This window comes from Gobius niger (assembly GCF_951799975.1).
Source record: "Gobius niger genome assembly, chromosome: 9".
NCBI lineage: Eukaryota > Metazoa > Chordata > Actinopteri > Gobiiformes > Gobiidae > Gobius > Gobius niger.
In genome coordinates, this window is record NC_136860.1 from 21823365 (window position 1) to 22111722 (window position 288358).

Below are 288358 nucleotides of genomic sequence, written 5' to 3' on the forward strand. Positions count from 1 at the left end.
GTAGCCTATTTTTCACAGTGCAGGACTGTACAAGGGACATGATTCCATGTCACTTGTGTTCAGATTATCAGCGTGTTAATAGTTTTGAAATCGTTCAGATGTGTTTTTTGTACAGTAACTATTCCCTAAATATCCATATAATGGAAGAATGTTGAATCAGCTGAACAGTCATCTTTTATTCCTGTCATCTTAAATGAGCCCATATGTACTACAGAAAAACACAGCTTCAGTCTGATTGCAGGAGTAATATTTAAGCAAATATGGAAAGTAAAGCAACTAAATTGGATTTGTTACTGTTGGATCAGCTGGTGACTCTATAATAATTTAATATATTGAGTCTTGTAAGAGACTGGTGTACACAAACTAAAGTCACCAGTCAGAGCCTTGCTGTGTGAAATAATGACAACACTACAGAGTCTTGAGATATAAAAACATACTTTCTTAATTAGGTGTGAAAAGTGACCATAATTTTATCCTTGTCTCTGTTGTGTGGCCCACAAAAAGAAGTACCTTCAGAGGACGGTGATGGAAAGTAGCGTGCATTAATGAGGCCAAACTCAGCAGGCAGGAGCAAAGAAAATATCATTTAAAGAGGTAAGAAGGCTGTTAATATCCTCCTCAACAGAAACGCAAGAGGTGACACATTATAATAATGATGCATGAGTGCCAAGTAAGCAACTTTCAGTAAAAAGTCCATTTGTTTTGAGAAAATCTGTGCGACTACGCTAGACGTATATTATTTACTGCTGGAAGGTTTTCCACTTCATTAGGCTGCTGTTGTGTCAGATGTTGACTTTTTTTTCCTAAAGGATGGGATGAGATATTGTTTGGTTTAATGTTATTGTCCTTGCTTCCAAGAAAGTGCCAAATAAACAAAACAAAGACACATCGTTTCAAAAAAGTTGTGCTGTGGATTTTTGTTTGAGAAAACCTCTTGCTCGTCCAACTTTGCTCATATGCTATCCCAGCAACAATGCAGACACTTTCTAATTTAGTTATATATTAATCTATCTCTGCCTTAGCCACATTATTAGGAGTTTACCGTTATTTTATAAGGTATATCTTTACTCTTTGCTTATACTGCAAGTTAATTTGATAAGGTGCCCCTTTGAGCTGTGGTGAAAGATTCACTGCACTCTGTGTGTGACCAAAGGACATCCAGGTGTGAATGATGATCCTCTGTGATAAAGACCTACACATCAAGTAAAACCACCAGGAGATCAGGGTCTGCCATGCACACCTATCATATACGTATACTGTATCTCTGCATCCGTTGTGCTGGAGTCCAAAGTCAGTGCATTGTGCTGACTCCATAAAGATTTTTCTTCACTCAGTGCATTTCTTATTTGCGTCCTGCGTTTGAACAGAACAAAAAGCAGGAGTGGATGACTGGCCAGGCAAACTGTATATATAAAAATAATCTTTCAAAATGACATCCATAACAGGAAAAAGGCACAGCACAGTGGAAATGGACTTTGGGTATCTGAGAAACGTCCTATTCACAGACACAAATATGACTCCCTCTCCTTCCCTACTTTCTACAGTAAGGGGTATAACAGGTATAAAAGCATTAATAGTTGTGGCAGTAGTGGCAGTATTATCTCACAAAGCTACCAGCTCTTGATATGGCAGTTCAGTATGCTATGCTTTACGTCCTGCGTCACTTGTGTCTCACCATTTGTCATTATCTGCCTTGAGTTGTTGAGGTCTGCAAATAAGCTAGAAGACCTATGGACATGGCGTCTGCAGCATAACACTGAAAAACAATCAGAGAAGAAGTCCAATAATCGGATTGAAACTTGATCTGTCTTTTCCTATACACAATAGTCTCCTTAGCAAGTTTAATAAGACTGGGCCAATATACAGTGACATAAAAATCTGAGATGCAAGAGGCCTTTTTGCCCAAGCTCAGGACAATGGTTGTGTTAGGCAATTATGCTGTGTAAGTGAAACTGGCTTGGGATGAACAGATCCAAAATGGGGTTATTGCAGATCTAACTCCTCCCCTCAGGAGAAGATATGAAATCGGCTTAATGATGAGAGACTGATCAAACAACAAAAGGGCTAGTTGTTCAAAGACCCCTTTTACTGACCGCTCCATATCCGCCTCAAACTTTACCCCATGTGTTACTTCTAAAGCCTGTCTGATTGCATCAACTCTGCCCTGTACCTTCCACAGGTGTCTTGGCCTCAGCTCCCAGAGTGACAGTGCCTGACCATCACATCATATCAGGCTTCAGACTGGACAACTGGCAGCACCCCGCGAGCCCCCGGCAAGAATGGACCAGGCGAAAACTTCGGACCAGCCGCCCCCGGGACACCGCATGTGTGTGACCCCTGCCTGAGGTCACCATCCACATCAGGGGAACGGGTAGATAAACGGAGTAGCCAGAGGGGTGGTGTTTGGAAAAGAAGACAGGATTGGCAGTGGTCAGGACATTTTGTTTTCTGTTCCCCAGACTTCCCCGCTGCTGCCGGTCCTCCCTGGTGCTCCTTACAAAATCCCAAAAAGCATTATGTCGCCATGGAACCCCAGGCCGCAAGTTGATTGGCAGCTTGTCACATTATGGTTTGACAGCACTGGCATAGGAGCGGAGATACCGGAAAGTGGCTGGGGACTTAACTTCACAAACACACACACACACACACACACACACACACACACACACACACACACACAGACACGCACACACACACACACACACACACACACACACACGCACACACCTACACACATACACACACACACACTATATACAGTGTAACAGAAACAAATGGACCCCGAGGAGATGTAGCACACACCAGCTGCGTAATGGAGGAGCATCTCAGCCTGTAATGTGTGTATTGACTCCAGGCTGTACAGGCACAATACACTGGGGGCAGGTTCATAGAGGGACGCAGATGTTTCGCACATTGCGCACATTGTACTTGAGAGACCAAATGATTTTTTAAGACAGCGGGGTGTAAGGTACAGTCGATTGGTCCCTCCATGAGATTAATATTGTATTTTTTCATTATTGACCTCATGTAAATTTAAAGTTTACTTTACGTACATTTTTAGGAAATATTGAAGTTCCTATAGCTGATTATAAACAATGACAGAGGGAGCGAGTACATTTCGAAGCATAACTTTCTTAACTTTCCGAATGCATTTCCAACATCCAAAAGTTTCACATGGGATGAGTTCATATAAGCACATTTCAAAACTTCCAGGGAGTCATACTGCCACAGCAATACGAACAACAATTAGCTGCAATTTCATTAATAAAAATACTATAGGTCTTTAGTCACAAATGTCCGCTTTTACAATATACTGATGGACAAAACATTTTTTTTCCCATTATTCGAGGAAAAGAAAGGGCGTTAAATAACAGCTCATTGGTTGGATTCTGTGGTATAAAAAAAAAACATACCCCATTGATTGCCTGATTGCCGATGCAGGACAAAGGACCTTTGTGTTGGCAGACATTGTTGTTGCATTGCCATCTGAGTGCAACATTACTCCTCAGGTTTGGTCCAACTGGGTATTAAGAAAAGAATACACCAATATTTTACAAGCCTACTGTTTGCACGGAAACCACTGTATATGAAAATAAATATGAGAGGTTTTGACACTTGCGTTTTTAGATACTGATGCAACACGAGTCCTCACAGTATGACATTTACTATATTGATATGTCTTGGTTTAAGTTAAATCTATCATCACTCAGTGTGTCTCTAAGCAGAGCAGACATTGGCCTCACCCTGACATGAACCCTTTGTGTGACCAGCCTTGCAGACAGCAGTGAGCCACCAGTGTTTGTCCACATGGGTCTGACCCTTTTGGAGGCCAGTGTCGGGTCCTCATCCCTGTAGCAGCTGAGACAGGGCAATGGTGTCACAAAGCAGCACTTGTCAAAATTCATACTTCAAATTGGACATTTTTCCAAGACTTTAAGAATGCATATATCGGCATATCTTTATTTTCTCTATTGAAGCGGGGATAATCATTTCTAACCCTTTATTACAGTGCAGGTGTATGGGGCTGTCCCCGGCCTAATATGAACCCGCCTATTAACATTTGAGGCCCACATTGAGGGCTGATTTTCACATGCGTGCGTCTCTCACACTGAGCGGCAGTGGCTAATCTCTCTGGGCACCATCAAACCCCCTATTGCCTGTCTTTCTATTGGCGCCCCCTCCGTTTCCCTCTGGAGGCCTGCATTAAACATAAAGACCCTGCATGGATGAGTGAGTCAACAAATTACCACAGCCAATAAATGGAAGAAAAAAAAACTCTCTATACGCCACCAGTCTCTAGTGTCCTCTCCTCCCCCCTTTACCTTACTGTTTGCTATTAGGTTATTGTTCTGGTCATTTAAATAAACATGATTTCTTCTATCTTATTGCATTTCGTTAGAGATTTCCTTTCCCTCACGCTTGACTGGTTCATGTCCATCAACTCAGGGCAGCTTGACTCATTCCAAAATCCCAGCTAATACACAGGAAACCGCTACAGCTGTTGATCTAACCTTTGAGTGTCTCCTAAGGAGCACAGTGATATTTGCACTTAATAAAATTATGCCTACCAGGAGAATATGCCGCTGACATTTGCCATTTGTCAAGTTGAGGTGGCAGCGAGCGCTTTATGAGTCATTACTGTTTAGGGTACAGTGGCGAGAGCCCCTTGTGTCCCACTTGTCTCATGTCACTTAGGATCAGATATAGTGTTGCATTATGAAGAAGAAGAAATAAAAAGATAAAAAGATCTACAATGCGGCTGCATTTAAACTAAGCTGCGTTTCTACCCATCATGCACACAGCTTGAATGAAATCAATCACTCTTTTCAAATGTGATGTTCCCAAATTCATACAAGATCCTTTGCTGCTTTGATACTTGGATGGCACTATATTCCAAGGTCTTTTTTTTTAAGGCCTATATAGCGAATCATGTTCTTCCAAGAGCGCTGCGATGTGCGTGCTAAATTGGCATTGGCTTTACGCTGGATGCCATCCCTGACATAACACTTTTTATCCACTCTCAGCTCGTGACTTCTGGTTATTCTCCAGCGTCTGCAGGATGAAATGCAGACTTGTAATATAAAAACGAATAGGCTTTTCTGCACCCGCTTTAAGCTAAGCCATGTTCTTTCCTATCTTGCACACAGCTTGAAGGAAATCAATCCTCCTCTTCAAATGCACTGTCCCATTTAAAAGTATGCCATGTAAATCCTACGCAAGAATCCGCCTTTGCTGGTACAAGTGGGTCTGGGAGCGCGCGAGGACTTTGAGGTCACACATAAAGAGGACAAAAATGAATGAAGAGAAGAATCCGGGAGCTGAAAATTAAAGGCACACAGTTAGCGACGTTAGCTCACGCAGAGTGATAGATGTCACAGATGTCAAGCTTCTCGGGCTAAAGTCAAAAAGAGGTCACGCTGCACTAATAGCTTCTGCATCTATAGCATAAGGGGTAGAGTCACCAAGTCAGAGCAATTAACCGGGGTCATGAGGATATCAGCTATTGAACATCATGCTTTTTCTATTGTATATTGTGCAGTATATTGGAAAGTTTAATCAGGTTTAGGGCTATAGCACAAAGTTAATACACTGACACATTATACCAAATTATGAAAACATCTATTCTCAAAATTATTCTTGAAACAGTTGTCATCCTAAAGACACACACACAAAAATAGCGTTGCTGTTTTTAAGGTTACTAAACTTTGTACCCTTTTACTACGCAGGGATACCATGATATCAAACCTTGGCTCCAGTCAGATTTGAGTTGTATTTTCAAACGATCCAAGTCATGAGGTTCAAAGGTCCATCAAATAAAAGTGGTGGATAAGTCCAACTGTGCACACCTCCACCTTTGCACCTTCTTCTGTGTCACAGGCTCATTAGGATCACACTCATTATGTGATCAGCATGCGTTTGATATGACAGGAAATGACCAGCTGTTCCCGTGTCCAGATCCCAACCGAACTCACCCCTTCAATCAATAATTCACATACATAGACTATAAATGTGGCGCAATAAATTATTGTACAGTAATTTAAGAGATGTAACTTTCTCAATGAAGCCTCTGCAATCAAATCTCCCTCCGAAAAATACCAAAAAATAATTTCAAAGATAATAAAAAATAAAAATAATTATTACAACCATGTATCTTTTTAGTGCACTTTCAGGTACCACCAAGTATTGAAACTTATCTAAAGATCTGTTCAAATTTTAATTTCATTTTTGTTCACATTCTTGGTACAAAAGCTTTTCAGTAGCACATTTACACGTTGTTGATTGATTATAATAAGATGATGAAGTAACATTGTCATTATTATTTTGTATTGTATTTTATTATTATACTTTTTATGTTTTGTGATTGAAATCCTTAAAAACGGCGTTTTTAGATTAGTAAACATTATTGTCTGAATGTATCCTCATGGGTAGGCATAAAAACTAAAAACCCAACCTTTGGATAGTCTTGGTTGATAATAATAATTAACAGATTTGAGGAGTAATGAGCTACCAGGTGTTCCCACTTTGTTTTGAGGCCCCATGGAATTAATTGCTGTGGAGCAAAAGATTTTATTTTTAGATGAGCTAAACATGTATTAAAAATCATAGCTGTGCCAAATCAGGCAGATAATAGTGTGCTGCAATAGCCAATATTAATCCGACTTTGATATCGTTTGAAATTACAACAATTTCTTATTTGGAATATGCTCCAAATGGAAAGAAACAAAGAGAGAGAAAATAAATAAATAAATAATAACAATTACCCAATAGCATTTAGGGGAGTTTGGCGCACAGCTTTGTCTCCATAAGTCACTTTACAGTATGTTCAAAATGTAGAACGTTGTCAATAAACTTTAAAATTGAATTCAGTTTAGGGACACAAATATTTCAACCTGATTTGTATACGAGTATATAGTATAGTGTATTATCATCATCATCACATTTTAAGCTTTTTTGTCCATGTGGTAGCGTTCACAGCTTTTGCATCATAAAAAAAGAAAAAGTACGTAGAAAATAATGTCCTTAAAGAACATATTGTAACACACTATAATTTTGCCCTTTCTTGCTCACTGTTGCAAACTCAAAGCCACATCATAGCAGGTATGATGAATGCTCCGCCACTTTATAATGTCACATCCATTTCTGCTCGCCCGCTCAAAACACCATATTCATGCACAATTTGACATAATAGCAGAGTTAAAAACAGGGAATTAGAAGGTAATGTCTCACCGAGGGCTATAGTCACATTAAAAACGCTCTCCTAGTGATCAGTCAAATTGCCCCTGCGCTGCGGCGAGGTTTAATAGTTAGAGCATAGCACCCCCTGCAGGCGGACGTTATTAGTCATGGGCCCCAGCGCTCGGGACGGACGCAGAGCCATTCTCAGTGTTTCCTTTCAGGGCAATTAAAGGCCTTTCTCTTTGATTGGTGGGTAATTCAATTGGTTTCAGCCCGTATGATTTCTGTCCATTTTTTAGCCCCCCCCCCTTCCCTAAACATATTTCAATCTTGGCTCGTGATCAGACAAAACCAATGCAGTAATTAGTTACTAAAGCCAGGTGAAGTACAGGAGAGCTAAGGGAGCATAGGCACTTGAATGGGACTGATTAGGTGTTTAGTGAAAGGGAGATTTTTCTGGCTAAAAGACAAAGTGCAGGCGCTCACCGGTGTTTCTGTGTGCAGTGGGGTGGCAGCGATTGACTGCTGCTGATGAGGTGCATTAGAGAGAAGGCCTTCAAATGCCCATTCATCTGTACAACAAAAGAACTGTGATATCATACTCAGAATGAAAGCCATGAAACGGGTTTTAGATCAAAATGCTTTCTTAAATAGTCTTTTTTGTGTGTGTGTGTGTGTGTGTGTGTGTGTGTGTGTGCGTGTGTGTGCGTGCGTGCGTGCGTGCGTGCGTGTGTGTGTGTGCATTTGATCGCCTATCAAGAGGGAATAATAAATACACAATAATAAGATGAATCAATTAATAATAGATTTTGTCACAATTTGCATAACTGTCAAATTTGAATTGTTTGTTCACCTGGTAGACAGCACTCCAGGATTCAGCTCTTTGACTTGTTTTCCTCATGCAATTCTTATGTCTTTCCTCCATCCATGTGTGTACTGCTGCTCCTATCAAGCAATGAGAGAAAAAAAAACAGCACAATTATTCTTCCAAAAATCTTAAATCAGACTGTCAATGCTCCCGTGGTACATCTAGTTCTCAGCACTTACCTACAGTATGTGCCATTGTACATCCCGATCCCTAATTTTGCATGTCAAGCACTCCGAAAAAACAAAACAACTTAATAAACAAAACAATTACGCTAATGGCAAATTTGTAAAAACAATTTGTGCCTAAATGAATCCCAGCAGCGGTCAGACGCGGGTCAGAGTGCTGTAAGAGGCGGATGCGTGAGTGGGAAATGACTTGTTTCTCTTTTATTGAGAGCGGAATGGATGTTAATCAACACATTATGCCAGTTGTTAATTGCTTTTACCTCCCGCTGCTAAAATAATTTGCTACTTTTTATTATAGTAGTAGCCATCTGTTACAAAACACAGCGACAGGATCAGGGCCGAACCTGTGGCGAACTATTGAAAGTGCATTTCCAAAAGCAGATTTAGAGCAGAGGTGAGCCAACCAGGAATGGTTATTTTAAATTAAAAGTACAGAATTTAAAGTAAAAAAAAACAAACAAACAAACAAAAAAACGGTCACCTAATGCAATATTTTGGCCAGGCTTATTAACTTGAGTGATCAGACAGTGTGCCAGACTCGCCCTTTGACATATGCTATTTAAAAAAAATCAATGTATCAGTTAGTGGAGTAGATTTCAGTGTAAGAAAGTTCTTATGTATTATGCGTATTTATAATTTTCAACCGATTGAGACAAATAAAATTAAGAAAATCTTAATCTATTGGTATGCCACTACCTCATACCTCCGTAGCACTGTATGACAAAAAAAAAAAAAAAAACTACAATAGACCTGCACTGCATGTCAAGTTACTTTTTAACGGCACTCTCCCACATACATTCATTATCTGAGTCTATGTACGTCTTGAACCTCCGAGTGGCACCAGGAGAGCCTATTTTCTATCTACGTGACGCCACTGTCGCCGTCAGGGTTTGGAGGCGAGATCTCGACGGGAGAGGACCGCAGTCATCAAAGCCATCATGTACTTTAATTACAGGTAATCTCAACTCAACAGACACTCTTCCCCACTCCCTCTGCTCTTTAGAACTTCCTCCTCAATTACCAAAGTGCTTCAATTAGGCCCCTAAATAAGCACTGGACATCCGCAAGGGAGCGATGGGCAAATTACAATAGTGCCAGGGTTAGAAAAAAAACAACAGGGCCCGTAAGAGCAAGGAGAGATGTGATGCAGAGGCAATTAAAAGACAAAAAGTGTTCTACCATGCAGGGAGAAAATGATGAAAAAAAGGAAAAAAAAGGTCCTTTGATGAGCTAAGTGGAGCTTTAAGAGGCACTGGTTGAGAGAAAAAAAGAGAAATTAAAGACAGTTGATTGGCAAGAAAGCTGATGTCACACTGTTTCCCTACATGAACATATGTCGAGGGGGGTACTCAGTCATCTAGAAGCTGGAATGTGAGTAAGTCATGATTTCTATAGAGCAAGTGGACGTCCCACCAGCAGCCGATTCTCTACAGCCTCTCTGCTATCCCCACTCACATTCATTATTCAAGGCCCAAAAAAACTCCACATACACACTCTATCAAGCATGGAGCTTTTGAATGGACAAACGAAGACCCTGTCTCCTCTAATGGGCTAATTCTGTCACTAACAAGGGCCCTTGTTAACGGCACAGTAGTCCAGGCTGAAGCAGGGCTTGTGTACACGCAGGGAGCAATAGTCAATTAGCTCAAATTTAAGCTCCGTAAAATTGTCTGGCAAATTAATGGTAAAGAAATACACCAGCAAGGAGAATATAAGGTGGAAGGGTAATGCAGACATGTAGATTTCACTCACATGGTGACGGTCGGTGGTTGGAAACTCAGAGCATCTAATGTGACAGATGACCTGGACTTCATCACTGGTTAATAGAGTTGACAAAGTTAACAGACATTTGATGAGAAGAACAGTGGAAGGTTGCCTGGACATTTGAGTGAAAGAGTTTATGAATCCATTCAGCTGCTCTGCTTTCAATAGTGGAGAAGCTTTAGCTGTTTTGTCTGATGAACACCATTGCGACGCAAACCAATCAATTTACTTAAATAAAAAACACAATCTTCAACTGTGGAAAGCAATTTGAAAGAAATATGGACAAAACTATATTTATAAATCCCTTTTGTCTTTATTATAATAATTTAATTGATAATAAATATCAGTTTTTATAATAATTTACAAAATATCTTTTCCATATCTCTACATTAAATTCTAAGATAGATTTGGCTTACATTCACAGTCATAAATGTAAACGGTGCTCTACTATAATGAAAGTATAAAGTGTCTTAAGGATTGTAAATTCTGGCATTGGAACAAACATGGAATAAGACTGACCACAAGAAAGAGAGAGGACAAACAGTAGACCTCGAGACGACATAAAAGACAAAGTTTAAGAAAGACTCCAGAAACAGCACAAAAAAGACCAAAACACAGCAGCATTGGAATTTGTACATTGTCCTTTTCATGTGTCAAGACCCTGCATAGAATAAATAAATACTGTAATGCTAAATGTCCCAGTTGGCCACACAGAAAGTCTAAATGTCAATGAGGTCGTCCCCACTCTCGTCGCTCTCCACAGTCAGTTGCCGGGTCCACCACTTCTTTACCTCTGACCCCGAAGACGCCTCGTCCTTCACTGGGTTCATCTTACACACAATAGACTTGACACTGGTGCGGCCTGCAAACGAAATACACAATCAGCACAAAGCAAATAATAACATGAATGTTTCACAAAAGTATTATAAGGTGCATTATAGAACTTTTTATGCAAAAAAACAATCGATATTAGTGCATATGTGGTTAGCATGACGCCTTTACTTTTCATCACAGTGGCTTCGATGACACACCAGGATCAATTGTTTTTAGGGTTTCTGGTACGTTTCTGGATAGAACATATACATTACAATGGAGATGCTTCCATCAGCAGTGAAAACCTACCAGAAACCTAAAAACAATTGACCTGGAGTGCCACTGCGATTGAAAATAAAGTTTCATAATGCACCTTTAACTTGTTTATTCTTACTAGTTGGAATAAAGTTTGAATCTCTACATCTCTAAACCACACCTATATAAATAATTCATCTGTAGATTTTTATATATAAATGAAAAATAGAAGGAAATAAACAAGCAACTTTGGCAGAACCCTGTTGAGTGTTTAAAAGAATACCTTTCCTTTTCATATGCATTTTCTTTTAGGAAGCCAGTTTATGAATAGATCTTTGTCACAAGAAAGTGTTTGCTGGGGCATAAAGAGGCAGACAGACCTGCGGGTAGACGCCACTGTCCCAGCTTCCTCTGAGGCTTCCCTAGGTCAGAGGAGTCCTGCCTGTAGCCTCCTCTATCTGACAGTGTGGGGCTCAGGAGCTGCTGGTGGCCACTCATCTACACAAAGACAAGACCTCCTTTGTTATGGCAGAGCAAGTGCACACCTGGAGCTTATATGTTGCTGAAACCGTGGATCAAGCTGAGACTATGTACTGGTGTGTATGCAGTGTGTATGAGCCTCACCTCAGGCTGTGAGGGGTTGTCTGTATTGTTAGCATTGTGGTCTTCGCTTGGCACGGTGGTCTCGATGCTGGGTGGGTTGAGGAAGCGGCTGAGCTCCTGCTGCTGACTCTCTCGCAGGCTGTGTATGATGCTGCAGGACTGCTGCTGCTTCTGTAATGTACACACATACAATACATGGTCACTTTGTGGTCATTTCATTCATACATGTTTGTATCTCTGCAGAGAGGCTCACCGCACGGATGCGTTTAAGGCATTTCTTGAGCCACATGCGAATCGTCTGCTTGGCAACCTCTTCTTCAATGGTGTACTCCAGCTGTTCCCTGGCCAACAGCTCCTCCAGCTGGAGAGACTTTCTAATGTCCACTGAGCGGTAGGACAGCATGCTGAATAGAGGGAAAATGTGGTTGGTGAGCGCAATTTGACGTTAGTTATTGATAAAAAGCTCTAATACATCCTTGATGAGCTTATAAATGGAATCTAGAGTAATGGGGAAGTCCAGTTTGACAGTTTTCCTGGTTCACCTGAGCACATCGTGAAAGGTCACATCTCCTCCATTGTGCAGCCGTTCCATCTCATAGCACATGTGTTTGAACAGCAGCTTGTCTTTGTCCAGGTCCACCTCCAGCCGGCCTCGGAGCAACCGCAGCAGAAACTTCACCCTGGATGTCGGGATCACGCCCTGGGCCAGTCAGCACAACCATATGGTCAGGGGAATGTAACTTCAATGCAAAACCAAAAACACGGTAGACTAAAACTTCCAGCTGAATATTTGTGACCAAGATCCTGGCACAAGATATGGAGATGGATCCATCGACACTGCATTGGGGTCACCCCCCGCTGCTGACAGGTTGCCCTGGGATATTGGTTGAAGGATGGGACAAATGGAGAGGACACATTTTCCAACAGGACAATAAAGTCTACAAATACAAATGCAACACAAGTTATTATTTAAGGCTGGGAGACACAATATGGCAGGGTTGGGCAAGATTTTTATGCATACTGCAGTTCAATGTGAATTCGAGTTCTGTGCATATGAACTCAAATTCACATTGAACTGGTACTAAATTGAACTAGTTGAACTAGTACATAATCAATGAGAAACATAGATTGCTGGGTGAAAAACACAACAGAAAGACCCAAAAATGTAGGTGTTAACAATTTTTTCCCATCAATTCTGCAATGCTGTAACCACACGTCAAATGATATGAAAAACTGCAATGCTATTTGAAGATTATTTTTTCAGAGTGTTGGATGGAGACGGCATACTGGGTGTATATTGGCTCCTGTTGAAGAAGTTGTTCTGTTACATTATAATTAGAGAGAGGGCCAGACGTAAAAGTAAAAGGAAACTAACTTTGAGACGACATCATTAATAAATAAGAGGGGGGTCTACTTTTTAATTTCGTCTCCCACTGTTGTAATTACTTTTACTCCTATTGTTCATTGCCGTTGTTTCATTTCATTCAGCTCTTCTCATTATCCCATCCTGCATTTCTATATTATGCTGTGCCTCATAGCTATAAGGCGACTGTCAACCTCTCACTGCTGCGCCCTCATCTTTTTCTGTTGCTAATTTCTCACCTCCCGTTTGTCATCCACCATGTTCCAGATGATCTGGAAGTGCCTCAGGTCATTATAGCTCAGCAGCTGGTCTTCCTCCGTGGAGTAGAACAAGGAAAAGTTCTCCACGATGATAGCTGCAGGAAATGAAATTCACAATATAACTGGAAAGGGAGATTGATATAAGATATAAAGTTAACAAGCTTTTGCAAGCAAAAACCTTTGATAACAAATATGATTGTGTGGCAATAAATAGTAATAATGTATTTTTTAGTTATTTTTAGTGTGTCAGGTACAGTACAGTAAGAAAATAGAAATTCTTTATCAAGGACAACTGATGCAGTTTCTTTACTGAATTCTATTTATTTTGTGTGCATGCAAAGGTATAATCATCACAATCTCTTAAGACTTAAAACAAGTCAAAGTCAAAAACAACTAATAAGCACAGAACCAAAGAAGGAAGCATTTATCTAAATGTTGGTTGTGTGGTTTAGTGAAATACAGTAAATATAAATAGTGTGCTGACAGCGACTTACCCACGAGCAGATTGAGCATGATGTAGGCTATAATGACATAGAAGGAGCAGAAGTAAATGAGAGCTCCAGCATAGTTCCCACAGTCAGTCTCCCAATACCGGTGTTTGTCAGGTGTGCAAAATGGGGCCTGCACCTATAGAAAGAAATACCGGCATTTTTTAATAGTGTGTGACATGCAGCAATATGCTGTATAAAGAAATGGTCTACTAAGTGCATTTATTCGTGAGGAATTTTAAAGCATCGGTATCTGGATATGTGGTCTATATGTGTATTTCTTTATCCGTTACAGCGAGTCTCACCATGCAGTCATGCATGATTTTATTCCAGTCTTCCCCAGTCACAATACGAAACAGAACAGTGATTGCCTTGCCCGCAGTGGAGAAGTTGGCATGCCTGGAAATTGGGAAAAGTAAAAATTGCATCTTCTGCTGTTCGAATAAGGCAGTTATGGATAAACTGAACATATTTTTTTACCGGTTGATGTTTTCACCATATTTGACTGTGCCAAACAGGACAACTCCAGCAAATGCATAGCAAAGGAGCAGCAGGAACATTCCCACAATGATGAAGAAGCTTTTGTACATGCTGACCACTACAGTCAACAGCAGCATCTTTAGTGTAACCTATTGCACAAGAAAACCTCATACATTAGTGTATATATTCCATGGTTCATCGAAAATACAGAATTTAAATAACTTACATGCTTTCCACATATGGTAAAAAATCTAAAGACGATAACACAAGTTCCCATCATGTAGGTGTATGCATTCTGTACAGAAAATAGAATTTTTAAGTTACACGCTCTGCAAATGATCTTACTTGTTTTTATATATCTAACCAGTAATGCAAAGTGTAGGACGATCCATATAACTCCGAGTGATGTGACCAGCAGATCATAGCGGTTCCTCCTGCTCTGCCAGTATCCCGCTGGAGACATGGCTATTAGCTTCATGGTCACCTTGGTAACGCCACAAGACAGACGTTTGTAAAAGAAGCTATCATTCAAAGTCAAACACTGCAGTGTGTGGGTCAACAGCGTAGTCTTACCTCCAGGACGAAAATGAAGGTGAACACCACAGACATGGTGGCCAGAGGAAATGTCACTTTATCATCGCCCACATCCCACTGGAAAAGAATACACATGATCAAAAGGCTTTCAGCGCACACATTTCAGTCATAAAGTAATAAATAAATAAAAAAACAAATTTGTCACATGATATATTAAATTCCCCAATGTCAATGAAATGAAAATTTGTCCACAACATTACCATATTATTCTTGTAACAGAGTGACTACAATATGCCACTGCGTTTTTAAATTGTAGTGACCTCATGTCTTTTTTTGCTAACAAAAAAATGGATTTTTATGCCAGTTTTTGTATCATGTGGATAGGCCCAGCAATAATAGCCATACAACTGGGCATAGAATTCTTATCCGTCTTCCATCTCCATATTAAACAGGCTCTAAACTTTAAAGAGTTTTCTGATGTCTGTAAATGCAACCTTTGGTATGATAAAAAAAAAGAATAAAGAAATGATGATATGCACCTTGACGGAGAGCAATACTGACTGTGCCAGCACGAGAACAGCAATGCCCCGTTTAAAGAAGGGGTGTTGAGTAATGTCATACATTTTGGCACGAAAACCACCATTTTCTGCAAAGAAGGAGGGCGGGAAATAAGTCAAACATTTAATGATGTTTAAATTGAATGCCGCTGTAAGGAGTAGTATCTTATACAGTCCAGCAGGGGGCATTCATGGACCACATGGAATAACCACTACTCCACTGAGTCACTGAATGGCTGAATTGCTTTCATCTGTTAATAATTCTTTGGAGAGTGTACTGTCATATTCCTCATAACAATGACACTTGAATGTTGAAATAATGTGTTTTCACATAATAAAAAGATGTGGTGTGCTAAGACTGTTGTAATGGCCTCACTGTATTGAATGAGCAGTGCCAGAGGCTTTTGGATGTGGATCAAAGTCAGGTTGAAGCTGCTTTTGTCAGCGCCACTGCTCACTATAACTGATACATCGATTTCCTGTTAGTTCTCACCCTAGATTGTTCATTCTAGCAACCAACAATTTCCCACACTGCCTCTGAGGAGACTACACAGTATACATGACCCTGCTGTGAGCTAACAGGATTCAACAGCTCAAGTCCATGCAAACAGTCCATGTTTTAAAGGAATATTCTTTTTTTTTTAACTGATAATTCAGAGCTTGCCATCTTGAATTAAGATTATTGTTTTTCCTGACAGAAATACATTTTTAATGAAATACGGAAATTTTCATATCTTTACCTGGACGTGGAGGCAAGTGAAGAGGCTGGGCAATTTTCAATCGACTTTTTAGATCCTCCCATCTCCTCTGGTCCACAGTCAGCAGAGCAGTCCCCTGTGAAATGTACAAAGCCAAAGAATATCAATGTCACAACAATAGCAGGTCCTTTTTGTTAAACAATGTGTTGGAGCTGTACCTTATTTTCATTAAAATTAGCAATGACAACACCGACAAACAGAGTGAGTCCAATCATACAGCCCAGAAACACAAAGACATGGATGTAAATGCCATGGATCTGCCGAGAGAGAGAGGTTCAGACTCAGGTTCAGTTCAACAGAGCTCAGACCGGATATAGACAGACAATAAAGACGTACCGGTCCAACGCGGTGAATGATGACATCCCGCACTTCTACCCAGCCTTTCAGTGAGAGCACCTCGAACAGGGCCAGCATGGCATTTCCAACATTGTCAAAGTTAAAGTTACGAGGATTGGCCCTGTTGAGACACAGTAGGAATAACAAATTGTTTGGGAATAAACAGAGCTGTATAAGATATTGTCCTACCAGACTCTTGGTACCCAGAACCCGGGTTTCTTCTCTCCAGGCTTTAGTTTTAAGTTGAGGTTTCTCGACACACTGACATTGATTCGAAAGATGCCATGGCAGTCATCCTGTTTCCAAACATAATGTAGAGGTGAGAAAACCATGTTCTGTCTAGACCAGTGGTTTTGGTACAGTGTTTATATTCGTTTGGGTCTGGCACACTTCTGTTACAGGTGTAGGGCTGCACAAACTGTGATCTTCACCAACTATTATTATATTGTGGCATTTTATTAAACTCAGTACTTTCCATTGAATGTAAATATCGGATTGTGTCACCAATACAAGGCTAAAATTGATTAAAACTAAGCTTCTGCAAAATGTTAAGTTACCATGTGTTTTATTTTCAGCTGTGTTTGCAAAAAGGACCTCAGTGATATCTAGTATTAGGAATAGATCGTGCAGCCCTCATGTATAAGTCATACACTAAGTTAAAAGTTTGAAAACCACTGGTGTGGCCTATTGTGTACAGAAAAATCCATCTATTCAGTTTACACTTCACAGCATGAAGGGGAGAGACTGGACTGTTTAGTGAGAGAGAAGATTATATATCCTGTCATACCCTGTTGAGAACAGTCGGATCGTTACACTTGGCAAGCTTTCCGGCAAACAGCTGAACTCCGAAGCTCGCAAACACCAGCATTAGTGTGAGCAGCAGAATAGAAACCTGTGGGAAGAATTTATCATGACTTAATGATGCCAACAGTTCAGCATAATCCATGTCAGAGAGATTAGAGGAACAGGCTTAAGATGTCACACAGGTGAAAATATAGAGGCAAGAGTCACTTTCTCAAAATTATGTAACTACCCATGTTTCATGCGAGAGTTGCATTTATACGACTATGAAAAGGTCCTTTTTTTTTGTAAATGCGTCGTATGGGATAAAACAAACTAAAGTAGAAAGAAAATCAGTATATTGTATATAATTTTCTGTCTATCTGCTGTGCATCATGTTCCTCAACCTGAAAAGCAGATTTGTTCTGATGTAACAAAAAGGCCCAAAATAGGCTTGGCTACGATAACCGACCAAAGAAACATGATAATACAGTATATCACAAACTAATGTTACTAGGATGTAATGGTAATGCTGCACTAACCAGGAAAATCTCCTTGAACCCTTTGAGGACCTCCCGCACCACCTTCCTCATCTGCGGCACCAGCTTAAAGATCCGGAGCGGACGTAGACAGCGCAGCATCATTAGCAGCTGAGCTCCTGACTCGGGGGGGACGTTCATGGGCATCCAGCATAAAAAGATCAAGCTCACCTTCACACGGGCAGAGAGGAGATTTCAAGGAGAGCATGTACAGCATAATTGTGTGTTTATGTTATACCATCTGAAAAAATAAACACAGTTATTCTCTTTTATTTTAGATTTTTTGCCTCGAGAGGAACCTTGGTCTGACCCTATTCATTTTCAATTGTAAGAATGCAAAAAACAACCCATGGAGAATTTTGCTAAAGAAAAAAGATAATTAGGACTCTGAATAATCACCAGTACAATTTCAATAAAAGCACATTTGTATCACTGAAACGTTGATACTTCTACCAGCAGCCACAAGGGGTCAGTAAGATAATAATGGTTTATGGTGAGGATAATAGCTCGGAAGATACTGCTGATTTGTCAAAGTCTGAGCATTACACCTTTATCATATTGACGCATATTCGAGTGACTCACAAGGTATATAAAGATGTCCATGACCCCTCCGAAATCTCGTATGACCGCAGTTGGGGTGAAGAACAATCCGTCAGCCATGATTTTGAGGTTCAGTTCGATGCTCATGAAGATGACGAACACATACTCTGCGATCTAAAATGAGAACAACCCCCCCCATTAGCACATCTGTTCATTTGTGCAGGGGCTCATTTGATTCCTCAATGGCATCAATCGTTCAGTTCTAACCTGCAGAGTGGGGACTTGCATGACCCGTGTGAAAGGCGATTCAAACATCATAGAGATGCACGAACAGATGGTAACCACAATCATTACCCAATCCAGATAGGTAACCAAACCCAGGAGATCACTGCACGAAGACGCAAACAGAGGCAAATCATAAATATTATAATCCATTATGAAAGCTTGAAAAAAAAACAAAAAACACTTTGAACAGTACAGAATTGCATAAATTGGCAATCTGTAGCATTTTTTTCCAGAGCTATTCGTTTCACATTTCTTTTCAAACTACACTTGATTAAGTATGAAGATGAAAACCACCAAAATGATATTGTTAAAAGTCATATAAGAGAATAACAGACTTACTAGAGCTGGTGGTATTTAGTGTTCTTCACAGCTCCAGTTATTGGGTCAGTTTTGGATCTGTTCAGAGACAAACACATATTATTTCATACCCAATCCATACACACATTGTACATCTTCTAACGTTCCTTCAACAGCCACTACATGTTTTCTAACCTGACTTATTCATGCAAAGAGTCTGGGAGCCTGTCTATCTCCACAAGTGTTAATGCACATTATTGACAGGCAGATGAATCAATGAATCATAGTGCACACACATGTATAAAAGAAGTTTTAGAAGAGAAAATAGGAGTTGTTGGTTTGCCTGGTTCTTTTTTTTTGTACCATAGATCTGAATTCATTTGCACAAAAAAATACCAAACAGGGGAAAGACTTACGCATTAAAACGTGCTCGAACAATCACCCTGCAGAAGTTTCTAAAGCGGTGTTCCCGGCCAACAATAAACAAGGGCTTGTCAAAGTAAGGATGGTTTTCCCTCAGCTCCTCCTCCTGCACTTTTCTGTTCAGACACACACAAAAATACACAACGTTTTAGTCAAAAGTCACAATATGTGCAACCGATACATTAGCGCAGTGGTTCTCAAAGAGCCCCAGAAAGCAAGCAGACCTTTTCATCTCGGCTTGTTCTTTCTTTTCTTGGATCATCTTGATCTCGCTGTCCTCTCTTTGAGCGTTACGGTAGCGAACAGTGCTAGAATGCTGAAAAACAATAGCCATATGTTTCATAAAAAAACTAGATCTGAATAAAAATTAACTATTTCGGCGGCCTCACATCTTGGGTAAGTGTCTCCAATGACTTTCCTCGGCTGATCCTCTGACTGGTAGAGCCATGTCGGAGGGATCTGCAAACATATGTTCAACATTGTTACACATTAAGTTTTAAATGTCTTAAGTAAATAAATAATCCACAAATTTGTAAAAACAGAACATCAAAACTGCTATTACTACAACATAGCTATGATAGCATTAAGGTATTTTACTACTTCACACAACTACTGCTATGACTCAAATGTCTATTGACAGTCTACCTCCGCTCTTGGCGAATATGATGTTGGACGCTGAGTATAGAGCGTTCTTTGGTTGGCTGGCCTTCAAAAGATCCACTTAGCATCCGCTGTCTAGTGCACGCTCTGGAAAACAATAACAACACTTTTGTTTCACTCATGATCAACCATTGGATTCTGTCCAACTGTCTGTTTAGCAGTCAGGCATGAGTCTGGAGCAATAAAAGGAATAATCAACGGTGTAATTTTAATTCAGCCTTCAATCAATCCATTAGGCAAAGTGCATATGAGTGCAGCCGACCCGTTTGGATAAATGCAGTGCCATCCACAGCTAATAACCCCACAGGCCCCGGCTTTTACTGATGATAATAATAAACAGCTAATCTCAAGGCGATGTATGCATGAGTGTGTTTGCTCATGCCAGCGTGAGCATAAGATTCATTGTGAGTGAGTAGAAGATACTGGGCGTCCAGACGGAACGTGCCCCGACTACTGATAGGTCATCTACACTGACAGACAGAGGGGCACATGGGAGGGGGGCATGGTTCAGCCAGATTGGACACGGTGCCGGTAAGCTAATCTACACGAAGAGCCAGCTCTGCAATACTGAACAGCAAATTATCCATTTACATCATTTTCACGGTGAATGAGTCTGAAGTGGCTTTGAGTGTGCCTCTGAAAATAGGAAAAAGGGGTTCAGAGCACACAGCCGACATGAGTTTATATAAAAACTTTCATATAAAACGATTTAAAAGATTTATTTGTTTGGAAAAAATAAGTTAAAAAAATGGTTCAAAGCTGATTCAATTCCTTGCCTGGGCCTTAAATCTTTGACCATTGTGAAATTGCCACGGCTGACTTTGTGCCCCCAAGTGCGTCAATGATAAATTAAGTTCTAGGTCACAGGTGTGTAGTGAAACCTTACCGTAAAATTTTATTGATAGTAGTTTCTTTTTCCAGGAGGTTCCGTGCCCTGATACTAAATATAGACCTGCGAAGCTGACGGACACAAGTGTAGTAAACAGCATTAATCAATTAATCAATAAATCACCATCTCATTGCTACTGTTTTTTTTTTTATCTCAATGCCAAGTAACCCTAACCCTGCAATGCACCTGTGTGAACCATATGATTACCTTCTGGTCGATATACTTGTTGTCCTCAATGGCAGAGCGTTTGGAGTGGTCACAGGAGGAGGACGAAGCCGACGGGAGACGCCGGAACAAACAGCTGGGGTCCTGCTGCTGCCGATCAATGAACTGCTTCATAAAACTCTCCCTGGAGTTGGCACACAAATGTAATGATATTTAATGTGTGCTGTAAACAGTGCATTTAGCAATTATGGAGGTCATTTACAAAGTTCAGTTAGTTAGTTAAAAACAACCATTGCAAGATATTATAGGGTGCACAACTCAACATTTTAGTAGAATTTCTATTATCTTTGTGTTTAGAGTGCACTCACATGTTCCCTATTAATTGAATGTAACACACAAAAGCGCAATTAGGGGAGGACAGGCCATAATTCTATGGTAACATTTGCCAACATGCAGATATTTTAACCTGGTTTATAGCTATTACCTCTGGATAACTGGCATAACATGTTAGCAGAAATCAATTAGAGTTAAATCATGATGTAATAAGTCCAATTTGGTAAATTTGTGAACCCAATTCCTATAAGGGTCTTAAGGTTCCACCCATATGATAAGGTTTTACCCATACACCCATAGTTAATGTAGATCCCGCCCTCTGTCTAAAATTACATTTATTTCAAGAGCGTGGTGAACACAACGTAATAATTGCAACTCATCTCTTTATCAATCATATATTCATTTGTAATCATCTAATTGGTTGATGTCAGTAGCTGCTTAAAACAATAACAGAGCCAGACAACAAAAGGGAAAAAAAAAACACTTGAACTACTTCTACAAATTCTTTCAGTATAGAAGTAGAAGTTTTGCTGTAAAGGTAATCCTGTATTTTAAAAAGTTAAAGATTAACACCTATATGGCCCCACACCTTCGTAATTCTGCTGTAACTTTTGAAATTTAATTTAAACTGTGTCAGCACTTTTTAGATTGGGTTTCCATATCATTCCAAAAAGTTTACAGAATTACATCAGGAAACTAGTTAAAGCATCAAAGTGTGTGTGCGCTGTCTGCACCTGATCCTGGGCACTGTGAAATCCGAAGGCAGCTTGGAGATTTTCACCATCTGGGGCCTGTTAGGGAACTTCTCAAAGATTCTCAGTCGAAGAGGCAGCTTTTCCTTGGTGTCAGCGTTGGCTTCGCTTTGCTTGAGCTGGAAAATAGGTCCACAGATTAGAAGCGCATACCAAAGTGAGACAAATGGGCTTCTTAGGAAAGCAGGGAAACCAATCACATGTTGAAGAAGAGAGAGGGAAAATGAGGATTTATTAAAGGCAGTTAAATTGCAGTTTCATGGTTATGCCTGGTGATGGCACCAACACACCTACCTACTAATACACATGTACAACCACAATGAGGATGAGTCCCACTTACTTTTGGTAAAGAATGGAGAATGCAACAAAAGAAAAAAGCAAACAAACAGACATATTATTCTGGAGAAAGAAATGGAGAAATAAAAAGACAGATACAGTATAATAAGGAGGTATGTGCATGGCCATATCAGAGTGGAAGATGAAACCAATTATATCTTTTTAATTACATATGGGGGTGGCTGATTGAAATTCCGGTGGAGGTATGCTCGTCTGTCTGGGTGCCTGGAGATAACCCCCGATGCATCGCAGATTAGGCACAGGGAAGTGGAGTGCATTTTGAAGCAACTGTGAGTGGCAGCTTATCATTCAGAGCAGGCAACCGCCACAAAACACATTGACTGGGCCTCGGTGAATGTTTCCATGTCAGTCACAGTGCCTGTCTGTCTGTCTGTCTGTCTGTCTGTCTGTCTGTCTGTCTGTCTGTCTGTCTGTCTGTCTGTCTGTCTGTCTGTCTGTCTGTCTGTCTCTCTGTCTGCCTGCCTGCCTGCCTGCCTGTCTGTCTCCGTGCCGCCCGGGTATTGGTATTTCACTATGACAGAGGAACCTGGAGCGGGCCGGCGTTTCCAAAGGATAACAGAACCGGGAGAGGCAGCTGACAAAGAGTGCCATAGAAATTTGGTCTTGACAATTTCTGTTCCTAGCAGACAAAAATATGTGAATGTCTATTTTACCCTTTGCGGGAGAGTGAGTGGTGGAGAGTGTAATGTGTAAGGAGAGAATAAAATAATAAATCCATTCACGCTGTTCTAATTGTTCTTATCTATTTTTTTGCATGTCCACAAGCTTTACGTTCTATGTTTCATGCTGCATGTTTGCACCAAAGAAAATTCCGAGTTTGTAAACCTGTTCACTGAGTTGTTGGTGTTTTTGTGAATGTGAGTTAAAGTGGAAAGGAGGAAAACAAATGCATACAAAAACAACATGAAATGAAAACAATGAAGTTAGAAAGTGGGCTCGCCTTTCCTCAGAACTGACTAGCCATATTACTAGAAGACAGACATTGCTAGCACCACGAGGATGTTGCTGCTTTAATTTGACTCCAGTTAGTCAAACACCAGGTTTAAATATATATCAGAATAAGTAAAATAAAGCGTGAGAATCTGAAGCATTTTGACTTGCACATGAAAAAAAAAAAATGTTTTGCTAACGGGGTCATGCCAACATGTTTTGAACACAAAAAAAGCGAGAGAGAGGTAAACAATCAAATTCCTCCCCTCTTTAACCAGAAAGCCCTTCTTAGTTTGCAATATGAGGAGAGCAGGAACAGAATTTTGAAAAGTAATCGATCAAGCTCCCTCCCCCTCCTGATTGGACCTGACATGCCGGTTCGCAGGAAGAGCTCGTCTCATTGGTCAACGTGGGAGGATACTAGACTCTGATTACCTGATCAGTTGCTGAGATTTGAAAAGGGGGGACATAACCAAAAAATTCCAAATATGCTGGTACATTGTGTAAAATACAGTAGTACCAAGTAAGCGTTCTGTGTACTAAGCATTTTTTGCAGTTCCTTCAGTCAAACCTTTAAAAAAATGCTGGTGTAAACAGTATCTACTGATCGGGACATTCAATTCAGTGAGCATTGCAAAGTTCACAAACATACTTACAATTGCACTAGATAGCACGCACACAGCACAGTCGCACATTCTCACAGTCTGCAGAATTAATATGGACCCGGCCATTCCCAAAGGCTCCAATCAATTTGAGTCAACTCAGCAAAATCTTCACTTTAGCCAAGGCTCGACAACCTTACACAGTATCTGCTGTAGTTTCACATTACACCATTTCTCTCTGTCAGCTTCTGCACTTCTCTCCTTGTCCAACCAAGTTTTGTATCAAACCATCTTGTTCATCTGATGATACTTTAATAGACAGAACAACAACTGCTGTTTTCTTAACAATACACTAAGTCATTTACTATTTGTATGGCATTACTTGAAATGCAGACTACTACAGGCAGACTCACAGATCCCATAGGTTACTATTAGATGTATGTGAAAGCCATTGGACCTTCAGCCCGGTCAGTACATTGAGTCAATACACACACACATGAGCAAGAAGAAAACAGGGGCAGGACACTTACAACACAATCTATTTTAAACTGCATAATGCAACCATAAGGGCTATTGTAGAAAGAAGAAGCTTTTTTTGTTTGTGGAGACTGGCTGCCTTTGTGACAGTAAATGGCTGATAAATCAGAGTTTCTGCCTGGTCTGACCCAGTTGAGATTCCGTTTATGTAGGTGTACCAATGCAGCCGAGACTAATGTGTTTTGACTTGAGACCTATTCAGGTGACCTGCCGCTGCTTCCTCTCCATTCAGGCCAATTTCAGGCTCGACTGAGCTAGAAAGCTCTATGCCCTGGATTTTCATGGCCTACACCTGACAAAAAGAAAACAAATGATACCTGTAGGTGTCGCAGGGAAGACGCTTATTGACAGATGTCAGACAAAGAGAAAGACACTCAAATAACTAAAGATTGATTATTTGAAGGGTCATGAGTCAATAACCGTGCATTGATGATGACTTGAGTGAGGCAGTAAACATGTATACCACTGAGCATATTATTGCAAAGACATTAATCACTAACTCAGAGCATGATGGGGGCTCAGCAGCAGGATATGGGTGAAGAAAAGCAATTGCCTGCATTTGAGCTTACAGCCACAATGGACGAAAAAGCACCAAATCACAATGTAAGAAACTCAACAAATTGAGACATTGTTTAACTTGATTCGGCTTTATATTGCCATATCGCCTATGCCTTTTTGAAAAGCATGGGAAGGCACTTCTATCACACTCCTCAATCTGTTGCTCCCACCCTTTCTGAAGATTCTAATGAAATGCCTCTGAGGCACATAAACATTCAATGTATGAGTAACTGTGAGAAGCGCTAATGGTACAATGGGAAGTGATGAACAGCTGCCTTCAAACCACTGCCCACACGCAGTCGTCGAGAGCCTGTGGGAGGATATGTACCGCCAGTTACTTCAATTGTGCCATTTAGGAGTCACCACAGCAGACAACTGTGCTCAGACAAAACAGTCAGAAGGAAACAGGTGATGGCCACAGCAAACTATTGGTGTGGTAACCAATAACAGAACTGACAATGCTACTACTGATATGTAAACCCTAAAATATACAATGATACACAGACACAGATAATATGATTATGGATGGAGTGTCTACTATACAACTTATATTGGAAGAATAGATAGAGCTAAGGACAAATGGCCCATAACGGCTTTATTAGGCTGTACAGTTCAGTGTAAAAAAGGGGTGAAAAGCTACGAGAGACATTTAGCAAATTGTCCGAGCCAGGACTCAAACACACCGTGTTGAAATTGGAAAAATGCTTCCACCTGACTGACGGCTGTGCCAAGCTATGAGGGTTTTAAGATAGAGAAGAGACAGTTGAAATAATATGACTTGACCTCATTAGAAATACTTGACAAATACAAATGATGAAACTAATACATCATTTATCATCATTTGTCATTCGATATTTTTGACTTCTTTTGTTGTCTATATAGATGTTATATGTGTGACATCATTGCATGGCAACAGAAAATTGAGAGGCTATGGCTGCAATGTTGTTCTTATTCTTTGATTTCTCACTCAATTTGAAGTTCCATTTCTATTTAGATTTAAACAGAATGTGCATGTCTTCTATTTGCTTGAGTCCCAGTGTGATTACATACAGTGTGGGCCGAAGGGCAGCTGTATTGAAACACTAAGAGAAGGAAGGTCTGAGAGTGTTCAGGGTCACCCTCTCTTCTCATTAGCTGAGTAATGAGCCGTGAATGCTTCAGAGCTGCTGTAAAGCCTCAAAGGCCATAATCCATTAATAGCTACCACCAACAAGCAACACAACTACAAAATTGTACTGAAGCCAGAAATTCTGATCTTTATGATTAATCATTTTACATTCGTTCATCATAACACCTGGTAAGAAATCAAAGAGGGCATAGTTTATGTTCAATTGTTATGCCTTTTTGATGACTGTTCAGTTAAGCAAACCTCTATTAACATCTGTATGTATTAGTGGGACTACAGTTCCACAGTTAAAAAAAAAAAAAGTTTGCGATGTTCAATGCATATACAGTTTGTGAGCACGCACAGGTCCTGTGTGTCTTCAAAGGGACATTGAAGGTGACATTCAAAAGATAAGGGTGCATTGTATTTGGAGTCTCCAAGGAATATGCTCTCTCTTCTTGCTCTTTGTGTCTCCTGTTCCTTTCTTCTCCACCACTAAATCCCCAAATAAGTCTCCGGTCCATTAAATCACATAAATGGGTGAAAGGCTTTTACTTTAATTCATAAATAATGAAATCCTGGGTGGAGAGAGGCCTTAATATAATCACCTTCAATTGCTCAAACCGGAGTCTCCTTGAAAAAAATGCGATGAGTGCAGCATGGAATCAGATGAAATAAATTGCACACATGCCTATTAACACCAAAGCAAGTCAATATTGCCCCGTCACAGTTACCAAAGAAACCAGAGGTGTTTCGTGAAAAAAAGAAAATAACAACAACAGTGAAATCTCCACTCTTCCCTTCACTCCAGCGTGTCCTCCATGCACACGCCTTCCCCCGTGTCACCGCTCGCCTTAGAAAACAACTCGCGGCGTTGGGAGCTGACAGTTTGACAGACGGATCTCTACTGACGACTGAGGATTGTCACCGCCACGCTTCACTGTGTGTGCCAGCAAAGACGCGCATGTCACAGAGGGGGCAGCGATCTCCTTACCAGTGGCACTTCACTCCCAGATTCATATGCAAGCTGTTCCACATGGGTTGCAGTGCTAGGGTTTGGAATATGTCAGAGTGAACTGCTCTTTGGACAATCCGGTCTTTCGTAGCTCTATTCTAAGCAAAAGCCTTTTATCAATATAATAATTATTTGCATGCATCTTCCTACATCCATCTGAATCCACAGGTGGTGCAGGATATAGTGTGTACCAGGCGCTATTATCCCTGGTATAAAATGAATATGAAATCATCTGCACAATCATTTCCACTCTGACTGGAAACATCTTTCATCCATTTCTTTGCACTGCCACTGCCTCCTATTTTAAAAGTTTAGTATTCACTGTGCTCTATTATTATTATTATTATCAGCACATTTACCTTGTTCTTCTTTAAATGTACTTTTTCTTCCTATCTGCACCCCCTGCAACAAGTCAATTTCTCTATTGCGACGTCAATAAAGTCATCTTATCTTATTCGTAGCATCTGCGCAAGGACAAAGGCAAGTGAAAAGACAAATAAAAGACAGGACACTACTAAGTCAAAGTCTTAAAGGCTCAAAAGCATAATAAAATGTCCATACACAGACGTCTACCATAATAGTAAAAAGCAGACACAGAGCAACTGAACAACAAAACAATAATTTCTTCTCCTTGCTCTGTCTTTAATGATATGCACAAAGAAAATGTCAAAATTAATAAGTCTCTCTGTAATGAAGGGCAACAGATGTGCTTGTGCTTGCAATTCTTATCTTCTACAAAAAAAATGATGCCTGGATCTGAATTAAAATTAAACCTTGCCAGGGAAAGAGTACAAGAAGTAGACAAAGATAAACTGTTGGGTCTGATTATTGACATTCTTTCTTTGACAGAACACTCTATTGTTATGTGAAATGCAACACTTAGAAAAAATGACTATGTCTTCAACTGTATGCCACTTGTCATATTGTTCTGAAGTGTGGCCTTATGCCTCTCAGAAAGATCCAGCTAAATTACAAGCTGTTCAAAACAAAGCAGCAAGACTTGTTCTTAAGGTTAAGGTCAAGATATACTTTATTGATCCCCATAGGGAAATTCGTTCTCTGCATTTAACAATTAATGGTCAGAAACACCTGGCTGGAGCATGAATCTATTGTACATGTTTTTACTGGTAGGGGAAACTGGAGTACCCGGAGGAAACCTACGCAGACATGAGGAGAAGATGCAAACTCCACACAGGAGGTGGGGGTCAGACCCGGGACCTTCAGGCTGTAAAGCACGAGCGCTAACCACTGCGCCACCGTGCCCTTGGTTTCTCATATCATATAACACCCAATCACTTAAAATGCCTGTTTTCATATATCAAATCAAATTGTTAATTCAAATTCTGGAACACTGGAATTACATCTAATGGTCATAAAACTAATTTCATGAAGAAAACGGTTCTTTTTAGAGCTATATGCATCTGAAACAATGGAAAACTAAATATATATATATACGACTGCATACTACTGTCAGCTAATGGCATCCATATAAATACACAAATAAACATAACATCTTCACCATGAAAAAACGGCGCTATCATCAATGAAAAATGATGTGCAAGAGCTGGGTTTAAATGTATGGTGACGTCCTCATCCTCAGTGAGATAGAAAAGCACACACAAACACATCAGCGTCATCAACACATTATCACTGGCCTGAGGGGTAAACACCTTTTTCTATTTGGCTGATATCTAGAGGCACAAGATAAACATTTCCCTCCTCTCTGGCCCCTTTTCTGGTCCTGCAGACATGCTTACGTGTGGATGTGCACTGTAATGTGTGTGTGAGGATGGGGAAGGCACATGATTCATAGATGGGCCATCAATCTTCCCCATCACAAAGCCCTCCGATCTGTGACATAAATGAAGCTGAAGCAATAACAAGGGCAATACTATCCAATAGACTAGACCCCTTTCTCATCACAAGAAGCTTTGGTGGAAACATGTGGGATTCTCTGCAGAATAAAATGTGTCGAGTGACAAAATGCACTCTGTAGGGATGCACCGATACCGATACCAGTATCGGGTATCGGGCCGATACCACATGCTTGTACTCATACTCGTACTCATTCATGAGGTCCCGATACCAGGAACCGATACCATTTGACGTGCGGCCAGCGCACCTACGAGGCGCACCTCTCAGCTGAGGAGAGAAAATAGCAACAAACTGGAGAATTCTTTAGTGGAAATACTATAATCCACATAGAGCTGACTTTATTACAGACTGCGCTCTCTAAACCAGAGTCTGAGCTGGATTTAGCCAGAGCTTAATGTTGTTAGTGCTGCACTGCAGCGTCTGCAGTGTTTACAACATACAGGCTAACGTTGCTAACTCGCGGCTAGCGCAGTTTTGGCCATTCTGACGCCGTTTTATGACCAGGGGTTTATTCATCTGAAAAACTAACCCAGCGACTAAAAAGTCCTCAGAAAATCCAACGTAAAGACATCCAGCATGTCCATATAGAGCGAAAATGAGCTGCAGCAGAACAATGAAAACGCTGTAGCTTCTCGCTAAGTTGCTACAAAACACACGAGAAAATCCACACGGACGAAAAGAGACCATTTAAAATACTATTGTTACATAAAAACACATAAATGAATAAAGCACAGGCATTGGGAGCTTTTGGACATGGGCTTTTCTGTCTATGATGGACAGTGCAATAAAAATTAAAAATTTTATTGAATGAAAATAAAAATAAATGGCATCAGCACAATTCTAATATAACAGCTCTTAAATGTGTAGCCTACTTGTAATGTAAATGAGTAAATTTACTAATTACAAACCAATCTGCTGTGAAAAAAGTAAGAATGTTGAAGAAAATGCCTTGTACTCGTATCGGTATTCGGTATCGGCGAGTACTTAAATCCAAGTACTCGTACTCGTATCGGTTTTAGAAAAAGTGGTATCGGTGCATCCCTAGCACTCTGTATATTGACTTATCTATATATTTTGGGGAAATATGCTCTTAGGATGGGTCTAATGATATTAAGCGAGTGGCTCCCAACCTTTTTTTCTTAACGGTAGTTATTTTATCTCGACAACCCCAACACCCTCATCCAGCTTGACAAACTACTGTATATAAAAAAAAAGTTATCTGTGGATTTCAATGGCAAATAAAAGTTTTCTAGAAAAGTGATTACACTAAAAGTAAACTAAACATATTAACACCTTTGGAAAATTACTTTGGGTTGCCTTAATTGGTGACCTATAAATAAACTTACTTTGCCTAAAAAAAAGCTTAATGAATATTCACACTCGAGACAATCAATGTATTGGTGTATACTGGAGCATGGTTTGACTTTTATTCTAATCCATTCAGTGTGGATAAATGATGGAAAACACAACAAAATGCAACAAAGTGATAATGGTTTCAGTCTTCAACATACTAACAGACACGACACGCAGACAACATTAAGCAGTACTCTGTAATGTCTTGTCATCATATAGTGACAGAGTGATCTCAGCACAAAGCCAAAGAGTACAGCACAAGCGGGCAGCAATCATTCTGCCTCAAAGATGTGCACTTGTTTATTGATGTATGAGTCATGCAGGTAGTTCTTCTTACACATTCACCCACTGACACTGTTGTAAACAGGATCCACCTGACCTATTATATTTTACAGCAAAACTAATTCCCACAGTGCATCATCAAGTTGTTTGTTTGCAGCAGGAGCATCATGGAGCAATATAATTCGGGAAAAGTCAAACTCATTAGAAAAAAAGAATATATATATATATGGTTAAATACATTTTATTTTAGTCGTTAATATTGCTATTAAATTAAATTTCAAAATGCACTCAATTATTTTTGAAAATTATATCTTGAGATAATTGTACTGTGTATTGTGTCAGTGCCGCCTGACCCCACTAGGGCCCCAACATTCTTGTTCTAAGAAATATACGTTAATTTGTGTAATTTAATAACTAAACTAAATACAATAATAACATTGATATATATCATGACGTAGAGTTTAAACTTGACAAATAGCAAGTAAAATACTGTAATTGCAGTCTTTGAATAAATATAAATAATATGCAACATCCTTGAGGTAGGGAGTACCTCTGAAAAGTTCAAGGGGTCCGCAAGGCAAAAAGGCTGGGAACCACTGATATACACTACATGCTAAATGGCTTCTCATCTCTCAGGCCACATGTATCTCTTATGACCACATAATTGGAGTTTTGCCAAATGTCTGTGGAGCAGAGGCCTTGTTTTCTGAGAGGGTGATCACCGTCTACGACTCTACGCTCTATTTCTAGTCTGCCTCTGTATTTGTGATTGAAGCACCTGTAAAACAGGCAATTTTACAGTCACTGCATCTAATCTCAGCTGTGGGTGGGAAATAACCATTTCAAGCAAGCGACAAGAGACTGGGCCAGCAGACAACTACTGCCATTCATAGTGTTAAGTGTGTCCATACCAACATGTATGAGAAAATTCACATCTGTCATTTTAGACATTCAATGCACAATATGTGCACAAGTGACGCACAAACATAAGCACAATAGGTCTGTTCACATCATTCACCGCTATAAAGGTTCACACACTGAAATGAACTCATAAATCAAAGCAAATATTATGTGCTAAGTAACTATAATCGGTGCACAAGCATTATCCTGGAAATGCACCAATCAAGTTAAGCACTGAAATTACTCTGCTTCAGGCAATTTTATCAATGAAAATAACGTCTTGTTTATAATTGTAAATATGATTAAAATGAAACATAAATTAACACACAGATAAAGAAATTGTTAATATTAAACGCTAGATTATAAAAGTTACTATACCTGTTTTAGCTTTTTCAGGTCTTCGTCCAACTCAAGATTGTCCAAGATAACAGCCACAAACAAGCTCAGCAGAATCTAAAACATAAAGTAAAAATGGACATAATTATGTCTTATATCATTATTGTTTTATAACAGGACATGTTTATGTATTTTGCATATATTTACAAGTACAGAGGCTGCTTGGGCAGTGTATTTGAGACTTGTCTGAAGTGAGGTGTGAGTCATACTGACGGTATGCGGATGGATTCTCAGATCAGAAAACCAAACACTCAAATGTCAGCACTTGTTTGTCTGATTAACTGTGATTAGAAGTACTGCAAAAAGGCAGTAGCCATGGCACTGTTTGTGGGAAAAGATTTCATAGCGCTAGTCATTTTCCTGAAAGTTGGGTTTCTTGTCAAAGTAAGACCAGATACAGTAAGTGAAAATGAAGTGGCTGGAATTTTTGGCCAGTGGTCATTACTCAAAATGAAAGCACAGAGTGAAAAGGGATGAAGAGAAGGGAAAGACAATCAGCAAAGTGTCGGAGGTGGGACTTGAATCCTTGACTTGAACGCTCGGCACAAAATACCAATGGCAGTATTCCATCAAATTAAGTAATAACTGAAAAATGTTTAACCCTGTCATATGCACTTTAACGTATGAAACAATTCCAATGCAAAATAGGATTCACATTTCAAGTACAAGTTCACAGAATTGCTGTATACAGTGGGAGGAAAAAGTAAGTGCACCATTTGGAATTTCTTACATTTCTGCCTAAATTGGTCATAAAATGTGGTCTGATCCTATAATCTGATAATCAGTGTCTGCAGAAAAATCATGGTGTGGGGCTGTTTTGCTGCCTCAGGGCCTGGACAACGTACTATCATTGATGGAAAAATTAATTCACAAGCTTATCACGATATTTTGCAGACCAACCTGAGACATTCACAACAGCGTGGAATAAGTGAGTGATCCCATGTATTAAATAGCTGGCTGACCCTTCTTTTGCTGCAATAAATGCTTTTCTGTAGTTGCAGATTAGATGATCACAATGATCAGGATGAATCTTGGACCATTCCTCTTTACAAAACTGCTGCAGTTCAGTTAGATTCATGGGTGTACTTACTTATTCCACGCTCACCTGTGAATGTTTACATGTTATGGCCAATGAAAATAAGATAACAATGTAATTGCTTGGGTCTTATTAGTTTAAGCAGACACTGTTTTCTCATTCTTGTGATTTAAAAAAAGATCAGTCACATTTTATCATAAATTTAGGCAGAAAAGTAAGAAATTCCGAACAGTGTACTCACTTTTTCCTCCCACTGTATTTACCATTGTGAGATTTCACCAAGGCTCATGTAAGATCTATCATCTACAATGATTCTTAAACATGTTTTAATAGCAACAATTCTTAAATGTAAGTACTACACATTCTTAATCATAATGAATACAAGTCCCAGAGCAAAACCACACAAGGAGACTTAAAGAATGGTTTGATATTGATGCATGAAGGCGCTTCTCACCAGAGTGGCAAACAGATGGTAGAGGATGAAGTAAATGGCCACGACTGGAGCCCACATGTGACCAACAGCCACAAGAGTCTGGTCCATGACATCGATCCAGCCCTCCTGGGTAAGGATCTGGAACATGGACATGAACGCCTGCAAACAGGACAAAGTGGACAGTAGCAAGGAAACTCTGGAGTTGAGGCTAGATACAACGTAATAAATAAGACAGCACACAGGTATGGAAGATATTTTGTATTTAAAACATCTGGGAATATGACAATGAATATTCTAGACGAAAGAGAGCTTTCACAAACTTTTAGCAAAGTTACAAACATAATGTGAATAACACCCAAAGATAAATGTCAATGCTTGTTTTTAAAGCAGTTTCTTTGTGGTGATTGACAGAATTAGTCTAAAATAAATAAGCAGACAGATACTTTGATAGTTCAGACATAAAATCTCTTGTAAAGTCCCAAGCATGTTTATTTCTGTGAAGAATTGGAGGGCTGCTGAAGGTGCAGCAGCTGTGACACTGTGGACCCTTAAGTCAAATGGCACACTTATGTTCACACAGAGCATGTCTTCTGCAGACTGCCTCCAACCACACTCCATTTTTATTCCTCTGTCTTAATCATTGAGGGAGAAATTCAAACCCATACTCAGGTCAGTCCATAGGTGAGGGATCCAAACATCAATAACTATCTCTACCTGTGTGCATTAGCTGTAATTGTATGTGAGATGAAAATAAGTGGTGTTCTGTTTACAAGGAACCTGTCATATCTCGATGAGCCTGGGATTAGTGCAATATCAGTGCTAGTGTGAAAAAAAAAGAATATAAAATTACAAGGGTAAGATTTGGCTAATGAGTGAGGCACAGGCTCACTAGCACTTAGAAATCAAAGGAAGCTCCCCATCTGTCGATGCATCGAGCAAACCATCGACGGCATCTGCATTTTCAAATAACTCTCATTGAAATTCGTCTGCTATCTTTTTATTTGACAAGATTTGGCATTTTCAGTTTTGGTAGTTTAGTGGTTTATTTCATATTTTGGATTGTATTTTGGTGTTGTATGTGTTGTTATTGCATTTGCCAAAACAAGAGAAAACAATATGGATTTCAAATAACGTAACAGCTGAGGGAATCTTAAGAGCTTTAGACATTGGAGGCAACACCGTGTTAGTAAAAGTCAGTTGACGATTTGTTTATATTGATTTTGCAAAGTAATAATCTATAAATCTATAAATCAACTAACTCAAGAATAAAGAAAAAATAAGTACATGACCAACTTGCTGAGCCTTAAATATTATACATGACCATCACATGACTTACCCTGGGAAAAGTGGTGAAGCGGTCCAGGTCTTCCACAAAGCAGAACATTTGCAAACTGATGGCTGACATAACAATGAGGAGACTGGCTGTGAACACCACCAGACTGCCTAGTTTTTTACCAGGCCCAAAAATCTTGTAAACAAAGTCTTCTAAAGCTGGGGAGATCTTTATTAAACGGACCACCCGGAGCACCTTGGGATTCAGAAAGACATGCATAGATTACTGTTAATAGATTTCAGCACCGTTATTATTAGTCTTGGTCTCTATAGCCTTCCGTAACTGTTCTAGTGGATATTGATCTGCTAATGATTCAAAATGAAACTGGATTGATCCTGGCTCACTAGAGATACAGTGATGCAGTGTGTTCTCAACGGGTTAAATGCTTGGAATCGTTACACCCACACATCTTGGTCAGTGTGTATGGTAGACCTTTGTACGCCCGTGGCTATTGATCTGCCGAAAAGCAATGATACGCAAGACCTACATTATTTCTACAAACAACTCAGCCGTTAGAATAATAATAACGTAGTCTTTTCCTTAGAATAACAATAAAGTCGTCTGTTCCTGCATTTTTTGGCTTAAAAATATTAGGAACTGGAGGTAGTGTTGCCAAACTTAATATTTGATTATATTTCACTTAATATTGAATTAAATATTATAAATATATAAAACGTATGTCATACCTGGAAGTATGTGAACTGAGAATGGTAGAGGTCTGGGTAGATATGCAGTGTGGTGCCCACCACCAGCAGTGACTCAAACTTGTGCAAAGAGGAGCTGATGTAGCCAGTGAATCCCAGGCACCAGATTTTCAAAAGAGCTTCCAGGTCAAATAGCACAGTGAAGGCAACCTGGCGGAGGCAATATGAAAGATTATTGCACCCGATGGTTCAAAATAATCATTACACAAGCTACAATAATAAGTAGCAGTATAAGCAGAGGTGGCACAGTGGCGCAGTGGTTAATGCTTGCGCTTCACAGCAAGCCTTTTCTTTTTGGAGTGTGCATGTTCTCCCCGTGCCTGTGTAGGATTCCCTTACACAGCACGGGGTTATTGCACATGTTACTGTAAATTAGCAAATGCAATAACCCCTTTGCAGAATACATGCAATAATCCCTGTATTTAAATCACTTACCTTCGTCACTTTATCAACCACTTGCACTGCTAATACTGACTTTAACACTTTTTGTTACAGTCTGTTTACTTCATTATTTACTGAGGACTCTTTTGTCCCCACAAAGTCCTTGGTAGTCATTGTACACAAGATACCACTATTTTACTACTTAATTGTTTTTTGTTTATTTTTCTTACATTTTCTGCCTATTTGCACACCCTGAGTGTTTCTAAGAGCTGAATGTAACAAGTAAACTCCATTGTGAGATCAATAAAGGCTAATCTTGTCATATCTTATCTTACCACTAAAACGTCAACAACAGACCTGGATGAATGATGCCTGTGAGTGCGTAGATGAATGGTGCTGGTCGGAGGGCTGTGTGCAGCCACGCTTCTGTTGTCCTACCCCAAAGGGAAGCCGTGGTTACATACGTAACTTACCACTGTGCGTGGAGTAAATGTATATAGTCCCCTCCTCTGTGTAAAGCGCTTTGCATGACTTGTGTCTGAAATATGCTACTATATGCTTCTGTCACAAGTGTTCTTGTCTCTACTTATGTGGACAAGCAGATACAACAAAGGATGGCTCAGAAGCGTAAATTTACACAGCTGCTCATGTACAGTGTTTGACCAGTGCTTGTATTTACTGTTTTTCTCTCAGCCTTCCCCCAGATTGGAACAAATCAGCCAATCGATGGCTGCATGATACGGCGGCGGAGTGTGGAAAGAGAACAGTGAGTGTGACTCTTATCTCCAACATCCAGCACCACAAGACATAGAGAGAAAGAAAATAGAGAGAAAGAGAGATAGAAGAGAGAGAAATCAAGGGAAGAGAGAGAGTGGAAGGGGAAAGAGGAAGCCGACAAACGCGCTTTGATCGGGCTATACCAGCTGCATACAGATGCCACCACCTTGATGCACATACGGATTAAGTTAATGCATGATGCTAAATGTCTTTGTAAGTAACCAAAGCATAGATTTGCATTGCATGGCACAAAATTGCTTCTTATTCATTTTAATATAGATTTGGCAAGTACAGTAAATTCTGGACTATAAAACGCACCTGAATATAAGCCACACCTACTAAATTCAAAAAGAAAAAAGAAAGTGTATAAGGCTGCACTTGTCTAGAAGCCGCAGGTGTCTGTCCATGTTGTAACAATTACAATAGTTTGACACAAAAAACACATGGTCAAGTAGCTAGCAACATGATGCTAACTTCCTAAGGTAACAACTGTTTCCTGTCCTTGTTTTTCCTCTGAGAGATAAAAAAAATAAAAAAATAACATACAATAAAATACATAGCAGAAAACTTTGCAGATGGTAATATTCTCTGTAATATGTAAATATTTAACTCAGATTCCTGAACGGAGGTATTGGCTTGACTTTTATTTCATTTTTAATTCATGTGAAAACAGGACTAGGAAACAGTTGCTACCCTATAGGAAGCTTAGCACAACATTCCATGCACAGAGCATATTACATTGGTTGTGAAACAAAATACAATGCTAAATTTTACCTCTGCAAGGTAAAATTCATCGTAGTGTCTGCGGTAGTTCTCGCCTTTATAATAGTTGCTAGCGGCAACAATGACGTCCACAGCCACCATACTCAAGATGAACATGTGAAACACAGACGACCGCATCAGTTGCTGTAGAAACAAGAGTTCAGTAAAAACAATCTTAATGTCTGAGCAAAGAAACAGAAAGGACATCAAACTACTTTACATAAAATAAGCTGTGTCTGTCACAACCAACGATTTTAACATAACTTAAACTGAGATTGACGGGCCGTGGTTTGTTTTTTGTATGTTGCCAATGTTTGGATTTGTCTGCTGTGGTCAATGTTGTATTTGTGTATTTCCACTCACTGCAAATGAATTTCCCCACGGGGACAATACATTTCCTACTACTACTACAAAGGGACTGTTGGGCAGCATTATACTACGTATTTGTGAGAAAAACAACAACAGAAATTGAACCTATGCCAAGTGCAGTTCTAAAGCGATTTAGATGCCAATTATTTGCTGTGGGGATTCCTTACAGAAAGAGCTTATTCATTAAATCAAACATGGCAAAATGATAGAAACCAGTAATAAAGTTCTCTGTAAAATAGTGACAACAATACTCTGTTAAAGGAAATATTGAAATTCAGTGCAATCTTATCCTTTGATTGGGTTAAGAAGCAACCACTCAGACAAAGAATCAGTATGTAATCAGAGAGAGAAAACACAATGCGGTTCAAAATCTAAAGGTCGGCTTTAAAACACTTGATTCGACGAGCCCTCAACTGTGTTGAGTTTTTGGTGATTATATGACAGGTGTGATAATAGCCCTGAACTGCATGTATGTGGCAGGATGAACAGCTTGTGAGTGGGTAGAAACGTTCATCCTAAAAAAAAAATCCTCAGGCATGCGAGATTGGCATGAGGAAAGAGTTGCAACAAGTGAAAAAGAGGAGACTTAAGACTTGAGAATAGAAAGATCAAATTCACACCAGGAAAATGGGCCTGCTGCCATTCATTCGCCTACACGCCAATAAACCCTGCAGAATATTTCAACAGAAAAATCCACTAATGATCCTGTCTGAGCAGTCTTCTGTAAAACGTACAATCCAAATCATTTGTTATAAAAGCTTTAATTACACTTGTGTCTCTGAAACAACAAAGAAGTGTGTTGTATCACATATGTGAAATTCTGTCACTTAACTAACTTAAACTAAATAATACAAAAAACAAAGAAAAAGAATTCCAGTAGAGCAGATAGCCTTGGGCCTGCGCGTATACCACACACACAGTTCTAGGCTCCCTGACCGAGATTGTACGTGACAAAGCAGTTTGACATTTCCAGCAACCAGACGCTCTCCCTCATGGGTGTTTGTCTGTTCTGAGTGGTGAGCCTGTGCGGTTCAGTGTGAGAGAAAGGGTGCAAGGGAGCAAGGGAGATAGAGGCGGACTGACAGAGAACAGAGAGTACACGCTGGCTCATATGAAACACTTGATTTTCATAAGGTCTTGACTCGAGCCATAGTGGCTGACAGCTTTCGGGAATCCTTCTACAAAGAAAATCACCAGACAAAGTCCTGTGGATGTGTGACCTCTCGTGTAAACAAAGCCTGTACATCTAGTTCTGTGACATACTAACCTTTCCATCCTCTATGAGGTGAGTCCTGCTGTGATATTGGGATTTGAATTTTAACTAGTTTCAAGTCCTTTAACAAAAATATGTATTTGCATAGATAGGAGTTAAGATTTGATTGACTAGGTTCAGGAGCAGGTCCACCATCAACCAATCCATTTTACTCGCAGCCAACCACTCTTGCCTTCCCTAACCACACCTCTAATTACTTGGATGCCCATGCCCATCCAACAAGTTTGTCTGAAACTGTCAACCCCAGCCTCCTACCCTATATATCTGTTTTGCGACATCTTTAAGCGCTGATTCTTCTACTCCAAGGGGGTCCTGTAGAGCTGGGTAAACGCTTGAGATGGAGCCCCCACCCATAGTCTCACCCAGCGTTCATCACCATCATCATAATCTCACCTTTAATAAATTCTTGATCACACCTTCTGATCACCCTCTGTGGCGTGAACCTTGCTCGTGACCTATCCCTGTTGAAGACAGGGATATGTCATCCCTATAACATCTCTTACTGCACTACTATAGTACCGAGACAAGAGGATGAAGAGTGACAGACCGATGAGTAGTGCTTCCTGTTGCTCCGTCTGTTCACAGAGTCCGCCAAACAGTACAAATGCTCTTTCCACTGGTACATGAGAAGAGTGGAGTACATGTGCACATTTTTGGCACCATGATGCACAATTCACACAGGAATTGTCACCAACAGGCAGCGCTTATCACTTTAGTCATTTGGCATTTGCAGCAGCAACAAAAAAAAAAACAATAACTGTGGTCGCAGCATGAACTTCTTTAGCTTTGCCTATGATCATGTTGTTTAGCTCATGGTTTAGCATTTGCAGAATGGTTGCTTTAAGCTTTGGCTTACTATTACGGTAAACATTAGTACACACAAGACTTCAGATGGATGACAATCTAATTCTCGTAGATAGTTGAATTAAGGCTATTTTGGCTTGCATGCTCACTGCATGAATGTTCCATGTTTGAATACCAGACCCACATACACAGTTCTCTAAAATTTCCAGCAAGGTAATTCTGACCAAGACCCTGGCTCAAGATCTGGAGATGCATAGGTTGCCTGAAGCACTGATTAAAGGATGGGTCAAATGCAAAGAATACGTTTCGCTACAGGTACAGTATTTATTAAAATAAATTCAATACATATTTTCAATATTCTGCAGAAGAGAGCTGGATTGGAGATCCACAATCATAAACCATAATATGTTTTTCAATCAAAAGTTATTGACTGAAGTGGTGGGTGTATAAACTCTTGCTGCACAGTAACAAAGTAGACGCCTCTTGCTTAATATTGTCCAGATGCGGGATGACTCATGTCTTCGGGTGGACACCATGGTCTTAATAATACATGCCTGACCCTCCTACTCTTAATATCTGACTTTCACATGGGGACGTATGCCTCTTTCATTTATTTCTGCATATTGAATTTCTATATAAAGTATGGTATGGAGGTATATGTGGCCATCCACTCCAAATCTCACTGGAGTGCTCACATCTTTGATTTTATCCAGCAAGTGATTGTCTATTTCCCTCTGTCCACATGCAATATAAGCTCATCCTTTCTGTAATCACTTCTTGCAACAACGTCCTCCTCAAAGTAATTCCTTCTCTCCCCAGATACGTTCTCTTTTCCAGACAATTTCCTCATTCGTACAGCCAAGTGTGTCGCCCTTCGTCTCCCACACACAAGTATGACCTTAACCTTGACATGATTGTGTAAGTTCCACATGATTAAAAGAGGGTGTCACGAGGAATTTCCGGTGAGCAGGATCATTGAGATGGGAAGAGGGAGGTTTGGGGGAATCGATAACCTCTGGCTTAGAAAGGAGAGGTCAAAAAGGTGCTCCTGTATTGGACTTTAACACCCCCCAGCGAGCCAAAGAGCAATCTATCACTCCACATTTAGCAGTGACAGTGGGACAGCACCAGAGTCCATGCTAAATTACATATGAACAGCAACATTAAACATAGGTGAAATATTTTGTATTAAATGCATATATCTAATTTCTCCATGTCATCCAATAAAGAAGTGTAGTGTAGGACTATGTGCTGGATAAACACTACACTTGTTTGTCTGCCAACCCCTAACTTAGCATTTTAGTAACTGTTTTCTTTGTTTTCAAGAAAACAAAAAATGTTGAAAAGAAAAAATGCCTAAACAAGTTGTTTGCTGGGAAATGTGAAAATGCCTATTTTCTAGACCTGAATCTTCAGCTGTTAACCATCACATGCTGTATCCCATGGAACCTGCCTCACTACAGAGCAACAATATGTGAGTGAAGAGTCAGAATAGAAAGTCTTAAGCTAATTTTAACCAGAGAAAATGTGCCCGATGCCGCTGTTATGATGTGTAGCAACGCTTGGTGTGTTGTGTTCACCTCCTGGTTATCCCTCTATCTCAATCCTTCTTCCTTCTTATAAAGACACTCTTTGGCAAACATACTACGTCTTTAACTTGAATTTGCTTTAGCTCTTTCAGACTAAAGCCTTAACAAAGTTTTTGGTTTTTTTTTGCCAGTATGTAATGTATCAGCACTAGGTTTTTGTGACTTTGTCGACAGCCATCCTCCTCCAGGGTAAAAACTCTATTCAGTCTCTCAGCGAGAGCCAAGCCTTTTCACTACACTGCTATTAAGAGTGGGCCAGTTGTATATGGTGCCTGCTGATTCCAGCTTATCTTTAAAGCCCAACCAGTCGGATCACAGTGACTACAAGACAGCAGTAGCAGTGGTGTCCATCATGCAGTCATCATTAAAAGTACATCCATAACTGGAGCAGCTTCATTAGTGCTGCAGCAAACATCACACATGAGCCCATCCTCATTTTAAATAGCATCGTCAAGTTATTTTATGCAGGAATTTAAAAATAGACAAATGTGAAAACAATGAGGTGGTACCGTGTGCATCCAAAGCTCATGTTGAATAGTTAGTGCCCATTGACATGGAATATTACAACATCAGAAGCAGTAAAAGCACAGATTATTCATATCATTAGAATAATAGATGAATATAGACCATGGTAACTAATTGTAGAGCAGCGTTACCTGGAGGCATGCAGGCGCCCGACCATGTGGCTTGTTGACGTCCACAGCTACAAGCTGCCACCCCCCAGCAGCATCCTCATGAAACATCTGTGGCACAGTACAAAGATACATGCTGTAAAAAAAACTGGACAAAATTAAACATCATATTTGCCTTTTGGCTGTGATTTTAATCTGTCGCCATAACCAGGGCTAAAAGCATCTCCAGAACTTAATTGTGATGGTTATTCAACAACATTCAACAATGTTGATTTGTTGTTTTTTGTTGTCATAAATAGCAAAAAACTCACTGGGGATTAATTATCATTAAACATACATTACTTTAGCAAAATATAAAACAATCAAAAACAATTGTGAATCTATGTGTCAAAAAATATTATAACTTCACATTCTTGGAATACTTATATTGAAGCAAGGAGCTGTCTACATGCAGCACAGATACAATATAAACTCACTGTGTCGAGATTGTTTGTGCTCAGCATACCTGTGTGGTGGCAGTGGAGGTTGTGCTACTTCTTGAGCCCCACATCTGCTGAAACTGCACTCTGATCTCAGCAAATGTCTCAATGATAACTGCAATGAAGACATTCTGTAGACAAGAAGGACATCTGTTACTCTAGAGCAGTGGTTCCCAAAGTTTTGAAAGGAAATGACATTTTGGCCCACAACCCAACAAGAGCTTGACACTCCGTGTACGTGTACGAGTGCAATGCATAACGAAATATATAATCTCTCAGAAGCAAAAGACCTAGCCATCGCTAAGGAATTCACAAAATGTTTACTTTTGAAATATATTTCAATATCAGCTGTCCAAGAGCTAAATTAATAAATGCCATAGAAATAGTGTCCAACCTTGACAAGCCATGCCAAGAAGAAAATGAGGGTTATAAAGTAGAAGTAGGAGCGCCAACGAGGGAAACTGTCAATGGCTCTGTACATAAGGAAGACCCATCCTTCTTGTGAGGCTGCCTCATATACGGTGAAGATACTTGTGCCTATAGCCAAGACACAAAGACAAAGAGGTCTCAAACATTGTGTGAAATAGCAGTTTTTACTAGAGCTGGGCCCATACACTTTTGTCGAATACGCATCACGATACTCGGGGCCAATCCGATATTTATTGTGATATACAGTATGACATAATTATGATAAGTAATGCCCAAAAACTGAAGATGCATTGTAAATGAATAACAGTGCGGTGCACTCGGCTGATAGTTGAAATACTTGCCGAGCTCATTGAAGCCACTATAACCTAACTCTTGTCGGCTGAGGCCATAGTCTTCAAGGTTGGCACATTTAAAACCATAGGGACACTGGTAGCCCTCCCCATCAGGAGAACAGTGAGTGTCTGGGATAGCCAGGCTGTTCCACGTCACATTACTGAAAAGAAAAAAAAAAAGAAAGATAGACCGCTCAATCCATAGTACTGTATATTGTGAATATGTCCTTTATTTCTTTGGTCTCCTTGTGTCTTTCAGCCAATGGTGATTTTCACACTGAATCAATTCTCGGTGAATGCTTTGCATTTAGTTGACCAGAGCCCATAGATCCATCCACATACATAGTTTATTAAAGTGTACTGGAATAGAAGAGATAATTAATGCTACTGTTACATATAAGATGAATAGTCAGAGGTCAATCTCTACAAAGCTAAGCAGACCATTCTGGCCTTTTTCTATCTTAATATCAAAGGAGGCCTGTCAAATGGCACAGTCATGCAAGAGTATTTACTTTTGGCGCAGAAAGACAAATTACTTAATTATATGTAATAACTTTTTGGATGTGCTAAATTCGACTAAATTACACCAATAAACCTCCTATCAGACAATCTGTTCATCACTTGAAAATGTTAACACAAATAATAACATTTCATGTTCTCTTTCCAAGTCACAAGGTAGACTGCCAAAATAAACTGATGGCTACAATCAGACCAATCGGAGGGAAAAAAGCTTCAGAAAAAGATGCTCATCATGGCACAAAATAACATTTCAATGAAAAACATGCTGTCAAAGTTATCTTCATTTTTTAACTTGTCAGATCAAGGTCTTTGACATTAACCCAGTTTTGTGCATTCTTTTATTTTAATTCCTTTATCTTTCTTGAATGTTTATCATTACTATTATAATGTCTAAAATAATTCTTCATCACCTATTGCTAATTTACACTTTACAGACCAAATTCATCAGTCTCCTACGTGAATTATAAGGCTATGAATCGATATTGTAAGAATGAGACTAATGCCAGGCCTGGACAATGTGGGGCGTGTTAATCATTATAATTAGTGTCAGCCCTTGCAGCAGATCATGGCACAGAGCATCATGATCACTCCTCACATCCTCTTACTTTTATCTGCTGTGATTCAGCTCTCATCATATCCTCTTTCTCCTCCTAATAATTATTCTCAAAAACATTCATTACAGTGCCCAAATGGCAGTTGCTTCCCTAAATGCACCTCCCATGTCTCTAGCTTCCAAAAGCTCTGAATTTAGTGCGGGTTAATGAGATACTTTTGAAGGCTTTTTATTTTCTTACTGAAACAAATGGCAAGACAAAAATGTGCTTACTGTGGCTCTGTGTCATTGGTCACACAATGGTGGTTGAAGGTCCCAAACATCTGAACACCCAAGATTCCATAAAGTAAGAGAAAAAACAGCAAAAAAATGGATACACTCCAGATTTGTTCACCAGATCGCCTGTAAGCATGAGAGGAGAAATGTCAAGGACAACCCTGGACTGGGCCTTTTAGAGACTATTTACATATTTGTAGGATAAATTCTTGCAAAAGATGTACTTGAGAATGTTGGTGATGCGGGAGCGAGGAAGCTCAAAGCGAAAGTAGATTCTGAAAGCCCTGATCATTATAAGAGCACGAGGTATTCTCAACATGCCCCATGGAGACATCTGATCTACAAGCTTGGCTATTTCAAACACCTTACACCAACACAAAGGAGACACTGATGGTTAATAAATTAATATGTTCTGTATCAGGGAAACAAACTGTTAAAGCACTTGTACCTGAAGCACTAGTGAAACCCAGATGAAAAATACCATGAAGCCATCAAACATGCACCAGCGATCCTTCACATATGAGTTATCCCCCTGTGGAAAAACACATACAGTTGTCAGGCTTACCAGCATTGACAGCCATGTTTACTACACTCCACTCTTTGCCGCAAAATTTGATGCAAGAAAACAGAAATCACAGATTCAGATGTTGTAATATACTATATATATATATTTTACACCTTCTAATTCAAATGTAAAATTGTTAATATGCTGCAATATATGCTGTCTTCTAATGTAGAACTGAAATTTTATGGATGCAACGAATCAATACTGGAATAGTATATATCGGAGCCAGTCCAGGAATAAAATTAAGATTTATGGATATTCTCAGTTTTTTGACGACTCTTTGCAAAGGGACTAAAACTGGTGATACAAGATGAAGTGGGGAAAATGCGCTAACCACTGCGCTACTGTGCCGCCCATGGGCTCATTAATATGAATGGCGCTGAATGGCTGACCGGTTATGTCTTGTTCGCCCAAATCCAGATTGCTGAAACAAGCAGTGATTTCACTATACGCCACTTTGATATGAGGGCCAATATTACCTCTGAATCAGTCAAATAAAAGCAACAAAAAACAGAAAGTCATGAGTCCTGATAAAGGTTTTAGTCTGCTGTCTGGAGCCTGTGTCCTGAGGAGCAGCTCACAGCCAGAGCAGGAGAGGAGCTGACAGAGGCAGCAGAGGGACTGGAGCCCCACTGCAGAGCGACTGAGGAGGTCCCACGGCAGAGGGACGGATGGGGCCCCACTGGGAAACACCAAAAACTGGTATTTTTATTTTTATGGACCTCACTATTTATAAAAGCTGTTCTGGGAATGAGAGTTGTAATGTTGGTTCTATGTGTATCTGCTGTAATGTGGCAAAATGTTTCTTTTTAGTATAACAAGCAGCAGTAAAAGCATTTAAGCAGACCTGATAGTAAAAATGCACACCCAACAACATATCTGCAACAGCCCACTTAGAGTTTACATCACAAGCCACCAGCTCAGAGCACAAAATCAAGTACCAAGGATTTAAGACTTTGTGGAAACCCTTTTTATTGAAAATGTGTGTACCTTTATGATTCCTCTGATATGCATCTTGGCGATCATCTCAGCCGTGTACAGGAACATGAGCAGGGTGTCGAGGGTGAATGTGACATACTGCAGAGGAGGGTAGTGCTCAAAGGTCTTGGGGGTGTTCATACACACTGAAATGACGCTTATAATGGCGCAGGCTCGCAAAAGGGAGTGCACCCACTAAAATACAAAATAAATACAGGCACAACATCAATTACTGCCAAGATGTGGAGAAAACGTGAGCAGCAATAATGCATGCACTTTAGCGAAAAATGTGCATAGTATTCATTTTATCTCGGTCAAGTCTTTTTAAGCATTGTTACAAGTTGCTACAACCCAGTAGAAGAGCGCTCTCACTGGTTTGTTGATCCAGAAGATGTCAGCGCTGTCTGCCAGTGTCTCGTCGGGCCCGAAGTCGGTCATGGGCTGGGCCTCGACCCGTGAGCTCTGTTTCCTCTTCAGCATGCTCGGGCTTGCTGTGCTATACAGAGAGTGGATCTGACAGACACAGGGAGGAAGACCATGCAGTGACTAAAGCTAGATGAAAAACAGGTAAATTCTGGAGTTATCCAAGTCTGGGCAGTGACGTTCATTTATTACAATACATATTCTACTTGTCTAATGTAAAGTGTTGAAAGCATTTATGTTTCAACTGAGGTGTTTTAATTATTTACAGCCCGGACTTAAATAGACAGAATATAGTTCTGTACACAGAAAGTAAAGTGTTGCACTGTTGAGTGGTCACTGTGGTACATGACATAGCACACATGAGACACAGAACAGGTGTGTTCACACTGCATAGACTTACCATCTTACATCTAACTAATACACCCATTTGAACACCAAGGCACAAGAAGTGCACACTGCCTCATTGTACAGTGTGACAAACTGTGAATTGGTGTCACCTATGGATATCCTAGCATTAGTGTTTGAGAGTGTTTGTATGCAGAAAAAGAAAGATGTGAAGGCTGTTTGAACATAGAAACAGAAGTGAATGACAGTCTGAATGGAGACAAAGCGCACATACCAAAGGGAAAAGTAAAGCTGAAATTGCTCCAGCACTGCACATAACATGCGATCAGGCATACCCTGTAAATAACACACAACAGTTAGTCAACATTATGGCATCATGGTGTACAGTAACACTATCCACATCTACAGTACGCTCATAGAGACAGGAATGCCCACCACGTCTGACATCAAGGCATATATGAACACACTCTATGAGTGAGTAAGTGACTGGGGCATGGTGGAAGAAGATGAGGTGGAGGAGAGCAAGGACACTCACTGTGAGGCTCCTCATTGGTGCATTCATTCCCAGGTCACAGAGGGGTGGAGAGACCAGCCAAGGAGAGACAACAGATGCAAAAGGGAAGTATCCTTGATGCCTGGAGCTCCTGCAGCAGCCAGCATTGAACATGAAAGTAGTTATACAGGACATATATTGGTCTAGGTAGGACAATTCCAAACATATTTGGCTTTACAATTACAATCAGTGTCTTGCTCAATGGGTTTTGTTTTGGCAGGACTTTCGTTGGTCTTTATCTATCTTTGGGGACTAAACATGGCCAACATTGGGAGTGGACAAACGGCATGATACAAGAAGGCGGGAAGGAACAAATATTGAACAAACAAATACAATTTAAAAAAAATAGCTTACATAACTCTGGTTGTAAGTACACCACACAGCCAGACAAAACATGTCAGTATAACGCACCGTGTTATTACCAAAAGACAAAAACAACGTTTTATCTCCTTTCTTAGATTCAGCTTTTAGCAGCAGAAAAAATAACAAACTATTAAAGAACTAATATTGCTTGAAAACAAGTAACTTTTCATAACAATGCAACTGGATTCAGTGTTGCTTTTAATACCACCACCAAAAACTAAACTGTCCATCCAATAAAACCTCCTTGTAGTTAGAAGCAGTTTCCCGGTGTAATAGCTACACTTAACATATGCAGATGGAGACTTGAAGAAGAGTGAAAACTAAATTATAGGCTCTAAGTGCAATTATGTGGGAGTATAGGTGGCATAGACTGCAATTACTTTCCCATTTGAAAAAGGACACGTTCTTCGCAGGCAGGATGCTATCTCTGGGCAGATTCATTTTAAAGTCTGCATAGTGCTGAAAAACAAGCTCCCTTAACATAGAGTTTAGTGCAAGGAGTGAGTAGAAAGTAGAAAATGCAACGAATTTGAGTGTTTGATAGATTAAAAAACTGCGCACAGATGGTGAGGACATAAATGCTTTTCTGTGAGCTAGAACTCCAGAATTTAACATTTTTAGATTCTATTGAATTGTATTATCGTGGAATGTGCCACTAATCACAGACAAGCTCATGTGTTTGACGACACAATCTCTAATGATTCAAAATAGTACGAGTAGCATTGTTAGAAACACACACATATCTGTACTAATGTTTTTATCATCCTCATGATTCATACCATTGTGTACAGTTTAATGCGTAGTTTATCAAGGTGTGGTTTTAATATTGCATCTTTAGAATCTTATTAGATTTAGAGCAGTGAGTAGTGCGATTCCTGAATCTCTGGGTGGAACACTAATGGCCACTATCAGCAAAGGGTTCTTCAATAATTTACAGGGACTAAAAAAAAGTATTGTTTTGCTGTGTTTTGGGAATTTGATCTTGTAACTATCTAAACTGTTGCAAATACAATGTGATAAAATACTACCCCCACAATAAAGTGCTGTCCATAACCTATAATGTAACTTAACTCAGAAACGATAGTCCTAAATATTCGTTTGTTGTTACAGGCTAGTTGCATTCAATGTACAAAAACATGTAGGCCTGCATCCATCCAAAGATCAACGCAAGGTGCCAAGGTTACTATGGAAACGGCTAAGAGCTAGGATGCTACAATGGCTCAAACAGGCAAAAGACAAAAGGCATGGTATAAATAAGGAGCACCATGGAGCTCATCTTTAACTAACGTTAATACAACATTTGATATTCGAGTCGTAGAGGGGCTAGTGGCTACAGCATCACGAATTGTTATCAAGGCCTGCTCCAAAGGACAGTAGCTAATGCCTCCACTTCCTGGACAACATCGAATGCAGCAGCTTCAAGCGTCACCTGCTCCGCATTTCGCACGACATGTCGTGTCCACTTCGACCCAAATGTAGAAACACAAGCGCGTCACTTACGATAGTCGGTTGATCTTTACCAAGCGTGTTTTCCCTTGCCCATAACATCAGCTGTTTTCCGGTGTCGGGATTGCATCCACGAAGATGCAGGAGAGAGAGAGGGTGAGCGAGAGAGAGAGAGAGAGAGAGAGAGAGAGAGAGAGAGAGAGAGAGAGAGAGAGAGAGAGAGGGAGGGAGGGAGGGAGGGAGAGAGGGAGAGAGGGAGAGAGAGAGGGAGGGAGAGAGAGAGAGGGAGGGAGAGAGAGAGAGAGGGCGAGCGAGAGAGAGAGAGAGAGGGAGAGAGGGAGGGAGAGCGAGAGAGAGAGAGAGAGAGGGAGGGAGAGAGAGAGAGAGAGAGGGCGAGCGAGGGAGAGCGAGAGAGAGAGGGAGGGAACGCTCCGCGTGCAGGGGAGCGCGCCTGTGGGACTCTGTGCGCCCGCAGTAAAGAGGTAATTTAGTTATTATCAGAATCTTCATCATCACTGTTTATTATATTGGCCAACGCAGTGAAAGTAACCTAACATCAAATGGAACTAAACATAAACGGTTTGCCGATACAGCAGAATGGGAGGAAACCACATTAAAAAGCAACCTGAAAGCCATCATAACCTACATAGATAGTGGGTTTTGATGGCTTGTGTCCATTTCAGTTTGCTCTGTAGCCTGCTGTCTTTTGAAGACATGTGCCATAAAGAGGACAAAACATGATGTGACATCTATCAATCGCACTACAATGATTGGTGATTATAGTGACCACATTGTGACCCCAGGTATGGCGTGGCTAGCTGGCCCGGAGTAAAAAAAATATTCTGTTGTTTGGAAGGATTCTATAAATGTCTTGGTTACATAAGCTACTGCAAATTCATCACTAAACCAACACATAAAAGATTAAACTTTTTCCAAACAGGCACACACACAAAACACAGTGGAAAAAGTGGAAATGGGTGTGAAATATAGCCTGCTTCTAATAACATATAAAAATACATGCTATCCTTTCTTTCGGGCAGCTTTACCAACACCAGCTCTTGCTCCGGACGGCGCCTGTGACTGTAGTATTCAAAGGAGAGGGTCGCTGGCCTCTGAAGACTGGGCCAGCTCAGGCCAGCCTGCTGCTTTTCTTCTCCTTTTCTCTTCTCACTCTCTTCCTGCCTGCCTGCCTGCTGTCTGTTCAAGGAGAGGGAAATTCCTTCAAGCTACTTTGCCGGAGTTACTGGTGGGATTTAAAAATGCACACAGAGGCTTTGGTGCAGTCCATGCTAGTGTCATTACTTGTGATCCTGCTCTGTACTGTGGAGGTCACAGTGTTACAATCGGTGAGGTGAGTCTCCATTTAGACTTAGATTTTTTCTTGATTGTTGCATGGAGTAAGAAAGGGAATAGGAATTAAGGGAGAGGCACAGAGGTTTTACTGACAAAGACAACATTCAGAGAGTTCAGTGTGAGAAAGTGTTTTGCATGGAGTATGTGCATGTGGTGAGGCAGTTTTTTCCAGTGTGCTTTCCATGCACTAAGAACATTAAATAGATAATAGAATATTCGTGAACAAACCTTTTAAGTTGACTTTCTTCTACTCTCAGATTTTATTAATTTCACTAAGTGTTACATCTTTTGCTGCTGTTCTTAACAAAAACGGAAAAAATATAGTCTTGCTTGAAGAGCCTTTGGCACAAAATCAATCACTATTCATTATGAGGGAGACAATTTACAGTGATTCACAAGTGCAATGACTATGTCACAACTATCCTTGCGAACATACACGTTACATAAAGACACTTTTTGGACCAAGAAAAGGAAAAAGAAGTTAGTACTTCTGCCTCAAGATTCTCTATTGACATTGTGTTAACAGCCTCTATTTTAAGGGCTGACAACAAAACAACTTTTATCAAGGAGTGAGTTCAAGCTAATGCTTTCCCCTTTTATAGGTCATTAGGGAATGCACAATACTCAGTAGAAAGACATCACACGTGAAACAGTAAACAGCTGTTTACTCTGGATAAAACCATTATATTTATTTTGAAGGCTAGTACATTTACAGCCTTCTAATAGTAAACATATATAGTTTCCTTCTGTAACAGTCATTTACAGGTGCAGTTGCACCTGTTGTTTGCCATATATAATATACACTGTCAAGCCAACACAACTGTGACTGAAATAACAGAGTAGAGTGTTCAACATAAAATTGTACAATTTGTCCTTGTTTACTGGGGCCATTGGGTGTAAACATTAAAGATGTAAAGATGTGCTTTCACTGTATATATACAACAGAAACAATACACTGATTATTGTGTTTTGGTGGAACTGAAGAAGAAATAATCATTTCATTGGTTAAGTATGTTCTCTGCTTAAAAGCACAGCTGGTCTGAATTCAAAAAGGTTGGAACAGTTAAAGAATGTCAGAAAGAATCCAAATAAAACAAAGCTGTGTGAGAGAGCACTAGTAAAACTAAAGGTTTGAGCAGGTCTATTTAATGCTTTTTGATTTTTTAGCCTATTCTTCCGTGCTATATATTTCCATAGCTTTTCCTTGGTGTGTGCGTGTGCGTGCATATGCATGCGTGTGTCTGCATACTCCCCAGACACATTTAAAACTTGAAATGTCTCCATCACCCATGATAGATTGTTTTTAGAAGTGTTTTTTCCCAATTTCATCATCTATGCATGTTGTGTCACAAATCCACACACATGCGATTGATATTTTGGGAACTTTTGAGAAAAATCCCTCACACAGATGTGACAAACTCACAGTTGACCCTTGAACTGAGTAGTTGTAAACGGCTGACCCTTCTGTGTGTTTTCCAGCCAGGTGGGAGGAGGGGTGTGTAGGCTATCATCAGAAGCATCCAACCGCCGTTGCCGCACGCCTGATGGTAAAGTGTGCAGCGGAAGGGGCACATGTGACTGTGGCATCTGCATCTGCCAAGCCACAGATCCAGGAAAGTTTTATGGGCCTCGCTGCGGATGCCACGACTGGGTCTGTGCCATCCATAATGGGAAAACCTGCAATGGTGAGTGAGGATATGGAACATGTTCAAAATGTTGTGTGACAGCCAAATAAACACATAAACTCCTACAGACTTTCGCCTCCAGTGCAACAGTAGCTAACAGGGCTCCAACATGGATGTTGTCTACATTTTGAATCAAATAAATTCAAAGTGTGAGTTTTATGTTTTGGGATTTAGAGTTAGATGGCGTGAAAATAATATTTCATCTCGATATTAAAGCCATGTGTTCCATTCCACCATCCATCCATGAATCACATATTCTTTATATTCTTTATTTTTTTACATTACTGATACTACTACTGCTGTGCACTGATGTGTATAATAGTGTACAAACAAACATGGGCATTTCTTGTCTCATTGCTGCTTTTATGTATATTAAAATGTTGCTTAAAAAGGAGTACATGCACAGCCGAGTCAGGCATATTGGGTACATTCTGTTATCTAAAATAGTCTTGCTCCCTATTATGATCAGGCTTGTGAGCAGACCATATCAGACATTCATAATCAGAAATGTATTCCCATCATCTTTTGTGCCGTGTCCTCTATAGTCACTGGGCTATGAGCTTTCAGGTTGTAATGGAGACAGGTGTGCCCTGCGAACAGGTCTAATACAGATATGTGTGTACGTGTGCGTGTGCGCGTGTGTGTGTTGGGGTGCATGCACGTGAGTCTGAGTGATTTATTTGGGAAGACAAGTTGGCTGCTGTGAGGTGCTCATTATGGTTGAGCAGTCTGGAGAAAGACGGCCCTGCTCCTCTCTGATAATGGGGTTTCACTCACGGCTACACCGGCTGCAAATGGAAGCTCGGTGCATCCACAGAGGCAAGAGTTTTCACACCAGGCATGCACACACTGAACACACATATTGATCTGTATCCATTTCAAACCGCCATACACATGCCCAAGTAAGCAATCACAAGCACACACTATTGGAGTTTTTAAGGCATATAGAGAAGAATACCCTCCTCTGGTGATATCCAATGGCCCATGCAGGATGCCCGGTCAGCTGTCTGACATCTGCAGCCAATTTCTCTTCCCGAGGCTCTCTTATCACTGCCTCTCTCAACTACCCGCAGATAACATCGAATCATTTTTTTTCTTCTTCTCCGGGATAAACTATGTGATTCCCACATTGAAATGTTCTTTTCCCCTTTTACCATGTGTTCTCAATAATACAATCAAACCTGAGAAGAAGTGCAAGAGCTTTTGATATATTCCTGTTCAATCACTCAACCTCTCTCAACCTGGCTCTTCATCTTGAAGTATGGTTGTGACATTGGACCTGACCGGCTCTACTGGTTTGGTATTGCTGGATCAAAGAGGGATTTGTTGTTAGGTACATTCATGGATTAGTTCTATATTGAACTGTAGCTCGTGTTTTTTTGTTTTTTTCCTTCGGGTTGTCCTCCATATAATTCTGATATTAAGGGCCCTACAACTGATTTGGGTGGCATGGTGGTGTAGCAGTTAGCGCTACAGCAAGAAGGTCCTGGGTTTGATTCTCACCTGGATTTGAGACCTTTCTGTGTGGAGCTTGCATGTTCTCCCTGTGTCTTTGTAGGTTTCCTCTGGGTACTCTGGTTTCCCCTATCACGAAAAAAACATACAATAGGTTCCCTTCTGAGGCCAGGACTCCCCTGGAAATTGGATTCCTGATCTCAGTGCAACCTTCCTGGTTGAATCAAGGTCAAATAAAACATAGAATATAATTTGTTTTTCTCGAAGGGTGCTTCTGTATATTGTAAAGGCGGTCATTAGAAAAGTTTGTACACCGTGCATCTAATTATAAAGCTTTTTTTAATAGGCTGGTGACAGCATTCCTCCCTGAAACTTGAAAGCTGAGTGAAACGTGCTTATCCCTGCAATAATTGGGATGTTAGAAATGTGTTTGGACCACATCAAACCTTCTTTCTTTTTTTCTTAAGGTTGTTAAAAAAGGTTTTGTTTTAGTTTTTATATTAGGGCTACAGGCATTTTGGTTTACACACATACATTTGTATACAGTTGTGTGACACATTCTTTTTTCTGTTTTCAATACGGTCCACACATGGCTCTTTTTCTATTCTCCATCTGTATTTTCTCTCTCTTGATGAGCCACGTGAAAAGTCATCCCCCCGTTCCTCCGTCCCTCCTCCGTCATAGTTGAGTTTTTTTTGTTCCCTTTTTCTTGCATGACTGCTGTGATGTGAACTTTTCTTCCTGCAATTGTTGTTCTTCTTCTTCCAGAGCCTGGATATCGTCAGACAAAAAGAGTTTGAAATGATTCGAGGACACACAGCAGCATGTCCTCGAATGGGTGTTCCCAGTTCTTCCACTCATTATCACAGACATGGAGGTTAGCAGGGTGCAGATCAATCGCAATAGAAAATCTTTGTCATCATTCTGTTATTACAGCAATTTGCGTGGAAATTTCGTTGAGAGTGAATCAGTGTTTTGTATATTTTATTCACTTTTTTCATCATTTTGATTTAGAAATATCTATTGAGAAATATATTCAAGAATAATTGTATAAAGGAATTTACACAATTATGGCCAAAGTCACAAAAATTAAACATCCTCCAGCTTTAAAGAATCTGCACTATCATCAGTTTTAGAAAAAAATAAAGCCATAAAGCCAATAAAGTTTATTTGTCCGACAAAGGATCAGCCTTTGAGTAAGATGACGAGTGGTGTAAATACTTATGTATGGAACAAAAAAATTCTATATCAAAGTATGTTAAATTAAATGCACTTCAATATACAGACATTTGTAAAATGAGTAGCAACATTACTTCTAAGACACCACACAGATCACACTGATTCTGTTGGTTCAGAGCATATTGCAGCTGAATGAGCATTACCCCTGTCCACTTTGCACCTTCCAGCTACAACTTTTCTCAGCATCTGTTATTTGGCTTAGCCAAGAGCATGTGCACCGTCTGCCAGAACCACCAACATCCACCACAGTGTGTTTTATGTTGGCCCAGCCTGTTTCTGATCAAAGACCCACAAAGATGGTTGAGAGCATTACATAATGGGATATTGCGGAATATGTTTTTTACTTAAGTACCTGTGATATGTACATGATGGTACATTATGGACAATTATTTATTATTACATTTAGTACCAACTTTAGGTACAAACATCAGTGCAAGTGCAGTTCAGTGATGTGTGATCACAGTAATTGCATTGTTCACATTTGTTTTTATTGTTTTACAAAGTACGATGCGCCCTCACCACAATATTCAAAGAGTGTGCCTTTGGTGAGTCACCTAATGATTCCAGTGTGGGCTGCAAGGAGAAAAAGCCACTTAAGACCGTCCATCTCTACTACTCAAAAGCTGATTGGCCAATTATAGCTTCCAAAGACTTCTTGCACAAAAAGTACATTGTTGTGATCAGCGCTGGAGTGGCTGAAACCTCCCTCTGAGATATAAGCAGGATATGAGACACTCGCTAAAGTAGACAAGCTACAGATAAGGAAATGTAACAGCCAGAGGATGAAAACAGCGGTCCCCATTCAGGGGCCGCACAAACAGCGATTACTTTATTACCTGAGACAGGTGTCTCCTTCATATTTCCCACTGAACACAGTCTGACGCATTGTTGTTTCACGCACCACAGCCCACAGGGAGAGGAGACACAGCCAAATAATTACCTGCTGAAATGAGCAATTGTGTTGTGGAGAACATGATCCACACTGAGAAAGTACAGATCCACAGAGGTAAATGTCTTGGATCAATGTGTTTAATAACTGAAATAAATACAATTAAAAATATTGATGTACCTTAACATTAACATTAGATTAGACAGATCTCATAGAGAGTGTGTATATTTACAGGTTTGGCTTAAATCCCGCCTATGTAACAGTTAAGCTTTTCTCAATTACATTACTGAAATTGCAACAAAAAAACAATCCATTTCCGTGTTTATCTCCTTTTCAATATCACACGTTGTTTTTCATTTAGAAAGTGCTAAATTTAAAAGCTGATACCAGCCTCGCTGTATGAGTCACCATCGTCACCTCATCCCCACTAATCACTGTAAATTCACATCACTGGTTATTACTGTCACTGATGTCAACAGAGACGCAGCCCCAGCTCAGTCCTATGCACTGCTGTGAGCTGCATTCTTATGTCTTCCAATGAGCGTGGGCTGGACCCTGACACCCCCAAGCCGCTGAGAATTACTGCTCCGGAAGTAGTGAAAGAGATAAATGTTATGCCGACAGTTTGCGTCCCACACATGTAAACATAGTCGGAAATGTTCTGTCAGGGACTGTCAAGGCGAGATTAGTGTGGGCCTAGTGTGATGAAAGTTTTCAGACCCGTTTTAATCATTTATTTTTTGTTATAGAAATCTGATAATAAAATAATGTGTATTTTTCTATCGGTAAAATGTCTGTACTGAGAAGAATACATAATAAATGTATATAGCTCCCTCCTAAAGCCACTCTAGTGCTGGGTACCATGATAATGAGAAGGGATAGGTAAGCTGTCTACTGTTAATGACTGATGACCAGCCCTTGGAAAGGACGCCGTATTTACATGACAGGTGCGTCTAAAGATGAGTGAGTGTCGCTCACGTGGCCCTCGCTATTAAACTCTCTTGGAGCAACATTTATTATTACTTGTCAACTGCCTTGATTTGAATGGCATGAGTCCTCCTGATTTTCATATTGCTCAGCACCAAAAGGATAAGAACCAGTCTGTGGTGTGCCCAATCCTGTTAACAAGAAGTCGTCAGTGTGAGTCACCAATTTGCGCATGTAAAATTTGAATTTCAAAATGCCCCAAATCACGAATTAATTAGAAATACATTGGCTTATGCAATATTAAAGACATGTTAACTAATTTTACACGTTGCATTACAAGGCCAGGAAATCCCGTTAACCCGTAACTCTTGAATATCCGTGTGTGTTCATCCATAGAATGTATGATTTGATGTGGTGTGCGTAAACAGCATGTGGTGTATTGCTTTCCCCTTCAGACCGAGGCTACTGCGACTGTGGGACATGTGAGTGTGACGAAGGCTGGTTTGGTGAGGCCTGCCAATTCCAGGAAGACTGCAACCTCTCGGGCAAGAAAAGCAAGGAGCTCTGCAAAAACCCCCAAGGAGTTGTCTGCTCCAACAGAGGTATACAAAATGTTGTATTTTAAGTGACGCTGCATAAAACTTCCTGGACCTTTTTTTTTTTTTCTAGAAGTGTAATAAAATGAGTTTTGTCCTTCAGTAAATTGTAAAAGCCGACATTTGTGAAAAAAGACCTTAATTGGGGACTAAAAGACTACTGAATTTCGACCAACGGATTTGCTTTAGTGATTTATTATTTTGAGACTTGGTTGTGATTGGCTGAAATGAGGTGCACTTTAACCAATCAGGGGCATGTGTGCCTCATGTTGAATGAGCACTCAATCACAGGTTGATATCAGTGCTAATGTTTTTAGCGGCACAGTGGTATAGCGGTGAGCACTTGCGCTTCACAGCTAGAAGGTCCTGGATTCGATTCACATTTTGTGTGGAGTTTGCATGTTCTCCTCGTGTCTGTGTAGGTTTTCTCCGAGTACCCCGGTTTCTCCTACCACTGGAAACATGTACAATAGGTTCCCCTCTGGGGCCAGGACTCCCCTGAAAAAGAGATTCTCAATGTCAGTGGGACTTTCCTGGTGAAATAAAAATAAAATCTGCACTATCAATCTGGTTTTGCAAGGTTATTGAAACTCATCCCTGTGAGAAATTCTGATGCAAGAAAGTTAGAGTGGCTTTATTTGGACCACAACTAACAAAAGTTTGTTTAAAGTTTGCACGCTCAGTGTTCATACTGTATATGCACACATACTGATCTATCTGATAATGCAAGAATGTGTTTTGTTTTTATCAGAAGATATGCCTACAAATATTATGATTCATGAAGGTATACACTGTTTCATTTATTTGTCCATGGTGGAAGGGCTACATACGTTTGCTTGCATTTGGAAAGGCCAGACCATGGTATTGACCTCGCAGTATCAAGGGGGAGCCAACGGGATATTTTAGTTCAGGAATAAATTCTCTAAAGTAATTATACACAATTCTTTGAAACTTCTTTATTCTCACAATATGCCACATTTTGGGCACAAATCTAGTGTAATATTAACTCTAGTCTGACAATCTGGCATGGAAGGTTTTTTAATTATTTCCCTCAGACAGCTGCAGCTCAACTGTGTGAGCAGCAGCATTGTGCTGTATTAGGTAACTGTGATTTATTTTACAGGCACTTGTAACTGTGGCAGCTGTTTGTGTCACAATGAGGACAACAGGGGCCTGATAACAGGACAGTTCTGTGAGTGTGATGACAGCGAGTGTTGGGACGAGGACAGCGGAGAGGTGTGTGGAGGTATGACCCAGCACTATTCAAACTTTTGTTTCCAAAACAACAACAATGACCAACAGGTTTGCTTATTTGAGGGAAGTTGGGAAGTTATAACAAGGAAGTAAATGCATATTTTCTTACTGGGACCACAAAATGCAACGGTCTTGACTACATATTAAAAGCTGCTCGACTTTTCTTACTTCATACTTTTCAAAGCTATGCTCAGTTGCCCACATATGGCAAATGGAAACACCCTAAAAAAGCATAAAATAGGGGATGTGATTTCTATTTTATTTCACTTTTTGTATATTATATGTTATTGTAATGAAGTACATCACGTTTCACATTTTGTAAAGTCAGTGGTAAATTTGTTGACAAATTTTGATTGCTCCTTTGGAAATTGAGTAATCCTGATGTTTTGTAATGTGCTTCCAGGCCATGGCCAGTGTTACTGTGGAAACTGCTACTGTGCTGCTGGTTGGCATGGAGACAAATGTGAATTCCAGTGCGACATGAGCCCATGGGAAAGCAAACGCAGATGTACATCTCCAGACGGCAAAATCTGCAGCAACAGAGGTCTGTTTGACTCCTTAAGGTCCAGCACACAGTGTCCAGCCATCACATGCTATTTGTCATTCTCATGTTATTGCACTCATGTTTGGTCTGTCAGAATTTAGGGTCACACTTATTTTGCACACATCTTTAGAATAGGTTTTTTTTGTCAATCACTTGACAAATACTCAACCTGCCGCTATACTATCAAAATTAAGTTAAGTCTCAAGTCACAAAAGGTAAGTCTTCTTGGAGCGTTAGTAAAGTAATCTCAAGCTCTGAAAATCTGAGTCATGTGACCTGAGTCTCCCAAATCTGCTCATTGGGCCTTCCATGTATAAATAAAGATAAAATACAATGAATTAATTAAATTAATTAAACCAGAAGCAATACATATTCAAAAACAATAAAACATTGAAAGCCAAAAGACCCAGCAAAAAAAAAGGTGTGCATTTGGATGAGGTCCGTTATGTACTGAAGGGCCTGTTCATTCAAAGATTTAAAAACAAACCTAAAATCTTAAAATAAATCTTGAAATTAACAGGAACCAGTGCAAAGAAGCAGGAATGGAAGAACTATGCTCATACTGTTTGGTTCTGTTATGAGCCATGATGCAGAGTTCTGGACTAACTGCAGGCGATAAAGTGCATTTTGATTTGTGCCTGTATAAAGTGCATTGCACAAGTCCAGGCTGGTGGCTGAAAGAGGAACATAGTCTTTAAGATAGCCCTGGTCATTCAGAGTGTCCATGCGGCCAAACACCACAATTTCAGTTGATGCGTACCTGTCTGGTCTTTGTGCTTGCCCTCAGTCTCGCAAAACGACCAAAGATGTTGTTAGCATGTGGTCTGTCCCAATGTATTCCTATAGCTCCAAACGGGAGTGAAATTGGAAGCTACCACGCTCTTCCACGGCCACACACAAAGACCAGACAGGTGCGTATAAACTCGTCTAAGCTCAGGTAAGAACATATCTCAGTATGTAAAAACGGTGGCCTATACTGAGATATGTTCTTACCTTAGCTTTGATGAGTTCTTTAGGACCTGTCTGGTCTTCCCCCGTGCCTTCAATCACGTAAACACAGCGCAGATGGCATTAGCATTTAGCCTCTCCCTCTCTCCACTATAGCTCCAAAACAGGTCAAGATAGAAGCTACCAAGCTCTTCCACATTTTCCCTATTTGAATATGGTTACGTGAAGTGTTACACTACAAAGTATAATTACACAAAATTAAACAATGTGGATTTTCTAAGCGGATAAAAGGGGGAACTATATTGTAAGGCATAATAATACCAGGAGTAGTTTGAAATCCGCGCAGTAATCTTTACTTTACTTTACTACTCCTGGTATTATTACGCCTTCAATATAGTCCCTCCTTTTATCCGCTTAGAAAATCCACATTGTTTAATTTTGTGTAATTATACAGCTTCTATCTTGACCTGTTTTGGAGCTATAGAGGAGAGGGGGAGAGGCTAAATGTTAACGCCGTCTGCACTGTGTTTACGTGATAGAAGGCACGGGGGAAGACCAGACAGGTCCTATAGAACTCGTCAAAGCTAAGGTAAGAACATATCTCAGTATGTAAAAACGGTGGCCTATTCCTTTAAGACTGAAAAGGTTTTAACCAACAGGCCATGGTTGCCTGTCACTCAAACACTGAAGAGGGGGTGTCAGGAGAAACCTACCATTTTTGGTTACAGGCATATAGATTTGGTAGTCATCTGTGTAGAAGTGGTATGAGACGGCATGAAAAAAAACCTATAGAAGTAGTATATAAATTGCAAAGAGTACAGGTGCAAGTATAAAACCCTGAGGGATAGGGAAGGTGGCAGAGGAGGCGGAATCCTCCAGCATGACTGAGAAAGACCTCCCTAACAGGTAGGACTTGAATCATTCTAAAGCGCCACTGAGAGCGATGAACGGCATGAGACATCGTACGGTGAGGTGAAAGATATACCGCTGTATATTACGACATGTGAACATTTTTTTATAGATATTAGTTTTGGGAAAAATAATACATTCAATAATTGCATTAATTATAGAAAGAAAGAGCCAAAATAAAGATACTAAAATTAAATACATCAACTAATTAAAACAACTTGAGGATAAAAATGTAGCTCCATATCACAAACATTAAAGTTTAAAATGGAGTGAAATACAATTTACTGCTTCATCCTTGCATCCTTTAAAAAGAAGCCACATTTGAACAGCTCTTATAACAGTCTGCACTCCTTTAGAGCTGAGTGATGCTAAAACAAAAATGTCACTGTTTATTATCTGTTTGGTCAGACATATGAGACTCGTGCATTTAAATAAAATATTATGTAACATGTATGAATAAGGAAGATGAATTGAGCTAACAAAATATATGAAATAATAAATACTTGCAGTGAATCCTGTTTGCAGGAACATTTTAAACATTTTTAAAGTGGTGCGCTTAAGTTATGTCCTGGTGCGCCTACGCAACCAACATAAAATGTTAGTCTGGAGCCCTGATTTGCATCCTTTTGAAACACCAATGCACCCTCAGTCCGTTTGTTCCGGAGCCGGCACTGTGCCCAGTGTAAGTCCTTTTATCACATACAGTGTCAGTATGTATGACACTCTATGCCATGTGCTACGCGTATAACAGTGTGTGTTATGCTTTGGCTCTTCTAACCCATGGTGAACTTTTCCAAGTCTCAAGTGTTGGCTAACAAATTATCAAAAGGTAAGATGCGAAATTAAAAAAAGAACAAGCTTTGCTAACCCTTCTTAATTCATTCTCGCGACTGAATGGCCCCAGGGGAGTGGGACTTGAGGTCCTAGATACTGAACAATAGCAGAATGAAAAAGACACCAAAACTAAGCACTGATAAAATTATGACTGCATGTTGAATTAGTTTCGGAAATAGTTTAAGTACTTTTGAAGCTCCAACGCTCAAAGAGATTCCTGTTCTTTCATTATGACAATCAACCAACCATTTCTCACAGCACGACTTCAGAAAAGTGATTGTCGGTATGTCACAGGAGTTAATTTAGTGATTGTTGAGTAATTCCCATTCCCCATTAATATTAAAGCAGTGCTCCTTTGAAGCATAGCAAAGATAATTCTAGGTGATTAGACGAGATCACACAAGTCGATTACGCAGTCATGTTGATGTTAATTAATCCTTTCAAAGTGATTTCTGTAATGCACCCGTCTCTGAATAGTAAAGAGACCTTTTACACACCTAACTGTAACCTCTATATTTTTTCTGATTTCAATTGACGATAAATAACAAAGAACATTTAATAAGGAAAACAACCATCATGCATCAGCCGCCCGGTGTTTACATTCAGCAGTCGTGTGTGTGGTAAACCTGTTACAGCTAATCTTCATAGCAGACATCAACGTGAATGACTGTGTAAATCCACTGTTTCAGAGACAGGCAGGGCAGAGAAACCTCAGCCAGGGGCCAGACATGTGCCATGATCCTCCCTGAGTCCTGCCAGCTGGATGGGCTCCCCTGGGCTTCCCTGAGCTCTGTCGGGCCTGATAAGAGAAAATGGGATTTCCACTGGCTGCTGCTGCTCAGCTGATGGCCTGTCTTTAACCAAGACCCGACACATAAAATATCATTTGGGGGGATCTGCCTGGCAGTTCAGCCACTGTATAACACTGACATAGGACTGCAAGTTTTTTTTTGCAAGGCATTATATTTATATGCAAGTCATAGTACGTAAAATGTAATTGCGTCATAAATATTATCATCTGCTGCAGGCACGTGTGTCTGTGGGGAGTGTAACTGTTATGACGTCGACCCGTCTGGAGACTGGGGCGACATTCATGGAGACACCTGTGAGTGTGATGAGAGAAACTGCATCCCCACATACGACAGGTATACGGACGACTTCTGCTCAGGTCAGTACACACCTCAGCTCACCTCAGTTTAACACTCTGTTCATTCATGACAGAATAAAGGAAAATTGCCCTTTCAGCAGTGCTTGATTAGTTACATTTGATTACGATCTTGGTGAAACAACTCATGCATAGACTCAAATCCATGTCTTGGGTTGTATCTCTGCATAAAATGATTATGTTTTGAAGACAATATGTACACGTTTGATGCCATGGTGAGGCCTCCCAGTATATTGCTGATTGTTTTGCCCCTATTCCTCCCTCAGTCTTCAGGCCAATGTTTCCTTTAAAAAAAACAACCTTCTTTTAGTCTCACACTTTCTAAACACTTAACCTGAGTTCCCTCTCTCTGTCTTCGTCTTCCTGCTCCTCACCTCAGGTCACGGACAGTGTAACTGTGGCAGATGTGACTGTAAAGAGGGATGGGCAGGCCAGAAGTGTGAGCACCCTCTCTCCTGCTCCCTTTCCGTGGAGAGCAGCCTCAGGAAGTGTCGAGGAACTTCCAATCTGCCCTGCTTCGGCCGAGGTATTACACCTGTCCCCCGTAACTTCTCAGTTACCATGGTTACAGTGCCTAATACTGTCCTGCTGTAATGGGTGCAGTGTCTGAAAGAACATTCCCCCCTGTAGGGCTGCACAATATAAGATAAATAGCAATGATATAATATTAAATATTAATAAATAATAATCATTTCGATACAGCACATTCTTCAAACAAAAATATTTTGTTTGTGCATTCAATTGTGTCAAAACATGACTTAAAACATGGACCAAAACAAGGCTAAAATTACAGATAGTACATCTGCTGCAATATTTCCTGTATATTTTAATACATTTGTATAAGAAAGGCAAGTAAGTTGAGCAACAGTGGAAGCTATGACTGGAGTTCTCTCAATAAAACTGTGGTTCAGTAGTCCAGATTGATTACAGTCTGCTGAGAGCTTCATTTGTGCTTTTTCTGGACAAAACTAGATTTTTATTTTCTTTTTTTCTTGTGGGCTCCAAATGTTAGGCCTATAGTTAATCAGATTCTGGCTGAAGCAACACTGGAAAGCCATTGTAACTAAACAAAGGTTGTGCCTGAGTTGCTGTCCCAGTCATGCACCCTTGAGCCTGAAGATTAATGGCACTATGATAAAAGAGCAGTTGGTTCTCAGCACAAGGAAGAGACTGAAAACATATAGTTATTATAATTTCCGTTCAATATAAGCTTATGGTATTATGTTGTTATTAAAATCATAGTAAAAAAAAAAAAAAAACAAGAAAATATAATTTCCCATTGTGTTGACCTGACACTAGCACACATTACAAGCAACCCACGCTCTCATCTCGGCTTCTACAAGACAGGTTTAGTTGGATTTTTTATTTTTTATTTTTTGCTTCTGTGTTCAGTCACTGCCTACAACTTGGTTTACATTTCTTTTTTATGTAATACTCGTAATGAAATATGTCTTTAAGCATATTTCCAGACATTGAAAGTCACCTTACAATATATTGCATCAGAAAAATCCCTCCTCAGTCATAGTAGTTTTGAAGACACAGCTTTCTTTTGACAAACCTATACCACCACAAACACATAACTGTGAATGTGTACAGAATTTGGCATAGTGACATTATGCTTAGCTACATCCAGCTAAATTCCTGTGCTTGTAATGATTTCCTGCCGAAATAAATATACATCTGAATTCTACTGCGATAGAGCTTTGATTGCAAATATTGCAGCAAAAACAAAACTCAATGGTCACTCTACCTGTGTCTTTGAAGATAAATCATGTAGCCTCGTTGAGATATCCCTTGGACCTGAACTTTGCTCTGATGCAGCAGCTTTAATCAATCAGCTTTGCAGCACGGCACAGGACCTGTCCGGGTTTCTGCGCTTAAGAGCAAAATCTAGGACTTAGCTTTGGCTTTGGGGATAAGATAGGGATACACATACTTTAAAGTGTGACTGTGAGATTGCTGGCGAGGCTGCAAGCTGTATTGTCTGAACACTGGCGGATTTATCAGGGTTAATGTTTAGCATTGATTTCCTGTTTCGTTTAACTGTGGGTGGAGGAAGTCACAGGAGATTCTTAGCCTTTTAAACATGACTATGGTAAAGGAATGAGAAGAGTAGAGTGGGTGTTATTCTGACATAAAGGAGGAGACGTTCACATTGTGCAAAATCAACTATTTTCAGCTCCGAATCATTGACAACTTTTCTTGGTCAAAACCCGAGTAGCGTCATTCATGCAGTTTTGATTCATTCTGTTCTTTTGGTTGTTTCCTTTACTGCTCCAATTTAAATTTCCTTGATTTGTCGAATCATAGATGGAACCCAAAACTGCCCTCCGCTGCTTTTTAAAGCCCATAATCCATCAGCAGACCAGCTCTTTTAAAAATATATATATGTATGGACGGGGCCATCGATTTGTAGGCATGCAGTTAGGTGAAAGTAAAAGCTTTTTTCCACTGTTTTATAATGTCCTTCCTATTCTGCCTCCAGACGGCGCTTCAGGCAAATTTGACATCCTGACCAGCCCAGTCTTTTCTTTGCATAGACATTATTTAAAATAAAAATAAAAATATATATATGTATATCAAAGGTGCCTGGCCTTTGATATGAATATTTTATAAATGAATATTTTGGAGCCTCAATTTTGCAAGATATTTCACTTTAACACCAACATATGTTGATCTGTGAAAATCTCAATTGGTTCTATAAATTGTTAAAATGGCAAATTAAACTACATTGCCCACAACACAGTGCATCGTGCATGCATAATGAAACAGCAGAGATTAACTCGAGATTGTGTATAGTCAATTATCTTTAATTCCTGTGGCAGTTAACTCTAAATTATCTCCAATTGTTGGCACAAAATGAAACTCTAAATTACCCAGCATGCACGTCAAGTGATTAATAGAATCCATAAATTCACTCAGTTTGAGAACTACATTGGCTTTTCTGAAATCCCAGGAGTCCATTTGGTGACGTCTATATGGACTTCAAATCAATATATATGTGTTTGTTTGCTTGTTGGAAATTGGCTTTTGCAAATTAAAATGTATGTAATAAGTACACAAATCTGAAAACTGTGGGGAAAATTCTTGCATCGTCCAGTGAAGAGCAGATTCAAGGTGTGTGAGAAGATAATTGATAGCTTAGGTTGTAAACATGTGATCTGAAAGTGTGTTCGTCCTCACATTAAATGGTAAATGAAAAAGGACCAGAGGAGGTTGTGTGTGGCTAACCCAGTGAAGGGGGACGGGAGGCAGGGTGGGAGCTGAGAAGGGGAGAGGCAGAAGTGAAGGAGACAGACGTAGAAAATCACTTAGGCATGGATGAATGTGCCGCTACAGATGGCAGCCTGAGCGGAAAGCCTTGAAATTTGAAACAGCAGCTCCAGAGTTTTTCTTCCTGGGAGGCAGCAGCGAAGAGCACATTCTTTTACACCCAGGTATTTCCTCAAGGAAACACCTGCTTTCAACATCTACAGTATGTGCTGATCCTGTGGATTTCTCTCTCTATCCCGTAAATGTGGGCTGCTTACAGTTAGTATTACAAGATTTCAGCTTTTGGCTGTATACATTTTATATGTGCGTACCTTTCAAGGTCACCTTACAGAAGAAAACAATTGTAAAAACACAGTAAAACTATGTTTAATACTAAATAACATACCAGAATTTCTAAAAAACAATCAGTCATAGAGGCCACCCCAGACACCCGCTGGGTCACTAAAGGTTAAAGTGAGCACCAATATTAAGTACAGTTCCACAAAAAGTACCACAATGCCCCTTTAAGAAAAACACTTGCAATTTCTTATGAAAAAAAGCAAATCATTTGAGATAGACACAATGATCCATCACTGTGAACCAAATCAATATCCCATAACCTGCCGATAGACGTCCATACGCAAACCAGCGCTGATGTGTGACGTCCTCACTTGGTTACCATGGTAACCACACTCCAGAGTGGATGTGTTTCTTATACAGTGAAAGCCTGTGAATTTATGAGAAATCTGCCAACATCGTCAAGCTTTTTCTGCAAAGCTGTTGATCGCAAATCAAATTTTGCATTTACCACACTTTAATTCAACGCAAGGAGGGCTAAAATAAGCCAAACTAAAATGTAGCTGTGCATTTATCTGCTATACAACTCCAGCCCTGCAGGGCCACAAACACAGAACTGGAAGTGAATAATGACTGTACAAAAGGATATAGCCAACTCAATAAAAAGTGGGTGCAGCCTCCAGTGGACTGAAGAATTCACTGTGTGCAATTATTTTTCATGTCGGTCACTTATACCTGTGTGTTCTGGAGCTTTATAGCACTGAGATAAAACAACTTTACAGTTGCAACTTTTACACACATCGCTCACAAATTTTGTTCAGCCTGTTTTTTCCAGTCATAAAATAAAAGAGTAAATTATAATCAGATCATACAGTAATAGTTGTAATCAGAAACCCTATATCAAAGCATTAGCAATACAATCGCACTGATACTGAAAATAATAAGCCTACATACTTGAAATGCCTAGTAGCTCCAAAGCATTGTGTCCTTGGCAGCTGTTCTATGTGGGCTTCGGGTCACAATAAGCTCTGAACTCAGATGACCTTTCATTTGACAGCGTTGTTGAAAGTGTATTCCTTCATATTACTACAGCTCCTGTGGCCTGGCCACAAAAGGCTAAGGATGTTTACTTGAGCAGGGTATTTCAGAAAAGCATCAGCAAAGAGTTTGGACCTCTAGCTTTGCCTTTGGCTTTTTTTTTTTTTTGCGTTTTGTTCTAATGCAAAACATTTCCAAAACTCTTTATAGATAATCTTGATCTCAAATACTGTATAGTTAATCCACACAGGCTGGGGATTGAATCTGAGACCTTCTTGCTGTGAGGCAGGAGTGCAAACACCATTAGCTCGAATGTGGAGCATTTTCTAAACCTGTAGTTTAAACCAAACATCTTCTTAAATGCATGTGACTTTTGATTAAGTGTGTTTATACTACTGGGCGGGTTTAAAATGTCCAATATGAAGTGAGTCTTGATTTCAAAATAAATATTCATAATCGCAAAATTGGTCAGAAAAAGAAATCATGCAACCCCAGTCAAACTGAATTAAGAAAGTATTTTGACTAATTAAGTATACTATTCTGAATGAAATTATTGGCACTTCTCTTTGGCCTTCAAGGCAGGGTGCTGACATTGCTGCGATATCACCCTCTAGAGGCGACTCCAAAAGGTTCACTGTAACATGGAGGCCAATGGGGACTTAATATGTGTTAAAAACAACTAAAAAGTCTGGCTCTAAACATTTTTGTTTCTTCCTCTCTCTTGCGCAAGTATCATATTTTTAACCAGGCTGGTTTTTGTTACATGGCATTTAAAAACATACTAGCTTCCTGCCTTTTTGCCCTTTTTGGGTCCGCCATGTTAACGTCACACACCACATGATCCCCATTACCATGAATGGGGTGAATTGTATGTCTAATTATTACTGCATCTATGATGAACTCCCACAACTTTTATTGAGAACCTTGTATGACGTTTGCAGAGATTCTGGGGCCGATATTCCGCCTGGTGCAACAGCAGCATTTGCGCAGACGGGTGTGACATCTTGTGTGCAAACAAACGTTGCAGCAGTGCAGCGTGGCCAGGGTGCAGGGGCGTGGCTTAGAAAGAAGGGGTCGACTGATGCATGGTGTGCTGCTAGCAGCTGACTGCAACATGTGCTTGTTGCTTCTTCCCCCTCTCTCTCTTCATCTTCACATCGCACTCGGTCTCATTTACTTCATTCAGCATTATGAATCTCTCACAGGTCATACTACAAATGTATTCCACTGTGAGTTAAACATTGTCCGTGTCCCGAGAGAAAGAGAGCATACCTCTGGCTCTGGTATTGAAGAGCGCTGCGTGATCAAAACACCAGAATGTCTGTGTGCCCCACACAGCTCCATACCCACCGATGCCCTTGTTCCGTGGAAAATATTGGTCTGTAGGAAGAAAAAGCTCAGGGAGGGATCACTGCTGTACATAACATCACCATTCACCATGGGTGTCTGTCCAGGCCATGTGCAGCCCCTGGTCAACCCACTTACTGTGTTTAGTGTGTTTCACAGTGTGCCACCTGTCCTGAAGGGCAGAACACTTTCTCCTTAACCTGGACAACACTGAAGTTTTAGTCCTGAGGCCCAGAAAGAGAAACTTTTACCCAAACTACAGTCACTATATTTTAATTCTTCCTCACAACCGAAAAACTAACTCGGAGATGCTGATGTATCTCAGGTTTACAACTTTTACAAAGTTCTGCAGCTCGTGTCCTGAAGAAGACCGGGAGGCGGGGCCAAGTTACACCGTTTTTTAAATCACTGCATTTTAATGTTTTTTAAATGTCTTCATGGTCTTGTCCTTCTTATTTTTCAGAACTGCTTTAAGTCAGGACACACACTCACGTCGAGACATCCTTCCAGTATTACATTCATTGTTATTCACTGCATATATTTGCAGGTTGGGGTGATTTTAATCTGTATAGCAATGTAGAGCCCTTGTATGAAAAGCGCTTTATAAATAAAGTTTGGTTTGATACAATTTAAAAACACAAGAGTGGGACCTCTATGTTACAGGATTGGCAAGTTCTATACACGACAAATCCCAATTTTGTTTCTGGGCATATTATGTTACCTACATTTTTGCAGCCATTGCAATTTGCTAATATCAACAATTATTGCAATAAATTGTGCAGCTCTTTTATCAACATTCTTTGTAAAGTAAAGAAAACATAAAACCCATGTTGCTTATCATGTAGTTACCAATGTATTTCATTATAATGAGGGGAACTAGCTGTGTGCACGCTCACTCAGCATTCTCCCTGTGGGCTTTCTCAGTGGCACTGCTCTGATTGAAGTGGGATTTTCGACATGTTGAGGAGTGTGTGTGTGGGTACGTGATTGATTTAAAAAATACTACTGCGTGTCTCCATCAGTCAGACATGGACTATTTTTAAAGCTGAAATATTGTGGTAGCTAAGCACCTCTTTGTGTGTTTTCAGGTCAATGCCTGTGTGGTCAGTGTACGTGCCACCCTCCAGGGGACAGTCGAGTTCATGGTAAAAACTGCGAGTGCGACGACCGGCAGTGTGAGGACCTGAGCGGAGAGGTCTGTGGAGGTGGGCTCATAAGATTTCTGTAGCCTATATTAGCCTAAGCAAAAGAAACTTCTCAGAGCTTATTTACGCACACACACACACACACACACACACACACACACACGCACACACACACACACACACACACACACACACACACACACACACACACACACACACACACACACACACACACACACACAAAGACACACACACACACAATTGCACCTCATGGTATTTTAATAATGCTCAAAGATGGGCCGAAATCGTGGGGATGAACAGCAGATGCGTCTATGAAAGGAGTTATAATTATTGCATCTATAATAAAAAAGAAAATATTATGTAAGTGCATACACATTTCTGTAACATGTGTTAAATATATATAAGCAACATTTTTATTTATTTGTAAAAATGTGAAAGGTTTGGTTCCGGTGTCAATAAATGCCCTTGAAATCTCACTAAACTAAACCACAGCCATCACCAGTGCATCCTTTCACACTCCATCAGTGAAGATGTCATGAGGGGCTCGGTGAAAGCCAAGAGGAAGCTAATTCAATGAGGACAAGTTAGGACATTACAAATAAACAGTTTTAATCTGTTATAGCAGAAAGAGTCGGATATAGCTGGTTTCAGCTGGCGCAAATTGGAGCAACTTTATTTTGAGAAGCTGCCATACTACTGGAGGTGATCCTGGACTGCAGTGGTCAGTATCTATCGGTGTCTTGACACTTGCTCAATGGTCGAGCAGCTCTGACCTGTGCATACTGCCATGTCCTTGGTCAAGACTCTTCACCCACCTTGCCTCCTGTGAACTGGTGTCAGGTGAGATAAAAAGAGGGAAAGAGTGTGTTACTTTACAACTGTCCAAATACACGGCGCATAACAATTTGTACATTAGGCTTTATGAATGCATTAGACATATTTTCATGATGGGAAATCCAACATACTATGAGCTAGCAGTGGTGCAAATGTAATGCAGTGTGTGGGAAGCCTTCATTTAGACCACGCACACGTGCAAATCAGAATAGTGTAATCAGGCCCTAACACCAATCTAGAAATGGAAGTAATCATTATGCATGTATTGGGTTGGGACTGTACAAGATTGCAGCTTAATTAAAGCTATACATTACCTAATAAAGGTCTCTCCAGCGGCACAGTACTGTATAGATTTATAGGTGTAGAAATAATAGGAAGTTGATCTTCTCATCATCAGCTCTTCAACCTGGTGTCTGCGGCCAGATGTGAACATAATAGAATGAATCGATGAGGCTGCAGTCTCTGTCAGATAATTCAAACCCTGTCTGTGAGCTTTGAGTGATATCCCAGGGGACGTAAGTGATGCATGTGTGTACATAGCGCTTGTTAAAATACCAGTCTCCCGCCTATTAAGCTGCCGTGGCACCGGGTCCCCTCTCAAGCCAATTAAAAAAAGCCTTTGCGTATACATGGATCTGCCCATGAGTGTGTGTTTTCCTATGTGTGCCACTGCTTGTCATTGTTTTTCATCTCGCCTCTGAAGGGCTGGAGATTTATTAAGCGCTGGACAAGACCAATGATGACAGTTCCTTTCATGTCCCCAAGAGAAATACAATAAGCCTGCTGCGTCTCTCTCATCTTCCCGCGGCTCTGTCTCCTTGTGCTGCCTATTAGTGTCAAGGTTCGCTGTCTTCACTGTCACCGCTTATGTGGCTTCTTGTTATCTTTTTACTCTTTGGCGGCATCCATCTTGACTTTCCGCCATGAATAGATTAGTTGGATTTCCTACTTGTGCTTGTGTGTGTGTGCTGTTGTTTTTATTTGGGTTGTTTATGTGTTGTGTCAGTAAAAAGCTAAGACAGGCTCTCTTTCTAAAGTTAATGCTCAGTGTATTTGTTCATTTTATTTTTGTTTTTTTCTTAAACATCTGCATTCAGGCTCATACGGGCTTATACATGGTTTGGATCAAGTGAATTCAGCTGTTTTTGCCTGATTGAATGAAAAAAAAAGATGAATTAAATGTGTTTCCTAGGTCACGGTTACTGTTCGTGCGGCCGCTGCATCTGTGAGGACGGCTGGTTTGGGAAGCAGTGTCAGTTCGCAAGGTCATGTGACCTGAGCGACGCCCAGAGCAAAGAGCTGTGTGAGACCTCAGATGGAGTCATGTGTAACGGGAAAGGTGATGCTTTGCTACATACTATTTCTATTTTATATGATTTGGGTTATTTTGCAGCAACTGCGTGTGTGCCTCGGGCTACTCCATGCCCTGGTCAGACAGACTATTAATAACAACCAGTTCCTCTCAAATCCCATCAGCTCACATTATGCATGCCTTGGGATGAGTAGATTGGAGAAAGAAAGGAAGATCCTTTTGGAAATAAAACTATTGTTTAGGGGCATTTGACTGGTGAAGGATCACAAAGTTAACTATCAAATCAAGTAAAAATACTGAAATGTCCATATTTATACTGTAGTGAATTTGACAAGTGACTGAGAGTTCACAGGAGTGTATGTAAGGAATTGTTCAAACATCAGATAAACAAGCTCAAATCAAAATGTAATTTCAATTCATTCAGTTACAAAAACCTTTTACATGATGTAAAAGTTGCAAGTTTGCAAGCCCTTAACTCAATCAGATAGCATAATGAGCCTCGTGCTTTGGGTTGATCCTCTAAACAAAATACTTCCAAACTCTCAGCACCGGCCTACAATCAAACTCTAGATAGAGCCAGACTCCATTAAGTTCTGAGTTTTGAAATGAGGTATCGCTTACTGAAATGTTGTAGTTAAAGGCAAGATTGACTTGTGATTGTAAGAGCACGTACACACCCTATGTTTAAAATGTATTACCAAGTGTGCAATTGCACTAAGATAGAAAAAAAAAAAGCATCTCCTTTCAATCCTCCTCCTTCAACAATCTTCTGCGTTTCTTCCCTCTGTCTCACCTCTGTATCACTAACTGTCCACCTCTAATAACAGGATCTCGGTTGATAAAATTAGGGGAAGATTGAAGAGGTTCTTGCAGGGACACTGGGTCTGAGCTGTGGCTAAAGAAAAAGCATCCGACAGGAGTAGATTTGTTTCCCTGTTAGCAGCCTGCCTTTCCACTAATCCTTAGCACCTTGTTATCCTGCAGCTGGCCCGTCACAGAGAAAAATAGGCTCTGATTGCGGGGACAGGAAGTTTAAAGTGTGGGCGGCTTGTATCCTGGTGACACAAGTGAATTAGAGGTTGCTCCCTACAGGATGGCTCTAATACTAATCTTGGAGACATTCTAGCAGTATAGATTAGAAACAAACGATCTTTCCTCCTTTTGATGACTTTCTTTTCCAGTAAATCGATGCAAAAGCAGTGTCAATTAAGCAGTTGTATTCATTCATTAATCATCTTTTTGTTGCAATGGACCACGCCTGGACAACAGAGAGTTTACTCACAAATATTTACCTCTAAGAATACTCCACAAAAGCTGCAGTATTTTAGATGCTTTGACCGAGTTTCCTGCCATCAAATCCTGCCTGGCCATGACATTGGATTCTTTTCTTTTTTTCTGCACAGTTTTCTGCTGAAAATAAAAATGAATTGAACGGTGATTAAATCAATTATCTGCGTGGTGCTTTTTAATCGACAGGTCTGCAGCCAATTCTGTGGCTCATTGTTGGACTTGTAGCGATAAAAATAGAAAGCTATTTTACATCATATGGTAGAGTAATGGAAAGCATTCATAAGCTTCAGCCAATACATTACAAAACTGTAAAGCCTGTTTTCTCAAAATGAGTTTTTGATTACAATCTTACAAACTTGAGTAACACCTACAGACACTAACTTTTCTAGTCTCCGCTGTAGATTTATTGAGTTTTGAACAGCAAAATTTTGATTATTTCAGATTTTTTAAAGGGGGGGTATTATGCAAAATCGACTTTTTCAAGCTTTACATCATGTTATTATGTCATTCCCTCATTAAAAACATGCCTGAAGTTTTGCCTTGGCACATTCACGTATTTTTGAGTAATCTGTAAAAACTCTGATGGCAGCCATTTTAGGGATAGGTTTGCCTGAGTCCTCCTAGGAACGCCCCCACCTCCTGGAGACGCCTCCGAGCTTTCGTCACCAGCCGAGTAACCAACCACTGCTCCTCAGCAGAACCCCCTCCCCACTGATGCCACAGACAGCGTGTGGAGGGGGCGTGTCTGAAAGGGTCAGCGGTTCTTGAAGAGACAGAGGCCTATTTCAAGACATTTGCTACAGCCATTTTAAGAGAGCAATTTTATACAAGGCAGTTATTCTAATTTACTGCAGTTACAGACCAACAGAAGGTTTCGTCATCATTGTAGTGTGCTATAGACTGGTGCTATGTGATTGAAAAAAGCATAATACCCCCTCTTTAACTAACAACTAAACAAAATATCCAGAATCCAAATAAACCTATGCATTATTTATTAAAAAGTTAACCTGTCAGTGGTCATAATGTTGTTGTTGTGTTGGTGTTGCAAGGCTGGATGAAATTGTAAATGTAAACAGTTGTGTGCTGCGGCGCTGTCTGCTTTGTCCTGCAGGCTCCTGTCACTGTGGCCAATGCATTTGTTCCCCTCAAGAGTGGTGGGTGTCGGGCGAGTACTGCGAGTGCGACGACAGGGATTGTGACAAACATGACGACCTTATCTGCACAGGTACGGCCGCACAACCGTGTAACAAAAACACACCCAGTGGACAGTCGCTGAGTGAGCCATCATCTCGCCATAAATATCTTCAGCTGTTTGCGTCATGATTCTGGCCCTGGGCCTGTCAAAACAGCTGTTCATAGGTGTCTGTCATGATTTTGCAAAGAGCTAATATCAGCCTTAATGTCATTATGTCTCGGGTGGTTTCACATGGTAACGCTGCTCATGAAACAAATTCTCAAAAGGCATGCTGTATATTTGCAATTACAAAATGTGTGATGGATATCCAGGATATCAAGGTTGATGTGATCAGCTGTCAGTCATCCATCTTCACTGCTTCGTATGAAAGAAAAATATTTGCATGTAAATTGCTAATATGTGAGTTACTGCGTTTGGCTACTAAAGTAGAGAAGTATATTACTAACATAGGCCATCCCTTTTTCAGTAACATGATGAGACTGTACATCTTTATGTTGTTGGACAGAGAGATGAATAGCCAGCTATTTCGTAAACCGGTCTGTGAATTGCACCCACTGCTTGCTAAACACTCTGGCAGGGCAAGTTTATTTGTAGGGCACAATTGGCACACATGGCAAATCAAAGTGCTTCACAACCTTTTCTCTGACTTTTTCCTCATCTCTCGTGTGTGAATAATGTTTTAATCACTTCGTAGTTTAAAGAAACATAAGGGTGGGATGGTAAGCTTGTGGGCATGCATTACCAACATTACATGTGGAGGCCTTTTCCTTAGTTCTGTGTTGGACCAAACTGTGGCTCAGGTTTCTCCCGCTGCCTTACGCTCAGAGCTGCGCCAGGGGACAAGTAGTGTGAAGAGACAAACCCTGTTACAGGTTGGCCATGATGGTGCACCTCGTTTAATTCACAGCTTTTCCTCTCACCTCTCTAACAGGGAACGGACAGTGCAATTGTGGCAGCTGTGAGTGCTGGGACGGCTGGACTGGAAACGCCTGTGAGATCTGGGTGGGAGCAGAGTACTGAGCAGTCCGGAGTGACCAAGAGCAATGCCTGTGGAGAAAAGACTGTAGACCAAAGATGGATAGATAAAATGTGAGGGACTTGATCAAGGGCCGGTACAAATTCACACTAATATACTGTTCTGGTTACAGACTAGGGAAAGCACACATTATATTTTGTTGATGAACACAATACAAAAAATGGACCATGGAGCATGTTGTCGCTTAAATGGTCCCCATTAACAGTTTTGTGGCACCCCACATCCATGCTTTACTAGATATTAGGAATACGACTATGGACCTGTCCCATATTGAAAGAAGCAGTTGTCTGTGCAATACCAATTCTGTGTTTAAACGTGCATCAGGCCATGCATCATTAAACAGCTTTATGTATGACATTTGCTGTAATATAGATCACTGCGAGAGCTCCACATTCTGAGCTGAGGATGTGCATGTTTTATCAAGGAGACATTCCTGAACGTTGTGAGCATGTCTGTGTTTGAACAATGCTGTTCCCAGTTAGCAGTCAAGTTCAGACAAAGGTAAGGTTTGATGTTTTTATTTCTTTTTCATAATAAAACATTAAATGTGCCGCATGACACAAACATTTTGCATGAAAAAGAATGCGAAGACCTTAATCATACATGGTTACAAAGTTGTTATAACATGACATAACTTCAATGGGCATACTTGCAATGGTATATATCATATATAGATATTTCTTTTGAAAATAAATCATTTTTAATAGTGCGTTATTTTTCACCAAAGCAATCATTTACAATCTGCCTTCGAACCTATACCTACCATACTCCACTCAGAGGTACAAGCTCGTCATTCTACTCATCCTAGTGACAGACTCGTAAGTGGCGGAACTGAAAGAGGGCATTCGTTTTTCAACCGGGTCATGCTGGATGTCCATGTCACTCCGAAAATGTGGCATCAGATAAAAGGGCTGGGAGCCGCATCGACACAAGAGCTCACTCACCGTTGAAAAGAGCAGATAAAGTCACAAAGAAAATTTAATGTAAATTCTACTTTGGCCTTTTTCATGCTTAAACTAGCCAACCACCCTGGTTTGCTCTGTCCCCATCGAATCGACAGGTGCAATAATATACTGCACTCTATATTGCATGTTTAAGTATGTTACTGACATTACAGTACACCTTTATATAAATATTTTATTCAACATGTTGTATATACGTATACAACCAAACACAACTGTATAGTGTAGACAAACGTGTTGCATATATGTAAGTAAAATTAGCGATACCAACAGTTCTTGATAGACATAGCCTACTAACATGCAGTTCTTCAATGCCATCCTCTCCCCATGCAACAGATGGGACAAATTATCAAAAACAGCACAAAGGAACTACCAGGAAAAAACTAAGATGTTTTTCTGAGTCTGAAGACCATATCACACACAACCCATAGTATACGAGAGAAATGATCCAAACAGACGAAGAAACCAAAGGAACAAGTGGTTACAGAGATCTGAACACTTACACAACTTTCATTTACAAAAATAAAGTCAGCCAGTTTTATTTCGGTCTGCAGGGCTTGAACGACCAGCCCAGCATGTAGAGTTAGCAGGATAGGAAGATGCCATAAAAAGGATCAAAAAATCAGCCCCCTTAAGATCTATAGCGGTCGCCAGCGCTTTTTGCTGTGAACTGGCAAATCCATGTCATGTGCTTCAATGTGCTGTAATAAAAATGGTTATGTGGAAATAATATCAAAATAATTTTATCTAAAATTGCAGTTTTAGCAGCATACAGCGGCAACATTCTAGTCGTTCTCATAGAAGAGTCTGGTATCAATATAAATTTTAAAGCAAGACAAATAGAAATTGATTGATCATACTTTCGACACTGCTAACAGTCTTCAAATGCAAAAACAGAGAATGAGAATGCAAACGGAAAGTGCAGTGGGTTTAAGATTGGCCGTGAGTGTGCCATAGCCTACAACATGCCCATTCATCTCCCGCACTACTAAAACCCTATATCCACACGTTGTTCCTTATAGAAAAGACATGCAGATGAATAATTTAAGATATACATACTTCTCAAAAATGACATCAGTCCAGACCTTTGCTTCTGAACCAAAGGTCTGAGGAGGAGATTCTTTCAAAAACTGAACAAATGCTATCACAGTGAGAGCTCCAGTGACGTGAATCAGAACGTGAGTCAGATTTGTTGTCTTTGTTAAAGAATCAGTTCTGGGATGGAAAGGCTTTGGTCATTTCTGAGTGGTGCAGAATGCTACGAGTCCTCTACAGGGGAGTTTGGGTGAGGCACCTTTGGCCCAGTGGGGACTGGGAACCTGTTTTTGCATGCCGGGAGTCAAGGTCCAACAGGCACAGGATAGGCCAAGATGATCTCTATGGACTCTGCATGCTGAGCTAGGAGACATATCCTCTATTAATAATATTGTTTAGTTATTTAGAAAGTTATGGTTTACATTTGTCGTCGTCCCTAAGATTTATAGAATGAAACGTTATACTGTAATAGAAGCCATCTCGTGTGTAACAGCTGCAAGAAGAGAACACAATGTTATTCTGTCCATGCTTTATTTGCTGAACCAAATAGGGATGCAGCGAGTATAATTATCACCAGTAGTTTCAGCCATGTTGTTTTCTGGCTATGTGCTGCCATGAGATGGCTGCCAGTGCTGCAGACCTGTGGGTCAAAGCCATAAGCCTTGTCAGTAGTTCAAAGACTGGAGAGGGACAGAGGCCTACAAGGCCTAAAGATATTCCTCGAGCCCATGCTCAGAAATCAGGCTAAAGAAAAATATAAATTCAGGTTGTCTTTACCAGAGAGGCGGACAGAGCCGCTGGTGGGACTTTACTGATATGTATACACCATTTCTCTAGCACTCTCCCACCCACACGCACATCTGTTAGACTGTGTGTATGTGTGAAGGGAGCTCCTTGCATTGATTGCAGTGTCGGTAATTTGCACTTCATCAACTATGATTGCAGGAGCTATCTCCCAACCTCCAGTGTGTTTTTATGGGCTGTAAAAAAGCTACTTCTTTGATTCCCCTACAAACTTTCTGTGTCAGTATGTGTGCATGTTGTAGGCAACAAGACTTACTGTCTGCGTGTGTGTTTTACGCCTGTGTGTCTGTTTCAATGTGTTTCTTAGAAAATCACACAACTCCTCTGCAAAAAAGCATTTTTTAGATAATTTGACAAAGAGCAAAATGTGTGATTATAAAGACAGGAAGAAGGGGGACGTACTTGTAAAAAATAGAGGACTACCGTCCAAATATTTTTTTCTACTATACAGTCTCTATCCCAGAACGTAGCTGGTGACAGTGGTATAGAAAATAGATTTGAACCTTTAGTACTTTTAGAGACAGAGCGGGAGGACCATCACCAAGCAAAGTGCCACCAGTGTGTGGCTGTAAAACATGTATTCAAATGAATTGTCACAGTTTCTGAGGAATCGAAAGGCATTCTATGATCAGAGTCCTCTTCCCTCTATCCCGGAGGAATCTGCCATCAAGTCTGAGAGTGTCTGGAGGAAGAGGAGAGGGACAAGGAGCAAGACAGGAGTGGAGTCCACTGGGATCAGTCCACAGAACTGAGAGCATCCGTTTAGGGAAGCCCTGCCTCTGAGTGGTTCCTCCTCCCTACAGACACACACGGCTGCTGAGGTGTGGTTATGTCGCAGGCTTGTCAGGCTTACTGACTGGTTTACCTCCGTTCATCACTGCAGGCTCACTTGTGCTTTTACTGGCAGGTGCCGCCACCTTGGGCACTGTCTCACCAACATCATGCAACGATGGCTCTCTGTACATGGCAACTGTGGACAGAAGGACAGAGACAGGTTAGCTCTAGCACCTACAGCTGTGACTTACAAATGACAGAAACCATTCTCTTTCCATTTCCTCAGCCACAAGCATCCACATCATCTCACCACTGTCCTTTTTGCAACCAACATCATTCCCTTCAAATGTCTGATGAGGTTGTACTATTTTCTCAAAAGTGTCATGATTTTGAGCATAAAAATGAAAACCATTCAACCATCCATAGAGAGGAGCCTCACAATCCCCCCACTTCACTGCTACTACCACTGGATAGCTACTACGACGTGTACTTCATCTTGATTTCACGCTGAAATGATGGGATGAAATCAGTGTGGCCTGACGGTAGACACTCAACATTTCACTCTGCACATGACCTGTGTGCTGTCTGCTTGCTTAGCACAGCAAAACGCTGGCACATAAATCCACAAACTGGGGTGAGCGGAGGACATACCTTCTAATGGCTTGGGCAGGAAGTGAGCAGCTGGTTTGGTTTTCTTCACCCGGTTCCCCTTCATGGTTTGCCCGTCTTTGTTAAGCCCAAGAAACCACGCTCGCCCCGACTCCTGCTGTCTGTACAACATGGATGAGTAGATCACATAGTAGTTCTCAAAGACCGACTCTTTGAACTTGCACTCTGCTGTGAAGAGTTCCTGCAACAACACAAAGAGGGAGGATTATTTAGAAAAAGGCTACATACGACATGAGCATGTAGCTAACCGGATACTTCATACATTATGAAAGAGAAATTCCACTTGCTGCTTGAAGTGATTACAAGAGGCATTCCCTTTTTGCAACGCTGACATGTTTGGTTCCTTTCTCTCCGAACTCTTCCTCTCATCTTGAGGTACCACTGGCTTTTCCATTTTGTCAAAAAACAATCAAATTTCACTTATTTGTTTTTCCAGAAGACTTTTAAATTAAAAAGAACAAATGAAGCACATTAAAAAGCTCAAAAAATGACTTTATCCAGTCTCTAAGCTGGTGGGAAGTAAAGTGTAACAAATAATAATCATAAGCAATTACTGCAATGTTTATCTGTTGCCCTTTGAAACTCTATTGGAAGGATGTCACTCTGGCTTCAGAGCTTCTTGGAAAAACTTAACAATTACTTTTGTGCATGTTTTGTAAATGTATTTCAAGCACTATTTCCTTTGCAGTACAAGCTTATACAGTGTATCAGTGGAAATATGATCAAATCCTTTTGAGGTCAGCTCAACCTTATAGCTTTTAGCTTTGCAATGACAATATGATAGTTTGAAACTAACTAACCGACTACACTTTCATCTATTTTCTTTATACGTATAAAGTTATGAAAAAACAGAATGGGAATAAGATAAGCCTGTTAAATCCGTGTACCTTTCGATCATTAGTTATTCCGTTTCAAAATAAAATCAGAAAAACTAATTATGTGGTTGTTTTATTGTATTTCCATTTTCTAAATTAAATTGGAAAGGCAAAAAATTCTTGATAAAATATTGACCCATTTCTTTGCAATGCAGTGGAAACAAACACTGCTAAAACAACCTCCGTTATTTTGTTCACTACTGCTTCGGTTTGATTTGCTACTGGAAATGATGAGTAACTTTTTCTCTGCCTCTCTCTCCCTCGCGCAAGAGGGAAACAAAAACAAACTTAAGCAAAAGAGGTCGAGCTTCAACGCGATCTCCGCTGTAACCGTTGTTTATTATGTCATTAGGACTTTTATTTCTCAAACTCGTTGCTGCTCACTTTGAGCTCCTCGTGGAGCTGCAGCAGCTGAGGTGACCGGGGCGGAGGAGGAGGCAGTGCGCGGTGATGTCGCTTCGGAGGCGGCCAAGAGCGGAGCTGAGCGAACAGGTGCAGATGTGAGTGTCGGGGCTCCTGCACCCGCCTCACTCACGGACTCCACGCGCCTTTTTCTCTCCCATGGCCCGGGAGAGCTGGTGCCGGGAGCGTTCGGGAGCTCTCTCTCTGTTTCCCCAGAGCTGCGCTCTAAAACCCTTTCCCGTCGTGCATTCACAAACTGTCCCTCTGCCACTCCTCTCTCCGTCCCCCACTTCAGCAGTGACTTTTGTTTTGCAAAGTAATCATGCACAACTAAAGTGACGAAGAGGAATAAAAAAATATATATAATAACGCGCACACCCGTCGCTATGGGCGGGCCATAGGAGGCCGTGCCCGTCCCCCAAGATGCTTGTGCCCCCCAGACACAGATGTGTTGTAGTCTACGTGATACGCAGGTATACGCCGTATAACCACGAGAAGCCACTACAAATTGGGCAAAGATAGGCTACGTATCAATGTTACTTTTGCGCTTTCTGCCTGATTAGAGACCAGCCCAAACTCCACAACAAGTAACTATTTCCTCTCCTGACACCGAGGCATTTCACCCCTCTCTCTCTTTCTCTGGCACGGTTCCCTCTAAGCTGCGCTCGTGCGCAATTGCGCACGGCTCCCGTATTGTCTGGGCACAAAATAAAATATAGCTGATATGATAGAGGAGTATTAACGATCATCCTCCGCTCTGAGAGTCCACGATGTCGGCCTCTTTATGCTCATTTCCCGTCCCGGCTCGTGAGAGGCACAGGCAGTGACAGGTGCTCGTGTGTGTTTTTCTACAAAGCGCTGAAGTTGAACCGAAAAGACCCCGCGTTCCAAGTGTGCGTTTTACACTCAGACGCTGGAGCTTTAGTGAAGGCTGAGAGAGACGGAAAAGTGGACGCGGCCACAGCACTGACCGAGCCATATTCATGGTCCAAAAACGGTGGTGAGGGGTGTGGGGATGTGGGGGTAGCCTACAGGCGCTCGTTCTACAGCCCCAGAGTCCGGTCGTTTTTCCACACTCAGAAACGTGTTTTCGTTGCATCGGCGCAGTATTCTGCACAGACGCAAGGCCCAGCTCATTCAGCTTTTGAAAAGGACCTCACTCTCATGAATTCAAGTTTGAGTTGAAGGATGTGTTGATGAGGTTCAACTCGGAGAAACGCCACCTGCAACTGTACTGACGTTTCCGCCACGAGGACTCATGTTGCAGCTGTAGTTGGTCTGGTCATATTTGCTGTTGATTATGTTAAATGTAATGATCAGTGTGCGCCAGGGCTGCGTGAATACCATATGAAAAATATGTATTTAATAGTAAATGTGCCCCCAGTGGATTTCATATGCCCCCCCTTAAGACTGACGTCTGGCGACGGGACTGATAACGGGTGTGTCCTCTCCTCCTGGCGCCTGCAGCTGCATTTCCCCGTGTTCTCTGCATGTGTTGCCCAATTTTTAAAAAGTATATGCATAAAACTTTCCAAACAAGTGTAGGAGCGGCTCTGAGCTGAGCTCTCTCCTCACTTCCGGTGTCGAAAACAATAATAAAACGAAATAATAGTAACGTCATAATTTTGGAGGGAATTTAAAACAACTAGAACCAAAACAAACACATTGACATTGACAATCCGTGTACCTTTCGATCATTAGTTATTCCGTTTCAAAATAAAATCAGAAAAACTAATTATGTGGTTGTTTTATTGTATTTCCATTTTCTAAATTAAATTGGAAAGGCAAAAAATTCTAGATAAAATATCGACCCATTTCTTTGCTCTGCAGTGGAAACAAACACTGCTAAAACAACTTCCGTTATTTTGTTCACTTCTGCTTCGGTTTGATTTGCTACTGGAAATGATGAGTAACTTTTTCTCTGCCTCTCTCTCCCTCGCGCAAGAGGGAAACAAAAACAAACTTAAGCAAAAGAGGTCGAGCTTCAACGCATCTCCTCTGTAACCGTTGTTTATTATGTCATTATGACTTTTATTTCTCAAACTCGTTGCTGCTCACTTTGAGCTCCTGCTGCAGCAGCAGCCGAGGTGACCGGGGCGGAGGAGGAGGAGGCAGTGCGCGGTGATGTCGCTTCGGAGGCGGCCAAGAGCGGAGCTGAGCGAACAGGTGCAGATGTGAGTGTCGGGGCTCCTGCACCCGCCTCACTCACGGACTCCACGCGCCTTTTTCTCTCCCATGGCCCGGGAGAGCTGGTGCCTGGAGCGTTCGGGAGCTCTCTCTCTCTCTCTCTGTTTCCCCAGAGCCGCGCTCTAAAACCCTTTCCCGTCGTGCATTCCCAAACTGTCCCTCTGCCACTCCTCTCTCCGTCCACCCCACTTCAGCAGTGACTTTTGTTTTGCAAAGTAATCATGCACAACTAAAGTGACGAAGAGGAATAAAAAAATATATAATAACGCACATACCCGTCGCTATGGGCGGGCCATAGGGGGCCGTGCCCGTCCCCCAAGATGCTTGTGCCCCCCAGACACAGATGTGTTGCAGTCTACGTGATACGCAGGTATACGCCGTATAACCACGAGAAGCCACTACAAACTGGGCAAAGATAGGCTACGTATCACTGTTACTTTTGCGCTTTCTGCCTGATTAGAAACCAGCCCAAACTCCACAACAAGTAACTATTTCCTCCCCTGACACCGAGAGAGGGCAGTTCATCCCTCTCTCTCTATCTCTGGCACGGTTCCCTCTAAGCTGCGCTCGTGCGCAATTGCGCACGGCTCCCGTACTGTCTGGGCACAAAATAAAATATAGCTGATATGATAGAGGAGTATTAACGATCATCCTCCGCCCTGAGAGTTCACGATGTCGCGGGGGGGGGGGGGGGGGGGGGGCGCATTATTCTGCACAGATGCGAGGCCCAGCTCATTCAGCTTTTGAAAAGGACCTCACTCTCATGAATTCAAGTTTGAGTAGAAGGATGTGTTGATGATGAGGTTCAACTCAGAGAAACGCCACCTGCAACTGTACTGACGTTTCCGCCAGGAGGACTGTTGCAGCTGTAGTTGGTCTGGTCATATTTGCTGTTGATTATGTTTAATGTAATGATCAGTGTGCGCCAGGGCTACGTGAATACCATGTGAAAAATATGTACTTAATAGTAAATGTGCCCCCCGTGGATTTCATATGCCCCCCTTAAGACTGACGTCTGGCGACGGGACTGATAACGCGTGTGTCCCATGGATCTATTATAATAAACGGTGTGTCCTCTCCTCCCGGCGCCTGCAGCTGCATTTCCCCGTGTTCGCGCTGCTTTCCACCGGCTTCAGTGTCGCTGCCACAGGGCCAGGACTGCACGACTCGCAAAAAATATCAACATGTTTGAAAACCTTGCGATCGTGCGATTTTCACTCGTACGTTCGTCGTGAGCAGCTCTTCGTGGCTCGTAGCCCCCTGTCCACTGCACGACAGAGACGCACAGTGTCTGCCCAGCTTTTTAAGGTTGTTTTCCAAGCAGAATCTCCTCACGGATATTTCTGAGCAACCATTCCCTCCGTGGTAATATAAAGCATCTCTGATCTCTGCATGTGTTGCCCAAGTTTTAAAAAGTATATGCATAAAACTTTCCAAACAAGTGTAGGGGCGGCTCTGAGCTGAGGTCTCTCCTCACTTCCGGTGTCGAAAACAATAATAAAACGAAATAATAGTAACGTCATAATTTTGGAGGGAATTAAAAACAACTAGAACCAAAACAAACACATTGACATTGACGTATTCAAGATTTCTTTTTCTAATTCAAGTTTAGAAAGGGAAAAAAACAAAAAAACAAATGGAAATGTTGTTTTTCTGATTTTATTTTGAAACGGAATAACTAATGATCGAAAGGTACACGGATTATTGACGTATACAAGATTTCTTTTTCTAATTCAAGTTTATAAAGGGAAAAAAACAAAAAAACAAATGGAAATGTTGTTTTTCTGATTTTATTTTGAAACGGAATAACTAATGATCGAAAGGTACACGGATTCTGTTACAGTCTGTTATCTCAATTCTGTTTCTTTGACAAGCGTTTCAATTGCAATTTGATTAGATTAGAATGCGAAAAAAGATTAATTTGATAACATTATTTTATACACATCTAGGGGTACTAACATTGGAGAGAAGGCTGAAATATGTACCACTAATGCAGGAATCCAATGCATTTCAGAATATTAAAGCTGCTTTAGTATACTTTTGGTCTATTCAGTTGGTTTGCCTACAGTTTTACTCAAGAGCCATTTGAAGCACTCACCTCTCAATATTTTTCATGCATTTCAGAATATGTTTGTAGGAGATTAGCAAGATTCATGCAATAAAAAACCCTGCCTATGGAAACAGATATTTAAGTTGTTTGCATGGATGATGTTTTGTCATTGTACTGTGCTTGAATCACTGTAGGGATTGATTGAGTGTTCAAACTGAGACAAACTCTGCAGACCTACCCGAAACCCAAGTCTAGATTCTCCAACAAGACTCCCTTTGTCTGTCGTGCATGGCATGTTAAAGTAATTGGTAACAGTGGTCCTCATTGGCAAAGACCCAACTCTGACATGTTTCCTGTGCCATTTGTCTTTGACTCGGCTCGGTGAACTTTGTGAAATAATGATGGAACTAATCAAGTGACTCATGCCGTTCTTTACCGCTCCAAGTGGCAGTGACAAATGAACGCAGAGACAGTGCCTCTCTCTGAGCGGCTCCCCATTCATCTCCACAGCACAAGGCCAATAAAAAGTGATTCCACACTGTCCACACCAGCGCGCTAAAAATAAAGGGGTTCCATTTGGCCTTAATTAATCCAAAAGTTTACATGGATCATCACTGACGGACTTTTCCACCGTGTCTGTTTTCGGGAATGTCCTTTCCAACCCAGCCCACATCCCATTCATTTGTCCTGACTTGGGACTGGTAAAATGGCGAGCAAAAGCAATTCAAATACTTATTTTGCCGACCCTTTGCCTTCATATTGTCCTTTGTTGTTCGAGTTGCTATTTTTGTTTGCATCTCAATTTTGTTGTTGTTGTAACTACCAAGGCAAACCAGCAATAACAGATTCCGCACTTTCCTAAGCAGGGACAAACACCACTAACAAGGTTTTTCCTGACATGGTTTCCGGTCGCTGATTATAGCAGTATTGATGAAGAAAGCAGCTCATAATTACAGGCCCATTAGACCTTTAGTGGATTACTGCTGTCACAGTGTATTCTCTGTAGCATATAGAACATATAGGATGACCACAATGAACCAGGCCAACAGCTGATTGGGCTTTGACAGTCATCTGCATAAAAAGACCCACAGCACACTGGTATTCCAACATGGTTCCTGGACCAGTCCAAATGTGAAATGTTGAGATTGTGGAATCGAATCGTTAACCTGCCTGAAAATAACAAAAAAAAGTCTTTTTATGGAGTAAAAATAAGTGTCGTACGCCATTATATATTCTGTGAGAATTTGTCCTATCGTGTTAATCCAGTCAGATCAAAATGTCAAACTTTGAACAGAAATGGTTGACTGAGACTTACTTACAAATTAAATATGTATTTGAAACAGAGTATATGTAAAGGCAAACCTAACAAGATCTTTGATGGCTCAGCTTCGAACAGGCATCCTTCCCCTGGGCTTAGAAACTGGCAGGTTCACTCAAACCCCTGAAGAGGACAGACTCTGTAGATTGTGCGAGTTTGGAGAGGTTGAAAGTGAAACAAATTTTGTGTTATTTTGCCCACAGTACGATGATCTTAGAAATGTATTATTTGGTGTATTGCTTGTTAAAAAGCCTGAAATGTTTTGGATCAGTGATGACAAGATGAATTCAAACAAGTTTATGTGTAGTATTTTATGCCTACTGTCTGGCAACTTGTCCCTTGGTGTTATCGGTGTCTTTTAAGCCTATTAGGGTTGGACATACAGTGTGTATGCAAGACACAATAATAAAAAAACTATTCATTCATTCATATACTATTAGAAGTCAAATTATGCAGTAACAGTATGATTAGAGTATCTCGGGAGATTGTGGGACTATTGAAAACAAGTTGATCTTTGATATTAACTGGACATGTAATAGTTGAAGAGGGGTAATGGTCAAGTTAGTGATTATGACAATTTTCTCAGGCCTCTTGAGAGTGATTTTTCAAAATATACCTTGCTAACAGATCATTCTGAATCCTGCGGGAGGAAAAAATTCTTAAAGAGACTATACAGAGTTTAAAAATGTTAAAACAAAGTATTTTCATCCCCCTACATGTTCCAGCCATGTCCTAATGTGTAGAATGAGCTCAGACCTGTTCACCACAATTGCCTCTAAAATCCTGCACTGCCACTCAAAAAGGTGCGAGTTAAGACCTGAGGTGGCAGTAGTGAAGATAAAATTACCACCTTGCATCTAGTCTCTTTAAGAACGAAAAAGTAAAGGAATGTTTGTGAAATATACAAAATCCTCTAAATAAACATTGTTACTTTCAGCCTTGTGTCTTTCTATTGAGTGCCTTGATCATTGCATTATGTCTGCATTTCTAGTTATTTTCTTTTTGTGCCCTGTTGCCGAGCCAATTAGAAGGCAAATAGTTCTACCTTTTACTGCCCCGTGAGGAGCTTATATTAGGTCTGTAATTCAGTGTTTTCTTTCTCAGGTGAGGCAGGCGACAGGTGATTACACGCATCAGTCCAGAGGCATTTAGCCGAGCGCTGATTGCTTCAATACAGCCGTCGTCTCAAACAGCCCTGCAGTGAAAAACATGAACATTGTACGAGCCAGTGTGTGTCAGGCCCATAATTGTGGCTAATCAGCCCGTTTTTCACACATAAAAGTGTTGATTGATTGTAAACAAGTGGAGCCGGATTGTTAGAGAGACAAAAGAGAGTTTTCACAAATACTTTTGGTGCACTGAGGGTCAAATGAGCAACAAGTGGCGGGTTGCACGCTATTTGGGTGGAAGCTTTCTGCAAAAACTCTCTGCAGTGCTTTTGTGTACACATGGTGATGTAACTTAATGGATGAAACAAACAAAACAAATGCAAAAATGTACAGTCAAGGCACTGGTAAAAAATACAAATATGCAATTACTGTATTTAGACTGGATGTTTTAGCTATCTTTTTTTCATCTTAAATGTAAAAATAGAATAGAATAGTAGAAATAGAAATCTTCTAAATGACCTATGATGTGTCCATACTGGTCCGTTGTTGCATCGCTGACCTTGAGAGCAGTCCTCTGACCTCTGCTGGGTTATCCCTATCACGCAATGGTAGAGAAACTGTCAATACAAATCTTTCACATTCTTATTTAAACATTATGATAATCTCCTCTGCCCCAGACTTTTCCTCACAATGCTGCACACCTTCTCCTCCTTTACTGCCACAAGCCTCCCTAGTCCCGACCATGACAAACACTTGCACTGGGGTTACCATGGCAACACAGAGGGGCTTTAGGACAGTATTATGCTGTGGAGACGGGGCTTTCCCGGTGCATCTGTGTACACAAAACAGAGCTCAACTACACAGTCTTTTCAATCTGGCTGCATTAAGGGGAAATCCGACTCATAAATACCAAACAAATATTGTATATTTGGAATGCTCTGTCACCAAAAATACAATCCTATAGCATTTGAAAGAAATATTTATAGAAATTATTTTACATCTGCCCAAATGGACAATTTTCTACAATTTTCTACAAACTTGATGATGCAAAGCAATGCAGTAGAAGGTTAATTTCCCTTGACTTTGACAACTTAAAGTCAAATATGCTGCCTGTCATTGACTTATCTGGTTACCACTGATATAATGAGTAAAACAACCTTATTATTATTATGGCTATTACATTTATTATTCTAGCTCAGCTTAAAGCAGAACTAAGTAACTCATGCCCCTAGAGGCCATAAGCGCCACTGCAGGTGTCGCAGCATGTTGCTGTTTTTTACTCATTAATTGTCCGCGAGAGTAAATACTACGCTGATAGAAAAGACAAAGGGAGAGAGGGATATGGTACATCCAATAACACAATGGAGATCATTTTTTTCACTCAAACTTGGCTGTAAATACTGATAAAGTGACGCTAGCCCACAGTTAGCTTCCCCTGTTTGCCTGTCAGCTTCTTCTTGCTGATTTATTTGTGTGTATTGCGCTTTGAGTTTATTTTTTGGTTAGAGACACAGGGGGAGATTAAAGACCCCCCCAATCATCCCATTAATGCTTGTGTTGCCCCCAGAGGGACTGAAGATGTATTAAGGTAAACAAGTTACTTCTTCTTAACGAATTTAGAGCTTAAAGCAGAATTTGAATTGAAGAACTAACCACTCGTATTTTAGGATTCTGGGGAACCTTAGATGTTTGCTCTTATTTATGGCCATTTACCTTTGTTTTCTGAGCTTTGTTTACATCAGAATTATAGTTTTTTGTATTCATTTGATTCATTCATTGACAAGAATACACTGCAAAATGAATTTACATCTACCCAGATGGACAATTTTCTCCAATTGCTTGGTGTCCCTGCCTGGCACTCCAGCATCCCTGATTGGTTTTGCGCTAGATATGAGCCCCACAATTGACCTTGGACACAGACATTCCAGTTTCATGCTATCAACCCCCTCCATAGCAGAAAGACATGTGGAAAGGAAAAGCTTGTTTTAGAGATCCATAGAGGAGAGAAACACAATTATAGAAAATAAAGCTTGAATAGAAAATAAAGATAAAGGCAGATGGGGAGAGATGGAGTTTCAAATTGAAAGCTATAAAAGGCAAGAAGACATTAAACCATAATAAAGAAGAAGAGTCGCGCCAAAGGAAAACACCAAACGTAGAGTAGCCTAATTGCTGCCCTAAAATCTAGGTGAGAGGGGGTTCACGCGGAGAGGGAGGGGAACGACGCAAATTAGCATGCACAGAGTGACGGCTCGCCACCCCACTGTGGAAACCCAGAAATTGTTTATTAATGCTGGCAGCATAAAAGCTATTAATCCGTGGAAAAAGGTCAACCTCCAGAAAGGCGAGGCACATTGACAGTGCTAAGCTGCGTGCTCATATGTACCAGAGTCACGTCGCCGCTGTGCACAGACAATGGGGGCTCGCTGGGACCTGTCTGATTATCAAAGCCGGAGGAGTGCCGACAGACAGGCAGCCACTGAGAGGAGCCAAGCGTAAACAGCTGCAGGAAAATAGTGTACACACGAAAGGAGTACAGTTAGAAAGGTTACACCGGTTGTGTTATTCCCTCTTTGGATGTGGGGATAAAGCCTACATGGTGATACGACCCCAACATACACGATTTTTTTCATTTCAATTTCAGGTGGCGGGTGACACTGGCAAAGCAATTGTATAATGACAAATCAAGCACCACTTTTACTAGTTACTGACAGTCAACACAAGCACTTTTTTTACATTTCTACCATTCACGTGCTCCGCTTCTGTGTTCTGTCGGAGAAGATGGTAAGAAGCAACAACACCTTGAAGCGGCTCACCAGAAGCACTTAAGTGTTCGATAAAATTTCCCTGAAGGCAGAGAAACCTTTAACACCAACTCTGTATTGGTCCCCCGGCTCCCTCCAGCTCCCCCTCACTCTCTCTCTCTCTCTCTGTTGCAACAAGACATCTTTCAACTCCCCTACAAAATGTGATGACTGCAAATTAGTTTTTGTGGAGCTTAACTAAATGACTCCATGTGAATCAGTAATTGAAGCACTTTTGATTCTTTTTGTCGATTAAATTGCCTTTAGAATGGTTTCATAGTCAAAGCAGATTATGCCAGTCTGCCAAAACAATGAGGATAACCAACCAATCCTTTCTACGACTTATAGGCCATCTTTTAAGCTTTCATAATCTTTATAGGAATAAAGATAAAGGATAGTTTGGTTGACAGTGTTTGGTGGACAAAGTGGGTCAAAAAAGAAGAAGCAAAAAGTCAGCTCACTGCTCCTTACGGGATTGCCCAAGGGGTATCGAAGGGTGGGTCAAATACAGACAGTAAAGAACCCCTTAACCTTAACTTTACCAAGGCATTCAACACCCAAGATGCCCTGAATGATAAGTGAGTTACACGAAAATGTTATATAAGAGGCATCATGGAGGTTTACAATGCATTTTTCTTTGGTGCAATCGCGGAGGCTCCGTTTTAACACTGTTTTTAAATGTGTTGTTTATCTTCCTTGTTTTGTTTTTTTCTTCCTCTCCCTTCAGAGGCGTTTTATTCATTATCAGGTGCACAGGAGGAAAAATTGAAACGTCTAAATAGATGAGTAAAGGAGAAAACCAAGTCCGCGGGATATGGAGCCACTTTGCCGTTCGCTTGAATAAAGAGGCAAACATGACAGGAGCTCACAAACACACGAGCAGAGAGCAGCCACCTACGCCTGGATCAGCGGGGATTCGACTACTCTTCGTGTTTCTCTGTGTCTCTCCCCAGCCGCTGCAGCCGATCTGCAAATTGTTGCCAGATTGGTGCCAAGGCCGGCAGATTTCATTGCGAGATTGGGACCGCCGGCTCGTGTGGACCAACACTGCGAGGCAAGGCACTTCATTTTGACAGTTGCAGCCATAGTTGCTTACCACAAAAGCTAATAGAGACTCATTAGCGAGGAATGAAGGCTCGCATGTATAAACAAACTAGCAGGTAAAGCTTGCGTTGTTAGTGTTGTTATGTTGTTTGCACCCTCAGGAACATTGGCCCAGTTTTTCTGTTCTTGTAGTTTTTTTGTTTTTTGGGGGTTTTCTTTTTGTTGCTTAGACAGCTACCTACTCAAATATACCAACAGCATCTTCACAGTGGGGGCTTTACAGGCTTATGTAATAGGAAGAGGTAAGTTTGCCGAAAACAACACAGATAAATGGTTGCATCTGATTTTATTTGATTTACAAACTCACCTTTGTTTTCCAAGTACCATATTCTTCTATCTAAAGGCATGAATAAAATCTTAAACAAAAGTAGGTCAGAATCAGGACTAATGGGACTAATCCTGTCATAAAAATGTGTGCGCAAGCTCTCATTCATACAGGAGCATTCCCTTGAAGAAAAGGTTCTCAAGCCATCATCTTTACTGGGCTGTTTTAGTGTTAAGGACCTATTCAAATTGAGAGGGATTTGCCCGTATTTCTTATGAAAAAAGTAACTTCAATTTTTCTTGTTTGGTGAGAATCAGTTCACCCCTCCGTACTAGAAGAGTATCTGCCTGCTGCTAAGAGATCATTAGTTGCTTGTAGTCAAGAGACTAATCAAAGACCAAGACCTGTCCCAAACCACTGTGTCGTTTGGGTTCGAGACCAAATCGAAACCATGTTTGCAATGTTCTGTATTACATTCTGTTTTATTGGCAAATACGTTTTACCCGTGTGCCACAGGTGAAAATATAAATAGGTTTCACAAGAGAGAAAGACCGAGTACAGAGCACTTGAGTTCGAGTCAAGATCGACTCCAAATGTCAAGTCCAAGACTAGACCAAGTCAAATTGCACTCTGAGACACAAAAGACCTTGAAACCAAGACCTGCCTCGAGTACTGCCATACCAGTTGCTGAAAGAACCACTCGAGCTGAGATGAAGGATTAAGAACCATTTCTTCGATGCAACCTATAAAATGAACTTCTATATATTTTTTCCATAAATGTACTGTCTTCAGCCTATAAAAAAGTGCCTGGGTGAAGAATATAACCAGCCGAGGTGCAGAAATAGAGTAACAGATCTGTCAGGCACACCGAAATGAATCTGCCCTTTGGGTCACAAAGATGGCAGAACGTGACATTTTGCACCAGCATGCCCAGGTTTACACAGATGAATTACTACCTGCGAACCAACTCGTACCACAAATTCGAAAAAAGTGCGGCTGGATGTAATCTCAGTTCTTTGGACCAAAATATCCAAAAAAGATGAACCAAGATGCATTTACCAAATCCAATTAAATTATGTGGACTATTGTTCTATAATGTGTTCTACTTACTTATTTTAGATGCATCATTCCAAGGTCATGAATGAATGGAGCATCACAGATTACAACTGTCAGTGGAGGCATCACACAATAATCCTCCCAAAGGAGGAGGTCGTCGCACGTGACAAAGGATTTATGGCACAATTTTTAATCTGAACGATTAAAGGATTGTGTAAATAGGAATAATATGTTGATGCTCCTAAGGCAGTCGGTGAGATTATGCATATTTTGGACATAATGTCTAACTTTGTTTTATCGCTTTATATATATATTTATATATTTAATCCCCTATAGGGGATTTCTTGGTGTGAAAAGTTTTGCAAATTTTTTATTTATTCGTGCAAATGTTTTTCATCATTTAAGAGTATAGGATTCCCCACCAGCCGTCATCTTTCTGGGGGGATAAATGTGGCTCGAGCTGCAGTCTGAGTGACTTGAGCAGTGAGCCAGAGCGGAACCACCAGAGCTTTGGGCCTGCCACTCAAACATCCAAGCACCAGCCAACTCCTGCACTCAGACGCACATTCAGCCTGTATTTGATTTTGTTAATGCCATTCTTTCAAATTGAATGAGAGTGATGACAGTCTGCCAGTGTGGTATTTTATTTATGCATCATGAAAATTGAATTGTGAGTGGCTTACGAGTATGAAGTATGTTTGCTCAGGACACTCTATACAAGGACATAAAACTACATCTACATGTGGCTCAGGAACTTGATCCCAGTTGGAGAAGTGTGCAAGTATAACCATCTGATATTCTAAGAGTAGATTAAGCAAAATCAGGTTTCCTTTTCCCTTTTTTTAAAACCTCTTAACCCGCAAGTGCATTTTCTCCAGTTCATCCATCCATCCATTTTCTTCCACTTTTTGTTTGGAGCTGCCCAAATCACATTGCACCAGCCCCTATGGCTCCTCCGGCAGGTGGTGGGTCCACAGAAGGACGGCCTCCTGGTTCTAACCGATCCTGTTGGTCTCTCAAAGGGGCTTCTGAACCGCTCTTTGTCTGACTCGTCACCTAGGACCTGTTTGCCCTGGGAGACCCTACCAGGGGCACAAAGCCCCCGACAACAGAGCTCCCAGGATCATTCGGGCGCTCAAACCCCTCCACCACGTTAAGGCGGCGGTTCCAGGAGGTTCTCTAGTTCTACTTTACCCAATTCTAAAAGCTTCTCGAGCTTACAGCCTATATAGGCCAGTGTAACGCCTCACTTGAAAGCTAAGACCTACAAAACTGATCGCAAGCTTTTTGTTGCATTGTCACCACGTTTTTGCCCCATTTTCGAAGCATTTTGATCGGGTTTTTGTAGTTTTTTGTCCTTTTTTGTTGTGTTTTCCTTTTTTTACGCCCTTTTTGTCATGTTTTTGTCACTTTTTTTGTCGCTTTTTAATTGTGTTATTGTTGCTTTTACGGCATGTTTTTGTTGCTTCTTTGTCGCTTTTTTGTTGTGTTTTTGTCACTTTTTTGTGGCTCTTTTTTTTTGCTTTTTCATCACTTTTAAATCACTCTTCTGTCGCATGCTTATTGTGTTTTCGTCGCTCTTCTTTTGCTTTTTCATGTCTTGCTTTGTTGTATTTTCATCCTCGTTTTCGTCTCCGTTTTCACGCTTTGTTCCAGAAGCTTTTAGATTTGGGTTAAGCCCAAACTGGAGATAATGTGCTCGGTTCAGGTGGGGGTTTGAGAGTTTAACTTTGAAACAACCGAAAACAACTTTTTGAAATGTATGAACTTTTCCCTAACGCAGCTACAAATGGCCGCACATTATTCTGCATTTATGTGCAAGTGTGAAATCCCTATTCTTTCATGTAAACCGAGCGTGCATTGGACTTCATGGAAACACCACCTGACCCATATACGGCACACTGAAGTCGCATTGTAATCATCATAACCAACTATCATAAGTACAAAGACTTACAGTAGGAGAATAAGATCCTCTCTCTACAGCAGATGTCCCGAATACATTAGTGTGCAGTACTATTTGCATGATGAATGAATGGGGCTCCATGCTCACACACTGACCTTGCAGATCCCAAAGCTTTTGCACCATCCCTTATGTTAAAGCGGCTCGCAGCACTCAGAAGCAGCAGAGAGGGACCAGCACAGATTTAGAAGAATGAATTTTTATGATTTACTGCCTTTTCTGCAAGAAGCCCTCACGGTATCGATTTTTCATAACTGCAGGGGTGAAGCTTGATAAAATGTTACTTTCATTTCATGGGTGGAAATGGAGAAAGAATGAACAGCTCTCATGGACTACGGCTATTAGAGCAAAGAGGACAGGGCTTTTCCATTCTTCACACAAATACAGAGACATGCGCTCACACCACAGAGCCAGTTACCGAGCACAGCTTGAACAAGACTTAGGCCCGCTATCCTGTGAACTTGACAACACACAGGCCCGTTCGAGGTGAAGATTTCCTCTTTCGGAATCATGGTCCATGCTAATTGGTTCTAAGAATAAATCACACACAAAACGAAACGGCAAAAATTCTGCCGTAGCTCGATGGGAGTGGCACAGTTCTTGAAAGAAATTAAATTTTTTAGAGAGTTGTTTCAGAAACCTGCCGTGTTACTGTAATCTCACAGCTAGTGGTCCACTGACAATCAACCTGTATGTTAATGTCAAAAATATCTTATAATTTCACCATTTGTTAATTTGTACTGACATGGAAGTATAGTTTTGTGTCCAGGCTTAAACAAGACAAATTTACTGAAATATTCTTAACTATTCATAGGTGTTACTATTATTTTTCTTGTTGTGGATGTTATTTTGAGGATTTTACATTATAAGACCGTTTTCCTTTGATTTCCATGTCTCACTCATCAGATGGATTTCAGCTGACGCTATGAGAGGCCAGAGCCATCTGTCGTTCATTGACCAGTGGGTCCAGGCAGCAGCGACCTTTTGTTGCAGACCTCTTGGTTCCGTTAATTTGTGATTTTCACCATTTTCTGTACCTTTCCATGCCTCTGCTATTATTTTCTTTTTTAAGATATACTTCATTAGACTTTCACAAGTTTACGAAATTAGAGAAAGGTACGCAAAGTATAAACACAAATACATAAATATATACAGTGTGTTTTATAGAAATGGTGCCAGAGGAGTTTTCCTTCTTTTTGGTTTGATTCAAATCTGTTTGAATGTGTGCTTTCACTCCAGGGAACATCTTTTCAGTGATTGTGGCAGCTTCTTGACCTCATGGGAAGTATCAGAGGACTTTTGACCGATCTAGAGTCCGGTTCTCTATGCTTAGATTTCCACTGTTGTGGGATTTTCGTGGAGAGAATGAAAACTATATATATATCTTTGGAAACCTTGGTATAAGCAATGAGGAAAACAATGTTTCTATTTGCCCTTGCCCTTACCATTTTTCCATTAGAGGGGAGTTCTGGTCATCACTACAGTAACTCCATAAAAGATATGACAAAAGAAATCTCGTCAAACTACGTTTTTACTCCCCAAATACATGTTATTATCCCTATTATTGCACCTTTTTGATACTCTACACAAAAATCTTGCGAAATTCCATAGTGATCCCGGACTATTAGAGTTCAGTGTTTTGGCAATCGTCCGAAATATTCTATAACCGTTTGAATAAACACTGATAGGAATTGAGACTAGCTCATAGGAAACCTATTGACAGAGTGTCAGCTATTATGGTATTCCAAGTGTACTTGTTGATTCATATCCATCCTTGTTATCCCAGTCAACTGCTCTTCAGGCGGCCAGTTCAAGTGCACATTTGTATGAGTAGGGTTCTTGACATTTACTCATGGGAGCAATTAGACCAGGACGGGGGTCATCTGTGTGGAGACGTGTTCTGGCTCATGCTGACAGAGACTCCATATGCACTTGTCCCTCCGCAGGAACACTCCTCAGGCTTCAAAGACAAACAAAGATGACAATTTAGATTCCACACGCCCACTCTTCTGCTGTTTCTTCATTATTTCTGGCATCCGGTAATATAAACATGAAAAATGGGCTATTGTTTGTTCAAGGATGTAAAGGTTCATGTTGAGTGGAGGAACAAATACCTCTTTGTAATGATGCTTGGGGCTAATTTGACTCGCAAGATTATATCTTTTAAAGCATTACAGTGGTGCAGACGTCAAAGCAGCAGTACGGGTAATGAAGGTAAATGAACAAAACGACTTATCACACAAGCTAGCATGAGAGGTGGGATATTTACAAGAGTAAAACGTAATGGGTGATAATACCATGTTTGTCTACATTTGGATGTAAACATATGATTTATGTGTATTGAAAGTTTAAAAACTAACTATACTCTATAAACTATAAAGTTGACATTGACATGCACTGAAGTAATGATCACTACCTCTGGCTAAAATTAATTTGTCCTTCATGGTTTAAGTGTAAAAAGGTCACACGCATTTGGCTTATAGCACACATTCACTGTTTAAATAAGCTTCTGCAATGTCAAAAGAACTGGTGTTGGATTCATTCTTCACCAAGATATTGTATTGATGATGGGAGAGTGTGACCACTGCGCAAAGCCTTCTCCAGCACATCCCAAAGATTCTCAATGGGGTTCCACCTGAACCGTCTCCAGTTTGGCGAGTTTTCGTCACAATTCTGTCACTGTTTTGTCGAGCTTTTGTTGCTTTTTCACCATGTTTGTGTCAGTTTTTTGTCTCATTTGTGTTTCTTTGCCGACACATTTTGTTGTTGCTTTTTTTGTTGTGTTTTCGTCACGATTTAGTCACTCTTTTCTTGCACTTTCATCCTCGTTTATGTTGTTATTTTGACACCTTTTTCAAGAAGTAAACTGTAGAAAATGTGCTCTGTTCAGATGGGGGTTAAGAGGTTGAGATCTCATTCTCCCTGAACCACTCTTTCGCAATGTGAGCCCGATGAATCATGGCTTTGTCATCGTGGAATATGCCCGTGCTATCAGGGAAGTAGAAATCCATTGAAGGAAATCTGGTCATTCAGAATGTTCAGCTGTTCTCACTCTTTGGGCTCATACTGTGTTGATGAGTCTAGACCTGATCCTAACAGTTGATCTAGGTGGACACTTTTTTTAGTGGGGTAGTTTATTCGAGTAGTGTTTTGTTTTCCTCGCACAATGCATTAACTTCTGAACACCACATTTGTTAGTTGTTTGTTAGTGTGTCACAGAAAGTGTGTGTTTTTTTTCTCCGTCAGTTTTGTTTCCAAAGTTTCGTCCTCACAGCCAATCAATTCTTTGTATTCTAACCACGATGCAGTTTTCTAATTGTCTGTCTGTAGCGGGTAATTTATAGCTGTTTGCCTGTATCCATATAGCAGGCCGACAAACTGCTCTGTGTGTATTTTGGCTGCTGGGTTTTAATAGGAAAGTAAGGATTCTCTCAGATGGATGAGAGAGATTTAATGTATAAGCTACTTGACAGATCAATAGCTGGCAGTTTGCCACGGTGCTAAGGAGTCAGGTCCATCTTTATGAAAGAAAAATGACCCTGGGACATCTTTGAATAAAGAAACAGCAGACGAAAAGTGGAATGCAGATAAGAGGAGAGTGGGACGTCTGCTTTACCCACTGAAAATGTTTTAAAGACCATATTAATAGTTTTCATAGTCTGGAGAAGCATTTCATGAGTTCACTTGAGGACAGATTGGCTTAGTTATCACAGTAATAAACAGAGGGATTGGAACATCGTAAGTATAACTATGTCTGGATTTATCTTTGAGCGTGAGCCAGGGCACAGGGCAATCATAAACTGAAGAAAAAACATCTTTAAGAAGATTACATTTTGGACCATGTTTGTTCATAGGATGTTGTATTAGTTCATATGACAAGTTTTCTCTACAGACGCAGCACAATACATTGGCAAATACCGTCATTGCAATAAAAGGTGACACAATCTCCAGCTGTCAGAAAGCCACAATATATCACAATACCATGTCCATGTCATACTGCCTAAGAAAACTATTCAATTGTAGGTTTATTGTAGTGGATTCTCATGTTCACTGGGAGACATACAGTAGGACCTGTGTGTCCAACAAATACATCTGAACTGCAGATTAGCAGTGCAAGTCTGTAGCCTCTGATGCCATCACCACACAGGGGAAAACCAAGCATTAGACAACCACATTATAAATCTATCTAAACCTAATAGAACGAGCATCGACCAATATGTCAGATAAATATTTTACAATGTAATCCCACTCCTGGCCCCACACAATGGCACAATCCACTTCCATTGTTTATACGCATGCTTCAACAATCCTCTGCATTCTCTCTCTTTTTTTTTATGTTCTTTTTTAGTCCCACCAGAAATGTACAGTCCGATGCCTTACTGCACCTTAAATAAACAGTGTGCGAGAGATGCTGCGGGAGTTTGGGCTTTAATGGAACTTAATTTGCTGACCTGGAAACAGAGGACAGGAGCGTGCCCATACGTATTCATGATTTATTGTTCAGAGGAGCAGAAAGCCCGCAGGTATTGAGGAGAGCACGGCTCGGGGACGCCCGTGTGTGCTGTGACGCTGCTGCAGGTGGAAAACACAGTAGGGAAATACTCTGAAGCTATGGAAATACAATGGTACATTTCTTTGTACCATTGACAGGGCCATGTTTGGTGTCGCTGGCGTAGTTCTTTATAGTTTGATAAGCTGACCGTAGTTAAGTTGCTCTTGTAAGGCAAGCAACATGTAACCTGGAAATTCCCAATGTGTTAGCGTGGCTTTAAGTATATTGTGTTGCCTCTAAGCTCTCCTCGACAGTTCTTAGTTCATCCTTGACACTTCTCCTCCTCTTCACTAATGCATGGCGCAGCTCCCTGCGGCTCTTATGTCCAACAACTTTCCCCACTCTCCCTCTCTGATGCTGCAGTAAAGGCAAAAGGACCATCGCTTTAGAAATAATGAGCTCCCGACCTCTGCTAGTGCTAGCCCTGACTCCTCCAGAGGCTAAATCACCTGAGTAATTACCATAGGTGCCAGACATTCAGGGAAATTTCACAGCTGGTCATTGCGTTTGGCTATGAGGTGTCCCCATTGTAGAAAAGCAAGTTGTTATAAGGACTTAACATCTGAATTCAAACACTGTGTTTAACCCTACATGCGCCTGAATGTGTGAACAAAGCATGTTTGCAATTAACACCAATATGACATGTTAACACAAAGCCTTATGTGAATGTGTGAAGCCTCATAAGCACATGTTCTGTACATATGTGTGCATTCATGTGTGTAGACGTGTCACATTCTGTTTATATGTTTATTTATGGATCATGCAGTCGTATTGTTTTGCATGCGTTCTCCTATGAGAACATCTTTTACTAGGCCTGTGCTGTTGTACAAAGAGACACAAAAAACTCATTAAAATTAATAGCCTTTACATTTTTGCGTGTAAATCAAATCACTATTCCACATTCAGAAATCTATGGTTTCTCATAAATTATTGACGATATAAAAATGTATCTAAAGATTCATATCAGGACACTCAAGGCTCAATTGATAGTAATTCCATTTCCAGTTTGAGCGCATGCCATTGATTCCATTTGTGAGCATTGGACTTAGTGAAATAGGAAAAGAAAAAAACATCCTCAATTCCAATACATTTTATTTTCTTTGAAAGCCTTCTCAAAGGACAGACAGAAATATGGCAGGTTGTTCAACAATCAGACTCTGCTCTAAATGTCGGGCTCACAGCCCAGCTGTAATTGCAGCAGCTCAGGCCAATGTAATAATTGATTAACAAAAAAATATTGTGCTGTTGGACCAGGACCAAAACACTTCTGGTTGTAGAAATAATTTAACTCTAACATTTAGTCGGAGAGTTTGCCAAGTGCTGTGTCACATTTCTTACACCTGTTTTTCCTCCTGTTTGGCCTGAAATGAGCACTTTTTGATCAGATTAGTCTTCGATCATTCTATGTCCTGAACTTTATTGAAAGCAGAGACACTTTGAATGACTCTTAACTTATGACTTATGATGTGTCCTCTGTCAGTTTGCTCTTGAAACCTGCCTTTTTTAGTAATATTTTGTTTGCCCATGATAGAACAAGATGCTACCGAGTGGTTGAATTAGTCAAGCAGTGAATAATGGTCTTTATTGTCTGTGCAGTTTTTGTTGCTCAAAGTGATCTATTATTTATCTATTTTGACAGTGCCACATACAACAATATTAAGGCCATTCAACAGTATCTTAAAGCAAAGCACTGTGTCTCGTTAAACTTCTGGATAAGATTAATCACTATTGACTTTAAACCAAGGGAATATTCACCAAGGACACTCACAGCATCCTTCCTCCTTGTCTTCCTTCCTCGTGCTTTCGATTTTCATAAATGAATGCCAACCAAACATGTCCTCAGCAGTCCCCCGGAGCTTTCATACATATTTGAATTGTGCACTAGAAGAGGACTGCTAAAAAAAATAAGACCCAAACAAATCAAGCTACGGACCCTGCACAAAGAGCTGAATGTTTTTTGGAAAAATATCTAATTGTGATTTTGTATTTCAGTGCACATTTTAAACACCTCTAATCTCCTCTCGGATCCCAAAATCAAAGGCATATCAGACCATGTTTGTAGCGCTCTAAACTACACACATGATAATACCCTATGTAGACAAATCCCCTTGAGAACATTGCATTATATACTTGGAGCAATTTTCGCAATTTCATAATCTACAACCAATGCCCATTCTTTACTGCTAAAAGATGCAGGACACTGGTAAAGATGACAACAAAATCCGCACAAGAGAGTTGCATTCAGTGGCTCCACCATTTCATCATGTGCACAAACATTTTCAACTTCCCCACTCTGCTTCAGGGGAGTTTCCATATCAAAATCCCAATATAATTAAAGATTTCATGTTTTTATCTCATTCAATTTGTCTGTTTTGCATAACAAGTTCCAACACATGTATCCAGGGACTACGCGATCTGATGGTGAGAATCGCTGCCTTGTGATTACAATCCATTAGGAAAAAAAAAGAAAAAAAAAGCTTGTTCATTTTTTTTTCTTTTTTTATCTTTTTTTGCTGGGAGCAGCCCGGAGCAGAAATTAGCCGGGACTTTATTGGCTCGGATACAAAGGGGACAGATTGAAAAGGAGTGCAAAAGGGCTGGACTCTCTTGCTTTATTCGGCGCCGCGCTCTTTGTCTGAGCGGGCACTTTGATGGTATCGCCGCCATTTGAGCCACACGCCGAGCCCTCTGGGTGACGGACATAAAGGAATATGATGCACTGTAGGAGAGGTCTGAATACTTCCCAAGCATTTGCTGAAAGCCGTTTGGAATCGCAGAGGCAATGTCTTTTGGTTGAGATAAATTTCATTTCATTAATTTTGTCCATAAGACTAAGTTACATAACAGGCTGATTGTCAGAAGGGGAGGAGCTTGTGTATAGAGATGGGAATGTGTGGGGAAATTGCACAGTATTATAATGCAATCCACTGAAGTAAGGAGTATGGATCACTCTGCACCAGCCCTCAGACATGTTGTAGACAAATATCTTTTGCAGAGACTGTACAGTAGAGTCTGTGCTCATTTGTAGCAACATTTCTCTTTATATGGCATTCATCGAAAAAGCTCTCAAAAAGCAAGTGCATCGTGATCCAAAAACACCTAAATGGAAAAAGGCACTCATTTGCAGAGGAACACTGGGTAATTGCAGGAGTGCTTGTTTCTCGGCTCAGGCTGGATGACAGAAAAAAAAAAAAAAAGGCAGAGAGGTAGAGAGGAGGATGAACATTGTACAAGGCTGCCATTACGGAGCCAATTCACACACCAAGACGTCGCGCAGAGACCTCTGAGGGGGCGGACGGTAGTTAAAAGTAGTGCGTCCATTAGCACAGACTCACGAGCTGCAAATGGAGGAGACCACAAGAGCCCTGTGTACCCGCCCCGCCGTACATCATGAACCCGCAGACACTCAACAGTTGTTTCAACAAGCTATTATCAAGTATTTGTGAGTTGGAAAAGGCCTGCATGTACTTTTATCAGCAGTATACATCTTCATAATTTTGAGTGGTTTTGTTACTTGCTTTGCAGTTAATTTTATCTGTGAAATTCATCAACAACGTCAGCAACCAACCAATACAAGTCATTTACAGGTGTGCCAATAAGTTTGCACACCCTGGTGGATTTTTTTTATTTTTGCTTCATGGCCTTTTTTCCCTCGTGGTCAGTGATGTTGTGAAGTCAATTATTGTGAAAAAATGTGTGAACTCATTTCAAATCACCATAACAAAATAAAATACCAAAATGACCCTGTTGAAAAGTGTACACACCCCAGTTCCTAATACCATGCATTGCCCCCTTTAGCATCATTGACAGCTTGGAGCCTTTTGTGGTAGTTGTGGATGAGGCTCTGTTTGTAATCTAATGGTATACAAATCTAATAGGCCATCATAGGCACTAAAATGCACCATACTTACTGGGAAATATGGAGGTGTTTCGCTGATGCCAGTGGCTCCAGCAGAATAAAGTGAAGGTCCCGTTAGTGGCCATCTCAGTCTCCTGACCTCAATACCATTTAACCACCGTGGGGAGATCTCAAACGCGTTTTATGCAAAACAGCCCAGGAACTTACAGGAACTGGAGGCTTTTTGCCAAGAAGAATGGACTGCTTTACCATTAGTTTACACAGAACCTTCTCTGCGACAACCACAAAGGACTCCAAGCTATCACTGATGTCAAAGCGGGTGTACACTTTTCAACAGGGTCATTTTGTATTTTATTTTGTTATGGAGATTTTTTTCACAATAAATGGCTTCACAACATCACTGACCATGAGTGGGAAAAAAAGTTGTGTTTTCATTCTTTCCAAAAAAAAATAAAAATAAATAAAACATCCACCAGGGTGTGTAAACTTATTGGCAAAACTGTTTGTGTCAACACTGAACACGAATGGTAAATGGGCTGTGTGTGCACTTGAAGCTGACATCGAACTGAAAATCCTTACTGTACACTTACTTGACAAAACACATTGAATTCTGGGCCAATCCTCTCCAAATGTAGCTCATTCTGTGCTTAACTCCCGCGGTGATTAAGTGGCACAGTGACACCGAGGAATAACGGAGCATTGTACTGTGAGCCGCCTTCACTTTAACAAATGGAGATGGCGATTCCCACTCCCGCTCGGAGGATTAGGAGCATAAGGACAGTTAGGGGAGCAGAGACAGTCAGAGTGATGCATTCTCCCGTCTCACAGAGGAGCTCCACACCTGCAGAATTGTCCTTTTACTGATTGATTTGATGGACTAGGAGGGACGCACTGTGAAAGTTTCGCTGTGAGCATCAGGCCTGCACAACTTTTGAAAAACATCTAATTGCGATTTTTCTGAAATGTACGGTATTGTGAGTTGGAATTTGGACTTATTCAACAACAAGGGAAAGTCCTGAGTCACTGTATCTAAGCTGTACACAATAACAAATCTATTTCATATACACTTAAAGAGCAGATGTAGAGGAGTACCTAGAAGCGATACGAGGCGTTGTGGGAATTGGAACACCAGATGTAATTTTGAGTTTGGAAATACTAACTCCGGACAAAAACAAATGTGTTCTTCTTATCATTTAAAGATATGAGTTCACTTAAATATGGGTTTATCTGCCATTACAAGAGTTAGAAAAAATATCAAATCAAGGGCCATATGACTTGTTTCTGATATTCAAATGCCTGACAAATTGCTCAAAGGGCATTTTTCAGCTTTATTTATTATGCATGTAATATTTTATGTAACGCAAAACATCACTGAACATGACAGGGAGATGCGCTTTCCTCCTCCCTGTAACCTGAAAGAAATGATATTCCGATCTGGAGGAGAACTCTGGGGGTGTATAGACTGACAAAATAGGGAATTTCTGTCTAATGGGATCCCTAACCTTTAGAGAAATGCAATTACCCTGTTGTAAATGTGGTATTTATCTGAACGTGCTCCGTGGTCACAATGAACCGGTGACGCTCCTCTGATGTATTTATTCATGCAGTATCTGCATTTAGAGGCAGAGCAATGTGTTGTGTAAACAGTACAATGAACAGCTCTATGTTGCTCATTACATTGTTCAGAATACAGTCAAAAGCAGAAGGAAATAGCTTACTGATGTGTACAGGAGGCCCTCCCCGTTCATGGCGATGTATAACCCTGTCTTCACGGACTGAATGGCGACAACTCTGAGGCCCACAGGAATAAGGTTGAATAAAGCTGAAAAACAAGAATGAAGATAGTTTATATAATGATGTCAAATGCACAATTTAAAGCAGCACTAAGTAACTCATGCACCTAGAGGCCATAAGCGCCACTGCAAGTGTCGTAGCATGTTGCCTTTTTTTGTCCATAATGTATTGTCCGTGAGAGTAAATACTACGCTGACAGAAAAGACAGAGAGAGAGAGGGACATTGTACATCTAATTACACAATTACTCAGTACTTAGATGGGAGACCGTTTGGGTACACCAGGAAGCCTGGGTGAATGTGGTGTGTGAGTGAGTGATTGGTGGTGGTCGGAGGGGCCGATGGCGCAGACTGGTTGCCTCACTTCCGTCAGTCTACACCAGGGCAGCTATGGCTACAACAGTAGCTTACCACCACCGAGTATGGAGTGAACGAATAATGACAACAGAGTGACGCTTTGAGAAACTTGGTAATACAGGCTTGTAAAGCACAATACATGTGTAAGGCATTATGATTATGATTATTATTATGATTATTATTAAGATTATTATTATGATTATTAAACAAGTTAGCTTGAATGTATTTTGCCAAATTTGTTGGCCTGGCAAGATCCACATGCATGAATTATAGGTATCTTTTTGATTTGAATAAAAATCAAATGTATAGGTTTTCGATTATTGTTCTTTCAGGCTATATAAACCACTTGAGGAAAACTTCTATCTGTATCTATATTCTATTCTATCTTTAATTTTGCATTAAAATTTCAAATTGTGTATGTGTTGAGAAAAGACCCCTCGTTTTCAGCAAAAGCTAAAAAGCTGTGCTAATCTGCGCAGGGAAGTGATTTTGACAATGTTGCATTATACAGGCCCTTTAACTCACCCCGACATGTCTGTGATTGTCTCTGTTGTATTTGGATAGTGAGCAGATAAAATGGAGATTGCCTGATACACATGACTCCCATAGAGGAAACACCTGTAATGGGCTACTTGGCTGCAGACTTGGACCTTGTTGTAATGACCATTGTTACTTCACAACACAACCTTAGCCCGCTTCTAAGTATATGCATTGGGGACTTGAAACGCTCTTTGATGACCACCATTGACCCTGAAAGCAATTGGTATTGGCATGTTTGAAGCCAAGGGGAAAAAAGCCAAAAAAAAAGATTGCCTCTCCAAGGCTTCGAGCTAAATCCACATCTTGAAAGCCCGTTTTATCCCATGCATTGTGTGTCTGTTCTATTATTGCCTTAGTTTTAAATAAGTGATTTGTTTCTGCCCAGTCAATTGTGACATCTCCCCCGTGTGACAGCGCTGGGTGACACAATGCTAAGTGTCAGGCCGACGTTAGCACCCGGTATTGGAATCAAATTAACCAGGTAGCCTAGAGCGCTGTATAGGAGGCCTGCCGGAACAAGCTAATAATACCTTTTCTTTGTGTGTTAAGCCCACTGTTTTCTGGTCCAGTTCTCTCATATGGCTGAGACAAGCACCGGATGACTCACTCACAGACAACATTTTCTACCAAAGACCAAAGAAATGGAAAAGAAAGGTATGAATAAGAAGTTAACCTTGGATAAGAGCACTTCACCCGGCGTCTGTGATAGTGTACGAGTGAAACCAGTGGAAGCTCTTACACGCAGAGAGTGCTCTATTGTGTCACTCATCAATGTGTTTATTTGGTTAGCAAGATTATAGTTAAATGAAAAACTGCTGAAATGAGGATAAAGCAAACACCAGTGTAATTATAAAATGGGATTGTGTCGGCTGACGGTATAGCGTGTGCAGTAGAGGGCCATCTGTTGTGGTACTTACAGGAATTACTGCTGTCATCCTTGGTCCCATCAAGCGAGCCATCGGGGTTCATTTGCAAGTAGTATCCCTGCCTGCAATATAACCTGGTTACTATACCCTTGAGCTGGGGATCTGCAACAGAAAAAGGGAGAACAAAGACATGTTTTTACTATAGACTGCAAATTCAGAAAAGATATCCAGTTTGGAATATAGTGTAAAATGTATAAGTGATACGTAACAGAAAGTTATTGATGCACCGCTGCTCTGGGGTGGCATTGAGCGATTCACCCCTACACACACCCATGATTAAGCTTATTTTGAGATTTCACGACCAACATGTGAATTGGCAAGGCTACTTCATGTACTTTATATACAGTATATATATCCCAATTTTCAGTCTGTAGAAAAGCTCTTGATGGCAGCCATACCATTTTCACATGCAGCTACAACAACCTGTAACTGAACACCCAGGAGCCCCACGGTCCCTTCTCGCCCTGACAGACTCCCCCACCCCCATATCCATCATTGACTCCTTCCACCCAGGACCTCAAATTGTAGCCAGCATCAAGAAAGCCCAGCAGAAGATATTCTGTTGCTTGAAACTGAAACAGTCGACCAAGGTGCTTGTGCAGTTTTACACAGTAATTATTGTGTCCATCCTCACTTCCGCCATCACCGTGTGGTACCACGGCGCCACAGCTTGGGACAGGAATTGACTGCAAGCTCCCAATTCACCTGAACCTGAACATCTCCAGAACCAGGAGGCGTTTAGGTCGGATCATAGCTGACCCTTCTCATCCATGGACTATTCAACCCTCTCCCCTCAGGCAGGAGGCTACGGTCCATCCGTAAACCCATCCAGTGTTAAATTGTTATTTTATCATCTTTTATCTTGATCTATTTTCTATGTTTTAACATCCCATGAAATATTGCAATATTGCATATTATAGATTTGTGTTTTGTTTTTTGTTTTTTTAAGCCAGGGTTCACTTCACTGTCCAGAAGCACATTTAGAAAACAGTGAAAACATTAACTGCTAAACCTTTACAAAAATGCAATTGAATATAAGGAATATTGTCTATTATCCAGACCGATCGTGGACATTCTACTGTAAAAAGATACAACATAATTGGGTTGTAGAAAGTCCCAACATGTGGATGCTTTTCAACTCCACAAAAACACATGGGGACGCTTCACAAACTTCTCTGCATTTTCCCACTCAATTCCCAGCAGCCAACTTTCCAGACACATAAGCCGTGCCCTGCTCAGAGACAGGCCAACCAATTATCGGCAGCAGAATTAATCCGTGGTTGCCTGAAACCCATAATGAACCCAACAGCACCCTCTCTGGGCCCTGCGCGTGTAGGGAGAGAGGAGCGTGTCTACTGTCGCTGCAGGCTGACCCAACAGGGCAACGCACACTCCCTATCTGAGTGAATAAAACATTGCATTTTTAGGATTCATGTATTGCCAATACCCGAATTATTACATTATTTCATGCTTTTTTTCTGTCGGAATGATGAGTAGTCTATTCATAATACAGTGGGAGGAAAAAGTCAGTACACTGTTTGGAATTTGTTACATTTCTGTTTTAATTGGTCATTAATGTGGTTTGATTTGGTCTCATTTTTAGACCATTTTTCTAACAGAGGATTTATTAACATTATGATGTTTAGAGATGGTTCTGTCATCTTTTCCAGCTTTATACAAATCCAAAATTCTTGATCATGGGTCTTCAGAGAGCTCTTTTGATTGAGGCATGGTGCAAATCAGACAATGCTTTTCAACATTGTTTTAACCAGCATATGTTTTTCTGTGGCAAGGGCTGCTTTAAGCCACGCCTCAGTGATCAGCGATTGGACTTCAGGTTGGCTCACAACTGACTCTAAATCTGCATAAATTTGTCTTATTAGCTCATGGAGGTGTACTCACTTATTCCTCCCTGTCCTGTGAATGTTTGCATGTTGTGGCCAGTGAAAACATGATAAAATGTAAGTGTTTGGGTGGTATTAGTTAAAGCAGACACTGTTTACTCATTTTTGTGATTTTAATAAAGATCAGACCACATTTTATGAGCAATTTAGGCAGAAATGTGAGAAATTCCATACAGTGTCCTCCCACTGTACCTCATACTTGAGTGTTTTGGGGGGACTTTACCCATGTGATTATTGTAACCATGGCCATCAGTTACCACTCACTCACTACAGTCACACAGGCAGTGGGTGAAGTGTCCAACCCAAGTCTGCACCTGTTGAACCACCAACCTCTTGGTTATTGGACCGTCCCACTCTCCAATCTGTCGGCCCACTTTACTTTGTATTTTGTGCATTTGAATAAGTCAAACAAAAACAAAACAATAAACATTAATAGCCAGGTTGTTCCCAAACCATAGAATAACTCGAAACGCGCATAGGGAATCACATGCGGTCGACTACCATCAACATTATCATAGCGACAGCCATCACAGCGGATTCCACTCCAAGAAAGCCTGGGGGAAAGTGAACAATCAGCTTCACCTAAGCTTATGCCGTCCTCTCTGTTATGTGTGTGTGAAAGAAAAAGAGAGAACTCTGAGGTCTCCATGAGGGCAGGAAGGGCTTTTTTTCTGCCGCTGTACCGCTCAGGGCAAGCCACTTCTGAAAGGACTCTGATGGCCTTTCACTGCCGCTGTCCGAAAAGAATAAAAAATACATCTTCGATCATGTGTCCATGGCAGACTTCTCCTTATATATATATGTATATATAAAAAATAGAAAAAAGTGTATGGATGGACTGCTTTGCTGCTTTGTCGCATACCAAAAAGTGGTGCTGAAAGAAGAATTTGACTGTCAGAGTGGCGGGAGTAAGTGCGGAGCAGCCTGACAGGGAAATGGTAGAATCCTTTTGCATTACAATGACATGGAGCTGAAGCAAGGTAGAGTGCAATGTGCAAGTGTCTGCCGGGTAACAGAAAAGTGTGTCAGAAAACTGATTTCATAATTATATGTGCCCATACTGCTCATTTAGGTTCTTCATGTGTTTTTGAAAAGGTAAAGGGTTAGCTGGAAAACAGTAGATCACAGATTCGCTGGATCTATAGGAGCTCTGTCAGACAATATTTGTTTGGCTTTGAGCAGTGGGTTGTGGGACCTATAAAAATGGGTCTCTCTCTAATCTGTTTGGATTGCCACAACAAGGACGTCTTCAGTCTGGAGGACAAGAGTGACCAAGCAGTGCTTCAATGAGATGGGGAAGGACAAAGACAAGATCAAAAATGGTGTTCTGGGTAAAATCAGGTCATTATGTACTGCTATTTTGGAAATAGAAAATTCCTCTGTAGAATTTAGGATATGCCGTTATGGTCGGCAAAGAACAGTACAAGTTTTTCATCTAGGTTTATTGGCTCATTGGCTTTATGAAACAGGATAGTAAAGCACACAGTGGTGAGAGACATTGAGCAAATTATCAGAGTCAAGAGACATACTTTTGACACTAAGGCACTGACCTGTACTATGTGCAGGGGCAGCAACTACATTTTCATGTGTGGTGTTTGGAGTGGCTCTGTTTCATCCTGTGACTGTAGTTTTCTATTGTCAAGATTTCAGAGTTGTCGTTCGCTTTTCAGAGGCTTCTACTGGCTCATGTGATCTGATTTTGGTGGTATTTCAACTCTGGCCCTGAGAGGAAGGGGCAGGACTGTCTTCGCTCCACCTCATTCCTGTTTAACTCTAAGCTGTTTCACCAACCAGTTGGAATGGTTGGAAGTCGGACGACATTGCAGTCTTTAGTGCCGCTGAGAAGCAGAGTTAAATGGATAAGTCTCTCGCGTGAGCTTTTTATGTGTTATTGGTTAGATTGTGTATTGATACGCATGCTTTGTAATGATCAGGAAATCATACTTTGGGGGGCGGGGCGACATTTGCCCAGAGGCACTGATTGGGGAAATGGGTCAAATTTTCCTACAGGGACCACGTTATCCCTATGAAGTAAGACATGCACAGACACATTCATTTAAGATAAACATAAAGTAGACAATACATATTTTGTATAAAGTTGAAGTACTGAAGCAAAGACATCAAATATCAATTTTAAAAAGGCATAAACTTTTATTTGACAGATAGTGTTGCATAGGAATAAGGCACATCTTGCACCATCACAGTGCATTCTGAAACGCACCTGAACTCCTGCTGCCTTGATTCTTAACAATGCCCATGGATTTTTAATGCCTGCACTCGTCCCTAGAGGAACACTGCACCCAGAGAGCTAACCTACAATCGATTAATGACTTTGATAAGCAACGTTTAAACAAAGCGTGGGAGGGAGATTGATTTTGAAGACGCATCAGCGAGGGGCCATCTGTAATAATTAAAACTGCAAAACTGGCTTGTGGCTTTGTGAGAAAAGCCCCTCTCCTTTGTATGGATGCCAGTGTAAATCCATGTTTGGGGTGAGCCTGGCTCTTCCATGGCTTTATAAATCATGTGATGTTGGCTGCATTCCCCCGGGGTGCACTGGTGAGTACATCTCTCACATAGTTTCAAACCTATATAATATTACTGAGCCAACGCCCCCAGCTCTCTTTTTTATATGACATATTCTCAGGAATCAACCACCATGTAATATGTAGGTCCATATAAAGGAAACAAGACTTGGGAAGTGGCCACACTGCAAGAAAACAAGTTCATAATTCAGTTCAGAGTGAAAGAACAGGATTAGCTTGGATAAAAGTCTACCTCTACTAGAGGTGACACTAAGCATACCTAAAACCTGTATGTAAACATGCATATAAAATATTGCCATCTCTGTATATAACAATGTGCTAGAGAACTTATTTTTGTTATTATCATTTATGGATTAAGTCTATAACACTAAAACCTACAATATACTGTAGAGACATTTGTCACTTAGTTTAAATGTACCATAACGGTGCACTTTAATTTACAACACAGTAATGGCATGGCAATAGGATGGTAACTTTAGTTAAAAAAGATCATGTAATTTGCAGCCCTGTTTTCATATTATTTCTAAGTCAATTACACAGTGCATGTGGGTATAGGAAATAAAGGAGCAACACTATGCTCATCCATAAGAGAAATTCACACACACCTTGCAAATACAACTTAATAAAGAGTCAACATTTTACCACAGAGGGCTTCACCAGGCAAATAATATTAACTTACTACAGTATTTACCTTATGAAGGCATTATGCTGAAACATGAAGTCCTTTTTATGTAACATTTGCAAGGCAATGTGTTCTCTTGTTGATTAATATCACTGAGAAAATTATAGCAATGTTTTGGTTACAGACAATCTCTATACAAAATTATTACTCATATTATCATGAAATTAATTTTGTGGGTACTTTTAGGTACATTTAACCATTGTTTGTTGCCATGCCGGATTGTAGCGATGGACTAATTTGCATCTGTTGTCCCCCATTCTCACTCTCAAACACACTTTCACTCAACCTGGCCTTTTGTACATGATTTTAGTAGTAGGGGAAACCAGAGTACCCAAAAGAAACCTACGCTGACAAGAGGAGAACATGCAAACTTTTGCAAACATGCACATTTCTAAAACCATGAGCTCCTTTGTGATAATGAATTAAGAATGGCAGCGCATGTTAGAAATCCCCACGCTCCAAAGTCCCCTTCAGTTGTCAATTCAACAGCCTCTACGTGTTAACTGTATCTATACATCTCCATTTATCACCAGTCAAGTCTACTCAGACACTGTGCGGCTCTCCTCATCAAACTGGTATTAGCATTTTTACAACAACATGCTTGTCCTGTTTCTGCCTGCCACTTTGTTTCTAGGGAGACGGAGTAGTGCTTTGGCAGCACCAGGGGGTTTCCTCGGCAAACAACGAGCTTCAGAAATATAGCTTGCTAAATAAGTGCAGTTTTAACACACATTCACGGTAGCTGTTTTCCTTTGCCTTTGAGTCCGATCCTGTTTTGTGTCGTGTCATACATATGATGTTCATTTCGGGGGAGAGCCAAGCGGAGCGGTAAGGACGTACAGCACAGACACAAGGACACTCCGCCTTGTGCCTGCCTGACCCACTTTAGATGTTTCTGGGAAAAGGAGCAGGGGCTTTTCCAAGGCTGGGAAGGAAACCCCTTTTATCTTCTCTCATTATAATCCTAGAGTAAAAAGACAATGTTGCACTTTTTCTTAAAACACAGCTTTCACACTGTATATAAGCATTTGCTTGGAATAGAGCTAAAGGGATGCAATCTAATGTACTTGTTCTGGTCCCAAGCCTGGAGAATTTTACAGACCAACGGTTATATAGGGAGGAGCCTCTTGCAATAGAAAAACCTCATTACTCTCATGAATGTGCAAATAACAGACTAAGGGACATTAGTTGCTCAATTAACTTCAGCAGAAAACACCAAGAGAAGATCATTTAGCTTTGCAATTTCAATCTTAATGATGTTTTGTTGACACCATTACATTTTTTTAGTCTCGAGTTTCAAGTCTCAAAATAGGGCCGATTTGTCAGTGGCAAACATTTGGTGCTCAGGTCGAGACTTCACTGAGAAATTTGTGATACAGGTTCACACTAAATCTAATTGAATATCTATATTTTTTTGTCTATTGTGGGTAGTATCATATCATGCAATCAAATGAACAGAAACAAAATGCCTATACAGTAAATGGACGGATTCGCCGGCAAAAAACTACAATAAATCGCGGCATCCACTTGGATTATTCATTGTGCGTTCACACCCAAACCACCCAACAGACTGACAGTCGCTTGAAGTGGGTCAACTAGGCTAATCTCGCCCTGTGAACTATGTAAAATGATCTAATGATATGTGCATCTAATCTAGCGAGATAATTGGCGAAAAGGCAACTCCGATTATGGCAGAAACAGCTGCGGTTTATGGCTCTGTGTACCTCGGTTACTGGGTTCATTGTAATAGGATTTAGAAGTTAAAAAAATCTAATCCTTCAGATCAGAGCGATCAGTGGCTTTGCATCTGCTATCAAAATGCATGGATGCTCTCCAAAAAATGTTTTAAAAAAAGGCACTCCAAATACCCCTTGCATGTTTTCCTCAAGCACCGCCACATCTGTGCATATGATTAACACAGCAGACTGCACTTCGTTTTGGAGAAGAGGCGTAATCAAGATCCGTGATTGAGAGTCGCCTTCTGATTCATTACCTCACGGTGATAACAAGTTCATAAACAAATGTGCAATGATTGTCAGTCAAAGTTGTTTTTTTTCTGACCATCTTTTGACACCAATGAGGCATTCACGTCAGCGCCACTTTGCAATGCCTCATGACAGTGGCTAATCTAGTGTAATTCTCACAAAATCAATAGTGTGGCCAAAGGGAATAATGTGATACAGACAACTACTCGTCTCGCCCGACAGGCTTAAGGTGGAATACAGCTACAGGAATAGCTACAGAAGTTAGAGAGGGCAGCAATGCCTTTATAACCTGTCAAATAATGAGATATGAGAAACGTCGCAGGAGATGTATTCCCTCACTAGTCATACAATGTCTGTTTGATATCACTTAATGAACGAGAGAGAGCCAGTATACGTTATTCATCTGCTTGCTCTGCTGAAAAATTTGGCCTCAACATATTATAACTGTAACAGATAACAATAAAAAATATAGCACATGGTTCATAAGCCTAATTCTGTGTTTGTGTTGTTTCGGCCACATCCTGCTCTGGGTGTTTAAGACCAAAGGGTTTTCTTGTCCTCCTCAATAAAATGGCCGTCCCACCAGTGAGCCAATGTGCATTACTGTATGTGTTTTTGTTTTGTTTTTAAACAGTGGAAGTAAAATTGAATATTTGCCGACCGATATTGTCTTTTTTTTTTTTTTTTTTTTCAGAGCGACCCAGATATTGTGTTCAAAGATTAGGATTGATTGGAATCAGATCATGGCAGATAAACAGCATATACAGAGAAGCTTGGGTAATAGCCGATTATGACGCCACCAGAGTGACCTACGTCCAGATGTGTCCTCTATGGGCCACTGTAGCAATGTGTCATGTTGTACCAGACAAAATCTGTATTGTCACAAATGAATGTGTACTATTGATCAAAAAAGGCATCATTGTGGCCTAATGAATAATAATAATTAAAAAAACATTGATAAAACATACAATTAATTCATAAATTGTTTGAGTTGGTGTATTTTAGTGCAACAGGTCCCATGTCTGTAGAATAGACACATATTCGTACATATCAATGACTGAATGATTCAACAGTTTCAACACAATCGGCTACAGCTGTTTCTTTGACTGATAATACCAGAGCAGGTGCGCCTTTCTCATACCAGATGGATCATGCCATCTTCATGAGTGAAATGGGATAGACATAAGTCCTTGATTTAATGCAATTTGAGGAGGGACTACTTCTGTTCAATCACATATTGGAAAAAAAATGACTTTCGTAATGTGCTTCTGAGTTCATATAGCACTATACAGGACAATAATTGTAAACATGTCCAATGCATTGTGTTGTATGTAAGCCTGACAGCAGCTTGGGGACGGCTGTCAGAGACACTTGTTTGCAGAGCAATAGACACATGTGCGAACAAGGTCAATCTGTACAAGTGGGCTCACCTTCATGAATTCACTTTAACGGTGAGAAATACTAACGCAAGACATTCAGCTTGGCATTAAACGCATCATTGCTGAAGAGGGAGACGAAAGTTTCCAGACCTTGTCTTCGTAGTCTCCTTTTCCTGAGGCCGAAGATGCGCACTTTGGAGAAGATGTCGACCAGGTTCCCATTGCAGAGCCCCGGTTTCTTGTTGGGACTTTTCCTCCGGCGGTTTGTGGAGGGACGGTCAATATGCTGCTCGCGCGCCTGCCTCTTCTGTCGGATTAGCCCGCTCGCTATAGCAGCGGCCATGGCCCCAGCGATGAGACTGTCTGTCCGGCGCGCACACGGAGCGCACGCAGGCGCTACAACAACAAAACAGCCGCCTTTGGAAGCTCACAACCCGGGTCACAGTCCCATTGTTGCGAGCGCGAAACGTCCTTTGTACCGTGATGTCAGAAGTCAAAAAGTGATGCGCTCTGCACAGCCAGCGAGTATGTTTGTCCAACTACATGACATGTCTCGGCGTCTCCAACATCGTGGAGAATAAAAAAAAAAAAAAAAAAAACGCTTCTTAATCTTGTCTCCAGAGTCAGGGCGACGTCAAAACTGGTAGAAATGTCTGCAACATGCTCATAACTGTTCAGTGTCCGCAAATCGTCCGACACCCGGCTTCTCCTCACATGATCCACTCGCGCGTCCTGCTCGCATGCGCCTCTTTAACGCGTCCAGACGGGGCTCAGGATGTGTGAGCAGCAGTCAGTCGGTGTGGAGGGCTGTGTGCGTGTGCGTGTGCGTGTGTGTATGAGAGAGCGGGGAGCGACGGATACTGGCGCCTCCTACGACGAGCAGCCGAGTGAAGGCGCACAGCAGCTCTGACAGAGGCAGCTGCCGCCTGAGAGGGAATTGGAAGTTTGAAATAAAGAAGGGCTGGAGTTGATAGCTGCTAATTACTAAGAAAGAGAAGAGCGTAATTATATTGATCGGAAATCCCTTTCTTTGAACTTCAAAGTTTGATGACGATCAGTTGTTCCAATAATTCAATGTTTAGCCAATTAGTCATATTGCATGCAGTGATAGGGACAGAATAATAGACCATCAAAATCACATATGCTGCGTGGATTGTATATTTTTCACATATTCAGTTTGGTAAAATGTTTTTTTTTGTTGTTGTTGCTGTGACGTCTTGCATTGCAACACTGCACCTCACCGTCTTCGTGTAGCCTAAGTACATTCTGAATCACCAGACACTAGAACCGAATCCAAGCTATACTGGCCTCTTAAGTAGTTTCTTTCAATATAATGGACCCGGTAGTCTTGTTGGACCGTTTAATAGGTGTTGCAACATAATGCCTATTCCCACGCTCTGCAGCTATAACGAGATGCATTTAGTGTTGTGGGTCCAGAGTAAAAGCTCACTTCGATAAGTCTGTGTCATCAACAAGTCGCTCCCGATACTTACGTACATGCATTCCCTGTAGAAACTCAAACAACCACTCAAGAGAATGCGTGTTTTCTGTAGATTCAGCTTCTCTTTACAAAAAAGGCCACATATCGTTATTGTAGTCAAGTGTTTTGTGCGTAAAATTGCAATGTAGGACAAGAGGGAATTCAGCGCTGCCTCATTTCAGCACCACGGACAGCGACACAAAGTAAGTCACCTTTACAGACATTGTTTGAATCACAAGATCAATGTACCTATTGTTGAATCTGCATGCAGTTTGCTATGGAACCATACATGATGAGTTATATCGTGGTGTTGAGCTGGATAGCGTGTAATCTCCCGCATCCACGGCTACAGAAATTAAAACTCAAGAGAGCCATCTGCTGTTTATAGGTGTAATTAAACATTTGGGAGGACGGGCAGAAAAGCACTGCATTGGGTTGGATCAGATTTGATCATGTTTGAGCAATCGAATAATTGAATGCATTTGTTTTATTTATTTTCTGTGATCGTTGCATAGTGTTTATTAAGGTAATAACCATAGTTTTAGGGAGAACAATGTCACATACTGAACAATGAATGAATGAATGGGGCTTACATAGCATGCACTGTGCTCCATTGCAGTGATGTTAGGTTCTGGCTTGAGTAGAAAGGAGGGGGGAGAAGGGGGCCAAGGGGGGGAGTGAGGTATGCGGAGAGTGTGTCCCAGTGCACTGCTCCCTGATGGGAAACAGTGCAGTAAGAGCTTCAGCCGGTAGCGGACACTGTCAGCTCAACAATGGTCACTTATCTGCACCGTACTATGGGGAGGTTACATCTTACAGCAAAGGGGTGTTGACACTACAAATAGTGGTGAACATAAAATAATAATTGTTCTGAATGATACAAAATAAAAAATAAAACATATCATGACGAAGACATGATGTACAAATTGATTAAAATGGTCTCACAATTGTAGAAAAATAGCAACAACTTCTATTTTTTTCCTCCTTTTAAGATGACTTTATAGCAGAACTGATTTGCCATTATACAGTAAAACACTATAGGAAACTGTGCTCTCATTTAAACAAGAAACTTGTCCTTGGCTCACATTGACCTTTCCAACAATTTACATAGTAGAAATTAAGCACTAAATCCAGTATTCATGAAAGCAATATTAGCACAAGATTTTTGTTTACCACCCACTTAACCTTTTGCACTTTATAAATCGTGCTTGAAGTCAATTAAATAGTTAGTGACACATCTGATACAAAATATGCCATTACAAACCGCGAACTGCAGGCCTGAGCATCCACAGAGCAGCACAAAACCAACACACATCCACATATGACTGAACCATCCATTTCAAATAACTCAAACCATGTCAAATCCTGTCCCAGAGCCATCGCAGCACGTACCTACATTTTTTTTCCTCCTGCATGTGAAGGTATGGGAGTCCATGGCGGTCCCATCTCCACGCCCGCCGTGCCAAGAGCTGTTCCTGTGACTAAATGCCCCATTTATACAGCCCTTTGTGGGACACAACAGGCTTTCTTCAACCTGACAACATGCCCCAGAGCAACACACTTTCATTTGTTCCAAATCACGTTTTCTTCAGACCAGTGTCACCAGAGAAATTCATTGGGATTAACACATTCAGACGTGTTGTCTCTTTACAAATTAAGGTGGCTAAATATTGCCTTAGGAAGATAATTAGATATTTGCAATTAGACAAAGGTGTGGGGAAAAGCTCCTGTTTTACCAGATTCTAGTGAAAACATAAAAGCATGCCTCGATTAAATTATTATTTTGTTTGACATTTTAACAGCTGGTTTATGAGGGGGGTGAGGGGGGTGAGGAGGGAGTATTTCAGTTTGCACATACACTATACAGTTTTATATTCCACGTTTTTGAAAATAGGAAAAACTATTTTCAAAGTTCAGAAAATATGCATCCTTCCATATATCACACTGTGGGTCCACTCCAAAACAAGTATTATTGACACCAAAGACATTTAAAAGCTACTTTTTTAAAGTCAAAGTTATGCAGACTTGTAAATCCGGTGCCTCATAGGGTTCGCCCATTCTAATCTAATCTCCTTCCAGGGAAATTGCATTACGCTTTAGTTGGATGTCTTGCTGCCAAGGCCCAGCAAATGTCACCCATTGGAACTAGGATAAACAAGCCATTTCATTACTTCCATTAGTTTGCTCTGGGCTGCTCCACTTTACGCCATCCTGATAGGGGGGAAAGGGAAAAATGGGCTTGGGGACTCAGCACTTCCAAATCCCCCACTAAAGAAGCTTAACTTGCCGATATCAAATTACACGGCATTATCAAAGCCATGGTTAATTTAATTTAACATGTGGCTATGTATCGTAACCATGATTTATGCAGCACTTTAAAGAAAATGTAAAGCTGCTTCATCGCTGGATGCACCCAAAAGCTTTTACATGGTGGCTGTTATTTAGCCTCCGCGGCTCTGATTCACTTTGATGAGTCCAATAGTCAGAGCTAATGAGGATAAGCAAGATAAACAAGTCCGCGACACACTCGGAGTGTCAAAGTGGAAGTATTGCTCAAGCTGTTTTCTTATCCAGTATTTGGATTGTTCAGAAGTCCTTGTCAAGCTTGATTTTAGGCTCCCCACATTCTGTCTTCTTATTTGGTAAATGAAAGCAAAAAAGCAACAAATAAAGCACAAATTGTCAGCGATTGCAGGAGTTTCCCGTTGAAGACAAAGATCATTAGTGCTGACAGAGTCTCTTTGATGTGAGAGCGGTGAAGCTGCACTAAAACAGCCCAGTAAAGTCGACCGTTTAAGAGCTTTCATCTGCTGCTCCATGTCCCCAGTTTCAGCATCGTGGATAGCGCCACAGCTATACCCTGAAGTTCATGTAATGTATTTTATTTCTAAGGTTTTAGTAAAGGCTCATTTTGTTGAACTGAAAGTAATGCAAGTAATAATAACTTAGGCCATGTACAAATTGCACTCAAATGACCACTTTCATAACTATTTACGCCATATACATGTCTACAGTGAGCTTGACCTAATTTATAGTGGACAGTGGCTTGAAAATAGCATCTTGTGACCTTTAATTTTCATTTTGTTTCCTGCAGCTGTACGTCATATGCCACTGTGTCAATCAGTGACACATTTCCAAAGGTCAAACTCGCCCTGAAGATATATAAAGCATCGGCTTTACTACAGGAAGCATTCAACTGAAGTCGATGCCGGTGTCTCACGCTGAGCACCACTGAATCATTTAAACATTATCCTAAGTTACATAACACAACTGCCTCCAGCTCTGCTAAAGATCCCACTGGAGAATACCTATAGGAACAACGCAGTGTGTCCCTGTTGTAAAGGCAATGGAGCGGTGTGGCGACCCAAGAGATGAGATTAGAGAGCCTGAGGTGTGGAGGCCTCCGACAGTGACATTAATGAAACGCACAGGCTGTCAATTCAGGAGGCTCTGCGTAAACCCGTACGAAGCGCCGTTGTACCACAGATGTACATCAAAGTAAATGTGGGAAGTGGCACGGTAAAGTCCTTGCAATCTATTTTTCAGATGAGCGGGAGTTGCAAACAATAGCCGCGCCTGATGTGTATCTCTTTACAGAAGCGTCTGCGATTCATTTGTGGGTTTATGACCCAGTTTCTAAGCAGTGACAAAGTAATTAAGGATTTAAGAGTCATTGAAGGGAAATTACTAACAGAAATATGATATATAAGTAAAGAAACTATATTACTTTTCTGATTATTGGCCTTTGAATATGGATGTTTGAATTGATACTTCCAATATCACCAGTATCTGCTTCTGATTCTCTTTGTTCTGCAGCTCTAGCAGCATGAAAGAGGTTCATTGTATATCATCTTTTCATGTTCTTTTCCTCATCTATCAATCGACTAATACATCATAACATCATTGCACAAAAAAATGACAAAAATTCAACAAAGATGTGACAAAAACTCAACCAAAAAGTGACAAAAATTCAACAAAGATGTGACGAAAACTCCACCAAAAAGTGACAAAAAATCAACAAAGACGTGACAAAAACTCAACCAAAAAGTGACAAAAATTCAACAAAAATGTGACAAAAACTCAACAAAAATATGACAAAAATTCAACAAAGATGTGACGAAAACTCCACCAAAAAGTGACAAAAACTCAACCAAAAAGTGACAAAAACTCAACAAAAATATGACAAAAACTCAACAAAAAATGACAAAAACTCAGCTCCATATCAGTTTTGTGGGTCTTAGCTTTCAAATGAGGTGTTACACAGGCCTATAGCCGAAGAGGACAGAATGCATTCGGTTTAGGTGGGTGGTAAGAGGTTAAAGGTGCACTATGTAACTTTTGTGTGTGGAAAAAAAACCTCTTGATATTTGTGCATATTAAAGCATATAGTGACTCAGTGGCATTATGGGTGCAGCATGGCACCTTTGCTTTCCCTCACAGTGGTCACTATGATGCTCCAGAATCAATTGTTTTGGGATTTCTGGACAGTTTCTCGTACGAACCCGAAAAGCAATTGTTCCTGTGGCACTAAAGGTCAAAAATACACAAATATCAAGGTTTTTTATTTCACATAAAAAGTTGCATAGTGCACCTTTAACATGAAACACAAACCAATCCTGTGAGAGTGACCCGAAATACTGCACATTCCTACATTTTAAAAGTCTTTTGTGTGTCCATACCCAACAAAAGCTGTTAAGTATAATAAATTCAAGGTTAACGGCGCAGAGTGCAGAGGCTCACGCGCGTGGACATATGCACCACTTTGACACTTCAAGAGGGAGCGCGAACACAGCGGTCATCCCTCTGTCTCACAGCGGCTCATCCTCTAAGTCCTATTTTTAAGTGCGAGGCGGTGATGGAATGTGCCTTGTCAGCAGCAGCGGTGCAGAGAGAGGTTCCTGGAGAAACCCTGGCCCGCTGTGGGAGAAGAATATCAATTAGCTTCGCCAGCCCCTCCCGTACGGCAAAACGCGGACACCGATTATGTGTAAATGTTGTTTGTGCGGGCAGTGTCTGGGTTCTTGAACATGTGAACGTGCAGAGAGGATTGAATGGCAAGTTGATGTTAATAATTTGCGATGCAGATGAGAGACCCGGGTGATGGGGAGAGTCGCTGAATAGTTATGAGGGCAGTGTCAGCTCAGGCCGACTTCCCTTTGTGCATTGTAGCAAGTGTTGTGGATAGACGAGGTCAGTTTGCGCATGAGAAAGATAGAGGTAATGCTGCTCGTGTACAAGTGTTTGCTTTATTACGAACCTATTCCTGTTATGATGAAGTATGGATCTTCCTGACCCCGATCAAGCTGCTATATAGACAAGTGTGAGATGAATGCATAAGGTATGAACAAAAGCAAGTCAATACTTTTCGGCATTACCTCTATATAGGTGCTGCTCCTGTCAGATTATGCACAAACAAAACAATGTGCAGAATCGGGATACAATGTGAGTAAGACAAGGATGCCTGGTGCAAACAAACAAACCATAGCACCTCCAACATTGTATTGTTGTCAAAAGCTAGTGTAACATTGCATTGCAATGGTTTACTTCATACACATTCCTTGAGGAGAATATTTTTTTAGTTTCTGTGTTTAGAGCATTGTGAATATTGACATATCAAAAATATATAAAAAAGTATATGCTTTGTTTCGATATTTTTGAATGTTGCCTTCAGTCACAATACACATGTATGTTTGAAGAGTGAATTTACTTAGAAGTATGAAATAGTACAAATAATTTCAAACTGTATTGTGACCCTCTGCACAGCTGAGTGACTAACTTTCTTGCCACACCACAAGACGGTTCAATTTCCAGACCGTGTTGCGGCTTTACTTTACTTTACTTTACTTTACTTTACTTTACTTTACTTTACTTTACTTTACTTTACTTTACTTTACTTTACTTTACTTTACTTTACTTTACTTTATTTGTCTCCCTTGGAAGAAATTTGTTTTGGACAGGGTCTCCACATTAAGACACCATGAATACAACAGAAAATAATACTTTCTGTGTTGCTTTGCATATTCTCCCTGTGTCGAGGTGCAGTTTCCTAAGACCGTGATCCTCCTCGCTCAAGATCGGGAGATGCATCCGCACGCACCGTGCTGCAAATGACAAAATATCCTACCGAGACCAAAAAAAAGTAACAATTGTTTCCCTTTGCCAAAGTTATTATGTCTTTATATACTTGCTAAAACTTTTAAACAGCTTGACATTTCTCTTTCTTTCCACCTTAGAGCCTGCCCAATGGCATAAATCCTGCTTTAACTGCACTTTATCAATCAATGAGCCAGAATCACATAACTGTAAATGAGCCACCATACAATGACAAATGTCTTTCATAAAAATAAAAATACAACCTGCAGCATAGAGAAAATTAACTTCACTTGAATGACTGAAGTGCAGCCTAACATCATGAGCCTACTGAACATCAAAATAATCAAAAATAAATAACTAAATCAACAGGTCAATCCCCGCCGGGACCAGGTGGGACCTCGACTGTCACCGTAACATCCATAAACTATTCTCCGGGGACCGTGATGAAAGACTAATGATGTGTTTATCTGCAAAAGTTATGGCTGTAATAGAGACACCCTTTAGCCACAGTGACCTTTCTGTGCTCTGCTGGAAATCACGGGGAAAAGCCGTGGCCTCTGTGCTGGTCTGGTCTGGGATAGGAAGATGACCTGTCGAGGAGGACAGTGTGTGAGAGACAAATGACAGGGTTAAAGCTCTAATGCAGGGCAGTCATTACGAGACAGACATTAGCACAGTCTCAGACGCCCATTAAGACTGCAGCGGGTCAAAGGTCGGCCCAGTGAAGGATTCATCATACACAAGGTAGATTTTGTGCCATATAAACGGGACCACATTTCTTGTAATTCAGGTCGTGTAACCCATTTGGAAAGGCCTGAACCAAAAGTTTTTAACATGCCTTTTAAACCTTGAACAGTGTTTTTTATGGCCAGTGTCAGGGAGTTTAATCAACATTAAGAAACAACAATTAATCTGTGGCTATATCCAAGCGCAAATATATCCTATGTGATTTTATCTCTTCTAAAACAAACATTATAAATTCCCCCTTCTTGTTTCTGGATATTTCCCTCAAATATAAGACCATTTCCTCACTCTGGCTTTATTTACTCAGTTTTAATGAGGTTTACATTGCTCGTCTTTGTTCACCATCTGCCAAAACGCCATTCAAAGCCACTGCAGCATTTGTTCTACTATATGTGGCTAATTAGTGTCACACGCTATTAAGCTTCATTCAAATCACATAGGGAGTAAACAAATTAGGGAGAGATCTCCCCCCCATCCCCTTCCTTTGTTTTAAAGCACAGCAACAACAATAATCAATGGTTAAAAGAATAATAATGATAAATCATAAATGGTTCACTGCGCTCTTTGTTTTTTCATGGCTGGTGTATTTATTTTAGCATCTAGACGGAAGATCATGGTGTTTATTTCGGTCAGCCACAGCATGCTTTATCAATCTTTCTCCACTAGAGGGCAGTGCAGAGCTCGGAAGAAACTGGCTGCAGGAGAATCGGAGACGTGCTTGGGAATAATCTGTTAAATATTCCTCCTTTGGCGCCAAAATGTGCTTTTCAGTATCGTTAAATGCAGGTACTATGTTTAAAATCCAGGATTCAAATATTACCAACTAATACAGACACGAAGATACCTGTGTGTAAGTACTTTTCCCCCCCTCTTAGGTCTTATGGTTCATTCACATTGTATTTTGTTGCAATTAACGACAGTAAAACGAACTTACTGCAAAGTGGTGAAACAACGACCTTAGTGCATGCAGGTGCAGTATGATCATGAGAAATCTCTGTCAACAACAAAAAATAAACTAAGAAACATCTGTAGGCTGCTACACAATGCAAACTACCAATTTAATACATAGACTGAATTTATTAGTGCAAACAAGTTAATCTAAAATTATGGGTTACTGTTGCCTTCACCAACACCACAGATCAACACGTTTTGTTAATAAATGCATGTTGAATGTACATTCATGTAAATATTTATTCTTCTACACTAGGCCACATATTATTACAAGATCTACGGATGGGGGAATTTCAATTTTAGTACACACTCTACTTCAATCTGCAGTTGTACATTCGTCCATTCATTACAGAACCCACACCGGGGTCATTGAACTTTGCATAGTGTCATGGCCTACACTGTAAACTCATTGATTCATACTTTCGCTGAATCAATAGGCCTAATAATTTCTTTCAAACAGTACACTGAAGCATTGGTAAAAGATCTGTCTGATCTATGTATGTATTTATGTTTCGCAATATAGGCCAACACTATCTGTGATGCACGGATTAGGGCCTAAGGACACAGTTTCCAATAGCAGTCAGTGGTGCAGTGCTGTAGAGCTCTCCTCTCCTTCCGGTCAGTTTAAAGCACTGGGGTGGCTGACCACACATGCATTTTGGTCAACACCGCTCCATTTAATTTAGTAAGCAGACATTAACCTTTGGCGGTCGATAACCGACACTGCAGCGGCGTAATGTGTGAGTATTAACTACAGGAAGCTTAACAGTGATTGAGAAAAGTGCTGACCATGGACCACTGTGTTCTTCACTGTGGTCTTGCCAAAACCAGGGCGACTCCATCATATTACTGCCTTTAATGAAATATGAATTATTAACTTACAGAAAAGAGAAATTAACAGAACAGAAATTAAAATGCAATGTCTTTGAAGTGTTTAGTTGTTTCTATTTCAGTGGAAATAATATAACACATAGTAATAGAAATGCATGATGAGCAAAACCAATTCCTTAATTGTGGCTTTGGGTATAGGATTATTTTATTGTTAAGGCATGCTTTTATCCCACGTCTGTGTGATTTACGCTGAAATTATTGCTTTGAGCCTAAACAAAATCATTTGTTTCTTACTTGGTCACTGTGCCTCCCAACATTGTCTTACAACCATTGATCAAACTATCAAAACCACTCAAACCAGTCAAGTTTGCCAAATTCAGATCATAATATCATCACTTCAAAGACTCACACATGGTTTAGAGGTAATTTGCATGATTATGAAATGTTTTAAATGTGCAGTATGTTTAGTTTATATATGCTTCCTCAAGTTTATGAAGTGACACTAAGTCCTATTTGCAAATAATAACAATAGTATATCGTAACATACAGCATCGATATAGAGATGTTGTTAAATTGATGATGACTCCCTTACAGCTTTTTTTCTTTCTGATAGACAAAAACAGTGCATTAGTAAAGAATGTTGTGTCTGTGCTTGTCCGCTGTTTGGGCCTAATGAGAATGATGCTTTTGTAATTACAGTGGACTATAATTAGCTGCGTGTAAATGAGATGCCAGATATCCAGTCTTTTATGGCTGTGGGAAAGACTGTATCGGCGCAAATTCTTATCATTTACAGTCATGTTGAGGGACAGCACGGGCCTATACGCTGTAGTGCGATGAGCAGCTCGCTCGCCACCTCCGTGACGCCTACTTGCAGAGGAGCTTAGATGTTTTTGTTTGAGCTAAACAGAATGATCATTATGCAAAGTCAAACATTTATGTACAATAGCATATAACAATTAGACCACTCAATTACAACTTGATGATGTCTTTGTAACTATATGTAAACCACAAGTGCAACCCAACTACACTAGAATTACACATAGGTCAAAGGTCAGTTCTAAACCCATTATTTAAGACTACGCTGAAGGGTGCTACATCTCCTGTAATGGACTCAACTATACAGTATATCAATATAAATTGCTACATACTTCAGAGTATCACCTTGAATTACAGTTCAAAAGCACCGTTATCATAATAATATTCATGCAGTCATATTTAGATACTTTCATGCTACATTCACTCTATTCACCTTGTCCCGCCCACTTTTGACTCTTTTTGCTTTGTCTCTGCACTTCCCTTGTCCTTACACTTCCGGTTGAACGCGTAGCCCGTTCATTAAGCGGAGAACGAGGGAAAAAGTTCACCGCTCAAATCTGATGTTTTGTAGATTGATTTGTGTAAAATGTCCAAAGTTCATTTGCACCAACAAGTCAACACTGCACCGTTTCTCTGCGCGGCCTGAAAACGGCTTTGTTTTCGTGTAGTGACTGATTTAATCTGGACTTCTCCAGCCCATGTTGACTGATAGGAGAAACGGGGCGGGCACAATTCATGGCGGCGCCCACGCGAGCCTCCGGAATAAGGTGAATAGTCACTGGTGGTTTGCTAATCTGTACAGAGGCAGTTTATCATGGAGTTACAGAGGTTCTTGTTTATTCGTTTTTACTCTACATATCACCCAGTTATCACAAATATGGATTTGTTAAATTGGTAAGCATGAACCTAAACATGGAACCTTGCATGAATCTTACATTCATAGATTTAAATATATGACTTAGTGCCACGACTGGTAACTGACTCTTAAGTTCAGGTCTGAGTTCATGATTATTACCAGATTTCTAACATGATTTTAAAAGAGAGAGGCTCAAGGTGACTGATATCATTTTCTCTTTGTGTCTGTGGGCCAAAAACAATGATCTCAGTTTCGTCTGAGTTTAGTTGGAGAAAGTTGTTTTGCATCCACAAACTGACCTGTTTGATGCAGTGACAGAGTGTATCTACCTGCCCATGTCCCCCTGCTGTCAGTGACACATAGATCTGAGTGTCATCTGTGTAGTTGTAGTAAGACAAGGTAAGGTTATAAGGGAAGGTAAGTTATACTTTATTAATCCCTTTAGGGAAGTTTGTTCTCTGCATTTGACTCATCCTCAGTGCTGCTGGGGCAACCTGTAGGAGCCATCTTGCCTCCACTGGTCTGTACTATCAATCACACAGACACCTCACGCATAGAAACAACTTGAGTGAAGAGTCTTGCCCAAGGACACAACAACATTATGCACTAGCTCAAAGTTCATGCCGAACCAAACATGTAGATTTCTTTTGGCAAATAACAACCAAACAACGTCTGCCCCAACCTCTTAAATGAGAGATATCATGCAAAATCCACTTTTAAAGCAGAACTAAGTAACTCAGGCCCCTAGAGGCCATAAGCGCCACTGCAGGTGTCATTTTGCTCATTAACTGTCCATGAGAGTAAATGCTACGCTGACAGAAAAGACAAAGGGAGAGAGGGATATTGTACATCCAATACACAATGGAGATCATTTCTTTCACTCAAACTTGGCTGTAAATACTGTTTAAGTGGCACTAGCCCACAGTTAGCTTTGCCCGTTAGCCTGTTAGCTTCTTCTTCGTGATTCAATTAGTGTGTATTGGTGACTCCGACCCGGAGGCAGGAAAATTGCAATTGTGGTTTTCTGGCCAGAGACACCAGGGGAAGATTAAATCATCCCATTAAGACTTGTATTACACCAGAGGGACTAGGGAAAGGATTTATTAAGGTAAACAAGTGACTTAGTACTGCTTTAAACCATGTTATACCATTGTTCCCAGAGGCGTCGCTTGCCAGGGGCCCCCTGCAGTCAAGGGCCCCCATTACCTGCCGCATTATTTATAAACTTGCATCAAACGCTTGATATGCACACTCTTCCTAATGACTGGTGCTGCAGTTACACCGTCTCCCCACCTTTGCTCTCGAGTGCTATTTATCCCCCTCTTGGTGCATGCTGTAGTGAGTCATGGTCCCCTAATGTTAACCTATATTGAACAGTGGACAGACTTTTTATTCACCAGATTACTACCAGATTACACCAGTCTCAAAGACCTAACTGATGATGACAGTTGGATGACTGTTGAAACGTTTTAGTTGATACAACAACAAATCAAAACAAAAAAAGGTCCAGTTGAAATGTTTAAGTTTTGAAGCATTAGTGAAACATTTTATTGTAACACGCTTCATGACCTAAAGAACCTCAGCTCTCTGTTCTGAGGGAAAGTTATGGTTAAGTTGTCAGGTGACTCAGCTCCTGCTCATGTGACGTCCTCTCTCCCTGTGCGCAGTAGCGACATTCTTGCTTGGGGCCTCTTGGTACCCTTGCTACGCCATTGGTTGTTCCTTCATCAAAAACATACCTGAAATAATACTTTGCTTCCTTCATTCAGTTTTCAGTATTCTTGTTCACTTTGGATGCTTATTTTTGTTTTGTTTTGTTTCATCATAGATAGAAACCGAAATTTATCCTCCACGTTTTTAAAACCCATAAACCTTCACTGGAGCTCTTTTGCCCTCAAACTGCATTTATCTCAGTTCAATGATTTGTTTGCGCACACTTGGTTCAGGGTGAGATTCTTAATCTCAGTTGGAGTTTCCTGGTTAAACGGACTATACAGAGTTTAAAAAGTTTAAAATTAAGTATTTTCCTCCCCCTATATGTTCCAGCCATGTCGTAATGTGTAGAATGAGCCCAGACCAACACAACTGCCTCTAAAATCCTGCACTGTCACTCAAAAAGTTGTTACTTCGGGTCTGAAGTGCCGTCATGCTCGAGCTTAATATAGAAGGTGCAGTTACATGTACGACCTGAGGTGGCAGTAGTGAGCATAAAATGGCCAACTTGCATCTAGCCCCTTTAAATAAAGGTCAAATAAAATAAAATAAAAATATATATATATAAATTATAATGTTTTTTTGCTTTTATTTAAACATGTTTACTTCCCTCTCCTACCAGACTGTGAGACACAAACCAACATATCCCTGGGTGATAAAATTACAATAAAATAGAAAAAATATATATGCTGAGGTGCTCTAAAGTAGGTTTAAAAGCCACAATTATGCATATTTCCACATTAATCAATGAATCTTATACGGAAGTGTGACATACGTACTTACATTCTCCGTCAATTATTATGTGTGTAATGACATTTTTGCAGTGACCATAGATTTGGCCTGGCCCGACTATAGCACGCGCAGGGAGGCTTCAAAGAAAAGGTTGGGAACCACTGGTCTATAGTGCGGGACTATATAGTGAATGAGGGGTTTAGGGACTAGGGTGGACATTGGGACACAGCCATTGGTTTATTTTTTTTGTTATAACTAATAAGCTCAGAACATCAAATGTGGAGATCAGTGGACTAGCGGTCATAGCTAATAAAGTTACATAGTTTACTAACTTAAACTGCTTGAATCACAAGACATTTACATATTTCCAACCACTACAGTGTTTCCAGATCAATGTTAATGATGCAGCAGGAAAAAGCGATGTCTATTTCCCAGTGGGTGAATGTGTTTTTCCCGCTAAACCATTGTTCTCGTGTTAATCTCGCTAACAGAGGAGTTGACCTTTGCACACCACATCTAAAAATAGACTTGCATTCAAATAAAAGGGGCTCCCGGGATCAGAAGGATACTCTCCTGCTGTATGTGCCGGTACCATTGGCTATCCCTTTCACACATGCACTTACACATGCACGCCTCTCCTCTCTCCATCAGCTCCCTGACATTTGGTCAATTTTTGTTCCTTTCTTATCGATGAGCCTGAATTAGATTGGTTTAACTCATCCGTCTTAACCAGAGCGCCCAGTCTTGTTAGGGCTGAGGCAAACAAGATGTGTGTTGTCAAGCAACATCTGGGATGGCATAGGGCTTGGCAAAAAATGTATTTGATTTAAAAGTCGATTTGTTGAAGTTGATTAGAATTTTCAGAATATCGGTATGTAATCACGCATTTTCCTAAGCTAGAGGGTTAGCAGGTCTTAATCATAATAAAATAAACCATAGAGAATATTGGTTGTCTTTGTCAGTCAAAAAGTAACTAATTTTAACTTAATAATAACTGTGATTGCGCCTGAGATGATCCAAAAGGTCTTTCATAGCAGATTATTTTGGAAAAGTCATAATATTTGTTGGTAGTTGGAAACAACTGTTCATTAGCTCACTGTCAGTTTCTCCGTTGTGGTCTCTGTTTATGTGTGGACGTTTAGGGGGACACAACGCATTGTGATGTTCCTCAAAACTGGGCCCAGTCTGCAGCACTCAGTTGCCTAGTAACGCAGAGGAAGCACCCTGAAGTCCACCCTTGTAAGTTCAGCGCCTCGTCACAAGCCGCACAGGTAAACACACTGAGTCAACTTTGCACACTTTTACCACTGTGTGCTATACACCATACGCACAAGTCCACATTTGTCATCAAACATTTGCCCGCTTTTGAGCAACGTAACTCTGTTGCAAAGGGTTGAAAAGAAACGCAGTGCTGCAGGATTGGAAAAAACCATGGCCCATGTAATTTATGGAAGCTTTACTCATGAAACATAAATCTAGTCCATGAAGTGCTGAATCATTTGGTGCACACTTAAGCATACTTTCATATTCCTACGCCCACATGCATGCAGCCAGCAAGTGGTCTAATGCCAAGAGCTGAGTCGAACATGGCCCTCCGTTATACTGTATTAAACACATAGGTTTGAAAGGGTCTAAATGGATGCACACTGGCCCGTACAAACTGTAAATCGTATGTGCTGGCTCCCTGGCAGGCCACAGCCCACTCCTTCCTCCCACTGCTCTTGATGTGCTAGCTCGAGAATTCCCAATAAACTATTTTATTATGAGCCCTCTCCCTTTGGGGCTGTAGGGAACAAGTGGCTGAGTTCAGCCATTTAGCGAGACAGGCATTCGATAAGAGAGCTAGCATGACTTCATCTGCTTTTTTAGAGCGGCATTAGCTGATTAAATACGCTCTGATCACGCTGGTGTTAGATGGGATGAGGAGACAATCAGCTATCACTTTACTTTATACTGGGCATCAGTTGTTTGAGTACCATATTTTGATGAACATATACAATTTAAGTGTAAGACATAAATAAATGTAGGCTCATTTACAAATCACACTACTTCCTATATAGATTCCATTGTTACATTTCTTGTGAGTTGTGAATCAAATACAAACGGATCAAACTTAAAATAAAGAGATACAGCATGAAAATGGATCAGTTGCATATTTTATATCAATGAAGCTGGAACACTAGCACTGAAACATAAATAATATGCCAGTCATTCATGACAACATCTGTTAACACTGTTGGTGAAAATATTGTATTGACAAATATTGACAAACTTCCATTAGTGCTGTGTTGATGCAATATTTGTATCACAAGAGGCCGCAACATACCGCAAAATGACTGAAGTCTCCATCTGACCGGCATTTACACATTTTTGGCTGTCTTGTTATGGCACAATTTGATGGAAAAACGCATTGCTTACAGTTTGAATATCGCAATTCTGTTTCTCTTATCATGCAGCCCAAGTTCGACAACGACTCGAGTGTCCTGGCCCTTTATATTGACTAGTGCAGCACAATGAGCTATTTTCTGCATTGTGATTCTCAACAGGTTTGGAATGTAGTTCAGCTGTGGAATATTTATGACGCTGATGTGATGTGCTGATGATGAGTGTGGAGGTGGACAGTTAGTGCACTGGCAATGTGCATTTCCAGCCTGAGACCGGGTCAATCTGCCCCTTTCAGAATTTCATCTCAAAAACACTGCGAGGCAAACAACGAAGTCGCAATATGTTGGTCCCAGCGAGGTCACAATGCACGAGATCATATGACCAGAGCTGTTTTGTAAATGAATTACGCCCCTCGAGCTGTTTTTCTTTGTGCGTTCTGTGTGTGAGGTCTGCATCATTACTAGACCTGTCTTTCTGTTATGCCATGATGCCATCCCACAATCTTATAGGAAAGGGTTATGCGTTTGTCCTTATTGTTTTGTTTCTCTGTATTATGTTAATTATGTTTTGTGTTGTTTGTGGAATTATGTTAAATATTGTCATGTAACGTTGGAGAGAAAACAGAAAAAAAACGCTAAACTAATCACATGCATATTTGTAGGTGTCGATGGCCCATCAGAGGGGGGCTTCCCTCATAGCGTTCAGCATGGGCTAACTGAAGCTCGTTTATGCTAGCAATTTGGCTGGGTTTTTGGAGGAGAAAAGAAAAATAGGAAAAGGAAAAAAATAGGACAGTAGGTATGCGTTAAGGCTAACACTTGGAGGTATGAATGACAAGAATCAGTTCAATATGACTTAAAGAGTTGCAAAAACGTTACAGCAAGGAACTTCTGAAGCCTGCCCCCGTTTCCTATGAGGCTGCGGAGCCAATAGCGATGCTACATCCGTGTTTTCACAGTCTATGAGTGCAACACCAAGTTTCAAAAACATGAGACATTAAGTAGACTGGATATTTTGTTCGCAATTGAATTTATTCTGCTGTATTGCCGATGAATTCATGTTTCCAGTTCCATTTGGATTAATTGTGCCGCCCTAATTATGATGCTGACAGTGAAATGTTGACCTGTTGCCCATATCTTATAGACACACATAAAACTGCATGTACAGTATAGAGCCCCATTGAGGCCTGGTAGCCCTTGTTAAAATGCTCCAGAAGATTCACTCCGCAGTGTAAATCACGACAGAATCAGGCCTCATCTGTAGCATTCTGTCGTTTTAAAATATCCCATAGTTTGCAGAGATACTCACTGTCCCTAAACGCATCAATTACAAGCAACCTACTTTGAGAAACAGGTAAAGGGTTCACAATGAATTTGACCTTGTGGACATTTTAAAATGAAAGGAGGGCAATCTTGTACAGTAGAAGTATTGACAACACTGTAAAACTTGTATGTCTTGTATGTATGATGGGCCTATTTATATCACAAACACAAAAACAAAACAGAATCATTCTGTGTGAATAGCATATAATTATTTCTTTCCATTAATCTTAAACATTTTCAATAAACTACAAATTTCGGTTCGGTTTAGAGGAAAAGTTATTCCACTTTTTGGGGGAACATGATGGTAATAAACATTATTACCAGCGGCGAACCACACTCTCACTGATGCACCAGTGCACACAGACACTGGAGGCAAAATTAGATTTTCTTAACTCTCTCGCAACAACATCTCCACTTTAGCAGCTCCTACAGACGGTTGGTTTGTTGGTATACTGTATATGTTATAGGATTGACGAAGGGCTATGTTAGATCTGGCTTCCGAGTGATGTCATGTGATTTGTAGAGGCTTAGAGCTGTCAAACAGAGCAAGAAGCGCTTTCAGGAGCATGAATGAGAGCGCGTAGGCAGACATACATCGCAGATCGATCTCCTGAAGAACTAAACTGACATAGTGGCCACAATGCATCCGCACGTCGCACTGTAGATACCGCTGATTCTCCGTGTGAGGCACTGTGGGGTAATTGTAACCATCATGAATTCAATAAGAAAGTCTCTAATCAAAGACTTGGTGCTAACCTATTATTAAACGAATAAAGAGGCTCTGTGGATTGTGGAGGAGCCTCACTTAACCTACAGGCAGGCTCCCAAGAGGACTGCCTCCTCCTACTCAGCGCGCATTGTCTCAGTCTGTTCTATCTGTCTATCCATCATTTCCCATTCATCTCTTTGGGTTACTGCCGGGGACGTTTTCAGCTATTACTGCACCACATGGGAAAACACGGCCATCTAACTGTCTCCAAAAAGTTGGTTAATGAAGCGTGCAGCAGCTGATTCGGAATGAAAGTCGGGAAGTGTTCAGTGAATGACAACTGAACAGCGCAACAATCGGTCTGTTGACTTTTTGCAAATGGGATTGTTAGTATCTGCAAAATTGACAAGTCAGGAGTATCGTTGATGGGAACCAACAGCGACAAAGGCACAGATCTAAACTTTCTGTCTCATCATTAAATAATGTACCAAGAAGCATGAGCACTAAGTAACAGACGTAACAGTCAGCACTGAGGGCAAAAACTTTGATTTTACAAAATCCAGACGACTATAGGAAAGCCCAACACAAGTACTTCATTCCCACTGCTGTCAGACGACAATACAGTACATTACAATTCAGCAATATAGTTTTCTATATGGGCAGTATTACAGTATGTGCAATACCTGAATTGCTCTTTAATCACCGCCTCCAGTAAAATAATGTACTATGGACCACATCCATCAAGTTTTAGTTACTGGCAAGCATAGCTCTCTAACACTATCCACTTCACTAAATGTGACTTGGGCTTGTGCTGAAGTGCGACATAGTGCCAAGTCAAACCTACCACACACAAAATAACAAAACTACCAACATTTACATCACAAAGTAACATCCTTGAATTCTTTGCGTTTACCATGTAAAGCAAAAGCAGAGAATCAAAATGGCAGTGCAGTATTCTCAAATCCTTGGTGCAAAAAGCAATAATTATCACTACACTCAGAGAAATATTAAAAACTTATGTGTAACCAACAGGGGCAGCAAATGGGAGAGAAGGGGAGAGCTCAGCTACCTGACAGCCTGGTTGATGAAGCCTCCCAGAAACATTCATTTTGACGCAGAAAACTGTTGAAAACACAGCCCTTTGTTTTTTGTGTGAGGAGTCTTTGCAAATACACTGCCTGGATTTAACTAACTGTTCTGATCTGGGGTTGCTGCAGTTGGTTAGGTCTTGGTTTAGCAACACTATGTGCCCAAAGACAGAGATCAGCTGACTGCCTGAACATCCTGAATGATTGACCAGGTTATTCCATCAATGGATTTCTTCCCTCGTGGCACGGGCATATTCCAAGATGACAATGCCAGGATTCATCGAGCTCACATTGTGAAAGAGTGGTTTGGGGTCCAGATCTTATCCTCATTGAGAATCTTTGGGATGTGCTGGAGAAGGCTTTACACAGTGGTCACACTCTCCCACCATTAATACAAGAACACTGGATCTGTTGACATTGCAGAAGCTTATTGCAACAGCGCCACCGCAAATGTGTGCTGGAATCCAAACTTAAGCCTAATGTGTTGTGACTTTTTTTTTCAGGCAGTGTAAATGCAGTGCTTTAATAATGCATAATCTGGGCAATTATTTAGCCCTTTAGCAGTTTTGGCAATGCCCCGACTACTGAGCACATTTGTCTTTTCATTCAACAACAGTATCAAATTGTTGTTGTCGACGTGTAGAGACAGCAGCGCTAACACCTCGACCAGCTGCACCACTACACTTATCAGATATGAAGGAGAATGTGCATGTGACCCACACTAACCCTGGACAATGTGTTTAGCCTCTTCCAACTGTCCCTGATCTCAGGAAGTGGGTATCTCATGCACTTCTTCATTCAACAACCTGTTGACTTTTCTCAGCAAACAGGAAAGCCCTGTTAATGCCAGCACAATGCACCTTGGCCAGGTCGTCGTCGTAAATCAGAATTGGTTCTCATTTGACTTACCTGGTGAAATAAATAATAATTTTAAAAAAAACAAAAAAACAAGGCTGTATCAATTCTATTTGGACCCTGTGTGCAGAGAAAAGCCCAGCCCAATATGGTCTGACACAACAACCCATCTTTTCTGAAGCTGCGTCGTGTGTTGACTCTAAACAACAGATGGGGATGAATGTATGAATATGTCAATGGCTTATGAACAGGCAGTTTATGTGCTACTCAGGCACTGCATGTGCAAGTCAAGTGCCCATTATACTAGAATTTGAATTAATCCCACAAAGCATCACAAGTCAGTAAAAGAATCGTGCCAAGCCTGGACGTTTTATATAAATAGAGAGTAAGTGTAAAAGTGTAAAAAATCATCTTAAGAATGATAAGTGATTTACTCCAATGGCTCTCAAAGAAAAACACTGAATGAAATCAACGGCATATGTCTGCCCTTTGTGTGCAGAGTTTGCATGTGCCTGAATAGGTTTCCTCTGGGTGCTCCGGTTTCCGGTTGCACAGTAGGTAGCTTATCACCACCATGTGGAGAACATGAATAAAAGAAAATCCCTTACCTGTCTGAAGCGCTTTGGGTGACTAGTGTCATGATAAAAGCACTGTATAAATGAGATTCCATTCCAACAAAAAATGGTCTGTGGTGCATTTCTAAAGCATTAACCAAAATTAATGAATAATTAAGATTAACCCCCGCATTAACCAAGTGCATTTTCTCCACTTCGGCTTTACCCAAACCTAAAAGCTTCTCGACTGGAGAGCAAGAGTGTAATGCCTCATTTGAAAGCAAAGACCTACAAAACTGATCCTAACTTTTTTGTCGCGTTGTCACTGCGTTTTTGTCATTTATTTGTTCTCATTTTCCTTTGCTGTTTCATCGTCTTTTCTGTTACTTTTTTCGCTCCTTTGTTGCTCTTGAGTCACTTTTTTGGTTGTATTATTGTTCCTTTTCCAGCACATTTTTGTTTCTCTCTTTTTGCTTTTTTGTCCCTTTATTTGTCATGTTTGTCAGATTTGGATAAAGCCTAACTAGGGAAATTGCACTTGGTTCAGGTGGGGGTTAAGAGGTAAATAAGGTATAAAATTGCTGTACCACCTGAAGAAGAACTAGTACCATCAGAGGCACACGTACCACAGTTTGAGAACCACTTCTCTAGAATACAGTGATTGACTTCACCCCAATGGTATTAACAGACAACATGAATCTAACAGGTCAAGCAAAAACTGTATTAGGGCTGGGTATTGCCAACAACTTTACGATGCGATATATATCCCGATACAGAGTTCATGAAATTATACGTATTTTAATGTAAGCCTTGTATTGGAGTAGTTAGAGTGCATGTTGTGATACGTTCTGAATAAAGACTATGGTTAGACAAATGATTATTGTTAAGTACTCGATACGATATTGCCGATACGATATATTGAGCACAGCCCTAAACATTATCGCATTATATTAAATTACTGAACCCTGTGCTGTCATCCAGTGGTATTAGAAGTGCATACATGCAGACAGCCCACACACCCTGCCATCTTATCAGTTGTCCTATAAAGGCCCAAAAGCATCTCTAGCACCCCAGTCCAGCACATGCGCAAAAATATGGGGGTCCATGGTGTTAAAATTAAGTGTATGTCGAACAAGTGTCTGCTGTAACATTCCTTTCTCAACCCCCGCACTTACAGCACATGAAAAATATATCACCGCTACAAGAACCTCTGACAACGCCATCTGTTCTCTGCCCACCACCACGACAGCAAAACAGGTTAATGGATAATTTACTGTTTTTGTACGAGAGAAAGAGGCCCTCCTAAACACACTGTGATCTAGCTCGAGTGATTCATGCACCGTCTGCCAGATACACTCGGGGACAGCGCTTTTGTGTCAGAGGTAGGAGAGGTATTAAATGGGAAGGTGATTGCGAGCGTTGTGTCTATAGCCCAGGATAGGCTACTTCTCACCTCAGGAACATTATGAGAGCTGACTCACGCTCGGAGAAAATGCCGCTTGATAGTCATCTGTGAATGTAGCACTTACAAACAGGGCAATTTGTTTGGTGCTATTCACGTACAGGAGGTACAGTGGTGTGCCATGATCTAGTGGGCCTGTCAGTGACCTGGAGGAGGTGACGCAGCATTTAGATGTTCAGATAGATGACTGTACGATATGTGTGGCACAGGGGCTACAAGAGACACCTGAGGAGGTCGCTAATTATATCTATTGCAGTGATCACCTTTTACCCCGCCATAATTAAAGATTCAGGCCTTGGAAACATGCCCGAATGCTTAGAGACCTCTTAACTATGGTGTCATAAGAGGATGAGACAAGGGGGTTAGATCCGTGTTTTTGTGAAATGTATGACTTATGTGTCATATCGGGGTTGCCACATAATTGGGCACATTTTAATGCATGATGCCCTCAGTGTCACAACAGACACATTAATGAGACTCAAGTAGCCAATGGAGTAACCCTTCCTATCCTGAGACACAAGCTAATGCCCCCCTAATAGGCCAAGAATATAACTGTTAAGCTTGTTGTGAAACTATGGAGTCTTTTAAATACATAGGTGATTTTATTGCAGTTTACTACTGTAATTATGTTACTTTTAATTTCCCTATGCAATGCTGTAGGCCTAAAACAGATGGGACTTTTACTGAGAGTTGTAAAATTTTTATCAATATTCTCCGGTAGTGCATCGTTATATAATCTTTAATTAAAAGCCTTCCTGATGATAAAGTATTGAGCAACGTGCAAACATATGGATATGAATCTAAAACTGGACATTTTTACCATGAAAAACACATGTAGTAACAAACAAATGCTGTCATTCCGTTGCTTGTATGAACCCTTCAAGCTCCATTACAAAATGAGCAAACAGAAGTGCAGTTGCATGAGCGCAACTTGGCCCAATGGGACAGTTTAGTATCATGCTTCTAACTCTGGCTTCATGCCTACATACACGGCTCCTCATGGGGCATGGTGAGGTCAGAGCCCAGTCAACAAACTTTGTGCATTACACATTTATAAAAGTGATCTCTTCTACTGAATGCACTCAGTGTATGCTCGGTTGTCAGATACAAACTCCAACTAGGGACTTGCTGGTTCGGGGTAACTTGCCCAATGAGGCAAAAACTTTCACTATAAAGAAAACATTTCAGTTGAAGAATAGGCCACCGTTTTTACATACTGAGATATGTTCTTACATGAACTTAGATGAGTTGAAAGAGTTCAAAGACCAAAGATGTTGTTAGCATTTGGCCTCTCCCAGCATATTCCTATAGCTCCAAATGGGGGTGAAGTTAAAAGCAACCACGCTCTTCCACGGACGCGCACAAAGACCAGACAGGTGCGTATAAACTCGTCTAAGCTCAGGTAAGAACATATGTCAGTATGGAAAAACGGTGGCCGGTTCCTTTAAATAGTAAATTCATTGTTTTCTAATTATTTTTTTGCTTTGAGACTAATCCTTATCTTACAATGATACACATTAAGTAAACTATGTCTACGTGTATCATACTGACTAAACATCCACTGTTTAAAGGAATAGGCCACCGCTTTTACATACGGAGATAGCTCCAAACGAGGTGAAGATAGAAGCTACCAAGCTCTTCCACGTTTTCCTTATTTAAATATGGTTACATGAAGTGTTACACTATAAAGTATAATTACACCAAATTAAACAATGTGGATTTTCTAAGCGGATAAAAAGGGGAACTACATATTGTAAGGCATAATAATACCAGGAGTAGTTCGACATCCGCGCAGTAATAACTTCCCTTGACTGTGTTGTTTGGAGCTATAGAGGAGAGGAGGAGAGGCTAAATGCTAACGCCGTCTGTGCTGTGTTTTCGTGACTGAAGGCACGCATGAAGACCAGAGAGGTACAAATCTCATCTAAGGAACTCATCTAAGCGAAGGTAAGAACATATCTCAGTATTTAAAAACGGTGGCCTATTCCTTTAAGATCCACTGTGGGTCAAAATGGCAAAATACCCAAAAATGTCGATATTTCAACTATGGCTGAAAGCTATATCGTCATCGTATATCGATATCGAGATATGAACATTCAAGATATTAACATCGAACAAGCAACGATATATCATTATCGTATTGATATCGAGATATGAACATTCCAAACTTTAAAATCGAAAAAAGCAAGATATAAACAATATAGATTTTGATCAATAAAACTGCACTCTTTATTATTATGTTTTTACTTTCTGAAAAATGCTTGGTTTTCACCTAACCCATTGTTATATTGTATCATATTGATATCGAGATATCTGGCATGAATATATATGATATTTAGTTCATATCATTCAGCCCTAATTTCAACCCCTTGATAATCACACATACTGTAGATCAGTTTACATTTACAAATGTGAAGACAAAACGACTTTGTTCCCATTATTAAGCTGTATGCAGAAAGTCTGACTCCCTTTTACCCCTTTGCCAAATAGAGATCCAGACAAAAAGGCTGCTTGTCTGGCCCGATGCAGTTTCCTTGTACCATCTGCATGAATAAAGCATGTGGCTGTGCAACACAGTCTATGCTCAGTGTCCAGTCACTTGTCATTAAGTGGAGTGACATGCACTAACTGCACGTTCTCATCATAACGAACCAACACTCAGGCCAGTTTGATTTCTGCAGCGTGTTAGAAGACCGCTGCCCTTTTTTCTAAAATTGCACTAGTTGTAGTTTGTTTAATGCAGGGCTCGGGCCACCGTGGGCTCCATACTCTGTTCTATAGCAGTGTGTACAAATGTTACTGAGAATTTTTTTTTTTTCTCTGACTCAGAGAGGTCGGTAATCATCAACTATAATCAGCTGTGGTCTCCTCCCCCATTCATAATGTCAATATGTCCTGAATGCATGTGTTATAAGTTTTGTGCTGTTATTAAGGTGTTTACTTGAATAGTAATGCACTGTTTTGTAACATTTAACACAAGGCTTACTGAAATTACATCTGTTGGACACAGTGGGAACCCCCAAGCGGCTTCCTCCTCCCACTATCACTCTCTGTCTCTTTGTTATATTACGTTACGGTGCAATCCCATTGGCTCTGCTTTTCGCCAAACCTAAGGTTCATCCTCCTTAGTTGAAAGACTTTCTGAAGCAACACCCAACTAAAAGCCGAAAGTGCCAGAATGTAGAAGGTGCCGCGAGAAAGAGAGTTGGACTGAAATAGAGGAGAGACTTATTGCAGCAAAGTAACGCCAGAACCACCCGATGACCTCTGACCTTTTTTGTCTCAGAGAAATTCTCTCCTGAAGTTTTGGCGTGGTTTTAACCAAGCAGCATTGTCAGCATTGAATCCACCTTTTGACTTAAGTTTGAATCTGAGCCTTGACAAGTCTAACCCATCCATGTCTGTGCCTTCAGCAGACTCCTGCATCGGTTGCGAGGCCCCGGGCCACAGACCGTCAGCTTGACTCGCATCTGGACCCGCCTGACTAAAATCAACTATTGTGCGCTTCAAACCCTGACTCTCAGATCAAATCAGGAACATCTAACCAGATATTCAAATCTTTAGACCTAGCACATCCATGTTTCACTTATTCAAACCATGCTATCAAAAACTTAATTTTGGAAGAGAAATTGTCCAAAGCAAAAATAGAACTTTCCAAATTTGTTTTCTCTCACAAAGATGCCCTTTTATAATTTGTTTTGACTGTGTTTGCACAGTTATAAGTAACCCCAAACAATATACTTTTGCACTGCGCCTTTGACAGCAGTTGCCCTTCTCTCACCTGTCCACACTGCTGCCTGTTTTGTCTATCAGAATAGCCTGCTGAAAAACTGCACAGTCTTTTTTTCCGCTCACTACAGTCAGTGTGTCATCACAGAAGATCCCGTGTGTGATCAGTGGAAGCGAGCGAGGCACGAGGAAAAAACAGCCAAAGGTTAAGTGTACACAAAGATATTGACGTGTGACTAAGAGAGAAGAAAGAGGAGAGGAAAGCTGCTCTGACTCAACATAGAAACACACGCCAAAGACGGAAAATATAGTGTAGTTTATGGGTGCCGAAAAGGGGCTAAGGGATGTCTTCCTACAAGTAATAATAGGAATGAATGAGCGGTGGTAGACTGAGGCCATCGGCGCTGATCGGCAGCTTCTATCAGTCAGCCCTGGGCAGCTCTGGGTGCCGCTTGCTGGGAATGGATGCAATGACAAGACAGTTATGAAATACTGCAATTTTTCTCACATCTTTGAAAGCATCTTTGAGTCTGAAGAAGAAAAAAATAACGCACTTCCTGCAACAACAACAAAACAGTTGTATGAAAGATTCTGAAGGACTGAAAATTATGACACAAAAAACAGAATTCTAGGTGTATCATCGAGGCTGCAGACTTCAACAGTGGCCAGGGAAACAGATACAATGGCAGATTTGTGGTGTTAACAGCTTATTGCAGGTTATAGTAATCCCCTACATTGTGGAACAGGGCTTTGTATTGTAGAGCTGGTATCAATATGGCATTGTCACAGCCATCATACGACAGGGCTATTCTTAGAGCTTCACACGACCCAGTGAGGAGAGATACAGAGCTCAAGTGGGGGTCCTGTGAAGTCAGAGTGTCCACGAGCGACCAAATAGGAAAACTAACTGTTGTTGAATTTGGTACAGTATGTGTAAGGCAAGCCATGACTCTGTTTTAACATGCAGAGAGAGTCACATACGCGCATCAATATAGACTTAAAAAAAACGGGACCAGAGAGATTATGACAATATGCCGGGGTAGACGGTGGTGGCGGTGGTGTGGCTTTGCTGAGGGGAGAAACACATTCATCAGCGCTAGAGCTGGAGTTTGGACGCATGCCATTAGTATCTGAAGCACAATATCCCCTCTCCTCTCAGAGCATGCCCCCACATAAATACTGAAACTGCTCCTTCAGACCAACTGCAGCCAGGGCCAGTATGTACAACACAAGCCCGATGATAGACACTGCCCTGCAAGAGCTCAAGCTTACACAGGAGGAATAAGCGTTTACATTTGAACACATTGCTTTGAAGTTAACTTATGCCAATGCATTTGATAGAAAGGTGATGTTTAGGGGCAACTGTTGGGAAGCGGAAGAAAGACTGTGGTTTCATGATTTTAGCGTTTAGAGTTGTCATCATTAGCAGCAGTTCTAGCTTATTTATTTACCAGATATCAGAGCTGAGCTAAAACGAAAGTAAAGTCGACGCTGCGCTGCCAGAAATGAACACTCACTCTGCATCCAGAGAACAAGCCTCAAAGCACATATACAGTACATCACGCTGACTTTCATTTAGCTATTTACATGAATTAAGTCGTGTTATGTATGCTTTTTCTAATTACCTAAGCATAATTCACAATCGCAAATAAACATTGATGCCCCTAAACAAAAATGTCACTGTCCCATAACATTTATCATTATGATTTAACAGTATGGAACATAGCATAGATATTAAATAATATTAAACACTGGCAATGAATCCTATCTATAGGATTCTTTCAGACTTTTCTAAATAATGTCCTGGTGCACCTACGTAAATGAAAATTATGCACTCAGTGCCACAAACCCAAAAAATAGTCTGTAGCCCTGTCATTGTTTTCAGCATCAGCACTACTTACAAGTTTACAATTACTGTCTCTTTTTTCCACAAATGTCTGTGAACATAATTTAAAAGCTGGGGGAAAAGGAGTACAAATAACAATAGGGTTAAAAAAAAAATGGGAGAAATAGTGTGCAGTGCCTAAGTATTTCTAATTCGCACATGTTCCCCCTGATGCTGTATAGCATTACATAAAAAAGTGCATCATTACAACTCATAAGCAACATTTACAGGAACAGATAAAGAGAATCTGACTAAAGATTAAAAAGCAGGAAGTAATTGCTGTTGTTTTGCCAAACATCATATTTCTCTGAAATTGTTCTTGTGTCTTGGATTAATGACTCTAACAGCCGGTCACAGTGGCCCATAGACATTTATCGAGGCTCAGTACATTTTTGTTGCTGTCATAAGTCAGCCGTGATTTGTTATTTGTATGCAAGATCTTAGCCAAAGCTCCATATTTCACAGCACTGTGTGGCAAATGAAGAAATGCTGATAGAGATGGAGACAGGCAGGCCATAACACTCTGTAACTTAAACAAAGATTTGAATGGGGTTGTGAATTATGCTTAACAACGAAGTGACTCAGTTAGTTGAGAGGGATATGATGACTAAAGTTTCATGTCAGGCAAAAGTACATCATGTTTACTATAATTGCTTTTCCATTTCTCCTGATCAGATGATGATCAAAAATTTAAAGGCCTGATCTCTGGGATGATGAGCCTATTTGAAGAGTCTAATTGTGTTTTTTTCCCTGTTTAGTACAGCTCTATATGCTCAAACCGACTTTTCCACCCATTTACTCGTCCTATTGGTCAGTCCCGTCATGCTCTGAGTGAATGGCAGGTCAATCCAATCCAAGTGGGATCTTCAGAAACAGCAAATGGTTTTAGTTATGTCTCAATTAGCTGCAACAAATCAATGTTTTCTTTTAATGGAAAGATAGAAAGAAAAGAAAAGAAAAGAATAACCTTCTTCACCAGACTCATAGAAGACTACACCAACACTGAACATTTTCAATACTCGCTGTCGGCAAAGGTCCATTACTCTGTTTTTTCTGGAAATGACTTAATGTAGACACCATAAAAATATCCATGTATTTTCACATGCATGTCATTTACAGTAGAGGTCTCTGTGACGTAATGTAGCTGTTACTTAAGAGCCAGACCATTTCTTTAAGCGTCAAGGCAAAAAGTGCTTTGTCGTCTACTTTTCTAAACTAACTGCATTAGATCCATGAATTCATAATGATGCAGCAAGCTGTACATCGCAAACATAGACAGCACATGCACGGCTTGAATAACAGTCAACTTTACCAATTCAGTGTTTTGTGAGTAAATTGGTCCTAAAAGGCCAATAAAAAGGTGCAGAAACTAGAAAGAACCGCAACAACACTGCATGGTATAGCCTATTCTATTTATAACAAGGATAGCCGTAAAGCACCACACAATTACTGGCTCAGACTCAATTACACCTGCTATTATGGCTCGAGTACTGACAAGTCTAGACATGATCCCACATGGGGAACAGTGGCAATTAAAGGGTAACAGAGCAGTGTTTTTTAAGTTCATACAATGGTACCTTTTATTTTTATTTTTGCAGACTGGAATGTGAAAAAACAATTGCCTCTGGTCAACAGGCCCAGCTATACAGTAAATACTGATCTGACAATAATAAATAGATAAACAAATGAATCTTCTCCCACAACAGTATACTTTACAGAACTTACAAATTGAGGATTTCAACAAGTTGCGCATGATTTTCTTGAAATGCTGAAAGTGTCGTCAATTTGTTTAAGAAAAAACTATAGCTGGACAGTTTTTTGTGAGTGTTTAAATGCCGTCAGCATGTGAGAACAAATGGAGCCGTGGAATACGGTCCGTGCTGAGCTGCAGACAGCATCTCTCTACTTCACCTTTGCTGCTATCAACATGAGCTACAGGCTGAAGGAGTTTATCATAAACAACTTAGTGACTGCTGGGGACCAAATGTGTAGTTTGACGTAAAAGAAAAACAAAGCTTCATCATCTTTCTGCACAAGTCTCCATTTTTGTCAGATCGCTTCCCAATTTCCATCACTTGCATTCCCATCAATAAATAACCTTTTTTATGAACTGCCACAATTCTATTATGAATATTTCACTGTATTGTTTTATGCACCGCTGAATAGTTAATGCACCCTCAGCGCTGGCACAAAAAGCCATTTAAAGTCTAAACAACATCAAAAGCACAGATTGAAGTGGCAGGTCATTGCGAAGCTTGAATCACATGTTTGCATGAAGCATGCAGACCAATGCTCCAGGGACCAGCCGTACAGCCTTAGTTTACGGATAAAAATGGAAAATCATAAGGCAACCTAAAGGACTGCAAATGTATGTCCCTGTCGGCTCACAGATACTGTAACTGCTAAACAGTACACCACTTTGCACTTTTTCTTTAGGATATATTCACTGCATGAGCCATGAAATGCTTCTTGTTCTTTTGTTTTATTGTTATGCGCTTTTGATATCTCACCAAGGCATATTTGCACAGTGGTAAATAAAGGGTGTAGCAAAACATATTGAGCCTTCATCTGTTCCTGCTTTCTTGGATTTTGGGCCCAGAATAACCGTAGTTACTGTAGTCTTCAGGATTAATTCAGTAAACAGCATTATAAAATGGACGACAAATAAATACAATTTGAAAGATAGCTGAAATCTAAACAGTACGTTAACAGTAAGGTTTTGTTTGTTTGTTTTTTTACTACCAGCAACTGCACAGTTTTTTGGGGAGGAATGAAAATATGCCTGTGGTATGACGAGATTCACGTGGGCCCACCATCGCTGAGGTTGACGTTTTGAATCTGCTGTTTCATTTTATATTTTATTGGGTCTCTGTCTAATCAGGAAAGGTGCCACTGAGATTTCACAATCTCATTTTACATGTTTCTTATATGTTTCATTATTTTCACACTGATTAACAATGATTCATGCCCAAAATAAACCAAAGTCACCAGGCAATTGAACAGACTCATACGGCCCGATTTTCCACCTGGCGCAACAACAGCGTTAGTGCAGAATAGTATGGCATCTTGCGTGCAAACAAACAGTGCACTAGTGCTTGCGTGGCCAGGGCACAGGGGCGTGGCTTACAAAGACGGAGTCCACTGAGGCGTGTTGTGCTGCTAGCAGCTAACAGCAACCAGTGCTTGTTGCTTCTTCCCTTTCTCTCTTCATTCAGCATTTTCAAGCTATCGCAGGACATATTGGCCATATCCCGAGAGAAAGCGAACAGAGCTGAGAAGAGAACTGGCTCTATTATGGAAGAGCGTGGGGCTCTGGGCTCTACATGTTGCAGGAACATGATCAAAACACCAGCATGTGCGTCCCCCACACCACTGCTCACCCACCGCCAGCCCTGCTCACCCGTGTTACATGCAAAAATATTGGTCTGTAGTAGGAAAAGCTCGAGGAGGGACCGCTGTTGGACATAACTTTACCACGGGTGTCTGACTGTCCAGCCCATATCCAGACCACCTTCAACTAGGCCTGACACGATAACAAATTTGAAGTTCGATATATTGAGGCAGGAAAGTATTGCGATAAACGATATTATTGACTCTAACGATACTAGATACTGTCAACTCTCAAAAATGGCAGTAAACCTTTGTTCTAAAAGTGCATCATCATATCCTAAAATACCACTCAAGCTGTAATAAACATGCAATATAATGAAACTCAATTTGCCTCTTCTGTAAAGCAGCGGAGTCTGGTTGGCGAGACTAGTGTAGCCGGGCCTGGTCCGGTTGGGGACAGAGGATGGAAATTAGCTTTAGCTATAATCCTGCATTTCTTTTAAGTATATTGCACTGTTTTGTAAATGCATTGTCCCTTTAATTTAATTTAAAATAAATAAGTAGAAAACACAAAAAATAAAAATTATAATTCTGTATTACTGAAAGATATGTTCCCAGGCAAAGGCATGCAACCCACTTTTGAGTCCCACCAGTTCAGAACCACTGCTCTAGTTGAAAATATACACAGTCCGAGATACAGTCAAGTAATTTAGCTAAGTACTACGTGCTTGAAAGGAACTGAGCCACAACTTGTTCTTTTGTTGGAATCAAGGCTGGATAATCCACTTTGTACTTTGTTAGTGCCTGTTTTGTTAGATCTGTTTGAACGATTGATCTGACTGCATTGGTCTCTCTTTGGACTCCGTTAATTCTATGGACTTTCATCTTTAGCCCATATACATGATTGAATTGCTCCTTTCATTGCCTATATACCACCACTTAGAGTCCTATAGATGAATTAACTTTACATAACATGGTTTAAAGCTACCTTGAGATGTTTTGCTGCATTTTTTTAAATCCGTTTTAATCCCTGTGCTGCCTCTGCGGTGGGCTCCTTATCTGGACCTTATCAGTTTGTGGTGCACTTCCTTTTCTCTCTCTCCCCTCCTGTATCACTTTTCCCTACAAGGGCAACACAGGCTCCCCTAGACTGACTCCACAGTGACCCGTCAGTAAAATCTGATCCTTTGAGACGGAGACTTTTGCAAGCCAAAGTCTGGTTGAAAAGAAGCCAGATGCCCTAACGTTGTCCTCTAACTGCACCACAACTGCAAGAAAAGCTCTTCTAGTATCCCCAGTAACTTTAGATTGTGTCGACACAGGCAAAGGAGGCAGCGGCAGCGGAGTGTAGTCTGGTTGGGTGCTAAAACACAGGATCAATGGGGAAAAAATGCAAAATATATCAACTCAGGGACAACTGATAGGGAAAGCTGAGTAGTACAAGAAAAATTAACATATGGCTTGTCCAACCTGCTGAAAAGGGGGAAATGCTTTATTTCCTCTCCTTTGTCTTGTATGAGTGTATTATTTTCATTGAACCAAAAAAACAAAACAACAGAAGTTTTTTAGTAAGTAGGACAAACTAGGACCAAAACTTTAGCTTAAGCTCTAGCAGCAGAATTTCCATACCTCATTTGGGACAGCTCAGGAAACAGCTGTTCAATTTAACACCTCCAATTTTTCAATAGTTTTCCTTTGACCGCACACACACTCATGCACACCTCGGGCACGCGTGTTGTAACCCAGACAGATTTAGCGATTCGCACTGGTCCTAATTTGATTGTGCCATTGATGTGAGATGTTGGCAGCAGTGGTGATGGTGAGGAAAGGTAAGAGTAAGTGACAAGGACACTCAGCTTAGCAGCAAGGTCCCTGTGTCATATAGACCCTGCACTGAGACACTCCCCTGGGCTGCCGCACACTGCCTGCACACTGACTCTTCACAAGGTTTTTCCAGAACTATTACTAAAAGAATAATGCGCGAGAAAAGATTACTGCAACGTATGAAGAATTTGCTCCGTAAAGCATTGTAAATAAGACTTGGGCAAGTAACAACCACTGGACTGGGTTGTTTTGTGTGTTGAGTTGAGAACATTTCACTCCACCACAAACACTTCTTGAGCTCATTGTCTGATCGGTGGTTAATTAAGTTAAAGCAGAACTAATAACTCATGCCCCTAGAGGCCATGAGTGTCACTGCAGGGGTCGTAGCATGTTGCGTTTTTTACTCATTAATTGTCCGTGAGAGTAAATGCTACGCTGACAGAAAAGACAAAGGGAGAGAGGGATATTGTGTATCCAATTACACAATGGAGATCTTTTTCTATCTTTTTCACTCAAACTTGGCTGTAAATACTGTTTAAGTGGTGCTAGCCCACAGTTAGCTTTGCCTGTTAGCCTGTTAGCTTCTTCTTTGTGATTCTATTAGTGTGTATTGGTGACTCCGACCCGGAGGCAGGAAAGTTTCAATTGTGGTTTTCTGGCCAGAGACACCAGGGGGAGATGAAAGACCCCCCAATCATCCCATCAACACTTGTATTACCCCCCAGAGGGACTACGGAAAGAAAGGTAAACAAGTTACTTAGTTCTTCTTTAATAAATACATGCATATATAATAATAATAATAATGCCTTACACTTGTAATGCGCTTTACAAGCCTGTATTAACAAGTTTCTCAAAGCGCTACATTGTCGTCATTATTCATTCACTCCATACTCGGTGGTGATAAGCTACTGTTGTAGCCACAGCTGCCCTATATGCAGTACTGGTCAAAAGTTTGGAAACACACTTTTATGTATTGTTTTTTTCTTTTATTTCAAGATCATTTTTTATTTCAAGATTGTAGATTTTCACTGAAGGAATGAACACAAATGGAATTATCTTTTACACAATAAAGCTAACCTAAATGCTTCAAAATAGCCGCCTTTTGCTTTGACTACTGCTCAACATTTTCTCGATGAGCTTCACGATATAGTCACCAGATATGTTTTTCACTTCATAGGCCTGTTCAAAACCATATCAGGTGACGACATTATGAAGCTCATTGAGAAAAGTACACCAATAAAGGGTGGCAATTTTGAAGAATTTTAAATATAAAACCTATTTTGAGTTATTTCCATTTATTTTTTCGTTTCCTGTGTATTCATTCATAGTTTTATATATAATTATTTATTTTTTCTCCACTAAAGTGCCTGAGCCTGTCAGAGCTATTTATGGTCCCCCCGGTGCAGCTATGACTGACATACTGTTTTGCTTTGTGCCTGGCGTGACATCTAAGCCCCGACTGTTTATTTTCATGTTGTGTGAAGGATCATTACACTTTTATGGTCGAGTATATCAAAAAGATAGAGGAAGGTAATGTGTCCAAGCCTATTCTTACTGGCCCCTATTACACAGTGATATACAGTGCACCAGGAACATTCAAAGCGCTAGATTTATGGGCCGTGATGGCCATTGATCTCGGCTACTGTGTGACATTATAGGTGCCAGGGTTACATCACGCTCTGGGACATATGAGTAAATCAATGGCTGCTTAGGAGTTAACGATATTCCTGTTTAAATAGTGATCATAATAATAATAATAATAATGTTGGTTTACAATTCCGTGCACATACCATACTAGCTCACTAGGTGAGCTAGTCACAGCTGCCCTGGGGTAGACTGACGGAAGCGAGGCGGCCAATCAGAACCATTGGCCCCTCCAACTACTGCTTTGAAAAACTTGGTAACACAGGCTTGGAAAGCACAAAACAACCAGGCCCTCTACCCCTCCGAGATCTGATGGGATCGGGCATGGCAATTGTGGTATTGCTTTATTAAACATCAGCAAAAACTATTATGTTCAACAAATTATATAAACTTTACTAAGATACCTTTCTAAATACAAGGGTATAGGCATAAAGCTAACCAGTCCCCTATTGTCCTGGTTTATGTCATGCTGATTACGCCATTCTTCTGACTGGAGTGAGCAATTATGTTTTGAATGGCTACACAAATCAAATATCAAGTATCTTCCAGTATGTCCTACTGTATATGCTAACATGATACCAGATAGAAAAATACAGAAATGGGTAAACAGGTATATTCTACAGCAATAAAATAATTACACTGAAATTTGTTGTTGTTTATAAATAGTCATTGCACATGCTCTGTTAGACCTAACTATTCTAAACCTACTTCAATGCAATCTGTTTTGCAACTCATTTAAGGTCAAACACTAGGTTAGCAAAAATAAGATGGAGAATAGTAAATCTAAAGGAATGTAAAGGTAAATTGAAATGATGCTGAATTGAGAAAGATACGAGACAACTAGGCCTGTCACGATAAAAAATGTGTTCGATATACATTGAGGCAGGAAAGTATCACGATAAACGATATTATTGATACTAAACCTTAGTTCTAAAAGTGCATCATCATATCCTAAAATACCACACAAGCTGCAATAAATATGAAATATAATGAAACTCAATTTGCTTCAGTTAGAAAGTTTAACAAAGAAAGAAGAGGGAGGAAATGCTGATAAAAGAACAGACAATAAATATCGAGCCCAAAAATGTACAGTATAATACATCTGTGATTTATTGAACGATAAGTCGATATAGTAATTATCGTGACAGCCCTAGAGACAACAAGAATATAACAAAACCAAAAAGCACAATACATAGGCAGCGACATCACAAAAGCAAAATCTAACTACTGTGGAGGTGCCGTAGCAATGTATTTGAATTCCAGAAAACTTTCCAGCCATTATTGTGTATATAATTCTTTTTTCATTCTTTTTTCCCATATCAACAACTGATCCTGCAAATACCGCGCTTGATAACAACACACAATAATATTTGGCGGAGCACTCCCCAGAAACACAGAGGTGAAAGTGACATTTTGCTGCAGCTGTATCAATAGCCTGGGTGGTGACCTCCAAGCTGTTAAGATCCAATTTGACTTTTTCATTGATTGTCGCAAAGTCTGTCCCTGTCAGTTTGTCATGTGACTCTGAGCAACTGTTCACCCTTCACTTCCACTCATTTACCTCCAAAAACAGCTCCTCCAACTCCTCCGGGATAACCAAACTCCCATCTCCCTCCCTTTGCTGTTTCTAAATATAGACTCCTCAACAGTCTTGCAGTTTGTTTGGGAGAATAACTTACAGTATGTGCTACGTCGCTCTGTTCATTTAACTACAGAGATGCTTTGGTCCAAGTAAGTGCATTAGTCCGTCCCCAGTGAGATCATCTCAGTGGTTTCCCATTGATTGTGTGTGAGTAAAGGGTTACGTTACACACGACAAATAGCAGAGTGAGGTCAGACAATTAGGTCAAGAGTAACGTTATATATTCATCCTCAGCACTTGTGAGGTCACTCCACTAAACACTCATCAATTTGATCATGTTCAGGAGAAATAATCACACAGATAGACGGTTTTGCATTTGAACACATTTCTATTGTTATACTACATTTTAATCTTTGATTTTTGCCTGTGAAGATTTTCATTTAGATGTTTTCCTGTTAGATGTTCATCTCAGTTTAAAGCAGGACTAAGTATCTCATGCCCCTAGAGGCCATAAGCGCCACTGCAGGTGTCGTTGCATGTTGCGTTTTTTTTTTTACTCATTTGCCCGTGATAGTAAATACAGTGCTGACAGAAAAGACAAAGGGAGAGAGGGATTTTGTACATCCAATTACACAATGGAGATCATTTTTTCACTCAAACTTGGCTGTAAATACCGCTTAAGTGGTGCGAGCCCGCAGTTAGCTTTGCCCGTTAGCCTGTTAGCTTCTTCTTCATGATTCCATTAGTGTGTATTAGGGCCTCTGACCCGGTGCAGGGAAAGTTGCAATTGTGGTTTTTTGGCCCTTTTAAGCTTGGACCAAAGCAAACAACCATATTTTAAAACTTGAAACAACACTAAATAATAATGTGTACACATTTATTAATGAAAGCTGACAACACGTGCCAGTAATATTTTGGCATGACATACCTTCAGCACAATTCATCACGAAAAAGTACAAAATAATCTTCCAAACTACACCATCTGAAATCACTTAATAAAACAAACAGCCTGTTCTAGTCCTGGTATGGCAGATTAAAATAGTTTTAGCACATTATTGCAGGGCTCTTTGCAACATATCCTCTGTAATACTTTTTTTTTTTTAAATAGGCAGCAATGCAATGCAACTTCATATCTAAGAGTATTGTAAACAGCTGTGTTTTCCTCAAAATTCTTTAGTCACAGTGATCCGAGGACTAGGGCCATATCCAGTCCATATGGCACATGCTTACGTCTGACCACAGAGTGACCTTCAGCTTTGATCATCTGCAATGCAGTGATTAGTTTTATTGGTGTGGAGGCAGGCAGCATAGACAACACGTGAGGGTCTTGTCCATTCCTCTAAAGTGCAATTGCTAAACATTGACAATTTGTATCACTCACCTTTTAAATCCTGTGCCTTTAATGTCTTCAGAAGACGTTTCTCAACAATTTTTGCCAGTGTTGTTGCGTCCATGTCGGTTTGGTCTGGTATATTCAACGAATTGTAACTTGTGCCCCATTTAAAGTTGATAAAATCTTGACACCACCCACTAGACTTGGGCACATCACACATGACATGTAAAGTGTCTCAGCTGACAGCCTCTTGTGGATAGAGGACCTATCGCCTTTAGTGGACATTACAACATGGAGAATGCAATACCTCCACAGCACACATTTTCTCCACACACTGGAGCTCAACCTGAATGTCAAGTGTCTTGAGTGCAAATGGTGTTAGTGACAAATAACTAATGTTTAAGCTGGATTGATTACAGTGTAAAAACATATCAATCTGGAAATGTTTTACTATTTCAAGGGGACTTCGTTGTTCAGGGGCTACCAACTCAACTGTCAGATATTAACCATACCATTTCACAATATTATGCTTTTCAACAAATTGTCAATCATAAGAACAGAGAAGAACATATTTATGAAATCTATGTGGAAAAAGTGAATGATGTTTTACTGGGGAAAGGACTTCTGAAAGCTCGAGCCTTTCAAAATAAATGTTCATGAACATTTTCATTTTAAAGACAATTAAATTAGTAGCATAAGTATGTGTAAATGAATGTGATTAGGTTGGATTTTTTAAAATTAATTGCAAAAATATCTGATTGTCAACAAACCAATTTCTTGGTAATTACTCGAAATATGGCCAAGGCTATATCCGAATGGAATCCCTACTCACTATACGAATATGTATGTATGTAAACTCTAAAAATGACTATTCAACTGTTGATTACTTTTGGCAACTTGGAGGTCCCATCGTTTCACATGAGCTGAGCCCCAGCCTACTGTCATGTGTATAATCTCAGCCACAGCCTGAGCACTGTGTGCTCACTCACACACAGGTTACTGAGTCACTGCCCTCTCCACTAGCGCTGTCCCACTCATCCAGATAAACTGCCCCCAGGAGAGCCAGCATACAACTGCAGCCAATGAACTTTCAGATGGACACTGTGAAAACACAAACTCAAAGCTGCCAAAGGTCATGATAAATTGTTGTCAAAAGCTATGCAAGTACCGACAAGACTGACGCTCTCAGCCTGTAGAGCACTTTTCCCATTTTTCACAACAAAACTGCATGGAAGTGTTCTGCCACTCACAAACAATGGTTACAATAAAGTGAGCATACGGAGAGAGACGCGGAGAGCAGTGGGAAGACAAGGCAGCAGCAGCACAATGCTGCCTGCTGCACTGCAGCAAAAAAATCTACACAGTATAGGCTTGCACAGACAGACGGTAGGCTGAGGAGAACAGGAGGAGATGACATGTAGTAGTCCTAGTTTTAGAAGTTTATGGAATTAATTTGTATTTTGGTTAATTTGATCATATGGGGCATTTCATAAAAGGTTGAGTACAAGCACGAGCCTGTGTAAAAACTTGGGCTGCTTTTTGTATTGCAAAAAAGTCTTATATCACAATATTAGGTGATGCAATATCCACAATGTATTGCAAATTCACTAAAGTCTTCCATCTGATTGAGATTGACAATTTGTTTGCCTTAGCCCAAAACAACAGATGCATTGAACTTATAAATGTGCAAAAGTTTTAGTTATAATTTTTCTATTTTCGATCAATTTTAGCCTCACTTTGGTCTTGTTATAACAAACTTTTTTTCTGAAAATAAATTTGACTGAATTAAACGTTGAAATGGTTTAGTAAAATATCACAATCATATCACTTTTTTTCTTTTCTTTTTTATTGTGCAGCCATAGTAAAAAAGTGTTGAATATTCATCTTAAAACTATGATTCACTATAATTACTGTGATAGTAAACTACATAATGGTATAAGGAGGTTGCATAACAGTGGCTAATTCTGCACCACAGGTTTCATTGTTTTATCATCAGCATCATAGTAAATACTGCTACGTAAGCCCTGAACAGCATGTTTTGTGATGTATATATTTGTGATTTGTTTTGCTCAAGCCAATAAAGTAATGTGTGTTTCAATTGAAAAAGCGAGCTTGAGCACATCCTGATCAGGTTACGGAGGCTGTGGGGAAGAGCCAGATGATGGACAACCATAATAAATGAGCTACAGGCCAAGAGTGACTCATAAAATCATATCTACAATCAATCATAATCAAATCTTAGAAATGTGCTTTCAGCAGAACTAAAAAGGTTCAGCCGGCCTCACGCTGCTTCTCCTCTGCTACAGTTCATTCTCTGCCTCATACGGCAGTGCTAAAGGACGCCCGTGGCTTTATCACTAAATAACATGTGAATAACATATAGTTCATCTGTATAGGGTGTTACAACATGGTAAAAGCAGCCAACTCTGTGTCTGTGAGAAAGGCAGCAGTATGACATACTCTGGCTTTTAACCCTTGAATACTTAGATCTGCAGTAAGACTTGAACTGTCTTTTATGCTTAAATGTCATAGGTTTCAATGTTGGCCAGTTCTTTATGCTTCAATAACTTGCACTTTTGACTCCAGTGTAGAGCCTCGAGCTATTGCAGTCAGCTTAACAGAGTTGATAAAAATGAATTGTAAAGGGATATGGTGTATACAGGGCCAGATAATAAAACAAACGGAAATTAATTTTAACTTTGACGCATTGTCATTGTGTAACATTGGATGTGCAAGAAGTAATCCTTTGAACTTTGTGCAGTCGACTATTGAATGCTAGCCTGTTGCTAGTACCAAACTATCAAAGAAACCAAAGAGTCATGTACAAAAACACAAAAATACTGGTGGTCACCACTAAAACTTTGCCACAGCTAGGCCTGTCATGAACACAAATTTTGAGGTTTGATATATTGAGGCAATATTTATTCTAAACCTATGTTCTAAAAGTGCATAATATCCTACAAACTGCAATAATCATGAAATATAATTTGATCCAATTTCGGTTAAAAATAAAATGGCTAATAAATGAACAGACAATACATATTGAGCCCAAAAATATATTGTTCATCTGTCATTAGTTACTATTATCATGACAGCCCTAGCCACAGCTTTAATCTTGCATCTAAGTTACATTATGTTAGCAGCACAACGCCTCTATTTTGTTGTAAAAGTACTTGAAAGTAAAGTTTTGGAGAGGCATTAATATGAATATTAATAATATGAATATTATTAATAATAATAATAATGCGTTGGTTATACATAGCGCTTTTCTAAACACTCAAACATTATTTACATTGTGGTATTCATTTATTCTGAGGTCTGGTGGGATCGAGCAGAGAAAAGGCGTTATGGCATTTACTGCCATATTAATGGCATTATGTTTTGTATTTATTATGTCATAGTATTATTATTCATTATTGGCAAAACAAAACTATTGAAAGAATGCTGAGTGTTACCTTTCACAGTAGCAAATATAATTAATATTGTGTCCAACTTCATGAAAGAAGTCTCACATCATGGTCTAGGAGCATCTTTAGTCTCTAGGGCTCAGTCATACAGTCCTAGACCCTAATGGCACAGTTAGCTTAAGTAAAGCAGTATCAGAATGATTAAAATCTGGATTTCTTTCATCTGTGGCCTCTGTGAGACGTATTTGTACAGCGTATGTCATCATACGCGCACTAATAAAAGTGTAAAATTATAGCTCTCTGGGGTTTCATTCAGCTCAAACTAAGTGTGCTCTTTACGAACACCTCCACTGTAATTGTGTCAGCATTTAATGTGAACAGGAAACGTCTGTGGGTGAGGCGGCTACTTAAGTTAAATCGTTGTTGCTCCATTATACTGAGTAGATGGACTATGCTCGAGTAAGAAGAGCTACATGACATTATGAGGCAGCACTTGGCATAATATTTCATTGATGCTGGTGTGGCTATCAATAAGAACACCAATTTTACATCGGCAGACTGGGGAATAGCCTGGTTATATTGATTGTGATTCGCTACATATGAGATAGCATCCGTGCATACGCTTACACTAGCCTGTCTTTCTAATGTCATGTTCAGGATGAGGTTGTGGTATGTCTGATACGGTTGATTTAATTAAAGATAAAGTCAGCAATGAGGAGCTAAATGTTATCACCAGCCAGTGTTTATGTAAAAATGAAAAATAATCAATAGTAATTTAGTGTTGTATACTTCACTGCTTCTAAAAAGTATTAATTATCACATACAACATTTATGGATTATGGAATCACCATGTAATCAGTATGTAAAACTGGCTCTTGCCCCCAATCCCAGAGCATGGCATCATCACATTGACTATATCTGTATTTAAGACAACTCCCCAAGTAAACATCCCCATTGTTTTACACTATTATCCAGTCCCCCATTGCTCTCATCACTTTTACTTCATTGTGAATCCCATTGCAGCATATCGGCTCTACAGAGGAGCTTATGGCCTCTCTGGGGATCATGAGAATAGTTAGCGTTGGAAAGCTTAGTGTGTTATACAGGGGGGAAATGCTTTGGGGTCATTTTGAATGCACGTACATGGCCACACTTTCACTCCAAGAAATGGGAATGTGTCAAACAGTTCCTACTATTAAAGCAAGGGACTGGGCCAAATTACAAGATGATTTATGGAGGCTCCGGAAAACACAGGGCACACAACCAAGTAGGGAAAAGCATGGCTATATTATCCTGCTGTGATAACTATTTTGAGATGTGCCTCCATTCCCCGGTGATCCTAGCAGTGCATTTGAATTACAGTCCATTCAAAAATACTGAAGCCAGGAAGCCCCTACGAGGATCAGTTCATTTACATTCATAACAGCATTAGGATTTACAGTATTTCATTTTAGATGTTGGATTACACTTGATACACTCTGTAAACACAAATCCTGATCAAGCTGTATTATGAAGAGTAAGAATGTAAAAGGTTTAAATGTTAAGCTGGGTCAATGCAAGGATTACATTTTTTACATTAACCTTTGATTTAGAAACTTTCTGGTTTAAGTCCAAGTTTGTAGAAAGTGTTAAGGCCTGCGTCCTCCGGATATTCCGGTTTCCCCATCACTAAAAACATGCATAACAGGTTACTCCTCCAGCCAGATGACTCTGACCATAAGCCTGGCTCCACGTTCCTAAGCAGTTGCCCACTGCTCCTACAGGTTGCCCCAGATTCATCAAAGGGTGAGTCAAATGCAGAGGACACATTCCCCAATGGGGACAATAAAGTGTCTTAACCTCATAGTGAAATTATTAACATCAGCACTTTTTCCACCAAAAGACAAATGCACGCTCGGCTGATGTTCTGTTTATGCTCATAACAGTAACATGATAAAACTTCACCGACTGGCCCACCACTGTGGATAACCCAATCAGATTTTCTCATGATGTATCTCAGTGGTATCTTTCGCACTACAGGTATCAGACTGTTCTATGACTCAATCAGCCAATTTTCTATTCACAGCACCATCTTTTTGTTGGGCTTTCAGCAATGTTGCAACAAATAGTCAATTTATTTGCTTTACGTAATTTGCCTACTTCCCTTTTTGAAAAAGTTATTCAAAGAATTATTATAGTTAAGAGCTAAATAGTGTAGTCATCAGGTTATATCTGAAAGCAGGGTGATTGAAAACAAAGATATACATGTATAATCCCTCATCCCCAAGGGAAGATTTCTCACACCTGAATCAAAGAGATTTGTTGTTGTTTTTTTAATTCAGGGTCCTCCTATTATCTAAAAATGTACCTATATATCACAATAGTCCTCATCAAAATCATCCTTTTCCTCTTGCTAAAATACAACAAACCACCCAGCCACCCATTTTTCCAACCGAATAGAAAGGTACAAAGTAAGTAAGTAAGTAAGTAAGTAAGTGCTTTGTTTGTCATTGTACAAGCATACAACAAAATAGTGTTCAGGTGTTAGTCCTGAGCTGCTGCGACTGAGCTGCTGCGACTGAGCTGCGCCGCCACTGTGGGTCAACCTGACATTTTCTGTTTTAAATTTGAATGTTTAGCTTAACACTTCTAAACAGTAAATAAGTTTCATTCTGTAGCATGCTCCCACTGGTTTAATTTGTGGTAATGCGAAAAAGCACTGCAATTAAAGGGGATGTGTAAGACCCAAACAAAAACTCCTACAATTAAAATAACAGCAGAGTTGGCTAAAAATATCTTCCTCCAACCTCCATCACATGCTGTTATAGTTTGATATAAAAACAATGCACTAAAAATGTCATCTTGCAGCAAAGCTATAGTAACACTTACTCAACAGTTTTTTCAAAAGCCAGACTGTTTGTTTTCGTGGATCTTATTTCACCTACAGTAATTTAAAATGAGATGATGCTGCAGGGGATCGTTTTGAGTTACAGAGAAAAAGGTATCAACTCATCTTTTTTGTGTAAAAAACATCAGATTATTTTCAACATTTTGGCTGATTGTTGCTCAATCTTGGGGAATATGATAAAGGCAAGTGATACACTGCGGGTCGTGATAGCCACTATGCTGAATCAACACTGACTCAAAACAAGTGCACACTGTGTTGTATGGATCTGCATAGTTACTATGTAAATTTGCATTGGCAAAAAGTACTGTGTAAGCCATTTTCTTATTTACAGTCATAACACTGGAAAAGTTGACGTCATTGTTTTCATCTGGCTCTGTAAGTGCGACCATGTGACAAATTAGGCCATTGATCAGGCCATTGATTATTTTGTGTTAAGTCCTGGTCACATTAACTATTAACTTTGACAAAACAATAACCACCAATGTTACAAAGAAGGCTTAAAATGTTACTATTATTGCTGCATTTTGATGAATGGATGACTACAAGCAAACAAATGTAAATACAAATACAAATGTGCAAGCAGCGGCGCCATTCAACTCTAGTGCGAGAGACCAAGCACCTAGCATATGCTGGATGCTCAGTATTTCCTGGACAAATTGTTGTTACTGTTTTAAAAGATGGACATCTGCTCCATGAGTAACTTTGTATCAGCATTCTCCCATTGCACTATATTGTTGGAAAGGTCAATGTGATTTGAACGTAGTGTTAAAAGACTATGAAAATCAGCTGGGCATTTAGGGTTTAATTGGCAGGGTATTAAACGGGATAGGCACATACATCTGGAGATTCTATGTTATATTAAATACAAAAAATAACCATCCCGGATTATATACTTTGTGCCAAAGAATTTTCAAACTGGTGCAGCGGTGTTCAACTTCAGTCACATGGGCTGAAATGCAACATGGTTATAAAACTTCATCTCTTTCAAAAATTAACAAAAATAATACAATATAAGTGTGTGTAAAGATATAAACATTAAAGCGAAAGTTTGAAAATGTCTCAATGTAAGATTCATTTATGCTTCTGTCTTTTGTTTTAAAGTAGCCACTATGGATGCTGTGATATTTTGCTACAATAACCCATTTTAATCGTAAAGCACTCTTCTTATGAATAACGAACAGCCAACTCAGCTTGGTAGATGCCCTTCTTCTACCCTACTCCTGTATGTTTTGTGAGTAGACATGTCTGGTCCTGCAGTGTCAGCAGCCTATAGTCCCAATCCAATGATGGTCTACTCCAGTGCTGCAGCTGCAGTGTGGAGGAAGTGTTGCTGCTGCTGAGCACATCATCTTCAAAGCCACAACATGAGGTAACAAGTAGCCCATACTCATGCCGTGCACCTGGGCTCAGCTCCATACAGTCTGCCGCCTGTTGAAATAACACTACTTGCCCGCTTCTGCTGCTGCTTACTACGCGATTATCAGCCAATGCATCTGTGTATATCGTCATAGAGTTTCTTTTTACGCTAGAAAAGTCTATCATTTTCATCGAAACCACGTCGACGCTTGCGTATTAGGCTTTACGTGTCCTGCACTTCAGTATGCCCCGGCGTCTACGCTAAAATGAACTCAGCCCTTGGCAGAAAACGTGATTTTCCCAGCACTGCGTGGTGAACACGGGGCTGCACCAGGGAGGATAGACATAAAAGCATAGCATGTCTCCTCTCACTCACTGAAAATGTAGCCCATTGAATCGCGAAGTGGTGTTGCGGAAGGGAGAATGTTGCTGCAGTAACCCCGGAGATGGACTCATCTGGTTATGAGGACCATCAGGCTGGCGCACAATTACTGACCCTCTCTAACAGTATTGAGCCCGTGTGTAGCCTACTGTGTGAGAGAGCCATTTAAAAAGTTAGGAGATCATGGTGTGGTGATGCAGGAGCGAGGGGGGCTTGATGTGTCCCCCTAGTGCTGGGCTCGCCTCTAATAGCTATAGTAGCCGCACAGACTAAGTTGTTCCCCCTCCCAGAGCCTCTGCATGATCCTCGCTGCATAAATAAGATTGCAGCTACAGCACCAAAAACAAAAGAAGTATACACACATAGCGTAGGCATGTAACAGGGATGCGCTTACCACTTGGATTCTTGTTTTTCTTAAGACTCTTGCCACAAAGACACTGCAGCATATGCGTTCCTTTGCTGAAAATGTTCCAAAGAAACCACATTGATTTGGGCGAAGAGCAATCCAGTGGCTTAAACACCCAGATATAGATGAGATCCTTGCGGTTGCATAATAATAACACAATTGGATCAGTTCTCCCGGACCAGGCTACCAGTTGTGTCATAGAAAAGACGTCCAAGTCCTATGCGTTCGCATTCACGTGGCAAAATAGCTGTCACACTTGGTAATTGTGGCTCCTCAACTAGTCGATGATAGAAAATATACTCTTGTAATTGCATGTGTCGCACCGGGAGGAGACAGGCCGCAAGTAAACAAACACAACTAACATGAAAACAGTAAAACACGGCGGCTTTCCGAGTAGAGAATCATTGCCTATTAGTTCATCACTCAGAACAGAGAGGAGGGTGGATCTGCACAGCATCAAAAGCCAGGGGAGGACGCATCCTAGGCGCACACTGCTGCAATGAGAGCCCCAGCACAACGGCACATAGCTCCGGTTCAAGTCCAATTCCAAGTCTCCACCTGCTTCGGCGAGGTCAGATAACACCAACCTCAGCTTTCATTTCTGATAGTCTCCACACACTGCTGCAGCGGTTCTGTCCAGAGCCAGCCTCTGACAGACGGCGTGTATCTCTGTATGTGTGTCCGACCGTTTCTCCTCTTTTACGTGGGGTCTATTCCTCACAGTCCTCGCCGTTTCTCTCCTCACTGTCAGCTGCACCACGCCACTTGCGCGTTCAAAAGTCTAGTGCTCCCATATAGAGACATTTGCATGAATTTCCTTCTTAGCGTCGGACCTTTAGTTAGAAATGGGAAGGGGGAGGAGGGGTTAACATTGAAAGATTGGCTTTCCATTACGTAAACACGTGGTTTCTGCGCCGTCATATCAGCGATGCTCCTGGAAATTTTTATAATCTGCCCCAGATCATTGTCCCACGCGGGATCTATCTTTTTCCTTTTTTCCGCTAACTCCCCACTTGGCCCAATTTTCACACCTGAGCGACACAGTTTACTAAGTTTGTGGTAACATTTGTTCCAAGTGTGCCAACAAGAATTTGTGCGGAATTGCCAAGCGCTGTCCAGTCACAGGTGCTGAAACTCACCTGCGATTGGCTAGAGTGGAGGCTTCTGTCAAGTCATCTATCAAGGCTGAAGCAGGGCTGCAGCAGGCGTACAAGGCATTGCAACAAATCACTATTGAATCCAGCAGATTCGATAGGCCGTGTGTCGCTGATAGTGCTCAGGTAATACAGAGCCTAAGCTTTTAAACAAATGGTTCATCAGTGTTAATGGAACTACTTCTATCAGTACCAGACTGTTGCTTTTTTATAGGTAGATGTAGAAAAGGCAATACATGTGCTTTGAAAATATCAGATTGTTGGTAAGGCTATTTGAACTATGTATCATTAGGCTATTCTACATACTATTTTGTTTCAGGTGTTTTCATGTCAAACATAGGCCTAATTGAAATCTTGGAATGTGCTGAGATTAATTCAGAAAGAGTTATGAAAGCCTGCAAAGTGATTGAAAATATTTCAGGTTAATCATTTCAATTTGATTCAATTGCTTAACAAGAACAATAATTTAAGAAAAGTCTCAAATCCAGTCACAAGCACTTTGTGCCAGTTCCAAACTCAAATAAATGGAAATAGATATTTGGAGGACATGTAGCTTGAACATTGGCAGAGCACAAAGCAGTATTGTATGTAACATGAAACAAATACGGTTGTGTTCACATCCCCAGGTCAGTGTCTCCTTCCTCCCCCAAGACAAACAACAAGCAGTTAGTGTTGCTCATGACGACTGTTTCCACTTTGTGACTTACTCCCTGAGGAGGTAAGTTTTCCATCACAGAAGGAGATATTGCTCTCCCCTGATCTTTCTTCTAAGAAGTGCAAAAGTTGGAACAAGCTGTGGGTCTGTAATAGTTTGAGTCTCATTGCATGTATTTTTTAGACTATGGCTATGGCTCATGGTCCAGGCTGCAAAGCAGCATGACACTAAATGGAATGATTAAGTCTGTCTCATGTAATCCAAGTTTGATCTTGTTTATTCTGAAAAACCTTACTTTAACAACGACCCAAGAAAGCTAGATAAGAAGATGTCAATGCAGGATTCATCTCTAACATCTGACAACAGTAGTTCTCTGTCAATCTTGTCAGTTGGTTTAGGGACTTCTTAACAAGCCAATGTGGATCGTCTTACAGTATTACCTTTTATGTCTGTCCGTTGTAACATAATGGGCTTTTGTGTAAGATTTATTCAAGTATGCAACGTGATGTGGTTCACGACATCTGAACCATTATTGACCTCTTCAGCAGTTATGTTGAAGTGAACCACATGGACCCAAACGAGTTACCATCCAAGTACCAACCATGCCCTTCCCTGCTTAGCTTTCCGAGGTCTGAAGGGATCAGGAAGATCAAAGGTGGTATGGCCATGGATACCTTTAAAGACAAACAGTTAAGGAAACTTTTGACCATCCTTCAGTGCCTCACAGGCAGCCTTTCAGAAGGTGACCCCAGTGCGTCCAGGGAGCCACTGAGGAGTAATTGTGCCTTGTGGAAAAAATCTCTAATTTCACTGACAGGCTTCACATGATCATTTAAAGGAACAGGCCACCGTTTTCCATACTGTGATATGTTCGTACCTTAGACCTGTCACGCAAATAGACCAAAGACATTGTTAGCATTTAGCCTCACCCAGCATATTCCTATAGCTCCAAACTGGAGTGAAGTTAGAAGCTACCAAGCTCTTCCAGGTTTTCCCTCTTTAAATACAGTAACATGAAGTAAACGTCCGCGCAGTAAAGTCGAAGTGCTCCTAAGGTATTATTACGCCTTACAATATAGTGCCCCATTTATCGGCTTAGAAAATCGACATGTTTAATTTAACTATACTTGGATCATGTAACTTTTCACGTAACTGTATTTAAATAGGGAAAACGTGGAAGAGCTTGGTCGCTTCTAACTTCACCGCAGTTTGGAGCTATCGGATTATGCTGGGAGAGGCTAAATGCTAACAACATTTGCATGACTGTTACGCATCAACTCGTCTAAGCTAAGGTAAGAACATATCTCAGTATGTAAAAACATTGGCCTGTTCCTTTAATTGTGCCATTGTGCTGTGCCTTGATCACACGCTGTCATTAATGTTATTCACACACCATACTTTATTTGGTATTGTGTCAAGTATCAACAGATAATCTACTGTATGTATTCACATTATCTTGCATGATTGGAGGATAAATTACTAAAGTACCTACGCAAAAAAAGCAAATCTCAATTTTTTTTCTCTTTTTATAGCATTTGCAATATCCTATGTCTGCTGAGGGCTACTGCATGTGGTCAAATAGACAAGCATATTTGTACCTCGACACTTCCTCTACAGCAAAGGCCGTGCATGTCATCCTCCCCTTCGATCCGTTTACTGTAGTATAAAGTATTATTGCACCCAGGAGGATATCGTCTGACTGTTTTGTCAAGAATCATTAGAATACTTCTGTTTGATTGCTTGCATTACTGCGGCCAATAGTGCATCCCCTGTGAGTCTTTTTATGGGCAGTTCCATTGGGATAGGGAAAATAACTTGATTTGAAGACTCAGAGCGATCAATGCGCTGGGGTTTGTTTCACTCATGCTTCATGTACTGGAAAAACTGAAACACAACATTGCAGAAGATACAGATTGCTAAGTGTCATAACTTTAAAAAGGATTCTCACTTGTGTTTTGTCAGAAATATCCGGTGTGTATTTGAGGTCAGCCATTGAAAAATGTGCTGTTCTCAAGGCTTAACTTTTTTGTTTGCTCTCTTCCCTGTTATTTATTCACTTTGTAAAAGTAGGTTCATGGAATAGTTCTATTGGTTGGTATTATATAATAGCTCCAATTATGTGGTGCCCCTAACTAACAATCTCTATGAAGTACAAATAAATGATAATACAACACGGTATTATGTCATTAGAATGTGTTGTCAGAAACATACTCTGAAATGAAGTTGAGATAGAAACAGCAATGTTAAACTTGTGCATAAGTCACATCTAATGCCTGTGGGAGAGTGTGAGATGGATGTGATTAGAACCACGAGTTTCCTTTGGCCTCAGCTCCCAGCCACAACACCAACCAATCAGAGCCAGGGACGGAGCTCTGTACGGCACTTCATAAAGCAAGTGTTAGCAACACATGAGCAGCAGCAGAAAGTCGTCACCACTGACTTCATTAGACATAAACCCAGCTGTATGCTGAATACCGAGGGCCCCAGTATTTACTGTAGGAAATAATAAGCTTATATAGATTTAACTATTGTCAGTGCCACTGATGAATGTGACTATCCACATTCAGATGTTATACTTCAACAGTACTATTGTTAAAAAGAATCATGTTTTTGTGCCTGGTTGGGTTTCACTTGATTTTATTCTTCGATTCCTATATACTGTCGATCTTATGTGCAGCCGTTTAGAAACGCGAGTTTATGAAATATGCTATATAAATACAGTGGATTGGATTGGAGTCTTGATGACATCAATGTATGCATACTTTTTACTTGTGCATTTCACATTTAATTGTGCACAAAAGACAAACATCTGTTACGGTTGCTAGTGGCCATTTAGTTAAGCATCACTTATTCTTGTGGAAGTCCTCAAGCTACAGCTGAACTCGGTGCAGACGTTAAGCATGCAGCCTTTTCTGTCACGTTGTTTGCAGAAAGTTGCTCAGTCATCTCGTCTTAATAAAGAAACCTCTCCAAAGCTTTGTAATATAGTGACCTTGTTTTTGTGCTCAAGCTGATCCAACACCATCAGGTTTTCTGTCACTAGTTTACATCCTCAAAAGTTCTCAAAGGACTCCCACAAATATATCTGCCAACTAGTGCAGGGAATTACTGTAAAGGTATTGTTTGTGTTAACTAGAAATCTGGCTTGACACACAGTCACTTCCTTATAGTATAGAGGTGTTTCAGAAATGTGGGTATTTTACAGTATATTCTTTATTTAGTCATTGTAAGAGGTTGTAGCTATTGAACTTAGTCATAACGCATATGCTTATGTAGCAGTTATACAGTCATGAGCTCGAAGTTTCCCTCGAACATACAGCAATGTGCGGTCACACCATTGATTGTTTCCTGCAGTGCCAACAAGATAATCAATACTTGAGCTATTTCACCTCCTCTTTAGCCACTGATCGGCCATGTAGTCAAGCGTTGTGCTCTGCGCCATACACTATATTTATCCAGTACGCACCCTGCAGAGACAGGAGAAGTCTCTCTTCCACTCTAAGAAATCAACTGGATCCTGGAGGAAATATCAAATGTTGGCGGACAGTAAAATACATTTGAAAAACAAAAGGAAATGTTTACATTTTGTATCATTGAGAAACTCAGGTCACAAACATATACTGTAAAATTAAGAATGGACTTCTTGTGGCCAACTTCTTCCTGTAACCATAAGGAAATGGTGGCTGGCTCCTGAGGTTCCTGGCTCCTGTGGACAAACTTTTTTGCCCTTTTTTGCCCTCTTAAGTCATTATTGAACACAGGATGTCATTCTTACCTCCACGTGTTTGTCTTAACATGCACAACATTGTACTGATTTCATTTCATTTCGGTTTCATTTTCGCCTTATTCTCGATTGTGGAGCTGGCTCCAAAAAAGGAGTGCTAGTGTTCTCAACAGTCTCCCATCCAAGTACCAACCAGGCCCTATTGCTGACCGGATTAGACATAGTAAAGGCAGTATGTATAGCTTCAAGAAACTGAAAAAGTAAAATGCATAATCCCATTAATATTAAGCATAAATACTGTATATCATTTTATTTTGCTTTTCCTTAAATCATTTGGTCACAAGTAAACTCAAAAAACTAACTGCTGTCTCTTGTATCTTCCTTTTGCAAAAATCTCTTCATCTCTATGATTTATGAATCTCTCCACTTTGTTGCTACTGTTTTGTGGTGTACAGTGAACCTGAATTTTCTCACAGATTATTTTTTCAGAGGAGAAATATTAGTAAACGATTAAAATGTTTGTTTTGCTGTCTCCACTAGGCACCAAGCAATGAGACCTTGCCAGTAACCACAAAACTGAGATGTTCAGAAAAGAAGTTGCCAAGGGAAACGAGCGCGCATTTATAGCAGAAGTGAAGCACCATTATCCTGTATGTTAAGACCATGATCTACTCTAATGTTTTGGTTTGGATTTTTTTTTTTTTTTCTGGAATGATTTACTGGATAATTTGTCAGGCTCCTAACTTATTCCTCAGTTATGTAACATCTCTGGCTCTTTTTAACATGTTGAGACTGCAAACGTAATTATTAATTCCCTTTCATAGCACAGATCTATCTCCTGTATAATCCACTATGGGTTGAGTAGAAAATTGGGGCGAACTGCGTTTATAAGGAAATATGTGCCCTCAAAAAGAGGCACTTTTAAAGGAATAAAACCTGTTTCCGATTCAAAGCATCCGCTCACCCATAGCTCAGCTGCATTAATGGAACGCAGAGCAGGGCAGAGCACCGGAGTCATTACACATCCCACCATCCATTAGCTGGAATTGTGTTGACTTAAAACTACTTTTTATACATATGAGGAAGAAGACGTTTCAGACTAGGTTAAGTTTTCCCCCTCTTTAGAAATACACTTGTAACATAACACGTATACATTTTAAAATCAGTCAAGTAGTGCCCAGGAAACAAATGTTGAAATGAAAAGTTTTATATCCAATAGCCTAGTGAGTAAGGCTGCTGTGGTCCATGTTTCTCTCAGATCTTCCTCCTTCGCCCTCTGCTGTCCTACATAGCAGTGGTTCTCAAACTTTTCACACATAAAGTCGCCTCATCTCATAAAAGAATTGACCTCCGAAGTAATACCTCATAAAGAATTTGGCATTTAAAGCACCGCCAGGCTTAATCAAATCAGAACTAAACCAGGTTAAAAAAAAAAAACATATAACTACAAATTAAATTATTATATTATCTAATTAAAATAAATAAATTCTAGAATCGCACACGGCCCCGAGTTCCACCAGTACAAGTACCCTCAGTGGGACACACACCACAGTTTGAGAATCACTGCAATATGTTGATATACAATAACCTTTGAAAATATATAAATCAAATATTACTCAAGTACAGTTGAAAGCACGAAACAAAATATACAAATTTAACATTTAATTTGTTATTGATTCTTTTATGATCTGGAGTTGCTCCTGTGAGCTGTTGTTGATGACAAGAGCTAATCCCTGTAATATCAGTACAATATTGTTAAGATAATGTCTGACCTTTATTTGACCAGGAAAATCCTACTATATTTACACAATCTAATGATATTTTTAAAGTGTTTTGCCTGAGATTGATGTTTTGAATATATCGGCGTGATAAATAATAATTTAGTGTTTACAAAAGATCTTCTAAGGACACAAAGCAGATTGCTGCTACAGTCTACCCACAAAGTCGTACATTCTCAGGTTCCTTGGCTCGTACATCGGCCAATACTTCAGTAAGTGTGTCCTTTGGATCACTTCTTAATTTCCTCACACATATCAATTGGGCTTCCTTTTTGTACCTGTGCAGTATATCAACAATTAGAAGGGTTCGTTCTGTCCATGGACAAACAGTGAAATCCTACGATGCAGCCCGCTCTAAACAGAGTCCTCTCCAGGGACGTGTTGCCTTAGTCACTTTCCATCACACAGAGTAAAAACCGGTGATGTTGCCCTCGGGGAGCAGCAACAGCAGCCTCCCGTGGTGCTCCCTGCCACTGAGGCTAGGCCCTTTACGCTGACAGGAAACTCCAGTATTTGATATGTCTCAATCTGCAAAGCCAGGGGTTAACAAAGGACATAAGAAATGCACTCTGTATTACTTCAACCAAAAGACTTTCATATGTGTTTTTGTTTAGGTCTGTGGTGTATCTCCCACATCAGTATCATCTCAGAATGGCATTGAGGGACCACATCATTTCTTAGGAACAGGTACGTCCCCCTGCTACCAAGAATTAAGCACAAAAACTTGCAGTATTGAATTAACTTAAATGGCCAATGGTGCATTTCTTTCCATGCCACACTCAGCACCCTTACTGTATGTTCTGAAGAGTTATGTAACCATGCAAAGACCAAACCAAAGAAAAAAGTCTAAATCTTCAAATGTCAGACCTTTATTTTGACTATGCATGTGCACTGAAAACAGTTAATCCAACATATTTGTTTTCCTTTGTGTTGTTGATGTATGTAAGCGTTACATTTCTGAGCTCACGTGCCCCCGACTGATTCAGAGCAGTTTCATAAGCGCTCCGGTCCTGGCATGAATTTTGAATTATGCGTCCATTATAAACTGACATAATGAACTATGACCAGCAGAGGGGGCAATTGGGATTTCATTCATGAAAAAAACATACTCTATGGATTTCATTGAACTTTCTTATAACCGAATCTGGTCATTCAAGTAGACATGCATGCAGTCTGGTTACTACTTTGTATGAATTATTACACTATTAGAAATATGGTGTAATATCTACATTACCACTAGGCTAGTTGCAACAATAGTTAGAAAAAATCTGCCTATTTAATGCAACAAGATGTTTTAAGTACAGCATATCCACAAACATGTCTTGATGTTTTTTTTACTGTCAGGCTTGCAAGTAATTGGGCGTCATCACAGGTCTTATGCATAGACAATAGAGATGGTTTCATACATGGAGCTTGCAATTGAGTCGCAAACATTTCTGGGATTCCTATTCCTGTATGTTACATTTACTACATGAGATTTAGAAATGTAAATACTGGCATCACGGTTGTCTGTACCAGTTGTATTTATCCACAGAGACCAAGCAGCTAACAAAGTTGTTTCACAGCTCTGTTCTGCACTTTTTAGCCCATTCTAATCAATGGATAGTGTTGACTTGTTCCCCCTAAAAGAATATAAACATAGGATTTCATCGAAAACTCTTTTTTCCCCCTATAAAACAATGTTGCCTGGTACCTATATGTTCAGTGATTTCTGTAAACATAGGCTCTGGGGGAAGTAAAGGTGCCAGGGAACTATGTCCATGCTCAGACTATCAATGCCAGGTAGGTCTTCCGATGATTCACAAGCATATTTTTTGCCTTTGAACATTACCCTAATCCTCCCCTGTAACCTTAACACTGAGCAACTATAAAGATTCTGTAAGGTTAGGATAAAAGTTATGGGGGTCATTTACCAAGCTCATGTGCAAAACGAGTATGAACAAAAGTGGATCAGCAGCAGAGTAATAAACACATAATAATCAGCAGTTTCTCAATTGCATAGCCTCTCAGATTCGGGACCCTATGCAGTAGTAGTAGTAGTAGTAGTAGTAGTAGTAATTACTGCCCCTTCCTGTACCCCTCTCAAGATTATCCGCAGCCTGTTGTGTATTTCCCTTTGTGGAGCCTGCTAAACAATTGCATCATTTAAAACCATTCATTCATCTCGAGCTGCTACCATGGCAACAGTGGATGAGTGGCACAAACAGACTCAGATTTGGTGACCTGAATGGGATAGGCGACATGGGGCACTGGGACAGTTGTGGAGACTGTCACCTGGCAGCACAACGATCAACCACATGGGACTACCAGGCTGGTAAGTTTGTAATGAGCAAAATGATTATTTCATAAATGTATTCTTTAAAGGAAACAATGCCTAGCTAACTGTATCTGTTTGAGTTCACTTAGCTCATGTTAACAGTTAGTTAATGTAGACTTCAGGAGATGTAATATACTGAATGTTGAAATCCGTAATTTTAGGGGAACGTTTATCGTCCAGTGTCCATGAACTTTCAATGTTGCTGGAAACAATCAAAAGAAGCAACAGTTAGACTGTCGGGTCACACTTGGTAAGTAGACTAATCTAACACACAGCAAGTAGTGTCCAGAAGCTTTTGCGTGAATGGTAACTCCAGTCTTTTACATTTTAAAAGCCTCACTAGTTTATTATTATAACATGTAACAGTTAACGTTATTGTACTTTTCCCCGAATTATTTTTGTTTCGACTCCACAATTCCAAGGGCTATAAAGATGCATTGAAAATGAAAATAGTTAATAATCAGCTATGTGCAAAATTATAACTTGTTTTTACAGACCATGACACAACATAGAGCTTATCAGCCACTGCTTCCTGCTGCAAACAAACACCTACAGCAGAAATGGGACAAAGCTGCATATGATTTACACAGACAGAGAGTTTGTAAAGTAGTATCTAACTAATAGGTACTTGTGACAACATGTAACATTAGAGATTGTTGTGGATTTCCAAAGGTTAAAGCTGCCAAACCAACAATCAACACAGATGCACCAAAGATATATGGTCATTTGGCTTTGAAACTGAAGAAACAAAGAGTAAGTATGAAGTACTTATTTAAAAGAATTGTCACAGTGACCGCTGTTGTCATTTTCCATTTTAGCTTGACGAAGAGAGGAGTATGGAAATAAAGAGAGAGAACAGCATACTTTTGGAAAAAATCACTCGCATTATGCAAACAACTGGAGATGTGGACAATGTGAATTGCTTCAAAAAGAAATTGTGAGTTAAGATTTGAAATACATTAGTTGTCGATGTCAAAAAATGTAAACTTAAGTTGTCATTTTTATGTTGTAGCAGCCTTAATATGCAGCCCCGACAAACAGAGTTCCTTCGAATTGCTCATGAGAATCAGCGACTCCTTCAGCGTTTAAACCAGTGCAAACCTCATTACAGCACGATTACCTGGGAACAAGACTGGATTAAAACTATCAAGCTGAGGGACAGCATTGCACTGTACCCAAGGAGAACAAATACTAAGGTTACTATGTTTCACATGATATTAGCACATGTGCTTTAAATAATAGGCCTACATCTGCAATACAATAATTCCAATTCTGTTTCTGGGACAGGAAAAGCTCTCATAGAGGTCAATGGAAGAATACAGTCAAACAAGTCAAGAGAGAAGAAGGAAAATCATGTCTAAAGTAACACAAAAAGAGACCGCACCGGTCCCCATGAACATGAACAAAAAGAGTGAATAAATGAATGACCAAATATCACCAATCTCAGAACTTGTGTCAAATCTACTTTGAAATGTGGAATATTTGGAATGTATAACATGTTGTTTTGTTGTGGTTTTAGATTGGTCTTATTTGCATTTGCATTAAACCGGCATTATACATGTATATTTCATTTTCAAGGTTCATTCAAAGGAAATCTTAAAAGGGTTAATAAATGTAAATGAATGGAATAGCATCACTGTAATTTATACAAAGCAGAAGTTCTACAGACATAGAACTTCACTGATAGCTTTTTTTAATTATTATTTTATTTATTTGTTTGTTTTTTAAGACAGCTGAACCTTTCTACAAAGACGTAGTTTGTAGACTTATCTGGGATGAATAAACTACTAACACAAGACAGCGGAACTATATGTAGTCTTTGTTTCCTGACGGCACCATAAACCGACACACTCAACGCTGAAAGAAGCCGCGTATTTGAACATTGCTAGCAAGCTAGCACATATTTTAGAGTAGTTTAGTATTTTTGTTACTGTACGAGAATGACATACTTTTAATGAAACCTAGTTTTATACTTAACCAAGCAAAATGAATCTCGACAGGCTTCGGAAGCGAGTACGACAGTACATTGATCAGGTAACACCCCAGTTTTCGAGTAGCCGGCTAGCACAAATGTAGCACATTAACAGCGTAGAATCTCGGTTTATACAAAGTAGTCATATTTTCCTGATCAAGCTGGACTATATTTTCATTTATTTGTGGTCACTTCCTTACTTTGCAGCAACAGTATCAAAGCGCTCTATTCTGGGCCGACAAGATCGCATCTTTATCCCATGGTAAGTAAAGTAAAGTGATAACTGCTGCCCAGTTTGTGTCAGTAGACATTACTTGTACTGGCGGTCAGAAATTGTTGTTGATCCTGGAGCTTTTAAGGAAGTAGTAATAATGTAGTTATCTACGTAAATACTCATAATAATCCATTTTGCTGTGCAATGCAAGGAGTATGTCAGTTGAGAAATGGAGCTATCTTGAACTTTACCATTACTCTCTTGGCAGAGGACCCCCAAGATATTTACTGGCTTGCTCAGTGCCTTTATTTGACCTCACAATACCATAGAGCCTCCCACGCCATACGTTCTCGAAAACTTGATAAGGTAATGCAGCGTGTTAGTAAGATATAGATCTAGTTTGGAAGTTCTCAATTTAAGCCAACTAATTCTATTTTGCACAGATGTTTGGAGCATGCCAGTATCTTGCTGCGAGATGCCATGTAAGTAATGAAAACGGCTGTATCACTAAACAGTTTGCAATTGACTCTGGGTGATTTTTTTTTTTTATTGCCTATATTTTTGTTAGTATGCTGCTAAAGAGTTTCAGCAGGCTCTGGATATTTTGGATGCAGAAGAACCAGCCAGCAAGAAGCTGCTGGAAAAGGGTGAGAAGGAGGAAACTGTCACACCAGAGGCAACTAAAGACTGGGGCATGTCGCCTGCTGCAGTAAGTGTACATATGTGAGATTGGTCTTGTGCTTTTGCTATTTTAATCTGTGATAACACAGTGACTGTCTGGCTGTGACAAATATGTCTGCTTAAAACATTCTTATGTGAGCATTTATTCATATTGTATAATAATCATAATAATCATAACGCTACACTTGTATTGCACTTTTCAAGCCTGTGTTACCAATGTTCTTCAAGCGCCACACTGTAACCATCATTAATTCACCCCATACTCTGTGGTGGTAAGCTACTATTGTAGCCACAGCTGCCCCTGTGGTAGACTGACAGAAGCGAGGTTGTCAATCTGTGCCATCGGCCCCTCCGACCACCACCAACCACTCACACACACACATAGGCAAACACACTCATTCATTCTGGCCTACTGGTAATGTTTTTAGTGGTATGGGAAACTGGAGCTAATCGCTGCGCCACCGTGCCGCCCACTTATAAATGATGTTATGGCATAATCATGTTTTTTTTTCTAAACTTCAACTTTTATTTTGTCAGATTAATAGCTCCATTTCCCTCCTGCGGGGTAAAATCTATGACGCTATGGATAACCGTCCACTGGCTACCTCCAGTTACAAAGAGGCCTTGAAACTGGATGTGTACTGCTTTGAAGCCTTTGACCTTCTCACAGCCCACCACATGCTGACTGCACAGGAAGGTAAGCTTGTTCTGTGCACAGGTTACATTAACCGAGAATTCTCCATCATTTACTGAATATTTTGAACTTTGACAAAAAGCCGTAATTAAAGTCCAAACGCAGCACTGCTCTATCTGTGTGGTAGTGCGAAAATAAATAATTAATTATTATATAATGATTAATTCAAGCTTTTGAAAACAGACGATGTGGAAAATTGCTTTTTATTTATTTATTCATGGTTTGAATTGAAGAAATGCTACAATTTTAGTAGTGAAATATGAGCTTTAATATTATTATGCTTATAATGACGAGCACAGGGTGGCTCCGAATAAGTTTTAATACATTTTTATTACAAAATTAATGTTTCATGATTCTATTCAGAAATCTTGTTGAGTTTAGTTCTCCATTTATCCCGCAATCTCAGATTTTTTCCTGCATACATCTCAATAAACACCTAAAAAATGCATATAATGATTAATTAATGACTGATGAAAATAGCTCATGGTGGATTTTTTTATGCCCCTGTCTGTCCCTCCGTCAAAATGACTTGGAGAAACCACTGGTTCATGATACGTTTTTTTTAGATCACATTTTAGTGTGTGATGTTTCTTGTAGAAAAAGATTTCCTGGACTCCCTCCCTTTGAATGAGCAGTGTACAGAAGAGGAGGAGGAGCTGTTACATTTCCTTTTTGAACATAAATTAAAAAAGGTATTCACAATTTTCTAAATGCTTTTGTACTTGTTGCTGTTCTTGATGGACTTTGATTTTTCTTTTCCAGTACAATAAACCCAGTGAGTTGGTGGTTCCTGAAATTGTCAATGGTCTTCAGGACAATTTAGATGTTGTTGTGTCACTTGCTGAGAGGCATTATTACAACTGTGATTTCAAGATGTGCTACAAGCTAACATCAATGTAAGCTATGTAGTGTTGGTGTCAGTAATAAAATATTGTGAAATATTTTAGAACTTACTCATATTTTGTGGTACTTCTACAGTTAAACATTGAATTTATATTGAAGTGCTCTTCATTTCAGGGTAATGGTTAAGGATCCTTTTCACGCCAATTGCCTACCTGTTCATATTGGAACCTTAGTTGAGCTTGGAAAATCAAACGGTAATAATAATGCAATTCTTTATTTGAGCTATACAACTTTCAGCCCAATTAATTTTTTTTCTTTCTATTTTTTCAGAGCTGTTTTATCTTTCACATAAACTTGTGGATCTCTATCCAAACAATCCAGTAAGTGACATAAGTGCTTCTTTTCGTCATGAATGCTCCATAGTGTCACTGCTAATCTATCATCACTGTAGGTTTCATGGTTTGCGGTTGGCTGTTATTATCTTATGGTTGGCCATAAAAATGAGCACGCTCGACGCTATCTTAGGTAAGTACATCATGAATGTATTGTGTATGTTTCCTAAATTTGGAATCTGTTGTAGAAATGTATTTATTATTTTTGCAGCAAAGCTACCACCCTTGAACGGACCTATGGACCTGCCTGGATCGCATATGGTCATTCATTCGCTGTAGAGAGTGAGCATGATCAAGCTATGGCAGCTTATTTCACTGCTGCCCAACTAATGAAAGGGTAAAATCTTAAATGAAAAAATACAAGGTTATGCAGATGTGTTTTGTCTGTATCGAGGTTTCACAAAGCATTGTGTTATTTTTGACTATAATACAGGTGTCACTTGCCCATGCTGTATATAGGTTTGGAGTATGGTCTGACAAACAACTCCAAACTTGCTGAACGCTTCTTCGGCCAGGCACTCAGTATTGCCCCAGAGGACCCTTTTGTCATTCATGAGGTGGCAGTGGTTGCCTTTCAGAATGGAGAGTAAGTTGTGTAACAACTTATGAACTGCTTGTGTTTATTTATCCATCAAGCATTTAATTGGGAATGCTTAAAACAAATTGTAGAAGGAATGGTACTATTTATTGGTGGTTATATGAGTAATGAGTAAAGTATTTTGTTTTCTTGCTTTCAGCTGGAAAACGGCAGAACGATTATTTCTTGATGCTATGGAGAAAATCAAAGCCATTGGCAATGAGGTAAGTAAATGTTTGTCCATTTGTTCAGTTTTTTCTTGGTTTACGGGACCAATAAAGACTGCATGTGTCTGCCATTAATAGGTGACTGTTGACAAATGGGAACCTTTGCTCAACAATCTGGGTCATGTGTGTCGAAAACTCAAGTAAGTACTGTTTATTCAGGTACAGAAGAGCTGTAAGGAAAGCTTTGTGCTCATTAAATTATCGAACAGACAAATGTAGAGGTGATATTTGGAATTCAAGAGCAGTTTATTATTAGCAACAATTGTGCACTGCTTTTTTCAAATGTTTATTGCCAATTTATGCAAAAATATTACAGAATTATGCACAGTCTCTATTGAAAGGACATAAGGAGCATAGAAAAAGTATTTAAGTGGTTGAAATGAAAGCACTGAAAACGTGCTTTGAGTGAGGAAAATCTATGCATAATGAACTGTTCAAGATAAACGAATTAATTATGGATTAGGATATGGAGATCTATTTTGCAATCCAGTATATTCCAAATGCAGCTTGGGTTACACAGAACATTAAGTATGGAGTTTGCATCTAAATAAATGTGTCCAATAGGCACAGTCATACATACAAAAAATAATGTATTCATTTGATATCTATTACTAAAAATCTGATGCTTTTATTACGACAGTTTGGTTCAACTTTTTTTCCTTGAAGTCCCACTGCTAATGCCGGAGACAAGCCAGGCCCCCAGAAATGCATCAAAATATATAAATTATTGCCATAGTACTGTATTGGTTTCAAAAGTAACAAACAAACAAAAGTTGTGGTTTTCTTAATTGTCTGTGTGGAAATGTTTACTATTTGATATTATTGATTGAACTGTATTGATCTGTATTATGTATTTCATAATAATGTCACTTTATTTTGTGTGTCTCAAGGAAGTATGACCGGGCTCTTGAGTACCATAGACAGGCACTTGTCCTAATACCACAGCATGCATCCACATATTCAGCCATCGGCTATGTGCACAGCCTGATGGGTGACTTTGAAAGTGCTATCGACTATTTTCACACGGTAGGTTGATGTTAAGTTAAGGCTGGAACAACGTTATTGTTCACGGCATTTCAGCTATTCTGTGTGTTGAAACGGGAGGCTTTTAGTACCATAAACCCAACATCAAGCATAGAACAGTGTGACCAAGGTTATTTCTGATGGCTGTTTTCATCTTTATAGGCACTTGGATTAAAAAGGGATGACACATTTTCTGTTACTATGCTTGCTCACTGTATTGAGATGTATATTGGGGACACGGATGCCTATGTTGGTAGGTGACATTGTTAAAGTTGAGATATAATCTTTGTATTACATACTAGTCCTCATAATGTGTATCTATATGTAGCTGCTAGCCACAGACATTGTTTTTTATCTTTATAATGTAGCTACAGACGTTGATGACAAAGTAAGAGCAGGCCTGAACACTCCGGCACTGATGAAGATGCTCAATACTTCTGAACCTGGAGGCATTTTGGCTACGCCAAGACGGGAGGAAGCAGAAGACACCAGTGCTATGTCCTTGGAAACGCCTGTGTCTAATCCGGATAAGGTGATGTTGGAAACACCTCTGCGGCTGTCCCTGACCCTGGATTGTGACCTGTATGATAATGACATGATGTCAGACACCAGCACGTGATGTCCGAATGAGAGGAGGTGGACTCAAGGACTACTGTAAAACCAAAACCCTGGCATCTGTTCTGCAAAATGATTCTTCATTCATGTGCATTCATTTAAAGGATTGGATTTTAGAAAGTTCTTCTGAATGTGTGGTTTGACCACATTATTATTATTGTCTCAAGACAGACTTCAAAATGCAAAGAACAATGTGCCTTGGTTGAACTTCAGTACTAGGCTTGGGTTAGAGCTGAAGACTTGGGGAAAATTCTCTGACATGTGGAACCAACACCTCAAAATCTCAAAGACTAATCAGTGCTGCCTGTGGCAGAATTGTGTTCCTTTTCCTGTGGATTTCATTTCTGAATAAAGAGCCAGCTATATACAAGCTATCTTGTTATAACTTGCTGTTGGTAATGCTCCAATAAATCATGAATTCTCTCAATGTTTAAATATCTTTATTGTCACATGTATTACTTTTGTTTTGTGTAATGTAAACATACTATTAAGATTACAATTGTATATTACTATTTTTAGTTTTATTGAAGTGTAATAATGGAAAGCAAACGGAGGGGTCAGCAAAGCCATCTATGGTTGGAACCTCCCACTGTACATCGCAGGTGAAAGATGACCGCATCAGGTTAGGGGAGGAGTTTTGCAGCATGGAATCAAAACAAACATCGCTTTTGGTCAGGCGCTTCCATGAGACCACTTCTAAATGGAGCTGTATCTGAGCGCCTTGACGAGCGATGGGCTGCACTCCGTCCAAGTCTGTTGTGGTTTACGGTCAGGACAGTGTATACCGAGACCAGGACACCGGCTCTACGTTAGTATATAGTTTTACTAGCTCTGTGTCCACACCAGAGAGATCCTCGGCTCGGGAGTGCGTGGAGACGAATGTAGAGGGTGGCAGACTCACTTTTCTTACTGGTACGTGGGGAATTGCCAGATGTTTAAGTTAAACTTCTGTAAAGGCTATGTAAAGAGAAACAAATATTACCAGTGACAGGTTGGAGGGATCATATTTAATTGATTTATCCCTGGCTTTTGTCCTAGTTCCTAGAGATCTCCGCGTGCGGTCGGTCCCAGTGAGCTCTTCATGCCCGGCGGGCACGAGCTCTGGACCGAGCAGCCCGTCGTTCAGCACTTCAGCCCAGGAGCCACAGTCCTAATGCGAAGTGACACGGAGAGTTATGGGACTGGTCAAGTCTCTTGAACATAGCGGAGAAATACATCGACATGTGCTACAGCTGAATATATTGTTCATTAAATGTGTATGATTATTGCTTTGTTGTGTTGCATGTAAACTATGGCAGAAATCGGTATTGACCCTGATAATAAATTACACAGGAAAGAAATCACTCTGTCACACTATAATCATGGATTTGGAGCATTGAAATAGAACTGCTCTGGACATCATTATATTACTATATATTATCATAGATGGCATGCTCTGGACCATTGAAGTAGAATACAGCTCAGGGCATTATTATTTTATTATATATTATTTGATCCATGCTCTGGACATTATTTTATTATTATATCATATTATAGATTCATGCTCTGGACGTACTGCACCCACCTATGGCAGTTTGCGAGATTGCCAAAACTCTCGCGAGAACAGGGCCTTGAGGCAGAGAAGAGGGAGAGAAATGAGGTCTGAAAAAGACCAAATGACTGTGAGTAAGGAGAAGAGCACGGTGGAAATCCAGTTCAGAGACATACCGCGGGAGCAGGACAACACAAGTGCAAACGCCAAGCAGAAGGAAGAGAAAAGGGAGATTTTTACCAAGGTTGGTGGTATTGTTTTCGTGTTTCGTGTACACAGCCATGGGGGGGAGGTGAGAGCTGTTCAGCACCGGGGACAGCGACAGCGCGAAACGCGGCGGATCAACGACAGAATTTAACAACGTGTCTGATAGCCTAATGCACTAGGTTTTAGTCTGTGTCATCAAAGATAAAAGCAGCTAAACGGACGAGGCTTATTCGTGTGCGCGACTGTTTTATAAAAGAAAAGAACTGCAGCCTGTTTTATGTGTAAGCCTTATTATGCACAGTGTATCATTAATCTCGCAATCATTTTAAAAGGTATGCCGATGATATTGCTGCATGTGAGCACAGTGAATACAAAATCAGCTTCTCACACTGTTATTGATCAAATATGTGTCATCTTAAGGTGGTGATTCGGAGGCTTCCACCGGGCATATCAAAGGATCAGCTCGAAGAACAGCTCAGTCCCCTACCTTCGTATGACTATTTTGAATTTTTCTCAGCAGATCAAAGGTAATTTGAATAACCTTATGTATCAAATACTTGACCCATACACATGTAAGTAATGCTTATATACTCTCTGCCCAGTTTGTACCCTCATCTTTTTTCCCGAGCATATATTAACTTTAAAAACCCCGAGGATATCCTGCACTTCAGAGACAGATTTGACGGCTATGTCTTCATTGATAACAAGGGTGCGCAGTCTTGTCATAAATGATACAAAAATGCAAAACATGAAGATTGCAAATGGAACATGTTATTAGTCGATGTATTGTTCTTGTTTTAGGTCTGGAATACTCCGCAGTGGTGGAGTTTGCTCCCTTCCAAAAAATATCAAAGAAGAAACTAAAGAAAAAAGATGCTAAAGCTGGAAGCATCGAGGAAGGTAACAAAGCGCAGAAGATTCCATGTATTCATGTATATTATCAGGTTTCAAATTATGATCAATATATATAAATATGATGAAAATGATTATTTATTATAGATCCAGAGTATAAGCGATTTCTTGAGATTTACTCCTGTGATGAGGAAAAATCTATGGCCAATCCTGAGACACTGTTGGGGGAGATTGAAGCAAAAACCAGGGAGCTCATTGGTAAAGGCACAATTTAAAAAAAAAATATATATATTATTCTTGACTTGATTTGTTTTTTGCTACTGTGTTTTGCAGCCAAACGGACAACGCCCCTCTTGGAGTACATTAAAAATAAGAAAATTGAGAAACAGGTGAGTAAAGGAAGTTTGTAAAACATGGTACCAGTGTACATGGTTTGTAACTATGACAATTGTAACTGCAGAGAATACGAGAAGAGAAAAGAGAGGAGCGGCGCAGACGTGAACTGGAGAAAAAGCGGCAAAGGGAAGAGGAGAAGAGGAAGAGGCGTGAAGAGGAACGACGCAAACGCAAAGAAGTGGAAAAGCAAAAGAAACTGTCTGAGAAAGACATCAAAATCAAGGTAAAGCTTTGGACAACAGTATTTGAACACAGAGAATATCAGAGTGAGTGTGTCGTGTTTTCTTTTATGTAAGCTCTTAAAGAAGAGCGACAGAGATGACGATGTTGACTCGGATCGAACGAAGGATAAAAGTGACGTAGGAGAGACAGAGCGGTGCAAATGGGAGAAGACCGGCAATCAGATGAAATCAAAGGAATTCAAGGAAAAGTAAGACATCGAAATTTCCTGAAATCCAAAATGCAGTCTGAAGTCTTTGTTGAGGTTTGTGGGGGTGGGGTGGGGGGTGGGGGGGGTGGAAAAATGTTTTGTTGATGACTTAAAATATGCCTGGCCCTGCTTTGATTGAACTTGCACATGTTTTCCATTTCCCAAATAAGGTTATTTCAGCATCTTTATGTGTGTTATACTCTGGTTTGTCCAGTAGAGGTCAGCCAGAGAGTGACAAGGAGCAGCAGCACAGCCGCAGGCAGAGAGAAAAAGATCACAGGGTGAAAGATGAGGAAAGGAAACGCCAAAGGCACCATTATGAGTTTGACAAGTTTATGCGCCGCAAAGACGAGACCAAATGGGGGAAAGGCTACTGCCAAGACAGAGAGGAAAGGAGAAAGAAAGAGGGACACCACCACAGCTATAACTACTGCCCCGACAATGGAGACAAACTGAGCAAAGAGGACCATGACGATCTGGGTAGTCGGAAGGAACGCCTCCGAAACAAGGTGAGCGAGAAGGTGAGCATGAGTGGGGACTCTATAGACTCCTTTAAGATTTTAGCTTTGTTTAAAAGTGAAATTCAAGTTACATAAATACAAGGTTTTAATGTGAGTATCGGAGCTTTTCCTTATATATGTGCCAGACCTAGAGTTCTGCAAAACACTTTAGGCATGAGATTGAAAAAAATAGAAACCTTTTATTGCCTTTTATAGCAGATATCAATTATAATAATTTTCTCAAAATTATACACTTTGGTTTTCCTTTTATTCGTAGGATCGTCCTGCAATGCAGCTTTATCAGCCCGGGGCACGGAACAGAAAACGCATGAGTTCGTCAGGTAAAAGTTTTGAATGCCTCCCAGCAGGCCACTCGCCTGAACCCACCACTGACCACTGCTTTGAGGCCGTCAATACAGGGTTGGACAAGAGCTTTGAAAAGAATAAAGATGAGCAATGAGTTGAATTGTTTTTTTTTAAATCAAGAACCATATCCAGTCGTTGTCTTCAAGTGTGGTTTTGTACATTTTTGTTTGAATGTTGCTTGACATTTTCTTGTTTTACATGGATTAGGTCTGATTTATTGTGCACATAATAATAGTATTATTATCATACATATACAAATGCTGCAAACAGCACAACTCACTGTTTTCTTCCCATGCGTTATTGTTAAGATACTTCCAAAGACAGCTTTTTATCAACATATTTTAGGCAGCTAGAAACATGTTTGTAAAAATGTCATCCTTCAAGTGTTGAGACGTGACTTGCAAACCTGCAAATGTAGACAGAATAATTTTGTAGATAACAATTACAAGGTGTATTTTATGTGTTTTAGTGAATTACAATATATTAGCGAATTATAATATATTATACGAGTATTAATCTAATTTAAAGAAGTATACATTTTGGAAAATAAATTGTTTATTCACAAAGAACACATACAGTTCTTTTTGTATAAGGCAAGATTGTATATTTATATTGTTTCAAGACCAGAATGATGTTAAGTTCTTCTAAAAGGCCTTATTTTAATCCTGCACATTATTTGTCAATCAAGCCTTCTGTGTCATCTATTTCCTGAAATGTGATGAAATAAAGCACTTTTACTGTTTCAGGCTTTTCCTCTGTGGCGCGGTGTTGCACAATTAATTCAGTTACAGTGCAGGCGTTTTTTTGATTTGCCAGTTGTTAATGTGTGAGTCATCTGCATGAAGAAATACTGTATACAGTGCACTATGTTTTCCTGGGTGTGTATGAGCTGTGGTTATCCTGAAGGCGCGTGCTGCGTTTTAACTGTTGCGTGAAAATGGACACAAATGAGTTCACACTTTTGATAAGTGTCAAATCAACAGGAAGTATGTCATGCAAGAACAAATCTTTGGGTGTTTCCACTTACACTGAAACCACCAATAATTTGTTTTACTTTCTCTACCAAAATGGGCTGATTAAGTAAGGTCCACACATTTCTTTAAGCGTTTGGTGCCAGCATAAAGAAATTCAATCCTATAGGCACAAAACAAGCGCTCACAAAACAGTAATGTGGCTGAAGTTTGTAAATACACACTAATACTACTACTTCTACTAATACTCTTGCATTTACAACTGGAATTTATTACAAACCCTGCCTTGAAATTGGACATTTTTATTGTTGAGTAATTGTTTCTTGTTAGAATAAACTAGCAAACAAAAGAAAAGAGTAACACTTTATTTTACACAACCCTTGATACATTGTACCTAACAAAATTTAGTACAATGCAATGGGCTCTGTTATAATCTGTAATAACTTGTACCTATGTAGTACGTACACAATGGAATAATTTGTATTTGTAGTTTGTAGGTAAATAATGTAATAAGACAAAATTCTGACTCTATCCTTAACCTTAAACCCTAACTCTAGGGTCTCGTGTCCTATTACATTATATACTTACAAAGTAACAAGTTATTCCATTGTGTATGTACTACATAGGTACAAGTTATTACAGATTATTACAGAGCCCATTACATTGTACTAAATTTAGTCAGGTACAATGTATCAAGGTAGTGTAAAATAAAGTGATACAGAGAAAAGAATTGAGAATATATTCCACACCTCCAGCTTAAGCATGTGTTCGTATATAAAACATTTCTCACCACCTGCTCTGGACTTCACCTGTTACTATTGGTTGCCTTGTGAATTTTGCCGCCCTAGTTGTGAGGAATAAAAACTGTCACATGGGCCATTTCCTTTCTGATAATTTGGAGCCCCATTTCCTCAGCCCCCTCTATCTGTGCCTCCATCGCTAACCGACAAACGCTCTCTGCTCCAGGAGGTGAGTTACAATGCTGTACCATGTTCCATTATCATTGTTCTATTGTTTCATTTCAGATGTCTGTTCATGTATTATACACTCCTACAGTCTTTCCCTATGACCCACTTATATTTTTGCTTTGAACACGGCATGAGTTGTGTTGTTTTTATTATGTATTACTTTTTAACTTATCTTTATTTTATAATCAGTTGAGATTTACATATGTAAATTTGTGTGAATGCATGAGTTGCTGGCTCGTGTGTTTGTTTGAAAATCCCCCTATGACTTATGGTTTATGGTTTATGGTAAATTGACAGTACAGTTCTGTATGAAGTGGAAATATTGTGGAGCGGCAAAGTGTGATGTTATGAACTGACACAATTGTGTAGGGGGTAGGTTTTGACTATGTGAAAGTATCAATCACAACAACCCACTCCTTTCTCGAATACTACTTTCAGCTATTACCTTTCTTTAATCTACTGTTTTTAACATTATATTCAAAAGAAAGACTTCAATTATCCAATCAATCCACCAAGTGTAGCTGTATCTGTGAGCATGACAGTGACAGAAGTGTTGTTTGACATATAAGCAAATCATAATAAGAACATTAAACATGCTGGAGTGTTACTTAGCTACTGATTCTTTCAAAAGATTTTTTTCTTTTTTCAGAATAAGAAACATTTGATACTGAACTGTTTGTATAAATTGCAATTTCACAACAATTTCTAGTTTGATGATGCAACACATCTAACACTTATATATTAAAGATATGTAATTGCACGTTTTACCAAACTAAGAAGTGTAATGTGAGTCAAGGGTGTAAAAAAGAAAATACATTTTTTTTAGCAATAACTAAAAGTTGTGTCTAAATAACACTTCTAACACATTTTATCATGTTTTGTTGAAATACACATTTCTATTTTTATCTTAGCAAACCCCTCCACATTGAGACATGAATTCAAGCAGCAGCAAGTTGGACAATGCCACTTTATCCCTCTTCAAGAATGTCAACACCAGCATTGCCATCTCGGTCATCTACATAATCATCACTCTGATGAACCTAATGGGCAATGGCCTGTCCATGTGGCTTCTGCTCTTTCGGACATCTCCCAAAACCCCGTCTATCATCTTCATGATCAACCTCACCCTCACAGACCTGGCTCTGGGCACTGCCCTGCCCTTTCAGATTGCTTACCAGCTGCAGGGATACGACTGGAATCTTGGGCCCAACATGTGCGGGTACTGTCATTTTATACATTTTATACTTTGAACAGTATTTAATCTTGTGCTTCAGTTTTATACAGTAATGGCATGACATGAACAAATAAGTAAATAACTCAAGTAAAAACAGTATTATCAAGCCAAAGGATCACAGTCTTCGTGCTTGCCTGGGTAATATGTGAAGCACGGTGTCAGGAGGAAGTGCATCTGACCAGAAACATAGGTCATACCACAGAAATCAGTCACTGGAAATCACTGCTTAACATTTGCTATATACATTTATACTTAATAACATAATTAACCTTTTTTTCCCCACGAGTAAAAATAAGGTTATTTAACCTTGTGTTAATCTGCCATGGGAGGTTGTTATATTGTGATCAAATGTTTCTAAAACACAAGACAGATCAAACAGCAAAGTTTGGACTCTCAGAGGAAGTCGATGGCTTTAGTCTCCTCATAAACAGTGGTGTTGTTGTAGGACCCACATAGGCTGCGACCAATATAAAAATAACATGTGATACCAAAAAAAGCCATGTTTTGGAAAGTTTTATCAAAATATTGCATTTACTTACAGTTCTAATCCAGGCATTGATCAGAAGCCAGATCCAAAACAATTTATCAATAGTAATTTCATACAACAGCACCAAACCACTGAAGATGGTCCCCTGACCCACTTGTTGAGAACCACTGCTCTAAAAAGCTGCTTCTGTGACCTGTAAGACATTATACTATGCATCATGCATTACTGTACACCTCATTTCAATGTGGCTCTTTCTTCATAGTTTCCTTACCATGATGTTCTTCACAAACATGTACTGCTCCATCCTGACCATGATGGCCATTGGCATTGACCGCTACCTGGGCATCGTGAGGCCTCTGCTCTTCAGGGAGACCAGAGAGAGAAAGTCTTTGGCCATCATCAGTTGCCTCTTCATGTGGGGTTTAGTCCTGAGTGTCCTGTACCCACTGATGACTACGGACTTGACCTTTGACATCCCTGAACTGGGGATAACCACATGCTTCGACGTGTTGAAGAAAAACATGCTTCCGTCTCAAAGTGCTTGGGCTGCCTTCCTCTTTTGCACATGTTTTGTTCTGTTCTTCTTCCCTTTCTGCATCACAACATTTTGTTATATCAGAGTGATCAAACAGCTGGGCAGAGACTCCAAGACAGCGCAAAAAGATAGAGCTATACGTTTGGCCGTCATTGTTTTGATGGTCTTTACCCTTTGCTTTGCCCCTAACAATATCATTTTGCTAGCCCACACAACTATGAGAATATTTTTTAAAAAGTCTCTCTACACGGCCTATAAACTGACTTTATGTTTCAGTTGCCTCAATAGTTGCCTTGACCCATTTATATACTACTTTGCCTCCAAGGACTTCAGGCAAAAACTGAGACAGATAATGAACTGGCACAGCCTCAGTAGCACCGAATCAAAGATGGAACCCAGAGAGGCTTTATTTTCAATGCAAAGTGGGTTATGAAAGTCAGGCGTCTATGATGTCATGATGCAGCGAGAGAGGGGGAACACCGTACATTACACACAAACTTACTACTTGTTGTATCTTGTTCATTTGTGTGCATTTTCTGTTTTATTTGTGTTTATTGTCATGTTTTTGGTTATTGTGATGTACAGTAAATAAATTAAATCGTAAAGCCTACTCTTTTTTTTTAAATCCTGTAACAATCCACTTGCAACATAAAAGCCTGCACACACACAATTTTGTGAGGCATCAGGAATCAGGTATATTCAATGACATTTCAAAAGAAAAAAAGGTATACACAAAATAATCTGTTGTCAACAAATAATGAGACATTAGTTCTTCGTATGTGTTAGAGGTATGTTGCTTTTTTGTTTCTTTTGAGTCCATGTAGTTCTTTATTATTCGTCAATTTGATATTTTCCTATATTTTCATGTACACCTTTTTTTCTATTTTTTTGATTTGCATGGTTGAAGCAGGCAGATAATAATTTTTGGTTCAAAGGTTATTGGGATGGATTTTTTTTTTTAAACTTCTTTTTAATTTAATTCCAAAATGCATTGTGGAGCATGTAAAGAAGCGATGGATAATATTTTCAGGATTTTGTTGTTTATACAGCAGAGCCGCCTTAACCAATGGGCTAGCAGGGGCTGGAGCCCAGGGGCCTACCATAGTCAAGGGCCTATCACGGGGGCTGACAAGACCCTCGTTCATAAAAATAGAGAGTCTGCCCCACTGAAATAGCTCTAAATCAGGGGTGCCCAAACTTTTTGTCTCCGAGGGTCAAAATGAAAAGGTGCCTGTGAGTCGCGGGCCAAACACGGCGATGTCAAGCACGAAAAACACATATAACTGATACATATAATTTGATTTTATCTATGCAAATAACATGCCTGCATCTACAGCACCTACAGTAACTTTACCTCATTCGTTAACTCAAAGAAAATGCCACATTAGATTACTTTGAAAGTGTCGGTTCAGCATCAATTCTTTTATAAGTCAATTTTTAACAACCTTTGCTATAAAAGTTGGAAAACTGTGAAAGTTGCTGCTACAACGCTCTGTTATTGATAAACACCAAGACAACAGTGTTTCCTTAACTTTGCGAAAGGAGTGAAACAGCGCCCCCAATTTGACGCTGGTGGTCAAAAAGTGTACTGCCTCCATATTTACCGTTGAGAATGAATGGAAGAGAGTTAGTATTAACCACACGCAGCGCAAAAGTAGGTCACTCTCTGGCGGGCGGGCCAAATCTGGGATAAAAATCCAAATGACATAACATTATTTTAGATTATCAAAAAATACACTACCTGGGAAAATTTCACTTAACTGGCATACAAAATGTAGGAGTTATGCAAAAAATAAAAGCACAAAAATGTGCCTGGGTGTGATAGAGGGTTAATAAATGTAGGATTTTGGATTGACGCTCTCATAATTTTATTATTACCTTTGTTATCCACGGTTAATGGCTGCAGCTTGGAAAGAGGGCGGTATCCATATAATTGCGTCATCACGCATGCGCCAAGACGTCATTAGCCGTAGCCTGCTGCTGCCGTCGGTGCTGCTGAGTGGCTGAAGAGAGGTAGGTAGTTTCATTATTTACATTATATACCCTTGTGCTGGTTCAAAGTCAGCGCTATATATAGCCCAAATGTGTTAAATAAAAATCTAAAGAGAAACACTTTTATATTTGTTGCAACGTCTGTTTTCATGGTAGTAATAGATTCTCAATAATTGTTTTATTGAGTTATAGAACTGTGGGCATTATGAGGATAGATTATTGAATAACACACTTTTTGCAATGTGTTTTATTTTCATAGCCACATTAAGCAACGTTTACTATGGTGCTGAACCCTGTCATTTCAAAGCTGGTGGGCAAATTGGTTGTGCTGGCAAGTGCTTCTCCCAGAAGACAAGACATTCTTCGAAATGCTGTATGTTTTATTTCACTAAAATTTTGGTTTTCCAAAATTGCAATTTCTTATAACGGCTGTGGAAATGAATTGTCATAGCGAGTGCAAGCTGGATAATTGGATAGAACTATTTGTGAGCATGTTGCAACTTATTTCAATTTGAAACCGTGTGCATTACTGTGTTAGGACCCTAAATCAGATCTGTAATTGACAGAATGCCGCATGAGTAAAAAATGCACAAATTACTCACTTTTGCACATGGGCAAATGCTTAGTAAATGGGCCCTTAGTGTAACAATCTAATATTAGAATTTTGAAGCCACAGCTACAAAATCATTTATAGGCAACTATTGTTATGGTAAAAATAACAATTTTATTACGACTGCTTCACTGTTATTTGGCAGGGCTTAAGATTTGAGGTGGTTCCATCCTGGTTTAAAGAAACTCTTGACAAGGCACTCTTCAAGGCACCATACGAGTATGCAGTGGAGACGGCCAAACAGAAGGCTTTGGAGGTGGCCAGAAGGATGCCTTTTGTAAGTATGTGACTACAACACCAAAATAATAATTGTCACAAATCATCATTCTTTAATGCTATTGTATAGAAACACCTGAAAACTCCAGACATGGTCATTGGAGCAGATACAATTGTGGTAAGATGAAGGTAGATATTATTACAATCATAAACCCATTTCTGCTGCTGATTGTGTGTCTTGTGTGTTGGTTTTCATAGTCTGTAGACGGCCTCATACTTGAAAAACCAACAGATAAGAATGATGCTTACAGAATGCTGTCAAGGTGAGGCTGATGCAGTACAACAGATCTTTATGACTACTGTTTCTTCATTTTATGTCATTTATGGTTATTGTAGCCTGAGTGGTAAAGAACATAGTGTTTTTACTGGGGTCGCAATTGTCCTTTGCCATGAAAAAGGTATGTCAAACTTCTGTCTACAGCATTATTATATAGATTACATGTTAAAACTAAAGCATTTACTTTTTTCAGATGATGAAGTAGACTACCAATTAATTGACTTCTATGAAGAAACAAAGGTTAAGTTTGCTGATCTGTCAGAAGATATGCTGTGGGAGTACATCAACAGTGGTGAACCCATGTGAGTATGGCCCATGTGTGTATAACTGAGGTAATACCTATCGATTTTTGCTGACCTAGTAAGCTACATGACCCTGCATTTGAGGGATGTAGGGCATTTAGTTAATGATTAACTTGTTAGGAGGTTTTTTATGTATTTAAATTAACCAAGTAAGTAGTTAAGCAGTGTCACTAAAACTATTAACTAATGTGCCCCAGGGACAAGGCAGGTGGCTATGGAATTCAGGCTCTTGGTGGCATGCTGGTGGAGTATGTCCATGGAGACTTCCTCAATGTTGTGGGCTTCCCTCTCAACCACTTTTGCAAGCAGTTGGGCGTAATTTACAACAACCTTCCTTCCTCCGACCAAAAAAGCTCCTCTATCGTTCTATCTCATCACAACCAAGTCACCACCACAGTTATACCGCAAGTGTTAACCGGCGACCCATCTGTGAGCCCATTAGCAAGCCCAGCCCATAAGGTAAGGTGTCATTTCTTCCTCAAAGACTTTTTATTATTTATATTCATTTTACCTCTTGTAGGTAAAAAGGAAAAGTGACCAGAAGGATATGCATGAAACCTCCCAGCAAATGACCAACAGCCTGTCCAAACATGGAGAGAGCCAAGGGTCAGAGTACATGGCATTACAAAATATCACCAGCAGAGGGCGGAGTGTATCAGTTAGTGAAAACACTGAACCCAAGAAAGGAGACTTGCAGAGGATTATTACCCTCATGGATGGATTTAGATCTTCTAAGGTATTTGAACTACATTGAGTCAAGATGTGATATATTTCCACAGATTAAAATTAACTCATGTAATTGAACTTTTAATATTTCAGGCTTTATTTACCGCCTCCAAAATGGGAGTGTTTGACCTGTTGCAGAAGAGTCCAGGTTTGAATGCTTCACAGGTAGCTGCAGAAATCAAAGCTTCAGTCAAAGGAACTCGGTGTCTGCTGGAGGCCTGTGTGTCTCTGGGACTAGTAACCACCTGTGAGAAATGTCAGTAAGTTAGACGCACACATGTTGAATGGAAAATACCTTTAAGTCACATTCTTTTTATCCGTCGCCAGCTCACCAGAAGCCAGTGTACAAGAACAGCACGTTGGCAGCGCAGTTTCTGGGCTCAGATTCTCCATTCTCTTTGCATGGCTACATTATGCACACAGATAATGCAGTGTGGCCTCTTTTCTCTCATCTTGAAAATGCTGTACGTGAGGGAACAAATCAGCATGAACAAGCGTTTGGCAAGAAAGCACAAGATTTGTTTCAGGTGTCCTTTTTTTGTTCCGTTTAAGAAGACATCATGAAACTAAAGATTCAGTTATGAGCCAGTGAAAACCTTTGACCATGTTTTTTTCTCCTCCGTTGTCTTTAGGACTCATACTACGACAGCCAAGCTTTAAAACTGAGGTTTATGAGTGCCATGCATAGCATTGCCAAAGTAACAGGGAAAGCTGTTGCAACAGCTTTTGATCTTTCTGCATATAAAACGGCCTGTGACCTTGGAGGTAAAGTAAACTGTAGATGGCTGACACATAATGTTTTGACCTGCCGGCTTTAAATTTTGACTATGTTTTAGGGTGCACTGGGGCCATTGCCTATGAATTGACTAAAGTGAACCCTCAAATGTCTGTCATAGTGTTTGACTTAGCTCCAGTTGTAGAAATGAGAGAAAAATTTCAACCCCAGCACATGGACACGGAGAGGGTGTCTTTCATGGCAGGTAAGATACTGCATTTATAAGTGTTTTATTGCAGGTGAACTGTATGTGTTTTATTAAACTGCTGTTATGAATGGACAGGTGACTTTTTTAAAGATGACCTACCAAAAGCTGACTTATATGTACTAGCAAGGATACTTCATGACTGGTCAGACGAGAAAGTGGATATCCTGCTGAAAAAAATTGCAGACAACTGTAATCCAGGTAAAATGTCTTAATTTATTGTATCAAACCTTTGTCAGTGGTATTTTTAGTATTTCAGTTGTTTGATAAAAGCATTGGCTACATAAAGAATTGAGCCTAAAAGATCAAAGGAAACATTTGTATGTGCTAATACACTTGCACGGTGCTGCCAGGCTGCGGAATCCTGCTCAGTGAGATCTTCCTGAATGAGGACAGAAGCGCCCCAAGTCGAGGGCTGCTCCAGGCCCTTAGCATGAGCCCAGGCAGACAGAGGAGTGCACAGGAGTACTGCTTACTGTTGGAAAGACATGGTTTCACTGTTAAAGACTTTAAATACACAGACAACCTCCTGGATGCTATGCTTTGCCTCAAAATCTGACCAAGAGATTCTAAATCTCCACATAATCTGCTTGTAACGTAATTGTATTTCCATGTTGTATTGGGTTGTAGGGTGTGCGTTGCTCATAGCTGAGACTATGTTGGATGGACCGACTCCTCACTCGGCTCTCCAGTCTCTCAACATGCTGGTCCAGACAGAGGGGACCGAGAGGACAAAGCGACAGTATGCAAAACTACTAAAGAAACATGACTTTGGACACACACAAGTGGTTCACACTCTGAATTTCTTAGATGCCCTTTTATCTGTTAAATTGTAGAAATTATAAAACGGTGAACTGCTCTGTTCAATGCACACGTTCCACATCACTGAACACTGTCATTGTCCGAGGAGTTGGCAAAGTACTTTAAGAGTTTGGATCCCTTTTGAAAATAAAGGTTTTTGATGTTGTTACTATAGTTTCCCATTTTCTGGCATCGTACATCACTAAGATAACCAATAAGACTACAACAGTGCTCGATGGAGGAGGAAAAGCACTATCTAAATTGAGACCATTTACCATCTTTCAAAAGGCAATTCTTGTGGAAAAAGTGAACTAATCTAATGTGCTTTGACTTCCTAAGGGTTGCACCACTAACCCATTCATTTCTTGTTCCATAAAATGGAGTCATTTAATAACTTCTTTTGTTGTGGAATAAAACCTGTATCATTCCAGCCTGTTCTTCAATAGATATTTTAATGAACACAGTGTGTTACCAGATACAGTTTTGTGTTCGTGTGGAGGCCTGAGCAGGAGCCAAGTATCTGACAGGAATGTGGAAAACTGTCCAGTCAGAACAAATCGATCTTATTCTCGGTGACGCTCAAAGTGTATCTGGATTACTCCCTGTTTTGAACGGCTCTCTTAAGTGTTTTTTCTCAAAGGGTAATGAGGGCGGTCATGTTATTTAAGTCTATTTTCTTGTCAGTCTTGGTCCAAGCTCCTGGTGACATCTGATTTCTATTGCTCAGAATATGGTTATTTGATCAAGAGAGACAGAACAAGACTCCAGCAAAGGTCAAAGTTAACGGCAGTCAAGGTTTGATTGATAATGAATTCAAACATATCAAATGACATCACACATTTAGGTCCCTGTAATTTAAAAATAATAATAATATAACGCTCCTTGGCAGTGCTTTAGCTTGGTGCATAAAAGTGTAATAATGTAGTATTTCATGAAATGTTACTTTTTTCTAATGATTAAGAAAATATTTGTATTTATTATTTTTAAACCAGTAATTTGTAAATGAAAAAAAATATATATTATTATTACATGGAAAAAGGCCACACGTGCAATTTATTTGAAAGTTATATGATTAATTCTAACCCTAACATAGCTGGAAATTTGGAAGTAATTGGTTAATAAGGCTGTGAAATGCATGATCCTCCGTGCCCATATACTTACCATGATATATATATCCTTTTACCATGTTAATACTGTGATAATGTAAACCCATTTGACAGTTTGAAGGCAAAAATAAAATAAAAAACATTGAAAATAATTATATCCAAAAGTCTTTTCACTTTTACTCATGTTTTCTGGCTATGTTTAGCTTCTTCTAAATTAACATTTTATTCATGTCATTGTATGTGTAACATCTAATGAAGCACCTCCAAATTTGCATATAAGTTGTACCCCACTTCAAGCTCAAAGTAGGAAGGTCAGCAGCACCCATACAAAGCCTCCAATAATAATACAGTGTTTAGAAAACATGATTATGTTGCTCTGAATATACATGTATATACTGACATACTGTATGTCCACATCAGTGGAACAAGAACATAATGAAGCATTTCACAAAATTATTTTATATCCACTTATCATCTCCCAGCTGCACTCGCTCACCCCTTAAATCCTAGATACAGCTCCAACGTTTGTGTACAAGCATGTACATGTAAATTCAATCTCTAATGAAAACCATTCAAGTCAATCAGGTTTAGCAGAGACCAAAGGCCAGTGCAATTTAGGAAAATTGCTCAGACTCCGAAGTAATCTTGTGTAATGTGATCTTGCCTATTGAACACTGGCTGCACTGTACGTGTCGGATAAAGGCTCAGTCATTTTCTTCAGATCTGGACTTGACAAGCGGCATGGATCTCCACCTGCAAATAATCACCATTCTAGTGTTAAGTGCTTTGATATTACAATGACTGATTTAAGACTATTTGATGCTACAGAGATTGAGAAACACTTCCAGATGCTGATAGTGGGAAAAGTATAGTGTGTGATGTTTACTGTTGAAGAAAACCCTGGAAAATATTTTTAACAACCTAACTTTGGCCTGTGCAACATCAAATATATGTTTGGCTGCCTCAGAAAGTCATTTGCTTCCTGCTGTGCACTATGCAGTGATGTGTGTTGTTACAGTATTTACACCGGATGTCCTTCCTGATGTGTCTGAAGCAACTGTCTTGATATGTTTACCCTTAGTACTGGCGCAGAGAATTTAATAAACAAGAATAACAAGTATGCCTAATGCAATCCAAAGTAAATGAGGTTGAAATTTTATGGCGATGTAATTACTAAAAGTAACCGCACGGGGGCAATATACGCTAAAGAAAATCTGTCTGCTCATAAACTGCTGTAATGGCCTATAAACGACCATTTCACTGGTTTAGAGCCATCATAAAATATATATATATATCTTTAAAATGACCTGAATGACTTTGTGAAGGTCTGCGTCTGCGTGGTCTGCACCCAGAATAACAAACCGTATAATCAGTCAATGTTTTGTTAGGCTGTACAGGGTTCTCCAAAGTGAACTTGTGGTTATGGCACCTGTTTCAAAAGCCCGGATTGTTTATCAAAGTCCTCCTCTGTCAACAAACAAAATAAACGGAGTGATGGCTGGCTCCTCGCACATCTGATTTCGCCAAATGCGCAATTGTTCAAAGTGAGGCGCGCTTCATTGATTTGTTTCAAGGCAGAGGGAAAAAAAATAACCTCGGGGCTTCTACCAGTTAGAAATAACAATGGAGTCCTTCTTGGCTTTTTTTTGTTTGTTTGTAGTTTTTAGTTTCGACATCAACGGAGAGATCTGTACAAACTGGGACTTAGAGAATGAAGAGTGTAGGCTACTGCAGAGACCATATTGAGCATCTGTATAGGAATTGCGATACTGCCTATGTGACAATAGTGGACCCTGCACAAGTGGAGGCCTATGTGGAGCCTACCTGAAATTGCTTTTAGGTTTACACTCAGTTTTTATACATGTGTGCAAGTACTGTTACCTGAACCACCCCGAAAGCATCCTTGCCCTCACCCATGTGGCCTGTTTCCCTCTCCCTTAGAAATAGCATTAGGGTGCCACGGTTTGTTGTGGAGTGTCAGCGTGGCCTGTGTGAGATGCCACTCACACACACATACACAGTGTACAGTTGGGGAAGAGAGTGTGAGCTCAAATGGCTGGTGACAGGGCTTTCATCCGACCCACTCAGGGCCCTTTGTTGTTATTTTGGGACGTCCCATGGGTGCAGTCTGAGAGAGCAGCAGACAGACTGGGGCTCATCTGCTCCAACACACACCAAATACATACTAACGTACACTTTTAGATGGAGGAACATAATAATAATCTTCATGGCGTGTCGCTGTCATGTCAATCAAACTGTCTGGAGACTGCGCCATGAAAAGAGCGTATTACGACAGAGAGGAAATACATGTTTTGATGTCGAATCTGTGCAACCGGCATGATTTTGGTGTTACTGGGTTTGTGTGACATCTAGAGATAATGTGGGGAAGTCAGTTTCAAGTTCTGACACTGATTTATTGTTTATAGTTTTTTTAAATTTCTACTCAAATTCCTGAAAAAAATAAATAAATCTGGGCCTATGGCTTAAAAAAAAAAATCGAAATAAACATAACTAGGTTGCAACAGATTTTGACACTTCACGTCTATTTCAAAGCACAAAGGGTTGCAAAATAGTGAAATATTACTTGTACAAATGTATTTATTTTTTAAAGTACATGTTAACAAACGATCGAGATGAATTGACCTTCAGGGAGAAATTTACCAGTGGAAAATGAAAAGGCCTATACAGACAAAATAGTAATACTGTTTATAGAGTTTATTATTAGCATTTATTTTACAATGCTTTACCTTTTGGTTCTTAGTAGTGGTGAGTTATTATAAGTTATTGCAAGATTTCATATCCATTAGAGCTATAAATTGACATGAAAGACAACATTGTCCCTTCTTGCTTCAACATCCTACTCACATCACATGAATCAAAACCAAAAGTCACGCAGCTTTAGTCTATTTGATTTCACATTCAAACAGATCAGCACCTCTGACAATGTAAGATTTCAAAAGAAATGTTTAGCCCATGGGTGTCTGGTGCCGATACGATATTTATGGGGTTGACAAAGTTGTTCCTTATCTGTCATGCTGTCTGTTGTATCACATGCTAGGCTGTGACCCCTGACACCAATCACAGCTCCGCTCTTTAAAACAAACCAGTCGATGTATTCCTCTCACTGTGCGCCGCGACCCTTGCTCTTACCTAGTTCATCCCACCAAACAATAGCAGTCGATGCACATCTGACAAGAGCTGCACACAACAACTTATAAATGATATGCATCTCCTGCTGGTCCCATGGCAACCGGCTCCACTTTATTGTTGCCTTTCTTTGATCCACGCCAAGCTTTGATTCATTTTCTCTTTCGCCCTTTTAGCTAAACATATCATGTGAATTTGGAGCTTTGTTCCTGACAGGCCCCGTCTTACCTCGCTCTCTCCACAGGCTCCTGACGCCTCCCAAAGGAGCCGCAGTGGAGATGGAGGAGGAGAGCAGGAATTCCACTACACTCAAAGGCTTCTCTGGGCTACACTGTACACAAAGTCAGAGCTGGCATATGCGGTTGATGACCCATGATGGGCCTGGAGGTGCAGCCAAACCAGCGGGCCGGCCCTGGGGAGCTGTGGCTGCATTAGGGCAGGGATGTTTGGTCTTTTTTATTTAGGGAACGGGCCATAGACGGGCTCTCTGAACGGTCAGCCTGTTGACTCCGCACAAGAGCTGGTCCTGTGTGGTTCCAGCTTTCCCTCCAGGGGCAGGACCAATTTTAAGGTTTGGTCAAATTAGAAATCAATCTGCTTTATCATTCAGTATATCCCACTACAAGTGTATATGAGAGTGTGCAGTTTTGGTTGAACACCAAACATCATTATCACACATAATCTAAAACCTTGAAACTGATAGAAATACTTGGACTGATAAAACCACTATCTTCAAGTTGTAACCATCCACGTGTCTGGAGTCAGCATGTGAGTTGTCTTGCCCATCGACGCAACAGGAAAGTCCGGTGGAGATTTCGAATCTCTTGGTCAGGGAGTCCCAGCCTCAGAAGGGATTCAATGAAAACAAAATGTAATAGAATTGAACAGTTGAAACCAGAGTATAGGCGTGGAGGGGAAGAAACTCCACACAGAAAGATCTGTCCTGGGAATCGAACCTGGGCATTACTTGTTACAAGAGCCCACACGCTGCAAAAACCATGTCAAACACGCCATACAGTAAAACAAATACATTGCAAATGGTCAAAGCTGTGAAACCAAATGAGGCTGTAATGAAAAATGAAAAGTGTTCATTTTCTCTGCAGCATCTGGACTCAATCAGGGCAATATCCTAAACATGAGCTGGCCCCTCCCTGATGCACATGCACTGGCCACTCATTATTCCAGTCAGATCTCTCACAACTGCAACTAGTCTGGACAAGAGGAAGATTCTGTATGTCTAACTACAGATTCAGCATCAGTCTCTCTTGTGCATACAATTTTAATATTTATTTCAAAGTCTTCTATTTGCACGAGTTCTCAATTCACATGGTTTGCAAAAACATGTGTTCTAGTCAGTTGAGTGATTTGTGCACGTTTTCATACAGATCCTTGCAAATTATGTAGGTTTACGTTTAAATTAGATCCAGACAGAGTATAGCATCTTTAATGATAAATACCATTGTGTAAATGACACATAACAGCAATGGCTGACATTGTAGGTCACACATACATTTTAGAGGTAAAATAGTGGATGTTGATTCAAATCCTGCATTACCGTATAATTTTGAAACGGTTACTATGTTGTCTAAAGTCTAAAGTCACACATGTTTGAAGGCCAGCTTTGTATCTAGAAAAGGCTGTCCCATCTCACAGCAAAAGTTGATTCCCAATTACCACAGTGGACACTGGTTATTATTGGTAGTCCTAGTAGTAGTTTGTTTGTTTTGTGTGTGGGGGCGGGTTGGCAAATAGCTGAAACAGCTTTTATAAATTGTTTAAATTCTACTTATTTAATCACAACTCATTAGATTATGCTTCTCATTTGATAAACTGTATTTAACCATGGTACAAGAAATTCAAAACACCACGTAATGATATTTGGTTTATTGTTATTGAACCAATAGGGGGCAGTAGAATCATGGTAACATGCTGCAGCATCTCTCTACACGCTGCTGCTTGTAGGTCCCAGAAAATTAAGCAATGACTTGAGCTGCACTGTGTCAGATCATGAACATGCATTTAATTATAATCAACTGGATCTTTAAAACACATTAGTAACAAAACTCTGTCTGAAATAACGTCCTTCCGTTTGTGGGATATCTCTCAAAATATCTCAAAGAAATAACGACTTAGACACATGAAGTAAGGGGAAAAAGCAAAATAGGTCAAGCAATGGTGGATCAACATTGCTTTATCAATTACATTGTAATTGATAAAATAAGCATAGGCTAATTTAAAGCAGTTCTAGGGAAGTTTTTGACCTGTAAATATATCATTTATTTTATCCTGGGGCATTTGTTGATTGAAAATATCAACAAAACACATGATTTTATCCCTCTGCAGTGTTGCCTCCCTGCAGGCTGCATTTGCAACTTGAGAACTTAACAAAGTAATCTGACATATTACAAGACTATGTTAAAATAAGAGCAAAATGACTTAATGAAACATGGATGCATTTTGAGGCCTAATTAAGTTTTTTCTGTGATTTATGTTTGCAATGTTTGGAATTGAAAACTGCCAAAATCAACAAACAACAAACAAAAAGCAAGATAGAAATGTAATAAGTTTAAGCCATTGCCGTATGACACACCTTAAACCTGGGGTGAGACCTCTAACACCACCTCATTCTCCTGTGCAGACAAAGCCCTGAGAGACAAAGGGGAGATTATATTGCTTTGTGTTTCTATAGTTTAAGTCATAACTTACTTAATATATTGAATGTATTTTATATGTCAGCTATAAATATTCATTTGAGGTACACTTGCAATTCTTTACATGTTTTGCCTTTTTTCCCCAAAGTCCAACAATGAATATTTTGCATCACGCTCCTCATAGACAGTAAAGTGTGCCTCATAGGCCTACACAGAGTTACAGTTAACACTGTACCTTCTGCTCTGATGCATTCCTCTGTAGAGCTTCGGCAAACATCTGCCTGATGAATAAGTTAGCTCCTCTAAATATGGCTCAGAGTCATGTATCTTTAAAAACGACTTAATAATGGTGATCAAGATTATCAACAGCATTGCAATTACATCTTTACACTTTCCTTTCTTAATTATGTATTGACTACTCCTTCTTCTTCTTCTCCTCTAGATAAAACGTGATTCCTTGGTCTCAGGTGGATTGTACATCTTAAGTGTTTATGATATTTGCAAGCTCTCTTAAAGTGGCAGCGACCCATGCAAACCACAATGGCTGCGGTTCCAATGTTTTATTAATTGATATGTTTTAGTGGGGAAGACCTTGGGTTCATTATCATAAAGGCCTCTAGACACATGCACAAAAGACCCAGCTGGCGTACAGTGTTTTGCAGATCAACACCAGCTATACTCGTCGCCATTGGTAACTTGTGTGACAGAGGCTGACAATGTCAAAGTATCTTTGTCTGGCGCACCATAAACTGTCCCTGAAGCTGTCGTTGTAAAAGGATGTAAAACACAAACGCTTTTTTGTCTTCATGGGGGGAAGTTGTTTTCGTTCCCCGCACTATTTTTTTTTTAATATGTCATATCTTCTCTGTCAGGGCCCTGGGGCGTCTGCAGTTGGTGCAGGAGAGAAAGCAAAAGGCAAATGCAGGAGGATTGTAAAAGCATCCTCAAACCCACTGGAGTCTGGCCGTTTCCTACCTGTGTGCGGCATCTCTGTGTGGCGTCAAAAGAGCTCAAAGCAATGGGTTTTCAGACGTTGTCATCTTATCTGTGAGAGTAAAGAGGGTTTAGTGAATGTATGTTAAAAAAAAAGGAATACTGTAAGAATAGATGTGCGGAAAGTGGGTAAAACTCAGTATGAACCCTGCCGAGGCCCTCCTCTCTGTTCAATTATTTAGAGTTAAAGAAAAAACATTTTATCAGAAGCCACTGGGTTTCATTTGGAATGGATCACATATTTGTCTAGAATTGTCTTCATCAAATAGGCTATGGGACAAGTACCTTCAACTGGACTCTTTGCACTGCTTCTCCATCTGCCCTAGACTCAAAAATATGTGTGTAAACTATGCAATATATGAAACAACAATAGCTCAATTGGATGGGTAAAACATTCCACTTCAACTCGTTCTGTCAATTCATAGTAGAGGAGAGACTATGGTGGCCCCAACAGTCTAAACATAACAAATACACTATTAGCATAAAATGAATGTAAAAGTAATTAAAGTAAATACAAAATTAATAGCCCATAGATGTAATTACGCTGTTAAAAAAATAATAATAATTATAGGTTACACATTTTTCTTCAAAAGTGTTATTGTACCGACATAGGAGTGGAGATTAAAACAAATAAAATAAAACTACAGTCTAGCTCAAAGTAAGTATTTCTAATTTGCTAACCTGTACGTGGCTGCTGTTGATCCTGTATTCAGCATAAGAAGAAATCGAAAGGAACTATTGTTGAGGTTTTTGTTATTCGACGTCGATTAATCAGGACGCACACACGCGGGAGGAGAAGCCATGGGAGAAGCACGTGCAAGCAGGTGAGGAAGTAAAAGGAAAGCCGCCTTGCCTCCCATCATCAGCACAAGTCAGCTGGCAAGTTAGTTTATTACTTATTTCACATTATTAGTCCCTAATGTTGGCTTTTTTATCTTTTTTTTAACCTTTTGTATTTTTGGTGACATGATGGAAATGAGGGCTATCCATTTACAGCTATGCAACCATATTACAGCTGGCATGTTTTGATTAACCCCCAGAATTTTTTTTTATTATGATGTACTTATATAAACTTAAATCAGCTTGCAGGACCTTGATAAATCAATCACAGTGTTTTGCACAGAGCTACCTACCTTATACTACAGGTTTTAAAGAGCAGTGCAATGATGTCATCCTAAACTAAATGATTCTTTACAAAATGTTTCTTCTTTGTTGCAACTTGAAAAAAAGGATATTATGTAAAGGCCCTTGATGGGATATATATAAGGTTTGAGATTGGGGCATGTTAAAAGCATGTTGCATTGCTTCAATTGGTTTCATCTCACACTATAGCCAATACTTAAATGCATTTTTTTTATTGCTCCTCCTAACCCAGTTTTCAGCCATGTTTTAAATACCATTACAGTATTCAGTTCAGTATAGTTCTTCACCTGCCTGACAAGACATAGAGCTCTTTAGAATTTTCACCTATTTCATTTCATTAGAGATTAGAGGTTGAAAAAGTTAACTCCCCTGCACGTCTGTTACTTTGCACACTCCTGACACCTGATTTTTCTTTTTCAAAGAAATGTCAACGCCATGAACCGCCATAATACTTGTAATTACTCTGAACTCAAATAAAAAAAAACAATATCCCTGCTCTTCTTTGTGAGTGTCTGACAGCTTTTCTGACATTCCCCACTGTTAAAAATGCTAGTGTGTGTTTTGGAGAATCTTGTGGCTCCTATGTGTAACTTTGCGTAGGTGTTCTTCGCTTGTGTTTACTTATAGGCAGGCATTCATAAAAGGGAGATGCAGATATTCTGACAGCTACAGTATGCAGTCTTCGTTTTTGATAATCCCCGCGTAGACGTCAGCATTTGAGACCGATAAGGCTGGAGGTGTAGCTTTGTAAATAATAAGGTTAGAATTTCCGTGAAGCTCCCTGTGTTGTGCCTGATCTTGTGTTTATTAGCGACAATTGGCTGTGACCTCACCTGCTCACTCGCTGTCATCACCGAGACTTTATCTACCGCAGCAACAGAAAGCGATTAGTTCCTCCTGTCTTGTCATGAGAGAAGACACCCAGACAAGCCGATAGTCTAGCGGTTAAGGCTACTGCAGGTCTGTCTTCGGCGTCTTGAGTTTGAGTCCTGGCTCGGACAATTTGCTGCATGCCTCTCCTCGCCCGTCACCCCTTTCACTCTGTGCTGTACAATCAAGTATTGCCCAAGACAAGCCAAGTCTGATGCAAATTTCTATCAAGTGGTTACTTGTCTTAATATTCATTAAGTTAATACAGCTAACAGCAACTCAGTCCTACCACTATAAGGCCTTTAAATATAATATTTGTTCGAGGAAGCCATCTCTCACTGGGAGAAAATGGAAACGAACTTCACTCTAATGCTCAACCTGGGACCTGAGACCTTCTTGCTGGGTGCTAATCTGACAGTGCTGCCTGTCTTGGTCAAGAGTATTTAGCTGAATGTTTTAGGTTGATGATGGGTCAAACTGAACCAGTTGAAAACAACTAAACTTGGAGAGTTCAGGTCCAGAGTTCAGATCTGGAACTTGAACCTTAAACTGGCCCTGGCGCTAATGATGATGGCAAAATATCCATATTCATATTCACTAATTTTGCAAAGCGTGAAGACAATTGAATGGGAGGATAAGGAATTATTTGATGGTGAAGCTAGAGATGACATCAGGGAGGCCGTTTGAGATCATTTGCAGAACAGCAATAGCATTCAGTATAACCATCTATGAGAAAATGAAGCTGCCAGACAGGAAGTCTATGTAAACATTGCCTATAGCTTGTAAAGACTTTCATTAACATCTGACCTTGACATCTTTGGCTTGGCAGAGTGCAGTTACAGTCTCATCTCTTCCTGTTGTAACATCTTTTGAGTGACAGTTGTACAGTTTCAAAAGGCCTTACATTTCTCTCCCCTTATCTCCAAGGTCAACGAGTGTCACATCATGGCTTTCCTTGCATCCTGCAGCAAGGACCCACCGTGGCGTTGAGTGCTTCTGCCATGTCAGTTGGTGTCAAGCAATCGTCCCATTCCAACCAACCAGATGTTTGGAAGCTCTTTTTGTCATGATCTGTAAGTAGCCTTGTCTATTGATATTTCAAAATGTTTTCTTGAGTGACATGTTGTGAAACCCAAGGCTTTCCAAATATTCTCAAGACAATATGTGTCCGTCAGAAAACACAAAGATTGACAACAATTTCTCCTGTGTTTTGCAACAATTTTATGTTGTGGTAAAGTTGAACCTTCATACATTGCAGTATAGTTACACCTCTAAACACATGTTCACGTGCACAAAATGAGACTAGCCCTGACAAAGCACTATCATATAAATTATAAATGTTGCAACAATCTTTATACGTGTTCATTAAAGACGACTCTCCCTGAAAAAAATATCAGCTCATAAATATTTCTTTCAAGCAAATCTCAACATAGTGTAACCTCCCACCCCTCCTCATTTGCCACTTACCTGCGCAGGGGAAAAGAGAGACACTTCTCAGCAACCTTGACTTGAGACAAGCAGCAGACACACGCGTTGACTTTAGTGTGATGGCTGTTAGCTAGCTTTCTCTGCACAAGCTGAGCTGCCTGCCTGCTGATGTGCTATTACGCACTGTGGAAAGAGATGCGCGTGTGGAAGATGACACATTATTATCCTTTAATCTCGGTCTCAGCTTGTTGAGCATCAAATTGAAATATCCTGAACAGATGTAAAAACACATGTGAGCCTGGGCGCACAAGCTGTGCTGTGCTTTGTTTCATCTATCCGTGATGTGAGCCTTAAGGAGAAGCTTTTTAAAATTTCATCACTATTCAAAAGGATAATTAATACGTACCCCCAGGCTTTGATTATGCGATACCCAGTGTGTAGTGCTGGTGTTGCCATAATGAGCCACTCATCAGTGCCTCTGCCTGTGCCTCCCCAACAAATATACAGTTTGCATAAGGTACTTAAGATTCTGCTAAGGTATCATCATGCAGTTAGTGCCTGACTATACACTGTATTTATATGCACGTTCACACATTTACATATGCCTGACATATTTAAATGTGTGCACATTGCCCTGCAAAATCGGACAACAAAATAAGGACCATGACCCTCCAGTTCCTCAACCAACACCCCATTAAATGCAATAAACTGAGATAGGCCAAAAATTGTTACCTAAAATTCTACCCAGTGGCATGTATTTAAACCATATATTCATTACAGATAGGAACGCATTTTCCCTGACTAACTCTTAACAATAGTAATGAAAATATACTGTTGTAATAAATGGTATTTTATACAATATATATGTAACTTATTTAAAAGTCAATGCTGTACTATTATCTACACACAGACAACCATAAATTTATTCTTGTCCTTTTTTGACAAACTTTTCTGATCCACAAGGGAATTTTTTTTTTGTTGGTTACCTGTTCAAGCGAAGTAAGTTTAGAGTAGGCCGATATTTGGGACTTTGTTTGATATCAGCTCCCCGCTAATCTAATGCTGATTGACGCCGATATCTCCGAAACCAAAAGTGATAGAGAGCTCAGTCAGAGTTTTAATATGAGCTCAACATCACCCAACTAGGCCTCAAGGGGACAAGGGGAGAAACATCACAATGAAAATCGGTCTGGAAAAAAGCCTGTTAAACACAAGTTTAGCCTGTCATTTTCCAAAGGAAATAGTGTAGAATAGTCCAGTGATCCTTGTTTAATGTTTTTACATTATTTTATCGATTGATATAAATCGATTGATAAATGGTGATATCTCTTTTAGAAGAAAAATTAAGACTGTACATATTCACACTCGAGAAAAGAGGACCATTCACTCTTTCACTCAGAGAAAACAAGGATAGCAATGTTTTTAATAAATCAGCCTTATGAGCCTAATAAAACGGCCATTGCTGTCACAGTTCAGCACATTTTACAGTTTAGAAGCCTCATATCTGATTTATAAGCAAGAAATGTGAAAGAATCGGCAAATAATATCGGCCGTGCATATCGGCATCAGTCAATTAAAATCCCCAAATATCAGCAAAAACCCATAGCGGTTGGCCACTAGTTTAGAGACTTCTATTTTGAAATTTAGAGACTTTATAATAATATTGAATTATATAGTTTTCTTTTTGTACCCTGCAAGCGTTGTGCACTCTATATTCATACATAAGCCAGATTGTGTGAGTTTGTTTACAAGGCATCTGGGCCACTAGCCGCTCATTGTTAGGCCCTGGTTGTAAAGCCTGTGCACACTAGTCCACACCTTCACATCTTGAGCGCAGTCGAGATTGTTGTCAGAGAGTGGCCGCTGTTGTGATGCCACAGCGAGATGGACAGCAGGTGGAGACTGACAGGCCGTGCAATCCGAAGGGGAATATTGGGGAGTTCACACGTAATGAGACCTGTCAATTTGAATGCCTCAAGGCTAAGCTGTGAGCAGACCGTCGCTTGACAACTGAGGCCAGCGTTTCTCCGACAGAAAACAAAATCATATTCAGGGTAATACCTCACCCTTGACCCCGCACTGTCTCCGAACACCGCTGTTGCCACGGCAATTACCAGCATGTCTTATTCCGCAAATGTAAACACAGATTTACGAATGGTAAAACATGCAGCCTAATTTATAATACACTTGTGTCTGTAAATAGGGGTCGCTTGTTTATTAGCATTGTGCCATCAGTGTAAGGTGCCATTCTACAAGCAGATACTAGCCCGTCACTGTCACAGACTCCGGAGATTTCCTCACTGTTCGCTTCGAGTACAATAGACTGCTTTGCCTTGGAGATACTTGGGGATTCTGGTGCAAACGCTACACAGGGAATAGGCTGTGTCATCAGAGATTTGCCCTTGGCTTTGATTGGCCTGTGATAGCACTTTAGCCGTGTGGAATTTAGCATGTTCTCTCGGCGCTGAAGAGACACATGAGATGGACACTGTGAGCCGCTGACAGTGCCAGGACCTCTGCAACTTCTCCCTCCTTTAAATCCAATTCTATGCTTGACACCAGGGAGAATTACCCTTGGACAGTTGAGTGATGTGTTTCCTGGATGCCTTCACCAAAGGCTAGTTCAGAGCTGTCTTGAGGCTTTGATATTAAAGGTAGTGTATGTAGGATTTGTCTTTCCAAAATATTTAATTAAAACGACCTATCTTCTCAGATGCAGTATGAGGTAAACATTTTCAGTACTCCATACTTTGGGTTGTCAATGGCTAAAACCATTGGGTGCTTTTAGCTCCTGGGTGTGACAACCTAAAAGGACTTACATCCTTAATGCTTGCTACCCACCTCCCCAATCATCTCCTAAGAAATGCCAGTGCAGGCCCCCATTAGGTTCTAAGCCATACATGTCAGAGCCAAGGCTTTGTTACTTTTTTTTCAACAAAGAAATGGACAAAGGGACAAAGGATAGAGAGATCGAAATATTCTGAGACAGGTGGGAGAGACTGACTGAAGTAGTGAAACTTTCTTTGTTCTGCTATTTATGTGCTGATAACATTTATAGCTGTAGTGAACATTGCAAGTTTAAGCACTGTCTCTTGTAAGAAAATCAAAATCTGCGTTTAAAAGCGTCCGTTTTAACCGTGAAGTAAGAATATGTGAACTGTGGCTGTGCTTTGCTCCATCTCTGCCTCTCTCCAGAGCATTATGAAGCACTTGAGCGCACAATGTTATGTTAAGAGCAGACAGGACACTGCTCCTTATCTACCTGCTTGGACGCACTGATGAGTCCTGTGGAGGAGGAATTATTTAAATGTTGTGAACCTTAAGCAGAGAAATAAAATGGGACTGATGGAAAAACCCAGTCTGACGCAGGTCACTGTGTCATTATGTTGTAATGCATGATTTATTGGCTAACATGAGGTTTTTACAAAGGCATTGTAAATTGTTTTAGTTTCTGAGTCACAAAAACTTCTGGAAGCCTAAAAATGTGGATTTAAAAGTAGAAAATGAATATGAAATCTATCAAAAAAGACTTAGTCTGTTTCGTACCCCAACCAACACTACTTTTGGCCCCGCTCCAAATGAGTTTGACACCCCTGTTCTAAGCTCTCAAATGATAGATGGCATATCCACATGTATTCAGATTCAGTAGGTAAAGGCACCTCAGATTGAGTTGCGATTATAGTGCCTTTTTAAACCGGTGTAAGTGTTTTCAAACACTACTTTAAAGGGACTATACTGAATTTAGAAATGTTAAAATTATGTATAATTCTCCCCCTCCCCCTCTAAAGTCCTGCACTGTCACTTAAAAAGGTGTTAATTCGGGTCCGAAGTGCCGTCATGCACAAGCTTAATATAGAAGCTGCAGTTACACATAAGTCCAGAGGTAGCAGTAGTGAGTATAAAAATGACAAACTTGCATCTAGCCCCTTTAAGCTGCACTTCCGAGAGCAAATTGATCTATATAGACATGTAATGTAATCACAATCTGTGTTGCCTTTGATGAAGTCGACAGGCATCTGTGTCTATTTAAAAGCATGATCTTATCAATTACTAATCAATAGTTCTCCTGCAGCTTAAAGTAGATAAAATATACATTTGCCCCTGTAGAGTGGAGCAGTGAGAAAATCATTAGCTTTGCCTGTACTGCCTCTTTTCAGGGTTACTGCTTTATTGACTTGTGTAAATGATCATCCTCAAGGGAGTTGCTTGGATTTTTTTTTTCATATTAAATTAATAATGAAACAGGAAGCTATCAGTAAGAAAACACAAGATAATTTCATACAATTCAATAGTGATTTTCTCCTTCAGGTAATCCTTCCTTCTCGTATTCATTCGCATGTGAGTGGTGGAGTGGAGTCATATTCAAGGCCTTCCAAACCTCTTCACCACTGCACCCTTTCCTTCGGTCTCTCTGGTCAATGGGTGTCAATCAAAGCCCGGCCCTCACGCAGATTGGCAACAAGTACTCTCGAGCTCCCTCATGCTAGCGAAACAATTATGACGGAGGTTGTGGTGAAAATGGATTCCCGTGTCGACTCTCCATGTTGCGCTGCTCTCTTCGCGGCCGGCGGGGTCCTGCCATGGGAAGCAATTATCGCTAGATGCCAGCTGACAGCCCAATTCTATTGCCAGTGCGATCAGCCCGCATCCTCAGGCTTTCTCTAGGCAAATAGCATCCTCAACACTCAAATCAAACCTCTTAGCAGCCATTGGCGTCTATCAGAGAACTAGATAGGTCCCTTTGTTCCCCCGGACAATGAGCGAAGAAGCTGGAGACAGAGGCTCACGGTATAGAGTCTGTTTTGATTTTCAGAAATGTCAACAAAAACCTCTTTAAACCTTTTTCCCGTGTCATGAGGAAGCAGCCCATGTTTATACCCATTCTGCATTCAACAAAAACAGGTTCAGCAAAATGATGTGAACTTATGCTTTGAAGTCACTTTATCTTTGGATTGAAGTAACCTAAGACTCCACTAAGTCATCATAGCAATTAGGACTGTACCCCCACCCCCCAAAAAATATCAAAACCAGAAAGAAAGTGATCTGTGGGGTAGGGATGAAACTAATTGATTATTGAAATAGTTGACAACTATTTTAGTGATTGATTAATCGTTTCTGCTAAACGCAAACTCAAATAGACCTAAAAATACATGAAAATGAAAAGCAACTTTTCTCTTTAAAGTTAGGGTATGTAGTGTTTTGTATATTGTTGTTTCCCTTAATATCTGTCTGTGTCTCATCCAATCAGAAAGCAGAAATAGCACTCAGAGCCTCCTACAAACATTAACTTTAAGTTTACTCCATCAAAAAAGCTCAGGTGGCGTCACTTTATCTTTTTGTGGTAAAAAGTTTTGAAAAATAACATTTTCATACACCAAGAAATTAATCGATTAATCGTGAAAATCAGTAGATTAGACGATAGATAACATTGTTGACTCATCAAAAGCACACTTGATGATGCAGCCGATTGTCTATTGGTTAAGGCTGAAACACATTTTTGTCTCCGCGCTGTAGGTTTGTGTCCCATCTCCGACCATTTGCTGAAGTGTCTCCCTGCTCTTCAGTTAATAAGATGCCAAGAGAGTCTTTTCCCTATATAGACATAAAATGGTCACATAAATGGTCACATTTATATAGCGCCTTTTTTTCCTGCTTTAGGCACTCAAAGTATTTTACATCAAGGAACCAGACACCCATTCACTCTCTCATTCATACCCCAGTTTACGCAGACACTGGAGGGAAGGAGGGTGAAGTGTATTGCCCAAGGACACAATGACAGTGTGCACCTGCGGGATTCGAATCGTCGACCCACTGGTCACAAGACGACCTGCTCCACTATCCGCGCCAACGTCGTATGAAATGTGAAATATCAATGCTGGGATGGCCAAAAGCAGCTTTATAAACTACAATTATGCTTCATTTGTCTACTTTAAGGTTCACCGAGCCACTGTAGAACTTTGAACTGAATCGAGAATGTACAAAGAAAAATGCAAAAAAGGCCCTTTCACTTCTTTAAGTTCTAACCCAAATGTGTTATGCAAATAAAGACCATTAGCAACAGCTCAGAGGTGCATATTTAAGTGTATGGTTGACTTGTTTAACATATAAAGACTAAACTTTCCCACATATGTAAAAAATGGCCCAAATGAACAAAATTGATACAATAAATCCTTACGAGTCACGCGTCATCTGCCACTTTGCTCATTAATCGAATAAACACATCAAGACAAAGTTCAGTCGTTGCTTTAATCTCTTTAATTAATGCACATTGTTCTATTTTCCTTGGTGTCTCCAGCTTTCTCTCTCCATCTCCCTCTGAACCTATATTTGTGAAATAATAAATAAATTAGAATACACAGTGCTTCAAATTAATTATCATGCAAATAAAGCGGCAACAAAGCAGAGTGAGACGACTCGCGTGTGCCAGATCGAGGGCAAAATTCCCCAATGTGATCATGTCCACTGTGCAATTAGAGATGACTGTGACTCGAGATGCCTCACGAGAAAAGCAAAAGGAAAGGACCAAAGACTGTCACTTATTCACTGTCAAATTCAGTCTCTCTCAGTCTGACCCTAAGTAAATCAGGAGCTTCTGTTTTGCTTGAACTTCTCTTCAGTCCTGTTTCGTGTTCAAACCTCAAACTTTTCCGAAACTAAAAAATATTAATATTGTAAATTATGCTGTAAAAAAGATCTTAATAATAAAAAAAAACCTATATCAAGGGAACGTACTGGGTGAATAACATAAATTTAAGGCCAATCTGATTTCTTCTTGTGCCAATATGATAAACATGGCCCAAAATAAGAAAATATAAACACAGCCAAAGTGCCTTATTAGAAGCAGTGCCATTATCATAACGGCCTGATTTGCCTAAAGCTTGTCCTTATTAGGCCCCAGAGTCTGCGCGCCCCTGGGTAATGAGGTCCTGCCCAGATGACATGTCTTTTATTTGCATTACTCTAAATGGAAGCAATGATGAACATTTGAGGGCTGTGATTAGTCTCTGTACCCTTGAAGTCAGAGCAGAAAAGTATAGCGTGCCCTCTTTTAATATTTGATTGTTTTTCTGTGTAATTTGGTCCAATTCATCATTACAAGCCTTTCTATTTGCTCGCTATGTGACATTTGCCTAATGCCATGTCCTTATTACTGGTCTCTGAGATGGTGTTGTTAACCTTTGATTTCTAATGTGCTTTTTGTATGTCCCTATTCTGGACACAGTCAGAGTCTCAGTTCACTTTATTTGAGCTTTTTGCCATGTCCCAAGTTCTCTAAGGCGTTTGAGTGTGAAGGAAGCTTTTCTGTCTAAACAGGGCATATCATGAATGTTATAAAGTTGTTCCCTTATCAAACATCTGGAGTAGTATTTCCGGCATGACCGGGGCTGCTGTTTGTTTGTATGGAGGCCGTTCGCTCTAATCCACTTTTTATGAGCTTTAGAGGTGTAGACTTTGTGGGAACACAAGCTGTCACAGCTGAGACAAAAGTACGAGCCGTGATTAGCTGCTCACAATAAACTTTTGACTGAAAATTGCTCAGTCGAACAGTTTTCTGACCTGTGGGCGTGTTGGCTAAGTTGTTTCCACTTAACCTCTGTGGATATTTGTAATTCTGCGATCTTTCACACAGACTTCACTCAGATGTGGCACTTTAAGCTTAGAGAATGAATTGTCAGCATAAAAACAGTCTTTTTTTTCGTGTTGATTGGTCAAATATCCGTGGAGATCTTCACATTTTCGGTCTGTTTACGAAGCCTCTTTACATTTACGCAGTAAAAGGCCACGTCTGTAGTTTAATAATTAAGTCAAAGGTTTTGCACAAAAACGACCAGAAATAATGCTCTTTGTATAACTAAGAAATTTAAAATGCAATGTATTTAGACCCAGTTCAGCTTGTGTCGCCTCATGGGGCTCGGTTCATATCACTCGTACAGTGTGAGCAGGTCAGTCATTCGTGTGTTAACAGTGTTTGTTTACCTCCATGGGCTAAGGCTTTCTCCGTAAATTTATGTGAGTCAGTAGCATTGAGCATGTTCAAAATCGCAGTCACAGTGTAAGCCCAATTTTTGCATGTTCCAAACCCTGCATGTTCCAGAGCCACAAATGTCACTTTCTCTGTTATTTAATGTAACCGCGAACAGCGAAACATGTTCCAGAGCTGCGCGAGGACATCTTTTCAAATGTTACGGAGGCTGATCATTTAGAAAATCATCTTAAAATGTGGAAATAAACCGCTATGTAAAACGAAAAATGGCTCAAAGCGACTTCTGGCATCTCACCGGCAATTCTCCCCATCCTCGTTCCATGAGCCCCCCGGAATTAGGTGGATTGAGTGATCCAGAAGCGTTTTGATTTACTGTGTAATAGATAGAACACAAAGTTCATAAACCATCAATAGATTCATACTGAGGTTTCTGCTCTAAAACTGTGTATTATGGCAGCATTTATTTCTGAGCATGTTGTTAGCTGTTAGTGAAAGCTTCTGTTTTATGTTTAACACAAACATTTCCCGCTTTTAGTCCGTATAGCTCATTGTGTTCAGTAACTGTAACTTATTGTTTATGTTGTGACATGCAACAGAAGCTAAAGATCATGAAGTCGATGGGTAACAGTGTGTGTGGATGATGCTATAGCGATAACAGTGTATTACATTCAGACCATTTTACTAATGGAAATACAAAGTACAGAATCATGCTTTGGTCTGACAATACATAGCAGTGTGCAATACATTGTGCACCTGTTATTGCAGATACATGTTAAGGACTTTTCTTGGCATTTCTTGCTCTGTTCTCAGACTTTTATATTAGATACTGCAATTATGAGCCGCTTTTTTATTTTCTGTGACAGGAGGGTGACATGAGAATGGGCCGGAGGTAACATGTCTCTACTTATGAGCTCTCATTTTGGCAACGAAACAAAGGAGGGCTTAAGCTCGCCGGCACCGTCACAGTGCTGCTGGTCCTCTGTAGGCCCAGAGACGAGAGTGTGTTGTGAGAACATGTCACTGTGTCTTAAAGCTGATGGGGCAGAATTATTAATGAACTAGTCAGAGCCATAAGCTTAGTACCTGTAATAATCTACATCCCACAGAAAGACCAATCCAGAGATTAAAGTGACACTACTGCAATCGCATCAATATCAAGCTTAATAGTTGACATGACTCAAGTTTATCATTGAAAAAAGACTTAGTTTACAGACTGAGGAGTATGATATTTTTGATAATTAGAAAGTAAAGCAAGGAAAGGATTGTTATTTATTTCACAAGACTGACGCTCTTGACACAATATTTGTTTATCAAGACTGGAACAAGCAGGGTGCACTGGCTTGAGATATTTTCTAAAATACTATAATGCACTACTGAAAGTACTGATCTTTGTTTTCTATCATCACTTTAATATGTTTGTAAACAGAGATGCTGCGGAGGTATTTTTTACAGAGCAGCCTAAATAGCAGCCTGTCTCATGAGTTTGACTATGTCACTGTATTTCATCAGAATACCCCAGACTCCGAATCAGTCTGAACCAGTTCAAATAGCTGCACTCAATCTCTCAAAGAGCGCCCACAGAGGCAGGAGGCCTAATAAGCACATGCTAAATGCGATAAGCCACTTTGTAGCTCTGTTTTGCCTGGTTTATATATTTTCACCATTCTCTTCTCTCCACCCTGGTGATTTACTCACTCCAGGCAGTGTGTGCCTTTTGTTCACAGTAGACACAGAGGAGTGCAAATAGATTTTTGTCTCAATTGGTCCCTCGGTGACACACTGGAAAGATACTTGGACAGAAGACGGGGTAAAAGGGATTTTTCTGTTTGAGATTGGAGTGGTAAATCACAATGCATACTCAGAGGAGGTTAGTTTAGTATTTTTAAGAGGCCCCTGTTGGAAACTGTGACTGGAGGCCGACTCTGAAGAGCAGAGCACAGCTCCGCTCTCTCATGAAAATTCATTCTTAAGTACCTGAGCATAGGTCAAACCAAAGTTTGGGAAATGCTGCCAGAACATCTCCCACACATGAAAGCCATTTTTGTCACAAAGGGAAGTGGTGCCATTTGAGTCCAGTTACATAGCACCATGCAAAGTCTTATAGACATGGAAAATATAGATTGTTCTTCTGAAGTTCCTGTTGTTCTGGGGACTCGATGAATGTTTAGTTTTTTGTTGTTTCAGCCAAAAGTGACAAGAAACATGTTTTGTGTGAGATGCATCTCCGGTCAAACTGGTCTGCAGTTTTGTTTTTTGCTGGCTAATTTATCTAATAATGTATTAAAACTACAACACAGATGATATATAGGCCTCAGACTATATTTTTTAATGCCTATGTTGGTGTGTTACAAACTATCTTTATTGTCTATCTCAGACCCTTGAGTGTTTTGTGCACTGGCATCTCTGCCTCTGTTACTCTGTTGCCCAGTGCCCGGCTCAGACCAGCTGGTGCGTTGCGTGGCCAAAGAGATGAAAAGCGGCTCTCCTCGACTCGCCCAAGTGGTACTGATGGAACCTTTTAAGAGCTAGCTCACAGCAGTGAGTGAAAACACAGCCAATAGTGCCACGGCTGATGTCATATCCCAGCTGTTAGCTCAATCAGAGCAGGTCCCAGCACAAGTGCCGCTAAGTGAGTCTCACCGCGTCACATTCCACATACCACGCAGTTGCTCCATAAAGCCTTTTTGAAGTGTTACTGTCGGTACTCTTGTGACCCCACTGCCAAGCACCGGGTCTCCGAAGGCCTTCCGTTTAAAAGGGCCGGCCTCAATCAGCACATGCTTAGACTGGTGATGATCCGCTGGCCTTGTTGCTGTTAGTCTATCAGTGTTCCCTTGTATTGCCCCCTCATTTTCCGTCCCATGTAACAGGCGGCACCCCCACGCAGCTGTTGAGAGGTTGTCCCTGATGTGGTCTTAATTGTGTTCTGCCTCTCTGTTTAGCATCCGTCTTTCAGCGTGTGCACCTAAGCATTTTTGTTTGATGACATCTTCTTTGGGCTTTTACAGCTCGGACCACTGATTGACCTCTCTCTCTCTCAGTTCTTTCGACTCTCTCTACTGCGGGGGAATGTTGATTATGCTGTCCATATTGAAGGTGTGACTTTGCTGTCCTCTCGTGTGAACAGTCGGTAAAACTGCCTGGCCTGAATGGGCCGTTATGTGATTGTATTCTCCTGCTACAGTATTCCATTTTAAAGCCATTCATTGACATTTTTGGTTCTTAGTGACTTTTAATTAACCATGCTCTTTTTTTCCCATCCTAAACATTGCCAAGACAAACTTCTGAACTAATACAAGAATGACCGGCTCATCAGAACACGATAGGTGAGACCAAGTTTTATACATAATGAGACCCCATGAGCACACGGGTATATGAGTTCTCTGCAGAAAACGTTGAATTGCTTGACTAATACGCGATTTTGCCACCATTTAAAGTTTGTTTCTGCTTAAATTGTAATCTTGCAGCCATAAATGAAATATTGCCTTGTTACGGCTCCGTCAGAACAGCACCACATGTCCACTGCTCAAGCTAAAAGAACAAGCTTTTATTTGTTTTTGACAAGCAGTACCGGCCTGACCGCAGCAGCCTATCTGTTGGTGTTTGTGCTTTGTGTTCGCAAGGCTGTGGACGTTTTTTCTTTTTTTTCTTTTTTTTTGAGGCTTCCAGAGAGACTACAAAAACAGAATGGGCAAACAGCAGGTACTCTCTCTTTTGCTTTCCTCGCCCAGGGCAAGGTAAGACACTTTAGCATTCATGGACACAAAGCACAAAAGGCCAACTAGCTGCAAACAGGAAGGAGAAGTGGGCAAATGACATGCAGAGAGCAGTGAACTGTGCGTTTGGGGTCAGCGGAGGGGGATCGTTTTTTAGATTTCATTTTAGTTTTATCACGGACGGAAACATTATTATTGTACATGAACACTGACGACTAATGATCGAGTTCTATTGTATAATGGTGAATACATAGTTACAAAACCTGTACAGAGAAATGGTGCTCCTCTTCTCTACTTGTAATAGTATTGTAATACACCGTACTCTGAGTAAATTGCTCACATGATTTAGTACAAAAACACCGGCGTAGAACTTGTTTTTCCTGGTAAATGACATGTTTTGCTTTGTTGTCATCAAGTATTCAGCATGAAGACGAAGAAGCATTGTCAGCCCTGACTAAACGAAGTACCTCTGTCTTCCATTGTGCTGTTTACTTATTTACTCTCCTTGACAGCTGCAAACAATCACCAAACCCTGTACTGTTTGCAAATGAAACAACAAAAAAATTCCCTGAACAGAAGCAGACTCCATTATAATGTTAATTATGCTCTTTTTGTTGAATTTCCCCATCTGAAAGTCAGCGAGAGTGTGCAAGTCGGGCGTGTGCATGTTTGGTATTGGGAAGCACCCTAGTGATTCTTCTGCAGGTACAAAAGCTGCAGTGTAGGAAATAGCTCTTATTAAAGTCAATATACACACTCCTGATGCATAATTTATGTCTACTTCTAAAGCGCCAGCGTTAGCACCGGAGAATAGTAACACATATTTCCGTGGTTTGGGATTTTTCAAAGTGAGTTGAAGCGGGGCACAAAATATAATGTTAAATTCAGGGCAAGCATTAGCAGTGTGTTTACTTTGCTCTGGTCACTGCAACTAAAGTGAGACGTGAAGTAATGTTTTGAATATAGATTAACCCCGTTGACGCAATTATACTTGTACGTAAAAGTTTCCATTTTTTCCCCCCGTAAAGCAAATCCCAGCGTCCGAACTCGTGTATCAGACAACAGGTTAATGGGGCAAAACAACTCAATTAAATAAGTCAACAGTTTGCAGTTCCCATCATTGGCGGTGCAGCAGCGCGGGCCGGAGCGCTGCGCATTCCTGGCTAAAGCAGGCCATCTGGTTCCCCCAGTGCACAAAACGACTCTTTCATATTAAGTGTTTATTGTTTTGTTAGATTGATGCCGTTAATATTGGCCTTTCAGAATGACAGATTAGCATCAGCTCCTAATCACTGCCATTAGGAGATAAATATCAGTAATCTAATCACAGCCACAATTGCTTTTACAATAATACGATTTACAAATGCAAGTGATTAAGTAATTAGCCAGCATCTCTGAAGATTACAATCTGCCAGACTTTGTTGCATCTGGTTTCGCGAAGATTACACGGTTTGGTTTTGGTCGCCTGCCTTTATTTTCTTGCGAGTTCGTTGCGTACCAAAGCATAAAGCGGTTTCGCAAATGACTTTTCTTTTTTTTCTTTTTTCTTTTTTTTTCTTTTACGGCTGTTGGAAGAAGTAAAACACACGGCACAGATGAATGCCTCACGTTTAGCCCGAGTGAAAAATGGTACACACTTGATGAAATAACATCTCTCTGCTGGTTGACATATCTAAATAGCTCTCAAGGAATTCTTTGTCCCTGCCGCACTGGGCCCAAGGCTAGTAATGGTTCCAACATATTAAACTTCTACCTTTTTTTTTTTCTTCTTATTTACAGAGTAATTTGTCGGTTAGTGTTAATTTCCTAAATGCAACATAAAAGAAGCACAGTGCGGTGTGAGTGAAAAAAAAAAAAAATAAAGGGGAGAAATCATAAAAACAGCCACGAATCAGGCAAATTGCTTCCATGTGTGTGAGGGAGAGTGCAGCCTAAACGCCCCTGACCCACCGAGACTGGGCCAATTCAGTTTGAAAGGCCCGGCTCTCTAATGAAGCCCTAATTTTTATTGCCACTTCAAAGCAGTTCAGGTTGCCAAACATAATTTCGCTGGAGATATTTTCAGGTGCACTGCAAATAGTTCATAAATAATTTCCCCATTAGTGCGAGCAATGGACTTTTGTGTGAATGTCTGGTCTGTTGGGTTCCTGGTGTGACCAACAGTCTCACACAGGGCATCCTTCCCCTCGGCCCCTTTAAGCTCCCGCAACCTGGGTCCTGCCGGGGCTTAACAAGTCAAACAGCACTTAGTGGCTCTGTGAGGTTTCTGGGTTTGAAGCAGGGGGTCGGGCTCGGCCTCTGTCAGCCAGGAGCCCCACGGACCCAGAGCTTCACCATTACAGGATTAGTGAATTAAAATAAATCCAACTTGAGGAGGCCAATCGCAAAATGGCTTATTGCTTGTGACCACCTTCTGCCACGTTGAATAGTTATCAGCTATTGAACAAGACCCAGCGCTTTTATCAAGTGTCTGCGGTTGAACTGAGTAGATTAAGAAATTCTTACATGTATTAAGAGTATATTTGACCAATGCACCGACATAGCAGCCGAAAGCCTATGGGCAATTAAATTAAAGTGAATGAATTTAAGTTTTGTCGCTTATGTTATAGTTGCTTTTCTGGCACATTTTTGTTGCTTCTTTGATGCCGACTTTGTGGCTCTCTCTTGTTTTTTTTAATCACTTTTTAAAGCAGAACTAAGTAACTCGTGCCCCTAGAGGTCATAAGCGCCACTGCAGGTGTAGTAGCAAGTTGCGTGTATTTTACTCATTAATCGTCCGTGAGAGTAAATACTACACTGACAGAAAATACAAAGGGAGAGAGGGATTTTGTGCATTTTGCCACAACCCAATTACTCAATGGAGATCTTTTTTTTCACTCAAACTTGGCTGTAAATACTGCTTAAGCGGCGCTAGCCCGCAGTTAGCCTTGCCTGTTAGCCTGTTAGCTTCTTCTTCGTGATTCCCTTAGTGTGTATTGGGTCTCCGGGTCGGAGCAGGGAAAGTTGCAAGCATGGATTTCTTTCCAGAGAAACCAGGGGGAGATGAAAGCCCTCCAATCATCCCATTAACACTTGTATTACCCCCAGAGGGACTACAAAACGGATTTATTAAGGTAAACAGCTTACGTAGCACTGCTTCAATTGTGTTTTTCGTCGCGCTTTTGTTTTTTTTTTACCACTTTTTTTGTTGTATTTTCATCCTTGTTTCCAGTGCTATTTTGACGCTTTCTTTTTCAAGAAGCTTTTTAGATGTGGGTACTGCTGAAAATGTGCTTTAGGTGGGGGTTAAAGGTGGTGGTTGAAGGCAAAAATTAATACATAAAAATGTCCAGAGCTGTCCTTAGTTTGAAACCCTCTCTAGTCCCGGAAGTAAAAACCCCACTCACATTTTGTAAAAAAAATAAAAAAATAAAAAGGCGAACCAGAGGCTAATCAGCAGTGTGCTAATACTGACCATAGCACTAATATTTTATATGAAAGAAAATTCCAAATACTAAAGCAAAGCCGAGCAAGCAAAATGCTTTTCTAACTTTTCAGTCTAAAAATTTTCAGCTAAATGTGAGTGTTTTATGTTCATGAGTTATCGCATAGCTGATAAGGTTCTGTTAAATCTGTTGAATGTTCCTAATACATAGTTGTTGCAACAATGCAAACTCTGAGACAATGTAGATTTGCACGGAGGAACATTGTGAGCTGCGTTGCATGGAGTGTGTCATTAGAATATGTTTAATTCAAACAGCTTTGAGTGTCAATAAACACATATAGCAGCAGTGCTTTGTCAAGTTAAAGCTGTAATTTGATGTGAAATCCTCCCTAAATCCTGCAATCACAGCCTTAATTCAAAACAAACTAATAATAAAAAGAAGTCATGCCATCAAAGCCCACATGTTTCCCATTTGGAGAATTGGAAGAATCTCATGTGCTGAGCCTTGACTTAGCAAGCCATTAAACTAGTTTCTCCTTTTGTCCAAAACTCTGTAAAGAACTTCATAAAAATGCTATGAACCTTTAGCACAGGAAACTGAACTACGAAGCTCTGGAATCGACTGGCCACTAAATGTAAATCATACAGACAGGATACCAAGCTGAGTGCCTATTAAGCCCCTCCCCGCCCGCCTCAAAAGCCACATTTCTCCTCCTTTTTCTACATTTTGAGCGGTATTATTGTTCTGTAATTGCATTTGCTTCCCGCAACAGACCGCTCTCTTTGAAGTGAGGAAAATGGAACACTTCTTTATTGTAAGCAGGCAGGTACTTTGCAATAAACGAGGCTGTTGTCATTGTGCACATAACAAGTTTAACCTGAAAACAAGCCATAAATCACAGCTCTAATCAACATCTATTTGTTTTCTTCCAATTTTAGACTCCACATAGATGGTCTGTGGACAAAACCATCCATCTGGAAACCACAAATTCTCTATGACTAAATTATTTTACTATCAGCAGACAATGCATTACAACAAAGGCAAATGTGCAAATGTACAAGTAGTCCATATTAGTTCAATGAGTGGGACGCTCAACGGGTGAGATGTTGAGTAATGTCTTGTTAGATATTGCACTTTAATTTCTCTTTTGTGCTGGTCCCAAGCAAAAAGAAGATAGTTCACCATCCACCCCAACCAAAATGAAATGTAACAAATATTGCTTAATCAGCGAATAAATCTTTCCAGTTGTAGATCATAAGGTAGAACTTAAAGGTGCATTATGCAACTTTTTATGCAGGAAAAAAAAGTTTATATTTGTGTGTATTTTACCTTGCAGTGACCCAGCGGTTGTATGTGTGGTCAGCGTGGTGCCTTTACTTTTGATCACGGTGGTCTTTACAATGCTTCAGGATCAATTGTTTTGTAGATTTTCTGGTGAGAGGGTCCATCGGCAGTGAAAGGCTTGCAAACAATTGATCCTGGAGCATTGAAAGTAAATGTGCCATGCTGACAACTCATACAGCCACTTGGTAACTACAAGGTCAAATACGCACTAATATGATTTTTTTTTTTTTCACATAAAAAATTGCATAATGCACCTTTTACAAACCTTAAAGAGAATAAAGCCTTTTGATTGTTTTGGAAACAGAATTACCGATGCTTTGCCAAAGGACTGGAAAACAGTTGGTAATAACTTGTCAGAGTATACTAGGCAGGACCTACGGCTGTCTGTGCCTAAAAGCTGACAGAAAGGAGACTGTGTTGGGCTCATTAGAAGTGTGTGTTTAACAGATACCAGAGGCTCGCCTTGTTCCAATAACAACTCATTAATGAAGGTTTGTGTGTGTAAGAGAATTAGAGCAGCGTTAGTCATGAATCATCCCGAACATCAGTCCAGTTTTATTGATCTGACCCCAAACATTGGACTGACACAGATAAACACAGTTTAATGTGTCAAACAACGTAGACGATACATGTTTGTCTTTATTTGTTTTGAGAGCTACATTTCAATTTATTGTAAAAATCAATACTCTATTTTCAACCACAATTAAAGGGACTGTGGATTAGTTTTGCCCCTATCTGTATATTGTTGAGGCTTTGCATTTGTGTCATGATGATCTGGCAGTAAATTCAGATTCATTAATTAAGCAACTTTTGAGTCAATATTGGATCAGACTAACATCAATGTAAGAATCTCTTCTTATTCCTACATTTATTAATAATTCCAGCAGAAACGACAAAGTATTTTTCTCTTGTGTACCAATGATAAAAGCAGAGACCGACCCTCTCCATCCCCTGTGACTACATGCATCCCTGAGTCTCTTGTATTTCAGACGGACATGTGTCCAGACTAGATTTTTTTGTGTGTTCCAATGGGCCCTAATCCAAGCCCCAAGAGGCCCCTGGCTGTGTCCTTTATCCTATTCCTGCAGCCCCTACAGGAAATGAGAGCTTCAGGGGGCAGTCGAACGGCCCAATCCCGGCCCACTGCACACCCAAAGCAGATGTGAGCCTCTTGGACAATCGGCAATCTAATGCAGCGAAGAAATGTGTCTTTCTCTTTCCCTTCACTGTTTTCATTCTTTGACATAAATCACTTTGTCTGAAGCCAACATAAAGCTGGAAAATTTACACTGAGGAATTATTATATTCTCCAAAACCATTCAAGTTCAAAGACGTCTTAAAAAAATCATGCTTTTGTCTTGCTCTTTCTTTCCAAAGTAAGTAGAAGCCATTAGCCGCGTCCGGACATAATTAATCAGGGAGAAACGGCACGACACTGATCCGCATCAAACATTTTTTTCCATTTGGAGATATCTCCTCTAGATATTCCGCTAACACTTTCTAATCATAAATAATCACTTGGAAAAAAGACACTCAATTAGATTAGTCTCCGATGTCTTGGCTTTACGGGAGAGGGGCAATGCTCCGGTCCTTTCGCTAACTATCGAGCAAAAGCATAATTGCTCTCTGGTGACTTCAGACCACTTGTAAGCTTGGGGTTTAACTTGCCTTATTAGGGGATTTTCAGAGCGCTGTGGATTGAGCGTATTGAGTCGAATGAAAGGGAAGATTAGGATCGTGGCGGGTACATGAAGATTGGACGGGAGCGTTGTTTTGATTATTTTGGGACATGTTGTGAAATTATCATCCGTAGCATAATGATGTCTGGAGTTTGTGCCCAGAGTTTTCCGTGCTTTTTGTAAGGGTACTTGGGGTGAATATGTTTTCTTATGACTCCAGGCATAAGAACTGCATTTGTCAGTCTGCTGAATTTGTAATCCTCGTGTGATCGTGGAAAATTGTTGATTTTTTTGACGTAAGAAGACGCAATCAAAGAGGACAGTTGTTCTTTACAAATTTCATTCCTCTTCATTTTGTTATTACCCACACTTCATTTTTATTTTTCAAAGGCTGATTTTTATCTCACTGTCATTTAAACTTAAACTAACACCAGCAAACGCCACATGTTTTTGTCTTTGTTCTACATTTTTTTAATTGTGTTCTAGATTTTTGTCAGAAGGATTTTGATTATATCAAATTTCTAGGCTGATTCATTGAGCAAATATAAACTAATATTTGAACCTTTTTGGATCACACTTTATTTTACACTACCTTGATGCATTGTACCTATACTAAATTTAGTACAATGTAATCTGCATATTTGTAGTTTGGAGTTACATGATGTACCGTAATAAGACCCTTATTACATTATGCGCCTCCAAACTGCACATTTGGAACACATATTATTTTATTGTGTATGTAACACAGGTACAGGTTATTATTACACATTGTTACAGAGCACATTACATTGTGCTTAATTTGGCAGCATCAAGGGCAGTGTGAAGTGTTTCCGTTTCTTTCTTTTTTTTGTCTCACCTTTAACTACACAAACATGTAAACTAGACTCAAGTTCAATGTGATCCGCCTTACACACCATTTGCTTTCTGATTATTTTGGTTATAAACAAGGTTGTAGGATCAATTCTCACTTGACACACATGTTGAAAATGCGTAAGACCACTAATAATGGTTTCCTGTGCTGACTTTAGATTAAAAACTAAACTGGTACAATAAAAACTTGTATTTCTCAGCAGTTTGTTTCTGTGTCATAACTTTGTCACTTCACATGGCCTTCCTGTGTGAGCAAGAAGAGCCTCCAGATCCAATCAGTAACACTAGGCGCCTGCATGTTCAAGCTGCTATTGGTTGGTAATGAAATCAAGGGGTCACTAAAAGAAATCCCTTGCTCCCCAAAAGCCCAAAAGGCTTGTTTGTTTCTTCTTATGCCAACCCAGATTGCAAAATGCTGAGGTTTTTTGTTGTTTTTTTCTGCCCGCGCCCCCCCCCCCCCGCCCCCCCAGTGAAGTAAATTGCATTGACCTCTTCTATCTATTGCTTCCATATGTAAGCAGTTATCTCTCTTGCAAATGGAAATGAGACCCAAAATTGCAACAAATGGGGCCATGCCACTGAATGCAGATGTTCCCCTCTGCCGGCCCAGAGTACACATGCCGGATCAAATTAAGCCCAACCCCAATGCCGACAGAACAGACATCTCTTTTACAAACCCTCCACTATGGCAATTTGTTTTGAGTCGAGGACGGCCAAAAAAAGTGCACATCCACATGTGGTAAATAAGAAGTGATAGTATCAAACACCTGGTCCAGGCAAAGTCCCGCTGGGGGGTATAGCTTTTAAGTCTTTTTTTACTTTATGCATTTGGCCCAGTTTGGCCTTCTGAACGCACGGCTTTTCGGGGTTTCCAATCTGGCAACGCTGGGAATGTTTGACAGAGAACACCTGCTTGGAGGCTTGTTCCACAGAGGAGCGGTGGAGCAATAGAGGGATGAAAGAACAGTGTTCGGAGAGTGGTCCGGGGTGACGCGCAGAGGCTAACAGGTGTTTCCGCTATCGGGCGCTGGGAAAGAAAAAAGAAAAAAAAAGCCACCGCTAATATATGGAAATGGCGCCCGAGTCCTCCGTGCCTTCATCAGTAAAAAAAAAAAAAACCCTCTCGACTTCCCCTCCTTCTGAATAATAAGAAAGCCCGTATAAAATTGGCCTTGCAGATAATTGAGCAAATTGGTTAAATGTTGCGGAGAGCCTGGAGTGTTAATATGCTTCCATTCAGAGCACGGCAGAGGTCAGGGGGAGTCACCGGACGGCAGACAGAAACGACGCATCCCACACACTGCCCTTTAGGGATGTGCTGTAATGACCACAGTGTCTCGCAGCATTTGGAATTACATACATCCCCATAAGATAAATAATGTGCTTTGTTTACCAATGCACCTCTGAAGAGACTAGAAACAGCTTGCTTTTTCCAGGGCCTGACTGCGAGCTGTAAATCCTTGCCAATAGTTCTGACATATTTCCAAAGTAGTAAAATAAAAAAAAACTGCTACTGAAACACGGCATTCCTTCTACCTTTTCTACTCAATCCGCAATAGGACTAACTATTGCATTACAGTCCTTATTTATGCTTCCACATAAACACCAGCTTCAGAACAAGCTCACTGAGGGTCCATCCATATAAACGGAAGGAAATATTCTTCAAAACTGTGAATGTGGAAATATATAAGCCATGTCAAAACTTGCACTGTGTTTTCATTTATACGTTGATAAATACAGTAAAATATGGCCTATTTTCTGTCACTTTTTTGCCACCATCTGCTCTCCTTTAGGGACCGTGATTATGGCTAATGAGTGTTTTCAGCCCCAGTCCCTCGTCTGTCTCCCAAAACATGGATCTTTCTCATGTCTTTTCATCTCGCTCACAGCCACAGCAGCAGCAGCAGTAGTGGGAGCAGCATCGCCACCACTAAACCTTTCCCCATCATTTATAAAGCTGTCATCCTAACACACACAAACATTACATACATGTAGAAGGCATGCGGAGTGGGATCATACAGGTGTTAACTTATCTGGCGGGCTCGGCGTTTGGTCCGGGGCTAATGAGGAGCAGGTGAGTAGCCGTGGCTTTAATCAAGTGGGGAGTGGGCCGCTGCAGCAGATTTGCAGCTTGTTGAAAGGCCAGCCGTACACATGGGCTTCATTATGGGGTTAGGGGAAAATCAGTCAGGAACAATTGTTTTCCCACTCTCGTCGCTAGACTCTATCCATTTAAAGGCAGTGCATTCAGATATTTGTAGTGACAAATATTATGGGCACTTACTAGTTCTAACTGGTTGCTATACAGTTATTAAGAAGTTATCGACCACTTTCCTTTACCTTCATTTATTTTCTCGTAATCAATAGTCAAATAATGCTCTTAACAAATTCATACTGAACCCATTTGTAAGTGAACCTCTGAATTATGAGTTTAGTACTTTATCACATTATCTGTTGACTGGTTAAAATTTGAATGTGGTGTAGAAAGACCCAACCAGGGTCTGGAGGTGCTATAAACTCTTTTTGCACACCATCAGCTACAAGCTTGTTTTGTACCATGTTGAATTGCAATGTCCCTGTCAAATAAATTAAAAAAATACTAGTATCTTCCTTTAGTGTGAACAGTGTTGGGCAAGTTACTTTATCAATCAATCAATCAAACTTTATTTATAAAGTGCTTTTCATACCGAAAGGTATCACAAAGTGCTTTACAGATTACAGCATTTAAAACAATACGCCTGGCACAACCTCCCATATATATATTTTATATATTAGGATTAAATAAATAGATTAGTCAGTTAAAAGCTAAGCTAAAAAGGCTTAACTGTAATATTTCCTGTATTAGTAGTTACAGCTATAAAAATGTAATATTTTTGTATTACATATTACTGGTTCAAAAATGTAGCTGAGTTACACTACTTTGAGTTACTTTGAGTTACTCTTGGCAAAGAGTAACTCAAACTCGTGTTTTGTGTTGACAACGTTAACTGCACAACTTATACACCAGTGTCCGTTATTTGGGGGGAGTTTGGCTTTTTATCATTCATGCATTTAAATGCACATGTAACTTTAGTTACTTGAATTGTAATGACTAATATATTCTGTTATTCTGTGTATGTAATATGTTATATTCCTTAGTTACTGCAGAAAGTGACTTCTGTAATACGTTACCCCAAACACTGAGTGTGAATGCAGTAATATAGATAATATAGACTGAATAATGTACAGGTTGCAATGAATTCTCAAAAAGTAAAAGGGCTTAAATCTGTCCAACCAACATCGCATAATACTCACATCCTCAAATATCTTAATATATTCTACTTTTCCCCTGCATTTACACATTTCAAATGCCTTGTATAATTCACTTCCACATATTAACCATGCATTGTTCACACTGACATGTCCAAATAGAATATTTATACTTGCATAGACTGTCATTTTCTGTATTCTGCTAGATGAGCCATGGGCATAAGAAACTGGGCCTCTGTGTTCATGGCATCCTGTTACAAACCAAAACAGCCCAGTGGCTTTGAGTAATGAGCTAAAGAATAATTTACTGCGGAGTATGACTGCATGACAAATTCTGCAAGTGAGATTTGCCTGACTATGAATCAACGGACCGACGGAAGAGGCATCAACAAAAGGAAACAACTTGTGCTGGTGGGCCTCAAAGAGTTATTTGTGATTTATTGAGCACAGGGGATGTATAAAAGCACATTCGCACAAATTATTCCAACAATTCAGACAAATGAGCAAATAAGTCTGAGTTAGCCATGACAGGGGATAGTATACGACTAGTTTGCAGAGTTATAGCACTCAGCCCTTGCATTTCAAGTTTAAGTGGAGTGATTTTTGAGAATTATGACATGAAGAGACCTCTTCAAACTGAGGCCAGGGTAATCCTAACATCTGCACCTAATGAATCTGTAAAAATGTGCAATAAATATGCCTCGCCATAAGTGAATACTAGCTTTAGTTACTGACATATTAGCATTGGGTTCTTGCTATATCTTAATACATCAAGCATGATCAGTCATATTCAATGTCCCTAAATTCATACCGGATCACAAAATGTCAGTTCGATAGATGTAATTGTTGGTGATGTTATGTCCATGGTTTATTTACTGTATTGCTCATATCATTTTGTGAACAGCTCAGAAGTTGTTGAAGCACCACTTTGTCTCTAGTTTCTTGCTTGAACTTGGTGTCACTTGTTAAAAATAAGTCTGCAAAAACATCAATCTTTTTCCTATCCTTGTTTTCTCTCAAGGCCACCCACCAATGCAGTGCTCAGGAAAACAAATTACTTTGCTATGTACCTTAAAAATTCACCATGCAATCTGAATGTGAATACATTTTATTCACCAGAGTACTATGCAAAGTAGCTTTGGATTTCTTAACTTTAAATGAATACCAAAATCACATTCTTTATCCTGAAGTTGAACTTTCTGTGGAGTCCATCTAAGAGTTTGACGCTTTGCATGCAAACATGCATCCCCGCTGTGCTTCTGCTCAGCAATCTCTGCATCCAAAGTTGAAAAATTACACTCGACCCCGTTAGTTTGCGCTAGGCCTTCCATGAACTTTGGAAGGTCATCTTGGAGAAGAAAAAAAGAGGGAAGGCTGCCTTTGCATAAAACTGATCTATGACTGATCTATGACAAAGCTACTTAATGTGTGACTTCACTGACAGGCTCCTATCAGCCAGCATTAGGTCTTTCCACGTCTTGGGTGTCAGCTGCAGCCTCTCCCAGTGCCCCCTCTGCGCGGCCCTATGAAAGCAGGTGACAGGAGGAGTTACTGTCATAAAGGGGGGACTGTGAACTCGCTCCAACCCCTCTGTCAGCCTGGATGGACTGCGAAAATACAGCAATAACAAGGACTGTTTTGGACCGCTCATTGGCACTAAGCAGGAAACAATTAGCCCGCGTATTTTCCCCCTCTCTATGGAGACGGGTGGCTGTGAAGTCTTTTCAGAAACACCCCTGCACCTGTAAGGGTATTGCCGTGTGAAGCCCTACCAGGAGCGTGGGAGTGTGAAAAAGATTTCTCTTCAACCTTTCACCTTTGACCCCTGCGACATTTCAAAGTGTAAAATGGGAGGCAGGAAAAATATGGCTTCATGTTTTGATGGGAGACGGAGTAAGGAGGCAATTGAAGGTAAAGTGGTGGCCTGTTAGTTACGGTAGAAATCTGATAGCTGTGTGACAACCGTCTGTCAGGGGAGGGGCATTAGTTTGTATTGATAGTAAGTTGAATGAATGAAAGATGTGACACAATGTATCTCCACAAAAAAAAATATTACTGTTCATGTCTGGGAACGATGCAGACATTTGTTCTGATTTAGTCATGATTTTCATAATTTAAGTAAGAAAATTAAGGTGAATAAAATGTTTTTCTATGGCATCAGGTGGATCTTAGTCTGGCCTTTGACCTCTCCGGAGCAGGACGTTTCAGTGGGTCTGTGAATCGTCTGAGCGCGTCCACTTCCCGTTGGTGCGACCACATTTCCTGTCTGTCCAGTGGCCCCTCTGGTACAGTGCGGGGTGATATATGGCGGACAGAGCCGAGCAGTGGTACCATGTGAGTGTGTGTGAGCGCGGCTGCCCTGCGGACCATTAAGCTGTCCCAACTTAAGCAGTGATTAATACACCCATCACTTTCTAAACGCTGCCTGCCTGTGCTCCTGCTCAGGCCTCCACAGAGCACACCAATGTTTGCCTTTTCCCCACATACCCCTCTCCCTCCTGTACAGCAGGCCGGGGTCACTCAGAGAAAAGAAGCATTCTTTAATTTGATAATTAGTCAGAGCAATCTTTGGGGCAAAAGAAAAGGATTGGCTTCATTAGCTCTAATTGACTAATTGCCTTTCATCTAAATAGTGTGCAGTTTTCACCTCATGGATTAAACAAATACCATAAATGCTTGTCCTGTGACTCTCTGCTAAGTGAAAGCAAAAAAGTTCAGTGGTCAACACTCTGGACGTGGAGTATCCCACGCTTATCTAGTTTGACAGATCCGACAAGGGAAAGTGCACAAAGGTGATCCACATCAGGCAGATGATTCTTTCATAAATAGTTGGTTTGAAATAACAAGTTGTTGTAACAACACTGTATTATTTAAAGGGGCTATATGCAAGTTTGTCGTTTTATGCTCACTATTGCCACCTCAGGTCATGCGTGTAACTGCAGCTTCTATATTAAGCGCGTGCATGGCACTTCGGACCGAATTAACACCTTTTTGAGTGACGGATTTTAGAGGCAGTTGTGGTGAACAGGTCTGGGCTCATTCTACACATAAGGACATGGCTGGAAAATACTTCATTTTAACATTTTTAAACTCCGTATAGTCCCTTTAAAGCACTTTAAATAATTTAACCAAGCGCATTTTCTCCAGTTTGACTTTATCCAAATCTAAAAAGTTTCTTGACTGGAGCTTACACATAGGCCAGTGTAATTTGCATTTGAAAGCTAAGACCTAGATAAACTGATCATCTATTATGTAATTATTGAAGAGTCTTTGTCTCTTTTTCATCCCTTTTTCTTCTCATTTTTTGTCGGTTTTTGTTGCCTTTTGTGGCTTTTTCATCACTTTTTGGTTGTGCTTTTGTTGCTTGTTTGTTGTATTATTGTTGCTTTTCCGGCACCTTTCTGTCTCTCTTTTTTATTGTGTTTTAATCTTCATTTTTATCCCTATTTTGATGCTTTTTACCAAGAAGCTTTCAGATTTGGGTAAAGCCAAACTGGAGAAAAAGCGCTTGGTTCAGGTGGGGGTTAAGAGGTTAAGCTACACTGAAGGTGTTTTTCATTTTCCTTTAACAAGGGTGAAAATATTACCCTCTCAAAAACTGCACTTGAAGTTGAATCTGATCATTTCACTATAGTCCAATAATAATGATGCTGTGCTTTCTTCATTATTAAAGATGAATTTGATCAGTCTCATCATGGTTCATTGTAGTTCTGTCCATAGCTGCTGCTGTGTACTTACTTCTGCAGTATGATTACTATTGAAACAAGACACCAAAGGCTCGTCTCAAACAGTGATTTATGTGGCCCATTTTAGAACCTAATTAGTGGTTGGATATATTGAGTTGTTGTGCTGTGGCGTCGTGGTCCATCCTGTTAACACAGTTGTCCAAGTGTGGACTGACAAAGAACCCAGACTTCAGACATCTTTCAAATAACCATAAGTCAACACACTCATACAGAAAACCACCAGTGGAGACGACGATAATCTACCTTCTTGCCTTAATATCAGATGCGATCATAGGAAAGGTTTCATCCTGGATTTTTCTTAATCACACAGAATTATGTAATCACTGAGGATCTGCAGCATGTGCCTTGTAGTAAAAATGTAATAACTTTTGCATGTTTTGTGTAAGAGCTCTAAATCTCTCGAGTCTGAATGAGAAATACAGACCATGTTCGGATCATGATTGCACCACAGGAATTTCTATTGGCCCTGTCAGCGGAAAATCACTCCGGGACCACAATGTGAGCTCCTCAGCTTGATCATTTACTTTTCAGTTAGTCCATTAAGCCAGATTATCATATATTAATCAAATTATGACGTAAATGATCAGTATTCAAATGCATTTCTCATCAGCCACCTGTTCAGATTTTCCTTTTTAGGTGTTTATGTAAGAACTTTATATTATGTATAAGTAATGTAATATAACAACAATGAGGAGGGAAACAAATCTATGTTCCCAAATAGCATTTTATTAATTTGTAATCTGACAATCTAGTTAGTGATCATGCTAACTTATAAAACTTATAAAACCAACTCATCATCACCAATTTCACCTTTTAACTCCCACCTGAACAATCGAACGATCAAAACAGCAACGAAAACGAGGATGAAAATGCAACACAAATGTGACACAAATGTGACAAAAAAGCGATGAAAAAAAGTGACAAAGTAGCAACTAAAGAGTGACAAAAATGTGGCGAAACCAAGACCAAAAAAAAACAACTTTAAAAATGTGACAAAAATGCACAACAAAGAAGTTGCGATCAGGCCTTAGCTTTCAAAAAAGGTATTACACTGAGTGAGAGGGCGAGTGAGTGCTGCTGTGGGTTAGGTATCTTTGCCAGTCAGGTGCTCTTCAAACAAGACAAAAAAGGAGGTCCGAGGCACAACCGACTTATAAGTAAAAATCCTTTATTTTCCCCTGGGGATCTTTTGAGTTTGTTTTATTTTTTGTCCGCTGCCCAATACCTTGTTTTATGTAAGGTTTGGTGCAAAATAATACCTGATATTTGCTTCAATATGGTGCGAAATGATACCTGTGAGATGTGCTTCAATATAAATGTATGTACAATGTCAAGGATATGGATAAGGATAAGGATATATAGCGCTATCATATCATTATCATTCCATATTTGACATGGCCTTCTATGTTTTGAGATCTCTGGTTGTAGTTGGATGTGTCTATGCAATGTAAACTACCATGTATTCAATAGGTGGTGTGTTCTCCATGATGTACTCTAATGCATTCCACATCACAAGCTAGTAATGTATCTCCAGACTAGCTGTGTTTTTTAATCTTTATTTTTATTTGTCCATCTCAGGCAACACATGACCTCTCACGTGACTTGTGTCTATTAATAGCACCTGTGCTTGATTAGTTTTCACACTGTCTGCCCTGATGAAGACCTAATCGGTCGAAACGCGTTGGTGTCCCTCGATAATAAAGGATTTTTACTTATAAGTCGGTTGCGCCTGGGACCTCCTTTTTTGTCTTAAAGGAATAGGCCACCGTTTTTACATACTGTGAGATGCTCTTACCTCACTTTAGACGTGTTAATATATCCCCGTCTGGTCTTTGTCCGTGCGCTCTGTCACGCAAACGGAGCACATACGCAGCCTCTCCCACATGTCACATAGCTCCAAAAAAGCTCACGATAGAAGCTACCAAGCTCTTCCACGTGTTCCCTATTTAAATAAAGTTACGTGAAGTGTTTTCATGCGAAGTATATTTACACAGAAATGTAGCATGTCGATTTTATAAGCAGTTAAAAAGGGGTACTATATTGTGAGGCGTAATGATACGAGGAGTAAAACGTCCGCGCAGTAACTCCTAAAGGTTATTGACGGAAGTGAGCGGGGGAAGTCTTTAGGAGTTACTGCGCGGACGTTTTGCTCCTTGTATCATTACGCCTCACAATATAGTCCCCCTTTTTATTTGCTTATAAAATCGACATGCTACATTTCTGTGTAAATATACTTCGCATGAAAACACTTCACGTAACTTTATTTAAATAGGGAACACGTGGAAGAGCTTGGTAGCTTCTATCGTGAGCTTTTTTGGAGCTATGTGACATGTGGGAGAGGCTGCGTATGTGCTCCGTTTGCCTGGCAGAGCGCACGGACAAAGACCAGACGGGGATATATTAACACGTCTAAAGTGAGGTAAGAGCATATCACAGTATGTAAAAACGGTGGCCTATTCCTTTAAGGTATTAGACTGTTGCGCTCCGGTCGAGAACCTGCTCCTCCTCATTTTGCAAACTAAGAAGGGTTTTCTGGAGGAAAAAAAAGGGAGAAATTACTTGTCCTCACTTTGCAAACTTACAGACTATCACTTTAAGCGGGAGGTTAAGACTGAAGAAAATATTTGACCTTTATCTTTAACCATCGCTGAAATTCAGAATCATCAAAGGGGATCCTATTGTTTTTGTTTATAGTTCTAGGGGAAACCCAAGCGCCTGAAGGAAACCTGTGCAGACACAGGAATAAAATACAATCTCCACACAGAAAAGTCCTGTCCGGCCCGGGTATTAAACCAAGGACAGTTTGCTTTAAGGTCTGGCCTTTGATTGACCATTACTCCACTGTACATCAATATATAGGATTATCAATTCAGATTCAGTGTTGTGTACCCAGTAGACTGTAGTCCCTATAAGCAATAAATGACAGATCATTGATAGGATTCTTGCTATGATTGCTAATAATGGCACACTGTCAATACATTTGCAAAGTACTGGGTCAGCATTAGGCCGAACTCCCATCATAATCCTCAGATATATGAATGCTCTTTATGATCCATACATTGCATCTCTGATCAATGGGACGCTCTCTTATTGTACTGTTAGAACCAAACGCCACATGCAGTACATCGGCCACTTTTCTCCTCACTGAATTTTAGTCATTTGTCAGCTAATGAGGAGTAAAGCGGTGCTGGCCTACTAACGAGCTTCTAGTGGCTGTTGACTTGAATAACAACATGTAGTTAGTGTGCGGAGCGAGAACAAAGCAGTGGCGCTTGTTACTTACTGCCTGATTGTTCTCAGCTTCCTTCTGAAGACAGCACCTAATACAGAATCATCTCATCATTGTCTCCTCCAGCTAACCTCGCCGCCGCGTGCTTTTCAACTCCCGACTGTCGTTCAAAGCCCCATCATTAATCTGATTTATTTCTCCTTGTGTATTATTTTGTTCCTCTAATTTGTTTGGGTTTTTTTCAGCACAAGCGTAAATCAAGAATCAAAGCCCTTGCCGCGGCTTTCTCCCCGTCACCTCTGTTAATGGCCTGTCTAGTGAGGGTTTCACGGTGAAGAGAAGCAGACCGGCTGTCTACTCAAATCACCTCTCCATCCTCTCTCCTCATCACCAACACAAAGAGTCTATTGGCTCCCACCAAAACACCTTCCCCAGATCTAGAGGGGAGCTATAAATCAGGAAGCGGGTGCAAAGGGCCAGAAAGTGAAAATGTGGAAAACAAACAGCATCATTAATCATTATTACGTTAAGCCAAAGTTTGGATACTCAAGATGCTAAATTGTTGGCTAGAATGGTTCAAATCCAATTCAGATTTATGTAAGAAGAGAATAAAGGAAGAAGGTGATTGTTTTCCAATACAGCTGGAACATGCTACTGATTGATTTTCATAATCAAGACTAAACAGAAATAATGGTTCATATAGTATATGGCCTTAACCTCTATCCTAACCGAGCGCATTTTCTCCAGTTCAGCTTTAACCGAATCTCAAAGCTTGCAGCCTATAGGCCAGTGTAGCTTACAGTCTATAGGCCTCATTTGAATGCTAAGACCATCACTTTTTTGTTGCTTTTTGGACATTTTTTGTCACTGTTTCGACAAAAAAATGGTTTACACATTTTTGTCACTTTTTTTTGTCACTTTCGACTAATTTTTGTCACTTTTTTGACGTATTTTCCTCACATTTTTGGCATTTTTTTCCTCTGTTTTGTCTCATTTTTGTCACTTTATTGTCACATTTTTGTCGCTTTTTTCCCCACATTTTTGTCACGTTTTTCTTTCTTTTTTTTTGTCGTGTTTCCATAATTTAAGTCTTGTTTTTGTCGCTATTTACACTCTTTTTTTTTAAAGAAGCTTTTACATTTGATAAGTGCCAAACTGTAGAAAATGTGTGGGGTTTAAGAGGTTAACGGAGTAGGTAATATAGTGCATATAAAATTCACACTCAAGTGCTTGAACCAGCTTGCTGCACTGTATGTTGGCGATCTAACAGTGCTCAATATAAATTGGTGACATATCGCGGTGCATCGCTTCATGTTACTAATTAACAAAGGGTCACGGTCTTATGCTTGATTAATACGAATGTCGACCTTGCAGGAGATTTTTAATCCATAAAGTTATGCTGGCATTTGATAGCTCCCAAAACTCCAGATAGACACTCCATTGTGATTGTGCAGTATGAAGTACAGTAGAAAAGAGGCCAGCACGATGCACTGTATGTGGAAGTGAAACAAAAGAGCAGACTTTGATTGTCATATGTCCATCACGTGAGGCAGGCGTGGAGCTGTCCTCACGCTGTTGTTGCTAATGCGTTTGGACGGTGCAGTGACAGCGCGCCATGACCTTCAGCAGCCTGCCTGTTCGAACCCCAGCTCAGAGGAGGCGCGTGAAGGGTGTCAGAGCATCTGATCAATGGAGGGCATTGGCACTCGTCATGTCAAACCCACTCCGCCTCCATTTCCCAGCGCTTTTGTCACTGGGCCTTTTCTCTTCCACTCGTCACTCACTCGAAACGCACATGAGCTGTTTACAGTGAGAGGAGAGCAGCGTGTGATTTCATCTGTACTTAAGTTTCAGACGCAGCACGCTCTACTTTGAAACATTCAATCTATTGTTAAAATATTTTATTTTCAGTATTTGGATAAATGTATCCCCTGATAATTGAAGCTATTACTCTAGATAGACATTCAAGTCAAAGATGTTTGTTTTTTCATATTTTCTAGTTCAGTTAGCCCCTGAAATCGCAAGGGTGGCTTGGGGCTTAGTCCGGTCTTAATAGACACTAGTTAAGTAGTAAAAAAGTGAACACATATGGTCCGTCATATCACCATTTTCTTTGTATTGACACTAATCGAACAATTCCCTGTATGAAACATATAATAGATGCATTGTAATATTGTTAATGCATGAATTTGCATAAACTGCACATTTTAGTATTAATGTGTCTACAGGAGGATTGTCACACGCACTGATCCCAGCTGTGAAAAATTGACCTCATTCACCTGGACTGCCTTGCCTTAAGAAGTTTCATCACCACACAAAAGAGGATACATTTCTTTAAGCCGGCATTGTAAATAGCCAGAGCAGGCTAAATGAGAATTTCAGCAAACAAACACAATCAGTGGCCTATTATATTTTACTTTCATGTTGCTGAAAGGGAATGCAAACCAGATTAGATAACACAAAAGCCACCAGGCTCATTTCTCAGCAGTGTCTGGAGATGGCGAAATGCTCTAATTTCCCGCTCTGCTACAAGTCCTCAGGCCAACTAACCCCTTTAGTTGAACCCAAACCAACTGCATTAATGTAAGATTGCCTCTTGAAGTAAAGTTTTCCCCCCTTTTTTTCTCCGGGTTGCTCTCTTTTGTTTCAAATGAACTGTGCACAGGCGGCTCCGGCACTAAGTGAGCATGGCATTGTTTTGAGAAACGTAATGAAGGACAAATCTGCTTGTTTATGAAGGGATTTGATTCATTGCACATTGACGAGACAAACGAGCAGAGTTTGTGTGGTTGACAACTCGGATATGTTTTGCCATTTGATAAAAAATTGAGTGAAATAGTAGTTAAACCCCACTCTGTTGTCATTGAGGACAGTATTTCCCAATCAGTGGTAGGGAACCCCAGGGTATATGCGAACATTTACTCTATCAGGGGTACTTGGAAATAGTTCAGATCTAAAAAATAAAATAAAAAGAACAGTATTTCAATATTGTTTTAAAAGAAAGTGTATTTTTAAAGCAGTACTAAGTAACTTGTTTACCTTAATAAATCCTTTCTGTAGTTCCTCTGGGGGTAATACAAGTGTTAACGGGATGACTGGGGTTTTTTCAACTCCCCCTGGTGTCTCTGGACAGAAAACCACGCTTGCAGCTTTCCATGCACCGGGTCGGAGCCCCAGTACACACTAATGGAATCACTTTGTGTAATTGGATGTACAATATCCCTCTCTCCCTTTGTCTTTTTTGTCAGTGTAGTATTTAGTTTTTAGTTTTTGCTCTTTTTTTTTTAACACAATACACAACTAAACACCTAATGAATGTATAATTATAATTGGTTGCACTTATAGAGTTGAGGGTACATTGAGTAGAAATGAAGGATTCAAGGGGTACCCGAGACAAAAAAGGTTGGGAACAACTGATGTTGGACATTGTTGTTTGAATTTTGAATACAGTTCAGAATCCTAACTACAAATAACATAATGTATGAAACAAACAAAGAAACATCCATGAGTTAAAAGTGACATTCAGGACCATTGGGGGCTTTTTGTTGAACTAAAATGTGGCCAGCACTCACAACAAGAAAGTTCTGGATTTGATTTCCTGGCCATGCTGTTTGGAAATATTCACTTGAACAAATCTAAACAACAATCAGGCTCAAAAATGTCCCATGTTATGACCGAACAAGGTGGGAAAGTGCTGTAGTGCGCAAGCTAAACAGATGAAACAGTTATGAGATAAAAAAACAAAAAAACGTGTGGGCCTAAATATGAAACCGTGCAGAGGTTAGCGCCCGGACACAGGCCACAGGAAGGTCACTCTGTCTGGCTACAATTAGCGAGACTTAGATGAAGCTTTGGGGGAACTATCGGTCCTCAGTCATTAGCGATTATTCCGTCACAAATTGGCGACCGTGAAGGCAGCGTGCAATAGTTTACTAACACGTGTTTCCTTCCTGTATCACACACCATTCACCAAGATCCCCATCTGAAAACAAATCCCTTCAGGAAGTGCCTGAGAGGTCCGAATTTCAGATGTCAAATTTGATCACTTAACATGCACTCTTACATGAATAGCATTTCCAATAATTGCATATGAAATTGTAGCCATACACATAAAGTGTTCTATGATGTACTGGAATAAGCCTTGTCTTGACATTAGCCACTTCTTAAGCTGCAGTCTATTGTTAATGTGTGTTTGCTGGGGAAATCTTATTAAGTCTGAGCATTTTACTTTATGAGAAGTGGTTACCATTGTTAAATGAAATAAGCATTAGGGGGTGTTTTCAAACTCATAAAGAAGTTATTTCATTCCCTTCCGGCTTCACAAACCATGAAAGTGTGTGGTAATTAAAATGCAGTAAGTGTTTCATAACTTGGAGCATTTTTCACGCCACCGGCCCTCTCCCAAACTTGTTCAGAGAGGACAAATGTGGTCAAAATAATATCGCACTGCATCTGCTGCGGTTTACTGTTTATTTTGCTGAAGGCCTGATAAGCCATGTGTTCAAAAGTGGCGAGGGTTGAAGTGTTTAAACCGATCTGTTTCAAGAAAGTAACACTTCATAATTGCAATTTACTAGCTGTGCGTAAATAAAAAAGAAAAATATTTACTTTGCGGGTGCGTTTTATATAGTATTTTTGCTCACCTCAGTGAGTCTGGCTTTTGTCATCGCCGGTGAAATACTAAATCACTCTATTACAAGGTCACGCAAAATCTAAAACGTGAGATGATTCTGTCTTGTGCATGTTTATTTCTCTTAGGTGTTGCGGAAGTTGAAGTGCAAGTTCTTAGATTCACATTGAGGCAATCTGGATTCGGCAGTTTTCCTACAAATACACATGTTTTTATTCTTTTATTTTGACATACTATAAGTTGCATTAAGTAATAAAGTCAAATGTGTCCCTATAATGCTGTGTAATAAACTGTGTGTCCCTGGTGCTGTACATGTATGGGCATAAATCACCGATGTTTTATGCATGCAGAGCAGACACAGCCACCAACAGCACCGCCCACATTAGGACACGCATACTCACAAGCACTCACAAATAAAAACAAGAAATCAATGTAACCTGTAATTTTTACAGGGCTGACTTGAGTGTGTGTGACAGGCCAAATCCAATAGCTGCAGTGGGGCTGACAGGCCTGACATGAGGCTTGCCTTGCTGGCCCCTCAATTATGCATGGCCCAATGTTTCCCCGGATCTTAATTGAATCACACTGTCTCAAACTTGTTATTTCTAATTTGTTGCATTTGATTTCTGACATCAGCGCTGCTGTGTCATGAATTATGCAAAGAGGGGGACCTTTAATTGTGAGTGTTATTAAAACAAAACTAATTGCAGATGATTAGAATGTGACTAGAAGCCGGATGTTGGGGGCTTTGGCCTGACATGGTTTCTCTACTACTGCCAAATAATGATTAGGTCTCAGTCTGAGGCTGTGTGTGTGTGTGTGTATGTAACCTTGGTGGAACATGTCTGTGGTAATGGAGGCCTGATTCAGTTTGTTGGTGGACTGCATGCTGTGCGGCGCTGCTCATCGACTGCTCCTGATGACATGCTGCATACCCTGATTTAACAGCATACATGCACACACTGCTATGGCACAAATAGGGTTTCATATAACCACATAATGAGGACAGAGGACTGGCTCAGCCTTCTCATTCCAGTCCCATCACACTATTGATCATATCACACACTTTCTGATTACCTTCTGAAATTACATTCAATAGAACTATACATATATGAGAAGGATTTTTTTTCCTACAACTTCTTTTTATATTTCGTGAGCTATAAAATTACCTTGGGTCTTTGTAATTAAATTCAAATAAGAACAGGGAAAGTCTTGCATTTTTAAACAAAGGCTCAGCCCTATTAGTCTTCACTTTAACACATTTGCTTGTTTAATTCTTTTTATGCAGCTATGAGCAGATGCAGATTACAAAATAAGATAGTTTGTAATATAATTGCACAATTATTTGAATTTAGTGAAATGCATGCATAAGTAAGGTTGTAAGCGGTGAAATGAAAACAGGTACTTGACTCATAAGAGATTTAACAAGTGAATTGTGCCTGGAGGGCAACAGCTCAGCACCTGACTAAGGTAGGGATCCTCACGGCTGTGCTCCATACGGGACGCTGCAGATGTCTGGAAGTCATTTCCACATGTGAGCCGGGAGGGGGAGGGCCGCGCTTTAGTTTCATGAATGTTCAATCAATTCAATAGGACAGCTTAACTTTCCCTTTTCCTCTTGCTGCACATTCACAGGCCCACAGGCGTTTACAGGCTGCACTCAAAGGTTGTCTGAGCCGCGTACAAAGGCAACACAGGTTCAAGTTTGGGGGCAGGAGCACAAAGATAGAAACAAAGCCGTGGAAATGATCTGTTGATCGCAAACTCCAGCAACATGTTCAGGAGGTTATTGTACATAATTGTCATTGTACATGTCAAATGTGAAAGTGTATATTGTACGTCTTGTAAATGCAGTGTCGCTTTAAATAAATAAATACAAATGCCACAAAATGATCATAGCCATAGTTAGTCAAAGCATAAATAATTTAAGTTGTCACTCGGAATGGCCGAACATCATAATTGTAAAGGCATTAAACACAGCACAACCTTTTCATCTTCATTAAACATAACAAATTGTCTAGCTCAAATCTGCACAGACCTGTGCAGATCTATTGCCACAGGCCTGGAAGATCATGATTTGGTAAAATGCGCTCTTGCAACACAATTGGCTCCCATAATGGAGATGAGGCAGAATATATATACTACATTCTTCTTGAACTCCCAAACCTTAGCTGTCAGACGCTTGTTTCTCAGCCCAACATGAAAGCCCTTAGCTCATTATGTATGCATGCTAAGTCTGCTGCCATGACCTGCCAATTCAAAAGTCTATCTTTGCATAAAAGTGCCAATAAGGGTTCTTGTGGCGCATGGGTTCTGTCTATATGATAAAGTAGCTGAGTATATTTTTTGTGTCTCGAGGATGGCTGCAGAACCTTGTCTGTGGAGATGACAATTAGAGTCACTTTCCACCCTGGTTAGACCAGACAGGTCCTGTCAGGCGCCCGCGCAGCGCTATGGAGGCAGACAGAGAGTAATATGTGTAGCGCTGTGATTCGCCTTCACCTCATGATCCTCCAGATGACCACCAGGAGGAGAGGCCGGGGGGCGGGGCACAGCAGAGCAAAATAGTAGCTACACCTTAGCAGCTACTATGGATATACTCCAGGTTTAAAGTGTTTAAGAGCTGTATTTGTATTTCTCATATCCGTGATTGTAGACTGTAAATGTTCTCTAAACCAGTGTTTCCCAACTAGGGGTACGGGGCCCCCTTGGAGTACTTGCAGAATTATCAGGGGGTACTTGAAAGGCAGATGAAACTGACTACTATTAGAACATTATTTTGAAAGGAAAGGCTGTTTAAACTACACCTAACAGTCAAATTGTAGTTTTATTTTTAGCCAACAACATTGTCTTACTACTAATTAAGAATAATTTGATTGATCCTTTCTAAATAATCTGCAACACCCTTGGAGTAGGGGGTACATGGAGTACCTCTGAAGGGTTCAAGGGAGCTAGACAAAAAAGGTTGGGAACCACTGATATAAACAATGAAAGTAAGAATAAAATGTGACTATCTATAGAATATAATGGACCAGGAAATGTTACTGTGGGAGATTCACCCTGCGGAAATTAAATATTGGACAGCTATTGGCTTCTCTGTGCATTATTGCCACATCTCTGCTAAACAACCATTAGTGTTGATGTGTGAAAGGCATGGCGATAATCTGAGATCAGCTTTGAATCCGACTCGGTCCCAATGTCTCCTTAACAAATCTAAAGTAGAGCGGGCTGTCAAACGTTTTGGCACAGCACTGCAACTGTCAGGTTAGACTGTGTAAAGATCGGCTGGTGCAACTTCCCCTAAAAGGATTAATAATTTACATGAGAGTGCTCTCAAATCCAGGCATCTACCGCAAACCGGTGTAACATTGATTTGTTGAACTGTCATAATAGCACATCACTCAAAGTAAACAATCAGCCGAGCACAAAGAGCTGAGGTAAATGTCTCTCTCAAAGTCAGACAGTGGAAGCGGAGGAGGGGTTGTTCCATTTCTTTCTGGTGGTTTCCATCGAGTGGCTCTTGCCGAGCGGCAGCACAGAGAGGGGAAGAAAGCGTGCGCTGTAATTGCTGTCAGTCTCTCCTGAGCACCACCTTAAAGTAGCTGCTGTTCTGAGCGGTTAGGGCTGTGGTTCCCCTGCAGGCCTCTGGGGGATTCGCTCAGGTCTCCCTCTTCTTGTTTACCTCTTTTTGTCAACAGTTTGGCACATGCAGTTTTTGGGAGTGCAGTAATCACCAGGCTAAGAGACTCCTATCACACATACAAACAAAGATATAGATAATTGAAAAGATTATTCGAAATATGCCAACTGTGGTTCTGACTTTTTTTTAAGTGGTGAAAGTTCCTCTCAAAATACTGCGCACATATATTGAAGTGTTTCTAACCAAATCAGTGAGTAGAGTGCTACACAGTTATGTTTACCACAATCATGATGGAGGAGCGTCTCTTTACTACTGTATGTGAGCCGCACTGAGGTGCATTTAGAACAGGCCCTGCACAACCGTGTGTGCAGTGACATGCTGCAAATAAACACTTTTGTACTTTTCATGCAGATGTTTAAACACAAGTGCAACTTTTTCTTTTTATTGGCTCAACTTTCATGATTACCGAGAAAGGTCGGCTGAATAGCTCCAGGGAATTGCTTGCATGGGTGAGATCTATTGGTTTGAATAGGTTTTACGACAGGCTTAGGAACAGTTCAGCCCCTTGACATTTGTCCTATCTCAATATACCATTGTTTTGAACACTAAAGCATCCACATGTTACCAGTTTGTCCTATTCACACAGTAAATGGAGGAAGATAAATGGTATTGCTGATGCAACCTCCACACAACATGACTCCCACACACCCTGACATCATGGGAAAGGGTTAATCAATAGCCACTGTTTGTTGTCTAGTGTTTGTGTGTGATCATTCCGGACCCACCTCCATTTGGCTGGAAGTGTTGAAGATGGCGCACAATTCCTGTCACAATATTTAGTTGTTGCTGAAAATGTGAAAAATATACATTGCATGTTCTCCCTGTGTCTGCGTAGGTTTTCTTCCGGGTGCTCCGGTTACCCCTACCACTAAAACATGTACAGTAGGCCCAAATGAGAGTGTGTGTGAGGGGTCGGTGTGAATGCAAAAGTGTGGCGCTTTGAGAAACATTATTATTATTAGATATATCAGTGTAATCATTGTCTGTGGTAAGAGTTTCCAAAGAATCTACAGTGTCTTTGAAAACTTTTAGTGAGTATTGAAGTTTTTCAACCGGTTCCTTGGACTTATTAATCTTCAAGACACTATTTTTCCTCAAATGTCCATAGAAATGGTTCAGAGATACATGCATTCTGAGTTGTATAATCCTTTCCTTTCATTCTGGAGGCAGACTGTGTGATCGCTCCTTCTCTCTGATACATATTCTAATTGCTGAGTGCTGACCCGTACTCCCGCTGATGAGCAGCCAGAGAGATTTTGACCTTGTGGTGTGTGCGAATCAATGGGAAGTTGATAAAGCCAAGTTCATTGCTGCCTAACATAAAACAAAGCTGATTTGTTTACCTAGCTAAGCCCGCGCGTGTCAATCCCATTACGGAATGATTTATAGACCGGCGCCCAATGAAATTGTTTAAAGCCGATTAGGTAGAGAAAACGATCACCACTAATATGACAAGCTGATACACTGTGACAGGTAACCAAGCAAACAAGTTCCTGAAATTCAGATTGAATTAGAATCCTAATAATCCTACAGGGAGTTGCGGATTTAATCAGGAGAAGAGAGGACTGGAAATAAGGGAGAGGACTGAATGAAGAATGTGTTTGGACGAACAGGGAACGCCACTTTTGTGCTTCACTTGTCATCAGTGATCATTCTGCACTTGCAAAAGGGAGTTGGATAAAGATTAAGAAAGAAGAAACTGTCTCCATACTGATGACCAATAACTTTTCTTATAAATTTTCTATAAGCTCTATTTTTACATGGCTGCATTCCCTATATTAATTCTGGTTAAAAAGAAAACTGCATTACAAGATCAAAAATCCCAAGAGAAAATATTTGTTTTTAACGTTATACAATATGCATGGTGGTGTATTGCGTTACATATAAATGTCGCACCACAAATAGAAATATTAATGTAATTTCAAGTGCAAAGACTCCCTAAAAGGATCCGAGGAGCCAGTGTCCCTCGCAGAATGATAAAAGACCTTGTTAATGTTATGGATATTGTGTTGCAATAAAATCTTGTTTAAGGTCATGGTGCGACTGGAACATCAAGTGTTTCAAACAGGAAAAGTAATCACAGGATGTATTTTATACTGCGCTAATATCTGGGAGAGTTTCCGCCATATTTATCATTTTGCTCTCCATGGACTTCTCCATTGTGTTGAGTGTTTATTTGAAAATAATGAGCCGGAAATAATGCTTGTGCTCTTGTAAGACCTAAACAGATTGTATCTGAATTATAGTATTAATGAAGGTGTGCTGTTTGGACATTTGAATATGCATGGTAATCATTAGATACCCCACATATTTGTAAAGCATATATTATGCATGTTTAATATATCTGACTTCCACAAAATGCAATGAAAAACTTTTTGATAGATATTATTCTTTCAGTTGCATATTAGTCACTGTGGATGTAACCTGATTAATCTGCTATATTTGTGCGTTTTTGCTACATGAATATGCATAACTGCAAATGGCTGCAGAGGAACAAAACAAATATGTTGTGCCCTTACAGACACCATAGCTGTAAAAGATGATAAGGAAATGTGTTTTCTTTGCAAATAAAAGACAAAACTTTGCCGCTTTTGTAATGATTAAACTTGCTCCCATAAACGTCAGCATCCTCGCTCGCTCTGATGAAGGCACAAACTTTTTAGATGGGGACCTAATTACGAAGTCTGCTTCTCTACCCCACTACTAATGAGGGGTTTGTAATGGCGCGGGGCGATCGGCGCATGGCATAGCCACAGCGTCTCGGGCCGAAGAGCTGCCGACGAGACCACAGTTCTGTAGAGAGTGATTCTGCACCTGCAAATCCCCAACACACTGAGAGCAGGTTCCTGTTTGATGTGCTATTCTTTTCATGTGGAGAAAACGGGCGGGTCGGAAAGAGCCAGGGACCTAGTTGAAAAGAGGCAAGGGGCTTCGGGAGGAGTGCCAAAGCCTATTAGAGGTTTTAATAATGTTAATTAATGAATAATAGGGTTAGTAATGAGCTACGAGCTGCATTTTATTCATGTGATTATCTTAAGCTCGCTCTCAACCTCGCTCTATGAGCCCAGTCAGAGGGTAACGGTGACAAACAAGGCGTCCGCTGACACATGCATATGGCTATGGCTAAAACAGAATCTACAATGTTTGTAGTTTTGTCTTGTGATATGACTCCTCTGATCTAGGTGAAATTGGTGTGCCTTCTTATTTAGAGCTGCAGTGAAATGCAGAAATGGTCACTGATTAGTCTAGCGAATAACTCTTTGACACAAAACCTGTTTAAATATCATGTGAACATTAGCGGTGGTACCCTCATGTTGAAACTACAATTCTACAAATAACTTGTGTGTTTAAACTATGACCAAAAACAGTAGGTAAGGCCTTATGGCAGTTGATGGGCTGACAAAAGTATAATAGAACGAGGTTAGCTACACAACAAAGCAACAGATAGAAGTGTTCACCATGTTCTTTGGTTGAGTGAACGCATACTTTCACATGTGTAAAGCCAAAAATCCATGCTCTACACATGTATCAGTCACATGACAGTTGACTGGCTCCTTCAATTCCAAGGCATTCCCTCCCCATCTCCCTTCACATCACATCGATTTCTGAATCAATAGTCACCACCTGCGATGCCTGAGTGAAACACCACTTCTTGGAAACAGGAGAATTTAAACTACAACTTGGATCAAAAATTCTAACTTGAAACAGTTTAATGATGGAAATAAATTGATGAGGTCAGTCTGCAGGCTACATTATCCACAGTGACTAAGAAACGCCATCTCTTGTGAACAATAAGCAATCAGAGACGGAGCTGAAAGAATGGCACAAAGCTGGCTCCATCTGTTTGCGCTGTGCTTGTAATGAAGTTATCAGTGGGTGTTGGACTCGTATGAGAATCCCATCCAGATCTGTAAGGATTCTCATTAAGAGTGGCTCTTTGTCAGCCCAGAACGCCACCATTGCCCAACATTGTTCTGGCCTCTTTATTCCTATCCGTCTCCGATCACTGTCCTCTCCGAGAGCGTGGAGAACAAAAGGGTCCCAATCACAGCGTCTTGAAGGGGAATCCCAGTCAGGTCTTAATCAGTGCTCCACTTAATAGAGCAACACTTTCCAAATATTATTAACCTCATCTGTCTGCATTACACCCTAATGGCCTTTTCTCCCTGTATTGTCTTTGCAGCAGCTGGTAATGTACATATATATTAATCCACTCTCTCTTCTCCTCCGCAGAGAGATTGCGCGGCGCGGCTCAGAACAAACGGTGCCCTTCAGAGAGCGAGGCAGACACAGGTTAGGAAGCCACTAATTAAATGTCAGACTTGACAGATTAAAATTATGAAATTTAAAATCTGCAAGTGGCTCTTTGTCATTGTCAAATTAAGGGGTGCACTGTGTGATGAAGGGGAAGGGGACGCGGAGCTCTAATGGATTGAAAGGGAATGTGCTTTAGCAGCAAGCGGCTCTCAGTGAATAAAGATTCACAGCTCTTGCCTTAGGTGGAAAGGCTGCATGTTCAATTCTTCCATATTCTCCCAAGTCTGGAGGTTGAGAGGTCACTCCAATGCTGCCAAGCCCATCCTGACCACTCCATTTAGATTTTTCATTCCTCTGGCAACACAAATACCTGGCCATGAAAGCAACCCTCCAGAAAAAGCTATTCCACCTTTGGCTTCCTGAAGCATTGTGATCAACACCATGCACAGAGGCATCACAACTCATTGATATCTCTTTTACTGCCGTTCCGATCTTTTTACTGGGGAAAGCACTCCGCCTACAGCTTTAAAGTTCAGTTTTCAAGAATTTAGTATAATTTCTATGTGAGATAACTGTCTAAAACACTATGATAAAACATTTCAGCAAGGTGTGTCCCATTGTATTTAACAAAAATTCTAAGCAACTTTTCAGCAAAATGTGCCAGAAAAACTTAAAATACATATATTACATCAAGACCAAAGCATGGCTAAAACTAGATTGCATATTTTTAGGTTACCACATGTACTTGCTTTTGGCTGTGTTAGCAAAAAAAAGGTATAAATCTCAGTGATAAGACCTCAGTGATTTTGTATTGTGGCTTCTTGCAATGGGGATTGTGTGTCACCAAATTTCACAATAATTTGGCAATACATTGTACTGGCCTACTAAGGTATAAAACATATTAAACTTTATTGATAATTGCAACAGTTTGCTACTTTTGGCTGGATTAGTGATGATTGGGAAGTAATAGAGAACATCCAAAACCCCTCGGACTACTTAGTTTTTCTCCCCACAAACGAGCAGTTTCCTGTTAAAAAAGGTTATCTTCAAGGTCAATGACGCAATAAAACACAGGATGCAGAGCCAGGTAGCGACACTCAACAAGGTTCAAAATATCAGCACAAGAAGTGACAAGGCCTAATCAAATTTAATTACCAAAGCTGTAGTTTCATTTTAACTGCCAGTGTAGATTAAGGCAGGTATGCACCCTTAAAGCTAACAGCAGAGGCCAAATGATATCACGGTAACTTTATTACAGCATGGCGTTTCTCACTAATTGTATTTCATTAGAGACGTGATGAGCTGTGAGGTGCAGTGTTAATTTTGACAACATATTTTAATTTAGTTTTAGTCTTAGTCATTTGACTAAAATGGAATTTAATTTTAGTCGAGATTTAGTCAAATAAATCGTCTCAATTTTAGTCTAGTTTTAGTCGACTAAAATATCTGGACATTTTAGTCATAGTTTTAGTCTCATGAGAAACGTTTAATTTAGTTTTAGTCCAATTTTAGTCGTCAAAAATATCACTTTGACCAAAATTAAGACTAAATATTTTAGTCGACGAAATTAACACTGGTGAGGTGTTGGCTGGTTTTATGTTTACATTTTCATCAATGTGACTTAAATGATGCCCGTGCACAGTAAAAGAAATTGCTATGTAATTAGAAATAGGAGTGACCCTTGCACTGAGCCCTGTGGTACACCATCTTCTACAAGATTCTTTCTATAGAAACATTTTGTAGATTGACAATAGATTTTCTTGTCCCAGGTTTATTTTTGTATTTAGATTGGACTATACAATGTACAAGGAGGTGAAGTGAGTAGGAAGAGACAAACTGTCAGGCCTGTGGTTCAAACCGCATGGTGCCTCCTCAGTGGCTATAGGCCTTCTCAGCATGCCTCCACAGTGCCTCCTGGTACAGCACTGAGGAGGCATCGTCATGGCAAACATCATGACCCCTTAGCTGAGACAAAGCTCTTATCATTTCATTTCATTTCATTTATTAATTTATTTGAATGGGACAGTGCATATTAATGAACAGACAACTAGTGCTGTAAATATGCCGGATTTAGCTCAAGGCTAATTTCCATCCGCAATAATGCAATTTCCACGTAGACAATCACAATTTCTTTTCAGCAGAAATTCTGAAGTCAATACCATGATTTTGTTGCAAAATGAATCAATCAAAGGATCAATAGTGATATAAATTGCACCGTAAGTACACGGTTTCAGCATTGGCTCATGTGGGTGCACGGTTCTTTTTTGTAGAAGTTGTACTATTGCAAACAATATGCACTGTGAGTTACTGTAAATGAAATAGATTGCAGATTTTTTGACTATCTGGACCCCACTGAGTGTTCTTAAAAGCTGCTAACAAGTGATTTTCTCTGTTTTGAAATCAGTGGAGTCTTGTCATATCTTTTCTTAATGGATGACCAACTGGTTCTCGTAAACCTGCTATGGCTTTTTGAGTCACACGGAATTGTCCTTCTGAATTAGTCCTGAATCTGAATGACACCTAAAACTAGAGCGTATATGTTTGAAAGGTTAGCTGGGAGCGTGAGTGGCAGAAACAGCAGTTAGCCTAAGGTGCTTCACTTTCATAGTTTTATGGTGCCATAGTCGTGAGAGCACACTGTACAGCACAAAGGCATACAGTGGCTCCACAGGGATGAGGCTCATCTGCCTGCCCTCTGGTGCAATACACAGCTTTCAAAGCATTTGCTTTCTCTCACTCTGTCAGTCAGAGAAAGATGCATCAGTCTATTTGTCAGCAGAGCTTGTTCTTTGAGTTTACACTGTCACATAACCACAGTGCCATTGTGGTAGAGAATGTGTTTGCAGTAATGATGAGACCAGTAAACTATGTTTTTGTCTGTACATTTTTGTGCTGAAGAACTTTTGTAAACTATAGCCCTAAGTGGTAGTTTCTTCAGTTTAATGTGCAAAAATGTTGCCAAAGTATTATGAACTATCAAGATCCTGTACCACTACAGTATGATGAAAGGGGTCACTAATTACACACATATTTTATAGTTAAAGTGGTTAAAGTTAATTAAGTTAACATGAAGAGTTTTTATTTGTTTTTAAGTAGATTGGACTCATCTTGATCTTTGGAGAATGCATTGTCTACACTACATCATTCAACTTTAGAGGTATTTTACATCTCTGAATGCAATAATTGTATACTTAACCACAGTACTGTGTTGTATGTACACATTGCCAAACTATAAAAAAATAAATATCAGTTTTAGTAAGGACAACTTATTTTTCACTGTATTACAGTTAAATAATAATTCCTGTGTGTAAGTGATTCTAATCACACTAATCGCTTTTCATCTGTGCGTGGCTCGTGCCTTGTGCTTTGCTGATAGTGTGAGGAGGGAGGGTGACGGTGGGGGGTCAGCCGGGTCAGCCCTGACACCATCTTTAACTCTTATTTACTGTGATTCCACGACAAGACACATACCAGCTCCTGCGACTCCACTGATGTATGTTAAGCGTTCGCCAAATTACCCGCCTGATGGATCTATTGATGGCCTATTCCAACCTGTCACCTAGGCTCCATCAGCCTCTCAGTTATCCCACCAACCCCACACCCTCCACACACGCGCCTCCCCAGCCCTCTGTCCCGTGGGTCTGAATAAGGAATGAGCGAGATAGAGACCTTTGTGCTGCAGACAATGGCCGCCTTTCCAATCGGTCGCAAAAGTTAAGCAGGTCTGTGTCAGGCCCCAGCTGGAGAACACATACATCATGCACAAAGATACGCACGTCCCCCTGGAGACAAGAAGGGCAATGTAGACCATGACCGCGCCTGCTAACAACCCAGAGTTATCACATCCTGTCATTTATTATTCTCTATACAGACTCCCAGTGCAATAGTAGGCCCTGTCATAGGGGACGTGAGTATCCCAGCGGTATCTGTTACAGGTCGAGTAATGCGCTGTCACCTGTAGGAACACTCTTCATATCCCCACGCGTGCATTGATTGAGGTAAATGCCGCTTAACACGTTCATATAAAATCAAATGATTGCGGAGGCAAATCAACTCTCGAAAAGACTTGTTAAGATTGCAAATCAGCAGATATTCAATTTCGCAACTCCCTGCTGGCTTGTTTATGTTTTTATGGAGTAAAGCTGATGATGGGCCCCGTAGTCCTATTAGCAGGGAGATAAGCTGAACCAATACACCGTGCTACTGTGTGTAGTTGCAGAGTCTGCTCTATCAGATAAATACTGCACTAAATCAAGTTGCGCTAATTGACTCTCGCAGGCATTACTGGGATTAAGTTAGCCCGCGTCCAAAGTTCATTACACAGATAAATGCATCTTTTAGCCTGCTAAAGAGCCCGGGTGCTAACTTACTCCTACACATTATAAGGAGGACAAAGCAAGGTTTCAAAGGTTCATTGGAGTTAAAGGGTTGGGTCATTTTATTCTGTTGCCTTTTGTACACACAGACCACCAGCGGCGCCTAGTACTTGTATAACGGGGGGGAAAAAACAATAACATTGCTAAAGTTATTCTGTGTTATAGTTTCTTCCACCACAACTGCATAAAATGTGATTGGCTCAGATTAATCTTCAATCTGTATATTGCATGTGGCTTAATCTAGCAAAAAATGGTGATGTGCTGCAAACCCACAATGTGCAATTCTATGTGTGATTAATCGTGCAGCCTTTACCACCAGTCGCAAGTCAAATCAAGCTTCTTTTTTTTTTGTTTCTCGTAGCGTCTTCAAGCCACAGATAAAAATAGTTCTGTTCCCTGTCTTGGTGTGTCAGGCGCATTAGTCGGTGTTGCTCTGAGGCTATCAGTCTCTACAGCTGTTGAGTGTGTTGATGCCATTATGAGCTGCGTAATGGCAAGCGAGTTCATTATGGCAAAACAATTTAACAGGTGATCTGTGATAGCATATGAAACACTGCCTCTCTCTTCCTCTTCCTCTCTCCCTCTCTCTCGGTGTGTATCTGCGGCGATGAGTGACACAACAGCAGGTGCTCAGAGAACCGTGAAGAGTCCTTTCATTTTGCCACTTATAGGACAAATTACCCAGACAATGGACCCGGTGAGCCGCGGCCATAATTCAATTCCAACTGTTGACTCTGGGCATGCATTCACCTGCCCGGGGAAGAGAGAATATTCCCTCCCGCAAAAAAGAAAAGAAAAAAAAAAGAAAAGAAAAAAAAGAGATCACCCAAACAAAGTCAGACCAATTGAAACGTAATATTCTTTATGTGGGCCGAAGATAGCTGCGCATGAACTGGCCTAATATGAGAGCAAATATGATTTAGGAATTCCTCGCGCTCAACTTGAAGTGATTTGGATCAATAGTGTTTGCTCGGCAGAAATGGAAGGAGAGGTAAGAGATGTAACAATGGGGGAGCGGGGAGAGCGGTAGTCAAATTTCACTGGTGTCAAATTAATTTCCGTGTTATCTGGGAATTCAATTAGAGAGACCCCCCCCCTTTCCCTCCCGTGCCTCGCTCCCCCCACCTCCGCGCCCCCCCCCTTTGTGAGTAAGAGAGTGTCGGACATCCCCGCGTGACAGATTACACTGCTCAGAGTGCATATCAGGCCGAAGTGTTGAGGCCCACTAATCCGCCCTCTAATTCTCAATTAGTGTAAAATGAGGCCATAAATCACGCAGACAGGCCGATCGATGGAAACGTTGTTTTAGGAGTGATTGGCAGCCTCCCCAAAGGTTACTGTTTAAGTTGGTTTAAGGTTACGGCTCCCTCTCTCTCTCTCTCTCTCTGTGTGTGTGTGTGTTGGCCGGGCTTGTGGTTGGGAGGGCTCCGGGGGGGTCGAACTCAATCTATATGATGCAGGGCCCCGGTCCATTGGGGATACAGCAGAGGGACAGCACCAATTTTTAGCCCATCAGCCGTCCAATTTTTCTCCTTTTCATACCTGCTGTAGTAAATGAGAAACAAATTAAATTTCGCCCCACTATCTCCACAGAAACCATTTAAATCCTTTATGGAAACCAAATTGTCCCCAGACAAATCGCCCCTGGTTTTGTGGAAATATACTGTGGTGCTGCAACCGAAATAAATTTGTGTCACTCTGGATATGGCATTGTCTGTAATGCCATTCATTGGACAATCCTGGTGAAAGAGAGAGGGGAATAAAATAAGGGAGACTTTTGGAGCGAACAAAAGGTCTGAAAAGGACCCCAGCTCCGCATTCTCTTCGGTTTGCCTCCTTGCCATCGCTCTCTGTCTCCCCGGCCTGCTCCCATGCGCCCACTTTTCCCCCGCGTGGTGTTATTAATTTTCGTCCAGAGTTTTTGCATTCATGAGGTTGAGATTGAAATGGAAATGAGGGCTGGCTGAGTGAACGGAGCAGTCTCAGCAATGGCCGCGTCCAAACGGGTCGGTGCAGAGAGGGGAGGGGGGGAATGGTGGAGGGAGGTTGGGGGGGGGGGGCTTGTCCCACAGTGGGCCCGGTAAACCAGCGGCGGGGCCCGACACGTGTCACACACAGAGGGGACTCGTTGGCCACCAGGCAGCCTCTCATTCCCCCGGATTACCAAGCCCCCACATCAATCACTGCATCAGGGAAACAATGCATAAAACGGCCCCAACAAGGGCGATGAAAAATCACTGACAGTGCACCAGTGGAGTGCGGGGCAGAGGGAGGGGCAAGAGGAGGCGACCCACTGCCATTCTACCTTCAGTGAGAGGAACGATTAGTCACATTCGCAGGGGACACACGGAAAGGCAGACAAGGGGAACGCGGCAATCAGAGAGGGCGCTGGGGCTGTAGTGGCGCCAAAGTCACAAAATATGCAAAGAAAGATCTGCTGTAGAAAAAAAATATATAATCTAAGTATGGTAATTGAAGTAATTCTGAGAGAGAAGACCTTCCAATAGGCCGTGAATGCAGGATTTTGTATCTCAGAAAGTCAAATACCCAAGTTAAAATTGTTGTGCTTATTGTGTATGTTTGAATTCAATTATGAAAATGTTTTAGAATAACTAATAAGTTCACTAACAACATTTGTATTATGCCAACAGTGTTTGTGCACCACAGAGCATAAAAGCCCAGTGTGTTTGATTTAATATATATTTTAGTTATCGTTAAGTCTGTTTTTTCGTTTAGTTTTTTTTTAATCTATTTTGGATTTTATTTTTGCCTCTATTTGAGATATGTTGCTTTAGATTCGTTATTAACTGACATTTTCTTAACACATTGTCGGCACTGCTTGTCATTAACATATTATAGTAACATTTTCTTATTTTGTTGAACTATTTCCAGGTACTAGGCCTGTACTACGAGCTACAAACACACTACACAATGTCATTTCACTTTCCTTTCACCCCCCCCCCCCTCTGCGCACGTTGAGTACCTGTCACCCACATGTTGACTTTGTCCAGCTCACTCTGTTCATTAGTTTGTGCAAAGCCACGTCTCGGCCGCTCCATCGGGGGGTCGCCTTTTACGACAGTGCCACTGCAGGTTCACGTCTGGTCCAATGCGACCCTTTATGCATGACATCAGCACTTATGCGCCCATTCTCAACCCTCTGGAATTCAATTTTAGCAGTGTGCCAGACAGGTCTATTATTATGATCATTATTAACTTGTGTTTCTGGAGCTTTTTATTTCTCTTCCCTTTTCCAGCGTGTCTGCTTTGTGTCCTCGGCAGCGAAAAAGCTAATGTGTTGAAAGGCTGGCTCTTGTCTCCTGGAGCTTATTGAAATCATGTGAATGCCATTTGTGCTTAATCCTTGTGGGTGCGCCATAAAGGGAAGCGAGTCGGCAGCTCCTGAAGAGACATGAGAGGACCTCAGGGGATTCACTTTGTCTGCTGGGAGAGAAACGGAGACAAGTGACAGCCCTTAACCAAAATACGGCTCGTAATTTGATTAGGTTACAGTGACAATCTTTATTTATAGTTGATGGAGAAAAGAAGGTGATTTTGTTCACATTTTCACAGCTAAATAAGAAATTGCTAGAGGCTAATTACAGACAGCAGTGTCCATTTGATAACATTTGTTTGGGGTAGTCCTGTTGAGAGGTAGCAGTAACAATAAACTGGGCTAGCACTGTAGCAATGATCAAGAAAGCTTCTCCTCTTTCTCATGAGCAATCAACTTACAGTATATCCCTTGTAAAAACACTTCAAACATGCTTTTAGGTAGGGCTGTCGAATCGAAATTCAATTATGATTTTGATTATTACACTAGACGATTACAAAAATGGCGCAGAGAGTCCGTCCTGTGCGGTTTGTGTGAAGTGCGGCTGATCGGCTGAACTACCAATGCAGAGTGATAGAACTGTTGTATTTGTCACGGAAATAATAATATAATAATTATTATTTTTATATGTACCTCTTGAGATAACGCTACTGATAAGTGCTTGCCTTTTGCTGAAAGGAGAAGTTTAGAAGCAACCAGCCTTGGGCTAAGGATATAGAGCCTTTGCCCAAGGCTGGTTGTCGCAGGAAAATTTTAAACTCTTCTACATGAGCAGATCTCACAAACGCAGCTCAAAGCAAACTGTATTATTTCATGCCGCTGTGATGATTGTTTCTGTTCCCTTCGCATTTCACGTGCTAATGGCACATGCTTTGGTCCGACATAAACAAACAGCGCTGTGTGATGATGTCATCAGGCTGCACAGCTTGGTTTGCTTGGGCAGGTGTGAGGGCTGGCATAGTTGTAGCATAGTTAATATAATTTGGACTTTTTTTTAACTGTCCAAAGACAATATTTGGCAAATAATTGATATCAATTATTACTTAATTATTAAAATAATGGTGATTTTTTAGCCCAACTTTAAGGACCTCAACTTGTTTTACATTTTCAAGGTTTTTATATGCAGTGCAAAGATCTGTGTTCTAAATACAGGCAGCACTAGTTCATGGTCTGTTTCTTAATCCAGCAACAGTGTTTGACAAGCTTGTGCCCTCTTTTCACGCCTGTTTCAAAACCCAGAGAAATCGGCATGAGTATCTTCAATGAACGTATCCAGCTTTCAGTCTTCCCCACATCAAAAACAAAATCACCGCGCACCATGAGACAGTTTGCATTGAAAAACCTGCAAAGGTGATACCAATGTCTACCTTATCCTGCAGTTCATAAGGTTTGTGATCACCCAATGTATTTCGAGTCATGTTACTCAGCCGCCTCCCACATCGAGTGACGAGCGCACCTTCCATATACGCATGAAGAATTACATCAGAGCCTGGCGCTGTTGTCGAAACGTTTGAAATAATAATGCGGCGAATGATTACGCCTCGGGACGCTGCAACACCTCATTATGGCTTTGAGTGCTTCTTGTAAAAACTGAAAACAAGCTGAAATGAATAGGAAACATGGCGGCGCTTGAACAACACCGGTATTTATATTCTCGCATTTACATCAAATTGTTGCTTCCGTAGCAAAAAAATATATAATAATAATAAAAACAGCCTTGAACAGCAGCAGGGGTTTGAACTCGGGGTTAATGAAAAAGTCCCTCGGCGTCAAGTTACCTGTTCCGCCTGTCGTAGCAAACATTTCATTTGTGCGCCACATGTTCTCCAACGCGCCCCTAGTAAAAGTTGTTCAATAAATTTTACCGTCTGTTTTACAGGCCTCCCCTTTCCACCCCGTGTGTCTTTTTTTTTTTTTTTTCTTCTTTTAATTGAAAGTAGATCCTAACTCGGCTATAAACATCATTCCGACCAATCAGAGCCTTTTTAGATCAAATACAAGGTTTCAATAGGCCAAGATTTCCATCAACCTCGCCTTGTCTCCTCATACTGTTAAACACTCGGCTCTGCTTTTAAGGCTGGGTAAGTAGCGGGAGGGAGGGAGGCTGGCTGGCTGTCACTGTATTTTGTCAGCAAAGCATAATATTTCTTCTGGAGTTTTGAACCTGGCACTCAGCGGGGTAGAAATGAAAATAAGGTAGTGCATAAACGCTGGGGAGTCGACCGTAAATCACCTAACACACGAGGAGTGGAGGCAGCAGGTAGACAGTTGTCACCGCTCTCCCCTGGAAACCGTATTGGACATCAGGCGTCAAGCTTTAATCAAACTGCACATAATAGACGCTCCGCACCAAAAGAACTGAGCTTTTCGACTCCTCCAACTCGTGCTATTTAAACTTGTCTCGTATTTGTTTGTTTTGGAGTCAGAGGTGATTCTTTTGTGGTATCCTAAAAGCCATCTTTGAAATCAGCACTTGCGTTCTTCAAAGGTCGGCTCTTTTTTTCTTTTCTTTTTTACATCCTACGCGTCAAACGATAATGTTATTGTTGGCAACACTCTTTTATAGCTTTAGAATTTTATTCGCCTTTATTATATTTATTTGCCCTTTTTTTTCTCGTTTAAATGGTTGATGCCTCACGCGGCTGTGGCTTTGCAGCCAAGTGCGGTTTCGAAAGCTAACACCAAACAGATGGGGAAATATTCATATTTTTTCCAAGAGTGAAATTACGGCGTCCACAAAAACAATAGAAGTGTTTGTTATAGCCAGAATGATGAATTGCAGGTTAAGTAGGACATTAAGCTTTATACTCTATGTGGGCGACAACAGATGAAAATCCACTAGAATCCAATCAGAAATTTTCTTCCCCTCTCAGCAATAAAATACAAACTGGTCCAAGAACAACAGCCCTAGCACCTTTTATTTGCCACTCGAACAAATCCTTTAAGCCGTTCATTTCAGGCACTTCACCAAATGATGACTATTCAGCTCAAAGGCAGCACTGATTATGAGGGGCCTCTGTGGGAGCAAGTGTCCTCATGAGCCCTAAGGGGTCAAATTACCAATTCCAAATGTTCATTGGGTCTTCTTTTCAACAAACCTCCACCTGCCACAATGAAAGCCAAAAGATTTTTGGGATCCCAGAATGCAAAAAGAACAAGCTTCCATACATTTATATTCACATCGATCCACAGATTATGATTATTAGTAAACCATGACGTATCAAAACCTGGCTATTGTGGTGCAGTACCACTACACAGTATATTCTTGTGAAATATTTACTATAATCTGTGTGTGGATGATGCCTGAGTGTGTTTACATCTTGTTAATAAAGTGGTTTCCAAATGTTTTATTACCTGCGGTGGGGCACTGTTTTCAAAGTGATCCACTGGTCCCTTTGGGGAGGACAGACAGATGTGAGACGGTCTGACTTCAGACACTGGGGATGGCAGACTGAAGCCAATTGAGTTACTGCTTCATTACATAAAAGCAGTGAAAGGTGGCGTAAACTATTCGAATGATAACTTAATATATTGGACATTAGTGGTGCGGATTGACATGTGACAGGGGAGCGCGGTGCAGAAGGGGACAGATGGCGCTGCCTCTGTGTGCGTCTCCTCTGTAACACGGTGTATCTTGTCACGGGGCGACTCGTATTGATTGAATTCCTGCCCTCGGACGTGGCTCTCGAAGCTACATGTGTCAGAGCTGATGGGGCAGATTGAAACCCTAAACTGGAGCACAGGTTGTGCGATGGGACGATGAGGGGCCAGTAATGACAGTGGTGCTCCTGCGACCATCTGTCATCCGCAATACTGCTTTTCTCCTGTCACTGACCTACAAAAAGAACCTAAAACATGTAATGCTGTTTAGAAAATCACCAGGGCTGGGAAATCCCCGGCTTTGACCATCTCATGTCCCACATTCTAAAAACTAATTAGACATGTACGAGTAAATTAGTTTTTTGGCAAAATGCTAAGTTTTGATGGAATTTGTTGGAATGGTGAGGAATGGGCCAAGAATCATCCAGGATTTTTAATATGATGTTCACCATTCTAAGATAATTCTTTTGGCAAGGAAATTTGGTTGATTTTTTAAATGCAATGTTTCTTAAACTAATCGTAAAGATTGGCAAAGAAGCAAAGTATTACTTTTGATTAAAGCCTTATGGTATGTTCACATCAAACGCGTCTGAAGATTCAAGATTGAAGATTCAAGATTTTTTAATTTGTCAAACCATGTGAATGGTTTGAAATTACATATCTCTCATCCCACCGGGAGAAGAGTGGTGGGAGGGAGGGCAGGGAGTTCAGCTTCCCGATGGCCTTGTGTATGAAACTGTTCTTCAGTCGACTGGAACTGACCCGTAGATTCCGCGGTCTCCTCCCTGAAGGCATTACCTTGAAGAGACTGCGTAATGGGTGCGAAGGGTCCCTGGCGATTTTGACGGCTTTGCAGGTGAGACGGGTGGAGTACATGTCCTTAGTAGAGGGGAGAGGGGCTGAAGTATCAGGTGTGGGTGACTTCTCTGTATTGTCAATGTGAAAATCATACATAACCTCCTCTACTACATCATAAAGACACAAGAGAGACAGAAACAGCACCTGAAAAGAGGAGGAAAAGCTTTAGGACGACGCAGCAGCTGTGGTTTGAAATGCCTTTCCCAAGCCCAGGCAAAGCGCAGAGGTTTGCATCAAGTGTCAGAGAAAGGTAGTAAATCTATTCCACTTTCGCCAAAGGACAAGCAAAGAATCGGGAAACAATTTTCATGCACATCTTAGTGCTTAGCAGCAACAGAGTTTCTTTTACAGCAGTGGCTTCTCCTGAACACATGCGAGCAACTAATTACAAGACTTTTAAGCGGCCAAAAACCAGCAGCAGCACGATTTGTCCGGTTAGGTGTGTACGTACCTTAGCGCTGCGTTCACCCACCCTAAATCTTCTGATTTCTTCGTATGCAAAATACTGAAGTGCCACTGGCTTTTTCTACCATTTCAATTCCAAACATGGATGAGTTTATAGGCACATGTCACAACCTGCAGTCTAAGTATTTGCAGAGTCACTGTCACAAAAATGCTGGAAACTAAGCCTGCAAGTTCATGACATTGATGCAAATGCTTAATTGTTGATGGACAGTAATTTTACTCAAGTATGTGAGTTTACAATATACTGGAAGAGGGCAAATAAATGTCTACTACAAGAAAAAAATCAGGTATAGGGCCTTTAATCAGGTGAATACTAGTCTACAAACGCCACAGATGAACCATGTGCACTGTTTGTAATAGGTTTATGTTATAATGTGGTGTAATGGATATTTTTGTGGAATAAACAGTTGCCAAAAAACTGCTTTGTGATAACCTGTCAGTCGGATAATTGCTGCAGTTGTTAAGGATCGAGGCCTTTGCAGAAAACCTCAGTATTGAGTGGATATAGTTATGCGAAAACCACAGTTTAATCATGCGAGCCCCGACTGACCTTGCTGCCTCGAAACACTGAAGTTAATTGCACACAGAAGGCGGCTGAAAATGTAGCCCCTTCAACAAACAGTTCATCATTGGCTGTAAACCATGAAACGATGTTAGATAATGATAACCATCAACAATGATCCACTGCACCCTAAGACCTTTCTCATCAATTATCTGTTATTGGAGCCGCTGTATCCTGTGTATTGTGATATTCGTTTACGTTTGATGAATGTTGTGCTCGGCGGGTGTTTCGGTCCCCGGGATATCTTTCTCCCACTGATGTACTTATTAATAATAAATTGAGCGAGGAATGTGTGAGTTCTGCCTCCCTCCTCTGTGATTATAGAGACAAAAGAGCGTCTGAAGTATCCATCTTAATACAAAGACACTTTATTAGATAAGCTAACTTGCCCAAGACAAATAGTGACGCTTTAGCACTCCAGTAACAGCATTGTTCTTTCTCTCGCCTTGCTCTGTCTCTTTTTATAACCACTTCTAAAATACATACTTTACCTAAATCCAATCGGTAGTGTTGATATGATTATTATGAGAAAGATCACTTTACAGGTATACACAGCTGCACATGTGTCATTTACAATCCTCACAGTATATGAAGGAAAACAACAACAATGGCCTCATTCATACCATACTTGGTGGTGGTAAGCTAATTGTAGCCACATCTGCCCTGGAGTACAGTGACGTAAGCAAGGTTGCTCACTCCAACCACCACCAGTCACTCATCCACACACACACTATAAGCAGGGTGAGGAAAGTGTCTTGCCCAGCACCCTAGCTGCACAGCAATAGCCAGGATTTGAACCGCTTCGGCACTGTGGATAAATGCTGTAACTACTGAGCCACTTGGGCAGCCATATTAGTCACCATTGATGCAAATAGGTTCAACTGAAACAAGTACTAGGTTCAACTCCTGGGCCTTTTTGTGAGGAGCTGGCTTGTGTCCCCCATGTCAGGGTGTGTTTTTATCTGTGCACTCACAAAAGGCTGTCCTCTAGCGTGGTCCTTTGTTCAGGAGCCATGCTCAAGATCCACTCCTCCTGCCAGGTTGTTCTAAATTTCTGGTTGAATCCAGGGGACACATTTCTCTTTGAGAACCATTAAGACCACTAAGTAACTCATGCCCCTAGAGGCCATAAGCGCCACTGCAGGTGTCGTAGCCTGTTACGGTTTTTTACTCATTAATTGTCCGTGAGAGTAAATACTACGCTGAAAGAAAAGGCAAAGGGACAGAGGGATATTGTACATCCAATTACGCAATGGAGATCATTTTTTCCCTCAAACTAGACTGTAAATACTGTTTAAGTGATACTAGCTCGCAGTTAGCTTTGCCCATTTGCCTGTTAGCTTCTTCTTCGTGATTCTATTAGTGTGTATTGAGTCTCCGGGTCGGAGCAGGGAAAGTTGCTAGTGTGTTTTTTTGGCCAGAGACACCAGGGGGAGATGAAAGACCCCATAGTCATCCCATCACCACTTGTATTACCCCCAGAGGAACTACGTAAAGGATTTATTAAGGTTAGCAAGTTACTTAGCACTGCTTTAACTAACTGCAATTATTTAGGTGCCAAAATGTCCGAAATTTTCATACATACATTTGGTAATAAAACCACCTGTGCCAGTTGTTAAGATTTGGAAAAATTCTTATGATTTACGTATAAGTTAAACAGTTAATCAGTCCGTTTTCTCTCAGATGTAAATGCCCAATTTGTAGTGGTATTTACAGATTGCTACTGCTACTATTCTTGCTGCTCCCGTTGTATCATACGTTCATGCTCCATCTATGTGTCATTTCTCCTACAGAAAATCTGTCTATGCAATTTGCAGGGTCCATGCATGATATGTAGCAATGATGGGAACAGGCGACCACATGGAAAAGCCTTCTGGTTGTGATAAGCTTGCAAAGTCTCTTGTCATTCACACTTGTACTTGACCAACCTCCTGCTGCTCTATAATAATAATACACAATGTCTATAATTGTAACAGCCAAATGAAAACAGACTCTCTCATGCCTCCATCAGCACTTGCACATTTGTTTTTTCTTCTGCGTCTCTATCAAAGCGCAGTCAGTCACCTGGATCGTATAAATCACTGTGAGCCGCACTTTATGAAAACATGATTACGCTGGTGTACCGTGGACGACTGGGGAACGGCTGTAAATTTCCCTAGTAACAGAGTTAACATTGATTCAGATATAAGCACTTGTCGGCGTGAAACAACGATAACCTTTTAGGAGATTTGGAAAACATATTTGACACCCATTAAAATAATGAATGATTTTTCTCTGCCCCCCCAGAGGAAGGTGTGTTTGGACAGGAAGCAGAGGCTGACACGCTGCGACTTCACGGTAGGCCGGCTTAAACACCTCAGAGTAAACTGTCCATTAAATCATATATTTTACATATGTTGGTATTTGAAATTACAGGGAAGCAATAATGTCTGTAATAAAAATAAATCACAGCATGGCAGGGTAAGCAAACAGTTTACAAAACGGATAAATTAAGAACTGGAATAGAGTTTTACATGTTTGCTAACAAGCCTAGTCCAATATCCATCATCAAAAAAGCTCATGTTAAATTTCAAGTTCTTCCAACAAAATACTAACAGTGACAATAACTAAGTGGCGGAAGTACAATTCAATGGCATACAAATCACTAATTCAAAAATACTGCAGTTTTTTTTTTTAATTCTACTTGTGGGAGTGTGTTAGTTGGGTTGATCTCCGCCTGTCCACTGGGGGCGCTAGATTTTGCTTAGATTTTACTTTAGCCACTTGCACTTCCTCGCTTTGGTCCTGGCTGGGAGCAGTCTCCACAAGAGCAGCTAAAGACTACCTACCTTTCCAGCATTCCAAATAATTATTGAATTAGTCCTAGGCAAAGATATCCCTTGTAGTATTGCTTCAGTTCTGGGGGAGCACGTCGTAGCTGTATGGGATCCTGATGGTCCCAGTGTCTTTGTTTTGAACTATAAACATGGTTGAGACATGGTATTGTCAAAATTCTAACATTAAAGCAGTACTAAGTAACTCATGCCCCTAGAGGCCATAAGCGCCAGATGTGTTTTTTTACTAATTAATTGTCCTTGAGAGTAAATATTACCCTGACAGAAAAGACAAAGGGAAAGAGGGATATTGTACATCCAATTACACAATGGAGATCTTTTTTTTTTTTTTTTCACTTTTTTATCGCTGTAAATACCGCTCAAGTGGCGCTAGCCCATAGTTAGCTTTGCCCGTTAGCCTAGTAGCTTCTTCTTTGTGATTCCATTAGTGTGTATGGCACCTCTGGGTCGGAGCAGGGAAAGTTGCAAGTGTGGTTTTCTGGCCAGAGACACCAGGGGGAGATGAAAGACTCCCCAATCATCCCATTATCACTTGTATTACCCCCACAGGGACTACGAAAGGGTAAACAAGTTACTTAGTTCTGCTTTAAAACAAAAAGTCCTGTTATTTCATCCAGTGGTTTTAGGTGTGGTATGTTTGAGAACTATGTTAGGCATGATACTAAAATATTTATGTGCACAAGACATTGCCATTGTCCTTTATGCAATATGAACTTCACTTGATATCTATAGAGAACATATTTATTAGTATTGCAAGTTTGTATTTAAAACAAAATGAAAAAGTTTGAATATTTAGTGCATTATTCCTCAGTCAGTCATTAATATGCTTGCTCACTTGAATTTGTAGTTATGTACACTTGTTTTTAATCATTAATATTGCCTGTAATATTGGCTTTCCCTTGTATCTTGCCTCACAAAGCCACCATGTGTTAGAGCACTGCTGTTGCACACAGTGAACATTGTGGAAAAAGGCCCCAGGAACTTCTTCCACACAAACACATACTCCTCTTAAATGAGCCTTTGATTAACAGGAATCTTAATAACCGAGGCAATTTACACTTCACACTCTTAATCGGATACACATGAACACTTTGACACTGCAGTATGTGTTGGCTTAATGGACCTCTGTGCCCGGTTATAAAGAAGGCAATTTAAGCCATTTTAATGGTCTGAAATTTGGAGAAATGTAACTTCAGCCTCCGTTGAATCCAAAGGAATCATTTTAAGTCCAAACATGAGCGTATTATCCATGTCCGCTCTTTTACAGTTTAGCTATAAAAGTATTTTCATAATGTCATATTCAGGTTACATTCGACATCAATGACTTTTGACAAGAAAAGCTCATAGTCTTGAATTTGTAAAAGTATCTCGGAACAAAAGAAAGTACAAGTCCGCCTCTCTCGTTTTCTTCTCTCACCAAAAGCAGAAACACATGTCAGTTGGTTGTGTGTTCTTCCCAAGGTAAAATATTTTTCCAAGCAAAAGCACCAAAGTGACAACTCCATCACTGAAGTAGTTTGTCCTCCGCAGTTCAGTGAAAATATTATGAGAAGCCGGAGGAGCAGGACTAAAGGAGGAGGGGGCGGGGATGAGTGACGGACAGCTCTGACACACCGGAGCACTTAGACAATTACTAACAGTTTCTGCCAGTCACCACATCTGACACAACACAAACACGGCCGGGATAATTTTACATTACACTGGCGGGCATGGGTCACTTTAAAGGCACACAGGGAAGCCCGTTTCAGCTTGCATTTCAAGGCCAATCATCTAAATTGGCCCCCAGAAAACAAGCGGTTCCCTGAGACTGCTGCTCTCCCCATAATACAGCTCCCATAACAGATGATAACCATAAGAGCGAGATAGCAGGCGTTTGAAGTGAAGCTGTCACTCAGTGTGTTTCCATAGGATGAAATGGTGCACAGGTGCAGGGCCCGGGTCAAACTGATGCAGAGGAGAGAGTCTTGCTGTAACGCTTAGGGGCATCAGAATTTAGACCCAGATAGAGTTACATCCACCACCCTGCTGGTTTGTTTTAGGGCCAAATGGTATTCAGCTTAGATTTAAATTCACATCACTGGAAAGTGTTTTGCACAAGCAAATGTTCCTCTCCCAAACCGTTTGCCCCTCGGCTGCAGCACAGCTAGTGAATTCACGTCTACCCCAAGGGCAAAGTTATGTCCTAATGAGCTTTTTCTGTTTTATCCACAAGTAATTCAAAAAAGTCTACAAAGGTTTCTATAATGAGAGCATATAAGCCAGATGTACCACTAATGTGTACATGATATGGCCAAATTACTAAGTTATGTCTCTTGCACGTCTGTTATCACTCTCCTATCCTACATTCGCACTTTGAGTTGGCATATCTTTTTAAAGAAGATGCCCTACCCATTTCTTTCAACTTGGGGTTGATACAGAGGGTTCAGTGCTTTATTGGAACAAATCCGAGCAGAGCTGGGAGTCAGACTCTCTCTCTGGCCAGGTGATCCACAGAGACAGTCTTCTTTTTGTCTCTGTAGATACACGTGCACCCCCACTTGCATATCTTCAATCGGAATCTACTCCCGTTTAACTTCAATCACTCTAAATTTGGAACATTGTGACACCACTGACAGTTTTTGTTGGCTACTGCTGGCTGTCGTTTTTGGGCTAATCGTTCCCCAGATGTGCCCATCCAGCTCCATCTAATCACTCTCCATAGTGAAGAGAGTGTGGAAGTCCAGGTTAATCTGAGCTGAGAGTAGAATTCATGAAAAATCAAAACCATCCTGATTGGCTGACAGTGTTGGTTAGCACCGACGTCTCAGAGTGACTACGCCAACTCCAATGGACCTGGACCTCCCACTGATGACTGCGCTACGGAAATGCGTTTGAACGACACTCCTTGGAGATCTTTGGCTCATTTGCACATGCACAGACACAGTAACCATTCACTCTGTCAGTGATGGACATGTTGATTTCCAATCGTTTTGATGTGACAGAAGGGACCAGATTTCCACCAAAGACCTCTCGCATTGTTTTGCATTTGCCGCTGCTTGTCTGGGCTTAGATGCGTTGCCAGGAAATCACAATACCACCATTGTTGATATTTTTACACAGTGTCTGTCTGGATTGTTTGACTGGGCAAATTAATGGGGCTAATGGTCGGAATAATTAGGAAGACGTGTTTCTTGTTCCAGCCAGCACTTGAAGCCAAACAGCTGAAAAGAATCTCTTGTCTGTACGTACGCCAAAACATTAAAGTCATTACAAATAATCAATTAGGGCTAAGCATAGCAACATACAAGTCTCCTGCATGTTCTTCCTGCACAAGTGTTGGCAATCGCGGCGGTACACTTCATGAATTTTGCATTACTCCTGATCATTATCATAACGATGCTATCAAAGATATTAGGAGGCTTCAACGCTGCTTTTTTTCCACACGCAGCGATGCGGCTCAGATCTCTTGTCAAAAAGGTGGGTATCTCAACAAGCATTTCTCCAGCAGGCGCGGGCCCCCACTAATATGTATGCGACTATGCATGTCTGAGTGTACAATATGTAAATTTCCAATCCGAGTGATCGAGAAGGGGGTCGTCTGTGTTTGTGGCATGTTGTTATAAATCTTTATGAAAGGAGCTGCATTGTCTGTGTCCTGAAATCAGCTTTTTATGTTGTTCTGTCGGCAGGAAAAAATGTAACATTTGCAGCCGTTTGGAAGCTGAAAACTAGCCCCATGCGCAGCCAGCGTTAAGCACACAAATTTGAAGAGGGTGATTTTGACAGACGCCCGATACGAGGTGGGGTAATTAGCATGCTCATATAATGGTCTCTTCTTTCTTTTCTCAGTATTGTCTGAGCGATGCCACCCCCTCCGCTTCTCTCTTCTCAGCGATGTACGTGTGACATTCTCTGAAGCAGTAAAATGAGCCAGCTTCCTGTGTTGTCCTTTTCAGTCGTCTCCGCGCCTCACAAACAGCCTGTAATTATTTTCCGCCGTGGACAGGATCAGTGTGGAGAACAAAGTGCAAAGCAAAAAACACATCTTGTGACGATTGGTCGACTGGTTTGTACCAAATACACACTCACACATGCATGATCACAAGAGGATGCTTTATGGAGACACGGAGCAAGCCCCAACTTTTTGTGGCATGTCTTGTTAGCACAGTGATTTGCTTATAATTCAACAAACTGAAGATTTTTTTCATTATTTGTTTACCTGTCAGTCTGTCGCCTGTCGTTTTGCAGTTATTAAGAAGACCAGAATGCGACGTCCAGTGATACATGCACATGCAGTATGTATGCACAGCAGCCCGCCATCTAACAATCACTCTGCACACTGCAGAGCCCCTTCCTTCTATCCACTGCCTGTAAATTGGATGGTCTCCCATACATATTTTCATATGCTGATGGCCACATTACTGGTTGCCGGCTTCCTGCTGGAGTGATTTGTGGTGCTCATTTGAAAGTGATAGGAACGCACACACACATGCACACACAGTCACTGAACGCCTACTCGGTGTGGACGTGGAATCAGCCTGTCTTTATTGCTTTACAGCTAGCACGCTAACCTAGACACAATGGTAATAGGCTGTTGTGCTAATAGGCAGATAACCGATTCAATCCATCACAAACTTCCCAAGTGTGTGTGTGTGTGTGTGTGTGTGTGTGTGTTCTTGTAAAGCATCACATGTGGGGACGTCCACCTGTATACACACCAGCCATGTGGGGACCTAAAACCTTATGAGGACCTCATTCGAGGTCCCCAGAGGCACAATGCTTTTAAACGGCTAGAAATGGCCTCAAGATGGGCCCCATGTACTTTTCCTGAGAAGTCCCCAGAATGTCCAAAACCTGAATTAGTGTGAGTGTATGCGACCCTAGTGGACACACTGAGGTACTGCAGTCCCCATATGACACCATGTTCTGGTTCTGTGTATCACAGGTCCCCACAAAACAGCGCCCCCACAAGGTGGCTGCTGGTACTGCATCAGTCCTCATATGACACCATGTTCTGGTAGTGTGTATCATCAAGTCCCCACAAAACACCACCACCATGTGTTTGCTGTTGCACTGCACTTATTACAACTTCAACCTTTGTAACCTTTTACATTATAAATACATGAAAATATTAGTTGTTCTTAATGTAACATGCAATTAAAAAAAAGCAAATAAGCAGGATATGAGAAATATTTAGGGCTTGACGGTAACTGGTTTTCTTAAGTTACTAGCTACCATTGCTAAAACTAAAATGGATATATTTTATTGGTAAATGGTCTCAACTTATATTGCGCTTTTCCACCTACATACTGTAGGCACACAGCAAGGAACCATTCACTCTCTCATTCATACAACAGTGTACGCAGACACTTGAGGCATGGAGGGTGAAGTGTCTGGCCCAAGGACACAAGGTCAGTACGCAAATTTGAACCCCCGACCTTCTGATCATGAGACGACCCGCTCTACCAACTGTGCCACAGTCACCACCATTATCGTTTAATGATTATTATTTCAACTTAATTCAATATAAGCGTAATGTTAACATGATTTGTTAACACAGACAACCCAAAAGAAAATCATAAAAACTAAAATAAATGTTCTCTTCAGCCTTCAGCCCTATCTGCAGAGGGACTTTTATCTGCCCTGAGTCTATCTATAGCCTGTCCTAGGAGCGATCACTGTTATTGTTTGCCTCCACGATTTTTACCAGATGAAGGTAGAAAAGTGGCATAAATGTGATTTTATGTAGGCTTCACATGAACAGGATTTCACCAGAGCTGTGGGCTGTGTGGAACATGCTGTAGGTGTCTCCAGAGCAGTAGCCTACCAAAGTGTTGGAAGTGAATATCCAACATCCAACGTGAAACCAACTTCAATGTGCACCACATCATTTGCCTCCCATGAACTTTCATAGCGGCCTCTATCTTTTTATCTTCACTACAAGGGTGTTTATTAACAGCGCTGGCTGCTTTGAATCAAGTCTAAATCAGTCATTAAATCTATGTCATTAACCATTGCGTGAATATTTGTAAGGCACTTTGAGTTATTTTGTATGAATGGTTCTCTTCAAATACAGTTGATGGATTGACAAATAGAATTATAAATTGGCTTGTCTGAGTGTTGGGGAGGGACTTGTGTCCTGCTTCTGCTCCTCCCTCTCACCTCTTTGTATGCAGGTGCTCCACCCTCCCCCATGGCTACTGGGTGTGGCTTCTCAGCTGTCCCCTAAGATTGGCTGCATCTGGCCTGGTGGCTCAGCTCAGTCCCAGCCACCTTTGCCATTTTTGGAGTTAAACTTTGTAATAAAATTGGTATTTAACCGCCCTTCTGGTTGCTTTCCTCATTGAGCCGGTCGGGACAATTTGTGAAAAAGGAGCTATATTAAAGCTGTTAATATTGTTGTTTTGTTTACAATAGTGACGTTTAAAGAACAATTAAGACTGAGAGGTCCATTAAAACGAACTAGAAAACAAACATTTAGGGATGCACCGATAGTATCAGGTATCCAGGACCCAGGAAACAAATGACAAATTAAGCCTTGGAAAAAATGATTAATAATAATGAAAATTATATTCAATAAAAAAAAAAGAAGAAAATAGCATATGTAAGATTCTCATATAACTAAATCTACGTTTCTCAGGTAAATGGGTAACTACTAACTAGTCTGCTATGATATAGTCTATAAACCATCTATACACAAGAATGTTTGAGAAAAATGCATGGTACTCGTTTTGGTATTCGGTGTTGGCAAGTAGGCTACTCAAGTCAAAGTACTCATAACAGTTTTAGAAAAAAGTAGTATCGGTGCATCCCTATCAACAATAACAACAGACTGGTGGTGATGCTCCATCATGACACAAACTGGGATTAACAGGGTCCTCATAATGTTCATCTCTAAACTGTCTCATTATACAAAATGGTGGCTTGACTACATCGTGATACACAAACCAGGATTACCAGGTCCTCATAATGTTCATCTCTAAACTGTCTCATTATACAAAATGGTGGCTTGACTACATCATGATACACAAACCAGGATTACCAGGTCCTCATAATGTCCATCTCTAAACTGTCTCATTATACAAAATGGTGGCTTGACTACATCGTGATACACAAACCAGGATAAACAGGTACTCATAATGCCCATCTCTAAACTGTCTCATTATACAAAATGGTGGCTTGACTACATCGTGATACACAAACCAGGATAAACAGGTACTCATAATGTTCATCTCTAAACTGTCTCATTATACAAAATGGTGGCTTGACTACATCGTGATACACAAACCAGGATTACCAGGTCCTCATAATGTCCATCTCTAAACTGTCTCATTATACAAAATGGTGGCTTGACTACATCGTGATACACAAACCAGGATAAACAGGTACTCATAATGTTCATCTCTAAACTGTCTCATTATACAAAATGGTGGCTTGACTACATCGTGATACACAAACCAGGATAAACAGGTACTCATAATGTTCATCTCTAAACTGTCTCATTATACAAAATGGTGGCTTGACTACATCGTGATACACAAACCAGGATTAACGGGTCCTCATAATGTTCATCTCTAAACTGTCTCATTATACAAAATGGTGGCTTGACTACATCGTGATACACAAACCAGGATTAACGGGTCCTCATAATGTCCATCTCTAAACTGTCTCATTATACAAAATGGTGGCTTGACTACATCGTGACACACAGGTATCAGCTATGTGCTAACTACCGACCATTGCACAATATTTTACAAGAAAGAAAACATTCAATACTACATTGAAAAACTTTTCAGTTTATAAAGTTTTAGACAAATCTTCAATTTAATTTTTTTTATTCTGTGTCCAAAAGTTGGAGCATAGCTGATTAGCAGACATCATGCTTTAAAACTCTTAATATTGAATTCTTCTTTTGAAATCAATGCTAAAAATAAATTGGATATTAAGGCTTTAAGTAGCCTGTGGACACAGGCACAATTTTCACTGTAGGCATATGTGAAAATGCCATTCCTCCTTCGCCTAATTTATTTAACCCTTTGTCTTTTGATATTCTTTAAAAAATTAGCATTGGTTTGTTTTGGTTTGCAAAATCCCTGGCCGCCATTTTGTATTGCGGGGGAGGAGCTAGTGGTGCCACTACCCGTGCTCTGCATCTCTCTGCATCTGCGTCCACGACAGATGTCACGTAGCCTACAGTCAACAAACTGGTAAGTCTTTTTTTGAGAGTTAACTAAGTTAGAGATGACAAATTAGTTTGCAATGTTCATGTTCTAAGATATGTGCTCAAAAACGTTTCAAAAACAGTGCTAAGTACTGTGGCAATGTGCTAGCTTTTCTGTTCATTTCTACCACAATACATAAAGAGACAGACTTATTTTTTGCTCAACTGTCTACTTGAAGGAAGGTATATGAGGCTCTTTTTTTTTTTTAGATTAGATTGTTGAAAAGTTTAGTGGATATTAGCTTGATTAGCTAGCTGCATGGTGGTTAGCTCTCATGCTAGTTGTACATTAGCAAAACCAGACTCACGTGGCCTCACTTTTCTTTAACAAGGAATACATTATACAGTTAAAACGTTGGTGTAAAGTAATTAGACATTTATTTTGAGCTCCACAATACTGGTGGGCATTTTTTTGCATTGGGTCGTCCATAACTTTTCTGTCTGACCCAGTCTTAGCTTTGAGAATAACCATAACATTGAACATGTTTAGCATAGTGGTAAGAAGCTGCTGTAGCACCATGTGCTGTGGGAAGTGGAGCTGAGACTGCCACAGAGGCATTAAACATAAATAACTCATCTAACAATGGGACAATAGACTATGTCTGAGATCTCAGGACGTTAAGCAAAGATTGTTCACAGCTACCATAGTTAACTCAACTTTATTTTTTCAGCAACAATGAATGAGTCGAAGGATAAAGAGGGACATGGGAAATCTGAGGTGAGATGTTTTTTCTTCTTCTTGTGAACCACTGTACTGTATAGAAAAGGCTTTATTTATTCATTCATTTTTTAATGCATGTATAAAAGGAATACCACTACATGGCCATAATGTTTTATCCAACGTTTTAACCTTAAGTCTCATGCTGTTTATAGGGCAGATACATGTAAACACAGCGAGTGATTTTTTTGTTTTGTTTTGTAGTCACAAGTAAGATATTTTCGTCGGCTGCAGACATTGAGAAATCACCACAATGCCTGTGTGACCCGACAAGAAGAGTGGCTCACAAAGGAAACACACAAAAACTTTGAAATTACATCACTACCTCAAATTGTAAGTCTGTGCATACAATATTGTTTAAGGCAAGACACTGCAGGGTAATGGGCTATATGCACAGTGACCCCACGTGATTTCCGCCTGGACAGTCAGCCAGACGCTGTCCTTCCTGTCCGAATTAGCAGGTCCCACAGAAATGAAGCAATAGCTTAAGATTTGGTAAAGGACAGCGAGTAAAAGTTCAGATGTGACTGGAGCAGGTTAGAAAATATTACATGAGACGTAACGACTTCACTGGAGGAAACTCCGTGTTCATAACGTGGATGTTTTTGTCTTGAGGCTAACGCGGCTAACGCAAAATAAAAAATAAAACTAGCGAGGCGTTTGGAACGAGCCTGCGCAAAAAAGAATCGTCCTGTTAGTTTAAATTATATTTACTTGTTTACATGTTATATTATCATTTTTCAACACTAGCCTTTAGCTCTAATATAAAGCTCCGCCCCTTACGACAGCTGGCGTTTCCTTTGGGGCAGATTCACAGCGAACATGATGTTTGTAATACGTTGCTGTGACTCCATCAGTAACTCGTTGTCCTTAACCAGATCCTGAGCTTCTCTACATTTGTGTGGGAACCTGCTAATTGTGAACGTAAACGATCAGCGACAAGAAGTCCAGCGTCTGGCTGACTGTCCAGGAAGACGTCACGTGGGGAAACTGTGCATATAAGGAAAAAAATAACGCCCCATAGTTAACCGGATATTTTAATAAAGAGTTTTCTACAGCAATATAAACAAATATCTCTGTCCACATGACAGATTATGCGCAAAACAGATTACTCTATCCCACGAAAGTTATATATTTTCCCAACACTTTTTTTTATATAGCAAATAAGTTTGACTTTGCATTTTTTTTTATTTTGCTGATGTTTAGCTCAGCCACTCAACTCATGGAGAAACTTTAGCAAGGTCAACCCGTCAAAAAAAGGTCTCTCTGTATAATGAATAAGTTCTGAGAAAAAAGAAATAAAGAAATCTGCAGCCGCAGTGCATGTGACGTCGCGCAGCTCGGAGAAAGTAGTGGCTTCTGTCCAAATCGCCAACAGAATGAGTGGACTATACACTACTATATAATGCAGGCCTATATAGTGAATGAGGGGTTAGGGACTAGGGTGGACATTCGGACACAAGCCAGGTCTGGTCTCCTGTCCAGACCTGTTCACGTTCAGGTCTAGTTGCGTCCAGGTTGTGTCCTGTTAAATGACTGCATGCCCAAATCCATAATTGAGTCTTGTCTTTTTCAGTCAAACCCCAGAAAGGATGACATGTCCACATCTGAAGGCAGCCAAGATGAGTATGTCCCAGATCACACAAAGAGCAGCACAGACAGTGAAGACGACGATTCATCTGCCCACCAGAAACAACCACATAGAAAGAATCTGGATCAAATAAATATAGATCCACAAGGTAAGATAAGTTTCACAATGTCATGTACTGTTTGTTACTTCCTGTTATCTATTAAGTGTCCTGGTAACCATTTCATTTTTGTTTTTAGAGGGGGTCATGGAAGACACAGAAGCATCAGATGATGAAACTGATCCAATCTCAGCCCCAGATTCGTCATCTTCAAAATCTCCAGGTATTTGAACAAGTAACACTTGACACATGTGGGGGAGAGGGAGAGGAGGCGAAGGACACAAAGGGAGGAGACCAAGGACAAGAAAACAAGCCAATTATTTCCTGTATTTTGCTTAGATTAATCTCATTATGTCCACAGGAACCAGGAAGAGGGGAGAGCCTGCACTCCAAAACTTTCAACCAGGAAGTGAAGATCATATCCCTGGGTTTTCTTCGAAGTTTCCAGGTATTTTAAACAATCAATGAAGGAGAGAGTTTGGCTGTTTGTTTCGGTAAGAAGAGATTCAGGAAAGAAGAGAGAGTGTGACCGGGGAGAGGAGACGGGTGAGAGAGATACAGGACAGACATAGGGGAGAGAGGAGGAGACTGAGGAGAGAAATACAGGACAGGCGGAGGGGAGAGAGGAGGAGACTGAGGAGAGAGATGCAGGACAGGTGGAGGGGAGAGAGGAGGAGACTGAGGAGAGAGATACGGGACAGGTGGAGGGGAGAGAGGCTAACGGATGAGAGGGAGGAGGGGAGTGAGAGGAGTAGAAATGGGAGAGGAAGGGGGAGAGAAGACGAAGGAGAAACGGATACAAGACAGGGATGGAGGAGTAAAGAGAGGGAGACTGGAGCGAGCAACACAAGAGCAACAGAAGTGGAAGGATTGGTACTGGTCAGAAATGTGTGATAGTGTTGCAGAATGAAGTGATGATACATTTTATGGGAGAAACATCCAGGAACTTGTGCTAAGTCCCCGGCCCCTCTGGGCAATGCTGAGCAATGTCTCTATTATTCTGTGGGTCTTCAAACACGTGTTGACGTTGGCATTAGTTACTGTGTGAACCATGTATATATTGCTCTCACAATTCATACATTTAATTTAAAAGGGACAGAAATAAAGCTGAAGCTGTAATTACAACAAAAAAAAACATTAAAAAAAAAAATATCATGTTGGTGAGTGAAATCAATGATTTCTTTATGCCCATAGAACCAAGGAAAGGAGAATGTTTAGCTATATACTAGTTTAGTTTACTAATAACTTGTCTTGAACACTCAGGACAGACGGGAGGAAAGGGACTGCAGACACGGACGCCAACAGAAGAAATGTCTACTTCCACTGGTAAAGCTCATTCCAACTACTTGCAATACAATTGGTTTTTGTCTGTAAAGTCATAGTAAGTCATGTCTATGTCTTTGTTGTCGTCTTGTTATATTTTACTTTTTTTTTTTTTCTGCATGCCCTTATGGCCTTGTAGATGGAAAGTTTGTATAGCTTATTTTTACCTGAATTCTACGTTTGTTGCACGATTGTACTGAGAAACATTGCTAGTTTGTGAACCTGTTCTCAAACAATGGCAATAAAAAGTGTTCTGATTCTAGTTTTTGCATATCTTCCAGGATCTAAAGGAAAAAAGAGACCGTGGACAGTGCAGGAAGTGAATGCAGTAGAGGAAACCCTCATGGACAACATTCAGTCTGGAAAGGTCCCTGGTAAGGCGCAGTGCATCCAATGTATTGAAGAGTCTGCTGGGGCACTTCAAACAAGGACATGGGAGGGTGTCAAATTTTACGTCAAAAACCGGATTGAGGCTGGGAGACGACAAAGTTGTAAAAGAAAGTAATAAGTAAGTAAGTAAGTGCTTATGACACATTAGGTACGATGACAGAAACCGTTTTTGTAAGAGTTGGCTAAAGAAAACGTTGTCCTGTTGTATATATTTTTTTTGGCTTTTATTGATCCTTAAAGGAACAGGCCACCGTGTTTCCATACTGAGATATGTTCTTACCTGAGCTGTGACGAGTTCTTTAGGACCTGTCTGATCTTCAGTCACGTAAACACAGCGCAGACGGCGTTAGCATTTAGCCCCTCCCTCTCTCCTCTATAGCTCCAAAACAGGTCAAGATAGAAGCTACCAAGCTCTTCCACGTTTTCCCTATTTAAATATGGTTACGTGAAGTGTTCCACTACAAAGTATAATTACACACAATTAAACAATGTGGATTTTCTAAGCGGATAAAAGGGGGAACTATATTGTAAGGCGTAATAATACCAGGAGTAATTTGGCATCCGCACAGTAAAGTGAAGATTACTGTGCAGGAAAGTGAAGATTACTGCGCGGATTTCGAACTACTCCTGGTATTATTATGCCTTACAATATAGTTCCCCCTTTTATCCGCTTAGAAAATCCACATTGTTTAATTGTGTGTAATTATACTTTGTAGTGGAACACTTCACGTAACCATATTTAAATAGGGAAAACGTGGAAGAGCTTGGTAGCTTCTATCTTGACCTGTTTTGGAGCTGTAGAGGAGAGAGGGAGAGGCTAAATGCTAACGCCGTCTGCGCTGTGTTTTTTCGTGACTGAAGATCAGACAGGTCCTAAAGAACTCGTCACAGCTCAGGTAAGAAACATATCTCAGTATGTACAAACAGTTGCCTATTCCTTTAAAGGAACAGGCAACTGTTTTTTCAGTCTGAGATATGTTCTTGCCTGAGCCTGATTGTGATTTGATGTGTGAAACCATAGACATTAGCATTTAGCCTCTCCTCCTCTCCTCTATGTGGCCAAATGGGGGTGAAGTTAGAAGCGACCAAGCTCCTCCACGTTCCCCCTATATGGTTATGTGAGATCCAAGTATAGTTACACAAAATTAAACATGTCAATTTTCTAAGTGGATGAAAAGGGGAACTATATTGTAAGGCGTAATAACACTTAAGAAGCACTTTGGCGTCTTACTGCGCAGATGTCGAGGTGCAACTACTCATGTAACTGTATTTAAATATGGGAAACGTGGAAGAGCTTGGTGGCTTCTAACTTAACCCCATTTAGCCCCATAGAGGAGTGGAGATGAGGCTAAATGCTAACAACATCTTTGGTCTTTTTGACTGAGTGCACGCACAAAGACCAGACAGGTGCACATTAACTCGTCTAAGCTCAGGTAAGAACATATGTCAGTATGGAAAACCGGTGGCCTGTTCCTTTAAATACAGGAAGTAACAGCTAGAGGTAGAGTTTTCATACTGTTGTGCAATCGTAAAGTTGTGCAAGAGTCTAAAGTAGAGACCTGTACAGGAATGGATTTTGTGGATTATGTTTTGGTCTGACCGCCCGTTCCCGCCTAAGGCTTTATGAATCCTGACCGATCCTACAAAATTAGTGTCGAGTCCTGCAAGTCTCGAGAATTCCCGCCCGTTGCAGGTCTCTAGTCAAGAGTTCTATTAAACTTTCCCTCCAACTTACTCGTGTTGAAGAACATGATAACTGGCAAACCGTTGGGCGACAGACCCATGTTCACTTTTTTGTAAATAAATATTTCATTGTTAATGAACATTTGTTGGGCATTGATTTTTTTGTTTTAAACCTCCTCCTTTTTCCTGTTAACCTATCTACCAACATTCAAAAATAACAAAAAATACAAGAAATACCATTTTCCCCACTATTGCCATCTGGTGGTTGTTTCAGGTACTACATAATAGACAGGTCCCCAAAAGTCACCAATTACCGGACAAAAAATAAAAAAGAAAACTTAGGAGATTTTGGTTCAAAATTTGCATTTGGAGCCCAAGGCTCAAGAAAAAATTTTGAGAGTGGTTTTGGTGGCTCTATTCCCTTAAAAAAAATGGGGTCCCCATATGGAGCAGTTTGCCTTGAGGTCCCCATTTGTACTGATTTACAAGTATGTGTGTGTGTGTGTGTGTGTGTGTGTGTGTGTGTGTGTGTGTGTGTGTGTGTGTGTTGTGCTGCTTTTAAGTCACAAATGGCTAAAAATAGTCAGCAGGATAGTGTCAGCTTGTCGTAAAGAGCCATGCATAAAGAACCAATGAGTCCATGAAATTCTCTAAAGTTAGTTTAAACTATGTCATTTAAAGGCAAGACAACAGAGTGACAAATGATGCCACCCGTAAAGCCATAAGTGCTGTGTACAAAGTTGCTCATTATTTACTCTGAACTTCATTCTTATCAAACTGTCAGACTCTGCAGTTGTTATACATTAGGATTATACCTTCTCCCCTCTCTCCGCTCTCCTATCCCCAGGTCTCCTTGCCCAGCTCTCCTCTCCTGATTACCACACCGCCTCGAGCAAGTGAATTTGAATTGTGGAGGCCCGCCTATTATTTTTCCCCCCATGTGATAGTAATTATTTACAAATTTGTGAGTGTTCACGTGAAATACAGGATGTGCTACAACTCGTGTGTGTATGTAATGGCATGGGGGGTTATGTGGTTGAGGGCTTGATTTTATGTTCGCCATTAGGGCAATCAGATTAAAACAGCGCCACAGGTAGTTATGAGGCAAACCTCGTGAGATCCTGTTAACTCAATCAGATTAATATTACAGATTGTCAGCGTGTCGGCGTGTGACCCGTTTGGTAGCGGTGATTACTCACGCGAAACAATAGAAAATCCAGAAAGAGTCTGGCTTTTGGTGCTTTCTTTATTCAATAAGCAGGAAAACTCATTGGATTCTCTCACAGTATATTTCTTGATTTGGCAAATTTTCACACAAATTACTCAGGCTAGTCCCATTCGGATGTGCATGTTATCAAGTGTGGATATAATTGCAGGAGACATAGGGGAAGCAGAGGGCCTCATCGCAGAGGATAGAGCACCGAGTTACAATATGAATACTGTCCTGAAGTTCTCAGCATGGAGGGATGTGTTCATGCACAATATCTAACATTTGGAATAATTGGCACATCTGTTTTCTGTCATTTAGTAAAAATATCTTTTTGATTTGTATCTTTTCGTGGTTCCTTAGCCTTGCGCACTGTTAGCATTTCAATTAGATGCATTTTGTTTCACATTTAATGAACTATGTAACTATAATGATAGCATGGATGGTATTAGTAAGCCTTGTTACTACGCCATGCTCCATGGCACCAATGGCTGTTGCTCTTGGCCTGAAGCGTGCCACAAGGCATATACTAGAGCAGGCTTTTCTTTGTGAATGAGAAACAAACAAAAAACGCATAACAATGTATGTATGTTTATCCCACCTCGATTTATTCCTAATAATTTCCATATAAACTTCAATCATACACTTAGACACTCACTGTAGCTTTAAAAGAAGCAGTTCCAAGCCTGGTCCAAAAAAAAAGAAGAAGAAAAATGAAACTACATAACTGATATTAACTATAATTACCTTTTTGGATCCTCCTTATAAAATTAATACCCAACTGATTTTTGTTTCTCTATCCACTATGTTCCCCGCGTGTGATTTTCCAGTGCAGCTCTTGTGGGCAGCAGGCTGAATGCTGTGGAGCGCTTCAGTCGATTCAATACCACCACAATGCACCTTTAAAAAACAGAACAAAAAGCACAGCGTTATTGCCTGAAAACATCCAATAATAGCCAATTAGATCATCAAAAGCGCTATTCCCTGCAATACTCCCTTGCACAAACAGATACACACAGCCGAGGCAAGAGCACAAAAACTACAGGAACCCTACGGCTATTAAACTTTAAAGCTGCTGCCTCAGAAACTCCATAAAATAAATAATCTGACTAAAACCATAACCCTGGGAGACCTCACTCGCTGCCTGATAATTGTCTCCTTTCACGACACCGTCCATGCAGAACATCGGGGCCTCTGTTCTCAGGCCTGCTGGGTGCTATCGCGCCGCGCAATCGCTAATGCGGATTGGGAGGGGGGGAGGCTTCAGAAAGACTGACCTCCGCAGGGAACACTGCAGGGCCATGCTTATCGGACCATAGGGATCTTGGCCCATGTTAACAATTTCAAAGAGCGGGCTAGATTGTTGCTAACAGCCCTGTTTTACTTGCTAGGGTTCGCACACCAAATATATTTACAACACAACACTATAGTTTTTTCCTCCCGCGTCTTCTTTGAGGCAATTGCGGCTTTCAAACAGGATCTATAAAAGATGAAACAACCTTTGCACCCCTCTCCCTCTGATGTTCGGAGACATACCTGCAGCCAGAGTTATTAGTTAGTGCGTGTATTGATATGCGGTGGGGGCCCGGTGCCGCGTGTTGGCGGGCTCATAACCAAAGCACGTTTCTCCCACGCCTCTTCCCTTTGGACAAACATACGCACTCTGGCCTCCTGCAAGCGGCGTTGTGTGGGATATGCACGTCTAATTGGATCTTGGGAGAACAAGCGGAGATGGAGGATGGGCTCAGCAAGTTTAGAGCTCAAACTGCACAGGGCCAGTCGTGAAATTCCAAAACATTTCATTACAATAAGTTTTTGCAGGTTTTTCGAAAGGGGCTACGTTTGCAAAGCCATAAGCTTCTACGATTCAGTCCAAAGTGATATGCCGCTGCGCATTCATCATAACAGGCACAATTCGATTTACCTCCAGCAAATTTTCTTGCAGCGTGTGGGCCGCACGCTATTCAAATCACAATTGAATTAATCTTTCATAGTTTTATCTAATAAACGCACCTCTAGTCAAATCCTACCCTGTTGATTTACTCATCAATACAGCATAAGCAGGCCTGCAGGGACAGCTCCCATGCTAACTATCCCTCTTCATCAGCGAGGCCCACATTATGTACCTGTGACGTTTATTCGCTGCTCGGAATCTAAAATAAACCACTGCTCGCACATTCATTTTTTGTTAAACTGTGTGTCCTCCCCATGGGCATGCGGACGTCAATAACGCTGTATAAATTCTTCTAAAACATCCATAATAACGCGCGATAGGGTTCTGTGGCCTCTACTTCAAAGTTTCCTTGCGTCCAATCAGTGCGTGTGCTGTCTCCAATGCGCTGTGCATAGCAGCGTGAGTGAAAATCACAACAATCTTAGCTAATAGGCGACTGAAGCTGTCACAGCCACGTACACGGATGCGTCCTGTAAATAAGGGTAATTAGGTACTCTGTTCTCTTCAAAGTGTACAGCCGCCTCGCTCCGATTCACTCATGTAGCTTTCAGCGTAAGATAATCACCGCCGCAATGTAGTCAAATGAGGCCCGCACAAGCAGCTGTAAACACCTAAGAGACATTACAGAGATGACAAGTATAGGTTTGTGCTCCTGCTGGGTGGATTTTATGCTATTAAGTTTATTTATTCATATCTCCATTCAAAGGTACTGTGATATTTTTAGTGCAGGAACAGCTTGAAGGAATGTTGGAAACTCTGATGAAGCTGTTTGAATGGAATCGAAACAACCAAAAAACCTGTTATGGGTTCATTTTTTTGGACCATTTCTAAAGGACCCTGAATGTCCTCCCCGTGGCTTCGCTTTGCTTTCCACTGTTCCTTATGCAGGTTTGAACACACTTTACTGCCCTTCTTGTTCTCCGCATTTTAGACCCACCCTTTGATGTCGCTGGGATAACCAGTCAGGAGGAGGAAGGGGCGACCGCAGTGCAACTTCCGGAAAACCATCTCCAAATCTTAACCTCCAACCTTAGCCTGTTGTGCCTTTGTTTGACTGAAAACCAAAGCAGCGAGACATGAAAACTCCACACTTTCTGGAGACCATCTCATTGCAATAGGCAAATAAGATGCTCCATTATACTGTACATGGCCTTTACTGGTTTGTTATTGTTTTGTTATTTCCATTACACTTTTGTCTCAAACTCAAACTTTACACTATTACCCTCAAAACCATTAACTCAACACATTTTATTTGTACTAGGAAACACAATAGTAAGTTTTCATAAATGCGCCTCATACCACACAGATTTATAATAGCACCGTTCCAAACTATTTTCAGTATGCTCGTCCTCTTAGAAAAAATGCATTTTGGACTTTGGCATTACAGAGTTGACGTGGAGAGCATCTGGCCACTGTCTATTTATAAGTCGTACATTGACTGACAACTTCTCCTAAGGCAGGCTTTAAAAGAGCGGTGCAGGCTGAGGAGCTGCATGTGTAGCTATTGATTACAAGTCAGAAAAGCATGAAACATTTAGAAAACAGTGAGATGAGGCGCGATCACAAACGCCTGTTCCCTCCAGGACATTTATAGACCCGTTTGCCTTTAACATATCAAATATTCTCATATTCTGTACCTTAAGGGAGACCGATAAGTAATCTATTGTTAACAAGTATCTGTGCTGGAAGTCTGCATTCTGCCCCAAAGGCTTGACTCCCTTCCGTAAAATCCATGAGGGGTCAAAGGGCACTTCAGTGGGTATGACTTTCGGACGATTATGACCTTTGTGGACCGTCCTGGGAATTGTTTTTTTTTTTTGTCTTCGGTCTGTTTTGTGCCATTTATATTCATCTGTGTTTGATTTGGACGCTTCTTTAGTACTACCACAGACTGATTTCAGACTATGATAATCAGCGGGTTTAAATGTGTTGAATTTACAAGTTACAAGTTCTTACCAAGTCAGATTTTATGATTGCGCTCTAGTTTACAATATGGTAATATCATAGTTATAGGGATAACAAGGGATAGTGCGTTTTCCAGCCCTGTTTCATCCGTCCGGCTGTGTCTGGTGGAAGTGCCAGTCACCACAAACTGCCATGAGGAGGCTCTCTGGTGCGTGTCCTGCAGATTTGTTCTGGTGTCTAGTAGAAGTCGGTGCAAGAAGCCCAAAAGCTGAACACAAAACAAACATAAGACACAGATTAACCACCTCTATGTGGGCAACTTAAACCGGCGGGTACATCTCAAAGATGAAATTCTTAAAGGGAGGAAAGTAGGAGTAGTTTATGCAGTTACAGTACAGAGGGTTGTAATGGGATGTACATTAGGAAAACATTGCAGTCTTAACAAAGATTGTCTGGTCTGGACTCATGATCGATACAGGTCTCTCTTTTGAAGACAAGGACACATGTTTTTTTGATAAAGAGCCACAGTGAAGTTGTCAGACCAAAAAAAAAAAAAAATTGCCACGAGGAGGCTCTCTGGATGGAGAGTGTAACAATGGCATGCATCAAAAAATGTCCAGTTGTCTTGTTTTAACTTCACTGTGCTTTAAAGTGCTACACATTTGTTCTGTGCATTTGGGAATTTCTTAGTATGATTTATATTTTCATTATATTTTCATTCTATGCTTCTCTAATCAGCACAACAGTTCTCAGCAGTGCTAGCATAATAAGGGTTTTCTCAGAATCAGAATCGTTTTTTATTGCCATGGTTTGAGAACAGGTTCACAAACTAGGAATTTTTCTCGATGCTGACGTGCAACATATAGCATATAACACAGAATCTAGATAAAAATTAGCTATAACACTTTAAACTATAAGGTTATAGGGAATGAGCATTAGAATATTAAATAAATAGCACAATTAGCTAACACAATGTACTATTAGAACACTGGAGCGATGTTTGCTATGCTAGAATAGGCATTCACAACATTAACCATGTCTAGATTAATTTAATGTTATCCTCACTGAAAACAGGAGTGCTTTTAACCCCAAACTTTTGAGCGGTAGTGTATCTTTTTGTATTTTCCATGAGTCTTTTGTTTCTAAGAAGAAATGTGAAACCTGCTGTTGAGGTTTGACCTTTGACGTTTAAAAATCTGGGTCATTTGTGATGCTCATAATGTGTTAATCCTTTCTTAACACTCTCCGCCTCAACAAAAGGAAGTAACACTGTCTTTTCCTTATTGTAAACAAGTTTTAAAACAGCCGCTTATAGTGCAGTTTATTTGTAAAAATGGTCAATTGTGTTTCAAATCTGAATGAAAGCGCCGCTCATTTCTCTGCATTTCTTCTCCATGTTTGCAAGTGCTTTCTAGCCTAAGACTGCTGCAACCCCTTCTCTGTGGCAAATTAAAACATCACTGCCTTGCACCTGCTCCTGTTCTCTTCTGTGCATTTGGACGAACACACATTAAAGTGGTGGTATGTGAACTGGAGACATGACTGCAACATGAGATAACTGGACCTCAGAGCTCTCCATGGACTCCGATGGTCTGCTGGGATGGCCTCCACCGACATCTGTTTCCGCTTCCAGCTTTGTCATATTGGCATTCCTGGATTCAAACACACTTAAAATGTTAAAGATGAAATCAAAATAGTTCGTGATGCAAAAACAAGCAACAGAAGTCATTTTGTCTTGAGGACAGAAAGCATAAAGTAGCTTTTTACACACAGTAAACTAAAGCACAAGTTGTCAAATAGAATACAATTGGCAGCTAAATGCAAGCACTTCCAGAAGTTTCTCGAATAAAAATAAAATAAGCATCTGCATTTACAAACCCATTCAAGAGCTCTTTATTTATTTATTTATTTTTAGATAAGATTCTGGTGGTGAATTAAAGAAATATATATTTTGAGATATCCCTTTGACACGTTTGCAGTAGATTACTGACAAATATGTAGCAGGAAAGAAATTCATTTCAGGTTTTTAATTTCTTCATGTTTTCATATAGATATAAGGCGTTTCATGACAATTAGTTTGATACAAAGTTTATTACAGGAGATTTTGGATATATTGTTGAGTGATATAACGACATTTGAAGTCACAATTTTCCATAGAAATTAAAGAAAGTTTCTTAATTGAAATAATGAATCATTATTGTGTAATTAGGCTATTTATTTGTTTCCAGGCAAAAGCTTATTTTTAGAGACCAATCTGACCTAAAAGCTAAAAAAAAACCTTGTGCCTGCAGTGTTTCTTTTTCTCGTTCTTGTAACACCACATCTCAGCTGTTTTTGAGCCTGACTCATGTGTGCATTCTTAGTAAATACGGTCTGCAGTATTAGAAAGCCTGGCTGTGCTGCAGCGGGAACACGAAGAGACATCCCGGCTGGAAGTAAAACTGCCTTTTGCTCAAGATATTGATCACATTAATATGCAATGATTATTTTCTCAGGCTGAATTTGTTGTCTAAATAGCGGTTTGAAGTGGTGTAATTAAAACCCACTTTGAGGAAGGATGCACTAAATAGTTTTGACGTTTTAAGAAACATATTTTTTGAAAACAGCTCTATGTGAAGTGTTTGTTAGCTCAGCACTTCAATGGGGACATTTCAAAATGAATTATGGCTTTGAGATGTGGGCTACATGCTCTGAATGTACTATATCCTGCAGGAGGAAAACAGAAATGCGATTATAGTGGCTTAAGTAAGTGTTTGGGTTGGTTCAAATCAACTGGCTTAAAATGTCATGAAATATTTTGGTATCGCTTTAGATTAAGGTCTGCTCATTAAGTATTAATAAGCATTAGTAATCATTATAGGCTAAGGGTTAGGGTTAGGTTAAGGGTTGGCTATGAATAAGCGTATTATTAATGGCCTATTAGTATGTCAACAGATAAAAGTATAATAAGCAGTGTGTTAATACTTTACCAGCATATTATTAATGCTTTTTAATACCTTATTAATATTTATTGAGCATACCTTAATATAAAGCGTTATCAATATTTTTTATGTAGAATGTACGGTCAGATTGTGGTATTGAATTGAGATCAAATCAATATTTATAAACTGGTCATTGTTAGAGATTGTTGCAAACTATCTGAAGTATATTATTGAATACCAGAAAGTACAATATACTTCAATATAGACGGCATCAGATTCTATGCTTCAATCCTAAGTTTGTGCACATTGATACTATTGGCCTAATCAAAGTTACAACCTTGTGTTTATATTGGATGACACTTCGCTCAAATGTGAGACATGGTACGCCTTTAAGTGCTGGGAATAATATCCAAGTGTTGTTTGTTCAGTGTCCTAACGCTTAATTGTCAGGGACGCTGTTGAAATAAAGACGCGTTTAAATGAATCCATTAACCTCTCAGATCACTTACACTTTCTTTGCTTGTTTTCACAGTTATTACAGCGGCAGCAACGGCCGCCTTCACTGCCACGTGACACTCTCCGACAATCCGACAGCGCATGAGAAGAAGGAAGCGCTTTGGCCAGAACTTATAGCCCACGTAAGCTGTGACTGTGACAACGAAAAGTGTTTTATCCGCCGTCTTCGCTTATTAATGATTACATATGTATATTGCATGGATTTACTTTATGCACATGTAACTTTGAATTGCCTTATAATTAGACTGTACAAATGAACTGGGCCCCTATACTTTTGGTTTTCCTTCCTGTATAGCATCTTAAATGATCTGGTGTTGTTTTAAAAACTCATAAACCAAAACCAAAGTGCTCAGAAGAATACACCACTGCTGTCAAACCCGGGATCAATCAAACAAATCAACTTTAACGATGTCAGTGTCCGGTTACGATGAATTGCGTGTGAACAGTGAATGTCGTACAAGAGTGTTTGGCCCAAAATGTCTGCTATAAATAATTACGATTAAAGCTGTTCTTAAGTTTAGCCAGAAATATGCATAATGGCTCTAAATTTGATGGAACGTAAAGCTGCGGCTGTATTTTGATTTGATGTCATACCCGGATTACAAAAACACAGTCCAAAAAGCAAAACAAAAATCAACGTAACATACACAGTGAACTTACCTCCCTTTATTTTCTTAGCTGATTTTTTTTGTTTTTTACATAAGCAAGAAAACGCTTTGACCTCGACTTATCATGTTAGTTTTGATATCGCGTTGCACTGATACATTCGCAAACATTAGCCGACAAAAGCCGAGCCGATCTCAGCCCAAACAAACCCGGGATGAAAGGGTCTTTGATGGGAAGGGGGGGGGGGGCGGCTGGAGTGACTTCAGCCCAATTGTTCACAGCTGAGCGTTCTCTGGGTGGCTTCACTTCAAGCTTCAACCCCGAAAGTGCCGGAACATGAATGCAGCCCCGTATTTCCAGCCACAACCAAACCAAACTGAGCCGATCGGCGGGTTTCCTGGAGCCTCGAGTTGTCGTTGAACAGGATCGAAGAGTTTTCAATATTCGTCTGAAAGATCTCGCTCGGAAAGTCAGAAACTTGTGCCGGGGATAAAAAAAAAAATGGCGGTGCGCACATTCCGGCTGATCATAGTTGTGTGTGACATTTCAAAGAGGATTATGAGAATGAAATGTGATAAAAAGTATTTCCACGTGACCCCGGAGCACTTGACCCCTGATGGGCAAGCGGAGCATAGCGGCGAGAGTCCGATCCTTTCGACAGTGCTGGGCCAGTGAGATTCAGAAAAAGTAATGCGATGTTCATTTGTAGTTTTCACTTTTATACACATTCTCGCAGTTTTAAAATGGTAGTAGAGTAGTAGTAGAGTGAATTTCTTTCATTAAATCAATGCAGACATTTCAAGTAAACTGGGAACGTATTATCTCTTCAAAAATTATATCAGAGTATTCGGGCTGCACGGAGAAAAACAAGGCCATATATTCGAGACTGTATTGTTGGAATATTTAATTTGATAATTTCAACACTATGTCTCACTAAACTATGAACAAAAGCATTTTTTTTGTTAAGCTCTGTCAAAATACTAAACCGGGACCAAACAAAGCTCAAATTGAACTAAATTAGGATCATCATCAACTTTTGCATGTTTAAATTACTGTGCGTTTCATTTTTTTAGGCTGTGTTGGTGAGGAATCTGTAAATCCCAGTCAGACCTTACTTCGATTGTGACTTCTTTCGATATTGATAATAGGTTACAAAATATTCCAACAATGATATTTTGGAGATGCTGTATATCATGCAGCGCTACAGAGAGTCAAATCCTTAATGTCATGTAAACTGCTTGCAAATCTCTCTGTATATTTGCTCAGGTCAGAAAACATGTGAGCCAGGTGAAGCGGTCACACCCTCTCAAAACTCGCGGTTAAACTTTAAGGTGATCTCGAAACGCTTGAGTCGTGATGACATTGTTTTTGTGGGTTCTACACATTGACGACAAACTAAATTGAGTAAACATAATGTATATCGAAAAGAGCTCAGGATTGTGTTGTCTGAACCACTAAGATTGCTGTGTTTCCTGACCTATTCCACAATAATAAACTAATGTAGATTTTAAAATAATGGCTGCAGTGTGTTAGCTTTACCAGACGTGACCTAGCAGCTAACAGAATCGTCCCGCGGCTCTCCTCTGTACTTTTTAATATTGTTTTAGCTAATGTCTATGGATAATGTTTGCTAGTCCATCTATAACACGGACAATTCCCATGGTAACTTTCACAACATTTGATCCCGAGCTCCATGAGTTTATGAGTTTGATTTAAATGGGTCAAAAGTCCAGCCTTCAGAAAACATCATGTCCAGACATACAAAACAATGACTCCAGACATAACTTTTACTTCATTTTAAAAATCTCTGGTGGTGAACGTATAACTTGTGGCCAATATAAATAGTTTTATGAGGCTGAACATGTTGACAAAGCAGCCATGGCTCATTGGGACTTGATGGATGGCTGTGTGTGCTGTGCTAATTATTAGTACACATAAAAGGATGCTGTTATTTCCAGGACTGGCCCGGCAGCAGCAGCCCGGCCGACGGGTCACCACCAGTCTGCGACTATATCACTCAATCTTGATGTATGAGGAAAGAGGTACAAATTAAACGCACTACGACCTTCTGGGGGTACTGCACTCAACAGGATACCATTTGGGCTAATTCCTGCATGGGGTCCAGACAATAGGCCACTATGCCACATGGGTAATTACCGTGTGTACACATCTGGAATTAAGCTTTCTGTGGCTATTTTCAATTTTTGATTTAGTGCGTGCGGCTACAATGTCTGTCTGTGAAGTTGTTTTAGTATTAGTGGTATTAGTATTTAGTCGTACTACAGTTTGTGCCAATAATACTGAGGTGATGTGACTTTCATGGTGAATGATCATTAACTTCCTGACACTTTTCCATTTGTAACAAGGTGACTGCCCAAACCAATGCACTCTGTGTCCTTTATCTATTCAATTTCCATTTCAGATTTGAATTTCATTTATTTAGAGACTGCATTTACATGAGCGGTTGCAGTCGAGTAACCGCGGAACACTGTTAACTTGAGATTTAATACTTTTCATTAACAAATATATTTTATTCTTTAGTTGCTAGTAATTAGTA

General features: G+C 40.4%; 7 protein-coding genes and 2 long non-coding RNA genes across 13 annotated transcripts; 7 read left to right on the forward strand and 2 right to left on the reverse strand.

Annotated features, from left to right (window-relative positions):
* Window positions 1–10364: 10364 nt before the first annotated feature.
* On the reverse strand, window positions 10365–49559 carry nalcn (sodium leak channel, non-selective). Its single transcript, XM_079563549.1, has 45 exons — window positions 49422–49559; window positions 47541–47649; window positions 46610–46750; window positions 46250–46432; window positions 45143–45226; window positions 44919–45058; window positions 44692–44820; window positions 43356–43507; window positions 42980–43122; window positions 42612–42716; window positions 42131–42217; window positions 37452–37583; window positions 35502–35669; window positions 34819–35010; window positions 33504–33641; window positions 31996–32070; window positions 22086–22222; window positions 21061–21202; window positions 20851–20924; window positions 19950–20051; window positions 19694–19763; window positions 19529–19620; window positions 19298–19420; window positions 18924–18980; window positions 18567–18687; window positions 18342–18473; window positions 17763–17930; window positions 17228–17332; window positions 16630–16736; window positions 16441–16561; window positions 16263–16361; window positions 16087–16180; window positions 15329–15435; window positions 14829–14906; window positions 14620–14739; window positions 14482–14550; window positions 14256–14404; window positions 14081–14174; window positions 13782–13914; window positions 13267–13382; window positions 12207–12364; window positions 11918–12068; window positions 11686–11835; window positions 11442–11559; window positions 10365–10855 (listed from the first exon to the last, which is right to left on the reverse strand). The coding sequence occupies exons 2-45, from the start codon at window positions 47565–47567 to the stop codon at window positions 10713–10715; spliced, it is 5226 nt and encodes a 1741-aa protein (XP_079419675.1). The 5' UTR covers window positions 47568–47649; window positions 49422–49559; the 3' UTR covers window positions 10365–10712.
* Window positions 49560–50518: 959 nt separating this feature from the next.
* itgbl1 (integrin, beta-like 1) lies at window positions 50519–76641 on the forward strand. Its single transcript, XM_079563550.1, has 11 exons — window positions 50519–50718; window positions 52200–52405; window positions 57371–57517; window positions 58635–58757; window positions 59169–59309; window positions 63028–63168; window positions 63545–63691; window positions 70188–70304; window positions 72292–72438; window positions 74813–74926; window positions 75828–76641. Exons 1-11 carry the CDS (start codon window positions 50627–50629, stop codon window positions 75914–75916), a joined length of 1464 nt encoding a protein of 487 aa, XP_079419676.1. The 5' UTR covers window positions 50519–50626; the 3' UTR covers window positions 75917–76641.
* fgf14 (fibroblast growth factor 14) lies at window positions 76548–163051 on the reverse strand. 2 transcript variants are annotated; one of them, XM_079563548.1, is made up of 5 exons: window positions 115979–116720; window positions 107324–107434; window positions 105436–105539; window positions 80159–80357; window positions 76548–79703 (listed from the first exon to the last, which is right to left on the reverse strand). In XM_079563548.1, exons 1-5 carry the CDS (start codon window positions 116169–116171, stop codon window positions 79561–79563), a joined length of 750 nt encoding a protein of 249 aa, XP_079419674.1. In that variant the 5' UTR covers window positions 116172–116720; the 3' UTR covers window positions 76548–79560. The 2 variants fall into 2 exon arrangements, with proteins under 2 accessions (XP_079419674.1, XP_079419673.1); XM_079563547.1 differs by lacking the exon at window positions 115979–116720 and adding an exon at window positions 162176–163051 and having other exon boundaries at window positions 76552–79703.
* Window positions 163052–163335: 284 nt separating this feature from the next.
* On the forward strand, window positions 163336–168359 carry LOC306967402. The gene is made up of 3 exons (XR_013793186.1): window positions 163336–163467; window positions 163968–164059; window positions 168261–168359. It is a non-coding gene; the product is annotated as an uncharacterized lncRNA (long non-coding RNA).
* Window positions 168360–173659: 5300 nt separating this feature from the next.
* cdc16 (cell division cycle 16 homolog) lies at window positions 173660–179480 on the forward strand. Its single transcript, XM_079563048.1, has 18 exons — window positions 173660–173849; window positions 173995–174049; window positions 174270–174367; window positions 174445–174483; window positions 174570–174710; window positions 175220–175379; window positions 175974–176068; window positions 176139–176272; window positions 176394–176473; window positions 176550–176599; window positions 176671–176744; window positions 176823–176948; window positions 177045–177197; window positions 177349–177412; window positions 177494–177555; window positions 178306–178441; window positions 178601–178691; window positions 178807–179480. The coding sequence occupies exons 1-18, from the start codon at window positions 173802–173804 to the stop codon at window positions 179055–179057; spliced, it is 1857 nt and encodes a 618-aa protein (XP_079419174.1). The 5' UTR covers window positions 173660–173801; the 3' UTR covers window positions 179058–179480.
* Window positions 179481–179676: 196 nt separating this feature from the next.
* On the forward strand, window positions 179677–184003 carry upf3a (UPF3A regulator of nonsense mediated mRNA decay). Of its 4 annotated transcripts, none has more exons than XM_079563581.1 (12): window positions 179677–179965; window positions 180092–180309; window positions 180590–180828; window positions 181212–181318; window positions 181394–181500; window positions 181593–181691; window positions 181791–181901; window positions 181977–182032; window positions 182104–182262; window positions 182336–182469; window positions 182687–182990; window positions 183247–184003. In XM_079563581.1, the coding sequence occupies exons 2-12, from the start codon at window positions 180306–180308 to the stop codon at window positions 183427–183429; spliced, it is 1503 nt and encodes a 500-aa protein (XP_079419707.1). In that variant the 5' UTR covers window positions 179677–179965; window positions 180092–180305; the 3' UTR covers window positions 183430–184003. The 4 variants fall into 4 exon arrangements, with proteins under 4 accessions (XP_079419707.1, XP_079419705.1, XP_079419708.1 ...); XM_079563579.1 differs by having other exon boundaries at window positions 182684–182990; window positions 183247–184001; XM_079563582.1 differs by having other exon boundaries at window positions 179678–179965; window positions 182684–182978; window positions 183247–183996.
* Window positions 184004–185186: 1183 nt separating this feature from the next.
* Window positions 185187–188099, forward strand: p2ry8 (P2Y receptor family member 8). Its single transcript, XM_079562626.1, has 3 exons — window positions 185187–185279; window positions 186205–186493; window positions 187258–188099. Exons 2-3 carry the CDS (start codon window positions 186207–186209, stop codon window positions 187961–187963), a joined length of 993 nt encoding a protein of 330 aa, XP_079418752.1. The 5' UTR covers window positions 185187–185279; window positions 186205–186206; the 3' UTR covers window positions 187964–188099.
* Window positions 188100–189501: 1402 nt separating this feature from the next.
* asmtl (acetylserotonin O-methyltransferase-like) lies at window positions 189502–193460 on the forward strand. Its single transcript, XM_079563585.1, has 15 exons — window positions 189502–189543; window positions 189782–189895; window positions 190278–190409; window positions 190479–190526; window positions 190607–190671; window positions 190745–190806; window positions 190879–190987; window positions 191185–191446; window positions 191508–191723; window positions 191807–191969; window positions 192041–192240; window positions 192346–192478; window positions 192550–192693; window positions 192772–192894; window positions 193047–193460. Exons 2-15 carry the CDS (start codon window positions 189803–189805, stop codon window positions 193250–193252), a joined length of 1956 nt encoding a protein of 651 aa, XP_079419711.1. The 5' UTR covers window positions 189502–189543; window positions 189782–189802; the 3' UTR covers window positions 193253–193460.
* A 79667-nt stretch (window positions 193461–273127) lies between these two features.
* On the forward strand, window positions 273128–274609 carry LOC306967952. Its single transcript, XR_013793226.1, has 3 exons — window positions 273128–273347; window positions 273436–273519; window positions 274560–274609. It is a non-coding gene; the product is annotated as an uncharacterized lncRNA (long non-coding RNA).
* The last annotated feature ends 13749 nt before the right edge of the window (window positions 274610–288358 follow it).

Excerpts from the sequence above, each read along its gene's own strand:
- nalcn (XM_079563549.1), bottom strand. The coding sequence starts at position 47,567 with ATGAATGCACCAATGAGGAGCCTCACA. Across the intron at positions 42,218-42,611 it reads CCTCCACTGCCACCACACAG|ATGTTTCATGAGGATGCTGC; the intron begins GTATGCTGAGCA and ends ACTGTGCCACAG. Across the intron at positions 32,071-33,503 it reads ACCATCTGTTTGCCACTCTG|ATTCTGCTGAGCTTGTTTGT; the intron begins GTGAGAAGCGCC and ends TTTATGTTTTAG.
- itgbl1 (XM_079563550.1), top strand. The coding sequence starts at position 50,627 with ATGCACACAGAGGCTTTGGTGCAGTCCATGCTAGTGTCATTACTTGTG. Across the intron at positions 50,719-52,199 it reads ACAGTGTTACAATCGGTGAG|CCAGGTGGGAGGAGGGGTGT; the intron begins GTGAGTCTCCAT and ends TGTGTTTTCCAG. Across the intron at positions 63,692-70,187 it reads TCTGCCCTGCTTCGGCCGAG|GTCAATGCCTGTGTGGTCAG; the intron begins GTATTACACCTG and ends GTGTGTTTTCAG.
- fgf14 (XM_079563547.1), bottom strand. The coding sequence starts at position 162,386 with ATGACACAACTGGTAGCCTGGTCCGGGAGAACTGATCCAATTGTGTTA. Across the intron at positions 107,435-162,175 it reads GAAAAACAAGAATCCAAGTG|ATCCCCAGCTCAAGGGTATA; the intron begins GTAAGCGCATCC and ends TTTCTGTTGCAG. Across the intron at positions 105,540-107,323 it reads GGATGACAGCAGTAATTCCT|CTTTATTCAACCTTATTCCT; the intron begins GTAAGTACCACA and ends CTTGTTTTTCAG.
- cdc16 (XM_079563048.1), top strand. The coding sequence starts at position 173,802 with ATGAATCTCGACAGGCTTCGGAAGCGAGTACGACAGTACATTGATCAG. Across the intron at positions 174,711-175,219 it reads GGGGCATGTCGCCTGCTGCA|ATTAATAGCTCCATTTCCCT; the intron begins GTAAGTGTACAT and ends TTATTTTGTCAG. Across the intron at positions 176,745-176,822 it reads CACGCTCGACGCTATCTTAG|CAAAGCTACCACCCTTGAAC; the intron begins GTAAGTACATCA and ends TTATTTTTGCAG.
- upf3a (XM_079563579.1), top strand. Across the intron at positions 181,319-181,393 it reads TTTTTCTCAGCAGATCAAAG|TTTGTACCCTCATCTTTTTT; the intron begins GTAATTTGAATA and ends CTCTCTGCCCAG. Across the intron at positions 182,991-183,246 it reads GAAACAAGGTGAGCGAGAAG|GATCGTCCTGCAATGCAGCT; the intron begins GTGAGCATGAGT and ends TTTTATTCGTAG.
- p2ry8 (XM_079562626.1), top strand. The coding sequence starts at position 186,207 with ATGAATTCAAGCAGCAGCAAGTTGGACAATGCCACTTTATCCCTCTTC. Across the intron at positions 186,494-187,257 it reads CTTGGGCCCAACATGTGCGG|TTTCCTTACCATGATGTTCT; the intron begins GTACTGTCATTT and ends CTTTCTTCATAG.
- asmtl (XM_079563585.1), top strand. The coding sequence starts at position 189,803 with ATGGTGCTGAACCCTGTCATTTCAAAGCTGGTGGGCAAATTGGTTGTG. Across the intron at positions 192,479-192,549 it reads AACGGCCTGTGACCTTGGAG|GGTGCACTGGGGCCATTGCC; the intron begins GTAAAGTAAACT and ends ACTATGTTTTAG. Across the intron at positions 192,895-193,046 it reads TGCAGACAACTGTAATCCAG|GCTGCGGAATCCTGCTCAGT; the intron begins GTAAAATGTCTT and ends CGGTGCTGCCAG.